Source organism: Dendrobates tinctorius, unplaced genomic scaffold (assembly GCF_039654945.1).
Source record: "Dendrobates tinctorius isolate UK_male_01 unplaced genomic scaffold, ASM3965494v1 ptg000272l, whole genome shotgun sequence".
NCBI classification, from domain to species: Eukaryota; Metazoa; Chordata; class Amphibia; order Anura; family Dendrobatidae; genus Dendrobates; species Dendrobates tinctorius.
In genome coordinates, this window is record NW_027361939.1 from 9,234,054 (window position 1) to 9,522,411 (window position 288,358).

At 45.6% G+C, this 288,358-nt stretch overlaps 2 protein-coding genes and 1 long non-coding RNA gene across 7 annotated transcripts in view; all 3 read left to right on the forward strand.

The window, feature by feature from the left end:
• The first annotated feature begins 60,616 nt into the window (after nucleotides 1-60,616).
• On the forward strand, nucleotides 60,617-205,321 carry PROM2 (prominin 2). 4 transcript variants are annotated; one of them, XM_073559511.1, is made up of 23 exons: nucleotides 60,617-61,015; nucleotides 67,739-67,788; nucleotides 74,963-75,153; nucleotides 93,798-93,918; nucleotides 108,137-108,200; nucleotides 113,703-113,792; nucleotides 118,164-118,363; nucleotides 119,281-119,355; nucleotides 122,532-122,595; nucleotides 122,695-122,854; nucleotides 124,353-124,505; nucleotides 127,418-127,541; nucleotides 127,624-127,715; nucleotides 130,625-130,706; nucleotides 131,120-131,266; nucleotides 135,139-135,210; nucleotides 138,023-138,115; nucleotides 145,498-145,551; nucleotides 149,079-149,159; nucleotides 150,360-150,428; nucleotides 165,241-165,330; nucleotides 168,728-168,825; nucleotides 200,893-205,321. In XM_073559511.1, the coding sequence occupies exons 1-23, from the start codon at nucleotides 60,763-60,765 to the stop codon at nucleotides 201,005-201,007; spliced, it is 2,538 nt and encodes an 845-aa protein (XP_073415612.1). In that variant the 5' UTR covers nucleotides 60,617-60,762; the 3' UTR covers nucleotides 201,008-205,321. The 4 variants fall into 4 exon arrangements, with proteins under 4 accessions (XP_073415612.1, XP_073415616.1, XP_073415615.1 ...); XM_073559515.1 differs by having other exon boundaries at nucleotides 60,617-60,839; XM_073559514.1 differs by lacking the exon at nucleotides 200,893-205,321 and adding an exon at nucleotides 182,961-184,302.
• Nucleotides 205,322-228,243: 22,922 nt separating this feature from the next.
• On the forward strand, nucleotides 228,244-236,512 carry LOC141070554 (uncharacterized). Its single transcript, XR_012226670.1, has 2 exons — nucleotides 228,244-228,287; nucleotides 236,189-236,512. It is a non-coding gene; the product is annotated as an uncharacterized lncRNA (long non-coding RNA).
• Nucleotides 236,513-281,966: 45,454 nt separating this feature from the next.
• Nucleotides 281,967-288,358, forward strand: part of LOC141070517 (calsenilin-like) — a 241,082-nt gene continuing 234,690 nt past the window's right edge. For both annotated transcript variants that reach the window (XM_073559520.1, XM_073559521.1), the window contains exon 1: nucleotides 281,967-282,093. In XM_073559520.1, the coding sequence (XP_073415621.1) occupies nucleotides 282,088-282,093 (6 nt within the window). In that variant the 5' untranslated portion in view covers nucleotides 281,967-282,087. The remainder of the gene's footprint in view (nucleotides 282,094-288,358) is intronic.

Here is a 288,358-nt window from a genome sequence, read left to right on the forward strand (position 1 = left end):
TCAAGAGCCATGCACCATCCTGGGTGTTGTAGAACCTGCATAGTGGCAGTTACAACTTCCTGATATTGCTGCTTGATATCTGCCACCTCCAATGACAATGACCGCAATTGCTCAGTCAGGTTGTCCTCAGCATTCATGATGACTACTCAGCACAAAAAATGTAGTAGGCTGGTGATAATGTTATGAATGTGTAGCACCTCCCTCTGGAAAGTAGGTTATACACTAAGAACTGCAACTGACCCTGCCGGTTCCTGTACAGACTAGATATCCTGACTCCGCAATGCCTAGTGGTGCCTGTGGGTGCAGAGATAGTCCTAACCATCAACTAAGAGATAGCAACTTGGACCTAAACTGCCAAAATGGACGTTGAGTTGTTTGACATTCTTCCAAAACAACTGGAGGGCAGAGCAGAGAGTGAAATACCTACAGGAGGAGAAGTGTGCTGAATAGGGATGAGTGAATTTCGGGTTTGTTGGGTTAGACGGAACTTGAGTTCAAATTTAGGTATGGGTACCAGAACTTGACACTAACTTAACCTCGGACCCAAAACCAAGAAAAGTCAATAGGGGCCCAAACTTCGGTGCTTTAAAAGAGCTGGAAAATGCTTACACAGTACACAGCAGGGGCACATTTATAAGATTATCTCAGCATGGGAACATTTTTTTAAACACATCCAATTGTGGAAATTATTATTATTCCAAGATGTATTGATTAAAATGTATTGATTAAAATCAACTCTGTTCATGGGACAACCTCTTTAAAATAACCTAGAATAAATAAAAAATAATTGAACCAGGAGGATTAGGTACTAGTGGAGGGGGAGGCTGAGGAGGATTTGGAAATGGATGTGGCAGTATAGGTGGAAGAGACAGAGGAGGAGATAGCTAACACTGTTTTTTTTGTTTTGTTTAGTTTGTTTTCTTTTTATTTGCAGGCAGGCAGGGCCGGAGTTACCTCTCGGTGCAACCGGCAACTGCTGGGGCCCACTCGCCATCAGGGACAACGGCACGCTATGCCCCTGCTAATCAGATCTTACAGCCTGAATGGAATGACAGGCGTGACATTATAGGTACATAGTGCTCCAAAGTTATTAGCATTGGCTCACAAATATCTGTTTGCAGCTTATGCAGAATTTAAAGTAAGGCAGTGAATTTGCGGTATACTTAGAGTATTACACAGGTTTGTCCTCTGCGATCTGCAGTATGTGAAATAACCACTAGGGGTCACTTGTAGATAAGATTATTCAACCATAGATACAGTAAAATATGGATTAAAGAAGCAATTTCACTATGTTTTGTACACAAACTATATAAAATACTATATAAAATATTGCATGTATCGAAGATCTGATTTGCCATATACAGTATTGGAAAGATGAGCTAATCAATTCAATGTAAACCATATTTGTGTTGAATTTTTAAAAAATTAGCTGCATAATTTTCACATATAAATTAAGCTTTTCTTATATAGCGCTATCATATTTACATACATTATCATCAAGGCTCACAATCTAATTTCCCTTTCAGTATGTCTCTGAAGGGTGGGAGGAAACCCAATCAAATACAGGGAGAACATGCAAACTCCTTACAGATGTTGTCCTTGGTGGGATTTGATCCCAGGACCCCAATGCTGCAAGACTACAGTGCTAATCACTGAGCCACAGTGCTATCCATTACATTTCAAGAATCACTAAAGATTTTACACAATGCAGTTGATTGCATCAGCCTGAGAAGACACAAATGACCTTTTATGCAGCCAGTTGGGCTTCCCCATCATTTCGTGCAGCTATCAATTGTATAGCAAAGCCAATCAAAAGGGACTAGGGACTCACAGCCTGTATAAAAGCAGAGACAGGGAACACAGAAGCAATTTATTACTCAATCTGAAAAGTGAGAGAACGTCTCAGCTCACAGGTTAGCAATAGAGATTGGGAAAGTAGCCCAAAAAAACAACTGAAGAAACTGTACACATATTGTGTATGAAAGCACAACAGTGAAAAATTGCTATCATCTGTTTACCCATAGCCATATATATTGAGGTGATGTGAACATTACTAAGATTATGTTTGCATTAATGAGCTTAAAAGGGTTGAAAACAGTCCTAGTAGACCTCAGTGTCACGCTGCAGCAATGCAGGTAGCTGCAAGCTCCACTAGATGGCAATTGAGTGGAAGGAGGACAGCATGTCTCCAGGAGCAGACATGCAGTGCTGCAGTAAGGCTACCACCAGGTGGCAGCAGAGTAGTCGCACAAGCCAAGTCAAAACCTTGACTGTCACACAGTACAAAGGGAAAAACAAGCACAGAGTCAACGGAGTGCCAGAGGGTCAATACCAGTCCAAAGGAGAAGTACCAGAAGCAAGAGACAGAGTCAGGTCAGAGCCAAAGCCGAGTCAAACACCGGGAAATCCAAAAACAAAGGGAAACACTAAGACGGGACAAGCAGAGAGGAAGGAACAAACACGGGCAAAGTTAGTAAGTGCAGCAGGACAAATCGGGGTACTACCAGAGTCAGATGCTCACGCCGCAGGCAGAAAATATAACTGACATCACCTCTAGGATGCAGAGAGAAGAAATAGCCGACCTGTAGCCAAACGAGGCAAGGCAAAGTTAACCCCTGACATGACCAGACCGGAAAAAGGGGCAGACAGGACTCAAAACCAAGTCTGGATCATGACAGTACCCTCCTCTCAATGGGAAGCCACCGGATCCCAGGTTTCCCAGGATACCATGCATGAAACGCCAGAACCAGACGATCAGCATGGATGGACCGTGCCGGAACCCAAGATCGATCCTCAGGACCATAACCCCTCCAATGGACCAAGTACTGAAGTGAACTGCGAACCCTCTGAGAAACGACAATACATTCAACTTCATACTCAGTTTGACCACTCACAGAGACATGAGGCAGACGGTGTGGAGACCCAGCAGAGGAAGGTACACATGGCTAAATAAGGGACTTATGGATTACATTGGGGATTCGAAGTGACGGAGGTAAACATAAACGGAAGGAAACTTGGTTGACAGCCTCAATGATCTCGTAAAGACCAATAAACTTAGGACCCAGCTTAACAGAAGAAACCTTCAGACGTATGTTCCTGGTAGACAACACCTTGTCTCCCACCAGCAACTGGGCCCAAAAATCAACACTTATCAGCAAAATGTTTTTGTTTGCCCTGAGCCACCCCAATTCTCTTCTGAACCTCCCTCCACACCTCCTCCAACCATTGGACCGCCAAATCAGCCCCAGGAACCCTGAATCCAACCTGGAAAATTCACCAAAATGGGGGTGAAAATCATAGTTACAGAAGGATGGAAAGGAACCAGTGGACTGATTAACCCGATTATTAAATGTGAACTCAGCCACCGGCAGGGAGGACCACTAATCATCTTGCCGAGACATGGCAAGACAACGCAAAATTTGTTCAAGTGACCGGTTGGTCCTCTCCATCTGCCTGTTGATTTCAGGATGGTAGGCCAAGGAGATGGTCAAGTCAATACCCCATCTCTTACAAGATGCCTTCCAGAACTTGGACACAAATTGTACCCCTCTATCAGACACCAAATTCAGAGGTACACCATGCAACCGCACAACATGCTCAATAAATAACTTGGATAAAGTTTCCGCTTTAGGTAGTACTGCCAACAATACAAAATATGCCTGTACACTAAATCTGTCAGCCACCACCCAAACCACAGTTTTGCCATTGGACGGAGGGAGATCAGTGTTAAAATCCATGGACAAATGAGGCCATGGTCTATCCTTAATTGGCAATGGCACCAATTCCCCTGCAGGCCGGCTATGGGAGCTTTAAGCACGGGCACACGTATCACAAGCAGACACAAACACGGCGATGTCAGAAGACATGGAGTGTGTCGCACTCCCAGGGCTGTGGGGTACTCAGTACCGGGCCGATCCTTCAGAGGGGAATGTCACAGCAGCGGTGACCCGGTCCGTGGCCCTGGGTGCCCATGTAAAAGGGGTAGAGTGGTGGAATAAAGTTTATGAGTGATTCATGACACCACCTGTGGTGTTCGGCAAGGGAGGTGTTAAGCCGATGCTGCAGACAGATCCTCTGGGACAGATGGTGTGGTGCAGCAGTGATGTTATAGCCCTCCACAGGCAGGGCTGTGGTCCCAGGGCAGTGTAGATTGGTGAGGATAGATGTTGAGGAATAGGGTGCGGTGTCTGGCACAGAGATGTAGCAGTGCTGAAGAAGTTGCAGGAAGAAGGCAAGGACACAACAAAGTGTAGTTTCTTTACCTTTACTTTGTAAGTGCAGTCCAGGGTCCAGATTACAGATGGCACAGGAGCTGATTAGCCTGGAAGCAACTTAGGAATCTCTCTATCAGATGGGTTGTGTAGTCTCCTCTCTAGCGCTTACTTGAGGTACATGCAGTACTGTGTTACACTGACGTTCCTCCTTCTTCTTCCCTTTTGGATCTACTTCGTATGGCAGACAGCAGTAGCCTTCTATCTCCTTTGGCTCACACGTCGCTGTTGTGCCTCCGAGTCTTAGAAGGGAATAGAGCATTTACAGCTTCTTATTCCTCTGGTTTCTGTTGCAGGACCGTCAGTATCCATACAACCTTGGAGACCAGGCTCCAGATCATGTGCTCCAGCTGGGAATGAGCCTCAACTCTCTGCTCAATCCCCAGCTCCTCTCTCCACGTCCACACACTTCGCACTCCTCACAGAACTGACTAATTTCCCTTCCTGGCCCTCAGAGAGCACTCCTCCCCCAATTCTGGTTCAGAGCTCCCTCTGCTGGCCCAGAGTGGGAACTGTGTTGCATGTTATGGTTAACTGCTAGAGAGACCCTTCATTGCTTCCAAGCCTGACATCACCCTCCCTGGAGGAAGGCAAAGCCACTGTGGCGACCATACTCCTGGGGGCGCTACATTCCCCCTAGTGCAATTCAGTACTCCTGGACTGATAAAAAAAGCACATATGAACATATTAACACATTAAGTCCGGTTTCACATTAGCGCTTTTTAAGCGCACGCACGGCCGGGGGTAGCTCCGCCCCCGAGCCGGCTCTCTGCCCGGCGTGCCCGCCCCTTGCTTGTAGCGCCGCCTACTAGCGGACAGCGGCGCCTGCGATCGGCGCACCCTATCTTTAGCATAGGGTGCGCAGATCGTGCGCAGGCCGTGCGCTAGTTGCGCTTTGACCTGCGCTGCGCACTTTTGACGGTGCGCCGTGCGCGCCAAAATCAAACTTTTCAGATTTTGGCGCGCACGGCGCACCGTCAAAAGTGCGCAGCGCAGGTCAAAGCGCAACTAGCGCACGGCCTGCGCACGATCTGCGCACCCTATGCTAAAGATAGGGTGCGCCGATCGCAGGCGCCGCTGTCCGCTAGTAGGCGGCGCTACAAGCAAGGGGCGGGCACGCCGGGCAGAGAGCCGGCTCGGGGGCGGAGCTACCCCCGGCCGTGCGTGCGCTTAAAAAGCGCTAATGTGAAACCGGCCTTACACTTATAAATGTACAAGATTTAGAGAAAATGAAACATACAAAAACCAAAAGCTCCAAAAATAGTCCTGAGACGATTAGTCCATGCGTCAATGTCCATGATCCATTCCTGGGCAAATGGTGAACTATGTACAAAAGAAGTTTTTGACCACACCTAGTCCTGTGGCCCAATTGTCCATCAAAACAAACTGGAATATTCAAAAAGGGGGTTTCTTACAGAGTCTCTGTAGGCACAAAACTTAAACATTACATATATACATACAATTTAACATTTACATTAACGGATTTATACACGATATCTGAGGGGTGGAATACCTTGGGTACTACGGACAGACCTACGTAGCTCTGGTGTGGGTAAACTGGGTATACTGGGTAGTAGCCGTCTACGGACTCTTAGACTCACCATGGGTATGACAGATTCACCACTGGCAAGGCGAGGATTCTCTGGCTCCACTGCTGGTGTGGCATCTGCTACCTGAACTTCCTGATTTTCAGAGTTCTCTTGAGTCACTTCTTCTTGTACTACCAGTTGGGGAAAGGTCAAAACTGGCACCACTATGGCATTATTCGCTTTAGTCCAATTTGCAGGGAATTCTCTAAGTACAGTGCTGAACTTTTCTTCTTCCTCTATGGGTTGGATGTTGTTTTGCTCTTCCATTCTTCCTTTTAACTGGTCAGGGCACAATTTCAAATGATCCCTTGATACTGCTGCTGAGGTTTCTCCTCCATCCTTACTGATAAGGCACACCTTGGTGTTATCGAAGTTTGATGGTAAGATGGTGTAGGGTTCAGCTTCCCATTGGTCATCTAATTTATGCATCCTCCTCTTCCTTTTAGGACTTGTTCTCCTGGTGACAAGGGAACTGCAGGTGCATGGTGATTGTAGTGCCTTTCTTGCTTTTGTCTTGCCTGAGCTAGATTCTTTTCTACACACTCTTGTACTCTTCGATACTGTTGCTGCCTCTCTGTGTCCCAGTCAGCATCTGGTGACGTCACCTCAGGTGTAAGGACTCCTATATCCAAATCAATAGGCAGCTTACCAGGCCTCGCTGTCATTAGGTAGGCTGGAGTGCAGTTGGTGGAATTCACAGGAATGTGGTTGTAGAGGTCTACCAGATCCGACAACTTTTCTTGCCACAGATTCCTCTCTTCCAAAGGCAAGGTCTTCAGTAGGTCGATCACCACCTGGTTCATCTTTTCACACATGCCATTGGTCTGTGGATGGTACGGTGTTGTCCCGATCTTCTTGCAACCGTACAAGTTACAGAATTCCTGGAACACTTCCGCCTCAAAAGCTGGACCTTGATCTGTAAGCACTTGCTCTGGATATCTGTGTGGTCTACAAAAGTGCTGTTGGAATGCTCTGGCTGCTGTTCTGGCTGTTTGATCCTTGACAGGCACGACTACCAGGAATCTCGAGTAGTGGTCAGCGATGGTAAGAGTATAAATGTAGCCTGAACGGCTTGGGACCAGCTTCACATGGTCCAGGGCGACCAACTCAAGTGATTGTTTGGTTATTATTGGCTGCAAAGGAGCTCACTGGCTGTTACGGTCCTTTCTGCGCAGGTTGCATTGTCCACACTCCCGGCACCAATTTTCAATGGCTTTCCTCATACCAACTGTCAGGATCCTATCAGTGCCAGCATGCAGCCTCCGTTGAGCAGGGACTCACCCGCACTGTAGGGGGGCCCAGGTTCAGGTACAGCTGGAAAGTACAGATACACAGGACCTGTGGACGCTGAAGTTTGGCAAGCAGTCACAGGACTTATGGTCATGTGACTGCAAGGGGGCAGGGCTTAGCGTCCTGCTTTCAGAGATGGCAGGACACTATACCGAAATACTCAGAGTCAGGTAAAACGGAGGTCATACACAGAGATATCAGTAAAGTACCAGGGATGAGACAGAACGGATAGTCAGAGCCAAGCAGAAGTCAAAACCAAACAGACATAGAAGGTACCAAGCAGAATCCAAAGCAACATCCAGAGAACATACCGAGTCGTACACAGAGAATCAAGCAACCAGAACACAGCACAAACATACTCAGGGGTCACCACACAATGCCAAGGGCGAAAGTATAACTGACGGGCATGGGAGCATCCTGAGGCTATAACAAGCCTCTCCCAGAACCATGGAGAGGTCACAATCATAGCCCCAGGTGTGCAGGTAAGCCTCCACTGAGATCACAACCTTTAACCCCAGAAATGCCAGTCATCAGCACTGGTTCCAGACATTAACCCCACGTGTGCGAGTCAAACCCGCACTGAGATCATGACACCAGCCCAGTAGAATCTCTCTCGGAGCAAGACCTCCAACTTCTTCCATCCAAAGTGTCCAGCTCCATTGTGGTATGCTTCCAAGACCATTGATGCTTCCGTCTTTGGGACTACCACTTGCCAAACCAACACATAAGTGTGGGCATTGATACTCCTCCGACACAGCTTTCCTTCATAGATGAACAGCTGGCCTCCTTCCTTCCACAACTGCTGGGTTTCTTCAGGAGCATCCAACTCTGGGCGTGAGTCAGCTTGTGACAGTAGCTCCTTCACCAGGCGGACTGTGAGGTCGCTATCCTGCGTTTCTGCCCAGTTATGATGAGGCAATGGACTTAGGGTGGCCTCTTTCAAGCCAGACTGTTTGTTTCTCACTACTTGGGCACGTTGGCCGGTGGAAGGCAGGTAACTCGATTTCTTCAAGTGCCTCAGGGTCTTCTCCTGCATCTGGCAGATTAGGCATTCTGGACAGTGCATCAGCATTGGCATTCTTGTGCCCTGCTCGGTACGTGATGGTGAATTCATAGTTAGACAGCTGAGTCATCCATCGCTGCTCCAGTGCACCTAGCTTGGCAGTTTCCAAGTGAGTCAATGGGTTGTTGTCCGTGAAGATGGTAAACTTGGCTGAAGCTAGGTAATGCTTGAATCGGTCAATCACAGCCCAGACTATGGCGAGGAACTCCAGCTTAAAGGAACTGTAGTTGTCAGGGTTCCTTTCAGTGGGACGAAGCTTCCTGCTGGCGTAGGAGATCACTCTTTCTTTGCCATTCTGTACCTGTGACAGTACTGCTCCAAGTCCCACGTTGCTGGCATCAGTATACAACACAAAGGGTTGGTCATAATCTGGGTAGGCCAGAACTTCATCTCCTGTGAGAGCCATCTTCAGTCGAGTGAAGGACCTCTCTAGCTCCTCATTCCATTCGAATGTAGGACTCTGCTTTCTGGCCTTCTTGGGCTGACCCACCAGAAGATTTTGCATAGGAGTGGCTATCTCAGGGAAGCCTTTGATGAACCTTTGGTAGTAGCCTACCAGCCCAAGGAATTGACGTACTTCATGGAGGTTGCTGGGCTTCTGCCAGTCCCGGATGACAGTGACTTTGTCAGGATCCGGTGCCACACGTTGTGCACTCACTACATGACCGAGGTACTGAACCTTGGACTTCAGGAGGTGGCATTTGGAAGGCTTCACCTTCAGGCCAAAGTTGGACAATGCTTCAAACACCTCAGCCAGGTGCTTCAGATGGTCTTCATAAGTCTTGGAGAAAACAATGACATCATCAAGGTACAGCAGGACTGTCTCGAAGTTCTTGTGCCCAAGACAGCATTCCATTAGCCGTTGGAATGTCCCTGGAGCGGTGCAGAGCCCGAATGGCATGTAGTTGAACTCGCAGAGACCCATTGGGGTGGTAAACGCTGTTTTCTCCTTGTCTGCCTCTGCCACGGAACCTGCCAATACCCACTAGTGAGATCTAAGGTGGAAAAATAGTTTGCAGTTTTAAGTGCAGCTAATGACTCCTCAATTCTAGGTAATGGGTAGGCATCTTTATGTGTAATGCTGTTAATTTTTCTGTAATCAACACACATTCTCATGGTACCATCCTTCTTTTTCACAAAGACTATTGGGGCTGCCCAGGGGCTACAACTGTCTCTGATCACCCCAATCTCCTTCATTTCCCGCAGCATACTTTTGGCACATTGATATTGTGTTGGGGTTATAGGCCGGTACCTTTCTTTAATGGGTGGATGATCTCCAGTGGGGATATGGTGTTGAACCCCTTTTGCCTTCCCAAAGTCTAGAGGGTGTTTACTGAATACCTGCTCATACTCGTGAGTCACTCGTTAAACCCCATTCTTTTGGTATGAAGGGGTGGAGTCAGTTCCCACCTGCAGTTGCTGACACCACTCCTCCAGCTGCTTTACAGAGCCATTGTCCTGCACCTGGTTGGATGAAACCAAGGGCTCTGCTGCCTGTATTGCGTTGTTACTGACAGTAAGCAGCTTAGCAACTGTGGCATACCAAGGTATTGTGGCCTCCTCCTCCCCACAATTCAAGAGGCGTACAGGTACCCTCCCTTTACGGACATCAACTACCCCTCTGGCTGTCAGGACAGTGGGCCTGCTGTCAAGAGTACACTGGTTCTACCATTGCCTGGTAATCTTTTCTTCTGAGGCCTATGGCTGCCCGGCACCAAATCAACATTTCACATCTGGGGGGTATTACAACTGGGAAAGAATCACTCACTCTGACGCTGCCAATTTCTCCACCAGAGAGTTCTATCTGCTGTCCTTGCATCAGGGCTCTGATCTCCTTCTGCAGGACTCGTTGTTCACTGGAACCAGCAGTCTCAGCCACCTGTTGCAACAAGACAATAACCTCGGAAAGACAATTTTCAATCACATTGGTACCAAGAGTTATCATTGGGTTACATTCTCATCGATCAATATCCACAACTATCAGACCTTGAGATTTTAACTCGACCCACTTTAACAGTAATTTCTTTACATCCCACTTGCGGTAAACACTGACCATTACTGGCAACTGTAGTGTCGTGATGTCGGCGATAAAGAATTCAGAGACGTACACTGATGTGCTGGTGCTTGGCTGCTAGGCCGTGCTTTTTTTTTATTCCTTACTTCCTCCTTCCTCTCCACGTCCCTGCCCTCGACTCCTCCTCTCCCCTACATCACTGTTACTAGGCAAAGAATGCAAACAAGGGCAACAGCCCACAAACAACAGGAGATGTGACAACATCACACCTCTTCTTTTCTCACAACAAAAAAAACTGAAACATTTGAAGAATATTGTCGTTCAAACATTAAGTCTCACTGCAGAACATAGTCTGTAAGGTGGGCAGGTGGTCTGCGATAGGTCCTAGTCGGATAGCGGTGAGACGGCCCATCACCAGATAAGCCCTGAGCATCCCCGGAGACATCCCCTGTTAGGCTTACGGCATCTCCAGTCTCTGGCAGGAAGTCGTCGCTCTCCGCTTCCTCAATAGGCGTGGTTTTTGGGACGTGGCCCCGGAGTTTTTTAAAGTGGGACACATTTCGTGTGACCTGACGACTTTGATTCCGGGCAGTAACCATGGTGCCCTTAACGCCTATAACTTGAAAGGGTTCCGGATAGTATGGTGACGCAAACTTGCTAGTCGCTTTTAACCTTTGTGCCAGGACCCAATCGCCCACCTGTATTGCCGGCTGTCTGCCTCGATGGTTGCGCTTATCTGCATACCGTTTCATCTTTTCCTTTGATATGGAGTCATTAATAGAAATCGGGGTCTGGACGGAGATTGCTGGAATGCTTGGAAGTTTGACCCGTAAGGGCCTGTTGAACAGTGCCGTTGCAGGTGGTATTCCCGTTGTAGAGTGGGGTGTAGCCCTGTACTGTCTGAGGAATGCGTTCAACTCTTGCTGTAAGTCCTTGTGCTCCATGGTAGCAATCCTTAGGGTCTTGTTGAGCGATTGCATGAATCGTTCGACTTCACCGTTGGACTGAGGCCAGCAAGGAGTTATTTTCCGGTGTGTGAAACCCAGGTAGGTTGCGAAGGACTGAAAGTCTGTGCTATTAAAAGGCGGTCCATTGTCAGATTTCACGATCTCCGGTATGCCATATGCCGAGAAGATCTTGTCTAATTTTGGTAAAACAGCCTTGGCCGAGGCTGTAGAAACATGTTCGATGACTGGAAACCTTGAAAAATCATCCATGATCACCAGCAGATAGGAGCTATCCGGTAGACTGCAGAAATCGATGCTAACAGCTATCCATGGGCCGGCTGGCAGGGGTGTCATTTGTAATGGTGCACGTCTATGGGCAACTGTAGTGGCTTGGCACGGTATGCATGTTTCAACGAGTGCCTCCACCTTTTTGTCAAGTCCGGGAAACCACACTTTCTCCCGCAGTAGCTGCTTTGTTTTCACGACCCCTTGATGAGCTTCATGCGCCAGATCCAGTACCCTGCTCTGAAGTTTCTGAGGTATCACCAGGCGATTATCTCTTAAGAGCATATTTGAGTCTGATACTGATAGTGAATGTCTCGCGTTAAAGAAAACCTCCAGGTACCCAGCTTGATCAGTAGGGTGAAGGCGGGCCTCAGCGAGAAAACTGCTCCAGTTCTTAGACCGAACCGTCTCTATCACAAATTGAAGTTGGTGATCGGCATCCAGCGCTTGCTTAATTTCCTGTATGGTCATAGCTTTCGGTACCGAATGGGCGACGACAAAGTTGACATGCTCCTCCGCCAGAATCGTCGCGGGGATGTCGTCTGTGGTGGGCTGTGGTGCTGGGTGTCTCGAGAAATAGTCTGCAGGATTTCCAGCTCCCGCCTCGTATCTCAACTGGAGATGATAGTTCTGTAAGCGGAGCAACCAGCGTTCAAGACGCGGGGGAGGCTTTGAAGAGGGCTTATTGAAAATTGGGACGAGTGGCTTGTGGTCAGTTATCACTGTGAATTGATGTCCAAAAAGGTATAAATGGAAATGAAGGCACCCCCACACAACTGCCAGGGCTTCTCTCTCAGTTTGTGAATATCGCTGCTCTGTATCCGTTAGTGTCTTGCTGGCATATGAGATTGTGGATATGTCGCCTGCGCTAAACACTTGTGTGAGAATTGCCCCTAGGCCTACTGGACTAGCATCCACCAGTAGCTGTGTGGGTTTTGACGGGTCAAAATAGGCCATGACAGTGTCGCTGGTTAGGTTGGTTTTCAATGCGTCAAAAGCTGCTTGCTGCTCAGTGCCCCATGTCCACGGAGAGTCTTTCTTTGTGAGCTTTCGCAAAGGTTCAGAAACAGTGGCTAGGTCAGGTATAAATCGCCCACAGTATGTGACCAGTCCTAGGAAGCTGCGAACATCTGACACATTTTGCGGTGGGCTAGCCGATTTTATGGCAGCCACTTTCTGTGGGTCAGCTGAAACTCCGTGTTCAGAAAATATGTATCCAAAAAAAGTTAATGATTTTTGGTTAAATTCACATTTTGACGGATTGACAGTGAGATTGCAGGCTTGGAGTCTTTGAAATACTTGTTCTAGGCGATTGTCATGTTCCTCTTGGGTTGTGCCATAAATGAGAATGTCATCACTGACGTTGAGGACTCCTGCAATGCCAGACAGAACTTGGCTGACGATATTCTGAAAAATTTCTGCGGCCGATGAGATGCCAAAGTTCAATCTCTTAAATCTGCGCAGGCCCACATGCGTGCTAAAAGTTGTAATGTACCTGGAGTCTGGATGCAATTCAAGTTGATGATAGCCTGAGTTTAGGTCAATTTTTGAAAATACCTTCGCTCCATTCAGGTCTGCGAGAATGTCATCAATAGTGGACGTGATGTGCCTTTCTCTTTGGATCGCCCGATTGGCGTGGCGCATATCCACACATAGTCGGATTTTACCTGGCTGCTTCGGTTTAGGTGCAACAACGATTGGTGAAACCCAGGGGGTCGGGCCTTCAACGCGTTCGACGACATCGGACGCCTCCAGGTCTTGCAGTTCTTGCTCCACAAGCTTGCGGACATGGAATGGAATGCGCCTGTGGGGCTGAATAGAGGGCTGTACTGACGGATCTATATGCAATTTTATTTGAACATCCTTTAGCTTACCTAGGCCTTTAAAGAGATTTGGGTACTTCTGCATAATGTGGTGGGCCGAAGGACCTGTAATGCTGTTGACAAGGTTCACAAGGCCCAGAGATATTGCACTGGTACAGCTGAGAAGTGTGTCCGCAGAGCATTCTACCACATAGAAGGTGTCAGTGATGGACTTTCCTTCAGCTGCTACTTCTGACTGAAATTTTCCGCACAGGGGCAGTGCAGCTGCTGAGCCATAAGGAAAAATCTTTATGTTAGTACTTTGTAGAGTAGGTTTGTTTAGGAGCTGGTTGTAGACTGTATGACTGATGACGTTGACTGATGCCCCCGTGTCCACCAGGGCTTCTATTGGATTGCCATTCACTAGGATTACTCGTTTTGGATTAGTAACTGCGTGCACAGTATTAGATCCCTCTTCCGTCACGGAGAATAAATAGGTGCTGTGGGACTCGTCATTAATCTGCAGTGTTTGGATCTTCGGTGACCTAGGTTGTGCGGTGGTATGAGGAGATTGTGGCTTGGATCTACACACCTTTGCAAAATGATTTTGCTTTCCGCAATTATGACAAGTTCCTCCCTTTGCTGGGCAGACATTCTGGTGAGGATACGATCCACCGCAGTTGTAACATGTGGCTGCCTGCGTGCGAGGCACATTTGGTTTCTGTGTAAGCTTTGCTATAGAAGATGTCGTGTCTGGCTCATGCTCGATGTTCTCTATCAGTTTAGCTTGTTTGTCTGCAGCATCATTTATACGCGCTGTATCTAGCAACTTCGCTAACGTCATGGTGGGGTCTCTGAGTGCTTGTCTCCTTAACTTGGAGGAAATACATCCTTGTACGATCTGCATTTGGATTTCTTTGTCTACCTCCGCAAATTCACAGTGCGCTGCAAGGTGTCGTAGCCGGACATGATACTCAGCCATGCTTTCTGTTGGCGACTGCTTTGACTTCCTGAACTTAAAAATTTCAAATGCCGGATTTCTGTGAGGGGAGAAGTGCTTGCTTAACGCAGCTTTGCTGAGCTCATAGTCCTTGTCCTCCCCTGTATTCGGCAGAGTAGTGAATATATCGTAAACCTGCTCCCCTGCGTAGTGTAATAGCATGGCTTTTTTCCGGGTATCATCAGAGACATTCATGGCTTGCAGAAATATCTCGAATCGCTTTAGCCATTTATCCCAAGATACTGCCAGGTTTGCTTGGGACTGATGCACATCAAAAGCGGGAAATGCGGGTAGACAAGCCATAGTGAGTGCTGATAGCCTTGTAGTCTGTTCGTGGGACTGAAATACCTGTGGCTGATAAATGAACGCTTCCTCGTCGCCAGCTGTAGTATCGTGATGTCGGCGATAAAGAATTCAGAGACGTACACTGATGTGCTGGTGCTTGGCTGCTAGGCCGTGCTTTTTTTTTATTCCTTACTTCCTCCTTCCTCTCCACGTCCCTGCCCCCGACTCCTCCTCTCCCCTACATCACTGTTACTAGGCAAAGAATGCAAACAAGGGCAACAGCCCACAAACAACAGGAGATGTGACAACATCACAGCAACTACTGTGAGTTCATCACTTGGGCCATGAGTAAGTTCAGAATCAGCCCAATACCGCTTGTAAAGGATATAGGGCATATAGTTAGGTCCATATATAGTTGGACAGAGACAACATTTTTCTAATTTTGGTTCTAGACATTACCACAATGAATTTTAAACAAAATAATTCAGATGCAGTTGAAGTTCAGACTTTCAGCTTTCATTTGAGGGTATCCACATTAAAATTGGATGAAGGGCTTAGGAGTTTCAGCTCCTTAACATGTGCCACCCTGTTTTTAAAGGGACCAAAAGTTAATGGAGCCGCAGCTGCGCTGGGCCCTGCATCTTGCGGTGCGGAGGGGTTGGCGGGGGGTGGCGCCCCCAGGAGTATGGCCGCCACCGTGGCTTTGCCTTCCTCCAGGGGAGGGTAATGCCAGGCTTGGAGGCAATGATGGGTCTCGCTCGCAGTCAATCTATGCATGCAACACAGTTCCACTCCAGGCCAGCAGGGGGAACTCTGAACCGGGAAATTGTACCCCACTGTGTCTTGTCTGCTTCCTACCTTTCCGGCACCGCTACATCCCCGTGCCAACCACATCTACACTGCCCTGGGACTATAGCTTCACTTGTGGGGAGCTTTTTCATCTTTGCTGCACCATACCATCAGTCCCAGTGGATCTGCATGCAGCGTCGGCTTAACACCTCCCTTGCCGAGCACCACAGGTGGCGTCACGAACTATTCATCTAACTACATTCCACCATTCACATCTTCCTATTACTTGGGCGCCCAGTGCCACGGTCCGGGTCACCGCTGCTGTGACACATCCCGCTGATACCAGCCCGGTACTGAGTACCCCACAGCCCTGGGAGGGCGACTCAACTTGGCGTCACGAACAGGATTACGGAACCCGGTACCCCCCGGGTCCTGTTTGCCATAGACTGTTTGTGTAAAAGACTGTGTGAAATTGGCGCCAATTGCCGCCATTGCTGCGCTGTTTGGCGCGCGCGGGAAGAAGAAGGGGCAGGTCTTCATGGGTGGGGCCTGCCACAGAGCGCGAAGAAGTGAAGTGCCGCGCGGGAAGAGGGGACAGCATGTGAGAAGAGGAGCTGAGGCCTACAGCCCGGAGCAACGGACCTGCGAAGCGGTCGCCGGTGAGCTCACACAACCCCCCGGCCCTGGCTAACGTTAACTAGGGGGAGGAAGAGAATGTCCGCGCCACACGGCAATGCAGCGGCGGACGCCATTGCCAACCCCGCCGCGCCGCAAGGAGGATTGCCCGCCACAGCGGTCCCCATAATGCCGCTGCCTATGCCCTACATACCGGGAGTGGCCTGGCTACTGCAGTACTCGGGTGAGTCACATACCCTGAGTGAATGTAAAGAGAGACTGAGCAGTTTGTTTAAAGTCTACCCTCTGTCTGAGAGCCTGTTAAATATTAATAATTCGTTAAATATTTCTTATTACACCCAGTTCTGTAGAATGCTTTAGCTTACATGACATAGGCTATTTTTAAGTTTAGCCTTGAGGTAAATGTCAAACTCCATATATGTAGAGACCACGTGCTTTAGGAGACGTATATAATTCATGGCTAACTGTAGAGGTCGCTCTTCTTCTTCCCTCACCATCATGAGACACAGACGCAAGATGACATAACTCAACAGCTGGTATGTTACTTTATTACGAAGAAGCCGAACTGAGAGACAGACGCCATTTGCCATGTGAGATCCCGGAGAGAAGAAGAATACATGTTGCTTTTGCCATGTGGGATCTCAGAGCATGATCTAATGGACAATCTCTCTTTCACTTATTTTTATTCACCTGTTTTTCTGTAATAACCTTTCTTTGATGGAAGAATCCAAATAAACCACTATATTTTTATCTGGTAATTAGTCCTGAGTATTTTACAGGATAAGCATTATTTTACAGAGCCAGAAAGTGAATATCCTGATTGGACAGCTAACGGGTGCAGCGCGGAGAGAAGTGAAAGCCTGGCAGGACACTGATAAAGAGACTGATGCAAAGATCCTGGCCAAGCTGAGAAGCACCTTTGACACGCGCACTGCAGCTGAAATCAAGATGAGGTTCTTTGGCTGTAAACAGAAGGCGCAGGACAGTATAAGGGACTATGCTCTCAACCTGCAGGAGGCGCTGCGAGCAGTTAAGCAAGTTGATCCTGACAGTGTGAAGGGGGATGATAAGCTGTTAAAGGAGCAGTTCATTGAAGGACTCCTATCCAGTACCCACAGAGGACAGTTGCGTATCATCATCCTGCAAAACCCTGATCTGGACTTTGCTGACTTTAAGGACAGAGCTATTCGGGTACTGCAGGAATCAACTGACTGCCGCCCAGCGCCCCCTAGGCGCCCAGCGATCACCTACCATCAGGAAGCAACATTTTTCCCTTCCATCCCTGTAGAGGCTGATGCATAGACTCTGGATAAAGATCCAAATGAGGAGCTGTGTCTTCAGGTGCAGGAGTTGACCAAAGGTATGGCTGCACTTACTAAAACCGTGCAGTCCCTGCAGGTGTCCTCCAAAGAAAAGATCCAGCTTACTTCCAGTCCAGAGGATGTCCCGTGGCTCCGGAGGAGGAGAGCCCCGCCACTTCGAGGGAGGAACAACGATCGCTATGACCAGGACGGACGTCCCATCTGTCGTCGCTGCTACAAGGCAGGTCATCTTGCAAGATTCTGTCCTTTAAATGAGCAACCCCTGGGGCACAGGACCAGCCCCCAGGAATAGGATCCCCAGGCCCAAGGAACTGGAGAGCCAAGTATGTTGGAGGGAGACCAATCCTTCCAGTGGTGATTGACGGTATCCCCATGAACGCTCTGCTGGACACTGGCTCTCAGGTGACCACTATGCCGTACATTCTTTACAAGAGGTATTGGGCTGATTTTGAACTTACCCGTGGCCCAACTGATGAACTGACAGTAGTTGCCAGTAATGGCCAGTCTTTGCCGCAGATAGGATGTAAAGAAATTACTGTCAAAGTGGGTCGGGTAGAGCTAAAATCTCAACGTCTGATAGTTGTTGATATTGATCGAAGTGAATGTAATCCCATCATGACTCTTGGTACAAATGTAATTGAAAACTGTCTGTCCGAGCTTATTGTCTTGTTGCAACAGGTGGCTGAGACTGCTGGTTCCAGTGAACAACGAGTCCTGCAGAAGGAGATCAGAGCCCTGATGCAAAGACAACAGGTAGAACTCTCTGGTGGAGAAATTGGCAGTGTCAGAGTGAGTGATCCCTTCCCCATTGTAATACCCCCCAGATGTGAAATGTTGGTTTGGTGTCGGGCTGCCATAGGGCTCAGAGGGCAGGATTACCAGGCATTGGTAGAGCCAGTATATTCAGATAGCAGGCCCACTGTCCTGACAGCCAGAGGCGTGGTTGATGTACGAAAGGGGAGAGTACCTGTACGCCTTCTGAATTGTGGGGAGGAGGAAGCCACAATACCTCGGTACGCCACAGTTGCTAAACTGCTCACTGTTAATAACAACTCATTGCAGGCAGCAGAGCCTTTGGTCTCATCCGAGCCGGTGGAGAACAATGGCCCTGTGAGGCAGCTTGAAGAGTGGTGCCTGCAACTGCAGGTGGGAACTGACTCTACACCTTCATACCAGAGAAATGGGGTTTACAGAGTGACGCAAGAGTATGAGCGGGTATTCAGCAAACACCCACTAGATTTTGGGCAGGCAAAAGGGGTTCAACATCATATCCCCACAGGAGACCATCCACCCATAAAGGAGAGGTACCAACCTATACCCCCAACACAATACCAATGTGCTAAGAGTATGTTGAGGGAGATGAAGGAAGCAGGCATTATCAGAGACAGTTGTAGCCCATGGGCAGCTCCCATAGTTTTTGTAAAGAAAAAGGATGGTACCATGAGAATGTGTGTTGATTACAGGAAAATAAACAGCATTACACATAAAGACGCCTACCCACTACCTTAAAAGCACTTAAAACTGCTAACTACTTTTCCACCTTGGATCTCACTAGTGGGTATTGGCAGGTTCCTGTGGCAGAGGCAGACAAGGAGAAGACAGCATTTACCACTCCAATGGGTCTCTATGAGTTCAATTATATGCCATTCGGGCTCTGTACAGCCCCAGGAACATTTCAACGACTGATGGAGTGCTGCCTGGGACACATGAACTTTGAGACGGTCCTGTTGTCATTAGCTGCACTTAAAACTGCAAGCTATTTTTCCACCTTAGATCTCACTAGTGGGTATTGGCAGGTTCCGTGGCAGAGGCAGACAAGGAGAAAACAGCGTTTACCACCCCAATGGGTCTCTGCGAGTTCAACTACATGCCATTCGGGCTCTGCACCGCTCCAGGGACATTCCAACGGCTAATGGAATGCTGTCTTGGGCACAAGAACTTCGAGACAGTCCTGCTGTACCTTGATGATGTCATTGTTTTCTCCAAGACTTATGAAGACCATCTGAAGCACCTGGCTGAGGTGTTTGAAGCATTGTCCAACTTTGGCCTGAAGGTGAAGCCTTCCAAATGCCACCTCCTGAAGTCCAAGGTTCAGTACCTCGGTCATGTAGTGAGTGCACAACGTGTGGCACCGGATCCTGACAAAGTCACTGTCATCCGGGACTGGCAGAAGCCCAGCAACCTCCATGAAGTACGTCAATTCCTTGGGCTGGTAGGCTACTACCAAAGGTTCATCAAAGGCTTCCCTGAGATAGCCACTCCTATGCAAAATCTTCTGGTGGGTCAGCCCAAGAAGGCCAGAAAGCAGAGTCCTACATTCGAATGGAATGAGGAGCTAGAGAGGTCCTTCACTCGACTGAAGATGGCTCTCACAGGAGATGAAGTTCTGGCCTACCCAGATTATGACCAACCCTTTGTGTTGTATACTGATGCCAGCAACGTGGGACTTGGAGCAGTACTGTCACAGGTACAGAATGGCAAAGAAAGAGTGATCTCCTACGCCAGCAGGAAGCTTCGTCCCACTGAAAGGAACCCTGACAACTACAGTTCCTTTAAGCTGGAGTTCCTCGCCATAGTCTGGGCTGTGATTGACCGATTCAAGCATTACCTAGCTTCAGCCAAGTTTACCATCTTCACGGACAACAACCCATTGACTCACTTGGAAACTGCCAAGCTAGGTGCACTGGAGTAGCGATGGATGACTCAGCTGTCTAACTATGAATTCACCATCACGTACCGAGCAGGGCACAAGAATGCCAATGCTGATGCACTGTCCAGAATGCCTAATCTGCCAGATGCAGGAGAAGACCCTGAGGCACTTGAAGAAATCGAGTTACCTGCCTTCCACCGGCCAACGTGCCCAAGTAGTGAGAAACAAACAATCTGGCTTGAAAGAGGCCACCCTAAGTCCATTGCCTCATCATAACTGGGCAGAAACGCAGGATAGCGACCCCACAGTCCGCCTGGTGAAGGAGCTACTGTCACAAGCTGACTCACGCCCAGATGGCTCTCACAGGAGATGAAGTTCTGTCCTACCCAGATTATGACAAACCCTTTGTGCTGTATACTGATGCCAGCAATGTGGGACTAGGAGCAGTACTGTCGCAGGTACAGAATGGGAAAGAAAGAGTGATCTCCTACGCCAGCAGGAAGCTGCGCCCCACTGAAAGGAACCCTGACAACTACAGTTCTTTCAAGCTGGAGTTCCTTGCCATAGTCTGGGCTGTCACCGAAAGGTTCAAACATTACCTAGCCTCCGCCAAGTTCACTATCTTCACGGAAAACCAACCCGTTGACGCACTTGGACACTGCAAAACTAGGTGCACTGGAACAGCGATGGATGGCTCGGCTATCTAACTATGAGTTTACCATCCAGTACCGGGCAGGGCACAAGAATGCCAATGCTGATGCGCTGTCCAGAATGCCTAACCTACCCGATGCAGGGGAAGACCCTGAGGCTCTTGAAAAAATAGATTTACCTCCCTTCCACCGGCCACTTGCGGCCCAGCGTGCTCAAGGATTGAGAAACAGACGGTCTGGCTTGAAGGAGGTCACCCTGAATCCATTGCCTAATCATGACTGGGCAGAAACGCAAGATAGTAACCCTGCAGTCCGCCTAGTGAAGGAGCAACTGTCACAAGCTGACTCACGCCAAGAGTCGGATGCTCCTGAAGAGACCCAGCAGTTGTGGAAGGAGAGAGGCCGGCTGTTCATCTATGAAGGAAAACTGTGTCGGAGGAGTATCAATGCCCATACTCATGAGCTGGTCTGGCAGGTGGTAGTCCCAATGAGAGAGGCATCAATGGTCCTAGAGGCATACCACAATGGAGCTGGACACTTTGGATGGAAGAAGTTGGAAGCATTGCTCCGGGAGAGGTTCTACTGGGCTGGTATGAGGAAAGCAATTGAGAGGTGGTGCCGGGAGTGTGGACAATGTAACCTGCGCAGAAAGGATTGAAACAGCCAGAGAGCTCCTCTGCAGCCAATCATCACCAAACAGCCCCTTGAGTTGGTAGCCCTGGACCATGTGAAGCTGGTTCCAAGCCGGTCCGGCTACATCTATGCTCTTACCATTGTGGACCACTACTCAAGATTCCTGGTAGTTGTGCCTGTCAAAGATCAGACAGCCAGGACAGCAGCCAGAGCATTCCAACAGCACTTCTGTAGATCACATGGATATCCTGAAAGAGTGCTTACAGATCAAGGTCCAGCTTTCGAGGCAGAAGTGTTCCAGGAATTCTGCAACTTGTATGGTTGTAAGAAGATCCGGACAACACCGTACCACCCACACACCAATGGCATGTGTGAGAAGATGAACCAGGTAGTGATTGACCTACTGAAGACTTTGCCCTTGGAGGAGAGGAATCTGTGGCCAGAGAAGTTGCCAGATCTGGTGGATCTCTACAACCATATTCCAGTGAATTCCACCAACTGTACCCCAGCCTACTTAATGAGAGCAAGACCTGGTAAACTGCCTATTGATTTGGACACGGGAGTCCTTACGCCCGAAGTAACTTCACCAGATGCTGACTGGGATACAGAAAGACAACAACAGTATAGAAGAGTTCTGGAATGCATGGAAAAGAGTCTAGCCCAGGCAAGACAAAAGCAGGAAAAGCTTTACAATCAAAATGCACCTGCCGTTCCTTTGTCGCCGGGAGAACAAGTCTTAAAAAGGAAGAGAAGATTGCACAAATTGGATGATTAATGGGAAGCTGAACCTTATACCATCCTGCCCTCAAACTTTGATAAAACCAAGGTATGCCTTATTAGCAAAGATGGAGGAGAAACCTCAGCAGCAATATCAAGAGATCACCTGAAACTATGTCCTGACCTGCTGAAGGAAAGAGTGGAAGAACCAGATAACATCCAACCCATAGAGGAAGAAGAGAAGGTCAGCACAATACTTGGGGAATTACCTGCGAATTGGACTAAAGTAAATGATGCTATAGTGGTGCCGGTGTTGACATTTCCCCAATTGGTAGCACAGGAAGACGTGACTCAAGGAAATCCTGAGGATCAGGAAAATCAGGCAGCAGATGCCACACCAGCAGTGAAGCCAGAGAACCCTCGCCCTGCCAGTGGTGAACCTGTTATGCCCATAGTGAGTCTAAGAGTTTGCAGGCAATCTAGGATCTCTGTGCCATGCAGAACTACCAGTAGTGTATCCAGTACATTACCCACTACACCAGTAGGATCCCCAGTCACATCAGTATTACGCAAGTCTACCCGTACTACACAAGGTATACCACCCATCAGATATCGTATATAGCTAAAGTTAATGTGAATGTTGAAATTGTATGTATATATGTAACTGGCCCTCAGAGAGCACTCCTCCCCCAATTCTGGTTCAGAGCTCCCTCTGCTGGCTCGGAGTGGGAAATGTGTTGCATGTTATGGTTAACTGCTAGAGAGACCCTTCACTGCTTCCAAGCCTGACATCACCCTCCCTGGAGGAAGGCAATGCCACTGTGGTGACCATAGTCCTGGGGGCTCCACATGGAGAACCACCAGAACAGTCTAGCAATAGCTCTCCGGGTAGCCGAGAATCCTGGATGCACACTTAGAGCAGAGTCATGAAACTCCCAGAGAACCCTCAACCGATACTGAACAGGAACGAAGAGCTTATTATCAGGCAATGACGGAGGAGCAAGAAACTGAGTCTCACGAATCTCAAGCTCCAACTCGGAGGACACCCCAGCAACGACCACCCCGTGCTGAAGAATGGAGGAAGGAGGTTCAGAAGGTGATTCCGGATCCAAACTGCGAGACAAGACATCGGCCTTGATATTCTTGGAACCAGGTCGAAAGGTGGTGTAAATTTTATTGCTAATAACTCCCGATTCCCGACATAATTTCTCTCCGCAGAAAAAAATTTCTCGGAGAAAAAGGCACAAGGTCTTAAGTTAGTTAAAGTGGCGGGTCCCTAAGACAACACTGCCCCCAACCCCACCTCCGATGCATCGACCTCAACAATGAATGGTTCAGAAGGATCGGGCTGGACCAATACAGGAGCAGACATGAAACATTTTTTCAAAGAAGAAAAGGCTGCAACTGCCGGGACTGACCAGTTTTTAAGATCAGCCCCCTTTCGAGTGAGATCAGTGAGAGGCTTGACCACTTGAGAAAACCCTTTAACAAATTTATGATAGTAATTGACAAACCCCAAAAAACGCTGTAGACCTTTAAGGTCTTTGGGTTGCACCCAATCAGCAATGGCCTGTACCTTTCCAGGGTTCAAGCAAAACCCCTTAACAGACAGAATGACCCCCAGAAAGGACAGTTCTTGGACAAAAAATACACACTTCTCAGGTTTAGTGAACAGTAAGTTTTCCCGTAACCTCTGAAGAACTGCACGCAGATGACCCATGTGAAATTCCCTGTCAGATGAAAATACCAGGATGTCATCTAAATATATCACCAAAAAGTGCCCAATGAAGTCAGAAAAAACATTATTAATGAAATCCTGAAACACCGCAGGCGCATTAATGAGACCAAGTGGCATAACCAAGTTTTCAAACAAACCTTCAGAAGTGAGAAATGCTGTTTTCCACTCATCCCCTTGCCGAATACTGATAAGATTATATGCTCCTCAGAGGTCTAACTTGGAAAACCACTAAGCCCCAGACAATTGGTTGAAAAGATAAGCGGCAGAGGATAGGTATTTCTCACTGCAATCTTATTAAGTTCCCAAAAATTGAGGCAAGGGCGTAAACCACCATTGTTTTTCTTAACAAAAAAGAATCCAGCAGCCACAGGAGAGACAGAGGGATGGATGTGTCCTTTATGTAAACTTTCAGAGACATACTCTTTCATAGCGGAACGTTCCGGGCTGGAAATATTGTACAGACGGGCCTTGGGCAAATTAGCACCCGGAATGAGATTGATAGCACAATCATAGGAGCGATGTGGTGGCAAAACCTCAGCCTCTTTTTTGGAGAACAAGTCATTAAAATCTTTCAGGTGCTCCGGAATACCCTATAGATTAATGGATGACACTAGTACAGTAGAAAGACAACCTTTAGAACAATTAAGACCCCATTACACAATATCCCGAAATTCCCAGTCAATAACAGGATTATGTAATCATAACCAGGGGAATCCCAACACCAGTCCTGCTGGAAGACTGTCCAGAACATAACATGAGATGCGTTCCTGATGCAAGGAACCCACCTTGAGGAGAAACTCTTCCAAAACAAATATAACAATATTCTTAACCAGCGGAGTCTTATCAATAGCAATGATATGAATTGGTGTTTCAAGCCTAACTGTCCCTATCTGACACTTGGACACCAAACGTGAGTCTAAGAAGTACATGGACAATCCACAGTCCATGAAAGCTGAAGTGGGTGTCAAAGTTCCACCTCCAACAACCTTTTTTTGATACGAGGAAAAAGGTACCTGAGAGTCTGGGTGACTTCCTCGATGATCACCCAGACTCGACAGCTTGTCAGTCAGTGGGCAAGTGGGGCAGTCCTTTTTCCAATGTCCAGGATTTCCACAGTAAAAACACAGTCTCCCCTCTTGTCGACGCCTCCATTCCTCCTCTTTAAGGTTTGTAGCCCCAACCTCCATAAGTTCAGTACATGGTGCCACATCAGAATTAGCCACAACCTCCGATCCATATGAATGGCGTGAGTCATAGCCTCCTCCAAGGAGCTAGGTGATGGATGAAGAGCGAGAGCATCCTTAAGATGATCCGACAGTCCTCTCATGCACTGACATCTTAGCACAGAGTCATTCCAGGTAACTCCAGTGGACCACCGCCTGAACTCAGAGCAATATCATTCAGCAGTGAGTTTACCCTAGGAGAGACCAATGATTTTGTCCTCTGCCACCTCGACCCGGTCTGGTTCATCATAAAACAGTCCTAAGGCCTCAAAGAACCTATCCACAGACACACGTTCAGGGGCAGAAGCAGGTAACAAAAAAGCCCAAGTTTGAGGACCCTCCCGAAGTAATGAAATAACTATCCCCACCCGTTGACTCTCATCCCCAGAGGATCAGGGTCTAAGGGAGAAAAGCAACTTACAACTCTCCTTGAATATATGGAACTTCTACTTCTCCCCCAAAAAATTATCTGGGAGCCTGATAATAGGTTCAGGAGAGTGGAGCGAGACATCTATAGGTTCCGAGTGCTTACAAACAGATTGGGTAATAGAACCCTGAAAAGACCTAACCGTCTCAGAGAGATCTCTCTGAAGTTGATTATAGGAAGTGGCCAGGGCTCTATGTTCCACAGACAAATCCTGCATCATTTGAGTCAGACAAGATGCCTGATCCGCCAGCGTGCGAAGCAGATCCATAAAGAGAGGGGTAAAGAAAAAAAAACTGTCAATGGTCAGTTATAATGTCTCGCTGCAGGTATGCAGATAGCAGCAAGCTCCACTAGATGGCAATAGAGTGGAAGGAGGACAGCACATCTGTAGGGGCGACATGCAGCGCTGCAGTGAGGTCACCACCAAGTTGCAGCAGAGTAGTCAAACAAGCCGAGTTAAAACCTAGACCGTCACACAGTACAAAGGGAAAAACAAGCACAGAGTCAGCAGAGCGCCAGAGGGTCAATACCAGTCCAAAGCAGAAGTACCAGAAGCAAGAGACAGAGTCAGATCAGAGCCAAAGGCGAGTCAAACACCTGGAAATCCAGAAACAAAGGGAAACGCTAAGATGAGACAGGCAGAGAGGAAGGAACAGACATGGGCAAAGTCAGTAAGCGCAGCAGGACAAATCAGGGTACTACTGGGTCGCCCTCCCAGGGCTGTGGGGTACTCGGTACCGGGCCGGTGTCAGGGGGATGTGTCACAGCAGCAGTGACCCGGTCCGTGGCCCTGGGTGCCCAAGTAATAAGGGGTGTTGAATGGTGGTTTGTAGTTAATTAAATAGTTTGTGATGCCACCTGTGGTGTTCGGCAAGTGAGATGTTAAGCCGACGCTGCATGCAGATCCTCTGGGACTGATAGTATGGTGCAGCAAAGATGTAAAAGCTCCCCACAGGTGAAGCTGTAGTCCCAGGGCAGTGTAGATGTAGTTGGCACGGGGATGTAGCAGTGCCGGAAAAGTAGGAAGCAGACAGAGAGACAGTGGGATGCAATTTCTGTACCTTTACTTGATAAATGCAGTCCAGGGTCCTGATTACAGATGGTACCGGAGCAGGCTATCCTGGAAGCAGTTCGGGAATGCTCTCTCAGCAGATGGGCTGTGCAGTCTCCTTCCTAGCGCTTATTTGAATGAAGTACTCCAGTACTGAGTTACACTGGAGTTCCTCCTGACAGATGTTCTCAAGAACCTTATTTGCACGGCAGACAGCTGTAGCCTATCTCGGGGACTCCTCTCTCCTGAGTCCTGGCTCACTATCCAAGCTGCTGTTGTGCCCTCAAGTCTTAGATGGGAGTAGGGCATTTACAGCCTCCTACTCCTCTGGTGTCTGTTGCAGGACCGTTAGCATCCGTACAACCGTGGAGACCAGGCTCCAGTTCATGCGCTCTCACTGGAGATGAGCCTTTCCTCTCCGCTCAATCTCCGCGCTTCTCTCCACACGCCTGCACACGTGGACCACCTCACACTAACTGACCACTCCTTCCTCTTGGCCCTCAGAGAGCACTCTTCCCTTCAATTCCGGTTCAGAGTCCCCCCTGCTGGACTGGAGTGGAACTGTGTTGCATGTATACGTTAACTGCAAGAGAGACCCTTCACTGCTTCCAAGCATGACCTCACCCTCCCTGGAGGAAGGCAAAGCCACTGTGGCGGCCATACTCCTGGGGGCGCCACAATACCAGAGTCAGATACTCACGCCGTAGGCAAAAAATATAACTGACATCACCTGCAAGATGCAGCGGGGAGAAATAGCCAAACTGAAACCAAAACGAGGCAAGGCAAGGTTAACCCCTGACATGACCAGACTGGGAAAAGGGGTAGACAGGACTCAAAACCCCGTCTGGATCATGACACTCAGTACACATGTTAACAGGATATTTCGCGTACTTGTGGTTTCCCGAGAATCAAATTTTTGGGAAAAACTCTGCAAAGCTGACACATCTGAGTTTCAAAAGATTGGCTCATCTCTAATATCTTGCCATACTGCTGTTTTCCCCTTTAACAACCAGCATACTACATAAAAAAAGAAATACATGCTTGATGGAGAGCAAATTGCCACATGTATGGCCTGCTTTAGCTGTGCTCTATGTACAAGGCGAGATCAACTAGTAGAGAGCGAAAAGATTTGTGCTACCTTGTCCTGTCGTCCACTTCAGTACTCCAGGGCTGTGTGTGTGTGTATGTGTGTTTATGTGTATGCAGGCATCGTCCGATGGGACTACAAGTCCCATTGGGCTATGCCTGCTACACTGACAGTGACACATTAGCCAATGATGGTACAGTAGTAGTCCAATCATCCGGCTAATGTGTTGAATGCAAAAAACAAAAAACATACAACATATAACATACAGAACATACATATAACATATAACATAGAGTACATACTTACCAATCACCTGATCCCTGAAGCCCTCGTCTCCTTTAATAAAAAATAAAATAATAAAACAACCTATACTTACCTTTCTGCCATAGTCCAGTTTATAACGAGGGTCCCACAACGATCTCTGGCGGCTGCGGGCTGGTATTTGTAGCCAGGGGGGGGGAGGCAATATCCATGGCCCCTTCCTAGGCTATGAATTTCAGCTGTCTGCATAGCCTTTCTGATTATAAAATATAGGGGGACCCCACGTCATTTTTTGGGGGTCCCCCTATTTTAATAGCCAGTAAAGGCTATGCAGACAGCTGCGGGCTGATATTCATAGCCTGGAAAGGGGCCATGGGTATTACCCCGTTCCCCAGCTACAAATATTGTCCCTTGGCCGTCGGCTTTCCCCCTCTGGCACAGAAAATTGTACGGTAGCCCACGTCATTTTTTTTTATAGTTTTTTTTCTAAATGAAACATATTGTTCATTAATAAACATGGATATGGATATATCTATAGATATATCTATGGATATACATGTATAGATAGATAAATCTATCTATCTATGGCTTGACAAAGGATTGCCATATCCAAAACGTTACTAGGCTATTAAACAGTTCACACCACTACTGTTTTGGTGGTGTTTTTTTTTATATTATCTAAGGATATTAAGGTGTCTGGAGCAGCGTGCACTGCTCTAAGGTATTTTGTGCTGTTCCTATTTTTTACACATCTATCTATCTATCTATCTATCTATCTATCTATCTATCTACTGTATCTATCTATCCATCATCTATCTATCCTACATCTATCTATTATCTATCTATCTATATATCTATCTATCTACTGTATCTATCTATCTATCCATCATCTATCTATCCTACATCTATCTATTATCTATCTATCTATCTATCTATCTATCTATCTATCTATCTATCTATCTATCTATCTATCTATCTACCCACCCATTCATCTATCTATCTATCTATTTGTCTGTCTGTCTGTGTAATGGAGTGTGGGTTGGACAAATGTAAAAGAGGAGGTTGGACAGAAATGACATCACAATTTTTTTTTTAGTTAAACAGCATATCTTTATTTCGCTTACAAAAACGCATCAAATCCGCATGAAAAACCGAATCACCTGCGTTTTCTGCCAAGAGATGGAATTCTGTGCGGAAAAATCCACACTGGAATCCACAACGTGTGCACATACCCTTAGATATATATGCAGTGAGATCTCTTTATATCATATACAGTGTTAAAGACAGTAGTACCAGTATTAATGCTGGTGGCTTCATTTATAGTTAGGCCGGGATCACACTTGCGATTTAAACGGCCGAGTTTCGCATGGTAATACACGGCGCTGCCGCCGGGACTCAGGAGCGGGGCGTGCAGCTCCATGTATTGCTATGCGGCCGCACGCCCTGCTCCTGAGTCCCGGTGGCAGCGCCGTGTATTACCATGCGAAACTCGGCCGTTTAAATCGCAAGTGTGATCCCGGCCTTAGGGGGGAAGTGGTGACTTAATTTACATTTTGGAGGCACCGTGATGGTTTCAGATACATATGTATAGTAAACTACTATATATATACTATGAAATGGATGATAAAGAGAAAAAGCTAAAAGCTTTATCACCATGGTTGTGCAGTCCTTGGTGCTGCTTTGGAGCTTGTGACCCTGATGTGACCTCTCCTCATCAGCCTAGGTGCTTGCAATGTGTTAGGCAGGGGTCACACTGGCGAGGAATACGGGAGAGTGAGAGGCGCTAAAAGCACGCATTAGACATGGACAAATGATTTTCTATGGGGTCACTCGCACCAGGCGTATATTTCTCCTCAGTATCCTACACTTCGTGCCACTCGCAGCATGCTGCGATTGTCAGCGTACTACGCCCGTAGTACGCCAATGCAAGTCTATGGGTGCGCAAAAAATACGGATTACACACGGACCACACGTGTGACTTGCGAGAAATACGCACCAGGTGTCTTTAGAAACCCTGTCATAGGGCTCCATTATATGTCCATTTTGCAAGCCTGCGAGAAAATCTCGCCATACGGATGCCATACGGATTACATACGGATGCTGACATCCGCAAAATACGCGACCACACCTTGCTTACCGATGACATACGGAGCACTGTTTAGGGGCCATTCATCCGTATTACGCATGTAAAATACTGACCATATTTTGCGTCGGTTAGTGTGACCCCGGCCTTACAATAAGATGCTTCAGAATGATTGAAGATAGAGGAGGGAGGAGTTTGGGTGTGCTAGGTGCTGGATTAGGCCTGTTTCACACATCAGTTTTTGTCCATCAGTCAAAATCCGCCGTTTTGCAAAAAAAAACGGATCCGCCTTTTTTTTTTGGCGGATCCGTTTTTTTTCCCATTGAGTTGCATTACCGGCGGATCGTGATGGATAGCCATCCGTTGGATCCGTTTTTTTGCAGATCCACCAAAATTTTGACATCCGCCGATATGCCCGAATGGACCATGCAACGTCTTTTCGGGCGGCAGGATCCGCACTTCTCACTGCGCATGCCCGAAAGACTTCACTCAGCCTTAAATTCAACCCTAAACTCTGTTCTGGCAGCTGAAAAATCTCTCTCCCCCCCCCCCCAAGGCAGCGGTTCCTTTAAAACTCTTCCTTTGACTGATCCGTTAAAATAACGGTCCGGTGACAAACGTTGTGGTCAGCACAGGAACGGATCCATTATCCGCCATTTTAGCGGATTTTGACTGAACACAAAAACTGATGTGTGAAACAGGCCTAACATGTAACTTGTAGTATTAGAGCACAGTAAGTCAGGAGAAAGGAAGTTGTCAATTAACCCCATGAGAGCTGGAGCCAGCACTGAGGATGTGGTGCTACAGCATGATAAAAGGTAATATTGCTAAAATAAACACAGTGGATGTTTTGAGTGGCACATAATAGCAAGATTTATGAAAAAAAAAAGTTATAGTACTGGACAACTTCTTTAATGTGTGGAGATTCTGGCAGCCAATGAGGGCGCAGAAATCATCCAAAACGTCCAGACACAAGGGTCTGTGTCATTGGCTGCCGAAGTCACATATGTAAATAGTGAGGCTGCATCTAACGCTGCTGCAAGTAGTCAGCTAGTTAGCGAAGGCCTGTTTCACACATCCGTTTGTCACCATCAGTCAAAATCCGCCGTTTTACCTAAAAAACGGATCCGCCATTTTTCTTGGCGGATCTGTTTTTTCCCCATTGACTTGCAATAACAGCGGATTTTGACTGACGGTCGTCCGTTGCATCCGTATTTCTGCGGATCCGCCAAAATTTTGACGTCCGCTGACATTACTGGACGGACAATGCAACGCTTTTTGTGTGGCCAGATCCGCATTTTTCCCACTTGCTGGAGATTTAACCCTAAATCCTGTTTTCTCTCTCTCCTTGCCGCGACCTCCCGGATCCCGCGAGATGCCCGCTCTTGGCTCCCGGATCCCGCGAGATGCCCTCTCTCGGCTCCGGGATCCTGCGAGATGCCCGCTCTCGGCTCCCGGATCCCGCGAGATGCCCGCTCTCGGCTCCCGGATCCCGCGAGATGCCCGCTCTCGGCTCCCGGATCCCGCGAGATGCCCTCTCTCGGCTCCCGGATCCCGCGAGATGCCCGCTCTCGGCTCCCGGATCCCGCGAGATGCCCACTCTCGGCTCCCGGATCCCGCGAGATGCCCGCTCTCGGCTCCCGGATCCCGCGAGATGCCCGCTCTCGGCTCCCGGATCCCGCTACATCGGCGGTATTCTTTTTTCAGTGCGATTCCTTTAACATTCCCATATCGGCGGATCCCGGCGCACCAACGGTCCGGCAGCTCCTGTTGGTGTTTCATCGGCCACGGATCCGTTCTCCGCCTTTTTGGCGGCTGCCAACTGACACGATAAACGTAAGTGTGAAACAGGCCTTAGCAGTTTATTCCCATAAAGTTCAGTGGATAGGATCCTGTGTCAAATCGACCTTACAGCATATAAATCCGCAGTGCTGATGATTCTGTGGTACAACGACCAGTCACTACTTCAGCATATAAATCTTTTGTGCTAATAGAGTGGTGCAGCCGCATTATCTCAGCAAATAAATACTGACTGCTAATTTAGTGGCAGGAAACTGACTGATCTGGGCCTAGAGTTGTGAAACAGCTGGTTAAAAAAGGGGAAGGGTACATCCAATATGAGTGGGAAAAAACGAGGTCGTGGTGGAAGGGGGAATAGCCGTGGTGTTCAAGGTGTACGTGGGGTAGGTGGTAATGTTACTGAAATCTCGACTGATGCAAAAAATACCCTTTAAAAGCGATATATGTTAAAAACTAATTCCCCAAATTATTCATCTACACACGTGAAATATATAAGTGAGTTTACCATACATGGATACATACATATAATTATATACTGTAACAGGGTCACTGGCACAGTGTATGAGGGGAAATATGTGTTATTACGCATATTGGCATCAGTGATGTGAAACCAGGATATCTTTCCTCCAGCACACTAACTGTTGAGAGGGTTAAATTAAAGTTGCATACATGGGCTGGTTTTATGTGGGCACCCATAGAGCAGGTGGGGTTGTGATCACCATATCTCCACCGGCAGAGCCGACACCGGCATGTGCACTGACAGGACCTGGGATGATGTCATAGTCAGGTTTTCATCACATGGTCTGGTTTAAATAGCTTGTCTAGAGTCAGTGTGTGCTGTGTCTGGGGATATGAGGTGCTCCCACGTGGCTCCAGGAGGAGCTGAGGACATTGTGTAGAATCTGTGGGTGAATCCTTCAGGGGAAAGGACTTTTTTGCACTGTATCTTTGTTTTTTCGTTAGGCCAGAAAGGCCACGTTTACTTTTTTCAACCCTGCTAAGGTTTATGCTGTATTTTAATAAACTAGCCGGTGATTTACCTCATGAGACGTTCCTGAGTCTACCTTTGCAAGCAGCCAAGTGAGTCAACCCCTCACAATACATACAGGGATGCTTTCCCTATGCTGGACTGTGGATCCGTCCCTACCTACCAGCGGAGGTTGGCACCATAGGGGATTCGAATAAGCATCCCCGCTCAATGGCGGCTCACTGCCCTTAGTTTGCCCTACAAAAGGGGATAATACAAATAACTAACCATATAAATATCTCATTAGGGGCCGGGTGAGACATTGGGACCAACTTTGTGCCACAGTTAATGCTAATATCCCTGTCTAGTTTTATCAAACCAATCTCTGCCATCAAGGGCATAGAAGATAACGAGTGGGACAGTCAAGTGACGCCAGCAATAATGGAAAAGAGTTTTAATATTAACCCGCATAGTCATCCATTATACGTAAATTTAGGGCAATACTTTCCCTATAAATATCTGAAAAATCCTTTCCCTACCTGCTAGTGGAGGTTCAGCCAGGTCAACTGTATGAATGTTAGGCCACTCTTGCTTCTTCTGGGCCACGCCACACAGTGAGACAAATACAGATCCAGTGGATGCCCTGTAAAGCAGGTAAACGGATGCAGTAACGCAAAGGCGCACTGCAAGGGTTAACAGAAGTGCAGTTTAATTAACAATAATGAACTGAACTCCTTGCAGGGAGATAACAGGCAGAGGGGGAAGAAAGGTTAAACAGGATAAATGTGCTTCAACACAACAGTCTCTCTATAAACTTTAACTTATCGTGAATCCGCTGTCTTTTTTTTGTCTGTAGTCCACAATAGATGATGTAATGCCAGCAAGGGCCGACACTGCATCTTCAAGCTTGCCTGCCCAACACATGGTCTCACTTTTGGCGGCAGCGGAGGTATCCGGTTTTGCCCACTGAGCCCCCAGTCCGTTCAAAAGCAGAGCTGAATTGTGAAGCTCCGCACAAGTCTCTCCTTGGCATGTGCTCCCCTGCACACCTGTCAACAACTGGATGCATGCACCACGATGTCTCACTTGGTGCTCGTCCCTCGGTACACCTGCTGGTACCTGACTACCTGCACCACGCTGCTTTACCCGGTGCCCGTCTCTCTGTCTCTCTGTGTGCCCAACGGTACCCGGGAGTCCTCACTGACCCCGTCCTGGGTATCTGCACTGCGCCTCAACTCACTCCACAGTGCACAGCCAGTCCCTGCTCTCTCTCTCCTTCGGCGGGAACTTTCTGCCTTTTCTCACGCTCCACTCTGTCTTCCCCCAGCTTACCACGCCCCTCCTCTCTAGGTCAGGGGTCCTGTCTGGCTCCTGTTTCCTTCCCCCCTGCAACACTGGATGCGACCTCAGCAGTTCCGTACCCGGCATCTCAAAGATACCCAGAGCTCGGTCCTCTACCTTACAGCTCTTTAGGGTTCTGGTATGTTGTTTATTGGAAGTGCATCTGGAGCACCTTCAGGGCTGTTGGTTTACTCGGTACCGGGTCGGTGTCTTAAAGGGATGTGTTCCGTGACCCTGGGTGTCCATGTAGAATAAGAGGAATAAAGTTTATGAGTAGATAAGTTTGTGACGCCACCTGTGGTATCTGGTCAAAAGGGGACCAGCGCTGCAGTTCAGATCCTCTGGGACAGATGGTGTGATGCAGCAGAGGTGTAGCAGTGCCCCACAGGCAGAGCTGTAGTCCCAGGGCAATTGTAGTAGATGTTGAGGTAGATGGTGTAGTGTTCAAGTAAAGAGATGTAGCAGTGCTGAGAGGTGACACAGGAAGAAGGCAGAGACACAGCTGAATGCAGTTCCAAAGCTTTACTCACGTTTTTGGCATACACAGGTGCCCGCTTCAGTGCCGTGTCCTCCAGGTAAGGGGCTCAGCCAACTCCCAGGCAGATGGAGCACACCCTTCCAGCACTCCTTTCCGTATGTGCCTTTACTGGACGTCTCCTTGCTAGCGCTAATCTGAAGTACTTGCAGTTATGAATTACACTCAAGTTCCTCCTTCTGTCTGTTACTTAGAACTCCACTCGCATGACAGGCAGCTGTAGCCTACTTCAGGGACTCCTTACAATCATGTCCCGGCTCACACACGTTGCTACTGTGTCGTCGAGTCTTATTTGGGAATAAAGCGTTTACAACTTCTATTCCTCCGATTTCTGCTGTAGGACCATTAGTATCCACACAGCCCCGGATACCGGCGCCCGGCTTTTGGCACTTAAGCTTAGGGAAGGGCTCTGCTCTAGCCCCAGTCCCCAGCTCTCCTCCACATGTCCCGTCCTTTCCTTTCCTTCTGGAGAACCCTTTCTGTTCCTTTCCTTCCCAGCAGCTCCAGCTCACAGGAGGCTGCTGCATACACATCCTCTCACTCTCTCCCCCCCCTGGGGAACTGATCCTGACTTCCTATCAGTTCTCCCGCTCTTTAGTGCAACCTAAGCTCCACCGACCTCCTAGCACCCTTCATGAACCAAGCAGGGGTCATAGAGGGTGCCCTGCTGTTCTAAGGTTTATGTGCTGGGTGCAGGTGCTGGAGTCTGGTCAGTTGTCTACATCTTACATAGATAGTGGGATACTACCCCTCAGGAGGAGGTTCAGTACCTCTGTGGCGACTGAACCCTCAGGGGCATCACACATCCGTGGCTCAGGTCTTGTGAGGTCCCACCTGGAGGTGGTAGATAGCAGCAGACATACATGAGGATAGCAAATGGCAGGGAGAACTGTGGGGATTTAAATAGAGTGTGGTTCACCCCCATTGGTGCAGAACCCACTCTGTCATTGATGTGCTGACCAGCCCCAATGATTTTCAACCACTAGGACCTTTATTTGCATATTTAAAAAAATTTAGATTTGTTTTGTTTTTGCTTTTTCAAAAAAACAGGTTTAGGCTATGTGCCCACGTAGCGTTTTAAAACGCTCACTAAAAACCGGACTCCTTCCCAGAAATCGCGAGGTTTTTTCCGCGCGATTTCACCGCGATTTTACCGTGATTATGATCGCGATTTTGCCGCGATTTTCGCGTGCGATATTCAAGCACTTTCCAAGAGATTTGAAGCATCGCTTGGAAAGTGATTGACAGGTTGGTCACACTCGTCAAACATAGTGTTTGACAAGTGTGAGCAGCTTTTTACTATTGAGGCCGCCTATGCGGCCTCAATAGTAAAAGATAGAATGTTAAAATGCTAAAAAAAATTAAAAAATCGGGGTATATTTACCTTCCGGCATCCCGCGCTGCCATCCCGGGCCACAGCGTTCCCAGTAATGCCTTGCGAGACCTGTGATGACGTAGTCTCGCGTTGCTATAGCGATCTCGCGAGACCGCTAGAGTCACGCGAGACCGCTAGAGTCACGCGAGACTACGTCATTACAGGGCCTTGCCGCAAGGCATTACTGGGAACGCTTAGGCCGGGAATGCAGCGCGGGACGCTGGAAGGTAAATATACCCCGATTTTTTATTTTTTATTCTTTTTTTTTACAGGGGAATGGTACCCAGGGCCTGGAGGACAGTCTCCTCTCCTCCACACCGTGGGTACCAACCGCACATGAGACGCTTAACTTCCCGCATAGCCACATGCGGGAAGCGATTCTCATGCATTCCTATGGGTGCGGAATCGCGGCAATTCTTTGCGATTCCGCACAAAAGAATGAGCATGCTGCGATTTTTTCCACGATGCAATTCCGCCGCGGAAAAAAACGCAGCATTAGCACAGCATGTGCGGAATTCCATAGGAATGCATGGGGGGCGTTCTGTACATGATTTTTAAACATTTTCGCAGCGTTTTTGCGCCAAAAATTGCTGCAAAAACGCTTAAAAATCGCTACGTGGGCACACAGCCTTAGTGTTATTTTAACAAAAAAAAAATTTAATCACTTACTGATACCCAGCTTCTTTGGCAGTGCACCCAGGCAGTGGTAAGGAGGAAGGAGGAACAGCTGGAGTTTGTATGTAAGTATGTAAGGCCTGTTTCACACTTACGTTTATCGTGTCAGTTGGCAGCCGCCAAAAAGGCAGAGAACGGATCCGTGGCCGATGAAACACCAATGGGAGCTACCGGACCGTTGGTGTGCTGGGATTCGCCGATATGGGAATGTTAAAGGAACCGCGCTGAAAAAAAAAATACCGCCGATGTAGCGGGATCCGAGAGCCAAGAGCGGGCATCTCGCGGGACCCGAGAGCGGGCATCTCGCGGGATCCGGGAGCAGAGAGGTCGCGGTAAGGAGAGAGAGAGAACTAACAGGATTTAGGGTTAAATCTCCAGCAAGTGGGAAAAATGCGGATTCGGCCACACAAAAAACGTTGCATTGTCCGTCCAGTAATGTCAGCGGACGCCAAAATTTTGGTGGATCCGCAGAAATACGGATGCAACGGACGACCGTCAGTCAAAATCTGCCGTTAATGCAAGTCAATGGGGAAAAAAACGGATCCGCCAAGAAAAATGGTGGATCTGTTTTTTAGGCAAAACGGCTTTTTGACTGATGGTGACAAACGGATGTGTGAAACAGGCCTTACAAAGAAAGAGCTTTGTAACTGCTTTGCACTGTCTCCAAGAGATGAGAACCCTAAGTAAAGGATTTTCTTTTCCAAAGATTTTATTCTTTTAAACAATGGGGAGAGGGGAAGACGGGGGGGGGGGGGAGGGATGGGAAGTAAAGGATTTTCTGATCAGGTATATTACAGGACAAGGAAAGAGGTTTTCAAAATTAACAACACCTTTTAGAGTAATGGTAACAGTTTATACAGAACCTGTCATCTAATTTCACCCTTTTCGGTTAGGCTACTTTCACACATCAGGTTTTCGGCGTCAGGCGCGATCCGGCGTCATGCCGGAGCGCCGGATCCGGCAAATATTTCATAAAACAGGATGTGACGGATCCGTTTTTCTGCCGGATCCGTCTTGTTCTTGACAGACAAAACCGGATCCGTCTCATCCGGTTCATCCGTTTTCCGATCCGTTTTTCGAAGGATTACGCCGGATCCGGTTTTTAAAAACACCCCTTGTGGCCTTCCGAACGGGATTGGCTACTGGAAAACTATATATAGCGTGTTCCTACAGCCCTTCTTTGACAGGTTGTAGAGGAGAAAGTGCAGGTTGGAGAGAAGAGCAAGTTACTGGCGAAGATGGATGTTGTCATTGGAAATATTTTGAAGAATTTGGCGGATTTTACAGCGGAGGTGAATCGTTTGAGGGTGATTGTTCTGGAGAAGGAGAGAGCGAGACAGCAGCGCATCAGGCATCGTAGACGACGTTTGTGGATCCACCCCATCACAGCCAAGAGAATGACGCGTGGGGTCTATTCTACACTCTGCATGGACCTTAGACGAAACCCGGATAAATTTTTTGGATATGTTAGGATGAAAATGGAGAATTTTGATTACTTGGTGGAGCGCATTGCACACCTCATAAGAAAAGCGGACACCTATTGCCGCTTCTCCGTTTCACCCGCAGAGCGTCTGATGGTGACTTTAAGGTAAGCCACATTTATTGAGCACACTTTCACTGCAATCTTGTTGGTGGTAGTTTGTATCTCCAAGTGTTATAGCTGAGTTTTGGTATGTAATGCTGTGATTTAAAACTAATTTATTGTTTTTTAATTCCCCACAGATTTCTTGCAACTGGAGAATCCCTTTCGTCACTGCATTTCCAGTACAGACTCGGGATTTCCACCATATCTGGAATAGTGAAGTACACATGCCGTGCACTGTGGGACTCCTTAGCTGAAGAGTTTTTACCAGAGCCCACAACAGAGAGGTGGATTGAAATTTCAGAAAAGTTTCAACAGATATGTCAGTTTCCCAACTGCTTGGGCGCTGTGGACGGGAAACATATCCGCATTGTAAAGCCAGCCGGATCGGGATCGGAATATTTCAATTACAAGAAATATTTTTCAATTGTCCTCATGGCCATCGCTGATGCGGAATACAAATTTATTGCTGTTGATATTGGGGCCTATGGCCGCTCCAATGACTCTCAAGTTTTCAAACTGTCTGACATGGGGCGTAAACTGTATGGAAACACCTTCCAGTTCCCACCCCCTAGACCGCTGCCGCAAACATCTGGTCCACCTATGCCATTTGTCTGTGTAGGGGATGAAGCCTTCCAGCTGTCAGAACACCTTTTGAAACCGTACGGTAGCAGAGGATTGTCAAGAACAAAACGCATTTTTAATTACCGCCTCACAAGAGCAAGAAGAATGGTTGAATGTACCTTTGGTATTCTGACAGCCAAATGGCGGGTCCTATTGACTGCGATCAACCTCAAGACAGAAACTGTGGACGAGGTGATCAAAGCTTGCGTGGTACTCCACAATTTTGTTATCTGCAAGGAACCCATTTCCATTGAGGACACCTCTGAAGAAACCACCTTGCAAGATTACCATGACATTACCACTAGAAGTTCTGTGACGGTTTCAGTAATGAGGGACAATTTTGCACTATACTTTATGTCACCTCAAGGCAGAGTACACTGGCAGGATGACAGTGTGAAAGATTTGTGCCCTTAACCAAACTTGTGTACCTTCTGTACCAACAGTATATACCTTTGCCAACCAAAGTTGGCTATCTTGTCATGGTCTCTATTTTTAGCTTTAGGCCACAGGTGTGTACCTGGTTGTGTTTTATGCAAAGTATTTCACCTTTTAACAAAAGTTGTGTACATTGTTAGGAAATCACCAACAATAAACACAACTTTTTAGGTGAAATACTTTGCTTCAAACACAACCAGGAACACAACTGTGGCAAAAAGCTAAAATTTACCCACAGTTATATACCTAGTTTTGAATACCATTTTACCTTTTAAATACCCTGTATTTAACCTTTTTGGCCGCAGAAAGAAATGACAGACAACCAGTGTAAAATAATTTAACTTTTATTGAAAAATGTTTTTTTTAGTAAACTGTTTTTAAATTTTAATAAACTTTTTTAATAAAGCTTTGAAACCATAAAACTGGTCATTTTTATTAAAATACACACATATTATAAATCTGTGTAGTGTGGGGTGGAAATACTGCTGGAGGGGCTGCGGGACACTTCGACACTGGGAGTGTGGAGAGAGGACTGGGATTGTGGTGGGGAAGGAACAGTTAGAGGTGAAGGTGTGGAAAAAGCTACAGAATGGGTGGACATGTGGGAGGCAGAAGAGGTGGTGGGCGGTGGAGTGGAGGGTTGGGCAGGGACTGTAGGAGCAGATGATGTTGATGGCAAGTTGTATGGGGAAGGAGTTTGGTACGGGGCAGGTTGCTGGAAGTGGGGAGATGTCTGGTACTGGGGAGGTTGCTGGTACTGGGGAGGTTGCTGGTACTGGGGAGGTTGCTGGTGCTGGGGAGGTTGCTGGTGCTGGGGAGGTGGATGGTATGTAATAGGAGGGGGAGGATGGAAAGTGGCTGGAGGGGGTGCAGGTGGAGGAACTACTGTGGTGGGAGGAGGAGGTTGGGAAGTAACTTGCTGGAGAGCACAGTGGCATGAATGCATTACATGCATCTGCTGGGTAGGAGAGAGCGTTTCCATGCGCTCCACAACAGACCTGAAAAAGGTGTGGTTTGGCGAAGATGTTGCTTCTGAATGCATGGTTTGCAGAAGTGTCTTTAACTCCAGAATGCCGGAGTTGATCTGCTGAAAGCCTGCGGAGATTTGCTCTGACAAGACTTTTAGACAGTTCTGGAAAGATGCATTCAGATGCAAGAACTCTGGCGCATAAGTCTTTTCCTGACCCCTCTGCCGCTGCCGCCCAGTACCCGCAGGTGTACTAGAGGTGGCAGGGGCAGAAGGGTGGGGAAAAGGGAAAGCGATCTCCTCACCAGCAGCTTCATGTAATGTAGGCGGCCACGATGCTCCTGTGCTGGTGGATGGGACAGAGGGGTCGAATGTGTGGGAAGGCTGTGAAGGTGCAGATGTACCGGGGCGGTCGAAGTGTCCCTCGGTGCCAGTCTCCTCAGGGATCGCCTCAGAAGGGTCCAACCGTGCAGGCTCCCGAGTGTTGCTCACCGTGCTGTGGAATAAAGAGAAAAAAAAACAATTAAAAAAGTGACATGGCATGGCCCTGGCTGAAAAAAAATTGATACATCTAAACATTTTTTTTTCACATGTGGTGTGTAATATTTACCTTCTGGTGACCATTGTATCCCGGAGGAACGACAGGGCTTGTGCGTACTTGTACTTGCTCCTGCGTCCTCCAGATCCACTCGGGGCCCGCATCTCTTTATTGAACTCCTTCTTGAAACGATCCCTCACAGACCGCCACCGCTTCACAATTCTCTCCCCTGAAACGAGAAAGGACAAAGTTGTTAGTATTCAACATCAGTGTTTCCCAAACTCCAGTCCTCATGGTCCCCAGGGGTCATGTTTTCAGGATTTCCAAAGTAAATAGAAATCCTGAACACATGATCCGTGGGGACCACGAGGACTGTTGTTCGGGAAACACTGGTTTACATCAAGCAACCGGTACTGTATATACTTACGCTCTTTAATCTGGGCCCGAGCATCGAGGTCCTCCCATCGGTCCACAAGGAGCGAACAGATTTCCTCCCAGAGTCGTCGGGTAACGATCAGGTCAGCGTGGCGGCGGTCAGCCATATTCCAGAGCGGCTCCCTTTCTCTGACGAGATCGATGAGGTGGTCCACATCGATTCCTCCATCCTCACCGTCAGAGTCGGGAGCACGCTGTGAAGGCTGTTAAAGAAAAAGACAAAAATAACATAATTAGGCTCCACAAAAGAAATGAAATAAAAAGTGCAAAAAAACAAAGCAAAAATATTTATACTTACACGCTGGTGACCGCCGCGTTGCTGTCGCCGACGACCCTGGGAGGCACTGCAAGGACCTCATGGCCGAGCACCAGATTGGGAAGACTAGAGAAGAAAACAAAAAATGTTATGTCTTTGGATGTAGGCATTTGTTTGCTGTGTGTGGTCTGCAGAACATTGTTTTCTATGTGTTGTGTGTAGTGTGATGTTGTGTTTCTGCGTTTGATGCAAAAAACTTACCAATTGTGAGCCCACTCCAGGTGTCTGTCCACCCCTTCCTTCTTCTTCTGGGAGCTCCTCTTCATCTTGTGATTCCTGTTTTGAAATAAAAGGCAATGAATAGACATATATTACAGAGATGATGGATTTTGGAAATAAAAACTTACCGTCAAACGCTGACGATGCGAGGGAGGGCTCCCAGAAGAAGATGTGCTGTCCTGTTGATGGCCAGACTCCATGGCTGTGGGTATTGCTGCTGCTGTTGCTGCTGCCAGTGATGCCATTTCTGCTGCTGCTGCTGCATCTCTTGGGCGGCTGTTGAATAAAGAGAAACAAAAGGCCAATGAATATGTTGATATTCCATGGCCCTAGTTTGGAGGAATGGGGGATTTGATAATTACCGTCTCTCATCTGCTGCTGGACTCCCCTCCCGTTGTTCAGCATGCTGCTCCATTTGGGATGGTGGTGGTGGTGATGGTGCTGCTGCAGTGGTCTCCTGCCTTCTCCTGCGCCTGGTTGCTGTCTTGGGTGGCATGTTGGGTGTGGCTGAGGGTCCCACTGTCTTGCTTTTATATATGTGTCTTGTGGGCAGAGCTACTGAGCATGCTCAGACCAAAAAAAACGGATCCGGCCACCGGATCCGGCTTTTGCCGGATCAGGCGCATTGCGGCGCTCATAGGCTTTCATTGTGTGAAAAAGCCGGACGCGCCGGATCCGGCGTGTACGGCTTTTTCGCCGGAGACAAAAAAACGTTACAGTAGCCGTTTTTTCCAGACGCCGGATCGCGACACATTGCCGGATCCGGTGAAAACCAGATGAAACGCATGGCCATCCGGCGCGATCCGGCGCAAATGCAAGTCAATGGGGGGGAAACCGGATCCGGCATTGCATTTCGCCGGATCCGGTTTTTGTCAAAAGCGCCGGATCGCGCTTGACGGCGAAAACCTGATGTGTGAAAGAGGCCTTAGCCAATTAAATGCTAATTACTACTTTTGGGCACATTTTTGCACAACTCATTAGCATAACCAGTTTAAAGTAAGGAGTATTTTGCAAGTCAACTTTCGGCAATCCTGAGTCATGACATCTAAAAAGGAGCCGAGCTGGATCTCCCTCTTCAGCAAACTGCCACATCATGACCTCAATACTTTAGCTAAAATGAAATTTTTAGATTGTCATAAAGCAACTATCTATAGAGTCCACCTTGGTGCCACCAGTGTTATTTCTAGTTTTCACCACGTTGGGTCTTAATTCTAATTTCATCCTAAATAATAATATATTTTGGATTCTCTGTACAAACGCATTGGTGTTTCTGTGTATGGATTTGTGATATACTGATGTTTACGTAACCTGCTGAACCAGTTCTGAACCTCCCACAAAAGGTTATGTGAATGATTTAATTCCTAATTACATTCTATTGAACGTGTGTCGTGGCATAAGGTGGAGCTGATCTCATCACTTGTCACGGACTCTAGTTCTGGAAGTGATTCTGGTCAATGTCAAGAGTATATAGGAACGATCCTTCATGCCATATTTATGTACGTAGTATTTTTATCATCTTTTACATCTGTATCCTCTTAGTATCCTTCACTGGTTTACAGCTGAAATTTTCAGAGCTTTATTGGAAGAAAAGGAAAAAGTTCCATATACACTAGACAGCTCTTTCCATTTATTCTGCTATCGTATAGCCCTACAAGCAGAGGTAGTAACACTTTTTCAATGGTGGATGTGACCCGTCCAAGTATTTTATGGATGATTTATTTTGATGGCCTCGATATAATATTACATCTGTCATTTCAAGGAAAATGTTTGGCTGATCACAAACAAGCTGGATCTTCAATCATGAGATAACCCCTGTTCTCAAGCTAAAAATTCACTCTTGATTGTCAGATGTCCATAAAAGGTTTGCAAGGGACTGAACAATTTATAACCTTTCCATAGGGTATGTCTTCAATATGAGATTGGTGGTGGTCCAACAATCACTAATCAGGTAAATTCTGTACCGGCCTAATGTAAGCAATGCATGAAGAAGAACCAGACCGGTCCTGTACATTTTTTACCATACTGGGCGTCAGACCCCGATCGTATCATATTGATTATTAGATCATCAATTGATCAGTCTCAGACAACCTTCTTGGACCAGCCTATTTTTGGCCTCGGTTTCACTTACATCTGACTATAGTGAACTGCTAACAACGAAAATGTGATTTTTCAAGAGAACAGGTTCCTACACCATTTGGGGTTAGTTAAATGGTAGCTTTACTTAAATGGACTCTGTCAGCACAGAATGTCTGTTCAAACCAAGTGCAGGCGCTCGGTGCTTTATGGCGGGTCAATTATTTATATACACCTTCCACCTGCTTGGTTTCCATCTACCCCCCCACCCCCACCCCGCTCAGATTCTATGAAGCCAGACTTGTCAATAAAAAAAATGGGGGTGGAGACTGAGGGGGGAAAAGAAGCAGGTGGGAAGGTATATTTAAAAGATTAGCCCCATCGCGAAGCACTGAGTGGCGGGTCTTTGTTTGAACAGTCATTCGGTCCTGACAGAGTCTCGTTAATGTGTTCTTGATCATTGAATTATTACCAAAAATCTGTTTAATTCACATGTAGCGTCAGAAAAGTTACTTGATTATTGATATTATACAAACTATAACCAAAACTTGTTAGGAGGAAAATATATTGCTTCAAGTGACAAAAGGTCCAGCTCCAGGAATAAAATTCAATGCTTTTATTAATAAACTTTAATAAAAAAAAAAAAAAAATATATATATATATATATATATATATATATATATGGCTGCTGTGATCATATAATCAGTATATCCCTTAGACAGCTTTACCTCATGGGGATAATTCAGAGGAGCTCTGTACGCATTTCGAGCATGAACTGCTCTTAGACTCTGAGCAGTTCATGCTCGAAACGCGTAGAGAGCTCCTCTGAATTATCCCCATGCGGTAATCCCGTCTAAGGGATATACCGATTATATGATCACAGCAGCCATGTATATATTTTTTTTTTAAAAGTTTATTAATAAAAGCAATGAATTTTATTCCTGGAGCTGGACCTTTTGTCACTTGAAGTATTCAAAGACGTTTCTGGCAGAGACGTGTCCATGCTCGGATGTATTGAAGTTCAGGATGAACCACGAGGGGTGAGCTGAACATCTTTTCTTCTTTGAAAATATATTGCACCTTAATGAATAAGTCAACTTTGTAATTTTTGTAAAAATATTTTTAGCCTCTTAAATTCCCTGAAGACCAATGGGGGTTTGGGTTCAGAGATCTCCATCAATGTCTCAAAAGACAGCTCTCAACTCCACTCTGTGCACACGCCTCACGCTGTGTATTTGTCCCAGGATCTGGCGCCCCACCAATCTTCAAGAAATTTTAGAACCTAAAATAAAAATGACAAACGTTACATAAAATGAGTTACTCATTAAGGGCACATCCGATCACTGGCTCGCTCTTGTTATTTGCACCTCAAAAACATTTCTAGAATTCGACCTTTTTTTACTTTTGACTCCGCAAAAACTTTTACTGTTTCTCTTATTCAATCTTGTCTGGACTACTGTAACTCTCTTCTAATCGGTCTCCCTTTTACCAAACTCTCCCCTCTCCAATCTGTCTTGAATGCTGCAGCCAGGATCATATTCCTCGCCAATCGTAACACTGATGCCTCTACCTTGTGCCAGTCATTACACTGGCTACCTATCCATTCCAGAATCCAGGACAAACTTATTACCCTCACCCACAAAGCTCTCCATGGCTCAGGACCACCCTACATCTCCTCCCTTGTTTCAGTCTACCACCCTACCCGTGCCCTCCATTCTGTTGATGACCTGAGGTTAGCATCCTCAATAATCAGAACCTCCCACTCCCGTCTCCAATACTATTCATGTGCTGCACCAATTCTTTGGAATGCACTTCCCAGGTCAATACGATTAGTCGCCAATCCCTACAATTTTAAGCGTGCCCTTAAAGCGCATTTATTCAGACTGGCCTGCCGTCTCAACACATTAACCTAACTATCCCTGTGTGGCACAGCCAAAAGTTTTACCAAAACCAAGTCCCCCGCATCATGTTCCCACATGCGTTATGCATCTATTAGCCCTCTGTGTCTGTTCTGTTACAGACTTAACATTATGGTTGGTCCAAACAATCAGGGCAATTGTTACCACCCACCTGTCGTGTCTACCTTTTTCCTCATTGATTGTAAGCTTGTGAGCAGGTCCCTCATTCCTCTTGGTATCTGTTATGATCTATGTGATTATTGTTATGCTGTAAAGTCTATCGTCTGTGCAAGTCCCCTCTGAAATGTAAAGTGCTGCGGAATATGTCGGCGCTATAGAAATACAATTTATTATTATTATAAGGGCTTAATAACATTGATTCTTTTTTTTAATGTCTGCTACCCCCAACATTTTCTCTACTATTGGTATGGATAGAGATTCCATATATGCAATGTTTCAGAGATCCAAACAATCAACCAGCCAATCATAGGCCGATACCAGAAATGGAAGAAGCTTTTTTCAACGATTAAAACACATCTGTGTATATAATGCTGACGCTAAACTATCCACTATCACTTCTTTATTGTCTATAGTACGGCTGAAAATAGCAATATTCAAGGCTGTCTCTGCAGTTTTATAGACAATAAATGAAGCACCGGCGAGCATGTGATCTCGCTTCTCCATTCTACTGGTGCACTTCAGAGCCCCATCCTCGAGATCAGTGAGTATCCCAGCTGCTTGCTTGGTGCGAAATAGTAAATATAGTAAAAATATCCCTTTTTCATGGTATCCTAATGTTAAAGGGAACCTATCAGGTCCCCCATGGCCTCCAACCCCGCAGAATTCACATATGTATTACTAAGTTCCCTGCCTAACCAGCCCCTTTATTATGTTATTCACTTAAATCGATATTTAAAAAGTGATTATAACCCCTGTTTTTCATGTTCTAAATAGGCCGTTGACTAGTCGATGGGTTGTTAGTGTCCCCATATAAGTCAGTCCTCTTCACATGTTATCCCACCCCTGTGGGCATGATAACATGATTTGAAAGAATTGGTGCCATTGCCCGCTCCATACAAATCTTGCGCATGCGCACAGCTCTATTCAACAGTGTCATTGCACCTCTGAAGCCGGTTGTACGCTCACAGGCGTCTAAGTCGCACTGCTCATGACTTAAAGTACAGAAGATGTACGTGAGCCACTTCTGGTCATGCGCAGTGCACCTCTGATGCAAGTGAGGCAAAGTGATGTGCCAGAATAAAGCCGCGCACATGTACAAGGTTTCCAGAAAGCTGACTAACGCCCCATCAACTTGTCAAAGGCCTAATTAGCATAAGGTTAACGGAGGTTATAATTACTTTTTATTAAAACATGGGTTTAATTGAATAACATACTAAAGGGGAGGTTAGGCAGGAAGTTTAGTAATACATATGTGAATGCTGTTGGGTTTGAGAGCATGAGGGACATGGCAGGTTCCTTTGGGTTTGAAGATGGAACCATATACTTGGTGTAATAGACTGTTGGGTGCACTTCATTCATTGAAACCTGTGACGCACGCTACATTGCTGTGCTTATGTCAGTGAAACTTGTTGACTTACATCTAAGGCTATACAAATGACTCAGAAGGAAGGTGGAGTTTTTCACGTGGATGAATATACTGTATATATCCAATGAAATCCTAATTGTATTACTAGGAAACCAAGCACCCGTGTAAGAAGCCTGCAGGTCTGTCTAATAACCTATTACCGTAAATATAATCTAATCTAAAAGGTAAAGGTGTGCCGCATCCATTTCTTTCCAGTCTTTGGCTACAAACAAGAGTAAGGCTTAGTTAGTTTTTACCCCTCTATAGGCTTCTTGTCTAATTGTCAGTTTTGCCTAAATTCAGCTCCAGATGTCAGTAGAGACTTGCTGCTATGATGTCGCCAATAAACTGCAGTCAGAGAAAAGAGCAGAACCCGGTCCCCTATCTCACACAGGGCGTTATTCAGCAGAAATGACAAGTTTAGCATTGAATCCAACTGATGTTAGATAGAAGGAAGCTTATGCTAGGGGACCCTGGAGTGGGACGCCCTCACACACAGGGCTGTGGGGTACTCGGTACCGGGCCCGGTGGATCTCAATGGAAGTTGTCACAGTAGCTGTGACCCGGCCCGTGGCCCTGGGCGCCCATTCTAAATGTTCAGTGTGAATGAATAAGTCGTGACGCCACCTGTGGTGTTCGGCAATGTAGATGTTAGGCCGACGCTGCAGACAGATCCTCTGGGACGGATGGTGTGGTGCAGCAGTGATGGTATAGCCCTCCACAGGCAGGGTTGTTGTCCCAGGGCAGAGTAGATATGGTGACACTTAGGTGGTGTAGTGTCAGGCGCAGGGGAGGTAGCAGTGCCGGGCAGGTTGACGCAGGAATAAGTGGAGGACACCAGGGCATGTAGTTCCAAAGCTTTACTCACAGTCTGTTGTACAAACAGGTGCCTGCCTCAGTGCCGTGTCCTCCGGATCAGGGACTCAGTCAACCCCCAGGCCAGATGGAATACTCCTTTCCAACACTCCGCCAACTTGTGCCTTTCTGAACGTCTCCTCTTATAGCGCCTTTAGATGAAGTACTCCTAGTACTGAGTTACACTGGATTGCACTTAGAACTTCTAGGAAGGGTTCTCTTCTCACCCACGTCCTCTGTTCTCTTTTACTACTCACATTCCGTACTAATCCTTTCTTTCTATGGAGAGTCAAGCTTTCAGTCAATGTTGCGCTCTCTTTCTCTCCTTCCCGTGCCAGCAGACCCAGATCACTGGGACCTGCTGCAGCACCTCCATCCATCTATCCCTCTCTCTAGGGATCTTCTTCTCTCTCCAACCAACTACTGACTGCCCACTCAAACTCTTCCCGCTCCTTGAAATGTACTGTAGTCTAACTCCACCCACCTCCCAGCGTGTTTCGTGTTCCAAGCAGGGAGCCACCAATGGGTGCTTTGCTATACTCCAAGCAGGGAGCCGACGAAGCTGCTTTGCTACACTACTTTGTGGTGTGGGGTGCAGGTGTTGGAGTGTGGTCAGGAGTCTCCACCTTACCTGGATGGTGGGGCACCACACCTCAGGAGGAGGTGCAGTACCTCTGTGGCGACTGAGCCTCAGGGGCGCTACATACTCCCCATTAAACACAGCACATCCGCGGGCTGCAAGGCAAACAAAGTTGACAAACACGGGAACATACAAAATTTTTGCAATGCCTAGTAACAATTCTTATCTAATCTTCTCAATGTGAGAGGCACTTATTCTTGAACGTTGCAAACAATTCTTACCTTACTATCTAAAGGCTTAATTCAAAAGTGCAAGTTTCATCATCAACATATTTCTTCATCATCTTTTCTTTTTCACATTTTCTACTTTTCTGTCATTAGCTTAAAGTGATAACCGCTGATACCTGGTTCATCACCTACATTTTCCAAATCTTCATTCTTTATTCAAATCTCTCATCTCTTTATTAAAACATTCCTACATCTTATATAAAAGCTATCATAAGACACATTATCAAATACTTCACATTAAAACTTTCAATAATTCTTGTAAGTGCTGGACACCGCTCCCAGCCAGGATCTCTTGCAGTGTCCTTTGATTGGAGTCATGCTCCAGATGAGGTAGACCTTATCTTCGCAAAGTGTATATGTAAAACCAAGAGGGGGCACCTAAAGAGGTGCAACTATTTACAAGCACATTTCTGGATCATTCAGCGTCCACGATCTCCACAGTTCCAAATGAAGAAACGCTGCCAATCAAACTGGGCAACAAAAGTGCGAACAGAAAAACATGATGAACAAAATTAGAAAAAAGGCACAATGGTTTAAATACCTTCCTGGGCAACAGGTTTTGGCTAGTTGTCCCCTCCTGGGGTACTGGAAGCTGTTGACTTGGGCTGCTGCTTCCAGGGAAGAACAATTGACAATTCCTTCCTGCTGGGTTGAGGAATTGCTGATTCTCATCCGGCATGACTGCTGCCTGAGGTACAGCAGGGGTGATGACATCAACGGTGGTTAATGATGCCTCCGCCACTGGGAGTGCAGTAGAAGGAGCCTCTGGTACTAATGGATACGGTTCCTCCCGTGCGGGCAGTATTGTCGCTCTGGAGCGGGACCTGACATCTTGGGACGCCGCAGCCTGTTGGCATTGGTAGGCAGCCACACAGGGGCTTTGTGGCCAAGGGATTTCAATATCCCCAAGTAGCCTGGATTCCTCCCAGCCCCAAAGGTGTTGGATCGTGCGCGCCCGCTCCAGCCGGACCCTTCTCAGTAGGGACCTCTTCCACCTCCCCATTTCCGACACTCTGCTATCCCTGGATGGCTCATCCAACATCCCCATTTCAAGCTCCCGCAGGTCAGCCTCTGACAATGTAAATTCAGGGGGCAACCCGTTAGGAGGGCCCAGATCTATACCTGGTGCCTCTCGGTGGCGTGGTCTCAGGTCCGGTACAGGCACGACGGGGTCCCAGGTGGCAGCGGTGATGATCGTGGCGGCCCGATTTGCGGGGGTCTCCGGTGGGACCTGCGCAGCCGTGTCAGGTCCAGGCGGGAGCACGGCCTTGGCTCCCAGGGTCTCCGGTGACTCCTCTGGCCAGGCCGCGACCAGCCATATGGGCAGCGTGGAGGTGTATACTTGTGCTTCCTGAGGATAGTCCGGTTCAGCGGTGACAGGTACCACTGGTGCAGGTACCGGGGTGACAGCTGTAACAGCAGGTACCGCCTGGAAAGGTACCGGGTCCGGAGGTTCCAGTGGTGTAGGCCCCTCCTAGGCATGCTGCCTGCTCAACCTCCGTAAGGCCTCCTACCCCAGTCGCAGACGGCACGTCAGCCGGATTATTTCGTCCTCCAGCTGTTGGCAGTTCATCCCAGAGACGGGGTCAGAGCCTTCAGCAATGGCGCTGGGGAGATCCGACTCAACCTCCGCGCGTTCTACAGGCCTTCTCCCTTCTCCTTCCAAGATGGCGTTCTGGTGTTCTTCTTCCTGTCTGAGCTCTTTTTCCGCCACTGGCCTTCGGGAGGCCCAAAACAGTTCGCGGTCTTTTCTTAGGACCACCTATGTTATCACTCCCTTCTTCACCGCGCCAGTGACCATTTTTAGCGTTCATTTTACAGTCTATCAGATAGGGTCTTCGGCACATTTCCACAAACTTTTAAGTTCAATAAATCGTAGGCACACAGAACCCGATGGCATCGGGTCTCGTCACCCTGTTCGTGACGCCAAGTTGGGATGCCCTCACACCCAGGGCTGTGGGGTAATCGGTACTGGGCCCGGTGGATCTCAATGGAAGTTGAGATCCATTGAGAGGGAGAGTGATGTCATGCCTGGAAGCAAGGAAGGGTCTCTCTGGCAGTTAACCATTGCATACAACACAGTTCCCACTCCGGGTCAGCAGAGGGAGCTCTGAACCCAGCACTGAGGGGAGGAGCTGTCTCTGGGGGCCAGGAGGGGAAATTAGTCAGTTAGTGTGAGGAGGGCATCATGTGCAGACGTGGAGAAGAGCTGGGGAGACTGAGGAAAGTGGAGAGCTCAGTCCCAGTGATAGCGCATGATCTGGAGCCTGGTCTCCAAGGGTGTATGGATACTAACAGTCCTGCACCAGAAACCAGAGGAATGGGAAGCTGTAAATGCCCTATTCCCACATAATCCTCAGAGACACAACAGCGATGGGTGAGCCGAGATAAAAGGCTACGGCTGTCTGCCATGCGAGTGGATTGTGGATAACATCAGAAAGGAGGAACTCCAGTGTAACTCAGTACTGGGAGTACTTCATAGAGAGCGCTAGTAAGGAGACTGCACAACCCATCTGCCAGAGTGATTCCTGATTTGCTTCCAGGCTAACCAGCTCCTGTGCCATCTGTACTCAGGACCCTGGACTGCATTTGCCAAGTAAAGGTAAAGAAACTGCAACCTATTGTGTCCTTGCCTTCTTGCTGCAACCGCCCCGGCACTGCTACATCTCTGTGCCTGACACTGCACCTTCCTTCCCAACACCCATCTACACTACGCTGGGACAACAGCCCTGCCTGTGGAGGGTTCTAACATCTTGGCTGCACCACACCATCTGTCCCAGCGGATCTGTCTGCAGCATCGGCTTAACATCTTCATTGCCAGGTGGTGTCACGAATCATCTATTCATAAACTTTATTCCATCACTTCACTCCCTTACATGGACGCCCAGGGCCACGGACCGGGTCACCGCTACTGTGACACTTCTCTGTGAAATACCGGCACGGTACCAAATACCCCTCTGCCCTGGCGGGCGATCCAGTGGTGTCCCAAAAAAGGGGGCAGTAACCCAAAACAGCGATGGGTGCCCAAAAAGGGGTAGAGTCCCAAAAGGGAGTAGTTGCCCAAAAAGGGGTGGAGTCCTGGGGAATGGGGGCGGAGCATCCTAAAGTTAAAGGGGTGGCGCAGACAGACGGTTGCCAGGGGCAAGGGTACTATGTGTGTCCAGTCTGCTATATAAACTACCCACCCGGCAAGAGGCTACGTGGGTGTGCCCTGCAGATGAATGAGAAGGAAATGTGCGGACTGGTCGATTCTGGGAGCTCGGTGACTCTAGTGAGGGTGGCGCCCCAGGGATTTGTAATACCCAATAGGAAGGTCGGGGTAACTTGGGAGCACTGAGAACTATCCAGTGGCCAGGGTGATCGTTGAGATGATCTGGGACAGTACTGGACAGGATATTGCTATAGTCCTGAATTTATCTTGTGTGGTAATCATAGGCCAGGACTCTAAGCTGTTCTCAGACATGTGGGAGAAGGGAATTCCTCTACAGTAGGAGGATGGAGGACTCACTCCTGATGGAGCTGCATACATAAAGGCAGTAACATCTTCCAACCTTGACGGGTCAGACGTTGGGGTGACCAGAAGAAGGGTGAGTCTGCCTAACTTACGGACATGATGTCACCTAACGGGTACCACAGTGTGACTGATAATGATGTGTTATTGCCGTTAGCAACCACTAGGGCTGAGGACAATGTTGTGCAGACAGAAGCTCGGACCAAGTGTAATGACAGTGCTCCACAAGGTGAAGGCAGGATGACGCTGGTAGTCATACAAGAATGTGTGACCGTTGAAGATGGGGAAGCTCCGGGAGTGGGGTCCAACACCGTTACAAATGGGGACTGCTGCGTACAGGATGACCGATCAGGTGGTGGTGACTCACATTCAGACGGTGACGACAGTGGAAAGGAGTGCAGTAAGACTGTCTCAAGTCTAAGTGGCAGGACTTCCTCCCGTTGCCGGAGGGATAAAGACCGGAAAGGGGCCCAACAAACTGCACCCTCTGAGAAGATAGATAATGAGGAGACGGAGAAGCTGTCCAACTTGACCGCTGTGACCCAAAAACAAGAGGGTCAAATTGACAAACTGACCAAGGGCATGTGTACATGGAAAGAGCGAGCAGACAGTTTTCACCAGGTAGAAGCGCATGTACGAAACTCGGAGAGAGAGCGTGAAGAGATCTGTCAACAGCTGGAGAAGGAATGTTTGAAGGTGGCGAGTATGGAAGTCGCCAACTCCACGCAGTTGGAGCGGCTGCGCCACCTAGAGTCCGAGCTCTTGGCAGACAAGGCCCTGAGACAAATGGCCGAGTACAGAGTGGAAGGGCTGGAGAAGGAAGTCTCTGAGCTCAGAGGTCACCTGACAACGTGGCAAGGTGTGAATAAGACCGTAAGGAAAGATATGGAAGTGCTCAGAGAAGCAGTGAGAGGTCTTCTGCAAGAGGAGAAGGTGGTGGTCAAAAACTTACAGCGGCCGTGCCCGACTGATAGCAAGGCAGAACTGCCAATGCTCATCTTGGAAAAGGGTCCTGAAGACTGTAAATCTCAGGAAGATTGTGAGCCAAGAGCTGAACAAGACAGTCACCCGGTCGTGGCAGAGGTGATGAGGGAAGTGTCTGTGGTAAACCAGGAGCCGTCTGTCCATGAAGAGAGTGAGGCTTCAAGTACGTGATGGAGGTACCCGAAGACATGCAAGAAGCGTGTGCCAGTGAGGGTGCGCATGAGGTCTTTAAAAAGGCAATACCACCGGGTGACCGCACAGTGCTAGGTTTTGTCGGGGGTAAGGTGACTTCTCTCTCAAGGACACTAACCTTGTTGGCACCTTTCCCCGTCTCCTCTTTATCTATCTTCTCAGAGGGTGCAGTTTGTTCAGCCACTTTTCGGCCTTTACGCCTCCGGCGACGGGAGGAGGACTTGCCATTTAGACCCGAGTCAGTCTTACTGCACTCTTTTCCACTGTCGTCACCGTCTGAATGGGAGTCACCACCACCCGACAGGTCATTCTAGAACCAGCCGTCCCCATTTCTAACGGTGTCGGACCCTATTCCTGTAACTTCTCCGTCTTCACCTTGTGAAGCACTGTCATTCCCTTGTGTCCGAGCTTCTGTCTGCACAACATTGTACTCAGTCTTAGTGGTTGCTACTGGCAATAACACGTCACAGTCACACCACACAGTACGGTGAACCCTCAAGATACTCTCTATCTTGGTGTCTGCTCCACTCTGTTTACCTATTACATCCGTATCAGCCACACTATCGTATACTTCAGGGGACCTCAGGTCAGTAAGTTGGGCAGAAGCATCCCTTCCTCTGGTCACCCCTATGTCTGACCCGTCCAATTTGGGAGGTGTCACTTCTTTAACGTACGCCAGTCCATCAGTAGAGAGGTCTCCATCCTCCTGCTCTAGAGGAGCTCCCCCTTCCACATGTCTTAGAACAGCTTAGAGTCCCGGCCTACTATCACTGTACAGGTTAAGTACGGGACTATAGTGACATCATGGTTTTTAATGTTCCTGTCTGTCTTGAGGATCACCAAGGCTACTGAATAGTCTCTAGTGCACCCATAGATGTAGGTGACCGCGATCTTCCTTTTTGGTACAATATAAATTTATTGGGAACAGTCCTCACTAGGGTCACCGAGCTCCCAGAATCGACCAGTCCAAACACATCCTCCTCATTCATCAGCAGGGCACACCCCTGAAGCTTCTCACAGGGTGGGTAGTTCATATCGCCGACTGGACATACATAGTACAATTGCCCCCTTTTGGGACTCCACCCCTTTTTTGGCACCCATCGCTGTTTGGGTTACCGCTCCCTTTTGGGACTCCACCCCCTTTTGGGCAACCATGCTGGTTTGGGGAACACCCCATGGACTTCCTCACGGCATTCTCAGGTCCAAGTTCACACAAAACACATACGTCTCTGGGCTTGAGCCGGCCCTTTAAGAGGTTGTCCGCACTGGACCCCTGATGTCCTTTTACGACACCCTACCAGCTCCTGCTGGCACTGCCTCAGCTCCTGCTGTAGCCACAAACCCGCCGATACCTCCGGCTGTTGATCACAAGCTGCTGCTGGTGTCACTGCAGCTCCTGCTGCTGCAGAACCTCTTGCTGCAACTGTAACTGCAACTCCTGCTACCACAAGGCCCTGCACGCTTCCGCTGCACCGTCTTCGTGGACCCACCAATCCACAGGAACCTTCATAACCCCGCCGAGTTACAGCCAGATGCTTGTCACCTTCGTGACCCTGCCGAGCCACAGCAAGCTGACTTGAGAAAAAACTTTGTGACCCCGCCAAGCCACAGCAAACACTCCACACGTGCTTTCTGAACCATTGCCCGCAGTGTCGCACAAAATGTGGTGTAGTGTCTACTAGGTGTGTTGGGGAACACTCACTTGGCAGCGTGTTGTGAGTTCATTCTCTGGTTCACAAGCTGTGAGTTCTCCTTCCAGACTCCCTCTGGTGGTAACAGGAGGTAGTGAGGCTGATTTGATCAGTGGAGATCTGCCACCTGAGAAAGAGGATGACGATTGGACCTCAGGAGTCTCAGATTGGATTTAAGACAGCCGACGCCCTATTCAACTGCTGGTGATTCCTTCTGGCTTGTCACCTCTTGGTTTTCAGCTCTGTTCCAGTCATCTAAAGCTAAGTTTTTCTGCTAATGTTCACACTTAATTTTGTTGGTCTATTCAGCTTTTTGTGTGGTCTGCCAGCCCCGGCTGGGGGCTGAGCTGAATTTCCACTCTTATTTATCAGTATTTTGCCAATTTGCTTTTTGTCCCTTACTAGTTTGGTCTCTTTTTGCTCTGTCTCAGAATATTTCAGAGTGCTGATATAGTGGGAGAAGTCTAGTGACTTCAGGGTTAATTTTGCTATCAGAATTGTTGGACATTATTTTTGTAGGGTTTTTTGCAGGTTGCAGACAGTGTCTTTCCTTTCCTTTCCCTTCTAGTTAGTTTGGGCCCCATCGTTTGCTCAGCCTATTTTCCTGCCTGTGTTTGTGCCTTCATCTTGTTTCACCGTCAATACATGTGTGGGGCTATCTATTCCTTTGGGGTCTGCTGTGGGGCAGTTAGTTTTCCCCTTTTCATGCTTCAGGCTTATTTAGTCCTCTGACTGTGACGAAGCATCTAGGAACATCGTAGGTACGCTCCACGGCTGCTGCTAGTTGTGTGGTAGGATCAGGGATCTGCAATCTGCATAGTTACCAACCTCTCTGGTTTTCTGTGACTTAGTTTGTTTTGCTTTTTTCTCCTCGGTGACCCATTCATAACAGCAGCGGATGAACATAGTCAGGCAAGGTTTTCCACATGAAACAGTCCATAGGGTTTATTTAAACATCATAAACCACACCGCAAGCCAGGTTGCACATCACCGACTTACACACAGTCCATTACTTCATTACTTCATCACGTGTGGCTTTACAAAGCATTCATTAGTCACGACAGTCTCTGTCCAGTTACTGGGTGACCGCACATTTCAGTAACTGACCTTTTTCAGTGCACATAATTCTTTCCCCATACCCGGGGTTACCTCTCAGGAGCTCCTGCTCCACAGGCTGACTCCTTATCAGCCCAAGGTCCTCAACAGGACAGTGTCTTTCTCAGAGTGGGGCTATCCCAGACTCTGCCCACACGTGTGGCCTGTCTGGGTGCTAGTCAAGATATTCATCCAACACTCAGGCCAACAGGTGAAAGGTCTCACCACTTGCTCCAGGAATCCGATCCTACTCCCAGGATCTTCCAACACAGACCTTCCAAGACCTTGCACCCTGAACCATTCAGGTACACACTCTCTCCATGTGACCAGACCTCAGTCACATTACATGGTTGTAACCACCCCCATGGATGGTCAGTACATGTGTGATTAGTCAATTCCCGCCCAGCTCTCTGACTAACCCGATAAGCCACCCTTATAAGTAATACACAAATACTTGTGGAACTATAAGTCCCAGCATAACTATATCATTTTGGACTTACAGCACAGAGAACCTCTGTGACACATACCGGCCATTTACAATAATGCCAGTCCCTAATTCACCATCATAATTATACCTCCAAGCACATCCTGAAGTGCATACACAGCGCCCCCTAGCTGTATCAGAGGTTATTGCATCACACTGTCAACAGTAAAGCATCCTGAGGCCTCTCATGTGTGCAGAAGCTTTTCATCCAAGGAAGTGAACTCGCGCACAATTTTGCCATGTCATATGGCTATGAATAAGGAATATCTTCTCTGATGAAGCCCCCTTCAGACTGTTTGAAATTAAGAACACTGCCATGAACAAATAATGGTATTTAAATATCCTCAAAGATCAAATTCCCCCAATGATCAATGATCAATGCTTTATTCCAGCATAATGGAGCACCATACCACAAGACAAAAGTGATCATTAAATGACTCAGTGAACAAAACTTTGAAATTTGAGTCCATAGCCAGGAAAGTTTCCACCATATTGACAACCTGTAGTAAATCATTAGAAAGAATGCACAAACAAATAGAAATTGTAATTATTATTATTATTATTATAGTGTCATTTATTTACATGTGAGGAGGTGGGGTATACATAATAAAAACAAGTACAGTAATCTTAAACAATACAAGTCATGACTGGTACAGGATGAGAGAGGATCCTGCCCGCGAGGGCTCACAATTTACAAAGGATGGGTGAAGATATAGTAGGCGAGGGTAGAGCTGGTAGTGCAGTGGCTTGGTCGATCGGTGGTTACTGAAGATTTTATGCTTGTCGGAAGAGGTAGGTCTTCACGTTCTTTTTGAAAGTTTCCATGGTAGACGAGTCTGATGTGTTGTGGTAGAGAGTTCCAGAGTAGGGGTGATGCGTGGGAGAAATCTTGTATGCGATTGTAGGAAGAGGAGATAAGAGGGGAGTAGAGAAGGAGATCTTGTGAGGATCGGAGATTGCGTGCGGGTAAGTAGCGGGAGACAAGGACACAGCTGTATGGAGGACACAGTTTGTGGATGGCTTTGTATATCATTTTTAGGGCTTTGAACTGGTGTCTGTGGGTAATGGGGAGCCAGTGCATGGATTAACAGACGGTAGTGGCCGGGGAATAGCAGGAGAACAGTTGGATTAGTCAGGCAGCAGAGTTTAGAATAGATTGGAGAGATGCAAGAGTGTTAGAGAGGAGTCCACAGAGCAGAAGGTTGCAGTAGTCAAGGCTTGAGATGATGAGGGCATGGACTACGGTTTTTGCAGATTCTTGGTTGAGGAATGTATGGTCCATGAAATATTTTTGAGTTGAATTTGGCAGGAAGTGGAAAGGGCTTGCATATGTGGTTTGAAAGAGAGATCAGTGTCAAGGATTACCCCAAGGCAGCGAGCGAAATAAACTGCAAGCACTGATTAGGCAAGAATGGACAGTTGTCAGTGAGTGATTCAAATTTTAAAATATTTTTTAAAACATTTTTTCCATCTTTACTTTACTTTTCTTTTCACACTCCATCGGATACATGAACCTGTGATTGTTTGATTGCTTATACTACAGTCATATGTTAAAGTTTGGGCAACCCTATTTATGTTAACCTTTTTTCTTTATAACAATTTTGGTTTTTGCAACAGCTATTTCAGTTTCATATATCTAATAACTGATGGACTCAGTTATATTTCTGGATTCAAATGAGGTTTATTGTACTAACAGAAAATGTGCAATCTGCATTTAAACAAAATTTGACCGGTGCAAAAGTATGGGCACCTCAACATAAAAGTGACATTAATATTTCGTAGATCCTCCTTTTGCAAAAATAACAGCCTCTAGTCGCTTCCTGTAGCTATTAATGAGTTCCTGGATCCTGGATGAAGGTATTTGTGACCATTCCTGTTTACAAAACAATTCCAGTTCAGTTAAGTTTGATGGTCGCCGAGCATGGACAGCCCGCTTCAAATCATCCCACAGATATTCAATGATATTCAGGTTTGGGGACTGGGATGGCCATTCCAGAACATTGTAATTGTTCCTCTGCATGAATGCCTGAGTAGATTTGGAGCGGTGTTTTGGATCATTGTCTTGCTGAAATATCCATCCCCTGCGTAACTTCAACTTTGTCACTGATTCTTGCACATTATTGTCAAGAATCTGCTGATACTGAGTTGAATCCATGCGACCCTCAGCTTTAACAAGATTCCCGGTGCCGGCATTTGCCACACAGCCCCAAAGCATGATGGAACCTCCACCAAATTTTACTGTGGGTAGCAAGTGTTTTTCTTGGAATGCTGTTTTTTAGCCTCCATGCATAACGCTTTTTTGTATGACCAAACAACTCAATCTTTGTTTCATCAGTCCACAGGACCTTCTTCCAAAATGTAACTGGCTTGTCCAAATGTGATTTTGCATACCTCAGGCGACTCTGTTTGTGGTGTGCTTGCAGAAAAGGCTTCTTTCGCATCACTCTCCCATACAGCTTCTCCTTGTGCAAAGTGCGCTGTATTGTTGACCGATGCACAGTGACACCATCTGCAGCAAGATGCTGCTGCAGGTCTTTGGAGGTGGTCTGTGGATTGTCCTTGACTGTTCTCACAATTCTTCTTCTCTGCCTTTCTGATATTTTTCTTGGCCTGCCACTTCTGGGCTTAACAAGAACTGTACCTATGTTCTTCCATTTCCTTACTATGTTCCTCACAGTGGAAACTGACAGATTAAATCTCTGAGACAACTTTTTGGATCCTTCCCCTGAAAAGCTATGCTGACTAATCTTTGTTTTCAGATCATTTGAGAGTTGTTTTGAGGAGCCCATGATGCCACTCTTCATAGGAGAATCAAATAGGAGAACTACTTGCAAGTGCCACCTTAAATACCTTTTCTCATGATTTGATACACCTGGCTATGAAGTTCAAAGCTCAATGAGGTTACAAAACCAATTTAGTGCTTCAGGAAGTCAGTAAAAAGTAGTTAGGAGTGTTCAAATCAAGAAAATGATAAGGGTGCCCATACTTTTGCACCGGTCAAATTTTGTTTAAATGCAGATTGCACATTTTCTGTTAGTACAATAAACCTCATTTGAATCCAGAAATATAACTGAGTCCATCAGTTATTAGATATATGAAACTGAAATAGCTGTTGCAAAAACCAAAATTGTTATAAACAAAAAAGGTTAACATTAATAGGGGTGCCCAAACTTTAACATATGACTGTATATACTACTGTGGTGGAACTTCACAGGAGGAATAACATGGCAAGTACAATGGCCTTCAGCAGGCTGCCATTGTTACCCATCAGTACCACATGATCAAGTTGATGAAAGGTCAATGGGAGCCGGTACCCATGTTCAACAAAGTAATTGACAGCAACCTTCAAATGACTAAACTGCAGACATTGAAGCACTGAGTTAAAGGCAGATGTCATCTATCTAATACAGCTGGCATCAAACTTTCCTCAGCACATATGATGAAAATGTACATCATAGATCGTTAGAGGTTTCTTAAAGTTGTCGACCAGTCACCTTTATTTTTCCAGAGAAGGCTCTCCATGAATCTATTAATTCACTTGTCCCACCACTTGATGATCCATATCCAAAAATGCAGAAAATATAGGGGCTGTTGTTTGTTACCGGTGATAATAATTAGGCTTCAGACTCACCTGTTCATTCCCAGGTATTTGTGACTCACAGGAGGATGTACCTTGGATGCTCTTGCAAAATACTGGCACTGTCCCAACACAAATAAACAGGTCCATCAGGTTCATCGAAACACATGCTTGTACATTCTCTTCAGTTCCAGGAGCGCCTGCTCCTCAGCTGCTGAGCAATCTCAGCCAGAGACAGATGTGTTGGATGCTGCCAAGGTAGAAGACCTGAGGAGTCTGAGGAATGAAATCTCTGAACTCCGGCTGGTGATACTGAAACTTTTAGAAGATGGCATCCTTGGATTTCAGGATCAGCAGCTTGCACATCTTGTACTGGTTAATCTGTCTCCAGCTCCTCAGTATGGGGTCAGTAACTCCGCAGACGTGCAAGTTAGTCAATGACTCCGGGGTTCTAGAATTTGACATTTTGGAAAAAAATAATAATATATCCATAATTAAGCAAGATTCTGGTGGAATGGCCCCACTCTATAGGATGCAAAGGTTGTTTCTGAATGCTGTTCAGCCAAACCTTTTCCCAAAAGGTAGGAAAACTGAAAACCTGATTGATTATAATGGATGGATACAAAGAACTTAAAGGTCTTCTGAAGTGTAGAAATAGTGAATACATGGTAGCATAAGTCAGGGGTGTGCAACTATTTCATTGTCTACGAGAAAGGGTCCGAGCATAGCTCGGGAGCCACTTGTGGCTCGTAGCCCCATAATTTGTGACTCGCGGCTGCCTGCCATCTTAGTGCATTAGCTCCAGGTTCAGCAAACGTATGAAGAGCACATTTCAAAATGATGAATTTTATGAGTATCCCTGCACTTATACTGGTCTTAGGGGTTTAGAAAAAATTTAAGTATAGTATGCTGGTGACAGGATGATACTACAAGTAGGCAAAAAAACACGGCACTCCAGAGAAAGAGGAAGGTTGTTAGGTGCTCAAGCAAGGTTTCCAACCCATTAATATGTACAAAAATACTTGGCACTCAAAAATGAAGAAGCAGTATATTCTTTATTTAGCATCCAGACAAAAATAGACTCATATCGTATTGAACTTTTTTGGTCCAACAACGGACCTTCATCAGAAATGTTTTTTTTTAGTTTCTTTTGGTAGAAAACTGCAAAAGATACAGATAGGGTAATAGATGTCCTTAGGTAGTAGCAAAGTCTATGCTGCTGGTATTATGTAGAGGCTGGAGCACGAGTCTATCTGGTTGGAGTTGGATAAATGTGACTGGATAAAGCAGGGCTACAGGAATGGGTTAACAGCCCTAGGGGTGCAGGCTCTGCAAACAGATACAGCGCTTAGTGCCCGCAGGAGGAATCCAGGGTGCCGTAGTTCATAGTCTACGAGAAAGGGTCCGAGCATAGCTCGGGAGCCACTTGTGGCTCGTGGTCCCATGATTTGTGACTCGCGGCTGCCTGCCATCTTAGTGCATTAGCTCCAGGTTCAGCAAACATGTATGAAGAGCACATTACAAAATGATGACTTTTATGAGTATCCCTGCACCTATACTGGTCTTAGGGGTTTAGAAAAAATTTAAGTATAGTACACTGGTGACAGGATGATACTACAAGTCAGAGGAGGTGTTTGAAGCTTTATGCGACAGTGTGTTGGGAGTGCTTGATGAGAGTATTCTGAATGGGGGTATTGTAGCAACCGCTGGATCGCTGGTATACTGCTTCAGGTGATTTCTTTGGAAAAGCTTTGGCTATCGCTATACCTGTAATGGAGGCTTTGGTTGCAGGACTGTCAGGGGGCAGGAGCTGGATGAGGCTTGCGACCCTCTCTCAGAGCTGAATGTGGCTTGCGACCCTCTCTCAGAGCTGGATGTGGCTCTCAAGGTCAGAAAGGTTGGGGACTACTGGCCTACAAAATGGTCAGAGATAGCAGAGCGCAGTACTCGGCCATCCTTGTCCATGGAGAAGTGGAGAGCGTGTATGATAATCACTCCATTTAATAGTGTAATTCCCATTTAGTATCCATCTAGACCCCCTCATCATTGAACTTAATTGGACCCCTAAATATCAAGCACTTTACCTATGGTTGTATCCTATAGTTGTTACGGTGGGCTTAACTCTTTAAACTCCTGACATTTTGTATGCCTCTTGAGCCCTGAAGATAGTGTGTTCTTATGTCTTCCCTAGGGATTTATGAATGAAGTCGATTACACAATATCAGATGGGCAATGCCATAAACTTATAAATTAACGTCTTAGGTTGTTGTCCATTATGACAGACATAAATGCCTTCAGGTTACATGAATACAGTACAATCCATGATACATAGACTATTGTTCCAAAAATTTGGCAAGATCCTAAATGTAACAAAGGAGGAACCCCAAAAACAGACATGCTAATATTATATGACTCTATAAAAAAAATGGTCTCAAAATTAATGTATAGGAAAAAAGTCATCAGGAAAAGACCTAGTGTCAAAACCAGGTTTTCATGTTACATTTATTTATTTATTATATAAATATAGATATATATATATACTGTATATACTGTATATATATTATATTTCATTTTCCATATCATTATGTACGGTATATAAAAAAATGCAGAAATCAATAAATGTTCACAACTAATTTATCCACTAATCCTAAAACTGAACTCGCACAGTCTATTCTGTACAGATGACTTTTCACTAGACTCATTATCATCCTGATAGGATTACAATGACATATACAATAACATGTAGACAATACAGGATCCACCATTCACAATAGGTAATATCACAGCTACCTCCTCCTCCTTCCTTTACAATGACCTTTGCCCAGATGAGATTGTGCCTAGAAAGAAAGTCAGGGTCATTTTATCGCTGACTATGTCCACGTAGCTGCTGAAGAAAACAAGACGTATGAGCCCAATATTAGGATTAGGAGCCAATGTGAAAAGTGCAAGATTTATAGTATTTTTTTTTCTATACTGGTCACGCAAAAAATAAAAAAAATATGATCAAAGATTTCTGCATTAGCTTGCAGTAGTCTAATTGAATATTCATTAGAATGTTTCCTCTACATAACAATAAGCTGTAGCACTTAGTTGGTTGTTTTTCTATTCACCATACTAACTCACTGAGCTAAAGACAGTAAGGACATATTCACATGATTGTGTCAGTAGATCAGGTATTACTCGGACTGAACAGTGACACATTAAAGTCATTCAGCCAATTCATATAAGCACCATGAACTATTTTGGTCTGATTTTTGGACAAGTCTACCCCAGAAGTGGGCAATTAATTTTCCCAAGGGGCCACATGAGAGACCATGACTGTTGTGGATGGCCGAACCAATAATCTGAAATTATTTCTGCTCAATATTAGCATTACAATTAATATAAAATAATTAATGTTAGCACTTAATATTGAGCAGAATTAAGTATGATGACATCTTGCTATATGACGTATGAGCCCACATACAGCTCCCTATATAATGTAAGGGCCCATATACAGCCCCTTATATACAGCATGTGCCCCCCACGTAGCCTCCTATATACAGTATGAGCCCCCACGTAGTTTCCTATATTAAGTATGAGCCGCCACGTAGCCTCCCATACATAGGAAGAACCCCCACATAGCCTCCTATATACAGTATGAGCCCCATGTAGTTTGCTATATAAAGTATGAGCCGCCACGTAGCCTCCCATACATAGGAAGAACCCCCACATAGCCTCCTATATACAGTATGAGCCCCATGTAGTTTGCTATATAAAGTATGAGCCGCCACGTAGCCTCCCATACATAGTAAGAACCCCCACATAGCCTCCTATATACACTATGAGCCCCATGTAGCCTCCTGTGGAGAAATGAGGGTCAGTAGCTGCTCTCGTCTGCTGGCCTGGCTGTCTTTTCAAAGACCGCATAGACCAAGGCTCATATGAACAATGGCTCATGTCTCCTGACCTACTGAATAATACATCTGGCATGATTAAGAATAAATGCTGTATTGTCACATTCCTCCCCCTTCTTAATTAGCCCCAGAGACTGCTGGATCCTGTAGTGGGTCGCTGTTGACAGGGCTGCCAGACGTGATAGGCTTCCGATCATCCTTCTCCACTTGTCAGGGACAGTCCATTGGCATGTCTTTCAGCACAGACACAAATTTAAGAGGCTTCACCTTCATGAGAACGAAACTGTGTATCTTCCAGTTTCCTCAAAGCATATTCCATGTCTTCCTTGAGAATAAACTCCACAATCCCAATTCCATCCTTGTGTACATCAGCATAGCAGATAGCTCGAGCTTCTCTTATATGATCTTTCAGATCCTGCCAGCTCCCCACTTTGGGAAGACCTGAGACAAGGACTCTGCATTCAGTTCACTGTGACAGGGGTACGTTCCACCTGCAAGGTCCTCTATATCCTCACCCTGATCCCCGGTTTGACCTGGGAAACTCTACACATAACCGACGAGAACCAAACTCGTACCCATTGCATCTAAACACAACGTCCTCCACATCCCGCGGATCCTGGAAGCTGATGAAAGTGAATGGTGCACAACTTTCACGGCGATTATTTAGCTTGATGGTATGATTCGCCCATACAGATGAAACAACTCCAGCTCCTTCTCCCATACATTGACCGGTAAATTGCCCACAAAAATGTTCCGAGTGCTGACCCCCAGTCTGGGAGATGGCAACTTGGGGCCTAGTAAGTGGTGTTCTGGGGGGACAATATCTGAGCTGACCTGGGTGATAAGATAAAACTGAGGAAAGAAAGAGCGCAATAGAGTCTTATCTGGATAACAGATTATATAAATTCAAAGGAATCTACTCACCTTTTCCAAGATAGATAAAAGCATGTAAGTCAATGTCAGCCTGCTGCACGCCCGAGGTTCACGTCCGTGACCACAGAAAGAAATCCTTTTGGATAAAATATTTGGGTTTACTGTGCGCTGCTGAGACCAAGATAAAGTCACCACGTGAGAAACTTTTTAACTCTTTATTCCCTAGAGAATAAAGAGTTAAAAAGTTTCTCACGTGGTGACTTTATCTTGGTCTCAGCAGCGCACAGTAAACCCAAATATTTTATCCAAAAGGATTTCTGACCTGGGTGATGGAAGACCCAGTGATCTGAGGTCCCTTGGCCTGGATTTCACTGACCTTGACAGGCTGGATGTGGCGATGAAGGTAGGATGGTGTAGGGTGGTCAATCTGATATATAGTGTGGACAGGGTATATCACTTAATCCGCTGCTGCTGTATCCCAGGGGGGTAGCATGTCTCAGACCCAAATGGTTCGCCTTGGCAGATGCTGACCAACTGGACCGAGAGATGGCCTCCTTGCATAATGCCCCAGGGATGTAATCAACCTTTGGCCATGTGTTCAATGTGTCAGCACATATGGCAACACTGTAGGTTGGGCAAAGTATAGGTCCTGTTTGTACACCTTTGTTCTTATGGGGTTTCTGCTGGGTAGCGGGATAATCCTGCTTGAATGTTTGGTGACTACTCGAATCCTTGTTGAGAAGTCTCCTGGGATCGGTGGGCATATTGGGTTTCCAGTAGAGTTGTCTGTAAACTCATCGGCCAATCGATTTGCCTGGGGTGTCGGGCTTCCGTTCAGTTTCTGGGGCCATTTTCTCCATAAATTGCTCGAGCATGATCACATCCTGGAGGGAAACAGCAGAGTGGGCAGCCCAATCATTGAGCCAGCAGTTGCAGTGTCATCGGAGTTGACTTCCAAATTGTACATAGGAGGCCTCCTGGTGTCCTTAATAGTCCAATAGTCCAGTCGGTCCTGAGGCCCAAGCGACCGGGCAGCATCCTGTGCCCTGCCAGTCAAACTAGTCCACAGGCATTTGGCCCAATCAGCTGTTGGGCACCATAGGCATCAGCATCAGGGTCTCAAGCTTCCCAGATGTTTCTCAACCTCTGTGTTGGACTCATTAAACACTGGCACATCTCTGTAGCAGAGATGATTTCCTTCGTAGTGGGTTGTCATGGAGGTAGGGTCCGGCATTGGCTATGGGGGTACTGGAACTGATTCCAGAACATAAACGATCTCCTCACTGGAGGCTCCAGGTCCCAATGCGATCAATAATTAATGGATTCAGGCTGCTTGGGACTGGGTATTTGATTACAGACTACCACTGGATCCTTGTTTTGGCAAGCAGTTCAATTCCTCTTGGTCATCCTCATCATTCTCCACGGCATTCTGTGCATCTCACAGGACCAATTCCTGGATCAAAACTGACCTAGTATTGGTGGCCCGGTGTGCGATCTGTCGGCACTGGCCAGCACCTGTAGTTGCCGTTTCCTGCTGAGGCTAGATATCCACTCTGTTTATCTTTTCAAGGATGAGCTGATGGGGTTGAATATGGTGGCATCCAAAACCTGCTGTGTATGCCTCACCTATGGTCTGTGAAGTCTGTTTATCTGCCTCCCTGGTTGTGGAGTCCTTGGATGGTGTCTATGAACACCAGTCCCCTGCAGCATCCCAGGATTAACCAGAGACATGGAGGGTCAGTGGGTGCTCTCATCCGCTAGCCTGTCTGTATTTAGAAAGACCGCATGGTCCAGGGCTCATATGAAAAATGGCTCATGTCTCTTGACCTACTGTAGAATACATTTAGCATAATTAAGAATAAAGTCTGTGTCGTCACACCTCATATATACAGTATGAGCCCCCAAGTAGCCTCATATATAGAGTATGAGACCCGACGTAGCTTCCTATATACAGTATGAACCCCCATGTAGCCTCCTATATACAGTAAGAACTTCCACATAACCTCCTATAAACAGTGTGAGCCCCCATGTAGCCTGAAATCATGTTGTCGTATCTGCTGTCTCACACTCTGGTGGAAGAAGGGGCCGACGGCAACTCCTCCACCAATGTATTCACCGCTGTCTGCATCCAAAGGATATGTGGTGGTGGTGATGGCAAGCGGCAGATGGATGGTGGGGGAGGAGAAGGTGAGGCCCGAGACAGCTGAAGGGCTGAAAGAGAGGTCCACGAGCCCCACCCTGCTCTCCCCTCACCGTCCATCCACCACTCGCTATCACTTTATCCTGGTCTGGTCTACCTCATTCCCATCAAAGGATCTGTAAAAAACGGAGAGCACACGTGTACAAAACTGATTCAACTCAATTGCAAAATTGTCCATTTTTCATTTCCATTGTTCTGATGCAGCCTTAGAATATCAATCACATCAATAATTTGTGACAAACTAAGTTCTGCTACATCAATATGTTATATCAATTGGAAGCTTATGATTTTTTTATATGTATTACATTGATAAATGTTGTGATTTTATATTTTAGAATTACTCCGTTCACTTCTCAGAAATTCCTCAACTTTGGAAACTTCTCAGGTAAGTAAACCATTGGGTAGCTCGGCAAATTGATTACAATAACCTCTATAAAACCGATGTAAATTGTAGTTGAAAGTATACCCCAAGTCAAAGCTAGAGAAGATTTCAATTTCTAGCAAATGGACAAAGATGCACAAAAGTTGTGGATGCCAGAAAAGAATGTTTGCATTCAGATATACACAGACAAAAGGTTCCTAACAAATGACAGTAAGCAGAGATCTTGAACACCATGAGAAGTGCCAGAATCTAATTACAGAAAGTATTACACAACCATCACGATATGAGTAAGTTGCCAAAACATATGTTGAATACATGCAGTCATGGTTTTTATGTTTTTTTCCTAAATAATTGCATCAACTAGTTGTTAGAAGAAACGTAAATAATCTAAATGATCATATTGGCTGACATGTCATTTGTTCGAGACTTACGAGGTTATTAAAGGTGTAGTTATTATTGAATTTAATAGGAGCTGTATGATCGGCACTCCAGTTAGCTCCCACTAGGGGCAGCCGCAGGCATCCAGAATTTTGTTTAAAGAGGACCCCTCCCCAGGTCAGATGTGGTTACCAGGTGTTTTTTTTTTACTTGTGATTCTTAAATTTAGTACTTATTTTTCTGGTCTTTACAAGGGAGTGTGGCTCACGGGGTAGTAAATCCTAAAGAGTTGCCCCCTGACAATCCTTTGACCACCGCCCCATTATGAAGACCAGAAAAATTATTACTAAATAAAAAGGCCCATATCTCTGGAGCTGTACAGTGCATTTAAAAAAATATATATGTGTTTGTATATACAATATTCAGGCGAGAAGTGGGAATGAAGTAAGAGCCAAAACTATCCAATTTTGACCTGGTGACAGGTCCTCTTTTAAGAGATAGTGTCAGCTCACAAAGCAATGCCATATTTGCCATGATCACGTGTGTCAGGACGCAGATGATGCCGCAAGGCGAACCCATAACACACGTGACCCTGGATACACCGCCTCCAGTGGGGCGCATTTAAATAATAAAAACGTGCAGGTGGATACGCCGCCTCCACCTGGCGAATTTAGGTATTACACGTTATACAATAAATCAAATGATAAAGGGGGAACCTGGGAAACTTTAACAATGGTGGGCCCTGCGATAGGGAATGGGGAAATGGAGACCTCCTATGCTCCCCTGAGCCAGAGTCCCTGCACTCCTTACATTCCCTAAACAGGCTCCGCACCTGTCGCCGCACGCGTACCTTAACGCCCTTGCTCACCCTGACCCTAAACCCTCACTAGGGAATGGGTCGGTGCGGAGACTAATCCCACCACTGCACTAATAACACACATGAGGAAAGAGACAATACAGGGGAAACACCACTTAGCTTTGCTCTGTTGCGTGCGCTCCTAGCAACAGAGCCCTCCACCTGAGTGCATCTTCTCCTCCACCTGGATCCATCACCATAACAGGATCCTTCACCTTAGTGCAGCCTTGGAGCAGAGTCCAACACCAGTTGCAGCTGCTTAGAACCAGAGTCCCAAGGAAGTGTTCAGCTTCTGCCACGAAGTCAAGCATGCTTGAGTCCAGCTCAGCGGCCAAGTCCCACATGGTGAGTGCCACTCTCCATAGTAGCCACTCCACCAGACCATGCAGACACTTCCTGCTGACACCATTACTGCGACTCCACCACGCCATGCCAGCCCTTCGTCCAGACACCATAGCTGAAACACATCCTCCCTGGCTAAGCTGCGCAGGACTCCTCACCAGCTCCATCCAGCATCCAGGCTCTCCAAAAACAGAGTGAAAACAAACTCACAATATCACAGGCAGTGATTGCACCCGCTAGCACACCTTTATAGGGTGTCACACCTGATCCCTAATTAAGTGCACAAAAACCTAAAGTGCAATACTGCTAACCACCACCGGGGACAGTCAAGACACCTGGGAACTTTCCAAAGTAAAAAAAGTTCACCCAGTGCAATTAATACCGCCAGATCCCACACTGGATCATGACAGTACCCCCTCCTTAATGAGGGGCCTCTGGACCCTCAAGACCACCCCTCATCAGGAAAACACCTACAGCGGGGACGCCCAGACCCTGAATTCACCCCACCATTACCTGACACTTCAGGTTCATGACAAACACCGCTGGTATTGGCAATACATGTTCATTTTGGAGGCACCACTCATCTCCACAGCGCCGACCTGGGGAACGAGATTATGTATGTGTATGTATGCTAAGAGCTGATCAGACTCCACAACACATTTCCAAGATGTTTTTTGGTGGCACCCATACATGCTCGTTCACACACAGGTCCGGACCTGAACGTTTATTGCATACATTCGTTTGTCATAATTGGTGAACTCATTCTGAACTAGACAGCAGAGGCGTCCCCCTGCATCACACTCACACCCCCACTATTCACCAAGGGACACCACCCTCCAACCCTTTCACCATGAGGACTGCGCCTCCTAGGGTTGGTTAATGGCGAGGGTAGAGATTTGTCCCTACTCCCCCGCAGCACACCTGCTGCACACACCAGGAGGAGAAGGGGACCGGGAAATGGAGGAAATATACTCTCGCTGGTCGCCTCCACACGACCAGGAGGGCGGCTTCTTCGATGGCATAGAAGATTTGGCGTAAACCCCGCGGACTCTACACCAGTCTGCTCATCACTGGAACGCACCCCTTCACCTCGGGGAACACCAAGCAGCTCCGTGGGGCACCATTCCTCCCACCTGCCTGGGTACGCCCACGTGCATGAGCAAGTCCCGCTCCCCAGCAGCGACTCCAGGGGCTTTTGCCAGACCCGCAGTTTGCCAAAGCCGCCATTTTAATTTCCTGGTTACCTGAGCAGAGGCCCCAGACCGTGATGACTGCTGCTGCAGCAGCTCCAAACACCTTGCCGCTCCCCACTCACATCAGTGAGGCCCGGCAGCAATTACTCAGCGGTCTCCACATGGCCAAAGCTCACCAGAAAAAAAAAACTGTAGGGCCTGTGATAAAGTCATGATCACGTGTGTCAGGACGCAGATGATGCCGCAAGGCGAACCCATAACACACGTGACCCTGGATACACCGCCTCCAGTGGGGCGCATTTAAATAATAAAAACGTGCAGGTGGATACGCCGCCTCCACCTGGCGAATTTAGGTATTACACGTTATACAATAAATCAAATGATAAAGGGGGAACCTGGGAAACTTTAACAATGGTGGGCCCTGCGATAGGGAATGGGGAAATGGAGACCTCCTATGCTCCCCTGAGCCAGAGTCTCTGCACTCCTTACATTCCCTAAACAGGCTCCGCACCTGTCGCCGCACGCGTACCTTAACGCCCTTGCTCACCCTGACCCTAAACCCTCACTAGGGAATGGGTCGGTGCGGAGACTAATCCCACCACTGCACTAATAACACACATGAGGAAAGAGACAATACAGGGGAAACACCACTTAGCTTTGCTCTGTTGCGTGCGCTCCTAGCAACAGAGCCCTCCACCTGATTGCATCTTCTCCTCCACCTGGATCCATCACCATAACAGGATCCTTCACCTTAGTGCAGCCTTGGAGCAGAGTCCAACACCAGTTGCAGCTGCTTAGAACCAGAGTCCCAAGGAAGTGTTCAGCTTCTGCCACAAAGTCAAGCATGCTTGAGTCCAGCTCAGCGGCCAAGTCCCACATGGTGAGTGCCACTCTCCATAGTAGCCACTCCACCAGACCATGCAGACACTTCCCGCTGACACCATTACTGCGACTCCACCACGCCATGCCAGCCCTTCGTCCAGACACCATAGCTGAAACACATCCTCCCTGGCTAAGCTGCGCAGGACTCCTCACCAGCTCCATCCTTCATCCAGGCTCTCCAAAAACAGAGTGAAAACAAACTCACAATATCACAGGCAGTGATTGCACCCCCTAGCACACCTTTATAGGGTGTCACACCTGATCCCTAATTAAGTGCACAAAAACCTAAAGTGCAATACTGCTAACCACCACCGGGGACAGTCAAGACACCTGGGAACTTTCCAAAGTAAAAAAAGTTCACCCAGTGCAATTAATACCGCCAGATCCCACACTGGATCATGACAGTACCCCCTCCTTAATGAGGGGCCTCTGGACCCTCAAGACCACCCCTCATCAGGAAAACACCTACAGCAGGGACGCCCAGACCCTGAGTTCACCCCACCATTACCTGACACTTCAGGTTCATGACAAACACCGCTGGTATTGGCAATACATGTTCATTTTGGAGGCACCACTCATCTCCACAGCGCCGACCTGGGGAACGAGATTATGTATGTGTATGTATGCTAAGAGCTGATCAGACTCCACAACACATTTCCAAGATGTTTTTTGGTGGCACCCATACATGCTCGTTCACACACAGGTCCAGACCTGAACGTTTATTGCATACATTCGTTTGTCATAATTGGTGAACTCATTCTGAACTAGACAGCAGAGGCGTCCCCCTGCATCACACTCACACCCCCACTATTCACCAAGGGACACCACCCTCCAACCCTTTCACCATGAGGACTGCGCCTCCTAGGGTTGGTTAATGGCGAGGGTAGAGATTTGTCCCTACTCCCCCGCAGCACACCTGCTGCACACACCAGGAGGAGAAGGGGACCGGGAAATGGAGGAAATATACTCTCGCTGGTCGCCTCCACACGACCAGGAGGGCGGCTTCTTCGATGGCATAGAAGATTTGGCGTAAACCCCGCGGACTCTACACCAGTCTGCTCATCACTGGAACGCACCCCTTCACCTCGGGGAACACCAAGCAGCTCCGTGGGGCACCATTCCTCCCACCTGCCTGGGTACGCCCACGTGCATGAGCAAGTCCTGCTCCCCAGCAGCGACTCCAGGGGCTTTTGCCAGACCCGCAATTTGCCAAAGCCGCCATTTTAATTTCCTGGTTACCTGAGCAGAGGCCCCAGACCGTGATGACTGCTGCTGCAGCAGCTCCAAACACCTTGCCGCTCCCCACTCACATCAGTGAGGCCCGGCAGCAATTACTCAGCGGTCTCCACATGGCCAAAGCTCACCAGAAAAAAAAAACTGTAGGGCCTGTGATAAAGTCATGATCACGTGTGTCAGGACGCAGATGATGCCGCAAGGCGAACCCATAACACACGTGACCCTGGATACACCGCCTCCAGTGGGGCGCATTTAAATAATAAAAACGTGCAGGTGGATACACCGCCTCCACCTGGCGAATTTAGGTATTACACGTTATACAATAAATCAAATGATAAAGGGGGAACCTGGGAAACTTTAACAATGGTGGGCCCTGCGATAGGGAATGGGGAAATGGAGACCTCCTATGCTCCCCTGAGCCAGAGTCCCTGCACTCCTTACATTCCCTAAACAGGCTCCGCACCAGTCGCCGCACGCGTACCTTAACGCCCTTGCTCACCCTGACCCTAAACCCTCACTAGGGAATGGGTCGGTGCGGAGACTAATCCCACCACTGCACTAATAACACACATGAGGAAAGAGACAATACAGGGGAAACACCACTTAGCTTTGCTCTGTTGCGTGCGCTCCTAGCAACAGAGCCCTCCACCTGAGTGCATCTTCTCCTCCACCTGGATCCATCACCATAACAGGATCCTTCACCTTAGTGCAGCCTTGGAGCAGAGTCCAACACCAGTTGCAGCTGCTTAGAACCAGAGTCCCAAGGAAGTGTTCAGCTTCTGCCACAAAGTCAAGCATGCTTGAGTCCAGCTCAGCGGCCAAGTCCCACATGGTGAGTGCCACTCTCCATAGTAGCCACTCCACCAGACCATGTAGACACTTCCCGCTGACACCATTACTGCGACTCCACCACGCCATGCCAGCCCTTCGTCCAGACACCATAGCTGAAACACATCCTCCCTGGCTAAGCTGCGCAGGACTCCTCACCAGCTCCATCCTTCATCCAGGCTCTCCAAAAACAGAGTGAAAACAAACTCACAATATCACAGGCAGTGATTGCACCCCCTAGCACACCTTTATAGGGTGTCACACCTGATCCCTAATTAAGTGCACAAAAACCTAAAGTGCAATACTGCTAACCACCACCGGGGACAGTCAAGACACCTGGGAACTTTCCAAAGTAAAAAAAGTTCACCCAGTGCAATTAATACCGCCAGATCCCACACTGGATCATGACAATATTGCTAGAACTTTTGATCATTTTTTGACTTTTGACTGTGTGGTTTTGACCTGTGTTCCCTAGTAGTGATGAGCAAGTGTGCTCGTTACTCGAGTTTTCCAAGCATGCTCGGGTGTTCTACAAGTATTTTGGGCGTGCTCGTAAATTATGTCTGAGTCCCCGCAGCTGCATGATTTGCGGCTGCTAGACAGCCTGAATACATTCAGGGATTGCCTAACAAACAGGCAATCCCTCCATGTATTCAGGATGTCTAGCAGACGCAAATCATGCAGTTGCGGGGACTCAGACATAAATTACGAGCACAACCAAAATACTCAGAGAACACCGAGCATGGTCGAAAACTCTAGTAACGAGCACACTTGCTTATCAATATTCCCTAGTGAAGGGGAGTCTGGCTCTATTTGGTAATCTGGATCACTTGGATCCACTCACCAAAAAGAGCCGTCTCTTTTGGATCCTAAATGGTTCATTATTATATATGTTCACCTCAGGTGAGCACCCATATAAGATGAAATTATGGCAGGAAAAATCCCACCAAACACAGTCATTTTACGCTCAGTGAAAGCCATTCAGAGAATTTAGTTGCTCTTACTGAGGTGGCAGCTCCTGTGGTTCCCAGCAGGGAGGGCTCTTTGTCTTGGATTGGTCAAGAACGACCCATCACTAATGTTCCCTTGTATAAAGAGGCCTCTTGTAGCCGGCTGGTGGGTGCCACAAAAATGGAGGTGCCTCTTCAGTCTCAGGATCAGTCAGGAATCAAGAGGTCACCTCCCTTATCAGTCATGAAGGGATGCCATATTCACGTAATAAGATGGTAATACCGTTTTATGTCTTTGGACTTCTTTTTCAAGAGAAATTGCATTGCTCTTGCACTATATTGTAGTGAATTGGCCCAAGGGTTATGAAAGGGGAGACTAATGCCTCTAAATCAAAGCTAGAACAAAGGCGAAGTTGAGCTTTGTGTATTATCCTGTATACTATGAACTTGATTATTATTCTGTTGTTTTATTCTTCCTTGTCACTAATATGTTGATTTGTTTTTCATTGCAGATTGTGAAGTATGAAGCTGGCTATGTGACCTGTGCCATCATCACCATCCTTTTCCTCATTTTCATGCTGGTGTTTGGGTTAACGTTCTGCATATTCCAGTATCGTGGAAGAACGATCCTACCGTGTGAAGGAGGTGTCTGCCAGCCAAAACCCATATTCGCTCTTCTTCTGTGCATGTTCTGCTTATTGTTGTAAGTTATCTATTATTTAATGTCCTAAATAGCTGCTGGACCAGAGCAGTGTAAATCATAGAATAATAGAATCATAGAATCGTAGAGTTGGAAGGGACCTCCTGGGCCATCTGGTCCAACCCCCTGCTCAAAGCAGGATTCGCTAAATCATCCCAGTCAGATGTCTGTCCAGCCTCTGCTTTAAGACTTCCATTGAAGGAGAACTCACCCGAATACTGCTAAATCCCTGGCACGTTTTTCTAATTAGTAGACCCCGTGCCATCATGCATGCGTCACACTATAGCATTATGTTGCCATGGGGCCTACTAATCAGAAGAGGTGCTGCAAATGCAGGGGATTCTCAGTGCTGTCAGGTAGCCAACACAGCCACTGGATTGGGGTTGTCTGAATCACCATATATAAGGTCATTTTACACCATAAATTCTACTTATATTGCTATGTGATTAGTTTCGGCTTGCTTATGGCTAAGTGCAAAATGTAAAGCGTTACATTACACATTCAACTACATCTGTAGATACAACACCATCCAACAATTGCTGCTTACATTGACCATGAGGTAAATGTCACATGCAATGATAATAGCAGTGTGCTCCATCTCTATGGAATCCAATTTTGTGTAGTGTTATAAGTAGAGTTGAGCAAATATGTGTAAGGCTGCCAGGGTAGTAGTCGTGGCAACGAGTTGTGGTGTTCCCACACCCTGACGCCCCACAAATGAAACATAATGTCACTTCTGCTGTATGTGTAATGTGAGCACTCACATTAATCACTGGAGTCCCCTCTGCTTCCATCATTCCAGCTTCAGACCCATGGGTCTCACAAATAACTACAGAGATAGTGTCCACTCAAACAGGCTAACTTTACTAAACAGCAGGGTTTTCAGTACAGAGGCGGCACAGTGCATACAGAGTGACATTTCTAGGGCTTTCCTGTCTTCCTAGCAATCCCTGCTCTTCCAGGACAATCCCTGTCCTATCCTGGCAATAACTGCTCTTTCTTGGACTATCTCTGTCCTGTCCGTGCGTTTAGGCCCACCAGCTTCCTGCCATTTCCAGTGTCCAAAGAGAGGGAAGCATATGACAGCCTTTGTCACCTCCTTACATATGTTACATAATGCCCTCTTCAGGTCTTGAAAAGCTTACTCCTGATGTTCTTTCCAGTAAATATTCCAGTTCTTTGTGCATGAGGGTGCTCCCTTCAACAACTTTGCAGCGCTCTAGCCCGGCGAGCAAAGTCTTTCACAAAGCTGCGGTAATACCCAGTCAGTCCTAGAAATGCTAGAACATCCTTCACTGTCTCTGAAGTGGGCCAATCCTGTATCGCAGCAATCTTTTCCCGAGAGGGTTTCACTTCTTCAGCAGACACAACATGACCCAGGTACTCAATCTGAGTGTGGAACAGATTACATTTTTGAGGTTTCACCTTCAATCCGTGTTTCTGCATGCAACTCAACACTTGTTCCAGACGTTGTAGGTGTTCCTCAAATGAAGCAGCGTAGACTATGATATCGTCTAAATAAATTAGCGTAGCTTTGAAATTCAGATCACCCAGACACTTCTCCATGAGACACTGAAAGGTCCCGGAGGCATTAGCAAAGCCGAATGGCATTCAGTTGAATTCAAATAGGCCCATGGGCAGAATAAAGCAGTCTTTGCTCGATCCTGTTCTGACATCGGTACTTGCCAATAGCCGCTGACGAGATCTAACGTCGAAAAGAATCTAGCCGTCCCTAGTGCAGACAGCGACTCTTCAATCCTGGGCAAAGGATATGAATCTTTCACAGTGCAGGCATTAAGTTTCTGATAATCCACACAAAAATGCAGAGTCTCGTCTTTTTTCTGTGCCAAACTATTGGAGCAGCCCAGCAACATCTGGCCCAGCATACTTTTCACCTCCTGATATAATTGTGGCAGAATTTGTCTATAGCGTTCTCTTAAGGGTGCCGTGTTTTTCGTGGGTATCTTGTGAGTGATGGCCGTGGTGCAGCGAAAGTCATCTTCATGATGAGCAAACACGTCCTGATATCGTCCCAATAGAGCTTCCACCTGCTGCATCTGTTCCTGGGTGAGTTCAGTCAATTTGTCTCGCATTTGGTCTAGAATAGTACGCCCCTCTTGAATATGCTGAGGCTCCAGTGTCACCGAGGAATTCACTGTCACGGTCCAGGAGTCTTCCTGGTGTACTTTCAACGGCATGGTTTGAGGTGGCATTATTTCTTCAGGCATGCCCACAACTAGGGCCACTTCACTTCTGTGACAAACTATGATGTCCTGGTCTTATAGATCAGGGTTCCCTAACTCCAGTCCTCAAGGCCCACCAACAGAACATGTTTTCAGGATTTCCTTAATATTGCTCAGGTGGTAATTGCTTCATCTGTGCAATACAAAGGAAATCCTGAAAACATGATCTGTTGGTGGGCCTTGAGGACTGGAGTTGGGGAACCCTGTTCTAGACTAACACAACGTATGGGTATTGCCCCATCTCGCACTGGTCAAGGGGAAGCAAATGTCTGTTAAGAGGCCCGAAGGTTTCGCCAACCAAGGTCTTTTGCATGTTACAACTGCAGAGAGATAGGGCTTATGGCTAGAGATGTCCGCGGCAGGCTGGGCCCCGGCCATTGCGCCCGTTAAACTAGAGGGATCCGAGCCTGGGGGACGTCGCCCGGAGACAGAATGGAAAGGAAGGAGTAGTGAAAGTCCCACGAATCTGGTGTCCACATGCACGATGGTCTGAGCTGAGTTCGATGGCCGGGCTGTGCATTGCCTGGTGGATACCGGGTCTCAAGTGACCACAATGCCGGAAGTGTACTTCCATCGGCACTTACCAGAAACCCTCCGGCCCGAGTGGGGCCCAGTGATAAAGCTGACGGTGGCAAATCACCTGCCCATCCCGATCGTAGGGGTGGGGTCATGGTTAGGACATGGTTAATGTCCTGTTTTCTCAGGGTTAACTTTGCTGGCCTCCCTTTGGATTTGGGAGGGGTATTTGTGCTCGCTCCAGACTGGCATTCCCTGTCAGCTATACTGTTTCTCTGGCTGTGTGTCTGACCCCTGGTGTGCTTGTATACTGCTTTGCTTGTTTGATTCCCGTGTATGACCCGGTCTGTTCTCTCACTCTGTTCTCTCTCTCACGTTATGGTACTATTGTCTTCTCCAATTCTGACTTCCTGGCTTGGCTATCGTTACTCCGTTACCGTTTACCCATATTGTATCGTTTATTGCCCGTTCTGGTTTTCTGATCTATTGCTACGTCTGACTATCTGCTCTGTTTAACCCTTTGGTACTGTCGTGCTATCTCGTGCTTTGACCCCGGCTTGATTTGGTTTACGTCCCTGTCTATACCCCTTGGTAACTTGTCCCGTAGTTACCTTTCTAGGAGTTTCCCTGCAGCTCCTAGCTCTGTGGAGCTTAGGTCTCGCCCCCAGCAGTCACATGCTTCAGGTCCTGATAGTCTGAAGCATGCATCGTCACCGCTGCTGCCCTGCTCCACAGGTATCTTTGAGCACTGTTTTTGTACTCAGGACACGCGCATTGGCTCAGTGAGCAAGTGCAGTGCCGTGTTCATGACAGGTGGTATGGATGCAGGTCTCCCTGTGTGGCAAGGATCTTGGACGGAGGGGTATCGTGCTGACTCAGGGAAAGGCTGGCCACCGTCACATTGGGGATGAATATCCTGAAAGAGTTCGGAAAGCTGCTGAGTGATGAGCCATCACACTTGTCTCTAAATCAGCGGAGTCTGCAGACCCCCCAGCGGCGGGTGTTTCAACAGTTAATTTGCACAGCCCACATGCAGGAAGTCTCCGGTCAAAGAGAAATGCTAGGAAAAGTGATTGTGTCGGCATCCACTCAACTCACGTTACCACCAGGACAGACTGTGCTAACCCTGCCCGTCCGAGCACGTGTGCCGCTGGAGGGGGTGGAAGTCCAATTGGAACCTTTGGTAGTGGAACAACTGCCTGCAGGACTTTTGGTGGCCCGAGCGCTGGCCGTGGTATGAGAGGGAACAGTGTATGAATTTGACAGGCCAGGAAATTGTCGTTCCATGCCGAAGTGAAATCGCGCGGGTAGTGGGCATGCCCAAAGAAGTCATACCAGCCCAGGATATACAGTTGGCGGTGAATCCGGAAGACCAGTGGTCGGTGAGAGTCACCACCTCTCTGACGGCCGAACCTCAATACATCCAAGAGGGTTGGCACCTCATAGAACAGATGGTCGCTGAACAGTCCAAACTCACGCCCTCCCAAGTACATCAAGTAGAAGCGCTACTGGGGCGATATCAGTCCATTTTTTCGAACCATGAAGATGACTTCGGCTGCACCACGGCGATTACTCACAAGATACCAACGAGGGATACAGCACCCATACGAGAATGCTATCGACAGATTCCCCCCCAGTTATATCAGGAAGTGAGAGAAATGCTCAGTCAAATGCTGCAGGCGGGTGTTATCAGGGAAAGCCAGAGTTCGTGAGCGGCCACTATTGTGCTGGTGTGGAAGAAAGACGGGTCTCTGAGGTTCTGCTTAGACTACCATAAGCTAAACACATGTACTGTACGAGATTCATACCCTCTGCCCCGGATTGAGGAGTCTCTGTCCGCGTTGGGGAAAGCCAAATTCTTCTCAATGCTGGATCTCGCCAGTGGCTACTGGCAAGTGCCCATGTCAGAAAAGGATCGGGCAAAGACGGCCTCTATACTGCCCTTGGGTCTCTTTGAGTTCAACAGAATGCCGCTTGGCCTGGCCAATGCCCCCGGGACGTTTCAACGGCTGATGGAGAGGTGTCTAGGTGATCTGAACTTTGAGGCTATACTCATCTAGTGGATTGCATCATCCTGGGATTGACGGGATACTACCATCACTTCGTGAAGAATTTTGCCTGGGTGGTGCAATCGTAACTTGAACTCCTGAAGGGGGTACCCCCAAATGCCAAGAGTCGATCCATCCATTGGAAGGAGAGGCAGGAAAAGAAATTTTGTAAATTAAAAATGCACTAACCGAAGCTCTGGTACTTGCTTATGGGAACTTCTCTATACCGTTCATTCTCCACACCGATGGAAGCTTGCACGGGCTTGGGGCTGTGTTGTCGCAGGTGCAGGACGGAAGAGAAAGGGTAATCGCTTATGCTAGCCATTCCCTCCACGATTCTGAACACAACCCGGACAACTATAGCTCCTTCAAGCTGGAGTTGCTGGCATTGGTGTGGGCCATGACGGAGAGATTCACAGAATACCTGTCCGGCTCAGAGGTGCAAGTGCGCACCGATAGTAACCTGTTAGCGCATCTGGAGAACGCCAAGCTAGGAGCCATGGAGCAGCATTGGGTGGCCTGAATGGCGAAGTTCCGGTACAGAATTGCCTATAGAAGGGGAGCAGAGAACACACACACTGACGCCTTGTCCAGAGCAAGACATGCACCACCGGGAAAGAGTAGAGATGAGTTGCTTGAGGAAGAGGAGGTGCCCCAGTTCCGAAGGCCACACTGGACTAAATACAGACTCCCCATCATATAGGAAAATTGGAAAGATCTCGGGATGAGTGGGTTCAATTGCAGCAGGAAGATCGTGAGCTTGCTCTGTCCCGACACTGGGTGACGTTGAAGAAGCTGCCTAGCCCAGGAACAGCAGAGTGCTCTGACTCCAGAAGCAATGAAGATGCTCCATCAATGGGAGCTCCTCCAGATGAGAAACAGGTTGTTATACCGGAAGGTTCAACTTCAGAGGGAACTTGGGGCTTCCTGGCAGGTGGTGATTCCAGAGACAGTGCTGTCAGCTGTGGCCTCTGAAGCTCGCGAAAAAAGGGCTCACTTCAGTCTTGAAAAAACTTTCCAGTGGTTCGTTTACCACCCAAGAACATCGTCATTGTCTACAAACCATACATCAGTTAGTTCAGACACGGCTCCGGGAACTGGAACACCCTGAATAAGCTTCCTCTACGGGGGACAGATCTTCAGGTTGGTGATCGAATGTTAGTGAGGGAGAAACGTCCTTGTGACAAGCTTAAAAATCGATGGGAGAATAGGCCGTACAGAGTGAAGCATCGAGTCGGTATGGAAGGACCTGTGTACGAGGTTTATCCGGAAGGGCAAGAGAGTGCGCTCACTAGAGTGGTCCACAGGGGTATGCTCTCCGAAGACCCCATTCAGAAAAAAGAAACCCCTGAAGTTCCTGAAGAGGTGCCTACTGTGGCCGTGGAGGATAAAGATGATGAAAATTTCGACCATCCATCCGCAAATTTGTCTGCAGAGCGGAATCCTGAGACCCCAGAAGAGAACGCTATGGTGGGTGCATGTTCGGCTTTACCTCCGCAGGAAGACTCCACTATTCCTTCCATTCTACGTCGCTCTGAATGAACAACTGCTGGACAACCCTCCATTCGATATAATCAGGATCAGTTTATTTGGCGGCACACCGCTAGAACCGACAACAAACTCTCTAGTTATACTCAGGATGCCTCGCCCGTGGAATGGCGAGTGAAAAGATAGGGGGGGTGTAAGAAGATAAGCTGAGACAGAGTCAGTGGTGTCCGGTGCCCTTTAAGGCCGGAACTATCGGGACTGTCACCACTGATGCCGGGGGAGGGTTCTTCTAGGAGGGAGAGACCTTTCTGTCGGAAAGCAGGGGGCGCGGGGTATATAAGGAGACCTGAGCGTGGGAATGGGTCTGACTTGGCGGGAAAATGACAGGGGAGTGTTGCTTCCTTCTCCGCTGCTCGCGCTGACAACTTCACGTCACCTAACCATCAGCGTGCGGACCTAAAGACTTCCTTTGACGCTATTAATATACCGTCTGGACCCGTGCTTTTGGATATTCCTGTTGTGACTGTGATAGAGGATAAACTGCCTAGAGACTATTCTGAAAGACCGCCAATTGCCGTGGACTGTAAGGGTGCCCATGTTTCGTGTCCGGCGCCTTTGCCGAGGAATCCACCTAAAAGACTGTTTCCAAATTCCGACGCACTCAAGACAAGCAGAACTGAATCCATCAGCACCGTCGGGAGACAGTGCTTCTCGTATCTCCGTAGCAGAGCCAGAGAAATTTGTCCACGATTTTCCAGCCTTTTCCCTGCAAGAACTGCAAGTGATAAGTTACCGTGTATCTTTATCTCCTATTCCTGAGCATTGTGTTTGTATGTAATTTCCTCTGCTCTTTACTCGTCTTGCCTCCTTGCGTGGAGTATTACTTGTTAATTTCTTGTTCAGTAAACCCTTGTTAACCCCTTCTCTGTCTCTGGCTATTCACTGCATCCAACGGACCTCTCCCCCTTACAGAAGCATCCCTAGATCATCACCGATCCTCCACCAAATATCACAGCGGGTGCAAGACACTATGGCTTGTATGCGTCTCCAGGTCTCTGTCTAACCACTAGACGACCAGGTATTGGGCAAAGCTTAAAATTAGACTCATCAGAGAAGATTACCTTACTCCATTTCTCTATAGTCCAGTCCTTATGGTCTTTGGCAAACTTCAGCCTGGCTCTCCTTTGCTTCTCATTGATGTAAGGCTTTTTTCTAGCTTTACATAACTTGAGCCCTGCCTCTAAAGTAGGAACCTGTTATGAACTGTTCTTGCTGTGTACTTTACGCCAGCTGCCACTTGCCATTACTTTTGTAGGTCACTTGATGTCATCCTGCGGTTGCTGGGTGACATTTGAATAAGATGATAGTCATCCTGGTCAGTGGAGAGTTGTTTTCGCCCTCTGCTGGTCTGTAACTTTGTTGTCTTCAAAGTCTGCTGCTTGACCTTGTTGTAATGGATTGCCATCTTAGAAATTTTATGGGTGGAGGCAACATAACGGTCACTGTATCCCTCTGCCAGAACTGAGCCCTTCTTTTCCCTCACTCAAGGCTTGTCAACTCCTTGAGCATGGTTTAGGCTATGTGCACACGTGTGGAAATGCTGTGGAAATGTCTGCAGCATTTCTGCAACTCCTGCCGCGGGTAAAACGCATGCGTTTTTCCCACGAAAAACAAGCGTTTTGCAAGCGTTTTTTGCTTGCGGAATGCTGGCGCATTCCAAGCGATTTCAAGCATCGCTTGGAAATGTGATTGACAGGTTGGTCACGCTTGTCAAGCATAGTGCTTGACAAGTGTGACCAACTTTTTACTATTGATGCTGCCTATGCAGCATCAATAGTAAAAGATAGGATGTTAAAAATGATAAAAAAAATTAAATATATTGTTATTCTCACCTTCCTACGGCCCCCGATCTGCTCTACGGCGCTGCCGGCATCTTCCGGTCCCAGTAATGCTTTGCGCAAAGGACCTGAGATGAGGTCAAGGTTGCGAGACAGCGACGACATCAGCGGTCATTCGCACAAAACATTACTGGGACTGGAAGATGCCGGGAGCGTGGGGACTGGAAGATGCCGGGAGCGTGGTGAGAGGCAGGAAGGACTTCGGGGGCCGCCGGAGGGTGATTATATCTCTATTTTTTATTTTTATTCTATTTTTTACAGGATTATGGTACCCAGGGCATGGTGAAGAGTCTCCTCTCCTCCAGACCCTGGGTACCATCCGCGCATTGAGCGCTCACTTTACGCATGGTGGGCATAGCCACATGCGTAAAGTGAGCGTTTCAGTTTAATCCTATGGGTGCTGAATTGCCGCGATTCCGCAAAAAGAATGAGCATGCTGCATATTTTTCCACTATGCGATTCCGCAGCGGAAAAATTTGCAGCATTAGCACAGCATTGTGGAATCCCATAGGATTGCATGGGATGCATTTTCTTTCGTTTTCGCGGCGGTGCACAGCGTAAAAGTGCTGCGAAAACGCAAAAAAAAAGCAACGTGTGCACACAGCCTAAAAGTTATTTTTTCATTCGTATTACTTTTGGGATATTACTTGCACTTGTTTTGCCATCCTATTGCAAGAGGATTGTGAACTCCACAGCAGGGTTTTTTAGGGTATGTGCACACGCTGCGGATTGTAGTGCGGATTTGGCCGCGCGGATTTTGTAAAATCCGCAGGTAAATCTGCAGGTCAAAAGACCTGCGGTTTTACCTGCGGATTGCTTTGTGGTTTTGCCCTGCGGTTTTTCATCTCCTCAATGGAGGAGATGGCAAACGCAGCGGAATCCGCAGAAAGAACTGACATGTCAATTCTTTCTGCGGTTTCAAAACCGCGGAAAAATCCGCACCGTCTGCACTGCGTTTTTTTATTCCCATAGGAAATAATGGTACTGTACACCGCAGCAAAAACTGCTGTGGACCCGCAGCGGCCAAAACCGCTGCGGTACCGCAGCAAAATCCACATCGTGTGCACACACCCTTATACTTTCCTTCGCTAAAAGATTTGGTTCAGGTGATCACCTAATCAGAAGCACATTAAGTAGAATGAGGTGTACCCTGGTTGGAATTTAACTGACATTGGAATGGAATGGCCGTCAGACATGTAGAGAAGCTGATTTTTATAACACTGTGCAGAGGTCTCTTAATTTTTGCCAGAGCTCTATATAAGATAAACGCATGACATTATTCACATGACGCGATTGGTGTCTTCAGGGGTAGGAATGCAACAGCATAGTCCACCACTCTTACATTTGCACAAGCTGTTGAGCGATTTCAAGAAAAATTAAGAAAAATTACACTTATGCCATGATATCCTAGTGCTATTTTATCTGAATCAAGGTAGCCCCAGACAATTACTTTTGAGTATATTGTTTGAGTAGGGAGTACTTGTTATTTGGTTGGTGTAATTTTGTGATCATCAGAGTTTCACCAGTTTTACTAATACGAAGAAAAAAAAACTGATGTCGCATTTTTGAGATTCTCCTATCTCTCAGTAAAAATTGAACAGCACACAGATGGCAAAGCGATTTTTTTTCATGGACACATTGACTTACCGTACTTTGGTGAGTTTGATCTATGATCGGACATGTGAACAACACCACTCAGTCTGCAAAAATGCCGGACTTGTGAACAGCTCCAAAGAATATAATAGGGGCAAATGCGATCTGTGAAAAATGTGGATAGAACTTGTGTATGAAAAACTGCAAGTGAAAACCGCACATGTAGTTTTAATGTGTTTGCATGTCGAAATGCATAAAAAACGTATGTAATGTGCACATGACAGTATCACTAGTTTTGTCCATGCCAAATACCAAGACATATCAAAAACAAAGTAGCTTATTTATAACATGATGCAGCAAAAAGAGATTAAAAAAAGAAGCATCGAAAATACAAATAAAATTGCACACATTTATGGTATGAAAAAATGCAGGTAACCTAATTTACTTAATAGGTGCAGAAATGGCTCAGAAAATAATGGAAATGAATGTAGCCTAAAAGTCTGATGCCTGGCACTTGTGGATGCCTGCACTATTCATCATGTTTGCACCTTGGCGTCTTATATTTCTTAATGTAAAAAAAAATAAGCTAATGATCAGAATTTTTTCCATGTATGTGCTGCAGGAGTCATCACTTCTAGTAGCAGGACTGTAAAGTACAGTGTATAAGAGAGCTTTCATTTTTAATTATCTCCACATAGAGGATCTGATGCAGCGAGTGTGGCAGGCAGTGCTGTCATTCCACTGTCACTTGACCCATTTTAGTGCTGCCGTCATTTCATTTTACTTATAAGGAGCCTGAGCACTCGCTAATGCACCTGAATAGTGAAAGAACAAGTGCTGTCCTAGGATGGCTGGTAGTTTACCCTTTCTCCTCTTGTTGCCATCCCAAGGAGGAGAGTTAAAGGGATTTCATTGTGATCTCGATGATCCAATCAGTTAATTGTTGGCGTTCCTTTCACACATATGAGTGCTTCAGGTCTGAGCATTGTATCTGACTAAGGCCTCATTCAGACATCCATTTTCGAACACGAGTGCTATCTGTGTTTTCACGAATAGCACTTGATAGTCTGAGGCCATTCACACATACGATTTTTTTCCTGGGACTGAGTTGTCGACTGAAAATATTGGAGAGATGTCCGATTTTGATCCGAGAGATTAAAATCAGCAATGTAAGTCAATGAGTCTGTGAAAAAAATTAGACCAAACTTGGATGACATCCAAGTGCGGTCCAATTTTCACGGACTGTCAGAATGAAGAATGTCGAGACTTTATTTAGTTTCTTCAAGTATGATAAAGTCGGACGACACTTGTACCATACTCTGATCAAAGTCTGATGAAAAGAATCAGTGCGATTTTCTCTTAAATGAAAAAAATCAGACATCTGAATGAGGCCTATAATTGATCATACATATCACAGTCAGTTTGTCACAATGTGGCGGTCTGAAGTAAGTGGGAGGTTCCTGCAACTGTCCCTGGAGCTGGAGCCCTCACTATCACTGTCCCAGAGGTACTCTTGAAGGTTGAGAGGCCTGGGTCTCCAACCTTACTATGCTCCTGAATGCACACTGAACTAATTCCTCCCCCACCCAGCCAGGGTGGTATGTGACTGACGAGAAATGGCTAGCACAGACCAGAACAGACTGGGATGAAATGAAACTGAAATCATACAAAAATACTCATGAAACAACGAAGAGGATAACAAGAGAACAGTAGGAGCGACCAGCCAAATGGGAGAGGATAAGGCAATACACACACTACCAAAACCAGGCAGATAACTGACTGCCACAAATAAGGACTACTCCTTCACCACCAAATTTGGTAGTTGTAAGCTATCACAAGCAGAAAAAAGAGGAAGCAGTGAGGTTTAAACAGAAGGCCCTGCAGAGTGATAGGATAGGCAAAATAGCAAATAGAAAACACCTACTGTAAGAAAGGAGTGACAAAAGGCAAATGCAAATCAGCACCCGGACAGTGACAAGATGTCCAATGGCTCAGTGTATGGAGACGCCGCCAGACAACCATCAAGGCTGGCGCATCGAATCCTGAGGCATGACACAGTTATACTGACTCTACCATAAACCTACTACATACCCTCAGCTTATGATATGCCAACTTCTTCTTGGTGGGAAACACCTCACCAGCTGATTTTTTCCTACATCTGTGGGTTATGCTAACTTAAATTACATATGTAAGGGATAAAATTGTATAATTTATCCCAAGGATAGATGACTGAAATATTAATCATAGCTGAGGGTTTGACTGCTAATACATCCACTAATCGAGAGAATGGGAGCCTAAAGTCCCCCGTGTCAGTGGAGCAGTAGTGAGCATAGTTTTCCTCCACTTCTACACTCACTACATGCTCACTACCCCTCAATTCACACAGGTGACTTGGAGACCTATGTTCCCATGGTCGTCGGGGTTTCCAATGGTTGGACACCCAGTGGACATACATTTATCACCCTGTGGATAGATTATTGTATATGTATCACCTTGTAGGGTAGGGGAGCCCCCACTAGAGATCAGGAACCAGGTAAAGTCTTATCACTCTTTAGTCAGCCCTGTCTCCGGCTTATCCCCTTTGCAGACCTATTACCACCGGTCTATTGATGTCTCCTCACATCAGATGTTTTATTAATGCACTATCTCTGTCGTCTCTTTTCATATATAACAACAAACTAACAACATTGGCCACATATCAAAGACGAGGTCTTTATAGATTTAGTGATACTCATGGACAGCGTCTCAGCGTCTCATCTTCTCATGTCCTGTAAATCTACCCAGCATTAACTATTCAGCTTCACGTGTCACCATTGTACCAGTAGGTTCTCACCTAACCATCTACAAAGGAGCGTCATTATTAGTCCATCCATGTCGGTGTATGCAATGACTGTTTTCACTTACATGCCGCATATTCCTGCTGACCTTGTTCACTTCATATTAATATACTATTTAACAAGTGTTCGGAGAGAAAAAACTCCCCATGTAAAGGTCTAAAGCTAAGTTCACACAAACATAAAGAATCGTCCAATTTTCATCCGGAAAAAAACAGACATTTTTCCACCTGAATTTTCATCTTTAAGCAATCCTGATGGCATTCATTTTTAAACATCAGTAGTTATTAAAATTTACAAGACCAAATACAGTTTAGTATAATACTTTTATGTTATATTGTTGATTCATATGGAATCCAATTTTTTGGGCGAACCCGTAGACTTGAATAGGAAAATGTCATCCAAAATACAGAAGTCATATATAGTCATAATAATAAAATACGATTATTATTATTTTTATTATTATATTGATTTTGAGCACTCCCTGTACTTAATCATTGGCTCCGCACCTCCGCAGTGACACTGCAGGAACCCATCCATGCGCATTGTTAGTGTGTGCACTTATTACTGGCTCTTGCCTGCAGTACAGCACAGAGCGGTGGCCTCAGTCAGGAGCCAGTGTGATGAGAGCACACTGACCCTGTCGCAGCCCAGCCGCACACCACTCAAACAGCTTCAGTGTACTCTCTTTGCTGGCTCCTGTCTGCGGCTGCAGCTTGGTGTGGTACTGCAGACCAGGGGCGGACACTGACAGCTTGGGGCCCCTTTGCAAGAAATGTGTCTAGACCCCCCTCCTTTTATGGTGTCAAAGCTACATTTGTGTATATATATATATATATATATATATATATATATATATTTATTGATATTATATAGCCACACACACATACATGTACATATATAACATAGTCTCCTTTATTATGTATATTTCTGTCCCTTACACAGTGCCCTCTCTTGTTATTTACAGTACCGTCCCTTACATATTGAATAATATAGAGCCCTGTTTTTTATTACATATCATCCTGTCTTGTTAGCTGTATAATGCAATGATGGCTGATGAAGCATGGGAAAGCTTCCTTTCTAATGGAGGAGCTGATGGACTTGTAGTTTGGTCACCGGCTCCTCGATCAGCAGTCATTTTATATCTAAAAAGAGAGGGGACTATGTAATAAAAGAGGGCGCTGTGAATAATAAATATTAACAAGAATACACTATGTAAGAGACAGCACTATACATAACAGCAGAGGAAGCTATATAATAAGGGACGGCACCATATATAACTAGAGAGGATGGTACGTAATAAGGGACGTGTTATACATAATAAAGGAGGAAACTTTGTAACTAAGGATGGTGTTATACAGAATTAGTGAGTACACTATATACTAAGGGACTCTGTTAGACATAGTGAGTACACTATATACTAAGGGACTGTGTTAGACATAATAAGCGATAATAATGTCTTCCTCCACCTCCCCCTGTTCCTAAGGCCATTATAAGTCCCCCTTCCTCCCATCCCAATCCCCCACACCCCTCATTGTCCTCCTCCCCTCGCATCCCATTATTGTCCTCTCCCCCACCCCATCATTGCCCTCTTCACCACCTCCATCATTTTCTTCTCCCCATACCACTATCTTTTCTTTCTCCCCCACCACTCCCATCATTGCCCATTCCACCACATCCATCATTTCCTCCTCCTCCACCCCCATTATTGCCCTTTCCACCACCACCATCATTGCATTCTCCCCTACCACCCCATCATCATTTCTTTTTCCCCCACCACCCCATCATTCCCTCTCCATTGCCTTCTCCCCATCACTCCCATCACTGCCTTCTCCCCTTCACTCCCATCACTGCCTTCTCCCCTTCACTCCCATCATTGCCTTCTCCCCATCACTCCCATCATTGCCTTCTCCCCATCACTCCCATCATTGCCTGCTCCATCACTCCATCACTCCCATCATTGCCTTCTCCCCATCACTCCCATCATTGCCTACTCCATCACCCCATCACTGCCTTCTCCCCATCTCTCCCATCATTGCCTACTCCCTTCATTGCCTGCTCCATCACTCACATCATTGCCTTCTCCTCATCACTCCCATCATTGCCTGCTCCATCACTCACATCATTGCCTTCTCCTCATCACTCCCATCATTGCGTGCTCCATCACCCCATCACTCCCATTATTGCCTTCTCCCCATCACTCCCATCATTACCTGCTCTATCACCCCATCACTCCCATGATTGCCTTCTCCCCATCACCCTCTTTTCCCCATCATTCCCATCATTGCCTTCTCCATCACCCCATCACTGCCTTCTCTTCATCACTCCCATCATTACCTTCTCTCCACCACTCCCATGATCCCATCAATTCCTTCTCTCCATCACCTCCATCATGGCCTTCTCCCATTACCCCCTCATAGCCTTCTCCCATTACCCCCTCATCGCCTTCTCCCATCACCCCAGGCATCATGGCCTTCTCTCCCCATCACGGTCTTCTCCTCATGTCCCCATCTCCTCCAGGGCCAGGCTTCACCTACACACACACAGACACACACACAGACATACACACATACATACACACACAGACATACATACATACACACACACACACACAGACAGACAGACATACACACAGACATACACACACAGACATACATACATACAGATACACACAGACATACATACATACACACACAGACATACATATACACACACAGACATACACACATACATACACACACACACCTCTCTCCTCTCACCTGTCCCCAACATCACCCGCTGTTATGAATGGGTCACCGAGGAGGAGAGCGCAATAGGCTATGCCACCAGAACACCAGAGATGTTGGTCACTCAGCGGATTGCAGACCCCTGATCTTAACAACACAACTAGCAGTCATCGTGGAGCGTTCCTACTTTGCCCTAGACGCTTCATCACAGCTGGAGGACTAACTAAGCCTAAAGACAGAAAGGTGAAATCTAAACTGCCCCGGAGCAGATCCCCAAAGGAATAGACAGCCCCCAAACATATATTGTCAGTGAGACAAGATGAAGCACAAACACAGACAGAAAATAGAATGAGCAAATGATGGGGCCCACACTGACTAGATAGGACAGGACAGAAAAGGCACTGTCTGCAATCACGCAAAAGCCCTAACAATTCCAACCTGACTGATGTACAAAAATACTGAGGTTTGTACAAACCTCACTCCCACTATATCAGCACTCAGGTGTGAACTGGCGGCTAGCAATAGGCTAATACAGCAGGGGACTGAGCAAACAAACACAAGATACAAAAATACAGGGCAGGAGCCAGCAGCCCCTGGGGGAGCAAGCTGACCCCTGACAGCAAGGCAAAATCAGATGCAATGGGTTTAGCAAATGACACTTTGCTGAAAAATGCAGGATCAGGCAGGAGACAGAAATCCTCAATGAGCAAAGAAAGGAGTATCACCGGCAGCCACTGAGAGAAGTCTGCTCGCTTATGTAGTCCCAGTCACTACCTCCACTCGTCCAATTATCTTCCGCAGCTGTTGGGTTAACATCATGTTGACCAACTCCACTACCAGCAGTATCCACCAGAGGGAGCCTTGCCTCAAAAGTCGGATAAGGAGAGTTCACAACAGCCCGCACTTCCTCGCTCTGACACAGCAGCGGCCGCTGAATGATGACGTCATTCAGCGGCGCTCCTCTCTGTGTCAGAGACAGGAAGAGCGGGCGGCGGGCAGGAAGCAGGATGGATCCTTGCAACTCTGCTCCTGCAATTTTCTCTTGCAGGCATCGGAGCTGCTTGGATCGCTCCCTGCCCACAGCTGCACAAGAGGGCAATCTGGCCTGGAGCCCCCTGAGCCTCTAGCCCGGAGAAACCGGCCAGATTGCCCTCATCATTAACCGCCTTAAAGGGCCCCGGTGTAGTCGCACACCGTGACGCCTAGCAGAGCTGGGCTCCTGCAGTGTCAGTGTGCTCTCTCATCACTGGTTTCCTGTCTGAGGCAGCCACTATGTACTGTACTTCAGTCAAGAGCCAGCAATGTAAGAACACTGACACTGAGCATGGCTAGGCTCCAGCAGTGTCACTGTGCTCTCTCATCACTGCCTGCTGTCCTGGGCTGCCATTAGCTACTGTACTGCAGACATGAGCAAGTAATGAAAACAAGTTCAGACACTAAGTATAGTTTGGCTCCGGCAGTGTCAGTGTACTCTTTTCGCTAGCTCCTGTCTGTGGCTGCAGCTTGGTAATGTACCGCAGACAGAAGCCAAAGATGAAAGTGCGTACTGACACTGACTATGGCTGGACTCCTGCAGTGTCACAGTCACTGCAGAGATGCAGAGTTTCTGATTAAGATTAGGCAGCAATCACTCCACTGCTGTCACCTAAGATTTGACGATGCTCTGTATGCAAATTGTGGGGGCATATCAGTGAACCGAGACATTGGTCACGCCATGGGCACCCTGAGACCCCCACATTTACGTATGAAATAAATCATTTTTTTAATGGCAAATAAACCAATTCATTTTATAACACAGGTGTGTTTTTTATTGTTATAAGTTCATTATATGCCTGTATAAGTGGTGTAATTAGTATTTTTGACAGACTCCTTTTATCAGAGTAATAGCCATGCAGATATGATATGCTTTTATGCTGGATGCTTTCTTGGCATGCGCACTAATTGGACGTCTACATGGCTTTTATTCTGTTATACATAGCCTGGGACTAATACTAAATTTATAACAGAGCCAATCACTTATGGGAAAGAGGGTCTTTTGTTAAAGGGAACCTGTCAGTAACAGTACCCCTACTCAAGCAGAGGTAGTGCAGGACTGTAAAACTTTATTGTCTATTGATATTCATTAATCTTGAATGTTAACAGGCGGGTGTACCAGTGCACTTGCAGTCTATTGCTTCTCTTACATTCTCCCCACCGATTGTGGACCTTGATTGACAGCGGAGACCGAGGCTCTGCTGCATTAAGTCTTTTCTAGTCTTCACTTTTAATCAACTGGAACGGAAGGGAAAAGCAAAGAGGAACCATAAGACTGCAAGTGCACTGACACGCTCACCAAGGCAAATGCACGGCTGATTTGTATATCTGTAAAAGCTGCATTTTGATGGAACCGCACAATGAATGGTGCCACAGTTGGTATCTTTCACAATGTTCTGAACTGCCCTGTCCTGCACTACGTCTGCTTGTGTAGGAGTAGTGTTGCTGACAGGTTGCATTTAGGGCTTCTGCAGATGACCGTATTTTTGGTCCAAGTGCAATCTGACAAAACCTTAGATCGCACATCGACCAATGTTATTCGATGGGGTCGTATACATGTCCGACTTTTCCCTCAGAGATGGTCCTAGGAAAAAGTTGCAGCATGCCCGAGTTGGATTACACTCGGATGATATCTGAGAGTAGTCCGATTTTCAAGGACTTTCTAATCCGATTTTCTTCCCCTTTCCAAGATAATTGGATCATACCTATGTAGAACAAAGTTACCACGTATTTCTACCATAAACTGAACATTGTAAAGACAACACAACCCCCCAAAAAACGCAACATTTTTGTGCTTTGCTTTCATTTTTTTTAATTCCCCACTTGGAATTTTTTCACGTTTTTCAGAATACTATAAGGAAAAATAAATGATATAATTCAAAACTAAAATTTGTTCCTCAAGAAAACAATGCCTCGTAAAGATATGTTGATGGACAAATGAAAAGGTTATGACACTGAGTAGCAGGGTATAAAAAAATAAAAGATTGCCAGGTTGCAATATCCTATGCACATGAGAGGCGCTGTTGCACTCATGTGCGGCATCATTGGTTCGAGAACATCTCTGAGCTTGTATCTACAAACAGTAAGCTGAGCTTCTTGACCATATGAGAATAAACTAAAGTGTTCGTGTTATCTGCATTATGTATGTGGGTATTCATGAGTTCTTAGGTGTTTGTGCTTTGCTTACAAGTTATACAGTTTAATGATTGATACAATCAATGGTGTAATGTAATAAAACAGTGACACTCTGTCTTTTCCTCTTTCCCAGTGCAGGAATAGTCTGTACTTTCTACTTGAATCAAAAGACGCATGAAGAGGTTAGCACCGGAGTGCAGGACTTGCCCAGGGTCTTGCAGAACTTTCGGTCTTCTGTCAGCAGCATACCACAGGTAAGGGAGACAGAAGTATCTGTAAAGCTGAAATTCATATAGAGTATTCACCATTTACTACCAAGAGTTTAAGAGATAACCTCTACGGGTGCTTTAGGGGCCACTGTAGAGCAGATCTCAGTCCTAATTTTGTTAATAATTATCTTTGCCATATGCAGATGAATTAAATTATTTGATAAACTAAGTGGTGACTGGAATTGAGGGTTATTGGAGGGTTATTCAAACACCAGATTCTTCAAAAATTGGATACCATATGCAGAAACTCATTATCACGGGGTTACCACGACAGAGAGGAGCCGGAGACTGTAGCATCTGATTGCATCTACTCCTACACTGAAAAGAAGCACTTCACCTTCTTTTTAAACAGTGTAAATTTCTTTTGGCATTACAGGGGTTAATCGGCCATGTTGGGGACTCTGGGAGATAAGGCTCTCGGCTGAGCACAGTTAGCCACTCCTATCACCTATATAATCTGGGTCCTGACTGAGACACTTCGTCAGAGATAGCTTATGCTGCATGGGAGGATAGTAGTTGGTGGTTATATGAGAAGGCGTTTGGTGGGTTTATATGTGACTGTTCCTTGGTTAAGTAAGTGTCATAATTCCCTTTCCTTCTCCTACTTTTGTTTTATCCCATCCTCCACTCCCCGGTGCATTCCACTGTTATATGTGAGTGAATATTTGTGTGCCTGGTATTTTCCGTTTCCCCTGTTCATGTTATCTTATTTGTCTTGTTGGTGTACTATGGTGCACAACTACTCCCCTCTTCCCAGGGTGGGGGAAGGGTACAGACGGAGGGCGTATACAGGAGATAAGGCAAGGTATGTGGCCCTGGCATCTTCACCTTCAGAAGTAACCCTAGTGTTAAGGACAGGGAAGAAGCCCATGGTCTCTGGTCACCCGACAACAGAGTCATGACACTCATTCAGATTTTTGTAGCAGGGACCACACATATACAGACAAAGACATACTGATAGGGAATTTAGATTGTGAGCCCGATTGGGGACAGCGATGATAATGTGTGCAAACTGTAAAGCGCTGCAGAATATGTTGGCTCTATATAAATAAGAAGATTATTTATTGTTAATATACAGTAAGTACATCAAAGGACCGTGACAATGATGTCATTGAAACAAAGAGAATTATATTGATATATGATGTCTTTGATTATTCATTATTTGACACAATAAATAGTTTTAAATAGCTGCAACATCCAAAAAATAATGTCTATACAACCTAAAATTCAAGGGAACCAGTCCCTTGATGCTGCCTTTGGTCAGAGCCTGGCTACACAACTGCAGCCAGGTATATTTTTTCTGAAACATTCTGGCATTCAGAGAAAATATCGTTTGAAGTGCTTCTCCCCGCTTCGCTCTCGTCTCTCCATATGTACACACATGGGAGAGACTTGTTGATCACCTGGAGGGGGTGAGGAAAAGTTAGCTGGGGCGGTGAAAACTTATCTTATATGTCCCTATAGTCCCCAGTTGGACCTTTAAACCATGTTTTCTTTGAAATGTGAAGCTGTAATAGGGTGCCCAGACTCTTAAGCTGGAGTCACACATAGCGACTCACCAGCGATCCTGACAGCGATATCAATGTGTCAGGATCGCTGGTGAATCGCTATGTGATCGCTGGTGAGCTGTCAAACAGACAGCTTCACCAGTGATCAGCACAGCGACACCCAGCGCCCGGCGCCGCTGTGCACGTTAGTAACTAACATACACATCGGGTATCTAAGGGACGCAGCGACCAAAAAAAGTCCTGGCCTTTCCTGCAGCGATCAGCAATACCGGCAGGGGAGCCGGTCGCTGATTGCTGTTACACACAGCGATCTCGCTGGTGAGATCGCTGTTGTGTCACAAAAATTGTGACTCAGCAGCGATCTCGCTAGCGAGATCGCTATGTGTGACGGGGCCTTTATTTATGCTGCCTGTGGATTGAGCAACATAAATCAAGAAACAGGTTCCTTTTCATTAAAACGATTTGTAGGACACTGATCCAGCAGCCACATTAGTGTTATGTGGTACCATTGATAACTATGAGATCTTCCTGCTACCTGATGACCTCCTGGATACCTCTCCTTATGTTGCAACACATCTTATGAATCAACACCTTTAGGGCCCCGTCACACATAGCGATCTCACTAGCAAGATCGCTGCTGAGTTACAATTTTTGTGACACAACAGCGATCTCACCAGCGAGATCGCTGTGTGTGACAGCGATCAGCGACCACCCCCCTGCCGGTATCGCTGATCGCTGTAGGAAAGCCCTGGACATTTTTTTGGTCGCTGGTCTCCCACTGGTCAGCACGCATCGCTGCGTGTGACAGGCGGGAGACCAGCAATCAGCTGGTAACTAAGGTAAACGCAGGGTTTCTAAGCACGGCGCTGTGCTTAGAAACCCGATGTGTACCTTAGTTACCAGCTCCCTGCATCAGCGCGCTGGTAACTACGTACACAGCGACGCCGTGGGCCCACGGCGTCGCTGGTGAAGCTGTCTGTGTGACAGCTCACCAGCGATCATGTAGCGACTCACCAGCGATCCTGACACGTTGATATCATTGTCGGGATCGCTGATGAGTCGCTATGTGTGACGGGGCCCTTAAATGAAAAATAATGCTAATATCCTACAGATGTGGGATTAATAGCATTCTGACACTGTGCGGCGCCGGCATTTTAGAGCCCCACTGCCAGAAGGAGATGAACTTTATTCCCACCAGCAGTACTTGCCTTCCAATCATAGTGGTTGCTCTGACCAAGGCTTCAGTCACCGCTCAGTGTTTTGAGAGCGGCTGCTGTAACTGTGCCCCCGACACTGACATCTAGCGCTAATTCTGCTACTGCTGTCACTCAGTGTTGAGAGCACGGTTACAGACATTGAGCAGTGACTGGAACCATGCCGATGCCGCCCCTAGAGGTTGAATGCTGCTTGGGGGAATAAAGATAATTTCCTCCAGGCAGTGGGGCTCTCAGTGCCAGCAATACATGGTGTCAGAACGCCATTAACCTGCAGGTTAACCCCATATCTGCATTGTAAGGCTATGTGCCCACGTAGCGTTTTATTCCGGACACTAAAAACCGGACTCCTTCCCAGCAATCGCGCAGTTTTTTCCACGCGATTTCACCGCGATTTTACCGCGATTATGATCGCGATTTTGCCGCAATTTTCGCGTGCGATATTCAAGCACTTTCCAAGCGATTTGAAGCATTGCTTGGAAAGTGATTGACAGGTTGGTCACACTCGTCAAACATAGTGTTTGACGAGTGTGAGCAGCTTTTTACTATTGAGGCCGCCTATGCGGCTTCAATAGTAAAAAATAGAATGTTAAAATGCTAAAAAAAATTAAAAAAATCGGTGTATATTTACCTTCCGACGTCCCGTGCTGCCATCCCGGGCCTCAGCTTTCCCAGTAATGCCTTGCGAGACCTGTGATAATGTTGGTCTCACGTTGCTATAGCGATCTCGCGAGACCGCTAGATTCACGCGAGACTAAGGTAAATATACCCCGATTTTTTATTTTTTATTCTTTTTTTTACAGGGGTATGGTACCCAGGGCCTGGAGGACAGTCTCCTCTCCTCCACACCGTGGGTACCAACCGCACATGAGACGCTTTACTTCCCGCATGGTGGGTATAGCCACATGCGGGAAGTAAGCGATTCTCATGCATTCCTATGGGTGCGGAATCACGGCAATTCTTTGCGATTCCGCACAAAAGAATGACCATGCTGCGATTTTTTCCGCGATGCGATTCCGCCGTGGAAAAAAGCGCAGCATTTGCACAGCATGTGTGGAATGCCATAGGAATGCATGGGGTGCGTTCTGTACACGATTTTTAAACATTTTCTCAGCGTTTTCGCACCGAAAATCTCGGCAAAAACGCTTAAAAATCGCATCGTGGGCACACAGCCTAATAGTGTTTTTTTACATGACAGTTTATCTTTAAATCTGTTCCAAATTCTGAATGTACCAAAGCTGCAGGTACCACTTACCCTTGGATACTTACTTAAAAGACTTCAGAAGATAAATGTGACTTTATTGGCATAGTGCATCCTACCTGGATTGCAAAAGGTCCAATCAAATCACATGAATATTGGGTGTAAAATCACAGGTGACACGTTAGTCAAAATGAAAATCATTCTTTAAGTTCCTATGTGGCTGTGGCTTACTGTGTCATTGCAGCAGTTTCAATTTGCTTTTTAACTTCTCATTTTTTTCCCTGTTTGGACTTACTCTTAACCTTTTTGCCAATCATTTTAAAATGACACCAACCACAGAAAATGCACAAAAAAAAAACCCACAGATCTCTTGGTTAACATTCTCCCTTTTTTATCTCCCTTCTTATTTTTATCTCATATCACAATGTAAACTGAAACATACATAAAGAATCTTTTCTGCATGTCTCATGAGCTCCACCTCCTCAAGGCTTCTCCTCCTCTTTCTCCTCCTACTTCTCCTCCTGTTCCTCCTCACACTCCTGTGTCTGGCTGTAAGACAACTGACTGCAGCAAAAAACTCCCACGTCCTGTCTAAAGTTGGACAAAATATTATTAAAAAATCACTTCCTTGGATAAAAAGTTGGCATCGATTAGCAGGAGATTAACCGTTTGTTCCCTACAGAATTTCTCCCAAGACTCACTGTTTCAGGATTATGCAAAAATTTGCAAAGTAGCAAAAGTTTCATTTCCCAATTTAGTGTTTGATTGAAGGGATCATTGTTATCCCTCTAGGAATAACACCCCACCACTGATGACATTATCAACACATCTGCGCTCTTTTCCATTAAGTTGGGCTTTATATACTCTAACTCCTCATTGTCTTCAATGAGTCTTCTCTTCAATGTTTTAATCCAAGGAGCGGCTGCACTCGTGAGGCCTTTAACCCCTAACTTTATCTGCTTCTCTCTGATGAGATCAAAAAGAGAGGATTATAAAGGACCTGACTGACTGACATGTATTTCTGGATGTCAGTATATAATTAATGTTACAAGGAAACAAAGTCTTAGCACTAAATTGCATCTTTTTTTTTTTACCCTAAAACCACCCGGTAATAATTATTTAATGGAGAAAAGATTTAAAGCACATTAAATCTCATATCAGAGCAGTGTAAGAAGGGGACATTGCTCCACATCCGAGAACGAGCTTTACACGCTCCATTGATAATAGGGTGTGACAGATGGAATCTCGTGGGAAAAAGGTAAGAGATCGAAACAGGGACTATGTGAGAAAAGTAGAACGAGAAGGAGGTCAGTGCCGTGTTAGGGTATGAAGGGGGGGGGCACATTCAATGTGAAGCACGCTGGTGTAGACCACATCGATCCTGAGGCTTGACCATCGGCCACAGCAGCGACAGCACTATGACACTTCTATCCCCACAGTTTACTGGGCCCTCTCTCCCTCAAGTATAACCTCAAGACCAATGTGACTTTGAGGCTATAAATGTCCTAGAAGACACCAGATGTATGGGACAATAAATGCAATGGTGTGGATTTTATTGGATATGGGAGGAATTATGTAATGAACTATGGCTATATAAAAACTAAAATAATATTTTATTCTCTTTCATTCTGCAAAAGTAGTAAAACATAAAAAAAAAAAAAAGTTTGGTACTGACTTAATTGTAACCACTCAAAGAATAAATTATTTTTTTTTATTTATACATTACCCCACCTTCATTATATTACATTTTTGTACAGCAGTATCATTAACCCTTTCCCATCATAGAACGTAATAGTACAACCTACTATGCTCTTATCATTCTCTCTTTGTGGCATTTAAAAGGAATCTACCAGAAGGTTTTTACTATGTAATCTGAAGACAACATAAGGTAGGGGTTGAGACACAGATTTTAGGGATGTGTCACTTATTAGGCTGTGTGCTGTTGTTTCCATATAAAGAATGTTTAATCACTAGGAGATTGTCACTGCCCAGACTAGCTGCCTCGTGCCAAGTGGTCTGACAATGCTGCTCTCTTTCTCAGCTTTGCTTCATGCTACATCTACAAGTTCTCATTGTGTCACAGCTGGTGCACTCAGTAAACTAAGGGACACATCACTGGAATCAAAGTCTCTTTCTGTACATTATGCTGCTCTCAGATGAGGTAGAAAAAACCTGGAAACAGATTCCCTTTAAAGGGAATCTGTCACCCCTTTTTTGAGATATCATATAATGATATCATTCAATTGTGTGTCACATAAGGATTCTCTTAGTACTTTTGCTTCCCCCTGACCCCGCACCTTTCATGCATAAATACCTTTTTTATATCGGTTCAGATGTATGTAAACTGCCACTGTCCGGTCCGCTGGGCAGGGCTTATTCACCTGCTCCCCCTCCCTATCTTGCTCTATGCATTTCTTCTTGTCTAGAGCAAGACAGGGAGGGGGGAGCAGGTGAATAAGCCCCGCCCAGCAGACCGGACAGCGGCAGTTTACATACATCTGAACCGATATAAAAAAGGTATTTTTGCATGAAAGGTGCGGGGTCAGGGGGAAGCAAAAGTACTAAGAGAATCCTTATGTGACACACAATTGAATGATATTATTATATGATATCTCAAAAAAGTGTTGACAGATTCCCTTTAAGTGTAGCTGTAGGAGTGGTAGTGGTAAAGCTGATAGTCTGCTCCCTGTCACTCTAAAGGGTTAAATGTATTTGATGTTCATGTATGTCATAAAAGAGTAACTCACTGGGGCTTCAGTTTAGCTTGGGCAGGATTAACTGTAATGGCTGGCTCAGTTTCGAGGTGGAACTGTTAGTTAGTGTCAAGTACAAGAAGTAACAGAAGATGTTCAAATTATGAGCAGTGACAAGCAGCAGGCTCAGGTCAGGAGCTGCTAGGGACAGCGTGAGCCTAGAATCTCAGGGCAGTGGATTGCCAGAGAACGCCTCCACATGAGTCCCGTTTTTGCCATCCTGGGAACCTCGAGATAAATGTAGGGGCCTGGGGGCATATTCTGCCTGCGAAGCTGCAGGAGAAATTGGACTCACACTCTAAGAGGCAGAGTGAGATGGAATGCGGATATACCTGCCAGAAAAGGAGAAGATTCTGTAGAGCTAGAGAAGATAGTAAAAGGGACAATCTACCTATACTGAGAACCGGGGCTGAAGTTGTGTCCAGTATCTGTGGGGAAGATGACAACCTGTTGGGCATTATCCTCTACACCTGCCTGTAAATACTGCCAGTCACCAAGTAAAAGTTTGGTTGTTTTTATGAACATTGTGTCTCTTGGATTGATTGCTGCCCTGGTTCCAGAAGAGGGATTCCTGGAATTAGAAGAGGCCTGTGGCCCTGAAGTACGTGTGATGCACCGCACGCACATCAGTACACCGGGACTGGGACACATGTTGTCTGTAGGATGCCAAAGCGAGTAGGGACAGAAGCTCACCCATGAATATCTCACTTGGGTATCTTACAGAGCAAATCTGCCTAAATATTTGATTGGGTTCACACCCTACTCTTCAATGTGATCGAATGCTGCCTGGGATTGCTGAAAGCCGCTGGATCACCCCCAGGGCTGTGGGGTACTCGGTACCGGGCCGGTGTCTCAGAGGGATGTTTCACGGCGGCAGTGGCCCCAGGCCGTGGCCCTGGGCATCCAATGTAAAATGGGTGAAGTGAAATAAAGTTTATTTGTAGATAATTTGTGATGCCACCTGTGGTGCTCCGCAAGGAAGGTGTTAAGCTGACGCTGCCGTGCAGATCCACTGGGACAGATGGTGGGGCGCAGCAAAGATGTAATAGCTCTCCACAGGTAGAGCTGTAGTCACAGGGCAGTAGTAATAGGTGTTGAGGTAGATGGTGTAGTGTTAGGCACAGAGATGTAGCAGTGCTGAGTGGGTTGGCGCAGGAGAAAGGCAATGACACAGCTGACTGCAGTTCCAATTCTTTTACTCACGGTTCTGGCACAGACAGGTGCCCGCTTCCAGGTCAGGGACTCAGCCAACTCCCAGACAGATGGAATACACCCTTCCAGCACTCCCTCTCGTGTACCTTTTCTGAACGTCTCCTTTCTAGCACTAATCTGAAGTACTTGCAGTTCTGAATTACACTCAAGTGCCTCCTTCTTGATGTAGCCTGCTTCGGCGACTCCATCAATCATGTCACACATAGGTCGCCACAGTGTCTTCGAGTCTTAGGTGGGAATAAAGTGGTCACAACTCCTATTCCTCCAGTTTCTGCTGCAGGAACGTTAGTTTCACAAACAGCCTCAGATACCGGCGCCCGGCCTTGGTGCAATGAACTTAGGGAAAGGCACTGCTCTAGCCCTCGTCCCCAGTCTCTCTCCTCCTCACGTTCCGTGCTTATCTATCTTCCTTCTGAACAACTGATCCTTCCTTCTTTCTCTTCCCTTGCTAACAGCTCCAACTCCCAGGAGTCTGATGCCTCTACGTCCTTCTCTCCATCCACCCTCCGGGGATTATCACAGTCAAGAGTTCTCCTCTCCGCTTCCCCCTTACGGGGAACTTCTGCCTTCCTCCCCACTCCTGGGATTCTGCTCCCTACTTCCTGTCAGCTTTCCCTTCTTAGTGTCTCTAAGCTCCACCCACCACCCAGCACCCTTCATGAACCAAAGCAGCTGCCATAAAGGGTGCTCAGCTGTTCTAAGGTGTCTGTGCTGGATGTGGGTGATGGAGGCTGGTCAGGTGTTCCATCTTACCTGGGAAGTGGGATACTACACCTCAGGAGGAGGTGCAGTACCTCTGTTGCGACTCCATTGTTCATGCTGTAAAAATAAAGACATAAAAATGTAAAATAAGCATATTCAATATTGTTACAGATGTTAAAGTCTGATCTATTAAAATATAAACTCTCCCGTCTCCAAGAATTTTCACGTGCTGCGCCAATTCTTTGGAATGCACTACCCAGGTTAATACGATTGATCCCCAATCCCCACAGTTTTAAGGCTATGTGCCCACGTAGCATTTTAAAACGCACAATGAAAACCGGACTCCTTCCCAGAAATCGCGCATTTTTTTCCACGCGATTTCACCGCGATTCTGTTCGCAATTTTGCTGCGATTTTCTCAAGCACTTTCCAAGCGATTTGAAGCATCGCTTGGAAAGTGATTGACAGGTTGGTCACACTCGTCAAACATAGTGTTTGACGAGTGTGACCAGGTTTTTACTATTGAGGCCGCCTATGCGGCCTCAATAGTAAAAGATAAAATGTTAAAAATGATAAAAAAAAAAAAAAAAATTGGGGTATATTTACCTTCCGATGTCCCGCACTGCCATCCCGAGCCTCAGCGTTCCCAGTAATGCCTTGCGAGACCTGTGATGACGTTGGTCTCGCGTTACTATAGCGATCTCGCGAGACTACGTCATCACAGGACCTTGCTGCAAGGCATTAGTGGGAATGCTGAGGCCCGGGAATGCAGCACGGGACGTCGGAATGTACACATATACCCCGATTTTTTATTCTTTTTTTTACAGGGGTATGGTACCCAGGGCCTGGAGGACAGTCTCCTCTCCTCCACACCGTGGGTACCAACCGCACATGAGACGCTTAACTTCCCGCATGGTGGGCATAGCCACATGCGGGAAGTAAGCGGTTCTCATGCATTCCTATGGGTGCGGAATCGCGGCAATTCTTTGCGATTCCGCACAAAAGAATGACCATGCTGCGATTTTTTCCGCGATGTGAATCCGCCGCGGAAAAAAGCGCAGCATTAGCACAGCATGTGCGGAATGCCATAGGAATGCATGGGGGGCGTTCTGTATACGATTTTTAAACGTTTTCGCGCCGAAAATCGCGGCAAAAGCGCTTAAACATCGCATCGTGGGCACACAGCCTAAGTGTGCCCTAAAAATGCATTTGTTCAGACTGGCCTACCGCCCCAACGCATTAACCTAAATATCCCTGTGTGGCCCATTCAAATTTTTTTACCATAACCAGGTTCCTCGCATCATGTTCTCACATGTTTTACGCATTTAATAGCCGTCTGTGTCTGTATTGTTACATATGTAGACTGTTAACTGGTTCATGCAGCATCACAGGAACACCTGATTCTTACACTATGGCTGGTCCAAACAATAAAAGCAACTGTTACCACCCACCTTTCGTGTCTACCTCTTTCCTCATAGACTGTAAGCTTGCGAGCAGGGCCCTCACTCCTCTTGGTATCTGTTATGATCTATGTGATTATTGTTATGCTGTAATGTCTATTGTGTGTACAAATCCCCTCTGTAATATAAAGTGCTGCGAATATGCCGGTGCTATAGAAATAAAATTATTATTATTATTATTATTAACCCATATGGTAAATGCCATCAAGAAAATAAAATCAAAATGCCAATTTTATCATTTTTCAGTCAGCACACCTATCCCAAGAAATGCAGAAATCAGTGATCAAACCATCTAATGTACCACAAAATCGTACCAATAAAAATTTCACACAGATGCCATTCGTGTGCTGTACGTGTTTTTCACGGCCTCATAGACTTGTATTGGCCCTTCTCATCCGTGATACCGGAGAAAAATAGGCATTTGATTTTCAGGGACATACAGTCTGTCAAAAAACATAGACATGTGAATAGACCCATACAGTGTCATGTAAAAGTTTGGGCACCCCTGGTCTAAATTACTGTTATTGTAAACAGTTAAACAAGTTGAAGATGGAATGATCTCTAAAAGGTTTACTATTAAATATGACATATTTACTTTGCATTTTAGGGAAAAAAATATGTGCATATTGTCATTTTTTCATTTTAAAAATTACAAAAAGGAAAGTGGGCCAATGCAAAAGTTTGGGCACCTTTTCAGATATATGTGTTCAGATAACTTTGACCAAGGTTTCAGACCTGAATTAGCCTATTAGGGTTATGGCTATTAACTATCATTGTTAGGATAGGTCAGGTGATGCAAATTTCCCAGCTTTATAAAAACTCAGCCTCCTCTAACCTTGTGCCAAAAAACAGCAACCATGTGTTCTTCTAAGCAGCTGCCTAGCACTCTGAAAATGAAAATGGTGAAATGGTGGCAGCCCACAGAGCAGGAGAAGGCTATAAGAATATCGCAAAGTGTTTTCAAGTTGCCTTTTCCTCAGTTCAAAATGTAATTAATAAATGGCAGTTAACATTAATAGTGAAGGTCAAGATAAGGTCTGGAAGACCAAGCAAAATTTCAGCGATAGCCTCTCGTAGGATTGCTAGAGAGGTGAACCAGAAACCGTGCTTGACTGCAAAAGACCTTCAGAAAGATTTAGCAGACTCTGGAGTTGTGGTCGTTGTTCTACTGTTCAGAGACACATGCACAAATATGGTCTTCATCAACGATTCATCAGAAGAAATCAGAATAATATTGTTCCTAGTGCAGTCTGCATGAGGCCAGTCTTTTTCACAGACCATTACTAGGCATTGCTCCTACTGGCCAGATTCCTACTCCACACTGATGAGGGGCAATACCCCGAAACAACTGTCTGTGGATGGATACCATGTTTTGGCATAGGTGGTTTCCTTCATTGGAGACTGCCCTTCCCGTGGTTGTTCCCTCCCGGGAAAAGACCTGGCTAGTCATTGCTTGCGTTGAGAAAATTGTGATGGTGTCTCCGCGGCTTGTGTTTTGCATATATTTACATATTTCCCATAAGGGTGGGGGCATTACCCTAGAATCACTGCGTTGAGAAACATGTGATGGTGTCTCCGCAGTGTTGGATGTTGATCTCCATGAGTTCATTCATCCTCATTTTCACAGTCTTCTACTAGGCATTGCTCCTACTGGCCAGATTCCTACTCCACACTGATGAGGGGCAATATACGAAACAGCTGTCTGTGGATGGATATCATGTTTTGGCATAGGTGGTTTCCTTCATTGGAGACTGCCCTTCCCATGGTTGTTCCTTCCTGGGGAAAGACCTGGCTAGTCATTGCTTGCGTTGAGAAACATGTGATGGTGTCTCCGCGGCTTGTGTTTTGCATATATTTTTCACAGACCAGACTCGGACAAAAAGTATGATTGTGTGAACGTAGTCTTACATTCGGAGGCGATAGATTGTGATTGGGAGATAAATGGAGGATTAGGTTGGCTTTGATGACCAAACACAATGAGCATGGCCTTTATACTACTGGATATGACTTTCCTTTATTTAAAACCTTCTTTCTGTGAACTAAGTTGAGGTCATTGTTCCTTAAACATTGTGATGTTTTTGCCGCTGCCTATAAAAGAATGTAAAGATAATACTGTAATTATGACAAATGTGTCTAGGAATGACAGGCTTGCACTGAACAATAGCAGATAGTCATGAGCACTGCCTGTTTTTTACATTTACTGAACTGCATGGGACAAGGAAAATATGGGGATTTTTTTTATCCTGTATAATATATGATCAAACTTGTGCAGTTGTCAAAAACATTGCTTCACCCATGTTACGCCCATCATTGTCCACCGATGGAAAAGACGTAATGAGCGCAACCTTCCTTATTTTCAATTTACACAGGAGGTAACCAGACTATAAATCTCACAGGACTGGGGAGTAACTAGAGTTCAGAGGTACAAGTCACACCTGAACCCTGGAGCCTAGTGTTGCCCAAATACTACTCTGTCACCCTGAAATTTCAGCAGTATTTTAAAAATATCATTGTACTGCAGGTGGGGGGGAGTCAATGGAGGGAGTTAAAATTTTGCATTGGTACTGAAAAGCTTTAAAGAGAAGCTATCACCAGAAAATGAAAACGACCAATTGTTTAAATCAGGTTTTTGTGTTAAATGTGTTTTTTTGGTAATTTTTTTTAATCACAATACAGGGGCTTCTCACAAAATTAGAATATCATCAAAAAGTCAATTTATTTCAGTTCTTCAATACAAAAAGTGAAACTCATATATTATATAGAGTCATTACACAGAGTGATCTATTTCAAATGATTATTTCTGATAATTTTGATGATTATGGCTTACAGCCAATGAAAGCCCAATAGTCATTATCTCAGTAAATTAGAATAATTAACAAAAAATACCTGCAAAGGCTTCTTAAGTCTGTTTCAGTAGGCTCCACAATCATGGGGAAGACTGCTGACATGACAGATGTCCAGAAGGCAGTCATTGACACACTCCACAAGGAGGGTAAGCCACAAAAGGTCATTGATAAAGAAGCTGGCTGTTCAGAGTGCTGTATACAAGCATATTAATAGAAAATTGAATGGAAGGAAAAAGTGTGGTAGAAAAAGGTGCACAAGCAACATGGATAACCGCAGCCTTGAAGGGATTGTTAAGAAAAGGCCATTCAAAAATTTGATGGAGAGTCACAAGGAGAGGACTGTGACTGGAGTCATTGCTTCAGCAGCAGTCTTCATGAAGATGAGAGACACCAGATCAAACAATGCAGACGAGCTGAAGGCTGCTATGAAAGTATCCTGGGCTTCCATAACACCTCAGCAGTGCCACAGGCTGATCGCCTCCATGCCACGCCGCATTGATGCAGTAATTGATGCAAACGGAGCCTCGACCAAGTATTGAGTGCATTTACTGAACATACATTTCAGTAGCCCAACATTTCGGATTTTAAAATCATTTTCAAGCTGGTGATATAATATCACAGTCCTATCAGCGCATAGGAACATAGTATTTGATCAATAAAGATTTCTATGGGACCGCAAAAACGGGCCACAAAAAACACGGCAAGTGTAAAAGAAGCCTAACAGCACATCTTCAGGGAAGTGTCAGTTTTCTTCTACTCCGTTTTATATACTTGTGGATTAGTCTCAAGCTCTATCAGGACTTACTAAACATTACTAAGAACAATCGCTCTGCTGAGGCCCTGAGTAGGTAGAACTAATGGGCTTCTTTGTGTTCATTAATGTCAGATGCAGTTTGGATTATTAAGTTCCCATAGCGAAGCTAAAAACTACTCTGTTTAGGGCCATAAAACAACTTATTGGCACATTAGATGCTGTTTCGCGGTTTGTCGTATTAGTAGGTGTATTTCACCCACACAACCTTGCAAATGGAAGTCAGAGCTCTAATTAGCAGACCAAGCCATTCTTGTAGAGCATATCCAACTCAATTAGGTCTGCCTGGCAACCTCAAGGTACCATTAGCTATACACGTTTCAGACGGCACACAAAAAATGAAGGAAATCATGTTCTTTCCAGGAAATAATATGACGCTATTGTCTAAAAATGTTCAATAGGATGGAAAAGGATTTGAGGTTAAATAATAGGAATTAGCAGTTCCAAAATACTGTATAAATTAGTAACAGTCTATAAATGTCTTCCTTTTTTTTTAGGCTATTGATAAGCTGGTTTCCGAATATTCAATCCCAAAAGCAAGAGTTTTAGCTGATTTGGAGAGTAAGTATAATGGTGTATGTAGAATTGATAAGATCTTAGGCATCAATCCACCGCCACACACCCACGCACAGGCACCATTACCACCAAAACATTACATATATTTTTCTTGTATTATTTGTTTTGTTAGGTTCTGTTTTTATTACAAATATATTAATCATACAAACATTGCAAGTGAAACATTGTATTACAATAAAAGGAAGATTAAAGCGATGTACAAATGAGTCATCCAAGGTAATTACCAAGCAAAGAAAACACAATACATTGTGCAATGAAGAATAACATTGGCTAGTTGTTTAGTGAACTTGAAAATCTTGAATAGAAGAGAAGGTGTCCAGGGGATGGGACTCTCCAATAGGAACAAATATAGATTTTATTACTGCTTGGTTGAATTATGCCACTAGGGGCGCATTCAGATGACCGTATGAATCGGACCGAGATCAGGCCACGGCGTATGAGCTGGCTGACGGGTTTCCCCACCCGAGCATGACATCTTGATAGAAATATATGAAGCTGTTATTCTCAGGTCTGGAGACCCGCCGGACAGTTTATACGTTGTGGTCTGATTTATTCGGTCATCAGGGACAGACATATCTCCTGTGCAGTAGGTCCAGTTGCACAGTGGTCCGTGCTCCCAGTCACACTGCATGTATCCAAGTAATTACGGTCCAATTTATTTTCTTATTGTGTTGATTCTGTTCCTCTGATTAAGGATGTTGGGGAAGAGGCCCCTAGAATAAATCTGCATGCAGCAGATGGCCTTATACAATGATCAACATTGAAAATGCAAGTCGTGGAAGTGACATGTGCAGGCTGCTCACAATAGCATGCACCTGGCAATGTTGTGTTGATAACAGCTCCTGAGATAGTTTGGACACTTTAGAGAAATGGCCATGCCTCTGGTTCCACAACCAAATCAATGTAATGCTCAGTTGTTAATGTGCCTGAAATTGAAACTAGAGGAGTCCATTTACCATAAACTATGTCACCCCATACCATAATTCCAGTAGTAAGACTGGTGTGATGTTCCCTCGTGATGGCCTTTTCATAACAGTCCCTTGTGATGGCTTCTCCATGGCATTACACATATGGTCTCCAGACCAATATCTGGCTATCATCGTGTCCAAGACAAAAGTGGGATTCATTGCTGAAGAGCATAGACCTCCATTCCAGCCTCCAGTGTCGATGTGCTCTGCACCATGATAGTGTCACGGTCACGTGTGTCAGGACGCAGCGAGTACCGCAAGGCGAACCCATATGACACACGTGACCCTGGATACACCGCCTCCAGTAGGGCAAATTTAAATAATAAACACGTGCAGCTGGATACACCGCCTCCAACTGGCGAATTTGGACATTACACGTATATACAAGTCTGGAAACCCCGCCTCCAGTAAGGCGAATTTAAACAATAAGGGAAACCTGGGAAACATTAACAATGGTGGGCCCTGCGATGGAGAATAGGGAAGTGGAGACCTCCTGAGCTCCCCTGAGCCAGTGTCACTGCACTCCTAATGTTCCCTATGCCGGTTCCGCACCGGGCGCGCAACAGGAACCTGAAAACCCTAGCTCGCCCTGACCTAAACCCTCACTAGGGAATAGGTCGGTGCGGAAACTAATCCCACCACTGCACTAAAACACACATGAGGAAAGATTACAAAACAGGGGAAACACCACTTAGCTTTGCTCTGTTGCGTATGCTCCTAGCAACAGAGCCCACCACCTGTGTGCATCTTCTCCTCTACCCGGATCCATCGCCATAATCGGATCAATCACCATAGTGCAGCCTTAGAGCAGAGTCCACCACCAATTGCAGCAGTCCAGTAACAGAGTCCCAATGATGAGTTCAGCTTCTGCTCAAAAAGTCAAGCATGCTTGAGTCCAGCTCTCAGCAACCAGGTCCAGCATGGTGAGTGCAACTCTCACCATCGTCGCCACTCCACCAAGCCATGCAAACACCTCCTGCCGACACCATAAACTGTGACTCCACCACGCCATGCCAGCCCTTCTTGCAGACCACCTAGCTGCCACTCGTCCCCTCTGGCTGGGCTGCGCGGGACTCATGTTCAGCTCCTTCCTCACCCAGGCCTCCTTGAGAATGACTAACACACAATCAATATCACCAACCGTGAATGATACACCTGACACTCATTTATAGCGCATTCACACCTGTTACCTAATCACGTGCACTTAACCAAAGAACTAAAGTGCGCTAGCGCTCACCACCACCGGGGCAACTTAGAATGAACGACACCACGTGTAATAATTCTAAAGGCCACCGGGGGCAATCAACCCACTTTGGCACCTAGCCAAAGGAAAAAAAGTTCACTTTTCCATTTAAATCTGTCAGATCCACGCTGGATCATGACAGATAGTCTTTGAGAAAGGCAGCGTTAGAATGGAGCATTTTTTAGTTTTTAGTTGGACATCAGGCTCGTAGTCCAATGTCATGCGAACGCTTTCTGATAGATAATGTATAGGCATTGTTTGATGCCTTGGGTTTGGTGTGTGATGTCCAATTTCAATCAGAGTGCAAAATAGATCTGTCATGGAGTCAGTGGTATGGTCATTTCTGCTCAATATCTCAGGAGCCGTTGTCAGCGACAACAAAGCAAATTCGCATATTGCTTGTGCTACTGTGAGCAGCCTGCACTTGGCACACATACTCAATACTGAGTAAATTGAGATGTTTTAAAAATGTTGCTTCCATTTTTTCAGAATTTGCTTATCATTAACAAGTCTATGCATCCTGTGATTTCCATAATTGCACGAATTTTGCTTCTTGCTGTTGCAATTTCAATGCTGAGGAATGCACAGTACATTACGATGCCATACCCAGTAGGCAACCGGGCAGGCGGACAACCTGTATACAATAATCCCTAGGTAAAACAACAATATAAAACTGGTTTACCCACATGAAATGTATACAGATCATACAAGCAACTACATCTGTATAATTACAGCGTATATATTGACACAATACATTTTGCTTCATTGAACACGAGACCTATAACATAACCGAGGGCAACAAAACGAACCGCTCATCCAACTGATATTAATCCCTGGCTAAACATCACTCAGGGAACCCAAGAGTCTATGATCAGAGTATTTAGGAAAAGAAGTGAGTAAAAAGTTGCAAAGCATTTCCATCTAAAAAAAAAATAATTCACAAAATTTACCGGTCTTTGTGGTGTTCATCTAGTGTCAATTCGATGAAGGGTTTTTTAAGTGAGTTTTTGGGACATCACCATTTGGGACGTCGACAGCACTGAGCTCAGTGGTTCTGCCTGAGTTGACAGCACGAGCCACTAAGCTCACTGATTGGTTGCAGTGCTCTCACCGCTGCAGACAATAACAGACATTGTTTAAACCAAACTACAGCCAAGAGACAGGAGTTTGCTGCAACCAGAAAATCTCTACCACCATTTTTGGTCAAGGTATGCACTACTACATCCCCTGATCCCAAGCAGCAAGTACTCCGTGGACAGGTTCTTCAGACCAATTTTCTGTAATTTTAATTCCTTGCAGTCCTGAAGGTTATTATTAAATTCTTCCTGATTATAATGTGAGCACATTGAATTATAATATTATATTAGTGGATTGCTCATTTTATGTATATGTCACTGCAATTGAAGCACTGAGTTAAACATTAAGGGCCACCTTAGCTTGGAGGTGCCCTGCTGTCTACTTTCCATCGAAGGCCCAACTCATGGTGTGCCCAAACAACATCATTACATGGTAAGCAAATAACAATGCCAAACAGTTGCCTATAAAATTCTACTCTATCAATAAAATAGGAAATGTAACTACCGTACATCTTGGGCAGCTATTATTCAATGGGTTTGGGCACCACATGAGCAACCATCAAAAGAAGTGGCACCTTGTATCAAGTAAATAAAATGATCTAGCTCATCCTCTCCAAAATTAATCCAGTCAGTGGGAAAGCCCGGTAAGCAAGCCACTGCATGGCGTTTTGGGAAGATATGTCTTAGAAAGGTAAAGGATTCAGCTTCCAGTATATATATAAAAAAATCAAATTTTATTAATCCTTTAACAAGTGAAAAATAGACGTTTTACAATAGGTTGAAGTGAATACTTTCCATAAAAACCAACACAGTATTCAACCTTTTGCAAAGCTTGTATATTATTTCACTTTTTAATTGATTAACTCAAATTTGATGTTTTTTTTTAATATACAATGGAAGCTGGATCGTTTACCTTTCTAGGACATATGCACCTCCTTAAGTAGACAAGAATTGTGTGCCCTGCCGTGGGGCATATCTATAGTGGGTCACACCTGATCCCTGGACCCTAGGGGGGCTTTAAAGGTTCTTTTGCACTCTGAGAAGACTAATAGTATTAAAGTCCCAAGATAGTTAGGGCCCAATGAAAGGTTTTGCATGTGGGCCCACTAGTTTCAAGTTCCACTACTAGGCTTGGCTGTGCATGTTACAGATTTCAGCTTTCAGCAGAATCATCAGTACTCAGATACTGAGGGAGATTGAACGATTTTTTGGGGGTATCATAACAAAAAGGATTCCAAGAAAGAACTGACAAAGAATAGCCGAGAGGTCACACAGTACAGACTAGAGAGGAACTGCTATAACAGTTAAGTCATCTACTAAGTACTTAGTATAGTCCCACCAAGATAAGCTAGCACTGTTGTATATTCAGCAGTGCACCAGGTTGCACACCCTTGCAGTGTCAGTAAACCCTGTCCCTTGGTTCCAGCCATTTTTTTTATTGTTCTTTACTCACCCTTCCTGGGTCCAACGCTGACTCTTCACCGCTGTCCTGAAGTCTGTTATTGTTTGCAGCCACGATGGCAACGCTGCAGCCTATAACTGAGTTCAACGTCTCTTCCCAAATTGGCGACACAGAGCTACTTAGCTCAATGATTGTCTGCAGCATTGTCTATGAGAAGTCAGAACTACAGACAATGAACACTGGGAGCAGTGGTAGAGATTCAGTGCTGGACCCAGGGGAAAGGGGTTAAGGCCAGGTCTGCAAACATCAATCCTATGCTAATGTCCATTATGTGGATGAATTTTGTGAAATCTCACCCACTTTCCTGGAGCTGCTAAAATAGACTTACTTCAGAGTAATTTTAGTGCAAAAATGTGGCCATATAACGTTGGTGTGAAAATGGCCTTACACCGAGAGCTGCTGATTGACATTAGCATTTCATCCTCTCCTCGGTGATGCCGCTTTCCGCCTTCCTCAGTGATTTCTTGTTCCTTTAAAACAAGCTCTTGAATCAAACGCTCCATATTGTGCAAGCGACTAATAGCGCCGCGCTTTGTAAAGAACAATTATGTTGTCCCAATAAATGGAATCAGCAGCTACAAATGTTTTACTTATCTCCCGCTCTGACCGAGCAATTAGCCATTTGTAACGGGGATCACAGACACTGATCTGTACTGGCTTCAAGTCTCCAACTCATCATATGTTACAAAAGACTGTGCCATATCTGAATATGTTCTATTCTGTGCCGTGTCTTCATAGGCTTCAGTCCGGCTGTGAATAATACTGTGAATGCCAAACTGAATAAAGAGATTCGGCCTCTCCTAGAAGACGGGCTCCAGACGGCAAGAGGTAAATCGACCCTGGGCCAGTTATGGCTTCATTGACCACCTAGTAATGATATCCTCTGTACACACAGACGTGGGACACATCGTACTGAAATATCTCATGGGAATAATAAGATATCTGCTAAATATATAAAGGAATATGAAAAAGGCTTACCTGCTTTTAGAAAAAAAGAGTAAACTTTTTTTTCAAGAACAATGAATCCTTTATCCATGGGTTGTGTCTCGTATCAGTTTATCCCCAAAACTGAGGACATAACTGAGATCCAATACCAGTTGGAAGTCATGGACAAAAATTGCACCATATATAGACTAGAATCATACTTTACATACTTACAAAATTATTATCAGTTTTCCATGAGGTCATCTGAGTTTTCGTTCTATAACTACCGTAAGTCTTAAAGCCTTGAGTGCACGATTGAACGTTGCTCACAATAAACTTTTTGGAAGTGTTGCTTTCGGGAGGTTTCAGGAGGTTTGTTGTTCACCCCCAAAATTTGACAACTTGTACCGAATTCTGGGAATTCTTTTTTTTCTGGGAGCCTCCTTGACTTTTCTGGTGGATTGGCAAGTCACTATGTGAAGATTATAAGTGTTCCAACTGTAAGGCATATACAAGGTAAGGATTAGGCTAGCACCACAAGGCGAAATGTGTCGTGGGTAGTGTTGAGCGATACCTTCCGATATCGGGAAATATCGGATCGGATTGGATCGGACCGATACCCCAAAAATATCGGGTATCGCCGATTCCGATACCAGAAACCCATGCAAGTCAATGGGGCACAAATATCGAAATGAAAATAAACCCTTTCTTTCCTTGCACATCCAGTTCGGAAGGGGGGGAAGAGTGTGGGTGGTGCGTGGGCGGGGTCTGTACGGGCCTCTCGGGGGTCTATGTGGGCCTGCCGGGGGTCTGTGCGGGCCTGCCGGGGGTCTGTGCGGGCCTGCCGGGGGTCTGTACGGGCCTGCCGGGGGTCTGTGCGGGCCTGCCGGGGGTCTATGCGGGGCTGCCGGGGGTCTGTGCAGGCTGCCGGGGGTCTGTACGGGCCTGCCGAGGGTCTGTGCGGGCTGCCTGGGGTCTGTGAGGGCCTGCCGGTGGTCTGTATGGGCCATCGGGCTATGCCTGCTACAATGACAGTGATTGACACATTAGCCAATAGTGGGACAGTAGTAGTCCCATCATCCGTCTAATGTGTTTAATGTAAAAAAAAAAACATACATACTACATACATATTACATATATACAACATTCATACAACATACATACATACTACATACATACTACATATATACTACATTCATACAACATACATACATACATACTACATATATACTACATTTATACAACATACATACATACATACATTCATACTACATACATACTACATTAATTTAAAATAGTTGTGGGACAGCAAGTCAGAGAATCTTTTAGTCTCATAGGTTTCTCAAGAACTGCAGTCGTTTGATTCTTGCCATCTAGCCCCTTAAAGAGTTCCCATCCTCTTAATTTTTATTTCACAAACAAATAATTCAAGTGAGAATAAGAAAATGGTAATATATGTTATCAGAGAAGTCTGCTTCTTTCTCTGCGAGAATGAATCAAAATTCAATTCTGAGGTAAAATCTATATTCAGTGAAAACAGACTTTCCCATTACTGAGATACAATTGTATCTGTTGTAATTAGTGTAGGGATAAGGGCCCCCACAGAGTGTCCGGGCCAGACCCAAGAGGACTGCCATCTAGGTTCCTAAGGGAACTGTACCTGGGGAACGGAGGAGGAGAGTACACTGCTGGGAGTGACAGGACAGCAAGGGGTGGGGCGAGTATAAAAGGGACAGGGAGTGCGCAGGGGAGTCAGTTGGCGGAACGGCAGACACAAAGCAAGAGACTGTGGGAGTTTGTGTTAGGAGTGGCGGAAGGCACTAAATAAAAATATAATTAAAGTGCCTTCGCCACTCGGGGTCCACTGTGCGGAAGCTGGAAAAGCCGCAGCTAAGTGAAGGCAGAGCAATCTGGCGGCAGTGTGCAAAGGGTTGAACTGCACCCAATTGCACTAAGCAAGCTCTGTTACAATCACAGAGGCTGCAAGCAAAAACTAAACACAGAAACGCTGAGTCTGTTTAAGGTCACAGAATCTCAGCTATGCACACGCGGTATTTTTGGTCACAGGAGTAGCCTTAGACAGCAGGACTACTCCATCTAGACCTACCGTAAAGACACGTTTGCATGGCGTCGCAACTGCGAATGCCCGGCAGGACTGCAATCGCAGTGCAGCGATAATTGCGCTGCTGGCAAAACGCCGCTATCACGCTGGCGCAATGCAGACACTAATCTGCTGAGATAGATGGAGCAAATGCGCTCTGGCGCTAGCGCTGCTTCTGGCAAAATTCAAACACTCACTCAGACGCAGTATCAGAGGAATGGGGGTTTCAAATGAGTCATTCACCAGTCCAAGCATCCATCAACAAACATACAGCAGCAAGTATGAATATACTAGCGCATGGCGGAACAGCCATGCGCGCTTTTTATAATGAACGGGACCTTCCGGAAATCTCCAAGGCTCCAGGAAGAGCCAATGGGATTCGACACAGGACCTGAGCACCTGACTCCCGAACTCCAATGGGAGTTCGTCCCATGAGCATGCTCAGATGAGGGAACAAAGGACTTAGCCTCTGGAGAGAGTTGCCGCAGGGCAATGTCCTCTGCAATCTCCTCTGCAGCAGGAAAAGCACAGGAGACTGCAGAATGTGAGGATCTAGATTTCAGCAAAGGAGAGGCAGAAATCTGACTCCTAGCAGTTTGAGAGAGCCAGAGTGACAGACGGTGACCAGAGAGGAGACCAGCGGCAGAGGGGAGACTTACAGTGGCCTGCGGAGAGTAAGCGCCGAACTTACCAACAAGAGACTGCCGCTTCACTCCAATCCGGGGTCACTACCTGCCCACGGTCGTCCGCAGCTGTTAACGCTGTGCTCCAGCCTGTTGCGACCTGTCCGCCGCCCCTTCGCAGCCGCTGCCACTTCACTCCAGCCCGCGGCTGCGGCCTGCCTGTTACCGCCCCACTTTAGCCAGCGGCTGCGGCCTGTTCATCATCACCCGGAGTTGACGTAACCCCGCTGATGTCGGCAGTTGGGGCCTACTTCTCGCCTACAGAGAAACTCTTGCCTAGGCCCAGGCCATGCACGTGGCCTGCCAACCGCCACTCCTGGTAACTGTGACACAACCCTGCTTGGAGACTGGAGTCTTATTGAACTCGCTTACAAGCAGAACCCCCCTGTTTCTACAGGGGGTAACGTAATCAAAGGACTTCCTCAGGGCCTGTTGTGCCCCAAATCCTCCTGGGCGCCGGGGCGCCCAAAGATTACGACAGTTCTTCAGCAGCTGGGCCCGGCGGCTGCGACACCAAAGCAGCCTCATCAGAGATGCCGAGGGATGTCAGGACAGATAAGTGACACTATGGAAAATAAGGACCCGTAGTCGGCCATATCGCGGCCCTATAGCAACCGGCCTTTGCCGGGTTAGTCGTGTTCTCCCTGAAAGTGTTTTGTTTGTGCCGAGTCCCTGCAAGGACAATAGCTGTTATTGTGTTTTGGTTGCTTGGCATAGCCCTAGTGGCTTAAATTTATTAAAGGTCTCTAGCCAAAGTTCAATCCAGTCTCACGTCCCGTCACTGCATCCTGCGTACCTGCTGTTACCTACACTACCATCTCCTACAGTGGGGAAAATAAGTATTTGACACACTGCCGATTTTTTTCCCACCTACAAAGAATGGAGAGGTCTGTAGTTTTTATTGTAGGTACTCTTCACCTGTGCGAGACACAATTAGTCAAGTGTAAATAATAGAATTGGACTTCCAGGTTTACCTTCATTGCCTTGCTTAGTACTTGTCTAACTTTTTTACTAATGACCTGAGTAAATCAGAGTTAGGCTGGTTTCACACTTGCTTAGGGCAGAACTGCGGAGGGCTGCGTAGTTCCTCTGTTAAGCCCTGCCCACTGTCGCACCTCTTCCATTCAGCTCCGCCTATGTCAGCATGCGTCCTGCGTACCTATCTTTAACATTGGGTACGCAGGCCATGCGAATGTATGCGGATGCCTTTGCATACGTCGTTTTGACGCTGCGCCGAGCTGCACCGAACGCAACATGTTGCATTCTTACTATAGAAAACAATCTTTTGATCCACTTTGAAACTTGAGTGCCCATTTGCCATACCTATGCACATCTACCATTACTCTACAAATGGAACGATGCTGGTAGTGTGCCATGTAGCCAAAAACATCAATGCAAAATATGTTTTACCGCCTGGTAATTGGTCAGTGCACGTATTAATGTTTAATATGAATCAGCTGTAAAGTTCTTGTTCTCTTGTATCCCACTCAGTTCTGGTAATGGCAACTAACGCAGTGGTGGATGTCAATGTGACTCTGATGAACCTACAAAGAAAAGAAACGGATCTGATGACTGCCCTCATTAGCCACAGAGATGCTCTACTAATAATCTTAAAAGACACCTACTGTGAAAATTGCGGAGATGCTGCCAGCCTTGTAGAAAATATACAGGTGGATCCGAACCAAAGCCAGGTGAGAAATTCTCTCTGATCAGTGGCAACATGGGATATAATGTAATGAAAAGTAAAAAATTGAAATAATCACAAAGAGATAGAAAATAGATAAATAGGATTGAGCAAAATGTCTCCCAGGTCCAACAGCAATGTTTGCATTCTGTAGCCACTGGACCAGAGCCTTACAAATCTTCTGCTGCCCACCAGCATCCCTGGTGCCTCTTCTGATGAGTATGCCCAGGCCAGCGCGACGTCATACATGCGTCAAACTGGAGCAAGTTCAGAAAAGAGCGACCAGAATGGTGACCGGTCTGCAAACCCTGTCTTATGAGGAAAGGTTGCAGGATTTGGGAATGTTTAGTTTGCAAAAGAGAAGACTGAGAGGAGACTTAATAGCTGTCTACAAATATCTAAAGGGCTGTCACATTGTAGAAGGATCAACTTTATTCTCATTTGCACAAGGAAAGACTAGAAGCAATGGGATGAAACTGAATGGGAGGAGACACAGATTAGATATTAGAAAAAACTTTTTGACAGTTAGAGTGATCAATGAGTGGAACAGGCTGCCACGAGAAGTGGTGAGTTCTCCTTCAATGGAAGTCTTCAAACAGAGGCTGGACAGACATCTGACTGGGATGATTTAGCGAATCCTGCTTTGAGCAGGGGGTTGGACCAGATGGCCCAGGAGGTCCCTTCCAACTCTACGATTCTATGATTCTATGATTCTATGATTCTATGATTCTATGATTCATGCGACAACAATGACATTGTGCTGGCTCTACTGATCAGAAGAGGCGCCAGGGATTGTGTCAGGTAGGAGGAGGTTCACAGGGTTCTTTCTGATCCAGTGACAAAGACTTTCAACGTGGCCAGTGGACAGGTTTCTATAGATGGATAGATAGACATCTCACTTACATGTTTTGTTTTCAATTTTAGGTTCCATCTATTGATGAATTTGTGGCTAAATTATCTAATGTGAGAAAAATCAACCTGCCTGGGATTTTTCAGAAGGTAAACACATTTTCGTATATTAAATTATTTTACTAAAATATTAGCGATGAACATTAATATGCCAACATTAGTGAATAGGAAAAGGTGGTGTGATAAAACATTTTTCAAGAGAGGTTGCTGTAAAATTTCAGTTTTCCCACTATTTTGACTCCTCAGATATAGTAGTTTTTTTTATTAAAGAAACATTCATCATGTCTTGCTGTAAGACAACTGGCTGCAGTAGAAGCCTTCTCCCTCTGCCATGTATATGTGGCGCCCCTGAGGCTCAGTCGCCACAGAGGTACTGTACCTTCTCCTAAGGTGTAGTGCCCCACCATCCAGGTAAGGTGGAAACTCCTTTCAACACTCCAACACTCACACCCCACACAACAGGGTAGTTCTGCACAACCACATTGCGGCTCAGTGCTTAGAGAGTAGCAGAGCACCTTTGGTGGTTCCCTGCTTGGAACACTGGATGTGCTGGGAGGTGGGTGGAGTTAAAATACATAAAAGAGTGGGAAAGTGTAGGATGACAGGTCAGTCTGACAGGAGGTCAGTCGGGTAGGAAGTCACTCAGACAGGAGTGAGGATCCCTGGAAGAAGGGATGGAGGAAGGAGTGCTGCAGCTGCCTCAGTGATCTGAGCCAGCTGGCACGGGAAAGGAAAAGAAGGAGAAACATGTAGAACTGAAACCTAAGCTTCCATAAGAGAGAGAAAGACAAGTACGGAACGAAGGAGTATAGAGAACAGAGAGGACGTGGGTTAGAAGAGGAACCCTGCCTATAGGTTCTCAGCGCAAGGCCGGGGCCTGGTCCCCGAAGTTGTATGGACACTTATGCTTCTGCAGCAGACACCGGTGGAGTAGTTGGCTGTAAATGCACTACTCCCATCTAAGACTTGGGGGCACAGCAGCAACACGGATAGAGAGCCGGGTCTCAGGAGAAGGGAGTCCCCGAAGCAGGCTACAGCTGTCTGCCGTACAAGTAGAGTTCTTGGGAACATCTGTCAGGAGGAACTCCAGAGTACCACGGTACTGGAGATCTTCATACTTAAAGGCGCTATAGAGGAGACGTTCAGGAAAGGCACATAAGTTGGCGGAGTGTTGGAGGGGAGCTTTCCATCTTGCCTGAAGGTTGACTGAGTCCCTGACCCGGAGGACACGGCACAGAAGCGGGCATTACTGACTGTGATTAAAGCTTTGGAACTACATGCCCTGGTGTCCTCCATTCCTTCCTGCGTCCGTCTGCCTGACACTGCTACATCCCCTGCGCCGGACACTACACCACCTAAGTGTCCCCACATCTACACTGCCCTAGACAACAGCCCTGCCTGTGGAGGGCTATACCATCATCGCTGCACCACACCATCTGTCCCGGAGGATCTGTCTGCAGCGTCGGCTTAACACCTCCCTTGCCGAACACCACAGGTGGCGTCACAAACTATTCCATTCCATTAACTACATTCCACCATTCACATCTTCCTATTACTTGGGCGCCCAGGGCCACGGACCGGGTCACCACTGCTGTGACACTTTCCCCCTGACACCGGCCCGGTACCGAGTACCCCACGGCCCTGGGAGGGCGACCTATATACAGTATGACACAAAGGTTTTCAAGCACTATGCCCAGGTTATGGTGCACCCCTTCAGTATTATTCCCTGACCTCTACAGGATTTCTACAAAATACTTTTTAGGAAACATGCAAAATAAGACCCTCAAACTTACAAACACAGGAACAAGTGTTCCTCCTGTTTTTGGTCAATAGAGAGTTTTCACTGAATGTTCCAGGCCCTCCAGAGTGAGAGACCCACTGTTACTACTCACGAAAAAGCCATGAGGCTGGGTAGTCAAGAGGTCCAGGGTCAGATATCAAAAGGGCTTGCAATAAACAAAAGGGGTAAGGCAAAGGCATAGTCAGACCACAATCCAAAGTCAGAATTTCGGACATGGATGGTCAAAGACAAGGTCCAAGGTCTGGCAACAAACATCAATACAGGAACAAAGAGAAAAAGCAAGCACACCCCATTTGAACTAAGCTAAAACTGCCACTAATTGGAGGCAGAGAACCACCTAAATAGCCAGGTAAATACCCAAATTCCAGAAATCTGGAGAAAGCCCTGGCATACCCTGGCCTTGGTTGGATAGCTGAACTGTCATTCAACACAATGACAGCTCAGCACGCCCCAGCCTCCGATTAGATGGCTGATCAGTTCCTCACCAAACTGACAGCTCAGGACGCTCCTGTCCTAGATTGGATGGCTGAACTGTCACTCACTGCTTCCAGACACACCGATAGATGGAATTGTGACATTCTCTTTGCAATTGCTCCTAATCTGTCTAAAAGGTGTTCCCCTTTATTAAAAGGGATGTTTGGCAACAGCCTAGGACAGGTTATCAATATGAAATCGGAAGGGATCCAACATCCAGCACCCCCATCTACTAACTGTTATTTGCTCTGGATATAAATATGCTGAAAGGAGTTGCAAAGTGCAGCGCCATCCAATGTGTAGCAGCTGCTGCCAGGTACTGCAGAACAGATCCTATTCAGAAGAGCAAATATTTGACCGGTGGGTGTTGAACCCCTACCAATCTCATATTAATGCACTATGTACCGTAGGTCATCAATCTGCTGTTACTGGACAACCCCTTTAATCCTTTAATAGGATATTTTAAAATTAGTTTAAAAAAAATCAGATTATCCATGGATTGGCTTTAAGGAAATTAGCACTTCTACATACAAAATAGAGAAATACCTTTCTTAATTGCTTTTACCTATATGTATACTTTGTTTTCATCTATTTTTAAACTGGCTTTATCCTTAATCTTTGGTTGAGAAGCAAGATTTCTCATGTTTGAATGGATTAAACTAAGCCGTAATCATTGACTAAGCCGCTGATATCTACATTAGCCAAGAAATGTTCTCACATTTCTACCCAAATTTAATCAAATAATATTAGCTAAAGCTAATACATCCAGGTCCATCCAGGTTTTATCATTTTTATATTTCTTTTTATCTTTGTGTTGGCTTCTCATGACGTTGCTCCTCTACTGTTTTTCTCATGGTTGTCTTACTGCTGTTCTCCTTTCCTAGCTTGTGTCAATCCATCCTTTCATCTTCCTCGCAGGCCCTGACTGTTTCCATCCACCCTCCTCCTCACTGACTTTTAGTCATTAGTTCCCCTTCTCTTATCCTCGCAGGCACTTCAATCACTCAGCGCTATGCCAGAACTCGTGAACAAACTGACTTCCAAAAGTATTAGTGGTGAGTTGGAAACCCAAAGGGAGAGGGGATCTCTTTTGTTTTCGTAAGGTAAAGTATCATAAAATCTTCTTCTCCATTTTATGTTTTGTATAATTCCAGATATTACATTTGCTTTGAATAAAATAGAGCAAGAAATTATATCCTATGCAGGCAAAATCCCTATTCTCGGATATATTGATCCTATAGATAAAGCAGTACTTAACGTTGAACAAAAGACCAACATCTATGGCCAAGAAGTAGAACGCTACGAATACTACCGGTAAATATCTACACATTTTATATACATGAAAGGATAATTTAACCTAAACGAAAGGGGCTAGACAAACACTAATAATATGACAGGTCAATATTAATAATAGAAAGGCCATTGATTGTGGTGTAGTCATTTTCTATTGAAATTACTTGATGAATGAGAAGACAGTGACGGGACATCCAAACTTTCCATATTTCATTAGATGAAAAGTCATACTTGTCCTAATAACTAAAGTTTTAACCATTATAAATAGTATATAAAGCCAAATTTCGTAAGTGGAGGTATTTTGGCTGCAGGATTTCATTGTCTCAAGACATTCATTTGCATGTAGGTCTTTCGAAGACAAGCCCAGCAATATCTTTACATAGCCAATCTGTTCCTGCATTACTGAGAAATCAGCATTTGAACTGATATGTAAATGAGGCTGAAGAGCTATTTGTAGATCTAAAGCCTCTGTCACTCCAGCTCTATTCCCCACACAGTGCCGCCTCCTCCTGCCGCTTTACTGATAGCCTCTATGCTGTGTAACTTCAATGGAGTTAGACAGGAAGTAGAGCTGAAGTGATGGGTGTTTCAGATCTACCATAACAATTTGAATATCACTTCAAATGCTGATTTCTTTGTAATGGAGGAACGGACTGGCCATGTAAAGGTATTGCTGGACTTGTCTTTGAAAGAGCTACATGCACATATACATAGTTTGTGGTGTGAAATTCTGCTGACAGATTCACTTTAATGAATATTATCTAATATCTGTTTTGAATAACTTACTGAACACCAATAACAATAAATATATACTGTAGCTGAACCAATCACTGCATATTGCTCCTCTAAACCGTTACTGCTCAACAGACAAAGGAAAGAACTTTTTGTGGAAAAATGTATCTCCAAAACCTCTAGATAACCCAAGGAAAGACAAGATGACTATAATCCCATGTGGACCCCTCTTTAATGTCCAGGATATGATGATTCCAATGAGATGGGACTGTTCCCGTATATTCATTTCATCATATGTACCTAGAATTAGTGAGGGTGGGAATGGTTTCACATATTGGACCTAATTGATATGTCTTAAAAGAATGTTTTGAGTTTGTTCCAGGTTCCCTCAACTTGCATAACACAAAAACATGTTAACTTGTCCATTGGCTTCCTATGACGTTTGGCCCTAAGTTTCTCTAACTAGCCTGCTCCCATGACTACTACTAATTATCACATAGGATTGGGTAATGTACATAAGCCCATATCTGTGAGGGTAGATCACTTTGTTAGTGGCATATCCATAACAGGTGCACTTAGGCCTTGATGCCCAAAAGGACAGAAATGTTTTTTAGGTGCCTTTATATCTCTATGTTCTGCACTACCCACTATTACTTTTTAAGTAGAAAACATGAATGGCACAAATCTGGCATATAGATATTTTTCACTAAGATACATGATTTTGTTTTTGTGAACCTTCCCAACCTCCATCTGTCCATCCTAATATTCTACATTTCTGAATCCACAGGTGGGTAGTTGGAGTTGTTCTGTGCTGTGTCCTTCTCTTGATAGCTGTCTGCACTGTGGTGGGATTACTCTTTGGACTTTGGGGCCTGTACCTATTGCGGGATCCTCTGAACAGCAGCCGTCGGAGAAGGGATGCAGTTGGATTCCTCTTAATGTGAGTCATTTAGGATTAAACTTAAAAGGGACCTGTCACCAGGTGAAAAGTGGCCAGTTTTTGTTTCTATTTTATTCCAGCTGCATCTCTGTAATTTTTTGGGGGAGACACACCATATAGTTCCAGAGATATCAGCTTTTTTATTTTGTGTTAATTTTATATTGTGTTTAACAAAAGGGGCGTTGCTCACAGGGAAAAATGCAGAGCATTCTAAAGACACACCCCAGAGGATCCTGTCAGCCATGCCTCTTTGTGAAGATCATAACATTTTGTACTAAATAAAAAGTGTTATGATGAGTCACCGAAGGAGGAAAAAACAAAATACCAGCTAAGTCCAGAAAAACCAGAGAGGTTGGCAGCTATCGGATTGCAGACCCCTGAACCTATCCACAACAACTAGCAGTAGCCGTGGGGGGTTCCTACGGTGTCCTAGACCCCTCGATCACAGCCGGAGAACTATATAGCCTAAAGACAGAAAGGGGAAAAACTAAACTGCCCCAGAGCAGACCCCAAAGCAATAGGCAGCCCCCCACATATAATGACGGTGAAGCAAGATGAAAACACTAACACAGATAGAAAGATAGGTTGAGCAAATGATGGGGCCCAAGCTAACTACATAGGACAGGATAGGAAAGCTACTGTCTGCCATCCGCAAAAACCCTATCAAAATGAGCCAACCGACTGATAGGAAAAACAGGCCCTGAAGTCGCTAGGCTTCAAAAGACTATATCAGCACTCAGGTATATTCTGAAGACAGAGCAAAAGATCAACAGATCAGAGACAAAAATGGAATTCAGCTCACCCCCGGCTGGGGATGGCAGAACTCCCAAAAAACAAGGCAAAACAAAAACAAAACTGAAGATTACAAAGCAGAGCAGAAAAACTTAGCTTTGAGATGCAGGAATCAGACTGGTCTCCAAGAATCCAGCAGGAAAATCACCAGCCAGGAAGAAGGGTGTCGGCAGCCCTATATCCAGTCCTCAATTCCAGCCACCCAGTCATCATCTAGCTGCCCAGGTGTTTGGTAATCAGCCTCACCACCTTCCTTCACCAGAGGAGGGAGTTCATCAGACCTCAATGGTGAAGGGAAAAATGAACTCACAACAAAAAAGGCCCATATATCTCTGCACCTATATGGTTGATTTTAAAAAAAAGTGAGTATTTAGTAGAACAGCGAGAAAGAAAGACAAATAACTGGCTATTGTCCATGTACCCCTAAGTCAGTAGATTAGTGCTATCATTCACATACGTAAATGTTCTCAAAAATTGCACAGCTGGGACAATTTAACATAAAACATTGACCATGTGAGAAACCACTTTTTGGGAAAATTCTTATATTGCAGGACACCAAAAACTTGGTATTCAGTATTCAGACCCTTTGCTCAGTATTGAGTAGAAGCATCCTTTTGAGCTAGTACAGCCATGAGTCTTCTTGGGAATGATGCAACAAGTTTTTCACACTTGGATTTGGGGATCCTCTGCCATTCTTCCTTGCAGATCCTCTCCAGTTCCGTCAGGTTGGATGGTGTATGTTGGTGGACAGCCATTTTCAGGTCTCTCCAGAGATGCTCAATTGGGTTTAGGTCAGGGCTCTGGCTGGGCCAGTCAAGAATAGTCACAGAGTTGTTCTGAAGTCACTCCTTTGTTATTTTAGCTGTGTGCTTAGGGTCATTGTCTTGTTGGAAGGTGAACCTTCGGCCAAGTCTGAGGTCCAGAGCACTCTGGAAGAGGTTTTCATCCAGGATATCTCTGTGTTTGGCCGCATTCATGTTTCCTTCAATTGCAACCAGTCCTGTGCCTGCAGCTGAAAAACACCCCCATAGCATGATGCTGCCACCGCCATGTTTCGCTGTTGGGATTGTATTGGGCAGGTGATGAGCAGTGCCTGGTTTTCTCCACACATTCCACTTAGAATTATCACCAAAAAATTCTATTTTCGTCTCATCAGACCAGAGAATTTTATTTTTCTCCAAGGCTCTTCTCCCACGATTGCTCAGTTTGGCTGGACTGCCAGGTATTGGAAGACTTCTGGTGGTCCCAAACTTCTTCCATTTAAGGATAATGAGGCCACTGTGCTCTTTGAAACCTTGAGTACTGCAAAAATTCTTTTGTAATCTTGGCCAGGTCTGTGCCTTGCCACAATTCTGTCTCTGAGCTCCTTGGCCAGTTTCTTTGACCTCATGATTCTCATTTGGTCTGACATGCACTGTGAGCTCTTATATAGAAAGGTGTGTGCCTTTACAAATCAAGTCCTATCAGTTTAATTAAATACAGCTGGACTCCAAAGAATGAGTAGAGCCATCTCACAGAGGATCACAAGGAAATGGACAGCATGTGACTTAAATATGAGTGTCTGAGCAAAGGGTCTGAATACTTATGACCATGTGATATTTCAGTTTGATTTTTTAATAAATTTGCAAAAATTTCTATATTTCTGTTTTTTCAGTCAAGATGGGGTGCAGAGTGTACATTAATGAGAAAAAAAATGAATTTACCAAATGGCTGCAATGAAACAAAGAGTGAAAAATTTAAAGGGGTCTGAACACTTTCCGTACCCACTGTATATGAGTGACTACCACTTTAAACTTATATCGTTTGGTTTCGCATGACTTTTTGTAGCAAAATATGACTCATTTATGGTCTTATTGTATAGCAGAGTATAATTTTGAGATGAGCATAACGTAGAGAAGGAAGTGCTCTGTCGATGTGACGTCAAAGGAGACAAGAGACTCACCATCAGGTGTGGTTCTTCACTGCTCTGAGCCGGGAGAGTTCGGCACAAGGCAATACAGGCAGGTAGTTAGGACCTACCTGCCAATATTTGCAGAGCCCCACAGAGAATAAAAAATCCCAATAACCCCTTTAAATGTGAATTACACATAGATAAATGTTAATTCACGCTTATTTTGCAGTGAGGTGTATCTCTCCCTTCTGTTCGCCTGGTTGGTCATCCTTTTTGTGTTCATCACCTTCCTTATTGGAGGAAATGTACAGACTCTTGTGTGCAATCACTGGGAAAATGGGGATATTTATAAGGTAAGTAAATTAAATTTTTAACTAACTCCATGAGCATGTAATAATTACTAAACTATGTGCTCCCTTCTGTAATTATTTTCAGTTTCTGGATGACCCACATAATCTACCTCAGAACATTAACTTGAAAAGACAACTTGGACTTAGAGAAAATTCCAATTTCACTGACTTGTATAAGTGAGTATCAAGAACAAGTTTTTCCATATGGGGCTGTGATTTTTTAGCACCACTAGAGTTGGTGAGATTCAATTTGCAGGACCCTGTCCATCAGGCTCATTGGTAATCTGTGGGTGCTGGATGGGAGCCCTGAAAATCGGCTTCCTCTTGGCATCCACAACTCTTCATTTGATTAGCCGGCCAAGTGCAACGTCATGTGCATTAGGCCGCAAATAATCAAGAGAAGAGCAGTGAATGCTGAAAGGTAAGAGGCGATTTTCAAGGCACCTATCCAGCATCCACAGATTACTGACAAGCCCAATTGACGGGGTCCTAACTGATTTGCACCAACTCTAAATACAACTATACTATATTTCCTTATGCTTTGGGGTATCTCTAGATGCCAAGCGGATTATAGAGGGTCCCATTGGACAGAACCTTAGAAATTGACTACTATTTAGGGAAAATAGAACATTAGTGGCCAATTCACCAGAATTCTGCAGTAAAACACCTTAATAAGTAGCAGCATTTTTGCACCACTCTGAAGTTTTGTAAAATTATTACGAGCATTGGCGTTTTCACGTCAGTCTCGGCCAGCTATGCTAATATAGGCAGAACATGGGTCAGATGGCTGAAGCCACTCATCAAATTTGTGAAAAGTTACGCCACTAAAGTGTTGTAACTTATTCCAGAAATGTACACCATGGCAAGAGGTGCACACCAGTTAAGAGATGTATGTAATTCATTCAGTTATTAGATTTGGAAGAAACCGCCAGGGTCATTGTGTCCAACCCCCTGCTTAATGCAGGATTCACTAAACCATCTCAGACAGGTGTCTGTCCAGCCTCTGTTTGAAAACTTCTATTGATGGAGAACTCGCCACCTCTATTCCAGATAAAGCCTGACCAAGGTAGAGTAGAGGGGGATAATTACTATACGTGATTTAGACTCTATGCTTCTCTTAATACATCCCAGGACTGTGGTTGCCTTTTTTTGCTGCTACATCTCACTGTTGACTCATGTGCAGTCTGTGGTCTATTAATTTACCCAAGTCTTTTTCACTCGTGCTGTTGCTTAGCTCTATTACTCCCATTCTGTAGAGGTAATTTTTGTTTATCTTGCCCAAATGTATAATCTTCCATTTCTCCCTGTTAAATACCATTCTATTAGTTGCTTCCCATTGTTCAAGCTTATCTACATCCTTCTGAATCCTTTCTCTGTCTTCTCTAGTGTTAGCTAACCTTCCTAGCTTTAAATAATCTGTAAATTTAGTTAGTTTACCTTTAGTTCCCTTATCTAGATCATTTATAAAATTGTTGAACAACACTGGGAACAGGACAGAGCTTTGTGGTACCCCACTTGAAACACTCTTCCAATTGGATGTGCAACAATTTATTCCCACGCGTTTAGTACAGTCACTGAGCCAGTTATGAAGCCACCTAACTGTAGCCTTGTCCATCCCGTACTTGGTCATCCTTTCAATAAGGATAGTATGAGATACTTTATCAAATACTTTGATGAATTGAGATATACTATATCTACTGCATTTTCCTGATCCACCCAGTCAGTGATTCTATCATAGAAGGAAATTATTTTAGTCTAGCATGACATGTTTGCTACAAACCCATGATGGCTCTGATTAATTGCTGTATTCCTATCCAAGTACTTTCTTACAGTACATACTGTTAATAATTTGTTCAAAGATATTTCCTGATATAGAAATGATGCTCACTGGCCTGTAATTTCCTGGCTCCATCTTCTTTCCATTTTAGAAGATAGGGACAACATTTGCCTTCTCTAATCTTCTGGGACTTCTCCTGTTCTCCAGGAATTTTCAAAGATTTTGGCTAGTGGTTTTGCAATTTCCTCTACTATCTCTTTCACTACCCTACGATGTAATTCATCTGGACAAGGAAATTTAAATTAATTTAAATTAATTGTGTTCCCTCACTCTTCCTGTACTCCTGTGAGCCCATTCATTTAGACTGGTGTGTTCAACGCCAATCCTACTGAACTGGCCCCTAAGTTATCAATTTCCCTTTTGCACCTCCTAAGGAGAAATGAAGCACTGCGCTCCTGGGTCTAGTAGAGTAAGAGATGCTGTTTGCAACCTTCCTCGACCTTAATTACGAATTATGTGCTTTCCTCTATTTGCCAGATAATTTTAATTTATTTTTTTCTTTGTGGGTAGGGCAACCTCTTAAAATTTCCATACCCACAGTTCTAAGGATTTTACCCCAAATCTTTAGCACTTATTGACCAGTTGTTCGTTATACAGGGAGCTGCCCCCTCTGATTGCAGTGTATAGCGCTGTAGAAGGCTTTCGCACATTCAGGCTTGTATAGTTATAAGCCGCTATTTACGTAAAGACTGAAAAAATCTGGGCATTTTATTTTTTTTATATATATATATATATATATATATATATATATATATATACTGTATACATGTGTCATAGATACACATGGAAATAAGAAATCTTGTAATATATCATATCAGAGAAATCTACTTCTTTCTCTGCCAGGACTGATCAGTCATTCTCAAAATTGTCAATTCACAGATAAAATCTGAATCTGTATTCAGTGATTACACACTTTCCTATTATTGAGATCAGAGATGACAGTTGCTGCTCATTAAGGTCAATGGAGAATTGTAACTGACACTGTGTCTGTCCCTAGCTCCTCCTCTCTCTCCATAGAGTTTTATTAGCACCAACTGTCATCTCCTATCTCAGTAATGTAAATAATTTGTCTTCACTGAATGGTGAATATGTTACCATTAGCAACTTCTGCGGTTATTTTCCACACATATATGCAAACAGCCTCCTCTACGCTTTTTATGATTATCCCTAGTTTACTCTAATGCAATAGTGAATTTGTTTTAAAAACGGAAATAAAGTAGTCATGGAAGTCTGTGTTAATCCCGTCCAGACAGTGCAAGCGTGGGGCTCCAATATGGAATGTGCTGGAGTTTAATCCTATTGACTTGGATGCAGTCTTCAACATTTCTCAGGTAAGAAATCCCTGTGATTAATTTGAGATACTGTGTTTCGGGGGCCGCGACGCCACTACAGGAATACCCCTGGCTTATGTACATTTTCTATAGCAGGTGGATACCATATAGTGTAAGTCTAACTTTCACAAACCCTAGGGTGTGTTTGTCTTGTACAGCATGTGATTATATGAAAATGACGTAAGGCTAAACTTCACCACTGTGTTCCCCTATATACGTCTCACTTAGAGTTATTTTGGTTTCTAGCTTTAGGCTAGTTTTGTGTTAGGGGTGGATACATTATAACACGGTTCAGGGTGGAGCTGCCAGTGTTAGTATGTCGATGAGATTAAAGAAATTTGACTCCAAGTCCAGCGGAAAGTTGTCCTGTAATAAACCTGTTCTCTTCTAACTTTCCTATATGTTCCTCCTAGTACACCGGACAACTCAAGAACCAGATAGACAACCTAAATGTTACTGTGCCTGGACTTGATATTGTCGCCAATATTGCAGTGAAGGTTTTACAAGACTATAGCAACAGTGGATTGGACAAAGTGCCTTTAAATAGCCTCTTGACACAGGTATGACTCCACTTATATGGCCATCACGGTAGCCCTGTAGACTTGGGATCCTGGGTTGATATCCCACCAAGGACAACACCTGAAAGGAGTTTGTATGTTCTCCCCGTGTTTGCGTGAGTTTCCTCTGGGTTCTCCGGCTTCCTCCTGCTTTCCAAAGACTGATAGGTTTAGATTTAGTTTGCACTGTAGCCTTGTTGCTTTTGTTCCTGGGTTCCAATCCCACCAAGACCAACATTTGTAGTAGTGTGTATGTTCTCTCCGTGTTTGTCTGGGATTCTTCCAGGTTTTCCAGTTTCCATCCACTCTCCAGAGACATACATTTGGCAGATTTGGTAGTTTACAAACATTGTACCACCAAGGAAAAAGAAAAATTCCACATTTCTACAGAATCAACATCAGCTTTATATTAATGTCCAGCAATAATCTGTTGATAAAAGAAGTTGTACAGACAGACCTTCTTTGTCTAAAAAAAAAAAATGATTTCAGCTGGATCCATTTTTTGAACATCTGAAGTCCATGGAAAATAGATCCATTCATTTTTCTTCCTTTTGAAAAGGATCCATACTGGAGGTGGAAAAATAAATATTTAACATACAGTATACTGGACATGTGAATCTAAAGTAATCATCCATTTGAAACTGATCCAGTAAGCAAAAAAAGATCCTTTTTAAATCAAAGAAAAGTTGATGACTAATTAAAGGATCTTTTTTACATAGACTTTGATGTTAAAAAAACAGATCAAGTTGAAATCAGGTTTGTTAGCTTGGCAAAAAACTTGTTTCTGCACAACTTTTTTTGTCAACGGATTGCCGCTGGATCCGTTCTAACGGATGACTACAGGTCATGTGAGCGTAGCCTAAGTCAGTTAGCATTTCTGCATATCTCATCAGGCAGCAGCTTTGGCCTTATAGTATAATTCTCATCCTACAAACCATTGTGGTTATTCATGTTTCTGAACGTGAACCTGTTAGCAACCTTACCCCTTTCATGAAACATTATGAAAGCTGCAGTTTTGCCCCAAAATTCAGCTTTTAACGATTTGCAAATTACGGTTTGCAAGTTTAATGTTAGGGTGCATCCAGGGCCAGCTCCATATTTTCGTGGGCCACGGGTGAAAGAGTCTCAGTGGGCCCCTATAACACATATGATTCATGAGGCCAACATAGTGCTTCATGCAGTATATTGGGCCCCATATATTGCTCCATTCAGTATAATGGGCCCCATATAATGCTCCATTCAGTATAATTGACCCAATATATTGCTCCATTCAGTATAATGGACCCCATATAATGCTCCATTCAGTATAATGGGCCCCATATATTGCTCCATTCAGTATAATGGGCCCCATATATTGCTCCATTCAGTATAATGGACCCCATATAATGCTCCATTCAGTATAATTGGCCCCATATACTGCTCCATTCAGGATAATGAGCCCCATATACGTTAAAAATATATAAACAAATACCTCTCCCCATACCCCCGCTGATCTGTTCTCTGCAGTCTCCTGTCTTCTGACCGTCTGCAATGATCATCACAGAGGGCACTCTGTGGTGAAGTCATTGCGCCCTCTGCGCTGAGAAGTCACAGAGCTCAGACATAAAGGGGAATGATGGAAGAGGAGCGTCAGCGGACGGCTCCCTCCCATCATTGTTTTCAACTCTATCGACATCCAGGATGCTGAAACAGTTTAAAGTACAATGTGGGGTGGGGCCCAGTGGCATGTGGTCTCCCACCATTGGCAGTACGCCACTAAGTGCCCCCCCATTTGTACGGTGCCCCGGTAGTTGCCCAGGCGGTGACGCTGGCCCTAGGTGTATGAGTGCACTTCCAATCTATGGCTCCTCTTCACTTCTCTCCATCAGCACCGCGACCACTTCTCTTGATTGACAGTGAAGAGCAGAGTTGGTGTCATATATCAGAGCATCTGTCTCTGCTGTCAATAAGTAAGCAGTGTCAGCACCGGAGGAGAGACGCAAAGGGCCATAGACTTCAAGTGCACTATGTTCATCAGTTCACTTGCAAACCTAATTTCTATATTAAAAGCAGAATTTTGGTGCCGCAAATAGCATTGTAATTGGTGTCTTTCATAATGTTTTACACTGTGACATCATGTACTACCTCTGCTTGCTTAGATTAGACTTACATACAGGTTTCCTTTAAGACCCCATATACTGTACATTGAAATAGTATTAAACAATAGCTGTCTTCTGTGTGTAACTTAGCCTCATACACTAAATAGTCAGCTCTGATCCCCACAAGCTAGGTTTAGCAGAATTTTTCATTGAACAAAGAATTGAGGCAGAATTCTAGCACTTCATATACAGGAATAGTGAACTTGCTCCGCAGTCTGCACAAATTTGTTGCGTTCACACCCTTACGCAGGACCTCTCACCAGGTCAGAAGGGGCCAGTTTTCTAACTCATTTATTTCCGGTGCTCCCCTGAGTTTATTGTAGTTTTTTTTTCAATATGATTCTAGAGATACGGAATGTTTTATTTAATGCTCATTTTTGGTTGTTGTTTTTTTTTTCAAGTGGGAGTGGTTTGTAGGGTTTTCCGAGGGCGTGTCTTTAGGCTACTCTACATAATTACCTTGTAAGCCACGCCTCCTTAGTAAAGACCATAAAAATGAATTAACAAAAAGATTCAATATCTCTGTAACCTTATGGCGGATTTAAAAATAAGCAAAAAACAAAAGCTAAATACTCAGGGGAGCAGCGGGCATAAAATAAGAAAAACTGGCCACTTTTTACCTGGTCACGAGTCCTATTTAAAGTGGTTGTCCAGTCTTATTGTACAGGTCTGCAAACACATTATGTGACTGCAGACTTGTGAATCCTCACATCGCAAACACTGCGCACATTGAGGATTCTATGGTGCAAGTGTCGCGAACGACGGGCGCATGACTGCTTGTATGTGATTGGCATAAATACGGTAATGTGCTGACAAAACGTGCGCGGCCTGTGTCTTCAACGAGGCCAGAGAGATCTAATCAGAATGTGGCTGGAAGTATGTAAATCGCATCCGTGCAGTCACATGACTGTCCACTCCTAGCGTCGGAACAGGAGAATCCACACAGTGCGCAGTGAGGATTTACAAGTCTGCAGGCACATAGAGTGAATGTACACTTGTACCCTAAGGTCGGACAACACCTTTAATGCCCTAAAGTATATATCTTGTTAATAATCCCCTCTAGGAAGGTCCATTCAAAACCTTATGTGAAACATCCAAAATATATTTGTAATTGATGACTTGTTCCTGTAGATTTGTCCGCGGCACCATGTAGTATACCACACCAGCCAGATCTGTCATGTGCTTAGGCTATTTTCACACTAGCGTTCGGCAGAGCTGCGGAGGGCTGCTTAGTTCCTCCGGTCAGCTCCGCCCACTGCCGCACCTCCTCCAGTCAGCTCCGCCTACAACAGCATGCGGCCTGCGTACCTATCTTTAACATCGGGTATGCAGGCCATGCGGTTGTATGCGGATGCCTCCGCATTCGTCGTTTTGACAATGCAGCGACTGCAACTAATTGTCAACGCTGGTCACCGCATTGTCAAACGACGCATGTGGATTCATCTGCATACATCCGCACGGCCTGCGTACGAAATGTTAAAGATAGGTATGCAGGCCTCATGCAGACATAGGCGGAGCTGACCAGAGGCGGTGCGACAGGGGTTGGAGCTTCACAGAGGAACTACGCAGTCCTTCACAGCTCTGCCGAACGCTAGTGTAAACCTAGCCTTAGTCCATTGTTTTCTGCTTCTGTTTAAATTCCATTCTGCTGCTTGTTCTTCCTCATGTCATATTGTTTGGGTACCGTATCTCTGAAACATTTAATCATTTAGCATTTTTTTATCATATTTCCCCCAGATACAAGTACCCCCTGTAATTGTGGACATTGAGCAGTATATCCCAGCCCTGGAAAGCCTTGCTTCCAGCCAGGTAATCACAAGTCATGATTCCATTTCCATACATTTTTTAGCTGAGTGAAAGCATCCATGCTTTTGCACTCCACTGTCAGGGCTGATTAGATCTTCGCCTACAGCATCATTGATTAAAAAGAACAATCTGAACAATTCTTAGGCCATTTTTACTTTTTATTGTAATGTAGAACATAGGTAAGGCACTGTATATTTTCATACTTTTAAAACCACAATTGTAAAAGTTTAAAATTATAGAACTATCAATCCAAGTATGATAAAGTGGCTGTGGTTATTGCCTGCTCTGGATCCCTTCTCTAAGCCAGAACAGAGCGCTACCCTGTATTCTTCCCTGGGAACGCACTTTTTAAAAGGGAGTTATCTCTAATATGAAATCCCGGTAAAGATATTGGGTACGTGCATGAGTCTATGGTTCCCCCAAAAACAATACTACTTTTGTGCTCTAAAGCCTCAGTATGTCATGATCCATTTTTGGATCTGTGGCAGATTTGGCATTTCATATTAAAACTTTTTCCTTTTAGGCCATCGGGGATTAATGTCAGTTTCCCCCCCCCCCCCGGGTGGCCACTGGTGTAATTACATTGCTGCTGAGTTTGCTGATGCAGGTGGTGACCACACCCAACTTCCTTTAAAAGGTCACCTGATGCATCAGCTGACTGTTGGTGGTACAGGTCCTTTTGGATACCAACCGTGCTGAAGGAAGGAGGTTGCTGGTGCAGTAGTGCTTCAGCTGAATGCTGTTATCTGGTGCCTTACTCTGCTGTGCGGTGCTTTGCAGCAGAGAAAGCTAAGAGTTTTGTGTTTCCTATTCCCTGAGGTGTTTGTCTTACCTTACATTGTTTGTATTAGTGCAGCAGTGGGATCAGTGTCCTCACTTGCCAATTCCCTACTTAGGGATAGGTGCAGGGCAAGCGAGGGCTTAGGTATCCTGCTCGGCAACATGTTGAGATAACCTGTACAGGGACGCTAGTTAGATCAGAACACTTCCTCAGGTGAGTGCAGGAGGTGTCCATTTACCCTGTTCCCTACCGACAGGGCACACCGTTGTTAAAGTTTCCCTGGTGGCCCCTGGTATGTTTTTTGTTTTGCCATTTAGTGACTGACCAATTGGTGGATCGTGTCACACTGGGCCAGTCACTCCGTGACATTGTATTATCATATGACATCACCACAGTCAATTATTGTACAGTGCTGTGCAAATTAATTGGGACAAAGCATTTTTTTAAGTAAAATCGTAAGTTGGTCACCAGTCAGTGAATCAAACCAGTTTTAACTGCTTTGAACAGGCACACACCTGTTCAAAGCAGTTAAAACTGGTTTGAATTACTGACTGGTAACCAAATTACAATTTTACTTAAAAAAATGCTTTGTCCCAAAAGATTAATTTGCACAGCACTGTATATTTATTTTTTAATTTTTCATGCTTAAAGCCGGATTTTACATCTGGATTGGTGCCATACTGTAACTCACAAATGCAGAAGAACAAGGGCAGATAAATATTTTTTCTTTCTTTCTTAACCTTCTTAAGCTAGGTAAGGTATATATATATTTTTTTTTCTTTACTAAGGCAAACTGTGGGTATGTGCACATGGCGTCATTTATATACTGGTGCAGGTGCAAAGTTTTCCTAGACGAAACTGCTTTAGGGAAACGGTTTGTGGTTATTTCCCGAGTAAGAAGTGCTTGACACTGTGAAACGCATTGAATAGAATAAAAGCCACACGATTTAATAAATTGCTGGGATTTGACGTCGTCCAAACATCGCAGTGCGGGAGACATCCACAAATTATTCCTATCTTCTGGAAAACACTGGCTGTCGGTTTCCTGATGCGGTTTCACCACCAGCTTTTACTCTATACTTAAAGTATAGAGAGAAGAATAGGCATGTCACTCCTTTTCGCAGCTTCAGGGTTTACAAACCCTAAAGGTGTTAAAGGAAGTGACATAAGATGGAACATGTCCACTGTAAAGATGAGCGGATCGATTTGTGGGACTCCGGTCCAGCATCCAGGTCAGTGGTACTTGGTAGTCGGGAAGACTGCAAATTTCTTACCTTACGGTGTCCCCGATGTGACTTTTGATTAGCCATGGTTGGTGTGACGTTATCTGTGGATCACATCGCACAGATGGCATCACACTAGCCTCAAGTCAAATGCTGCATCTGGAATACAGGATGGTATGAGATTCACAGTCTGCAAGGTACCACTGACCTGGACACTGGATTTGAGTCCCACAAATTGATCTGCTCATCTCTGGTGCACAGTAATGTCGTTTTGAAATAGCTGGACATTATGTTCATTTTATAGGGTGCTTTTTCAGGCGGATTCCCGGGCAGAATCCACCTGAAAAAGATGCCATGTGTACATAGTCTAGAGGGTTTTTGAAAAGATTTTGTGGTTTTCAACATAGCAACATGTTTATTGCACCTGGGATGTTTCCTTCTTGGTGTTGAATGCTCAATATCGAGCAATATACTGTTTATATATATATATATATATACAGTATATATATATATATATATATATATATATATATATATATATATATATGTGCGTTGTAGGTCACGTACTGCTTGTTGTCCACTTTATTTAAAGCCACCCGTCTGTTAACCTTGGCCCTCTGACTGTCCTCTGTCTGACCTTCTGATTTACGGCTTACATGACATCTGCTGTATCTTGTAATTCTTTACTAATTGTTTCTGCTAATAATCATCATCAGGATAGTAATGCCACCATTAATCTTTGGGATTGAGTTTTCTATTGATACCAGGATTCAGCATTCATTTCCCTGTGGATTATTTTATTCTCATTCAGCGTAACGCAACCATAAGAAATCAGCTGGAGAACGAGGCGGCCGCTTTGAGGGACACACAGAATGCCACTGTACAAGATCTAGAGAAAATCATGGTAGGTATCTATAGTAGATAGTACAGCAGCCCTACAGTATGACAGTCTTAAAAAAAGAAGGGGGCGTCGTATTTGTTGGTGCCTTCAACAGAACCCATTAAGCACACTTTTCCCTCTTCTGTTACTTTCTACACATGCTGCATCACATCATAGGCTGGATGAATGGCTAGTTACAATGTTCCTGTTTTAGGGGTCAAAACAAAATCAGGGAGATTTTTTAGTTAGTCGGTTAAGGTGATATTTGCTGTGATTTAGGGTGCTTGCTTATAACCTAACTCTTAAAATTTTTGGAGGTCTGAGATTGGCAAGAAGTCATCATCTGAAATCTCTAGTTGTTTAGGATGTGTAAGGCTTTATCGTATTATCTGTATTAATCTCGGGAACTAAGGGCAGAAAACTACAGTTAATTATACCTATAAATTAATAATTTAAAGGGATAGTGATAAAAATTGTAGGATACTCAATTACTTACTGATAATTGGGAGGACTCTGAAGCCCTTTCCTTAAAGGGGTCGTCCGGTCCAAACCGATAAGTCTGCATTCACTCTGTATGACTGCAGACTTACGAATCACCCCACTGCATGCATTGTTCTCGGTGGGGAGTCGTTGGTTTCTGAGTCGGGATCAAAGTATATTTATGAGTCATATATACTCTCGGCCAGAGTCCGTCTAGTGGGCGTGTCCTGGTTCCATATAATTGTATGGAGTGAGGCCTCGCCTCCCTCTGTAGACAGCCATGCCCATTGGATGGCCGTGCCACTAGACAGGGCACTACCTCAATCAATATAAGTGTATGCAGCGATGCCGCATCTGTGGTACTACCAGGTACGCGGGATGCAGTGACGAGTGACGAGACGGTTTTGGGTTTTTGGTAATAACTTTTATAGGTTTATAGGTAACTATCCGCAGGGGTAGTCTAAGCAACCGAACAAGTAACAGGAATTGTCCTCGCAGGGACTCAATACAAGCAAACATGGAAATAAAAGAACACAACTACGTCCGGAAAAAGCCGGTCACTATAGGGCCGCGGTATGGCCAACTACAAGTCCTTAGCTATATAGTGTCACTTAACCGTCCCGACGTCCCTCGGCGTCCTGGACGATGGTTCTTCGGCGTAGCAGCCGCTGGGCCCAGCCGCTGAGTCTTCGAGCGTTCCGACGCTCCGGTGAAGCAGGGGCACAACAGGCCCCGGATGAGTCCTTGGACAGATGGGCCGCAGCCCCCAGATAGGGGCAAGCAGCGGCGATGTGTGGTGGTGGCTGGCAGGTCACCTGCGCAGCCAGCGGCTGCAACGGGGGATCCGCGGCGAGCAACGGCCCGGCCCTTGCCGCGGACTGGAGCGGGACAGCGGTGGCCCCTGACAGCACTGAACTAGCCGCGGCCACGAGTGGAAGTGGGGTGGCTACGGGTGGCGGGAGACAGGCCGCAACCGCGGGCTGAAGTGAGGCAGCAACGGCCGCTGGGACCCGCGGGCAGGATGCAGCCGCGGACAGGAGCAAGGCGGCAACGGCCACGAGTGACCACGGTAAGTTGCTCTCGCTCTCAGTCGCTCCCACGGTCTCCTGCTCCTTCTGTCCCGTTCTGCTGGCTCACTGTGACTAGCATTCTCCTCCCCTTGTATATCTGCAAAAAATAAAAAGAGGGGGAGCGCACTAAAGCGGTAAATGAGGGACACCAGAGTGTTTAACAAAGGTAATCCACTCACCTGATGTGGTTGTGAAGGGTCACAACCACCTAAGGAAGTTTTGGCCGCTGCAGATCCCGGGATGCAGATAAAACAATAGAGAAGAGAAAAGCCGGGGTTTGTCTGCGCTAGACCACAAGGAACCAACCGAAGATGCAATCAAACCTTTATTCACATTCACGGCTTGAATGTGAATAAAGGTTTGCTTGCATCTTCGGTTGGTTCCTTGTGGTCCAGCTCGGACAAACCCCGGCTTTTCTCTCCTCTATTGTTTCCCCTTTTATATTGGCTCCTCCCCCAGCCCATCTGTCAGTCTCCACGGTCCGGCCCTGAACTCTGTCCTCCGGAAACAACCTGCCCCAGAACCTAAATGGCGGTCCCCTTGGTTCCGGCCCGGACACTCGACGGGGGCCCCTTCTCCCACACACCCACTGGACGAAATCTTTCCAGGAGTATGTATGACGCATACATACCCTCTGGGCCTGGCTCAGAAACTGGCGAATCCCTTAATCTCCAAAGTGACTGCAGGCTTATCGATTTGGACCAGACAACCCATTTAATGGAGTGAAAGTGCACATGCTCAGCTCCGCTCCATTACTGACTATTGGACTGATAGAAATAGTAGACCACTGTGCTCAACTGTCCCATAGACAATGAATGAAGAGGAAGCTGTGCATGCGTCCAACCACTGCATTCAGGATGGGTGCTGCAGAGCCCCATTCTCAATGTCCAGAGACCTGATCTTAGGGTCACTGTGTCACGTCGCCGTCAGACACAGGGACTGCTGTTCCTGCCTCGGCCACTTGGAGGCGCCGGACTGTCACGTCGCCGTCAGACACAGGGACTGCTGTTCCTGCTTCGGCCACTGGGAGGCACCGGACTGTCACGTCGCCGTCAGATTCGAGGACTGCTGTTGCTGTCTCGGTCACTGGGAGGCGCCAGACTGTCACCTTGCCGTCAGACTCAGGGACGGTTGTTCCTGCCTCGGCCACTAGGAGGCGCCGTGGTTCACCCGTGGGTGGTGGTGACGGAGAAGGGGCTCCTACGCAGGCATCTGGTGGGCGCAGGCTCCGCTCCTCTGTCAGTCATGAAGGGGTTGGTGCATCACCATCTGGCCTGGTCCTGGGGGAGGTCCAAATGACGTCATCAGACTGTGAGCCTGTGAGGGATAGCCTGATCCTTCAAATACCTTGGGGTCTGTCTTGCAGGCTGCCAGATATAGTCTTGGTTTCCCCAGTGTGCTAGTGTGTTATTTGCTATTGCTATCCCTGATCTTAGCCTGGATTTTGACTCTGCTACTGCCTGCCGATTTTGTACCTCTGTTGCTTTCCTGGTTTAATACACTGACCTTGGCCTGGATTTTGACTCTGCTACTATCTGCCGATTTTGTACCTCTGCTGCCCTCCCGGTTAATGACTCTGACCTTGGCCTGGATTTCGACTCTGCTACTGACTGCCAATTTTGTACCTTTGCCACCCGTCTGGTTTAGACTACGCTTTCGGTCCCATTAATTTATCCCTTTCTGGCGACCGTCCTGCTCTGGTCTGCTGCTCTGATACAGACAGCTACCTCCTGGGCTCTGCTGTAATTCCAGATCCCTGTATAGGGGTAAAGGGTCTCGGGGTTGCTCGAGGTGCTGTCTCAATTGCAGTCCAGACTCGCACCAGACGGACGTCACACACTGGGTGTACAAGTGATTTTGACCTACATTGACCAACAAGTTATCCCCTAAGTTTAGATGAATACACCACTAGGGGAGGCAGTGGGGGCAACTTATTGTGTTGGGGTGCTGTGGAGAACCTTCATACTTTTGTTTACTCTGTATGGGAAAGTTGTGGGGGCATCATACTGTGTATGGGGAGATGTGAAATCCATTATGTGTGGGGAGCTATCAGACCATCAGTACTGTGATTGAATTGTGGGACCAACACACTATGTGGGAATCTGTGAGACCTTCATACTGTGTGGGGAGCTGTGGGAACATCATGCTGTGTGGAGAGCTGTGGGGGCATCATACTGTGTGGAGAGCTGTGGGGGCATCATGCTGTGTGGAGAGCTGTGGGGGAATCATGCTGTGTGGGGAGCTGTGGGGGCATCATACTGTGTGAAGAGTTGTGGAGGTGTCCTGTGTGGGAAGCTGTGGGAACATCATGCTGTGTGGAGAGTTGTGGGGGCATCATACTATGTGGGGAGCTGTGGGGGCATCATACTGTGAGGAGAGCTGTGGGAGCATCATACTGTCTGTGGTGGGAGGAGTTCATCAAGGTGCAGGGCTGTATAATTGGAGCAGTGTGATTTCTTATTTCTAGAAACTTTACAAAAAGCAGCAAATTATATGGTTTTGATCCGCTGCTACAGGTAAAAAAAAGACATGTTACAAGCAGCCCTATCGTAAACTGAATATTAATATAAAAAATAATATATAAATATTAAGCAAAATAATTTCCTCATATTGGTTCCACCCGACACAACAGTCACGGTCTCCGATGTGACCCTTAGGGAAAATATAATTGCCTACCCCTAATGTAAGAGATATGTCACTTCTTCAGGAACACTTCTCCAAGTGTGCCCATTGAAGTCATTATAGTCTTAAACCAGATATCACTGCTTTTTTTCATTGATTTTATGTAATTAGTTCTAAGTACTAACTATAGAATTAATGTAATCCTGTTAATAGTGACACGTAATAACTGTGATAACAGGTTTAATTGTTAAACCTGCATGAGTCAGGAATTTATATTATTAATGTCTTATGTTGCATTTTTGGCATAATGCCAAGGGTTATATATCGGAGCTTAATTGGCACCCAGGGAAGAGGCATCTCTGGGCTTCGATGCATTATAGTGGTAATATTAATGTCAGGAAAATTTCTCCTTACCAATAGAAGGCTGGAGACATCTGAGTTCAGATCAAAGGTTTATTCTTGTATACAAGGAGATAGTCTCTAATCACCTCCATGAAGATACAGTTACAGCAGTTCATATAGTTATGGTTGACATAATGAATGCAAATATAGAATCAGCTATTTTTCATAGTATATAATACCAAAACTAGTGTAGGAAGGTTAAAAAAAAAAACTCCAAAAATGAGGCGTTTCCAAGTGAAACGCGCGTCGGGTGTGGTGGGTCCTCGGTCACTATCCTCAGGTAATTATACCTCCTCCGGTCCTTGAGTTACATAATAGGCTTTTTTATTCTGCTCCACTGCCTTACACTTACTCTATGTTATATTATATGTATTTCTGCAACTTTGCTGACATGTGATTACTATAATGTGCTGTATATATTACGATATTATGTATATCGGATTAATGCTGCACTCATATTGAAAATGTCCATGTACATGGGTACAATGTGGTAATCAATTACCATTTAGTGCCTGTATTTACAGACACTAGCTGTTATTTGTAGGTTTATAAATTGTTAGGATTTTTACATTTTCCCGGGTGAACCCACCTTCCATTTTATTGTACCTGTGGTATTTTGTCTGAGTTTTTCTATATCTTTTTATATGAATTTATAATAAACGTATATTTTAGACTGGATGCTCTGGCCGCAGTTAAAGCATTTTCTTTTTTTGGAGTTTTGTTGATGTGTTGCTTTATGGTTAATTATATGTAGGATAATTTTGGTGTCTTTTTATTTCCTTAGTGTAGGAAGGTATATAAGGAAGTACGTCCATCTGGAGCAAAAAACAATAAAGAACTATGCTCGCTATAAGCTATATTTGCACATTGTCTTATGATTAATATTTCCGCTCGTTAATCAATTCCATCTTTAGTTACGCATAAATCGTTTAGGGTTTAGCTTTAGTTAAACCTCGTAGTAAAAGCATATAGTGCATATATTCTAAAAACCTTATCATTTAAAAGACTATATAAATAATCTTATCAAAATTCTTATAACAAATAACAGTATTAATTGGGATGAAGCTACGGCCAGACCGGCTCTAATCCAAGGAATATATTGGGCCTCATTTTTCCAAACTGGCAAAAAGAAAAACTTTGCTTGACTTTGTTTCCCATGCTGCGCTTTGACAATGTTTTCGGCAATGGGTAGTTTCCTTTTTCATAATTTTTGTAGCTCACCCCATTTACGTTGCAAAATGACTGTATCTGTGATAGGACTGATATAGTAAAATGTGGCGCCCCTGATGCTCAGTCGCCACAGAGGTACTGCACCTTCTCCTAAGGTGTAGTGCCCCACCAACTAGGTAAGTTGGGAACTCCTTTCCACACTCCAACACCTGCACCCCACACACAGGATAGTTCAGCAATGGACCAGATTGCGGCTCCATGCTTAGAGGATAGCAGAGCACCTTTCGTGGGTCCTTGCTTCGTAACACGAGATGTGCTGGGAGGTGGGTGGAGTTAGATATAAAAGAGTGGGAAGCTTTAGAATTACAGGTCAGTCTGACGGGAAGTCAGTCGAGAAAGAGGAGGCTAGGGGGTCAGTCAGGAGAGACTGAGGATGGATCCCTAGAAGGAAGGATGGAGGAAGGAGTGCTGCAGCTGCCTCAGTGACCTGAGCCAGCTGGCACGGGAAAGGAACAGAAGGAGAAAGATGTAGAACTGCAACCTAAGCTTCCATAAGAGAGAGAAAGAACAGCGCGGAACAAAGGAGTAAAAGAACAGAGAGGAGTTGTGGGTTGGAAGAGGAACCCTGCCTATAGGTTCTCAGCGCAAGGCCGGGTCCTGGTCCCCGAGGTTGTATGGACACTTGTGGTTCTGCAGCAGACACCGGTAGAGTAGTTGGCTGTAAATGCACTACTCCCATCCAAGACTTGGAACACAACAGCAACACGGATAGAGAGCCGGGATCCAGGAGGTCCCTGATCAGTCTACAGCTGTCTGTCATACAAGTAGAGTTGTTAGGAACATCTTACAGGAGGAACTTCAGAGTAACCACAGTACTGGAGCTCTTCACACTAATAGGCGCAATAGCGGAGTTGTTTAGGACAGGTGGTACATGTTGGCGGAGTGATGGAGAGGAGAAGCCTGACTTGCCCGGGAGGTTGATTGAGTCTCTGCCCCGGAGGAAACAGCACAGAGGCAGGCACCAGTGTGTACCACGAACAGTGAGTAATTAATAGTTAATTAATTAGTGAGTTTTAATAGTAATATTAAGGCTACATTCACACTGAGCTTTTTGAGAATTATTTTGGCTGTTCTATGAGGAGTTTTTTATAGTTTTCTTTTCCTGAAGAGATTTTGGTTTTGAAAAACACAAGGTGGGGGGAAAAAAAGTGCTTATCACCTCTATATAGCAGATTTTGCTGGAATACATTCCAAACTAGACACTGTCCATTCATGAGTCTGCAAAATGAAAGCTTCAGGTTTGTACTTGAAAAACTTCTCAGATTTGTCCTTCTCAAAAAAACTCTGTGTGGACAAAAGTCAAAGGATATGTTCACTCTAAGTTTTTGACACGTTTTTGGAGGAGTAACTCAGTGGAATCTCTCCAAATCCTCAAAATTCCTCAAAAACTTGGAGTTTTTGTTCCAAAATCTCACTAAAAAGACTCAGAGTTCACATACCCAAAGTTTCGTTCAAACGTCAACATTTTCCGGCAGTCAATAACATCCATTTTTCAAGCAGAAAATACTTCAAGAAAGTCTCCATTCTTCTGAAGATTTGTAAATCTGAAGTGTCTTATTAGAGTGGATATTGCAAAAATGTTCTCTAATTTATTTTTTTCAGGGCGAGTTAAACAACAGTGCCCAATCCTTGGCTGCGTTGGCTCCTAACCTTAATGTGAGTATTGTCCATTATGTTCTCCATGAAATAATATTGGTGTTGTGTGAGGATAAATGTTAACTTTTTCCTCTACACACCACCAATCTTCTTCATAAGCTTAGTCTGGTATTACAGCTCACCCCAAATAAATGGGTGATTAATTGTTGACGGATCCTTTGGCTAGGGTCACACAACCATTTTTTCTCCATCCAAGAAAAACGGTCCGATGTTTTCCACAGACCCATAGACTTACATTGTCGATTTTGATCCGACACTCAGATCAAACCCAAATATGTCAATAATTTTTTTGTTGGACCACGAAGAAAAATATAGACCTGCATTTAAACTGAACTGAGGTACCCAAGAACGTCCACTACAGAATGTATAAAGCTGTGGTGTTCCAGCTCCATACATTATGTACTTTTAGCCATCACAGGACCTAATAAGTGGGGAAGTTCGGTATCCAACCCCCACTGCTCTGATACTCGGGACTTATCTTAAGGATAGGTGATCAATATCATAGTCGTGGACAACCCCTTTGATGTGATCTGTAGTACCAGATCTTGTTTCTGGTAAGAAGCACTCCTTTTTACTAATCGCTTGCCAACCCTTTAAATGTGCCAAATTACATTATCATGTAGTAAATGCCTTTTTGATGCGCTGTTACCCTTTTTTGAAATAACTAAGTTATTACCTCAATGTGAGGAATATCTAGTTCTGGTGAACATGGCTTGTAATCTGATGAAGCGTCAAAGGCCGGGTGCCCATGATCCGGAACCAGCAGCGCTTTGGATTCAGGGTTTATTCGCCGCGTCCAAAGCGCTGCCTTCTATTTACCTCATTCAATACATTTCTATTGATGTAATTTCTGTTGTGGAGACTAGTGTCTAAGCAAGAGAAATTGACATGATGCGGTCTTGATAGACGAACCATACGTCATTGTCCGCGGGTGACCTACAGTAGAAATTCAATCCACTATGCTGTAACATCTGGCGGCTGCGTGTTTGACGCTGCATAAATACGCAGCGTCAAACCCGCAGCAATTACTGATTGTGGGCACCTACCCTATTACAACATGAAAAGGCAAATCAGCCATCTGAGTGGTCAGGCGTACACAAACATTACCATAAACATGCTCTGGAATCACAGAAAATATTGGAATATTGGGATCTGCTTCCAATACCCCATCAATTGAGGTCTGACCACTGTGATCCTCACCAGCTTCTAGTTCAAAGCAGCTTAGCCCTAGGAACACACAACACCATCCATGTGAGCTCTACTGTTCATCTGTAAAAACGGCCTATGAGGCCAGGAAAAAGCTGTAAGGAGCCAATAGAAGACAATATGGCATGGTGGTTACCCAATAATATGGCCGCGTGTAAGAACAGTTTTTGCACACTTTGCTTTCTAACCTTCAGTCTTTATAAGACATTGAGCAATATTATTTTTTAATGGGATTTATCAAAAAAGGTTTATATCTCAGAACTCAGTCACTCCCCCCAGTAAAGCCTTCAAGAAGCCCAAGCTCTGCACGATAGTGAAGTATCTAGGTGTATGGGAGTCTAGGATGACTTGCAATGCAGCTCAACAGACTGTTTTCCGGATTACCGCAGGCAAGTGAAAGTGAGATCAGTCATGAGAATCTCAGGCATGGAATCTCTACCTCTTCACATATCAATAAATGATAGAGGTAAGAGGTACAGATGTATAAAAGTGACTACGCTGTTGAAGATGGGTAGTTCCACACTATTTGAGTAGTTCAAGCAGTTTTTTTATTGGCGTGTTTCAGGTTCGGACCGAACCCTTTTTCAAAAGTAAATACATACTGTGTCTGTAGTTTGTTTTGAAAATGAGTTTGGTCCAAGCCAAAACACATCAATAGAAAAACTAGATGAACTTCTCCAAGAGTGTGGAACTACTCATCTTCAACAGCAGCGCGGTCAGTATTATACCTCAGTACCTTCATCATTTTTTAAAAGGCTCTTCCTTTTGTCGGTTAACTACAAAAGAGCATTTATTGGCATTGTACCAGCCACAACCTTATCAGGTGAGCACTTCCTCACCCCCTATTCCCATTTACCCCACAGAGTTGTCCTGTGTGCACATGTCTCTTTTCTGTGTTTTTTTCTGATATCTGAGCAGTAGATATCTGAGTATTACAATAGGTCAGTGCCATTTTTCATAGTTCGTAATGCCGGTCTTAATGAAGGGATGTGGTGGAGTATGATGTGTCGAGGTAGAAGCCTGTTCCTTCGCCAGAAACTCTAGCATTTCTGGAATAAGTAACGTCTGATGCATTCAGCAGGCACATCCATTCTATGCACACTTTGGTAAAAAGAATTCAAAGATGGGTTGAAATAAAAATCACCAGGATGAAAAAGATGGTAAAAAATAATAACAATAATAATAAATAATACAATATGTTGAAAATAAAAATGCCTTTATTGAAATGTTGGCACAACAATTAAATGCATTAAAAAAAAATATATATATATAAAATAAAATAAGATAATAGCATATACAACCACAAAAGCAATATATTTATGGACAATGGAAAAACCAGTCCATAGCAAAAGGCTTAATTAATGATCCAGGTACAAAAAAGTGCATGAATAAAGTGACATAAAATGTCTAATAAATGTGCCCAAAGTGCAAAAAAGTGCTGTTGTGCAAAGGAATTATACATACAAATCGCCGTGAGGCGTGTGCAAGACACAAAATATAAAATACCTGTAAGCCAATTGGTGCTATATGGGTTGTTATAAGAACGCGCTGGGGCGCGTTCTTATACAACCCATATAGCACCAATTGGCATACAGGTATTTTATATTTTGTGTCTTGCACACGCCTCACGGCGATTTGTATGTATAATTCCTTTGCACAACAGCACTTTTTTGCACTTTGGGCACATTTATTAGACATTTTATGTCACTTTATTCATGCACTTTTTTGTACCTGGATCATTAATTAAGCCTTTTGCTATGGACTGGTTTTTCCATTGTCCATAAATATATTGCTTTTGTGGTTGTATATGCTATTATCTTATTTTATTTTATATATATATATATTTTTAATGCATTTAATTGTTGTGCCAACATTTCAATAAAGGCATTTTTATTTTCAACATATTGTATTATTTATTATTATTGTTATTATTTTTTACCATCTTTTTCATCCTGGTGATTTTTATTTCAACCCATCTTTGAATTCTTTTTATCTATACCCGGATGGTCTGCCATCCCTTGTTTGGGGGATTGATTCTATCACACTTTTGATATTGATATTTTTATTATTATATACTCTTTTGAGATTATTGTATTATATATAGGCATTGTGTGATTGGTTCTTTTCCCTTGTTTATTCTTATGCACACTTTTGCAGAGCTGCCCTAGATTGGTGTGAAAATTTTGTGACTTTTTTAGTGTTTAATACGAGTTTACTTTGATGAATTGGACCCAATCTCCTTATGTGAGTAGAGATCCCCTACTGCTGCACATGTAGTATATAATTGATTGGTAAGACGATTCCCACCTTTTTCCTTTAAGGCTGGGATACAACGTGCCGTGCAAAATATCTACACTCTGAAAGGACCACTGATTCAAGGAACAATTGATCAACTGAAGAATGTAAGTTGCACATACTGTATGGCTATACTCAGAGGAACCCCCACTGAAAAATCTGTAACAAATCACCTCTTATAATGTGCCATCTATAATACTGGATAGTTTTTATGTAGAAGAAAAGCTATTGGGCCCCTCAGTCATCAGCTATGCGCTTGAATTTCTTTAGTACTTGAAGAAATGTGATAGTTACTTGACTGATTTTAGTGTCACTTCAGCATTATGTATTTACTACATATATTAGATCTGTGTAGGTCCAATATCATTTTTTTAGGAGGAAAGGAAGTCACTATGGCCGTCTACCTATCTTATGGTGATGTGAGTTCAGTTCAGTATAATCAAAATTTACCAATTCTTCTGGAGTGTTAAGAGGCCTCTTAGAAAAGGTGAGACATCCCTGACTTCCTGGAGATGGCAAATCTTTCGGGCGCCCCCGAAATCTACTTGAAAAGCAACTCTTCCAGAAGGATTCGTCAGTTGAAAGGGTGTGGAAGAGTCATGGAGGGGAATGAAAGAGGCATGGAGAGGTGTAGCCTGAATAAGGCATGGCTATAAGGGGGTTTGCAGTTTCCTCCTGGAAGGGCTTCCCAAAAACTTACCAAGTATTGCATAACAGCATGTATTGGGGCAATGAAACAGCCCCCAAAATGCAGCTTTATCATGTCCTTCAATGTCACATTGTGCAGGAGTACATGGACATGGACGGCAAAACTCGAGTTATGCAGAGAAATAAAAGTCACTGGAGTAGGATGTGCCTAACTCAATAAGAGGTCAACGCCATAAGCTACATCTTACAAGTGCCATGCGCCTTCAGCAGATATGAGCTCCAGGCAGGGACCTAAGTACAATTTCTGGACTAATTTCCGTCACTATAGGTCCTAACTTTTCCTGAATTTGACTAGCAGATGTGGCCACGCTCTGTGCCACCCATGCACTGCACATATTGGCGGCATAGCTGGTCACAACGAATACGAAAACACCCAAAGTCACAATATTTTTGAGCAGCTTCCGAGTTGCGCAAAAATATTACGACTTAATAAGGTATTTTACACCAGAATTTTATGGAATCGACCCTATTGTTTTATTGTCTGATTGTACTTTATCTATATGTCACTTTAATACATAACTGTATTGAAGCAGCTGTTGCAACTCAGCAATTTAACTATAAACTAAATGACTCATTTCACTTTCTGGACATTTCTATAGGACAGCAAGTGTCTGCTCGATCAAACGATAGGATATTTTTCCCAGTACATTGACTGGGTGAAGAAAACTGTAAGTTATAACTAAAATTTCACTAACAATTATTGAACTTAAATTCAAAATTCTTCTTTGTTCCAGAAACAGCGCCACTCTTGTCTGTAGGTGATATATGGTATTGCAATTCAGCCTCCTCTATCCCCAACCGGGATGAACTGCAATACCAGACACAACCCAGCAACAAGAGTGGTGGAAAACAGATATCCTTTTTAGGCCGGAGTCACACTTGCGAGTGTGATGCGAGAAACTTGCACTAGTGTCTTGCATCAATACCTGGCACTGCCGTCGGCACTCGGACTGGAGTGTGCGGCTGCATGTATTTCTATGCAGCTGAAAGCTGAGGTCCGATAACCGGCGGCAGTGCCGGGTATTGATGCGAGAGACTCGCGCGAGTTTCTGGGCATTGCACTCGCAAGTGTGACCCCGGCCTTAATCTCATACTGCTTTGTAATTATGCAGGATGTCTGCAGCTCCAGAGTATCAGCAAAGATTATACAGATTATCTGCAGATTACAATCGTTAGAATTATATGACCTGCAACAAGTTAAAACGTGCTAAGCAAGCATATCACAATCCCTTTAGTCAATCCTTAACGGTATGAATGAATTGCAAATACCAAGGCTGTTCTTAGCTGTAAATGTCTTTGTAAGCTTCTTGGGCGTGTGATGTATGACCGTCAGCTAATTACTCACTGCCATAGATTAGTCGCGGTGAAACCTGTTTCTGCATGTAGTAGACTAGTTTTATTTCAGCAATAATTAAAAACTGACACTAAATCATGAAAACTTTTCACAATACAAATGGTAGTATATCAATTATGCGACAGAGCAGACCGTAAAAGAAGCCTACGCTCTGTAGATGTGACGTCAGCAGAGGTAGCTGAATCCCCGGCAGGAGTGGTCTGTGACCACTCTGTGCCGGAGAAGAACGGTGCCGTCCACAACAAGCAAGTAAATTGCAACTACCTGGCTCTTAGTGCTTAGATACATTTTTTGCTTTTGTAAAGTCTCGGATATCCACTTTAAATGCATAGGACAATTCTTTTTTCATGTCATCCATTTTCCCTCAGTGCGTCGTTTTTTTTACAACTATTATACATCAACAGTTTAAAATATCCACGATCGAGTACAGTTTCCTATTTTAATAATGGCAATGTTGTCATAAAAGTTGGGTGCTATAAGGATCATCCATATGGGATCCCAATTTTTTTTTTGAGCATGTATAGACTTGAATAGGTGAGTCTCACACAAAATATGGAAGAGACTAGCACGTGCTGCATTTCTTTTACAGAAGTCTGGACGAGCCCTAAAGCTGATTATTAGGTTTTACTCTCTGAAGATCCCACCATTTTTTTCTCCTCACTTTGTTATCTCTTTGGAGGATTTTACATACCCTTAGCCTCCATCATTTCGTATATGTAGATCCTCTAGGTCAGATTTTCTGGGTTGTTTCCTCGGGGTTTCTCCACGGTCAATCTTACTGTAAGTCTGTAGCAGTCAATCAACCTTCCCATCGCTGACATTAGTATACATGTGTAGACAAGCTCAGAGTCAATCCATTTTAACAGATGTCTTTTTAAGGTGGGGTTCAGACACCAGTGCGAAAACTCAGGCAAGCCACATCTGAAAATTGCCGACTGGCTCCATGTATATGTAGGGTTGAGCAGGTTCACAGGATGCAGTGACGAGACACTAGATGACTGATGGTTTGCAAAATAACTTTTATCTAGCTTTAGCCACTGGGCTTGTTTGAACAGACATACAAGTAAGAACCAAAACAAACAGGCCACGCAGGGACTCAACAATCTTATCCAACTTCTAATGCCACTTAGCCTTCCAGGGACTGCTGCTTTCGTGAGCGTGGCCGCATTGAGGTCGCTGAGGCGGCTGTAAGTCTCGCTTCCCCAGGAAGGAATGGGACTCAACAGGCCCTGAAGAAAGTGATGACGGTGGGGCGCAACAGGCCCTGAAGAAAGCAATACCGTTGTGGCGCAACAGGCCCTGAAGAAAGCAATGCCGTTGGGGCGCAACAAGCCCTGAAGAAAGCGAGGCCGTTGGGACGCAACAGGCCCTGAAGGAAACGCTGCCGCTGGGGCGCAACAGGCCCTGAAGAAAATGCTGCCGCTGGGGCGCAACAGGCCCTGAAGAAAGCGCTGCCGCTGGGGCGCAACAGGCCCTGAAGAAAACGCTGCCGCTGGGGCGCAACAGGCCCTGAAGAAAGCGATGCCGTTGGGGCGCAACAGGCCCTGAAGAAAGCGATGCCGTTGGGGCGCAACAGACCCTGAAGAATGCGATGCCGTTGGGGCGCAACAGGCCCTGAAGAAAATGATGGAGGTGGCGCGCGGTGATGACGCAGTTCCCCAGATGACCTGTAGCCGTCCTTTATCAAGGAGTCTCTCTCAAAGCCAGGGTAGTGAGCCTTTTATCTCGCCTGTGACAAGGTGGCGTATCTTCAGGCCGGTGACGGCCGGGTCGGCGTGATGGGGGAAGGCTGGGGGGAAGGACCCAGGCCTCTGTGGCCTGGTTACCGGTACTCACCGCCACAACCTGAGGTAAAGTTCCTCTCTCACCAGGGCGGGGGGTAGCGGGGATGATTCTCTCAGAATGGGAGCGGGGAGCAGTCTCTGGGAACAGTCTCTCACGTCTCTCTTGTCGGTAAATGTCCAGCTTTCTCCTCGCAGGCTCCTCTCGGTGCCCCTGCAAGTCACCCTGCGTCCTGCCTTCACTCCCTCTCTTCCCCAACTGCCACTTCAGCGCGTCCCCTGCTCCTTTTACCCTAGCCCCGCCCCCTGTCACCCTGACAACTTCAGTCGCATGTCTCCCTTTGTAATCCTCCTGATGTGATTCCTTCAATAACTCTGATGGCGGTCCCCTTGGTTCCGGCCCAATCACTATGTGGGGTTCCTCCTCCCCACATTCCTCCACCCTGTAAGCTCGCCAGTCCTCGGGCGAGGGAGTTAGTCTATTGAGATTGGCCTGTAAAGGTGTCAATATTCGTTGCCATACGAACTGGTCTTGTTCATACCGTTCGGGGGGTTTGCCGACTGTTAACCGCTCGGAGCGTCTAAGTTCGACTGGGGTGGAATCTTCTGGGGTGGTGGACGTCGGTGGGCTGCAAGATGCCGGTGGGTTAATTGTGTCAAGTGGATCATTATTGGGTGGAGGGCCCTTGGGAACTGGAGGGAAATCCTCATCGTCCGAGTCCCAGCATATGGACTCCGGTTCGGATGTCTTCGGGACCGGTTCCAGTTGCTTCGGGTCAGTGGAAATACACGGGCGTAACATATTACGATGCACAATGCGGGTGGGCAGTGTTTCATCCTGCTCGGGCCTTATTTCGTACACCGGTCCTTCTGGATGGATACGGCGTAGTACCCGATAAGGACTCTCTTCCCAACGTGACTCCAGTTTATTCTGGGGGCGTTGATCTAGTACAAACACACGGTCCCCGCTTTGGAGATGGGGAGGGGAGGTTGTATTCTTCCCTGGGTGTTCCCAGTCTTGAAGTTTGGTATGTACAATTCGGTGAAGAGTTTGCAGCCTGTGGCGATGATTTCAGACCCAAGACGACACTCCGGTCCAGGGCCAAGGCTCTTCGGGGTCCAACTCTACCTCCGTGATACCTTTACCCTCTCGTCCGAACAGCAGGAAATAAGGAGTATAGCCCGTAACTCGATGTACCCGATTATTATAAACCCATACTAATTCAGAAACATATTCAGGCCAATGAGCTTTCTTGTCACTCTCCAGAGTGCGTAGCATTTGAATCAATGTCCTATTAAATCGCTCACAAGCCCCATTCCCTTGCGGGTGATATGGTGTGGTCCGGGATTTATCAATCCCATAAAGATGATGTAGTTCCTCCATAACTTTCCCCAAAAAACATGCTCCCTGGTTGGAATGTATACGTTGTGGAAAGCCGTACACTTGTATAAAGTTTCTGCAAATTGCGGAGGCGGCTGACTCCGCGGTCTCGTCTCGAGTAGGGGTGACCACAGCAAACTTGGTGAAATGATCCACCATGACGAGGCAGTGTTCGTATCCCTGGAATGCGGGACCAATGTGCAGATAATCCACCGTCAGGAGCTCAAAGGGTGCTGAAGTCACAATCGTCTGTGTTGCGGCTCTCTGAGCAGGCGGTTTGGCCAATTCACATAAGCGGCAGGTACGGCAAACTTCGTCCACAACAGCCGACAAGCGTGGATGATAAACTTTGTGTTGTAACCATTGCAAAGTCTTTTTGACCCCAAAGTGGGCCCCTTTTTCTTGAGCCTCCCGAGCCAGTTCGTGTAGTTGAGCTCCGGGCGTAACCACCTGCCAAACAGTCGTTGAGGTTGTTTGTGAAGTGATTTTACGGTACAGTAGTCCCTTTCGGATAATCAGTCTCTCCCATTGTCGCAGCATCAGCGACAGGTCTTGGGTCAAAGTTTGTCGTTGAGTATCAGTGGGTAATTGACCAGCGGCGACCCATGTCCGGAGAAGTCCAACTTCTTCATCTTCTTGTTGCTGTTGTACCCACTTATCCCGAGATTGTTCCAGGATGCCCCTGTGGGCCTCTGGGGAAGATACTTTTGCATCAACATTGGTGAGCACGGCAGCGGTAAGAGCGAACGGTATTTCCTCTCCTTCTAATTCTTCGTCTCGATTCTGTCCGGGAGTTGTATGTCGAATCCTGGAGAGAGCATCTGCATGAACATTCTCGGCCCCTCTTTTGTAAATAATCTTGTAATTGTACTTCGCCATTCGGGCCACCCATCGCTGCTCCAAAGCCCCCAACTTGGTGTTTTCCAAATGAGCCAGTGGGTTGTTGTCAGTTCGCACTACCACCTCGGAGCCCGCTAGGTACTCTGAGAATCTCTCCGTCATAGCCCACACCACTGCGAGGAGCTAGAGTTTAAAAGAGCTGTAATTGTCAGGGTTATGCTCGGAGTCATGGAGTGAACGGCTTCCATATGCGATCACCGTCTCCCGGCCATCCTGAACCTGTGACAACACAGCCCCTAGCCCGTGAAGACTCGCGTCAGTGTGCAGGATGAACGGCTGAGAGAAATCCGCATAAGCCAACACTGGGGCATCCGAGAGTGCAGCCTTAAGATCTCGGAAGGCCTCTTCCTGCGGGTGTTGCCACTGGATTTTTCGCCCATTGGCCCCAGCGGGAGCCCCCTTCAGCAGGTCATGCAGGGCTCGAGCTCGACATGCAAAATTCTTTACGAAACGACAGTAATATCCAGCTAACCCCAGAAAAGCCTGCACGTCTTTCACCGTCTCGGGGGTAGGCCATTCCTGGATAGCAGCAATTTTCTCCCGGGATGGCCTCACACCCTCTGCCGAAACGACATGACCCAGATACTCAATCTGGGAGCGAAATAGGTGGCATTTCTGAGGCTTCACCTTCAACCCGTACTTTTGCAGCCGGCTGAGTACCTGTCCCAACCGCTTCAGGTGGTCCTCGAAGGAGGCGGCATAGACAATGATGTCATCCAGGTAGATGAACATGGCCTCAAAATTGAGATCCCCTAGACATCGCTCCATCAATCGCTGAAAGGTCCCGGGGGCGTTGGCCAGCCCGAATGGCATTCGATTAAACTCAAACAGTCCCATGGGCATTATGAACGCCGTCTTAGCTCTGTCCTCTTCTGACATGGGCACCTGCCACTACACACTGGCCAAGTCCAGGGTTGAAAAATATGTTGCTTTGCCCATTGCAGACAGAGATTCTTCTATGCGGGGCAGTGGGTATGAGTCTTTAATAGTGCAAGCATTCAATTTACGCGGGCATAGTGGTTACTTGTGACCCCGTGTCCACCAGGCACCGGACGGCCTGGCCCTCTACTTCTGCCCAAACTACCGGACACTTTGCTACCAAATCTTCGGGACTTCCACCACTCCTAGTTGTGGTTTTCGGCTCCGAGCGGCGTCCCCCCAGCTCGGAGCCCTTTAGTTTAATGGCCGCCGGGGTGGGTATCTCCCACGCCGCAGACAATCTCGGGCGAAGTGGCCTGGTTCTCCACACTCATAACACCGGGCCGGTATAGATTGACCACCCCGCGGAGAGCGTGACCCCCAGGGACCGGGATTAACACTGGGTCGTCCAGTCTCCGGTTCGGTTCTTCTCTTTACTTCAGCCAACTCGCTCTTAATATTTTTCAATTCTCGCTTCATCTCCTCCACCCACTGAGGTTCCTCAACTGTGTTCGAGGAGGCCTCCACACCTCGGACCTTCCCCACGGGGACCGCCATCCCCTGCTCTTGCTCCCAAACCCATGCCTGACTTCCCACTTCTGAAAAGTCTATTTGGGGATTCATTCTGATCTGTTCCCGTAATGCGTGCTTTATCAGTGGATCTCGCAGTCCAGTCACCAGTAGGTCACGTAGGGTAATGTCAACAGGTCCTACCCCCTACCCCGTCTTTTCTTTCAATAGCCATATGCAATTCTTGGAGTACATTCATATATGGAGTAATCGTTTCCCCCTCGGCCTGCATCCGGCTAAACAGACGGGTCCTTAACTCTCCCACATTAGTGGGATCCCCGTGGGTCTGTTCCACTATCTGCAACACCTTTTCAAAAGTGTTGCGGTGCCCCGGAGGTTTCAACATCACTGACCTCCGCACCTCCCCGTCTAGGGCCATAAGTGCCACTTCAGCTTCCAGGTCAGGGGTCATTGGGTGCATCCGAAAGAGCCCCCGTATTCGCTCTGTTCAGCTCCATAGCATAGTATTGGAGCCGGAGAATCTAGGCAGGTTGTTCAGCATGGCCCGCAATGAAATGCTAGTACGGGGGCCCTCATTATTTACAGAGTCTACAGCTTCCCCCTGACCTACGCCACCACCGTCTATGCTCGGAGACTGCATCCTGCCGACTACGCCAAGTGTAGGGTTGAGCAAGTTTACAGGATGCAGTGACGAGACACTAGACGACTGATGGTTTGCAAAATAACTTTTATCTAGCTTTAGCCACTGGGCTTGTTTGAACAGACATACAAGTAAGAACCAAAACAAACAGTCCACGCAGGGACTCAACAATCTTATCCAACTTCTAATGCCACTTAGCCTTCCAGGGACTGCTGCTTTCGTGAGCGTGGCCGCGTTGAGGTCGCTGAGGCGGCTGTAAGTCTCGCTTCCCCGGGAAGGAATGGGGATCAACAGGCCCTGAAGAAAGTGATGACGGTGGGGCGCAACAGGCCCTGAAGAAAGCAATACCGTTGGGGCGCAACAGGCCCTGAAGAAAGCGATGCCGTTGGGGCGCAACAAGCCCTGAAGAAAGCGAGGCCGTTGGGGAGCAACAGGCCCTGAAGGAAACGCTGCCGCTGGGGCGCAACAGGCCCTAAAGAAAACGCTGCCACTGGGGCGCAACAGGCCCTGAAGAAAGCGCTGCTGCTGGGGCGCAACAGGCCCTAAAGAAAACGCTGCCGCTGGGGCGCAACAGGCCCTGAAGAAAGCGATGCCGTTGGGGCGCAACAGGCCCTGAAGAAAGCGATGCCGTTGGGGCGCAACAGGCCCTGAAGAAAGCGATGCCGTTGGGGCGCAACAGGCCCTGAAGAAAATTATGGAGGTGGCGCGCGGTGATGACGCAGTTCCCCAGATGAACTGTAGCCGTCCTTTATCAAGGAGTATCTCCCAAAGCCAGGGTAGCGAGCCTTTTATCTCGCCTGTGACAAGGTGGCGTATCTTCAGGCCAGTGACGGCCGGGTCGGCGTGATGGGGGAAGGCTGGGGGGTTACCGGTACTCACGGCCACAACCTGAGGTAAAGTTCCTCTCTCAGCAAGGCGGGGGGGTAGCGGGGATGATTCTCTCAGAACGGGAGCGGGGAGCAGTCTCTGGGAACAGTCTCTCATGTCTCTCTTGTCGGTAAATGTCCAGCTTTCTCCTCGCAGGCTCCTCTCGGTGCCCCTGCAAGTCACCCTGCATCCTGCCTTCACTTCCTCTCTTCCCCAACTGCCACTTCAGCATGTCCCCTGCTCCTTTTACCCTAGCCCCGCCACCTGTCGCCCTGACAACTTCAGTCGCATGTCTCCCTTTGTAATCCTCCTGATGTGATTCCTTCAATAGCTCTGATGGCGGTCCCCTTGGTTCCGGCCCAATCACTATGTGGGGGTCCTCCTCCCCACATATATACTTGGATGAGTGCAAGAACTGCCTGCTATTTACATGCACTATCTCAAATAACAAGGCCTATATAAAGCTTCCTATAATATATACTACAATCCAAGAAAAAGAGGAAGTATGAATAACACTGTAGAAGAACATGCAGTAAGCTAAAAACAGCGTTTATTTAAGTCATATAAAATACATACTCATTGTATGGATCACAAAAGGTATACATAGATACAATGTGCACAATGGAGAAACCAGCAGAGGTATCACATAAGAAAAAGTATAGGGGAAATGTTACTACCGTATGATTTTATTTTGGTGCACTGAATGATTATCTGAAAAACAATACTAACAGTATATAATGTATAGTTACATCAATGCACCCCTCTTAAATATGTAAATACTGAACAAAATCCCCAATAGCATAATTTATCATGTGATATAAAATAATTATAAAAGGATAAGCTGTCAGGTAACATATGCAGATAATAAGCCACCAGCTAAATCCTCCCAAATTAGCTAGTGCATGGCAGAACTAAAGAAGGCTGACAATATGTAAGAGAATTGTATGTCCATTTTCACCAAAAAAGTGCTAAGTGCTAAGTGCAAACTGCAATGAGGTAAAGGTATTGTGTAGCCTAGTGGCAATGCATGGAAGACGAATCACAAAATCAGAAAGCCTCCTACCATGGGAAGAACATATCACTATGTGGAAAAGTGCAAATGCACAACTGAAATAATTAATTATTTCAGTTGTGCATTTGCACTTTTCCACATACAATTCTCTTACATATTGTCAGCCTTCTTTAGTTCTGCCATGCACTAGCTAATTTGGGAGGATTTAGCTTTATTTAAGAGGGGTGCATTGATGTAACTATACATTATATACTGTTAGTATTGTTTTTCAGATAATCATTCAGTGCACCAAAATAAAATCATACGGTAGTAACATTTCCCCTATACTTTTTCTTATGTGATACCTCTGCTGGTGGCTCCATTGTGCACATTGTATCTATGTATATCTTTTGTGATCCATACAATGAGTATGTATTTTATATGACTTAGGCTACTTTCACACATCAGGTTTTCGGCGTCAGGCGCGATCCGGCGTCGTGCCGGAATGCCGGATCCGGCAAATGTTTTGTAAAACCTGAAGTGCCGGATCCGGTTTTCTGCCGGATCCGTCTTGTTCTTGACAGACAAAACCGGATCCGTCTCATCCGGTTCATCCGTTTTTCTATCCGTTTTTCGACGGATTACGCCGGATCCGGTTTTTAAAATTGACCCTTGTGGCCTTCCGAACGGGATTGGCTACTGGAAAACTAGATATAGCATGTTCCTACAGCCCTTCTTTGACAGGTTGTAGAGAAGAAAGTGCAGGTTGGAGAGAAGAGCAAGTTACTGGCGAAGATGGATGTTGTCATTGGAAATATTACCACTAGAAGTTCTGTGACGGTTTCAGGGACAATTTTGCACTATACTTTATGTCACCTCAAGGCAGAGTACACTGGGATGACAGAGTGTGAAAGATTTGTGCCCTAAACTTGTGTACCTTCTGGACCAACAGTATATACCTTTGCCAACCAAAGTTGGCTATCTTGTCATGGTCTTACTATTTTTAGCTTTAGGCCACAGGTGTGTACCTGGTTGTGTTTTATGCAAAGTATTTCACCTTTTAACAAAAGTTGTGTACATTGGTAGGAAATCACCAACAATAAACACAACTTTTGGTGAAATACTTTGCTTCAAACACAACCAGGAACACAACTGTGGCAAAAAGCTAAAATTTACCCACAGTTATATACCTGGTTTTGAATACCTTTTTACCTTTGAAATACCCTGTATTTAACCTTTTTTTAAAACATAGTTCGCCGCAGAAAGAAATGACAGACAACCATTGTGAAACGAATTTAACTTTTATTTAAATTTTTTTTTTTTTTATGTTTTTAAAGTGCAAAAAACTTTTTTAATAAAGGTTTTAAACCCAATGGGCATTTTTATTACAACAAAAAAACATTACAAATCTGTGTACTGTGGGGTGGAAATACTGCTGGAGGGGCTGCGGGACACTTCGACACTGGGTGTGTGGAGAGAGGACTGGGATCGTGGTGGGGAAGGAACAGTTAGAGGTGAAGGTGTGGAAAAAGCTACAGAATGGGTGGACATGTGGGAGGCAGAAGAGGTGGTGGGCGGTGGAGTGGAGGTTTGGGCAGGGACTGTAGGAGCAGATGATGTTGATGGAAAGTTGTATGGGGAAGGAGTTTGGTACGGGGAAGGAGTTTGGTATGGGGAAGGAGTTTGGGACGGGGCAGGTTGCTGGAAGTGGGGAGATGTCTGGTACTGGTGAGGTTGCTGGTATGTAGTAGGAGGGGGAGGATGGAAAGTGGCTGGAGGGGGTGCAGATGTAATAGGAGGGGGAGGATGGAAAGTGGCTGGAGGGGGTGCAGGTGGAGGAACTACAGTGGTGGGAGGTGGAGGTTGGGAGGTAACCTGCTGGAGAGCAGCGTGGCACGAATGCATTACATGCATCTGCTGGGTAGGAGATAGTGTTGCCATGCGCTCCACAACAGACCTGAAAAAGGTGTGGTTTGGCGAAGATCTTGCTTCTGAATGCATGGTTTGCAGAAGTGTCTTCACCTCCAGAATGCTGGAGTTGATCTGCTGAAAGCCTGCGGCGATTTGCTCTGACAAGACTTTGAGACAGTTCTGGAAAGATGCATTCAGATGCAATAACTCTTGCGCATAACTCTTTTCCTGACCCCTCTGCCGCTGCCGTCCAGTACCCGCAGGTGTACTAGAGGCGGCAGGGGCAGAAGGGTCTGGTAAAGGGAAAGCGATCTCCTCACCAGCAGCTTCATGTAATGTAGGCGGCCACGATGCTCCTGTGCTGGTGGATGGGACAGATGGGTCGAATGTGTGGGAAGGCTGGGAAGGTGCAGATGTACCGGGGCGGTCGAAGTGTCCCTCGGTGCCGGTCTCCTCAGGGATCGCCTCAGAAGGGTCCAATCGTGCAGGCTCCCGAGTGCTGCTCACCGTGCTGTGTAATAAAGAGAAAAAAAAACAATTAAAATGCTGACATGGTATGGCCCTGGCTGAAAAAAAAAAGTTACATCTAACATTTTTTTCACATGTGGTGTGTAATATTTACCTTCTGGTGAGCATTGTTTCCCGGAGGAACCACAGGGCTTGTGCGTACTTGTACTTGCTCCTGCATCCTCCAGATCCACTCGGGGCCCGCATCTCTTTATTGAACTCCTTCTTGAAACGATCCCTCACAGACCGCCACCGATTCACAATTCTGTTCCCTGAAACGAGAAAGGAGTGGTTAGTATGCAACATCAGTGTTTCACAAACTCCAGTCCTCATGGTCCCCAGGGGTCATGTTTTCAGGATTTCCATAGTAAATAGAAATCCTGAACACATGATCCGTGGGGACCACGAGGACTGGAGTTCGGGAAACACTGCTTTACATCAAGCAACCGTTACTGTATATACTTACGCTCTTTAATCTGGGCCCGAGCTTCGAGGTCCTCCCAGCGGCCCACAAGGAGAGAACAGATTTCCTCCCAGAGTCGTCGGGTAATGATCAGGTCAGCGTGGCGGCGGTCAGCCATATTCCAGAGCGGCTCCCTTTCTCTGACGAGATCGATGAGGCGGTCCACATCAATCCCTCCATCCTCACCGTCAGAGTCGGGAGCACGCTGTGAAGGCTGTTAAAGTAAAAGACAAAAATAACATAATTAGCCTCCACAAAAGAAATGAAATAAAAAGTGCAAAAAAAAAAGCAAAAATATTTATACTTACACGCTGGTGACCGCCGCGTTGCTGTCGCCGACGACCCTGGGAGGCACTGTGAGGACCTCTTGGCCGAGCACCAGATTGGGAAGACTAGAGAAGAAAACAAAAAATGTTATGTCTTTGGATGTAGGCATTTGTTTGCTGTGTGTGGTCTGCAGAACATTGTTTTCTATGTGTTGTGTGTAGTGTGATGTTGTGTTTCTGCGTTTGATGCAAAAAACTTACCAATTGTGAGCCCACTCCAGGTGTCTGTCCACCCCTTCCTTCTTCTTCTGGGAGCTCCTCTTCATCTTGTGATTCCTGTTTTGAAATAAAAGGCAATGAATAGACATATACAGAGATGATGGATTTTGGAAATAAAAACTTACCGTCAAACGCTGACGATGCGAGGGAGGGCTCCCAGAAGAAGATGTGCTGTCCTGTTGATGGCCAGACTCCATGGCTGTGGGTATTGCTGCTGCCAGTGATGCCACTTCTGCTGCTGCTGCTGCTGCATCTCTTTGGCGGCTGTTGAATAAAGAGAAACAAAGGGCCAATGAATATCTTGATATTCCATGGCCCTAGTTTGGAGGAATGGGGGATTTGATAATTACCGTCTCTCATCTGCTTCTGGACTCCCCTCCCGTTCAGCATGCTGCTCCATTTGGGGTGGTGCTGATGGTGCTGCTGCTGCATCTCTTTGGCGGCTGTTGAATAAAGAGAAACAAAGGGCCAATGAATATCTTGATATTCCATGGCCCTAGTTTGGAGGAATGGGGGATTTGATAATTACCGTCTCTCATCTGCTTCTGGACTCCCCTCCCGTTCAGCATGCTGCTCCATTTGGGGTGTTGCTGATGGTGCTGCTGCTGCAGATGTCTGCTGCCTTCTCCTGCTCCTGGTTCTTGGCTTGGGTGGCATGTTGGGTGTGGCTGAGGGTCCCATTGTCTTGCTTTTATATATCTCCTGTGGGCAGAGCTACTGAGCATGCTCAGACCAAAAAAACCGGATCCGGCCACCGGATCCGGCTTTCGCCGGATCCGGCGCATTGCGGCGCTCATAGGCTTTCATTGTGTGAAAAAGCCGGACGCGCCGGATCCGGCGTGTCCGGCTTTTTCGCCGGAGACAAAAAACGTTACAGTAGACGTTTTTTCCAGACGCCGGATCGCGACACATTGCGACACATTGCCGGATCCGGCGAAAACCGGATGAAACGCATGGCCATCCGGCGCGATCCGGCGCAAATGCAAGTCAATGGGGGGGAAACCGGATCCGGCATTGCATTTCGCCGGATCCGGTTTCTGTCAAAAGCGCCGGATCGCGCCTGACGGCGAAAACCTGATGTGTGAAAGAGGCCTTAAATAAACGCTGTTTTTAGCTTACTGCATGTTCTTCTACAGTGTTATTCATACTTCCTCTTTTTCTTGGATTGTAGTATTTACATGCACTAGTCTGGTCCGTAAGTAGTACATGCTGAGATTTGATCCTCATAGATTGTCAGTCCATGTGGAAAATTGGAAAACTGGCACATTGACTATATTGGGTGCATGTATGGTTCGTGGCGCAAACACGGACAGCAGACATCCATATAATAAAGAGACTCTTCACCCTTGGACTGTAAAAACACATATACTTCCAGGTGACACTCTTAAAGGGAATCTGTCACCCCTTTTTTGAGATATCATATAATGATATCATTCAATTGTGTGTCACATGAGGATTCTCTTAGTACTTTTGCTTCCCCCTGACCCCGCACCTTTCATGCATAAATACCTTTTTTATATCGGTTCAGATGTATGTAAACTGCCGCTGTCCGGTCCGCTGGGCGGGGCTTATTCAACTGATCCCCCCCTCCCTGTCTTGCTGTACGCATTTCTTCTTGTGTAGAGCAAGACAGGGAGGGGGGAGCAGTTGAATAAGCCCCGCCCAGTGGACCGGACAGCGGCAGTTTACATACATCTGGACCGATATGAAAAAGGTATTTATGCATGAAAGGTGCGGGGTCAGGGGGAAGCAAAAGTACTAAGAGAATCCTCATGTGACACACAATTGAATGATATCATTATATGATATCTCAAAAAAGGGGTGACAGATTCCCTTTAAAGGGATTCTGACAGCAAGATTTTGCTACCTCATCTGAGAACCACATAATCTTAGTTTACTGGGTGCAACCTTTTTGACACAATCAGAGCTTTTAGATTAAGCAACGCAGCAGAGATGCAAGGAAACACCAGGCTCTTTATGTACAAAGTCCATAGACAGAGAGCTGCTTATCACAGAAGGGGCGGAGTCGGACTTAGGTTCACATGCTTCTGTGTCTGAGCAATGATAAGCTCCTGGTGCTAAAGCAATCATTGCAAATAAAACAACAGGACTGAGCTTGATAAGAGAGGCATCATTGAAATCTGACTGCTAACCTCTACCCCATGCTGTCTTCAGATTAAATAGCAAAAACCTGCTGACAGATTTCCTTTAAGTTAGCAGTGCTCAGGTTAAGGGATGGCATCCTGCTTGTACATCGTTATAGATAGACTCTCAGTCATGTGTGTTGAAGTGGTTTTCCAGGATTTATTCCATTAAATCATCAGATCATCGAAAATGACACGTTTCGGGTCTACCAGCCTTTTTCAAAAATAAAGTTATCATTATTTGGGAAAAGGCTCTGGTAGAGCCAAAACACATAATTTATGATGTTCTGATGATTCTATTACTACCATGGACTGAAAAGTGACAATACATTTCTCATGTAAAAATCAAACAATCAGAGCTCAGATGTTAGTACAGAAATTATCACTAATAATTTTCTCCGTGGATTTTGAGCACCAGAGACCGTATCTGTGGCAGTAGAAAATGAGCAGAAGCTGCCAATAATACCATGAATGACATTCAGCCGATAGAAGTGACTTCAGTCCATTGTGTTTCTACAGAACTGACTGGTATGTAATCTTATTCCAGATCACAAATAACATCGCCTCGTGCCGCTCAGTGTCCACCACACTTGACAATGCTCGCACTGTGGTCTGCGATAATGTGACCGACCCCTGGGTGAGTGGAATAACAAGCAAATCTTCAATATAGTCACCGTGCACATATTATGTATAGATATATTCCGCAGTTACTAATTTAATAGAAGTCCGACATTACTGCCGAGTTACCGTAGGATAGGCTTGTAAATAGTGCTGCTCATATCAGTCTTGTATACATTCAATGTGAGAAAAACTGAAGGATGACATAACGGAGGTCACACGAGGAGAAATAAATCATGGCATGCTCCATTGCACGCTGTCTTATAGCAAAACAGTGGCACACAGAAGTTCTGGGGTCCATAAAACAAACCTCTTTGGTAGGGTAAACCTTAATCATATGGTCAGACATTTTCTGGATCTTGCTGCCAGTAAGTATGTTGAAGCCTCCAGTCAGACTCTTCTCACAATAAAGCGGCAGATAACAGAGATATAAGTACTATGACACCCAGGGCAAAAAAAAAAAGAAAAACCAGCCTAAACTGGCCAAACATTGAGCACGCACATATATCAGCTGGTGCGGAGATACCACTATGACAAATGTGTGGCCTGGTTTTTTTTTTATTTTTGGGCTAACTAGTGCTCTATATAAGTACTGTGACACCAAGGACAAAAAAAGGAAAACCGGCATAAACTGGCCAAACTTTGACCACACACAGATATCAGCTGGCAAGGAGATACCAGTACGACAAATGTGGGGCCTGGTTTTTTTTCTTTGGCTAAATAGTGCTGTATATAAGTACAGTGACGGCAAGAAAAATTGAATTTAGGCCTAAAAAGACGAAAAATTTTAGCAGACGGATGGATGAGGCGTGTCACAGATATATCACACTGTAAAATATTTGGCCTGTATGTATTTTTTAGGGGGTTCAGAAAAATAGTGTCAAGAAAGTGTGTAAGGCTAGTTTCACACTAGCGTATGGAGGAGCTGCAGAGGGATACGGATTTTCTACGTGAAGCTCCGCCAACGGCCGCACTTCCTCCGGTCAGCTCCACCTCCATCGGCATCCGGCCTGCGTACCCTATCTTTAGCATTAGGTACGCAGGCCGTGCCGATGTATGTGGATGCCTCCGCTTGCCTGCGTACATAATGCTAAAGATAGGGTACGCAGGCCACATGTCAACGGGAGCAGAGCTGACTGGAGGAGGTGCGGCTGTGGGCGGAGCTTCACTGAGAAAGTCCGCATCCCTCCGCAGCTCCTCCATACGCTAGTGTGAAACTAGCCTAAGACACTCAACAAAAATATATACTCAACCGTACTTCATAAAAATTAAATATTTCTCTGCACACTCAAAAGGGATGTTTGGGACCACTTTAAATTTGCTGGATTTTCTCGCTGTGCTAGGAAATGGATCTGGCTGTATTGTGCACTGTCAAAAAGCAAATGGAGGGAAAAAAAGGGCTCTGGATTGCTTTGTAATAAAATAAAAAGCTCTATTAGCCCTGGCCCAAAAATGTTCAAAGCCAATTACACCTGGAGCTAGGTATATACAGCCAATATATCCTACAGGTAGCAACAGCAGCACCAGAATACAGGAAGGGAATGGACTCTCTTGATATATGCAATGATATGTATATACACACAAACAGTGCCTACAGGCCTTGCACTGATGTGTATAGAGCGACGTACACTACCCTGCCTACCTAACACTGAAACCTATATACAGTTGTGGCCAAAAGTATTGACACCCCTGCAATTCTGTCAGATAATACTCAGTTTCTTCCTGAAAATGATTGCAAACACAAATTCTTTGGTATTATTATCTTCATTTAATTTGTCTTACATGGAAAAACACAAAAGAGAATGAAGCAAAAAGCAAAACATTGATCATTTCACACAAAACTCCAAAAATGGGCCAGGCAAAAGTATTGGCACCCTCAGCCTAATACTTGGTTGCACAACCTTTAGCCAAAATAACTGAGACCAACCGCTTCCGGTAACCATCAATGAGCTTCTTACAATGCTCTGCTGGAATTTTAGACCATTCTTCTTTGGCAAACTGCTCCAGGTCCCGGATATTTGAAGGGTGCCTTCTCCAAACTGCCATTTTTAGATCTCTCCACAGATGTTCTATGGGATTCAGGTCTGGACTCAATGCTGGCCACCTTAGAAGTCTCCAGTGCTTTCTCGCAAACCATTTTCTAGTGCTTTTTGAAGTGTGTTTTGGGTCATTGTCCTGCTGGAAGACCCATGACCTCTGAGGGAGACCCAGCTTTCTCACACTGGGCCCTACATTATGCTGCAAAATTTGTTGGTAGTCACATGGTTAAGCAGTCCAGTGCCAGAGGCAGCAAAGCAACCCCAAAACCTCAGGGAACCTCCGCCATGTTTGACTGTAGGGACCGTGTTCTTTTCTTTGAATGCCTCTTTTTTTCTCCTGGAAACTCTATGTTGATGCCTTTGCCCAAAAAGCACTACTTTTGTCTCATCTGACCATAGAAAATTCTTCCAAAACGTTTTAGGCTTTTTCAGGTAAGTTTTGGCAAACTCCAGCATAGCTTTTTTATGTCTCGGGGTAAGAAGTGGGGTCTTCCTGGATCTCCTACCATGCAGTCCCTTTTCAGTCAGACGCCGACGGATAGTACGGTTTGACACTGTTGTACCCTCAGACTGCAGGGCAGCTTGAACTTGTTTGGATGTTAGTCGAGGTTCTTTATCCAACATCCGTACAATCTTGCGTTGAAATCTCTTGTAAATTTTTCTTTTCCGTCCACATCTAGGGAGGTTAGCCACAGTGCCATGGGCTTTAAACTTCTTGATGACACTGCGCACAGTAGAAACAGGAACATTCAGGTCTTTGGAGATGGACTTGTAGCCTTGAGATTACTCATGCTTCCTCACAAGTTGGTTTCTCAAGTCCTCAGACAGTTCTTTGGTCTTCTTTCTTTTCTCCATGCTCAATGTGGTACACACAAGGACACAGGACAGAGGTTGAGTCAAATTTACTCCATGTCAACTGGCTGCAAGTGTGATTTAGTTATTACCAACACCTGTTAGGTGCCACAGGTAAGTTACAGGTGCTGTTAATTACACAAATTAGAGAAGCATCACATGATTTTTTGAACTGTGCCAATACTTTTGTCCACCCTCTTTTTTATGTTTGGTGTTGAATTATATCCAATTTGGCTTTAGGACAATTCTTTTTGTGTTTTTTCATTTAAGACAAATTAAATGAAGATAATAATACCAAAGAATTTGTTTTTGCAATCATTTTCAGGAAGAAACTGAGTATTATCTGACAGAATTGCAGGGGTGTCAATACTTTTGGCCACAACTGTAGAAGGATTAGTTCCGGTAATAAGCAAGTGGACAAGCAAGCTGTGGGATAACTTTGCATACAAACTGATATTAAATATGTATATTCTGCAAGAAATGTCATAGTGCTAAAGATAATAACTGATGTGTTTTTCTTCATAGAATGGCTTTTGGTTTTGCCTTGGCTGGTGCGCCATGCTCCTGATTCCTAATATAATATTGAGTATTAAATCTGCACAGTATATCGCACCCAAGTCTCGGTGAGTATACCCAGGGCTTTATACATCCACAGACTCCTAAAAGAGCAGAAGGCAGTGCTCAAATGCATAAAAAGGCATAAAATCATGTGTCTGTTATTAATAGGCTTACAGTGCTTTAAAAAAGCAATCATGCCCATTAACTTTTCCAAATTTTTCAAGTTACACCCACAAAATTACATGTTTTTATATTTGAATGTTATGTGACATAGCAACACAAAATAGCAAGTATTTGTGAAGTGTAAAGGAAATGATACATGGTTTTCTAAATATTTTAACCCCTTCACGAAATGTGCCGTACAAGTGCAGCGTATGTCGTGTCTCCCCCTTTGATGTAGGCTCCGATGCTGAGCCTACATCTTTTCTGGCACATGTCAGCTGGTTTGAACAGCTGGCATGTGCCTGGAACAGCTGCGGGTGGAATCGCGATCCACCCGTGGCTGTTAACCCATTAAACGTCGCTGTCAAACTCTGACAGTGGCATTTAACCCACACTTCTGGCAATTGCACCGGAAATCCCACCCATCGGTGATCCCGGGTCACCGATGGGTTGGCATGACAACCAGAGGTCTCCTGCAGAACTCTTTGATTGTCGCTGCCGGATTGCTATGAGCGCCGCCCGGTGGTGGGCGCTCATAGCAAGTCAGCAATTCTGCTACATACAGGTGATCATCGCCTGTATGTAGCTGAGCTGATCAGGTTATGGCAGCTTCTAGTCTCCCAAGGAAACTATTGAAGCATGCCAAAAATTTAAAAAAAAGTGTTTTTAAAAATATAAAAAAATAAAGAAATATAAAAGTTAAAATCACCCCCCTTTCACCCCATTCAAAATAAAACAATAAAAAAAAATCAAACATACACATATTTAGTTTTGCCACGTTCGGAATCGCCTGATCTATCAATATAAAAAAATTAACCCGATTGCTATACGGTGTAACGAGAAAAAAGTCAAAACACCAGAATTACGTTTTTTGGTTGCCGCAACATTGCATTAAGATGCAGTAACAGATGATCAAAAGATCATATCTGCACCAAAATGGTATCATTAAAAACGTCAGCTCGGCGCACAAAAAATAAGCCATCACCCAACCCGAGATCACGAAAAATGGAGACGTTATGAGTATCGGAAAATGGCTCTTTTTTTAACAAAGTTTGGAATTTTTTTTCACCACTTAAATAAAAAAGAACCTAGACATCTTTGGTGTCTATGAACTTGTAATGACCTGAATAATCATAATGGCAGGTCAGTTTTAGCATTTGGTGAAAATGGTAAAAAAAGAAATCCAAAAAACAGTTGTGGAATTTCACTTTTTTTTGCAATTTCACGACACTTGGATATGGTAAAACCAATGGTGTCGTTCAAAAGTACATTTTGTCCCACAAAAACAGGCCCTCACATGACCATACTGACAGAAAAATAAAAAAGTTATGGCTCTGGAAAGAAGAGGAGCAAAAACAGAAATGCAAAAACGAAAAAGGGTTCCATCATGAAGAGGATAAAAATATAAATCTGAATAATGTGATGTGCATTTGTATTCCGTCCCCTAAGTCAATACTTTGTAGGACCAACTTTCACTGCAATTACTACTGCAAGTCTTTTTGGGTATGTCTCTACTAGGTTTGCACGTCTAGAGGCTGAAATTTATGTCCATTTTTCTGGGCACACTCGCTCTCACTCAGTGAAATTGGATGGTGATATCTGTGACCAGCAATTTTCAAGAATTGCCACAAATTCTCTATGGGACTTAGGTCTGTACTGTGACTGGGCCATTCACACACATGAATATGCTTTAATCTGAATGATCCAATGTAGCTCTGGCAGTATGTTTAGGGTCATTGTCCTGCTGGAAGGTGAATCCATGCCCCGGTGTCAAGTCTTTTTATAGCTTTAATTAGGTTTTCCTCCAGTATTACCTTGTATTTAGCTCCATCCATCTTCTAATCAACTCTGGCAAGCTTCCCTGTCTCTGCTGAAGGAAAGCCTCCCCATAGCATGATGCTGCAACCAACATGTTTAAAAGTGGAGATGGTGCTTTCAGGGTGACATGCAGTGTTATTTTACTGCCACACATGGCGGTTTTCTTTTAGTCCAAAAAGTTCTACTGTGGTCTCATGTGATCAGTGCTCCTTCTTCCACATGCTATCTGTGTTCCCTACATAGCTTTTTGCAAACTCCAAATGGGACTTCTTATGGCTTGCTTCAAAAATAGCTTTCTTTTTGGAGTATACGATCAATAGGTGCCCTGTGGGCAGATTCACCCACCTGAGCTGTGGATCTCTACAGTACCTCCAGAATGCCCATGGACTTCTTGGCTGCTTCTCTAATAAGTGCTCTCCTTGTTTGGGATGTCAGTTTATGTGGACTGCCATGTCTTGGTAGGTTTTCAGTTGTAGCAAACTCCTTCCGTTTTAGAATGACGGATTGTTCAAATGTGCTTCCCGAGATGTTCAGAGCTTGGGTTATTATTTATAACGTAACTCTGCTTTACTCTTCTCCGCAACTTTATCCCTGACCTGTCTTATGTGTTCCTTCATTTTCATGAAGTTGTTTGAGCCCTAATGTTCTTAAACAAACCTCTGAGGCCTACATAAAACAGCTGTAGTTATACTGAGAATAAATTACATTACAGGTGGACTAAATTTACTAATTATGTGATTTCTAGAGGCGATTAGTCACTCGGGATTTTATTTAGAGGTATCAGACTACAGGGGGCTGAATACAATGCTCGTCACAATTTTCAGATTTATATTTTTAAAGATAATTGAAAACCCTGTATCACTTCCTTTACACTTCACAAATACTTACTTCTTTGTCTTGGTATTATAATATCCCAATAAAAATGAATTTAATTTTGTAGCTGTAATTTGAAAAAATAAGGAAAAGTTCAAGGACTATTTACTTATGCATTTAATTTACTCACTTGTATAGCTCCATTAATTTCTCAGCACTTTTCAGGCATTATCGGCACTGTCATCATTGGGGCTCACAATCTAGATTCCCTATTAGTATGTTGTTGGAGTGTGGGAGGAAACCGGAGAACCCCGAGGAAACTCACGCAAACAAGGGGAGAACATAAAAAAAACTGCTTGCTGATGTTGTCCTTGGTGGGATACTTTTTCAAAGCACGGTATATTTGCGCTAGATGTTGGCACTATTTCTACTTAGTTTACTTGATAAATGTGACCTACAATCATCTTCTTGGAGACTTGAGCACTTTACTCATCACTTTTCAAATCTGGTGCATGACTTTTCAAAAACAGTATTTTATACTGAGGATTGACGAAAAGGGAACGTGTCATCAGAAAAATTACTTTTTGTTCATTTCGCATTTTTTTATGTTAGACTTATCTTTTATTTATGTAGTAATGGGGTGCTCACCATATACTGTTGGTGCTCAGGAGTGAAAACTTACAAAAATTCAAAATACCCCTGGTACTCAGTGTGAAAAATTATTTCATCTATTTATTTTTGTTAAATAAAGAGAACAGTCCATCAGACCCAAAATGAAGGCAGATAATTTGTTGTCAACGTTTCGGCTCAAAACAACTTTTTCAAGACATATCTATAAGGGACAGGGTCCTAAATTCTATACTGTGGACTTCACCAAATTTCCATTTAGTTCCCATACGGAGATGCCACCATCTTTAGTGAAAAGGAGTCCAAAGCCTCCTGCTACAGGATACGCTTGTGGCACGCGGCAGAAAGGAGTGCGCCAGACTTATTTTTTATGCCATTTTGGAGATTTTTGTTCCTTATCACTTACTATAGAGATCATTTCTCAGTGATCATCTTATTATAACTGGCAGGATGAAATGAATGGTAACTCATATACACTGCTCAAAAAAATAAAGGGAACACTTAAACAACAGAATATAACTCCAAGTAAATCAACTTCTGTGAAATCAAACTGTCCACTTAGGAAGCAACACTGATTTGACAATCAATTTCACTTGCTGTTGTACAAATGGAATAGACAACAGATGGAAATTATTGGCAATTATCAAGACACACTTAATAAAGGAGTAGTTCTGCAGGTGGGGACCACAGCCCACATCTCAGTACCAATGCTTTCTGGCTGATGTTTTGGTCACTTTTGAATGTTGGTTGTGCTTTCACACTCATGGTAGCATGAGACAGACTCTACAACCCACACAAGTGGCTCAGGTAGTGCAGCTCATCCAGGATGGCACATCAATGCGAGCTGTAGCAAGAAGGTTTGCTGTGTCTGTCAGAGTTGTGTCCAGAGGCTGGAGGCGCTACCAGGAGACAGGCCAGTACACCAGGAGATGTGGAGGGGGGGCTGTAGGAGGGCAATAACCCAGCAGCAGGACTGCTACCTCAGCCTTTGTGCAAGGAGGAACAGGAGGAGCACTGCCAGAGCCCTACACAATGACCTCCAGCAGGCCACAAATGTGCATGTGTCTGCACAAACGGTTAGAAACTGACTTTATGAGGATGGTCTGAGTGCCCGACGTCCACACATGGGGGTTGTGCTCACAGCCCAACACCATGCAGGACGCTTTGCATTTGCCACAGAACACCAGGATTGGCAAATTCGCCACTGGTGACCTGTGCTCTTCACAGATGAAAGCAGGTTCACACTTAGCACATTTGACAGATGTGGCAGAGTCTGGAGATGCCGTGGAGAGCAATCTGCTGCCTGCACATCCTTCAGCATGACTGGTTTGGCAGTGGGTCAGTAATGGTGTGGGGTGGCATTTCTTTGGAGGGCCACACAGCCCTCCATGAGGTAGCCTGACTGCCATTATGTAACGAGATGAGATCCTTAGACCCCTGGTGCGGTTGGCCCTGGGTTCCTCCTAATGCAGGACATTGCCAGACCTCAAGTGGCTGGAGTGTGTCAGCAGTTCCTTCAAGGTGAAGGCATTGAAGCTACGGACTGGCCCGCCCGTTCCACAGACCTGAATCCAATTGAACTCATCTGGGACATCATGTCTCGCTCCATCCACCAACGTCACGTTGCCCCACAGACTGTCCAGGAGTTGGCGGATGATTTAGTCCAGGTCTGGTAGGAGATCCCTCATGACAGCATCCGCCGAGTAATCAGGAGCATGCCCAGGTGTCATAGGGAGGTCAAACAGGCACATGGAGGCCACACTACTGAGCATCATTTCCTTGTCCTGAGGCTTTTTTACTGAGGTTGGATCAGTCTGTAATTTGATTTTCCACTTTGATTTTGAGTATCTTTCCAAATCCACACCTCCATGGGATATTCATTTTGATTTACATTGACCTTTTTTATGTTTTCTTGTTCTCAACGCATGTCACTGTGTAGTGAATAAAGATTTGTAGCTGCAATATTTTATTCAGTAAACTCTACGATGTGGTATCTTAGTGTTCCCTTTATTTTTTTGAGCAGTGTATATAGGTAACACAATTGGGATGTCACAGCTCAATTCATCTGCCTAGCTGCGCAATGACCTTTGCATGAATCACAGATCATGACCATAATACTATTCCATAGTAGTTAAGGAGCATCTGGTCTATTATGTTAAGGAAAAAAAATTACAACATTTCTAAGAAATGTTTTAACAAATGTTGTTTAAATTTATAGTACACTAGCTGAAGAGCCCGGCGCTGCCCGGGCATAGTAACTAACTGTGGATAGTTATAGCAAATTATAATTATCCTCCATCCCATAGTCCCGTGCCCATATACCCATCATACATTTCCACAAACCCATAGGCGCGTGCCCATATACCCATCATACATATCCTCCATCCCATAGTCGAGTGCCCATATACCCATCACACATCCTCCATCCCATAGTCCCATGCCCATATACCCATCACACATCCTCCATCCCATAGTCCCATGCCCATATACCCATCACCATCCCATAGTCCCATGCCCATATACCCATCATACATATTCGCCATCCCATAGTCGAGTGCCCATATACCCATCACACATCCTTCATCTCATAGTCCCATGCCCATATACCCATCATACATATCCTCCATCCCATAGTCCCATGCCCACATACCCATCATACATATCCACCATCCCATAGTCCCGTGCCCATATACCCGTCATACATATCCTCCATCCCATAGTCCAGTGCCCATATACCCATCACAGGTCCTCCATCCCATAGTCCCATGCCCATATACCCATCATACATATTCGCCATCCCATAGGCCCGTGCCCATATACCCGTCATACATATCCTCCATCCCATAGTCCAGTGCCCATATACCCATCACACATCCTCCATCCCATAGTCAACCATTATGACATCATAATGAGCAGCGGGGCTTGCAACCTATGATGTTATCAGCGTCGCCATGGCAACCATTATGACATCATAATGAGGGGCGGGGCTTGATACACACACATTTTTTCCCCATTATGTAGATAGGGGCAAAATTGTTTGGTGAATTGGAACGTGCGGGGTTAAAATTTCACCTCACAACATAGCCTATGATGCTCTCGGGGTCCAGACGTGTGACTGTGCCAAATTTTATGGCTCTAGCTGTGACGGTGCAGATGCCAATCCCGGACATACACACATACATACATACATACATACATACATACATACATACATACATACATACATACACACACTTGAGCTTTATATATAAGATGTGGAAATAGGAAACTTTTTAAAAAATCTTATCACATAAATCTGCTTCTTTCTCAACTTATAAGCCACTTCTTATTTGTTTCCTGTTTCCTGAACTCACCATCCACTCGGAAAAAAAATGGCACAAATCCATCTTGGTCAAATCAAGGCAGACTGCCAGCACAGTGGGGTGTCAGGCTACACCCCCTATTAAATGCTATAGATAGGGTAGAAGGTAGGAAGCATGAGGAGTGCCCAGAAAGTGAGAGATAATGCAAACCTAGGCAGAGGAGCAGCCAGATTCTGCAGCAGCTTCTACCTAATTTATTTTACTCCAGAGCTGGATTCACAGCTACACAGCTCAGTACTGCTGTATAATGTCTTCTATACTGTTGCTTCTACTTCTGTCTGCATGCTACATAGGGAAAGAAGAGCAGGAATCCATCATGTCTCTGTATACAGAATATGGAAGACATTATAGCAGGTAGCCCCACCCACTGGCTTTGAGAAAACTGAACATTTTACATAGAGCCTGCAGAAGGGAAATCTCTCAAATAATGCAGATTAATAATCAGAAATGGTGTTTTTCTTGTACATGCAAGGATATGGTGTGTACATGTAAGCATATTCAGAAAAGTCAACAGAAGCAACAGGTTTTCTAAAATCAATGGATAATTCTCTGATGACATATTTCCTGTTTAAATTTGTTTTTGGCTGTTTTGTTGCCATTAGTGATGAGCGAGTATGCTTGTTACTCGAGTTTTCCAAGCATGCTCAGGTGTTCTTCGAATATCTTGGGCATGCTCGTAGATTATGTCTGAGTCTCCATAGCTGCATGATATGTGGCTGCTAGACAGCCTGACTATATGTGGGAATTCCCTAACACACAGGCAATCACCACATGTATTCAGGCTGTCTAGCAGCCGCAAATCATGCAGCTGCGGGGACTCGGACATAATTTACAAGCACGCCCAAGATACTCGGAGAACAACCGAGCATGCTTGGAACACTTGAGTAACACACACACTAACTCATCACTAGTTGCCATTAGTGGCATTTTTCTTTTACAATATTCTATATTGTGAAGTACAATAAAAATAAAAAAATAAGATGAATACCTACTGAACTGATAACGGTTACTTTACACTAGCATACATATAGGACATGTTTTCTTCTTTCTTTTGGGTGACACTTTTCTCATTTCTTGCATATGGTGTAAATATTTTTCAGTGGATTGATTCAAGGAACCTGTAATCACAAAATTGAAAATCTCTATTAATATCTTTCATCTGGTTATCTTATCTTTTATTATTAAATACTTGTGTTCTGTACTGTCTTCAGAGGAGTTATCAAGTTTATGAAAAAAAGGAGTATCAAATATACTGCTCAAAAAAATAAAGGGAACACTTAAACACCAAAATGTAACTCCAAGTCAGTCACACTTCTGTGAAATCAACACTGATTGTGATTCAATTTCTCCTGCTGTTGTCCCAATGGAATAAACAACAGGTAGAAATGATAGAAAGGTCACTAACATCCATGTATCTGCTCAGTAAGAGTGTCTAGTGTTCCCTTTATTTTTTTGAGCAGTGTATAAAGAAACAAAACTGTTCACGCATTCCATGCTCTGCTGTCAGGAACACCGCACTGCACTTGCTCACTGAGCCAGAGCGCGTGTCTTGAGTACAAAGACTGTGCACAAAGATACCTGCGGAGCGGGCAGCAGTTGCATGCTCCAGGACCTGAATCACGTGACTGCTGGGGGCATGGCCTAAGCTCCACGGAGCTAGGAGCTGCAGGGAAACTCCTAGAAAGGTAACTACAGGACAATGTTACCAAGGGGCATAGACAGAGACAGAAACCAGATCAAGCCGAGGTCAAAGCACGAGATAGCAATACAGTACCAAAGGATTAGACAGGATGGATAGTCAGGACATAGTAATAGATCAGAAAACCAGAATGGGCATTAGACGGTACAATAGGGGTAAACTGTAACGGAGTAACGATAGCCAAGCCAGGAGGTCAGAACCAGAAAAGACAATGGTACCAAAACGAGAGACGGAGTACAGAGTGAAGGAACAAGCTGGGTCATACACGGGAAGCAAACAAACAACACAGAGTACACGCACACCAGGGGTCAGACACACCAGAACAGCAGTATAACTGACAGAGAATGCTAGTTTGGAGTGAGTATAAATACCCCTCCCAGATCCAAAGAGAGGCCGGCAAAAGTTAACCCTGTGAGAACAGGACATTAACCAAGTCCTAACCATGACAGTACCCCCCTCTTAATGGGGAGCCACTGGACCCCCAGGTTTCTCAGGGTACCTGGCATGAAAAGCCCGCACCAGTCGATCAGCGTGCACCGAACTGGCTGGAACCCACGATCGATCCTCAGCGGAATATCCCTTCCAATGGATAAGTTACTGAAGTCTCCAGCGCACCCACCATGAATCAACAATGCCCCCTACCTCGTACTCCAGTTGACCCTCTACCTACACTGGTGGAGCCACAGATGAGGGATCTTCTCTAACTGTCCCCACAGGTTTTAATAGGGACCTGTGGAAAAAGTTAGAGATTTTGAAGGAGGTGGGCAACTGTAATCTGTATGCCACCGGGTTGATCACCTCTACAATCTTGTATGGGCTAATAAATTTGGGGCCCAACTTCATAGAGGGTATTTTAAGTTTGATGTTACGGGTTGACAACCAGACTTTTTCCCCCACTGTCAACGCAGGAACCACCCCCCTCCTCCTGTCTGCAAAATGTTTGAACTTCTTCTGGGCTTTGGAGATGTTCCCCTGTAGCTCCTTCCAAAGGATTTTTAATTGTTGTACCATCCCCTCGGCACCAGGGCAATCTGAATCCATACGGGAAAATTCCCCAAACTGCGGAACAAACCCATAATTGACCAGAAAGGGAGACTTTCCGGTAGACTGATTAATCCGACAGTTGAATGCAAATTCTGCCATGGGTAATATCTCACACCAGTCTTCCTGTCTGGAGGAGGCTAGGCATCTCAGAATCTGCTCCAATGACTGGTTGGTGCGTTCCGTTTGTCCGTTGTATTCCGGGTGATAGGCAGAGGAGAATGACAACGTGACCCCCAACTTCATACAAAACGCTCTCCAAAACCTGGCCACAAATTGCACACCCCTGTCCGACACCATGTTCACAGGCTCTCCATGCAGTCGAACAATGTGCTGTATAAACAAGCGGGCCAAGGTTTTCAGCGGATGGTAATGCAGGTAATGGCACAAAGTGGGCTTGCTTAGAAAATCTATCAACCACTACCCATACCACTGAGTTGCCCTTGGAAGGTGGAAGGTTAGTGATAAAGTCCATGGACAGGTGTGTCCATGGTTTATTGGCAAAGGCACCAATTCCCCGGCCGGACCTGAGAGCTTTTAGAGCGCGCGCACACCCTACAAGTATTTACAAACCTTTTTATATCAGTACCCATAGAGGGCCACCAAAAACCCCTAGCTACTGCCCCCCAGGTAGCTGCAATACCAGGGTGTGCACTTAACACAGAGTCATGAAATTCTTGAAGGAGTGTGGGACGGAATTGTTCGGGTACAAACATTTTACCTGGTGGTTTATTCCTGGGAGCTTGTGCTTGTGCTTCCAGAATCTCTCTCTGTAACTCAGAGGAGATTTCGGCTACAACCACTCCCGGTTGAAGAATGGAGGAAGGAGGTTCTGGAGGGGACACAGAATCAAAACTTCGGGATAAGGCATCTGCCATTACATTTTTAGACCCTGGTCGGAACGTGATGGTAAAATGAAATCGAGAAAAAAAAAGTGCCCACCGAGCCTGTCTGGGGGTCAATCTCTTAGCAGACTCGATATAGGCCAGGTTTTTATGATCAGTGATGACCATAATGGGATGAGCGGCCCCCTCCAAAAATTGCCTCCATTCTTCAAAGGCCAATTTAACTGCTAACAATTCCCTGTTACCGACATCATAGTTTCTCTCACCCGAAGAGAACTTCTTAGAGAAAAAGGCACAGGGTTTGAGGTTAGTCAGGGTAGAGGAGCCCTGTGACAATACTGCCCCCACCCCCACCTCCGAAGCATCGACCTCGACGATAAAAGGTCTTGACGAATCGAGTTGTACCAACACAGGGGCTGTAGTAAAACACTTCTTTAATGCCAGGAAGGAATTTTTTGCGGCCACGGACCAATTTTTTACATCTGCCCCTTTAAGAGTGAGGTCCGTCAAGGGTTTTACCACCTTGAAGAACACTTTAATGAACCTCCTATAATAATTAGCGAAGCCCAGAAATCACTGCAACCCCCTCAGGTCATGAGGCTGCACCCAATCTGTAATGGCCTGAACCTTCCCTGGATCCATGCGGAATCCCTCCCCAGATACAATTACACCCAGAAAAAGACAGTTCTTGCATAAAAAATGAGCACTTCTCCAGCTTAGCATAGAAATAGTTCTCCCGGAGTCTCATAAACACCGTATGCAGATGATGCAAGTGTGACTGACTGTCCTCAGAGTAAATCAAGATGTCATCCAGTTAAATGACTACGTAACGTCCAATCAAGTCAGAAAAAACAACATTAATAAAGTTCTGAAAAACCGCAGGAGCGTTAGTGAGGCCAAAGGGCATAACCAGGTTTTCAAACAGCCCCTCAGTTGTCAGGAACGCTGTTTTCCATTCGTCCCCCTCCCGGATCCTTATAAGGTTATAAGCCCCTCATAGATCGAGCTTAGAAAACCATTTGGCCCCCGTGAGTTGCATAGATCAGGAATCAACGGGAGAGGGTACGTGTTCTTAACAGTAATTTTATTCAGTTCTCGAAAGTCGAGACACGGTCGCAACCCACCATCTTTTTTCTTTACAAAGAAAAACCCCGCTGCCACGGGTGAGACCAAGGGTCGAATATGCCCCTTGCAAAGGCTTTCTTTAATGTACTCTTTCATAGCTTGGTGCTCAGGCCCAGACAAATTAAACAAACGAGCCTTGGGTAATTTGACTCCAGGTACTAAATCGATAGCACAATCATATGGTCTATGTGGTGGGAGCGCCTCAGCCTCGCTTTCGGAAAACGCATCTTTAAAGTCTCTCATACCGACAGATGACACAGATACGGATTTTATCGGATTGACAAAAGGAACCGGGTTACAACAAAGACCATTATCATTACATCCCCATCAGGTGATCTCCCCCTTCGCCCAATCAATAAGAGGATTGTGGCGTTGCAACCAGGGCATTCCCAATACCAGTCCTGCAGGCAGATTATTCATAATGAAACAACTTAAATTTTCCACATGAGTGGAACCCACTTTCATAGAAAAAACTTCAGACATAAAACAAATTCCATCCCGGGTAAGAGGGGATGAATCCACAGCCACAATTTTAACAGGGTCTTTTAACCTGACTGTCCCTATCTTATTAAGAGTCACAACTTGGGCATCAATCAGATTAATGGAGGAACCACAGTCAACAAAGGCGGTGGTCATAACAGGACCGCCAGCAATTTCCAATTCAACCTGGAGCACCATTTTTGTACGTGAGAAAAAATGTACCTGGGAGTCTGGACAACCTCCTCGATTGTTGTCCAGACTCAGTCGTTTCTCTGATCGTTTCTCTGAAGAAGGGCAGGAGGGGCTATTCCTTTTCCAATGTCCAGAGGCTCCACAGTAAAAGCATAGTAAGTTGTCTTTACGGTGCCTTCTCTCTTTCTCCTTAACCGAGACTGACCCAACCTTCATGGGCTCAGATAGAGGTGCAATGTCACACAATTTGGGGTACAAGGGAGACTCTTGTTGCATCATTCCTCTAGCACGGAGTCTCCGGTCCATACGGACTGCCTGCATCATGGCGTCCTCCAGGGTATCAGGAGGCGGATGTTATGCCAGAGCGTCCTGCAGACGGTCAGAAAGGCCCCTGCGAAACAACCCCCTCAGGGTGGCGGCGTTCCAGGATACTACGGCGGTCCAACGTCTAAACTCTGAGCAGAGCCATTCAGCAGAGTGCCTCCCCTGTGTCACACTCATCACCATATCCTCAGCCAGACGCACTCTATCAGGCTCGTCAATAGATGTGCCCCAGAGCCTCATAGAACAAGTTCACTGACATACGTTCAGGAGCAGAGGAAGACAGAGAGAAAGCCCATGCTTGCGGAGCCCCCCGAAGTAGGGAAATAATGACCCCCCACCCTCTGGAACTCATCCCCGGAGGAGCGGGGCCTTAGAGAAAAAAAAAAGCTTGCATCCTTCTCTGAAAGACCTGAACTCCTTTTTATCCCCTGAGAAAGGGTCGGGCAATTTGACCAGAGATTCGGGGGACGCTAATGACACATCCCTACCGTAGAACTATAAGCCCCTGCATCGACAGCCCCCTGCACAGTAACCACCAACTGTTGCTGGGTATGGGCCATCGTGCGCTGTTCCACATTGAGTTTATGGAACATTTAGGTCAGGTGCTTGACCTGATCAGCCAAAGCTTGTATGGGATCCATGAGGATCACACACACATTTTTTTTTTCCTCTTCAGAGGAAAAAAAAACTGAAACAGTCAGTTATAATGTCAGGAACACCGCACTGCACTTGCTCACTGAGCCAGAGCGTGTGTCCTGAGTACAAAGACTGTGCACAAAGATACCTACGGAGAAGGCAGCAGTGGTGACAATGCATGCTCCAGGACCTGAATCACGTGACTGCTGGGGGCGTGGCCTAAGCTCCACGGAGCTAGGAGCTGCAGGGAAACTCCTAGAAAGGTAACTACAGGAAAATGTTACCAAGGGGCATAGACAGAGACAGATACCAGATCAAGCCGAGGTCAAAGCACGAGATAGCAATACAGTACCAAAGGATTAGACAGAATGGATAGTCAGGACGTAGCAATAGATAAAAAAAACAGAATGGGCATTAGACGGTACAATAGGGGTAAACTGTAACGGAGTAATGATAGCCAAGCCAGGAGGTCACAACCAGAAAAGACAATGGTACCAAAACGAGAGACGGAGTACAGAGTAAAGGAACAAGCCGGGTCATACACGGGAAGCAAACAAACAATGCAGAGTACACACACACCAGGGGTCAGACAGTCCAGAACAGCAGTATAACTGACAGAGAATGCTAGTTTGGAGTGAGTATAAATACCCCTCCCAGATCCAAAGAGAGGCCGGCAAAAGTTAACACTGTGAGAACAGGACATTAACCATGTCCTAACCATGACACCTGCCAATCCAGCGATTATGATCCAGCTTCAAGTAGTGAGCATGTGGTTCAGCACTGAGTCTTCATGCCAGTTGTATGAAATTTGATCACCGGAACCAATGCTTGACCTCGGCTGGTACGTCACGATGGGACCAATACTGATATACTAGCGCTGGATCATCCGAAGGTGGAAGAGGTGAACAGTGTTGCTATAATTTATAGCATGTTGAGCTGCTTTTATTCTTTTTCTCAAACTAGATAACCACTTTGCACTTTTGTTTTATTATATGCTATTCCTGCTCACATGATCCCAATGCTCCATACTAATCCCGTCATCATCTGTTTTCTGTTTCTTTGGGTTTGTTATCCAGACTATCTCTGACTCTCTAGCCCGCTATCTTTGCCTCTTATTTTCTCTGCTCTACCTGCAGAGGTCGAACTCCTGAAGAGGAGAATCTTTTCCCAATGACTCCATTGTCAGAGATTGGGAAATATTAATTCTGATCTCCGAAGAAGGTTTTTTTCATATGTGAAGCTGAAGGATCTTGGGACTTCATGGCGAACTTTTGATGGAGCCACATCATATAAGTTGGATCACAGAACTATGTGAACAAGAGAGGAGCTCTATGTAATAATATACCAAGGCCCTTAAATGTGATTGACTACTCATGAATGGTCCAGAAACAACAACATTTGGTATTTTCAAAAATTTGTTGACCGCATGACAAAATGCATAGAGACATCAATAGTCATCAGAACAAAAATTATTATTAAGAGTCATCTATTTTTGACTGGTGGTCCCACAAGAAGAACATCATAGGTTCTTGCACTGCTTAAACCCTGACAATAAGAATAGGATCCCAAGAAGTATGTGCGTGACTCTCCTGCAGCGCCCCCCACAGGAGAAGATTATCTATAATGGCTATTGAAATCAACAAGTTGTCGATGTAATGCCTACAACTGTTGGGTCACAGACATTGATGCTCTAGCTACTAAATTGAGGTTCTTAACAGGAGACTCACTTCTATCTAAAATGGGTTTTCTGAACCAGACATCTTAATGGAATTGATTATTATACTGTAGGTTGACACTATTTATGGTTACTTACATTGGTTTTGTAACTGGTAATTTGCAAGAACCAAACCTACCAAAGCTGGGATCCAGAAGATGAATCCACGGTCTATGATGTGCATCAAAATTTGTGACACCTGGCTAAACTGAGTGTATTTTGATTCCCTTTTTATTCCAAAGAATATTTGATCATCCAGGGGAGTAACTATAATATGTGAAGGGGGTTTCAAAAGCTTACATTGACTCATATGAAAAGACTATTACCATTATGGATGGCCTACCTCAACGACATTAAGATCTACGCTACAGCCCAATTTTTAGATATGTTGTACAAAATGACTCTTTAATTGCACTGAAATCTCTTACCATTATCTACCACAATGTCTAAGTAAATGAGGACTGCGCGTTTCTTCATAAACCAAGATGACCATAGAATTATTAATGTGCCAAAAAGATATATGCTTCTACTGTATATGAACACTATAAACATGTGAAAGAATTGTCAAAAAGCCTTAGACCTCATGCACACGACTGAATTACCAATATTTGTGTTTGTATTATACATATCCATAACACACTGCCCATGGATTGCTATGAGCCCATACATATTTCCTCCAATTAAATAAAGAAGAGTTTTATGTAGTCACTGACATAAATAAGGACTGCTGAGCAATAACACTAGGACTGGCTATTGGGTTATGTTGGAGTGGGGCCCACAGAATTCCTGGCACTTGAGGTTGTGACCCCAAAAATCGTCATATTCATTGAACAGTAAAAGGATTGGGCATTGAAATTTCAACTGTCCCCGATCCTTCTCTTCGCGCATCATCATCTATCAGCTAAAAGTCGGTTGGCCCCAATACACATCAAATGGTAGGCTGTACCCGCCAAAAATTGGTAGGTTCATCCCATTTTTATCTAATATGTATGGGGCCTTTAGATTATTTTAGACATTGTATAGCACTGATATCAGATGAGTTTATGTATGGTGATGTTAATATGATATTATTTATCACTGTATGTTGGTATTGTTTGAGCACTCTATGGAGGTATTTCTTTAGGCATCGTATGGCAATGTGCAGCTTTCTATTTTTGCAGTACATGGTGGTAGCAACACTGAGAAGCATTTCTAATAATCCATGTCAAAGCCGTTGCAGTAACCCTACTCAATCCTCTAATGCAAGACCAGCTTTAGGCCGATTTCACACTTCTCATATTCATGGTTCACAAACATTCACAAACTGTGATATCCAGACATGTCTCTTCTGACACAAACTCAACCGTAGATATAAAATGTCTTCACACCCGTGTTAACATTCCAGGTTTTTGTCATGTAAAAAAAAATCATACTAAGAGTAGATGCAGATGGCCATAGTTTCGGGCAGAGTATGCAAATGACAATCCGATCACACTGATCAGAGTTTGATCAGAGTGTGAGCATAGTGTGATCTGATTTCTCAGATGAGAAGATGGAGAAAAAGAAATCTTCATCTTCTCCTTTATGTGAGGCCACAAAAATCGGGCTACACTCATGCATGGCCAAGTATGTTTCGAATATCGAATCAAGCTCTAGCATGCAGCAATTTTTCTCCTCGGACAGACACTGTCTACGGATAAAAAATGGACATGGGCCCTGCATCATTGAATAATAGGGGGACGAGTGCTATCTGACAAAACGACAGATAACACTCATCCGATTATTTTGGTCACGTGCCCAAGCCCTAGGAATAATTATTTCAGAATTTTTTTCTACCTTTAGGCTATGTGCCCACATATGCAGAAAATTTCTGCATGAAAACCGGACTCCTTCCCAGAAAACGAGCGTTTCTTTCCCGCGCGTTTTTTGCACGTTTTCCCCTCATTTTTTGCTCAAAAAACGTGCGTTTTTTATGCGTTTTTTCCACGTGTCTCCAGTCTCATAGAAAATAGCTAGAAACGCAGATTTTTCCACAAAATTAATGCGCATGCTGCGTTTTTTTACCGCGATGCGTTTTTTTCGCGGGAAAAAATGCATCCATATGCACAAAAAGTGCATTAGAATGAATGGGATGCTTCTTTTAAGCGATTTTTAAGCATTTTGCTGGTAAAAACGCTTAAAAAATGCGAAAAAAACGCTTACGTGTGCACACAGCCTTAATGTTAACCATAATCGATGCAAATCCATTGACACTCAGAAACAAACTGAAATCATTTTGAGGGGAGGAAACCCCATATAAAGTTTAGCTGTTCTACTAGAATTTTCATAACATTTTCTTAGTTGAATTTTAGAGCAAATTCCATGGTTCACAAACAGCTGACAACACAGCAAAGGGATTATTGAAAGTTATCAGTCAGAAGAAGGATACAAAAAAATGTCCAAGGCATTAGGCACACTGTACCATGGAATAATAATAATAATCTTTATTTATATAGTGCCAACAAATTCCGCAGCGCTTTACAGTTTAACAGTTTCAAAACACAAGTCATAATTAACAACGTTAACAATACAATAATTAAAGCAAACTAAGACGACCCTGCTCGTGAGAGCTTACAATCTACAATGAGGTGGGGGAGATACAGAGTATAGGTGTGTATTTACAATGATGGTCCAGCCATCTTGAGGGAGTGAGGGATAGACGAAGATAGTGAATGGGCTACACACGCACACTTACACATAAAATGACTTTGATTAGTGAATGTGATAGGCCGCTCTGAACAGATGCTTTTTGAGGGAGCGCCTAAAACTGTGCAAATTGTGGATAGTCTTAATTTCTTGGGGTAGAGCATTCCAGAGGATTGACACAGCGCGGGAGAAGTCTTGGAGTCGGGAATGGGAGATGCGGATTAGTGGAAAGGTGTTAGGGTTTGCGGATCGCAGTAAATATAAAATATAAGAAAGTGCAATCGCAACCCGGAGTCCACCGTGCATGGTAAAATGCTGCTCGGTAATGGCGGACACTAACTTAACACCGGCGGGATAACCGCTGACCCAGTGTGTACAGAAGCGCACTTTGTTACTGCACAGAGCCGCTGAAACCAATGCCGGAGCCTGTTAACCTAACAGGGCTCGGCAGGGTAAGCGCTAGTACAGAGACACAGAACTGTCATGATCCAGGTTGGATCTGACAGTTTAAATGCACAGAGCAATCTTTTTATTCTTTGGCTGTGTGCCAAAGGTGGTTTTGCCCCCCGGTGGCCATTAGGGTCATTGCACTGTGGTGATTTCAGTTGTAGTTTTCCCCCCGGTGGCCATTAGGGTAATTGCTCTCTGGTTATCTTAGTTTGTGCACGTGATTATGTAACAGGTGTGAGTGCTCTATAAGAGAGTGTCAAGAGAGTTGTGTCAATCACTGTTGGTGATGAGTCCTCAGTTACATGCAATCCTGGGTGAAGGATGGAGCTGAAGGAGAGTCCTGGGCAGCTCAGTGAGAGTCCTGGAGTGGCAGCTATGGTGACTGCAAGGAGGGCTGGCATGGCTTGGTGGAGTTGCAGCTATAGTGTCGGCAAGGAGTTCTTGCATGGCTTGGTGGAGTGGCAGCTATGGTGTAGAGCTGCACTCAGGATTCTGGATTCGGCTGCTGGAAAACTCGACTCAAAATGCTGGACTCTTTGGCGGAAAGCTGGACTCTTATGCTGGACTCTGTTCTCTGGACAGCTGCATGTAGGTGGTGGACTCTGTTTGCGCCAAGGCTGCACCATGGTGTTGAACCCGGTCGGAGGAAAAGATGCTGTGTTGCGGGGAGCATAAGCAACAGAGCAAAGCTAAGTGGTGTTCCCCTGTTATGTCACTTTTCCTTATGTGTGTTTAGTGCAGTGATGGGATTAGTTTCCGCACCGACCATTTCCCTAGTGAGGGTTTAGGTGCAGGGTGAACTAGGGTTTAAAGGTATCCTGAGCGGCACCCGATGCAGAACCGGCCTAGGGAACGCTAGGAGTGTAGAGACACTGACTCAGGGGAGTGCAGGAGGTCTCCACATCCCCGTTTCCCTATCGCAGGGCCACCATTGTTATTGTTACCCAGGTTTTCCCTTATTGTCTAAATTCGCCTTACTGGAGGTGGGGTTTCCAGATTTACTTGTTACGTGTATTTCCTAAATTCGCCTTTTGGAGGTGGCGCATCCAGCTGCATGTGTTATTATTTAAATTCGCCCAACTGGAGGCGGTGTATCCAGGGTCACGCGTGTCATCTAAATCCGCCCTGCTGGGGGCGCTGTGTGCAGCCGCGCGTGACCATGACAAGAACTCTGCCCTAAGGATGCGGGAAGAGTCTCTCTAGTCTCTTTAGCAGTCGACACCGCTACTGCGATGCCAGGACTACAAGGCTTGGATAGACCGCTCACAGGCATACAGTGCCGCACTGGTGGACGCCACTAACCAGCCAATGAGCTTAAGGCTGAAAAGCGCACTGGAAACTGCGCACAGCGCCGCACTGATGGGCACTGCGGAACAAACGGTGCAGTGGTGCCTCTTGCTGGGTTGCACACACTGGCACTAATAGGTGTCCGGAGCTTGGAGCACTGCGGCGCTAGGCAGTACAACTACTTGGCTCTGACTCAAAACCCTAACCCTATAAACAAACACAACCAGAGGGAGGGAGTCATAATGAGTCAGTCAGCGGTTCACAAGCATCCATCAATACACACACAGCTAGCCATTTGAGTCTATATTAGCGCATGGCCGATCGGCCACCAGAGTCTTTTATAGTGGCGACCTTCTGGGACCTTCCCCATGGTCCAATTGGAACAGGCACGGGACCAGAGCATGTGACCCCTGAGCTCCAATGAGAGGTTGAGCCACAGGCATGCTCAGTGGAGCGAAAGTGGGACTTAGTCCCAGGAGCCGCTCGCCGCTGGCTAGTGCAGGCTGCTATAGCTGAACCAGGGATGGCAGCAGCAACCAACCCGACAGCACTAGCCTGAGCAAGGTGCCGGGACCGACACCTTTGGTGAGCAGGCTCCTCTACGGCCGAGACTGAATTGGAGACCGTAGAAGGCAAGGCTCGGGATTCCTCCTATGCAGAGGGAGAAACCCGATGCCTAACATTACCCCCCTCCTAGGGCCCCCTCCCTCCTGCGCCTCGCTACGCTCAAAGACCGCAATGAGCAGGGGATCATGAATATTCCCACAGGCTCCCAGGTCCTATCTTCTGGGCCATGACCCTTCCAGTCCACTAGGTAATACCTTTTGCCATGTACCACCTTACACCCCATGATGGCGTTCACCTCGTACTCCTCCAAGGACAAGCCTGATGTCCTGGTAGATGACTCAGAAAACCAGGACATGTGAACGGGCTTAAGGAGGGACACGTGGAAGGTGTCGGTGATACTCAGGTGTGGAGGAAGGGTCAGATGGTAGACCACAGGGTTAACCTACTCAAGGACCTTGAAGGGACCTATGAAGCGAGGCATGAACTTAGTGGACTCAACCCGTAGCCTGATGTTATGAGCGGAGAGCCACACCAAGTCACCCGGAGCAAAGGTGGGAGTGGGGCGCCAGTGTGCATCAGCGGAGGACCTCATTCTCTCCTTGGAGGCCCGGATGGCATCCTGAGTGCGGTCCCAAATGTCACGTGCCTCCACCGCCCAGTCTGCCACCCTAGAATAGGTGGACGACATGGGCATTAGCACCGGAACGCGCGGATGCTGGCCATAATTAAGGAGGAATGGGGTCTGACCGGTGGAGTCGGCCACAGCGTTGTTCAAAGCAAACTCCGCTTACGCCAGCGAGGATGTCCAGTCATCCTGCCTGACCGAGACAAAATTCGTAGATATGTGACCAGGGTCTGGTTGGCTCTCTCTACCAACCTGTTCGTCTCGGGATGATAGGCTGAGGAGAGATGTAGCTCAATGCTGAGCTGGCTAAAGAGCTCTCTTCAGAACCAAGATGCAAACTGGGGACCCCGGTCGCTGACAATCTTGTCCGGCATGCCATGCAGGCGGAAAATGTGATTAATGAACATCGCTGCCAGTCCCCGTGCAGAAGGTAACTGTGAGAGAGGTACCAGGTGCACCATCTTGGAGAAATGGTCGGTGAAAACCCAAATGACAGTGCTGCCACTGGACTTGGGCAGTCCCACCACAAAGTCCATACTGACCATCTCCCAGGGCCTGTCCGCTACCAGCAGGGGGCAAAGTAGCCACTGCCGAGGGGACCTATTCTGGGCGCAAGAGATGCACACCCGAATATAGTCCCTGATGTCACGGGCCATATACGGCCACCAGTACATCCTCACCAGAAGCTCCGTGGTCCGTTTTTCCCAAAATGTCCACCCACCCTGGATGAGTGAGCCCAAGAGAGTACCTCCGGTCGCAAATGGGCAGGGACAAATGTCTTGCCCGGAGGTACTAACTCAAGAGCAACCGGAGCCACGGTCCTCAGGCTCTCGGATAGGACGATCAGCCAAGGCTCCTCCTCCTCCGATGACACCATGTAGTGGGAGAGAGCATTGGCCCGGACGTTCTTCTCCCCTGAGAGAAAATGGAGGGTGAAGTGGAACCGGGAGAAGAACAAGGACCATCTGGCCTGGCGAGAGTTTAGCCGCTGGGCTGTGTGAAAATACACCAAGTTCTTGTGGTCGGTGAACACCTGGAAAGGAGGTGTCTCCACTCCGAGAAGGCCAGCTTCATCGCTAGCAACTCCCTGTCCCCGATGGAATAATTCCTCTACGCCGGTATGAAGGTCTTAGAGAAAAAGAAGCATGGGTGCTTCCGACCTTGCGTGTCCTTCTGGAACAGGACCGCTCCAGCACCGACGGAAGAGGCATCCACCTCCAGAATGAAGGGTTTATCTACATCTGGGCGATGTAGAATGGGAGCGCTAGCGAAATGGGACTTAATGGAGGAGAGGCCCTTGGAGACAGGTTCCAACCACAACTTGGGATTTGCACCCTTCTTGGTGAGGGCCACCAAGGGGGCTACCAAAGTCAAGAAGTGGGGAATGAATTGGTGATAGTAATTTATGAAACCCATAAAGCACTGCACCGCTTTGAGAGAATGGGGCTCCTGCCAATCCATCACCGCCTGCAGCTTTGCAGGATCCATGGCCAATTCCAGGGCGGAGATGATATAGCCCAGGAAAGGCAAGGACTCCTGCTCAAACACACACTTCTCCATAGAGGGAGTTTGCCCGCAGGAGGTCGAAAACTTTGCAAACATCTCTCCAGTGGGAGTCGATATCTGGAGAGTAGATGATAATATCATCAAGATAGACTACTACTGAGGTGGTAAGCATATCCCGGAAGATATCGCTCAAAAAGTCTTGGAAGACGGCCAGAGCATTACAGAGCCCGAAGGGCATCACCAGGTATTCATAGTACTATCCCTGGCGTTAAATGCCCTCTTCCATTCGTCCCCCTCACGGATGCGAACCAGGTTGTAAGCCCCCCCGCAGATCGAGTTTGGTAAACATTCTCGCTCCCCGTAGCCTATCAAGCAGCTCCGATATCAGGGGCAGTGGGTACTTATTCTTAACGGTGATGGCGTTAAGACCCCTGTAATCAATGCAGGGATGCAGTTCTCTGTTCTTCTTATGGACAAAGAAGAATCCCGCCCCTGCTGGTGAGACCGACTTCCTAATGACTCCCCTTGCCAGGTTCTCCCTGATAAACTGAGACATGGCCTCTGTCTCTGGGAGAGAAATGGGATAGACTCGACCCCGAGGAGGCTCAGCACCAGGTAAGAGGTCAATAGGACAGTTGAAGGGGCGGAAGAGTCTCCGCCATTTTGGAGAACACGTTTGCATACTGTTGATAGTGAGCGGGGAGAGAGGAAAGATCCGCGGGGACTTCGGTGAAAGCAACCTGAACGCACTCCCTCCGGCATCTATGCTCACAGGCTTTACCCCAACCGAGAATCCTCCCCGAGGACCACTCTATATGGGGAGAGTGGAACCGTAACCAGGGAACCCCTAAAAGGACCTGATCGATACCCTCGGGCATGACGAGGAGGGATCTCCTGATGAGATGGAGACACCGAGAGTATCAACAGGACGGTCTGGTAGGTAATTTGTGAAGGTAGAACTGCGCCGTTCACCACTCTGACGGTGACTGACTTGGCCATCATAACTGAAGGCAAAAGTTGCCCTCCGCTCCGGAGTCCACACAAACCTCCGCCAGAGTGGATTAACCAACCTCAAGCGTTCCCTTATAGGTCAGGTTGGAGGAAAACGCCGCTGATTCTAGTGAGTCCCCTCCTATGACCACTAGAAGTAAGCGTTTTCCCGACTGCTGTGGACACTGGTTGGCAAGGTGACCAGGCTGCCGGCAAACATGACAAACCACAGGTGCTCGAGCGGACCGGGACCTGAATCCCACGCGAGGAGCTCCCAAGGCCCCCTGAGACTCGGACGCTCGATTGGGAGATTCCAGAGGTTTAGCAAAACTAGGTACCAACCTAAATCTCTGCCTACACTGGGACCGCTCCAACCTTCGCTCAGTAAAGCAAAGGTCTATACGGGGGGAGACTAGTGTTGAGCATTCCGATATTGCAATATCGGGTATCGGCCGATATTCGCGGTATCGGATTTCCGATACTGAGATCCGATACTCTTAGTATATCGAATACCGGAATCAGAAGTTCCCATAATGCAATGAGCCAGTTTGATTGTATTCAGCCAATGAGAATCCTAAGAAGTGTGGGCACATCCTGTTAGAGCATGTTAGGCATGTAACTACTGGCATGGCTGTGATTGGCTGCTGAAATTATGTCATGATGCACTATAAAAACCAACGCCGCCATTTTGGGTTCACTCTGCTGTGAATTCAGTTAGGGATAGGACGCTGCTGTTCTGAGGGACAGTGTGACCTTGCGTTTTGCTATATTGTGCTTTACCCAGGCTACTTTATCAACCGCTGTAGCTTTCTTTTGCCTTGCAGTGCTGTTCACGGCTGTCTGCGAGGTGTCTGTGTGTGAGTGCAGCTCACGCTGTAGTGTGTTCTGCAGCCAGCCACCTCCGGTTGTAGTCCACTCAGTGTGCGTCACTGCCTCATACATTGTCCTTTTTTGCATTAGTGCTGCTCATTTTTCCAGATTTCTCCTATTAGTGTGGTTCCAGCCGTATCCAGCTAGAATATTGGCAAACACTATATAGGTGTAGATAAAGAAGCCTTTCTGCTGGCTTGTGCCCTGCAGCCCCAGCCAGATTAGTATTAGCCTATTTTTTGGAGCCTCATCTACTGCATTGTAGGTTACCTTCCTGCATTGTAATAGCTACAAAAAGTTTGTGATACTATCGGTTTTACATCTTTGGGCACATCCAGTGTCTTTTTGTGAAAAAAAAAGTTTATAAAGTTCACCAAACATTCCACTTTACAGTTGTGTAGGCCACATTAGCTCATATTAAAGTCTAGTCCACACTTTATAAGATTAGTGTTTCTTATACCTGTTAGCAGCTGTTCAGGAATAAGCACACTAAGCCCTTAGTACTTTTCTGCCTATCTTTATCAGTCTACCAAGATGAAGAAGGCAGGGAGTAAGGCACGTGGTCGTGGGCGTGGAGTTTCTGCAGGGAGAGGACGTGGGGATTCTGTGCCTGCTGTGGGCACCAGTGAATCAGCATCCTCCAGTTTTCCCAGGGAACAGTCCTTTATGCGCAGCTTTGTAGGAGCTTGCCGTACCCCACTGCTGCAGGACGAACAAATTGAAGCCGTTGTCAGATGCATGGCAGCTAACGTATCGACTTCAATTAGTTCCAGATCCTCTCAGGTCCAGAGCACTGAAGAGCACCCATCTGTCTCTTCACCACCTGCCAAATTGCCCAGGCAGTCAGAGCGCCCTGGACAGGAGCCATCTCTACTTCTGTTCTCTGAATCTGTTGGCTTGGAAAGAGGGGGCCAGCCAAGCAGCATTCGAGAATTTGAAGAAGAGGTAGTATGCAGTGATGCGCAACAGCTTTGTCTCTCTGAATCTGAAGAGGCGGGTGGGCCAGTGACTATGGTCAGCACACCTCAGTTCGCATCTGATGATGAAACTCAGGTGCCACTTTCTGGTGCATACTGTGATGTCGAGACTACCCAGGAGAAGCAGTCGTTTGAAGAGGGTAGTGTAGATGATGAGGTCCTTGACCCATCATGGCGTGAGGTACAGGAAGGTGGTGGGAGCAGCTCTGAGGAAGAGATTCCCGAACAGCCAAAAAAGGAGGGAGAGGGAGGGGGCAGACTCGGTTGCCTGTAGCCTCCACTTCAGCACCCATTAGGAGCATGCCTCTTCCAAAACCCAAAACGGGTGCTCCCAAGACTTGCAGTGCCTGGTCCTTTTTTGACACAGTTGCAGATGACATTTGCTTTGTCAAATGCAAGCTGTGTAATCAGAAAGTGAAAAGAGGGAAATGTGTCAGCAACCTCAATACCACAAATATGTGGAAACATGTGCGTACCAAGCACATGGTGGAGTTACAAAGACACACTAAAGACCTAGGCCAACCTACAGCGCCACCTACCACCTCTTCAGCTCGTGTTGTAGCCTCTTCCTCCAGCTCACACAAAGCTAATTCGGCTTCCTCACAGGATCGCCATGGAAGAACCTCTGGCACTGTTGTACAGAGACACAGTGTCATTCCACCCACAGCACCACGTTCCCTGTCATCACACTCCCAGGCCAGTCTACAGCCATCGGTAGCACAGGCATGGGAGAAAAGGCGCCCATACTCGGCAAACCACCCCCGAGCACAGGCTCTGAATGCTGGCATTGCAAAACTACTGTCCCCTGAAATGCTCTCATTCAGGCTGGTGGAGACTGACACCTTCCGTAACTTCATGGCATTGGCAGTCCCACAGTACAACGTGCCCAGCCGCTTTTATTTCAGCAGGCAAGCCGTCCCTGCCCTGCAAAAGCATGTGGAGGGAAAAATTAAATATGCGCTACTAAACGCCGTCAGTATCAAGGTCCACCGGACCACCGATGCGTGGACCAGTAACCATGGACAGGGATGATATCTTTTCCTCACTGCCCATTGGGTAAATGTTGTGGAGCCGGGTACAGATCTTGAGAGTGGCGCAGTACGTGTTCTGCCAACTCCAAGGATTGCAGGAATCCAGTCTGTACACATTGACTCCTCCTCATACTCCAGTTCCTCTGAATCAGCGCTGCAGGAGCCGTCACAGTCTACCTCCACATGGACCCGTGAACGCTTACCTGTTACGACCGATATGAGCACAGCCATGGCCAAACATCAACAGGCCGTATTGAAATTAATTTCTTTGGGGAATCGAAGCCACACAGTGCAGGAGCTCTGGAATGCCATCAAGCAGGAGAGCGACGTGTGGTTTGTGCAAGTGAATCTCCAGCCAGGCATGGTAGTGTGTGACAATGGCCGAAATCTGGTGGCAGCTCTGGGCCTAGGCAACCTCACTCACATCCCATGTCTGGCACATGTGCTCAACTTGGTCGTGCAGAGTTTTTGAGGGACTATCCGGATCTTGATGCACTGCTGCACAAGGTCCGCATAGAGTGCGCTCACTTGCGGCGTTCCAGCATGGCAAGATCGCGCATTGCAGCTGTGCAGCGCCGATTCCGCCTTCCGGAACATCGCATCATATGTGACCTACCCACCAGGTGGAATTCAACGTTACATATGTTGGAGCGGTTGTGTGAGCAGCAGGCAGCAGTAATGGAGTACCAGCTGCATCAGGCGCAAACAAGTCACACTGTGCGCCGTTCATACTTCACCACCACTGAGTGGGCCCCTATGAAGGACATCTGCCACATTTTGCGTGCCTTCGATGATTCCACGTGGATGGCGAGTGCAGATGATGCACTAGTCAGCATGACTATCCCCCTTATCTGCCTGCTTGAAAAAACACTGCAAGCACTAAGGGAGGAGGTTGTGGAAGAGGTGGAGGATGAGGAGTCACAAATGCCATCTGCTTCTGGACAGTCTGCGCAACGTGGTTCCTCACAAAGGCCTAGGCAGGGAACACTTTGTGAGGTGGATGAGGAGGAGTCAATGGAGGACGAAGACATCTGTCCAGAGGAGGGAGGTACACAGTGCTCTAGTAGTCAGTATGTAGAGCGAGGGTGGGGTGATGCAGAGCAGGCAGAGATGACGCCTCAAGCAGGGGACAGCGTTTCTTGGCCAGTTGGCAGTGTGCAGCACATGGTTGATTTCATGCTGCAGTGCCTGAGAAACGATCGCCGCATCGCCCACATTCTCAACACGCGGGAGTACCAAGACACACTGGTGCATTCCATCATGTTCTCCATTCCACCCGAGAGCAGTGCTGCTAGTGCTTTACAAAGCAGCTCAGTGCGTCGAGGCAGTAGAGGAAGCTCTGCGCAAAGAGGGAGCAGAAGCAGCACCTCAGCACAAGGCAAGACCAGTATGGCCCAAATGTGGCAAAGTTTTGTGTCCCTGCCACAAATGTCTACACCATCATAGACGGCTCCAGTCAGCAGGAGGCAACGTTTCCGTCAGATGGTGACAGACGGTGACAGACTACATGTCTTGCCCCCTCAGTGTTCTCCCACACAGCGCTTCCCCCTTCAAGTTTTGGGTCTCTAAGCTAGATACATGGCCAGAGCTTAGCCAGTATGCATTGGAGGTGCTGGCTTGCCCTGCTGCTAGTGTATTATTGCAACGCGTCTTTAGTGCCACAGGTGGTGTACTAACAGACCGTCACATGCGACTATCCTCCGATAACGTCGACCGGCTTACTTTTCTGAAAATGAACAAGGCCTGGATCTCGCAGGAATTTGCCAGTCCTCTTCCAGATTAAATAATTGGTTGGCAACAGTATCCAGGTCTCCTGTTGTGTTCATGTTTCTACCACCTGAACTGTAATCCCTGGGCTCCAACACCGCCAGTTGCTGTTCATAAGTGCCGTCTGCACAGTCAACACATGCTCCAGTGTTATTGGGGTTCAGTAACGTCAGCTGATCCCCTGCTGTGTCCGGCAATTTCTCCTGCTCTGTCCACATTCACACTACTACAGATATTAAACTTGCTCCAATTAGGCCTCTGCCTCCACTCTGTTTCTATTATTTACCTTGGGCTCCAACACCTCCAGTTGCTGCTCAGAAGTGCCGTCTGCACAGTCAACACATGCTCCAGTGTTATTTGGGTTGAGTAACGTCAGCTGATCCCCTGCTGTGTGTCCGGCAATTTCTCCTGCTCTGTCCACATTCACACTACTACAGATATTAAACTTGCTCCAATTAGGCCTCTGGCTACACTCTGTTTCTACTGTAATCCCTGGGCTCCAACACCGCCAGTTGCTGCTCAGAAGTGTCTTTGGCATGGGTACTTCCTCCTGCCCAGCCTGGTTCCAGCACGCCAGCTGTTTCCGGGTAGTGTCAACGTCACTTTGCCTCCAATACGTTGTACTGTCGTGTTGCGGTCGGGTTAGCCAACTCTATGGTGCCTGCAGTTTAGGTGCTTCCTATGTGGGCTGCGGGATCTGGCAATGAAGGCTGGTTCCGTAGTGCCAATAGGACAAGCTCCCCCTGTAGGACTGTTGGTTTCGGTAACTCCAGCCGGCTCGTGGCCTTGCAACTTTTTTTTTCATGTGTACCTTCTGCTGCTTATCTGAGTTCCAGTACCATTAGCTGGTTCTTTGGAAGTCAATCTTGAATACGTCCCCCTGGGTTCCAGTAACGTCAGCTGGTTCCAGGCAGAGCCTTTGGCTTAGGTGCCTCCTTCTCGGTATCCGAGTTCCACCAACGTCTGCTGGTCCTTGGTAGTGCTTTCTGGCACAGGTACCTCCTGCTTAGTAACCGGGTTCCAGTACCATGAGCTGGTCCTCGGTAGTTCCATTGGCTCTTGTACCTTCGGCTACCCATCCAGGTTCCAGTACCGTCAGCTGGTTCTCAGCAGTTCCTCAGCCTTCTTGTAACTTCTGCTACATTTCCAAGTTCAAGCTTTTTGAAATGGTTTTTGGTAATCACTCTGGATCTCCCTGACGACGACCGTAAAGACGACGACCCTGAAGACCACCCCGAAGAAGACGACAACCCCGAAAACGACGACCCTGAAGACCACCCCGAAGAAGACCAAGAAGATGACCCTGAAGAGGATGATGAAGGAGAAAGTGTGGGAGAAGTAAAAAAGAAGGTGAAGAACATGGAAGTAGTGAAACATAAATATCTGACAAAATATAAAAAAGCTTAACATAGTCAATATCTTTGTAACTTCGAACGTCTTAAAAAAAAATTAATTCCTGCTATTCAATTTGATTGGGCTAAACCTCTATGCCTTTAATGTCTCCTCCACCTTCCCCAATACATTCTACAGTATTCTTAGCTATATTCCTTCATGTAGAATTAACCTACAAGGAAAGTAAGGGTTTATTTTCATTCCGATATTTGTGTCCCATTGACTTGCATTGGTTTCCGGTATCGGAATCGGCGATATCCGATATTTTTGGGGTATCGGTCCGATCCAATCCGATATTTCCCGATATCGGAAGGTATCGCTCAACACCAGTGGAGACAGTGATAAGCTCCTTCAGTGTGGCAGGAACCTCCCTGGTGGCCAGGGTGTTTTTCACATGGTCAGGCAAGCCTCTCCAGAATACCGGAAAGAGGACCTTATCTGGCCACTCCAACTCAGAAACCAGTGTCCGGAACTGGATGGCGAAGTGGCTGACCATGGACAAGCCCTGTGATAATGCCAGCAGCCGAAGCGCGGTGTCATGGGTGACTTGCGGTCCCAAGAAGACCTGCTTCACTGTGGCCAGGAACTGAGAGGCACTCTGAAACACAGTGGTGTGGCCCACTCCAAAGTCCTGCCCGACAAGAGGGAGACAACAAATCCTACCTTAGCCCGTTCAGAGGGGAATCGTGCCACCAGCAGCTCCTGCTGAATACTGCACTGGCTCACAAAACCCCTGCAAGCAGCACTATCACCCGAGAACTTCTCGGGCAGTGGAAGACGGGACAAATTCGGGGCAGGGATGGCAGTGGTCACACGGGAGACAGCCTCTGTGTCTGCCTGGAGCGCGACCGCGGTAACATCCGCAGCTGAGGCTGAATGCTCAAGAGCCGCCAACCTGCCCTCCAGCTGCCGGATGTAACATAGTAACATAGTAACATAGTTATTAAGGTTGAAGGGAGACTTTAAGTCCATCTAGTTCAACCCATATCCTATCCTAACTTGCCCTAACATGTTGATCCAGAGGAAGGCAAAAAAAACCCATGTGGCAACAGTAAGCTTCACATTGGGGAAAAAAATTCCTTCCCGACTCCACATACGGCAATCAGACTAGCTCCCTGGATCAACGCAATATTAAGGAGACTAGTGTATATACCCTGTAATATTATACTTTTCAAGAAAGGCATCCAGTCCCTTCTTAAATTTTAGTAGTGAATCACTCATTACAACATCATATGGCAGAGAGTTCCATAGTCTCACTGCTCTTACAGTAAAGAATCCGCGTCTGTGAGTATGCTTAAACCTTCTTTCCTCCAGACGTAGAGGATGCCCCCTTGTCCCCGTCACAGGTCTAAGAGTAAAAAGATCATTAGAAAGGTCTTTGTATTGTCCCCACATATATTTATACATTGTAATAAGATCACCCCTAAGCCTTCGATTCTCCAAACTAAATAACCCCAAGTGTAATAACCTGTCTTGGAATTGCAGACCCCCTAGTTCCCTAATAACCTTGGTCGCTCTTCTCTGCACCCGCTCCAGTTCAGCTATGTCTTTCTTATACACCGGAGACCAGAACTGTACACAGTATTCTAAGTGTGGTCGCACTAGTGACTTATATAGAGGTAAAATTATGTTCTCCTCATGAGCATCTATGCCTCTTTTAATGCATCCCATTATTTTATTTGCCTTTGCAGCAGCTGCTTGACTCTGGCCACTAAATGTGAGTTTGTCGTCCACCCATACACCCAGGTCTTTTTCAGTGACTGTTTTGCCCAGTGTTTTACAATTAAGCACATAATTATACAACTTGTTCGTTCTACCCAAGTGCATGACCTTACATTTATCCCCATTAAAGCTCATTTGCCATTTATCAGCCCAAGCTTCTAGTTTACATAAATCCTCCTGTAATATAAAATTGTCCTCCTCTGTATTAATTACCCTGCAGAGTATAGTGTCATCTGCAAATATTGAAATTCTACTCTCTATGCCCCCTACAAGGTCATTAATAAATATGTTAAAAAGAAGCGGGCCCAAAACTGACCCCTGTGGTACCCCACTGCTAAGCGTGACCCAGTCCGAGTGTGCCCCATTAATAACCACCCTTTGTTTCCTATCCCTGAGCCAGCTCTTAACCCACCTACACATATTTTCCCCTATCCCCATTGTTCTCATTTTATGTATCAACCTTTTGTGTGGCACCTTATCAAAAGCTTTTGAAAAGTCCATGTACACCACGTCCACTGCATTCCCTTGGTCCAGTCCGGAACTTACCTCTTCATAAAAGCTTATCAGATTAGTCTGACAGGAACGGTCTCTTGTAAACCCATGTTGATATTGGGTCATAAGGTTATTCTCCTCCAGATACTCCAGTATAGTATCTCTTAGAAAACCCTCCAGGATTTTACCCACAGTTGAGGTTAAACTTACTGGCCTATAATTTCCAAGTTCAGTTTTTGTCCCCTTTTTGAATATTGGCACCACATTTGCTATACGCCAGTCCTGTGGTACAGACCCTGTTATTATGGAATCTTTAAAGATTAAAAATAGTGGTCTATCTATGACTGTGCTTAATTCCTGCAGTACTCGGGGGTGTATCCCATCCGGGCCCGGGGATTTGTCAATTTTAGTGATTTGTAGACGCCGCCGTACTTCCTGCTGGGTTAAGCAGGTGACATTTAATGGAGAATTTTTATCCCTGATCATGTTATCCGTCATGGGATTTTCTTGTGTAAATACTGTTGAAAAAAAGTTATTTAGCATATTGGCTTTTTCCTCATCCTCATCCACCATTTCACCCAGACTATTTTTTAGGGGACCAACACTATCATTTTTTAGTTTCTTACTATTTATGTAGTTAAAGAATATTTTGGGATTATTTTTACTTTCTCTGGCAATGAGTCTCTCTGTCTCAATCTTTGCTGTCTTGATATGCTTTTTACAGAATTTATTTAATCTTCTGTATTTATTTAATGCCTCATCACTACCTACTTGCTTTAATTCTCTAAATGCTTTATTTTTATCTCTTATTGCGCCCCTTACAGCTCTATTTAGCCATAGTGGTTTCCTCCTATTTCTCGCATGTTTATTCCCATACGGTATATATTGTGCACAGGTCCTATTCAGGATGCTAATAAATGTCTCCCATTTTCTTTGTGTATTTTTATGTCTCAGGATATCGTCCCAGTTAATTGCACCAAGATCATCTCTCATCCGTTGGAAATTTGCCTTCCTGAAGTTTAGTGTCCTTGTAACCCCTCTACTACACATCTTATTAAAGGATACATGAAAACTTATTAATTTGTGATCACTATTACCCAAGTGACCCTCAACCCTTACATTTGATATGTACGCACGGAGTCGCTGCTCGTCCGTAATTAGAGCCAGATTCTGGCACTAATATAATGTTAGAGTTTGCGGATCGCACTAAGTATAAATATAAGAAAGTGCTATCGCAACCCGGAGTCCAACGTGCAGAGATGGTAAACTGCTGCTTGGTAAAGGGCGGAATCTGGAGATGTTCTTTAGGTGTAAGCGGCAAGAGCTGGCAAGAGATTGTATAAGGGATGTGAAGGAGAGATTGGTGTCAAACATAACACCCAGACAGTGCGCCTGCTGCCGGGGTGTTATTATGGTGCCACCCACGGAGAGGGAAATGTCAGATTTAGGGAGGTTAGTAGATGACGGGAGCAGAAGAAGTTCAGTTTTTGAGAGGTTAAGTTTCAGATAGAGAGCGGACATGATGTTGGAGACTGCAGACAGTCACTGGCATTCTGTAGTACAGCGGGGGTAAGGTCAGGGGATGACGTGTATAGTTGTGTGTCATCAGCATAAAGATGGTAATGAAAGCCAAATCTGCTGATGGTCTGTCCAATTGGGGTCGTGTAGAGAGAGAAGAGAAGGAGGCCAAGGACTGAACCCTGAGGAAGAGGAGATGATGTGGAGCCAGCGAACAAAACACTGAAGGAGCGGCCAGAAAGATAGGAAGAGAACCAGGAGGGAGCGGTGTCCTTAATGCCTAGTGACTGGAGTCTAGAGAGTAGGAGACAGTGGTCAAAAGTGTCTACCTAATATATCCCTGTGTGGCACAGCCAAAAGTTTTACCATAACCAGATTTCCCGCATCATGTTCCCACATGCTTTATGCATCCATTAGCCCTCTGTGTCTGTACTGTCACACACTTAACATTATGGCTGGTCCATACAAATCAGGGCAACTGTTACCACCCACCTTTCGTGTCTACCTCTTTCCTCATAGACTGTAAGCTTGCGAGCAGGGCCCTCTTTCCTCTTGGTATTTGTTATAATCTACTGTATGTGATTTTTGTTATGCTGTAATGTCTATTGTCTGTACAAATCCCCTCTGAAATGTAAAGTGCTGCGGAATATGTCGGCGCTATAAAAATAAAATTTATTATTATTATTATTATTATTAAAAGTGTCAAAAGCTGCAGAAAGGTCGAGAAGAATGAGCAGAGAGTGTTCACCGTTACATTTTGCTGTCAGAAAGTCATTGGTAACTTTGATGAGTGCATTTTTTGTCGAATGTAGGGGGCGGAAGCTGGACTGTGAAGGGTCTAGGAGTGAGTGAGTGGAGAGGTAACGGGTAAGGTGGGAGTAGACTAGGCGCTCCAAAAGTTTAGAAATGAAGGGGAGATTGGAGACTGGTCTGTAGTTGTTTGTGCAGGATGGGTCGATAGCGGATTTCTTTAGTAATGGAGTAATGATAGAGTGTTTGAAGGAAGCTGGGAAAATGCCCGAGGAGAGGAAGAGATTAAAGATTGTAGTTAGGTGAGTTGTGACCACTGGAGAGAGAGACTGAGGGAGATGTGAGGGAATGGGGTCGGTAGTGCATGTAGTCGGACGAGAATAAGAGAGGAGTCTGGAGACTTCTTCTTCTGTGATGGGATCAAATGTGGAAAGTGAACCGGGGGAAATGCAGGTAGGGATGGGAATCACAGCATTTGGTGGCTGGGAGCGGATTTCCTGATGGATATTATCTATTTTCTCTATAAAGTGGGAGGCCAGGTCATCCGCACAAATGTCTGTGATAGGGGCTTGTGCTTTTGGCCTGAGGAGGGAGTAAAAGGTGTCAAAGAGTTTCTTGGGGTTGTTGGCTAGTGAGGAGATCAGGGTGGTGAAGTAGGTCTGTTGGCGACCTGACGCCGGAGCCAACATCAAAGCGGGGATGCTGACATCGGATGTACTAAACCATCCGATGTCAGTAAGGGGTTAAGCATATCAACAACTCTCTAAATCAACCATACCTCCAAATCAACAAAAAGAATGGCTTAGTCAGAAGAACATCAAAGTGTCATGATCCAGGACGGGATTTCGCTTTGACCCGTCCTGGTTAGACTATGGGTTAATTGTGCTGCCTCTCTCTGGCAGCAGGAGGCTATTTAGTGCTCACTGGACCTGGGTCCGGTGTCAGTTATACTCCTGCCCTCGGCTGAGTTAAGTGACCTCTTGTATACGTGTGCCTTGTGCCTGATATCTTGCTTGCTTGTTCGGTTGTGATCTGGTTCTGTCCCTGTTACGAGTTCTGCCTGACCCTCTTGTACTGCGCTACCTCTCGTGTATGACTCTCTGCTTGTGACCCGACTTCTCTCTGCTTGTCCCCTTGGTACCACGTCGCCCTCTTGTGTATGACCTTTGGCTCTGTCTGACTACCCGTCTGTTTGTCGCTCCTGTGCCTCGTTTGCCCGTACTGCTGTGACCACTGTTTTGCCTGACTCTGAGTTGTTGTATGGTGTCCTGTCCTATCTGAATACAGGATGCTAAGCCCCGCCCCCTTGCAGTCACATGACCATAGGTCCCGTGCAGACTATTCAGTTTCAGTGTCCGCAGGTCCTATGCTTCTTTACCTTCCAGCGCTGACTGGACCCTGACACTATTAGCCTGAAGCACGCTTTGTCACCTCTGCTGCCCTGCTCCACAGGTAACTCTTAGCACTGCTTCTGTTCTCAGGACACGCGCACTGGCTCTATGAGCAAGTGCAGTGCGGTGTCTCTGACACAAAGTTTTGAAATGGCCCAGCCAGAGATCAGACCTAAATTCAACTGAATATCTGTGGATTGAACTAAAGAGGGCGCTGTACACAGGAGATGTCCATGCAATCTGTCAGATTTGGAGCTACTGCAAGGAAGAAGATCGCCCATTCTTGATGTGCTGTACTGACATACTCCTACCCAAAAGACTGAATGCGGTCAAAATTGAAAGGGCACTCCAACAAAGTATTAGTTTGAGGGGGTGTGCACATTTATGTAACTACATTATTGTACTTCTTTATATTTTTTTTCCACACCAACATTTTTTGTTTAATTTTCAAATTAATTGTACAAGAGTATTGGTGATATGAAAGGTAGGAACAGTTCTGGAATGATTCTTCTTGGTATGATTTTTTAAAAACCTGGCAGTTTAACAGGGGAGTATAGATAATGTCATCTTGTAAAAGTCACAGGATTGAGCAGGTAAGGGTGAAGTCATAGCAGCAAAGGCTTTAAAATGGATTATTAGGTCAGGGTCACACTTGCCACTGCAATGCGAGAAACTCGCATCAATACCCAACACTGCCGCCGGCGGATCGGACCGGTACGTTCAGCTGCATAGAAAGACATGCAGCCGCACACTCCGGTCCCGAGTGCCGGCGGCAGTGGCGGGTATTGATTGCAGTTGCAAGTGTGATCCCAGCCTTAGAAAAAAAAGGTGGTTTTTCATTAAGATATTAAAAAGAACATTTTCTGCGACCACCTATACATCATAATTAATTTCTAAGTCAGCACACAACCCTAATCAGGGTTTTAAAAAATCTATTTAATAATATATGCAGTTTTAGAAATCAGCAAGTCTTTTGAAATTTGAATTTGATTCGTTTTCCTAAGATTTCAGTTGCCTGAAAAACGTGTATGACAATATTTTATTTCCCTCACTCATTAATCATCTTCACTGTTGCGCTGTCACACACTATCTCTACGGTTTAGTCAGTGTTTTATGTTTTCTTCTCCCAGTCTCTATTGCTGCTCTCCTGAGAGGGTAGGATAGCACTTACTCAATTCCTCACCCAGGTCCTCCTCCTACTTGTCTCAGAGCCTCACTGCTGTGTGACTTCAGGGAAAAGAGTCGAGCAGGGGTGGGGAGTAGCGTTGGAGTGACAGAGCCTTCAGATCTACAATAACCATTTGCTTATCAATTCAAATGTCAAGTTATTGCTGGATTTGTCTTTGACATCAATATGACACTTTTGAAGGTCCATAACCCAGCACCCCCATATCTCTCATTAGTTACCAGATCTGGTCAAATCTACACAGTCTAGTGAGCAGAACTCCAGAGCTCTGTCACATTTTTTTGTGTTTAGTCTGAGAACAGGTGTTGGAACCCCCAAAAAAGTTACACTGATGACATATCTTAATTATAGCTAGATTAAAATACTGTGATATTGGTATCCTTAGTATATTATGCTCCCAGAAATGATTATATTGAATTTGTTATAATTATCCAAAAAAACAGGCGCACACACATACAATTTGCTTTTCAACGTGCCAAAAAACTTTAGCAAAACATATGTGCCATAAGAACAATATTAAACATGTTTTTGAAAACTCGTTTTGTGCACATTTTTTTCAGGAAGGACTTTTGACCTCAGTGGTTAAAAATTTATGGAAATGATCCTTTACTGACCTCCATTTTTCTCTGACACCACAATCTACGATGAAAAATAGTAATTTAATTAAAAACAAATGCAAATAATTTAGATGTTTAATCCTATTAAACATCCAAATTCGTGGGGGCCCTTTGTATTGGATGCATAACATTGTTTACTGACTGCATCCCAGAAAACATTGCACCAACACAACAACACATGTGATAGCTGCAGCCATTCATTGTCCTCTGTGTTTCGCCATCTACATCAGCAGAGGCACTGAGCCCAGGGATTGGCTTTAGCGGTCACATGTGCTATTGATGTGTGGTAAAATTCTGTCTTCAGGAGAGCATCGATCTTCTGCCTCCCCCTGTTTCCCTGCTTGCTCGGCATTTGGTGTGGGGCGGTGGCAGAGAACCTCAATCCAGAAGGAATTAAAGTTTGTTCCATTTATGTTCATTTTTAACAGAAAGAAATTTCTAAATTTCTTGTTTTTATAGGCACTCTGCAATTTTACCCATTGTAGAAATTGAGACAACCCCTTTTATTTATGAAATACATATAGTATAATATACTTACCAATCTGCCTCTGTAGATGTGCATCAGCTTCTCCCACTGTAGATATACGGTAGAACCCGGCAGATCGCTATCCAGGTGTCTCTTTTCCAACTATCACTATATGCATCTGCTGCAGGATCACTCTGTTGGAATATGTTTGGTGCAACAACTCCATTGCTTTCTATGAGTGTGTACTTGCTAGATTTGTATCCTGTTTATAAAGTTAAAAAAAACAGAACCCCACAGTAACACAGCAACAGAAGCCCAGAGCAAAAGCAGCACAGAGCCACAGAGAAGATGTCCACTAGCAGCAATCCTGTCAAGTTCTCAGTGCCAAGCCTCACTAACCAGAACTACCAGTCCTGGAAATTCAAAGTGAAGATCCTGCTCATAAGAGAAAGTACATGGACATATACTCAGGAACAAGTGCCTCATCCGTTACCAGATGATTGGCTATCAGAAAGCACAAAGTACGATCTCCATCAGTATAGATGATAATCAGATTGTGCATATAAGCAAGTGTGCAACTGCAAAGGAGATGTGGGATGAGTTACAGAAAGTGCATGAAAGACCAAATCTCAGCAATAAGCTTTATCCCATGAGAAAGCTGCATCAGTCTAAGCTAAGTGATGGATAGAATATGCAGGACTATATAAGAAACACCATAGAGATTGTGGAGCATCTCAGGGGTATTGGAGAAGAAATTAAAGAATTTCATGTTGCTGCACTTCTATTAAGTGGTCTTCCAGAAAGTTATGACATACTCGTGACTGCACTAGATGCATGGCCAGATGATGATGAATTGTGGATGCATTCAAGAGAAAAATGCAGCATGTAAGCAGCAGTAATGAATCCAGAGCAGAAACAGCATTAAAGACACAGGATTTCCCTAAATACAGTATAAGAGCAATCTAAGAGAAACTCGTGAATGTTTTGTCTGTAAAAAACCCGGCCACCTTAAAGCAGACTGCAGAAAGTGGAAAGCAAGAATGAATCAGCTTAAAAAGGAGAACAGTTATGAAAGGGTTAAAACAGCTGTAAAGGAATATTCTGCATGTGTTGAAACTGCATTTAAAGCTAGTTTAGGCCCATCTGCAGAGCATATATGGTGTATAGATTCTGATATAGATTCTGGTACAAGCAGTCATATGACAAATAACAAGGATTTATTCACTTACCTTACTGAAAGCAAGTCAGAAAAGGTCAGCTTAGCTAATGGTCACTATATGACTTCAGAAGGAGTAGGAGACGGCTACCTCCACTATCCAGTTTCCTAAGCACAAAGCAGAAATATCCCAGTAAAGGATGTTCTCTATGTTCCCAGCCTTGAAAGCAATCTTCTGTCAGTAAAGAAGCTCAAGCAAAAGGGGAATATAATTACTTTTAAAGATAACAGTTGCATCATCTCAAAGAACGGTCACACTCTTGCAGAAGGAAAAATCCAAGATAAACTTTATCAGCTAAAATGCAAATAAAGAGGGTACAGTGAAAATAAAAAAAAATTAGCAAAATGCAGAGATGTTTACCTGCACAGGCCTCCAAACAAACGCAGTGGACCCATGTAGTTAAAATGGTGGCAACACAGGTGCAAAAATACCGTTGAGGCAACTACTCACAACTACCAATCCCAATGGAGGGGGTGGCTGCCTGGTATATTACTGCACAAAAAAGACTTGTATGTGGCACTGTTCAAACAATGGAAATGCAAAGCACCCAGGTTAACAGCCTATTAGGCCTCTTTCACACATCAGGTTTTCGCCGTCAGGCGCGATCCGGCGCTTTTGACAGAAACCGGATCCGGCGAAATGCAATGCCGGATCCGGTTTCCCCCCCATTGACTTGCATTAGAGCCGGATCGAGCCGGATGGCCATGCGTTTCATCCGATTTTTGCCGGATCCGGCAATGTGACGCGATCCGGCGTCTGGAAAAAACGGCTACTGTAACGTTTTTTGTCTCCGGCGAAAAAGCCGGACACGCCGGATCCGGCGTGTCCGGCTTTTTCATACAATGAAAGCCTATGAGCACCGCAATGCGCCTGATCCGGTGACAGCCGGATCCGGTGGCCGGATCCGGTTTTTTTGGTCTGAGCATGCTCAGTAGCTCTGCCCACAAGACATATATAAAAGCAAGACAGTGGGACCCTCAGCCACACCCAACATGCCACCCAAGCCAAGAACCAGGAGCAGGAGAAGGCAGCAGACATCTGCACCATCAGCACCACCACCACCCCAAATGGAGCAGCAAAGGGAACATGCTGAGGAACGGGAGGGGAGTCCAGCAGCAGATGAGAGACGGTAATTATCAAATCCCCCATTCCTCCAAACTAGGGCTATTGAATATCAAGATATTCATTGGCCCTTTGTTTCTCTTTATTCAACAGCCGCCCAATAGATGCAGCAGCAGCAGCAGCAGCAGCAATGGCAGCAGCTGGAACACCACCCACAGGCATGGAGTGTGGCCACCAGGAAGACAGCACATCATCTTCTGGGAGCCCTCCCTCGCATCGTCAGCGTTTGACGGTAAGTTTTTATTTCCAAAATCCATCATCTCTGTAATATATGTCTATTCATTGCCTTTTATTTCAAAACAGGATTCACAAGATGAAGAGCAGCTCCCAGAAGAAGAAGGAAGGGGTGGACAGACACTTGGAGTGGGCTCACAATTGGTAAGTTTTTTGCATCAAACGCAGAAACACAACATCACACTACACACAACACATAGAAAACAATGTTCTGCAGACCACACACTGCAAACAAATGCCTACATCCAAAGACATAACATTTTTTGTTTTCTTCTCTAGTCTTCCCAATCTGGTGCTCGGCCAAGAGGTCCTCGCAGTGCCTCCCAGGGTCGTCGGCGACAGCAACGCGGCGGTCACCAGCGTGTAAGTATAAACATTTTTGCTTTGTTTTTTTGCACTTTTTATTTCATTTCTTTTGTGGAGGCTAATTATGTTATTTTTGTCTTTTTCTTTAACAGCCTTCACAGTGTGCTCCCGACTCTGACGGTGAGGATGGAGGACTCGATGTGGACCACCTCATCGATCTCGTCAGAGAAAGGGAGCCGCTCTGGAATATGGCTGACCGCCGCCACGCTGACCTTATCGTTACCCGACGACTCTGGGAGGAAATCTGTTCTCTCCTTGTGGGCTGCTGGGAGGACCTCGAAGCTCGGGCCCAGATTAAAGAGCGTAAGTATATACAGTACCGGTTGCTTGATTTAAACCAGTGTTTCCCGAACTCCAGTCCTCGTGGTCCCCACGGATCATGTGTTCAGGATTTCTATTTACTTTGGAAATCCTGAAAACATGACCCCTGGGGACCATGAGGACTGGAGTTTGGGAAACACTGATGTTGTATACTAACCACTTTGTCCTTTCTCGTTTCAGGGGAGAGAATTGTGAAGCGGTGGCGGTCTGTGAGGGATCGTTTCAAGAAGGAGTTCAATAAAGAGATGCGGGCCCCGAGTGGATCTGGAGGACGCAGGAGCAAGTACAAGTACGCACGAGCCCTGTCGTTCCTCCGGGAAACAATGCTCACCAGAAGGTAAATATTACACACCACATGTGACAAAAAAATGTTTAGATGTAACTTTTTTTTTTCAGCCAGGGCCATACCATGTCACTATTTTAATTGTTTTTTTTTCTCTTTATTCCACAGCACGGTGAGCAGCACTCGGGAGCCTGCACAATTGGACCCTTCTGAGGCGATCCCTGAGGAGACCGGCACCGAGGGACACTTCGACCGCCCCGGTACATCTGCACCTTCCCAGCCTTCCCACACATTCGACCCATCTGTCCCATCCACCAGCACAGGAGCATCGTGGCCGCCTACATTACATGAAGCTGCTGGTGAGGAGATCGCTTTCCCTTTACCCCACCCTTCTGCCCCTGCCACCTCTAGTACACCTGCGGGTACTGGGCGGCAGCGGCAGAGGGGTCAGGAAAAGAGTTATGCGCCAGAGTTCTTGCATCTGAATGCATCTTTCCAGAACTGTCTAAAAGTCTTGTCAGAGCAAATCTCCGCAGGCTTTCAGCAGATCAACTCCAGCATTCTGGAGGTGAAGACACTTCTGCAAACCATGCATTCAGAAGCAAGATCTTCGCCAAACCACACCTTTTTCAGGTCTGTTGTGGACCGCATGGCAACACTATCTCCTACCCAGCAGATGCATGTAATGCATTCGTGCCACGGTGCTCTACAGCAGGTTACCTCCCAACCTCCACCTCCCACCACTGTAGTTCCTCCAGCTGCACCCCCTCCAGCCACTTTCCATCCTCCCCCTCCTATTACATCTGCACCCCTCCAGCCACTTTCCATCCTCCCCCTCCTATTACATACCAGCAACCTCACCAGTACCAGCAACCTCCCCAGTACCAGCAACCTCCCCAGTACCAGACATCTCCCCACTTCCAGCAACCTGCCCCGTACCAAACTCCTTCCCCGTACCAAACTCCTTCCCCGTACCAAACTCCTTCCCCATACAACTTTCCATCAACATCATCTGCTCCTACAGTCCCTGCCCAACCCTCCACTCCACCGCCCACCACCTCTTCTGCCTCCCACATGTCCACCCATTCTGTAGCTTTTTCCACACCATCACCTCTAACTGTTCCTTCCCCACCACGATCCCAGTCCTCTCTCCACACTCCCATTGTCGAAGTGTCCCGCAGCCCCTCCAGCAGTATTTCCACCCCACATTACACCGAGTTATAATGTTTTTTTTGTAATAAAAATGCCCATTTGGTTGTTTTCAAACCTTTATTAAAAAAGTTTTTTTAACTTTAAAAACAGTTTACAAAAAAAAAAATATTTTAAATAAAAGTTAAATTATTGTTTACACTGGTTGTCTGTCATTTCTTTCTGCGGCGAAATATGTTTAAAAAAAAGGTTAAATACAGGGTATTTAAAAGGTAAAAAGGTATTCAAAACCAGGTATATAACTGTGGGTAAATTTTAGCTTTTTGCCACAGTTGTGTTCCTGGTTGTGTTTGAAGCAAAGTATTTCACCTGAAAAGTTGTGTTTATTGTTGGTGATTTCCTAACAATGTACACAACTTTTGTTAAAAGGTGAAATACTTTGCATAAAACACAACCAGGTACACACCTGTGGCCTAAAGCTAAAAATAGAGACCATGACAAGATAGCCAACTTTGGTTGGCAAAGGTATATACTGTTGGTACAGAAGGTACACAAGTTTGGTTAGGGCACAAATCTTTCACACTGTCATCCTGCCAGTGTACTCTGCCTTGAGGTGACATAAAGTATAGTGCAAAATTGTCCCTCTTTACTGAAACCGTCACAGAACTTCTAGTGGTAATGTCATGGTAATCTTGCAAGGTGGTTTCTTCAGAGGTGTCCTCAATGGAAATGGGTTCCTTTCAGATAACAAAATTGTGGAGTACCACGCAAGCTTTGATCACCTCGTCCACAGTTTCTGTCTTGAGGTTGATCGCAGTCAATAGGACCCGCCATTTGGCTGTCAGAATACCAAAGGTACATTCAACCATTCTTCTTGCTCTTGTGAGGCGGTAATTAAAAATGCATTTTGGTCTTGTCAATCCTCTGCTAGAGTACGGTTTCAAAAGGTGTTCTTACAGCTGGAAGGCTTCATCCCCTACACAGACAAATGGCATAGGTGGACCAGATGTTTGCGGCAGCGGTCTAGGTGGTGGGAACTGGAAGGTGTTTCCATACAGTTTACGCCCCATGGCAGACAGTTTGAAAACTTGAGAGTCATTGGAGCGGCCATAGGCCCCAATATCAACCGCAATAAATTTGTATTCCGCGTCAGCGATGGCCATGAGGACAATTGAAAAATATTTCTTGCGGATATGTTTCCCGTCCACAGCGCCCAAGCAGTTGGGAAACTGACATATCTGTTGAAACTTGTCAGCAATTTCAATCCACCTCTCTGTTGTGGGCTCTGGTAAAAACTCTTCAGCTAAGGAGTCCCACAGTGCACGGCATGTGTACTTCACAATTCCAGATATGGTGGAAATCCCGAGTCTGTACTGGAAATGTAGTGACGAAAGGGATTCTCCAGTTGCAAGAAATCTGTGGGGAATTAAAAAACAATAAATTAGTTTTAAATCACAGCATTACATACCAAAACTGAGCTATAACACTTGGAGATACAAACTACCACCAACAAGATTGCAGTGAAAGTGTACTCTGATGCGATCACATCCAATAAATGTGGCTTACCTTAAAGTCACCATCAGACGCTCTGCGGGTGAAACAGAGAAGCGGCAATAGGTGTCCGCTTTTCTTATGAGGTGTGCAATGCGCTCCACCAAGTAATCAAAATTCTCCATTTTCATCCGAACATATCCAAAAAATGTATCCGGGTTTCGTCGAAGGTCCATGCAGAGTGTAGAATAGACCCCACGCGTCATTCTCTTGGCTGTGATGGGGTGGATCCACAAACGTCGTCTACGATGCCTGATGCGCTGCTGTCTCGCTCTCTCCTTCTCCAGAACAATCACCCTCAAACGATTCGCCTCCGCTATAAAATCCGCCAAATTCTTCAAAATATTTCCAATGACAACATCCATCTTCGCCAGTAACTTGCTCTTCTCTACAACCTGCACTTTCTCCTCTACAACCTGTCAAAGAAGGGCTGTAGGAACACGCTATATATAGTTTTCCAGTAGCCAATCCCGTTCGGAAGGCCACAAGGGTCAATTTTAAAAACCGGATCCGGCGTAATCCGTCGAAAAACGGATAGAAAAACGGATGAACCGGATGAGACGGATCCAGTTTTGTCTGTCAAGAACAAGACGGATCCGGCACATCAGGTTTTACAAAACATTTGCCGGATCCGGCATTCCGGCACGACGCCGGATCGCGCCTGACGCCGAAAGCCTGATGTGAGAAAGTAGCCTTAGTGACGCCTTTCTATTAGATCAGGCATGCTGCCCAAGTTATCCAAATGCATCCCATGTGATCAGACACCATAGTTTACAAGACTAAATGGGCCCAACTACACCCTGAAAAATAGTGCAAAAAACACATATAAAAAAGTGAGGTATTAGTTAATATTTTGTCCAAAATGCGCAAGCTCGCAACCCACGTCAAGGGTCCCCACGCTTACGAGCCCTAACACTAAACAAATATAGCACAAAAGGGGATTTAGAGATCCAGTGCCCGACAAGATCTACATAAGAACTGTATCCATGTATGGCACAGGTGTCTTGGGCACAGAGACCCAGAAGCAGTAAGGCTGAGTTCACACGTGGCGGTTGTTTTGCGTTTCCGCGGCGGTTTTATCCGCGCGATTTTGCCGTGAAAATGTGAAAAATAAGCATCCCATGCATTCCTATGGGATTCCGCAATGCTGTGCTAATGCTGCGGTTTTTACCGCGGCGGAATCGCTTCGCGGTAAAAAACGCAGCATGCTCATTAATTTGCGGAATCGCGGCGATCCCGCACCCATAGGAATGCATTGTTCCGCTTACTTCCCGCATGTGGCTGTGCACACCATGTGGAAAGTAAGCAGAACAATTGCGGATGGTACCCACGGTCCGGAGGAGAGGAGACTGTCCTCCGGGCTTTGGGTACCATATCCCTGTAAAAAATAGAATTTAAAATAAAAAATATTGTTATTCTCACCTTCCGGCGTCCCGCGCAGCCTTCCCGCCTCTCTCCACGCTCCCGTTCCCAGTAATCCTTTGCGAAAATGCCCGCGATGGCGTCCGTTCTCGTGGGATCGCGAAGTCTCGCGGTCATTCGTGCGACGTCATCGCGAATTACCGCAAAACATCGCGATCCCGCGAGAACGGACGTCATCGCTGGCATTTTCGCAAAGGATTACTGGGAACGGATGCGTAGGACGTCGGAAGGTAAGAATAAAACCATTTTTTATTTTTTTTTACATTCTATCTTTTACTACTGATGCCGCATAGGCAGCCTCAGTAGTAAAAAGTTGGTCACACTTGTCAAACACTATGTTTGACGAGTGTGACCAACCTGTCAATCAGTTCTCCAAGCGATGCTACAGATCGCTTGGAAAACACTAGCATTTTGCAAGCTAAATACGCTTGCAAAATGCTAGTTTTTCCGCGGGAAAATCGCGGGAATTTAAAATGCGATTTTCCCACGGAATGGAATTCCGGAATTCTCGCAGTAATTTCCGCGAGAGTTCCGGTACGTGTGCACTTAGCCTAAAGAAGCTAGCTCAACTTGCAAATGGTATTGCAACGAATCAGTGTAGTCAAATAAAGAAGTGTACTAGCTCTCTTAAAGGGAAAATGTCCAGAAAATCCTCTCCTAAAATAAGCACCACTAGATCTGCACAGCCACTGGATCTGATACATACAGATATATGTGGTCCAATGAGTGTTCAAACTCCTAGCAAGAAGAGATATTTTCTCACTTTTATTGATGACTACTCCAGATATACAGTCGCCTACTTGCTTCACAGTAAGGATGAAGTTCTGCATAAACTTGAAGAATATCTTGCTGTAATGTTTAAAGGGAATCTGTCACCCCTTTTTTCGAATATGAGCTGCCCGCACCGACATCAGAATGGTGTAGAGAAGTCCCCGATGTAACCTGAAAGATAAGAAAAAGAGTTAGATTATACTCCCCCCGGCGTCCGTTCCGGTCTGATGGGTGTAGCAGTCCGGTCCGGCGCCTCCCATCTTCATCCAATGCCGTCCTTTTCTTTCCTTCCTGTCGTGGCTTCGGCACAGGTGTATACTGCAGTGCGCAGGGGGGCGAAATACTGCTATATTTAACTACAGTGACAGCCAGGCCAAAAAAGTAAACTGCCGTAAACTGGCAAATCTTTGAGCACACACAGATATGAGCTGAAACGGAGATACCACACCGAAAAATGTGTGGCCTGTATTCAAAATACACCTGGTGCGAGGTATATACGGCTAATATATCCTACAGGTAGCAGCAGCAGCATCAGAACACAAGAGGGGAATGGACCCTCTTGATGTATGCAATGATCTATATACACACATACAGTGCCTGCAGGCCTTGCACTGATGTGTATAGAGCGACATACACTACCCTGCCTACCTTACACTGGAACCTATATACTCCAGAATTAGTCCTTAGAAGGACTGTTGCTCTAGCTAGATGTGAGTAGTTTCGGATGGTAGACCCCACACTGTCTAATAAATCCCCATTTTGGTCTCTAAAGTCCGCCAAAAATGCTGGGTGGAGACCCAAGTTCCTGCTGAGTAATCCCAGAAATGCTCGGTGCTCGCCGAGTACACCGAGTAACGTGATACTCGGGCGAGTAACGAATAGTAGCGAGCACGCTCGCTCATCACTAATAGCCATCAATAAATGTGCACAATTTGAGGCACTTGTTCCTGAGTATATTTCCACTTACCTTCTCTTTTGAGCAGCATCTTCACCTTGAATTTTCAGGACTAGTAGTTCTGGTTAGTGATGCTTGGCACTGAGAACTTGACAGGATTGCTGCTAGTGGACATCTTCTCTATTGCTCTGTGCTGCTTTTGCTTTGGGCTTCTGTTGCTGTGTTACTCTGGGGTTCTGTGTCACTCTTGGCCCATAACCTGTTGGCAGCAGATTATTCAGGATACTCTCCAAGCGTGTGGCAACAGAGCTTCTTTTTTCAGGAACAATCAGGAACAATATATGATAAGCTTAATAGATCAGGAATAAATCATTTGTGTGTCTCTATCTGTGCAGCATCCACAGCAGGCTGCTTCTCTCATACCCAGACACAGAAAAACAGGAAATACAGTTACATGCTCTCCCTGTGTGAGCCTCTGGGAGGTTTTTTTTGTTCTAACTTTATGAACAGCATACAAATCTAGTAACTAAACACTCATAGACAGGAATGGAGTTGTTGCACCAAACATATACAGTTACACTTTTTGTTCAGCGGTATGATGATGCTGGTCATTCCGGACCCTGCAATATTAAATATGTGTACATTTTTTTCCAGAAAAATATTTAATTATGGGTACAATGTTTTTAATTATTATTATTTTGTGATTTAAAAAAAATTATTTCGACTCCTTTTTTTTTTTGTAACTTTTTTTTTCACTTTTTACTTAGTCCCGCTATGGAACTTTCACTTTCAACACTCTGAAGACAGTTATAAAATATAGAAATGCAGGAGTATTGGTATGTTTTGCAACTGTCAGTGCTGCATTGACCCAAGTTAGTTATATCATGCCCTGTGCATGCTCTAACTTACTTGCTAGAGCCTGGTGACCTGGATGTCATCATAACGACATCAGGGCACCATGGCAACAATCGGGCCCTCACAATGACATCGTGGGGTCGCTGATCAGAGGGCAGGGTGGCTCCCTCCATGCCTGCCTTATAAATGTTACTATCAATATTGATCGCAGCATTTAGAGTGTTAATTTGTGAGTCCCGGGTGTTATTTGTGATATCAGCTGATCACTAGATGGCAATTGTGCACGCAGTACTCCTGTGAGTGCAAAATTGCCTGGATGTATCCAGAAGTCCAAGGTCAGTAATTACCTACTGACCTGGACGTATGGATGCATCAAAGATCGGGAAGGGTTTAAAATCTCTCCACAAATGTTCAATGGGATTTAGATCCAGATTCATTGCTGACCACTTCAGAACTCTCCAGCGCTTTGTTTCCATCCATTTCTAGGTGCTTCTTGAAGTATGTTTGGAGTTAATGTCCTGCTGGAAACCCCAAGATCTAGGATGCAAACTCAGGTTTCTAACACTGGGCACTACATTGTGACCTAAAATCCTTTGGTAATCTTCAGATTTCATGATGCCTTGCACACAGTTAAGGCACTCAGTGCCAGAGGCAGCAAAATATCTTTGTACCTCCACCATATTTGACTGTAGGTATTCTTTTTCTTGTATGCCTCATTACATTTTAAGAAAACAGTAGAATGATTTACTTTACCAAAAAACTCTATCTTGGTCTCATCTGTCCACAAGATGCTTTCCCAAAAGGATTTTGCCTTATTCATGTACATTTTGGAAAACAGCAGTCTAGCTTTTTTATGTTTCTGTGTCAGCAGTGGGGGCCTCCTGGGTCTCCTGCCATAGCATTTCAATTAATTCAAATGTCAATGGACAGTTCTCAGTGACACTGATGCACCCAGAGCCTGCAGCACAACTTGAATTTCTTTGGAACTTAATTGGGGCTACTTATCCACCATCCTGATTATCCCACATTGCAACCTTTCATCAATTTTTCTCTGCCATCCACATCCACTGAGATTAGCTACAGTGCCAAAGGAATATCAACATCTCTGGAGATGGACTTGTAGCCTTGAGATTGTTGATATTTTTCAACAATTTTAGTTCTCTAGTCCTCAGACAGTTCTCTATTCCTCTTTCTGTTCTACATGCTTAGTGTGGCACACACAGACACACAATGCAAAGATTGAGTCAACTTCTCCACTTTTCATCTGGTTTTAGGTATGATTTTCATATTTTCCACATCAGTTATTTCCATAGGTGAGTTTGAATGAGCATCTCATGCTTGAAACAAAGTGATTTACCCCCAATTTTGGAAAGGTGCCAAAAAAAATTCCGGTTTTGTGTGAAATTATATTTGATTTTCCTTTTTTTGTGTTGTTCCAATTCACAAAAAAGAAAATGAACATATGCATAGCAAAAAATGTGTAATTTCAATAATTTTCTAAGAGAAATACTTCATTTTCTGGAAAGACTTCAAAAACTTCAAGGGTGCCAACACTTACAGCCATGAATGTACATACAGTATATATACATACATTCTAAGAAAGCAGAAGGTAAGGTCCTGGATGACAGATGCGTGTCGCCAAGGTGGCTGACATTCATGATGTAAGTGCCATGCCAGGAGAAAGTGCACCAGTAATAATAGGTTGCTGAGATGGTTTTATTTTAACTGGATTTTGTGTCTGGGATTTAGAAGCAACCAAAACAGCTTGAATGGCCAAGTTCACTCCCTTACTCCAGTCTTACAGGCCTAATAACAGTCAGCTGATTATTTGACTAGGACTGCTTTTGTTATTCATTTCTAATGATGAAAACTGTATTTCCTTTTTGAGCTGAGAAGTTTATGACTTTACTTTGTTGTGATTAAAACCCGGTGCCTGTGCTTGTCCAATGACAAGCAGTGAGAGTTGAAACTCCTGTAAAGGTCAAATCAACGCAATATGGAGGAAAAACTCTGACACAGGCAGCCTAAAGTGTGGTAAGTCTATTGCAAGGTATGTACTTTTTAATTAAAAATGAGCAAATTCCCCTCATAGTGTATAGTAAAAGTTGTGATGCTAGTAGGTACCAATAGAAGGTGCTTATGCATACAGTTTAACTAATGAGTTCAATACATGAACAGTATGCTGAAAGCTCCTAAGCTTCCCCCAGTGGTGACCATACATACCATTTATCATTTCACCCATTGTAAAAGCATTTAGATGTTTAAAGAGATTGTTCACACTTAACTTTTCTTATTTCTAAGACTTTCTTAAGGTAAAAATAATAACTCAACCTTACTTACCCCCTTCAAGGAAAAAGGACCATAGCACTCACCGATCCAAATAGAAAGTCCACTTTATTGGCACACAATTAAAACTTCATGGCCGGGAAGCTGAGGGAGAGAGTGAGTACACACCGACTGACCAGTGGAAGCACTAACACTGCTGTATTCCTGTAGCTAAGTATCTAGAAGCAGCAGTTAATTCAATGGCAGTTCCTAAGGGCAGGAGACGGGTAGCCCACACTGTACTCTCTTTTAGCCATGTGCCTTATTTCTATCTCCCTGTGTGTCCTTGTCATCCACATTCACTGCTCTATCCTCCCTCCATCACCCCTCATGCACATCTGCCCGTCTCTACTTCCCTCTCCCATGTACAGATCCCATGCACTTCTCATCTTTCTGAAAAACCTCAGGCCGTCTTGGAAAAAAACCTTCCACAAAAAACCATGTCACTATTCCAAGAACAATGTGCTCTTTCTCCTTCTACTGCTACTTATTTCAGGGGATATCTCCCCCAACACGGGTCCACCGGACACCAACCTCAACCCCTCTCTCACCTCACATTGAAACCTTATTAACCTGATTAACATCAGCTGTACTCCTTTATCTCCCTCTTTTAATTGTGCTCTCTGGAATCTACGCTCTGTATGCAATAAGCTTCCTTTTCTGTCTTTTGAGTATTAGATATAAATAAGGATAACAATACAAGGCTCACTAAGAAAAAAACCCTTTAAAATATAACTTTTACTAAGTTTAATTTAAAAAATCAACTAATAAACCCACAATATGGTGAAAGTGCAATGTGCAAAAGGAAATCTAGACCTGGTTATAGGAAGCTAGTATAACCAGAAGGCAGGATGGTATATTGTATAAAGATCTATACGATTCTGTATTTTGTAGTAAATTGCAATGGTGTACTTAATTCTCACTACTAGATATTGGGTGTCGCCATACACAGGTTTAAGTGTAAATACAGAATAGGAGGTGACCATTAATCCTACACCATAACACCTCATCAGTGGACGTAGTATAACTAGTAGTTCAGGGAACCCAGAAGTGAGCTTGAACTACCCGCATGACTAGTTATAATATCCTAACATACCACTGTCTACATTAACTGTGTTATCATAGATCAATCATACTCAGCTGAGGTAAAGAAAGGGGTGAACTGACCCTAATTGCTACCCCTGTTGTTTACCTACCTATTTGCAGAGGTTGGCACCCTAAGATGGCGAGAAGTGGCCCCCCCGCTCGTACGTCGGCTGTCTCTGTGCTCCTGTATGGCCCCTCACCAGACGTATAGGATGAAAAAGAGGGCCAGTTGGGCTGTATATCTTACTGACAATGTTTGCAGTCGTTGGTAAGGTTTTCAATGTAATGAGAAGGATCTAAACCAACAGAGGAGACTAGATGTCACAGAGATAGGGCAAGCACACATATATGCATATTATCCACAACGTGGCTGCACATAGAATACACAGCATCTGTTTCACTGGTGTAGGTACTTAAGGCAGAAAAGATGGCATACTGGATAGACTGTCACCCCTGACATTAGACATAAACATAGATAAACAATCTGTTAGATAAGAAGTATAAATGGGCCCTCTGCAGAACAGAGATGAGCATTAATAATACTGTCAATTGGCCCAGCCAAGGGAAATACCCTGCAAGAAAATACATAAGGTCACAATTGATTTGCTTATCTGTTCAGACTTGGTGCTTCAAATATAAAGATAGATGCCAAAAGTCAATCTCAACATGTTTCCTCCATGACTGGGTTCATCAGGAGATATAGATGCAGTGGCGTGTGGCAGAGGATCAATGTCCTGTGGATGAGGCTTCAACAATCTCTTGCCCGCTCTTGCCACTTACACCTATAGAAGATCTCTAGAATCCAACGCTTTCTCACCATGGAAACCACAAAAACCCTTACGGTTGCCCTGATTCACTCTCATCTGGACTACTGTAACGCTCTTTTAATTGGCCTCCCCCACACTCAACTTTCCCCTCTCCAGTCTATTCTTAGGGCAACAGCCAGGGTCGGCCATCTGGCTAATAAGTAATCAGACGCCTCCGCTCTGTGCCAGTCTTTGCAATGGCTGCCCATACATTCTAAGATCCAATTCAAACTGCTTGTTCTCACACACAAAGCTCTCCATAGTGCGACACCCCCTACATCTCCTCCCTCATTTCTGTTTATCGGTCTACCCTCACGTTACGCTCTGCAAGTGACTTTCAACTAACCTCTGCACTAATCCGTACCTCCCACTTCCAACTCCAAGACTTCTCCCGCTCTGCGCAAATCCTCTGGAATGCTCTACCCCAAGAAATTAGGACCATCCACAACTTACACAGTTTTAAGTGCTCCCTCAAAACACATATGTTCAGAGTGACCTATCACATTCCCTAATTGAAGTCCTTTTGTGTGTGTGTGTGTGTGTAGCCCATTCACTAGCTATCTGAGAATGATCCTCCAGAAAATTCCACCGCACCCAACAGCACCACAAATACTGACTGGTGACAACCTCATGCAGCCCTTATCTATCCCCCACTCGCTCAAGATGGCTGGACCATCATTGTAAATACGCACCTGTACTTTGTGTCTCCCCCACCTCATTGTAGATTGTAAGCTCTCACGAGCAGGGTCGTCTTAATTTGCTTTAATTATTGTATTATTTTAAACACTGTTACTTATGACTTGTGTGAACTGTTAAACTGTAAAGCACTACGGAATATGTTGGCGCTATATAAAGATTATTATTATTAGTATTACCACTGTTATGCATGGCACATGGTAGGTGTGCTCTCTATAAAAGATTTTGCATTAGGGTTCAGAAACATTTGGTTCTGATTCAACTCCCTTTACATCTTATGCTCCATTGTGAATCATAGAATGAAATATTTCCAATATTTTTACTGGTGCCAACATATTCTTAACTGGCAAATATGAAGTCAGAAAGCTGCTCAAAGTATTTGAAGCAAATCCTCAGCTCTGGATCACTGAAGACGCTTTGAATTCGCAGCCATGTTCCTAATCTGCCTCTCGGAGATAATGTATTCATTGTTCTAGGTGCATTGAGCATATGCAGTATGTATATAAAGCCGTGGCCGTGTCATATTGCGTGACATACTGATTCTATTTCAGGGTGCCTTTGACAACTGCTAATGAGCATTAGTCCTGTCAGCACTCGCTCTCCGACAGGTTGCCGCTCATCTCCGTGTCTTTGCTGGAAAATAAGAAGCACGCACTTTATACAGATGACTTTAAAATAGCATGAAATATAGCCATAGAATAGAGAATAGCCTGTTACTATAATTATCAGCTTTTATATTAACAGATCCCCAATTCCACATTAATGGCACATTAATTAATAAGATCATGAATATCCAAAGATGGGTGATTAGAATTCATTTGTAGCATCATTATCAGCGCTCGCCAGGGCCAGATTTATGCGTTTTAGACGTAGCTGTCTTGAGAAGTACTTTATCTACAGTATGACATATCAAGCAGCAGCAGAAGAAGCCCATTTTATGTGGTCTCGGTGGGGCTGATTGAGATAGTTAGGTATCTGATAAAAGGGACGGTTGGATTCTTTCTTCACTATACAACTGCGTTGTGAAGTTCTACTCAGCTGGCCTTAGGATATTTATTCTGACCATCATGAACATTCAGTACTTTTTTAAGGGATAATAGGGAATAAGCTGCTTATAGAAATGGGAATGTGTCACACTCGCAGGTGCGCACCTTGTTCGTGGACTCCCTGTGCCACAGGCTGGGCTTGAATGGAGGAGCGAAGCTAAGCAGCTACCTGGTTTTCCCTGGAGCTCCTGATGGTGGAGTCAGGTGTGAGCTGCAGATAGCCACCAGGTATAACTCCTAGACAGTCCCCGGTACTGCAGCTGCTGACCCAAAGATGCAAGTACAATGGAATGCACTGGATTCGGATTCACAGTCAAGGCTGAATTCGGAGCCTGTTCAGACAGGTGAGGCTTTAGGATTCAGGTACACACAGAGTGGCTTTAGGTTCAAGGTCGGCCAATATGACTATAGAGTTATGGTCCCATCATTGTGGATACAGAGTTTAGGTATTGCCGGAGTGGCCACAGAGTTTAGGTAACATCGGAGCAGCTTCAAAGTTCAGGTACTGCCGGAGGGACTTTAGAGTTCAGGTACTGTCAGAGCAGCTCCAGAGTTTTGGAACTACTGTACCAGCTTCATGGTCCAGGTACTAGCAGAGCGGTTTCAAGATAACTTCCACACAATACGGGAATACATGGACAGGGAAAGGATAAGAATTAACTTTAACTAGGTGGGAAGAGGGAACTGGCAATTTACAGCTGCACACACAATGTAGGGAAACTACAGGGGTTGCTCAGGCACCTCCATAATGGTGAAGGGTGCCTTTTATTCTAAATGTTTTCCAGCTATTGGCTGGGGGAATTTTTCAAAGTGCGTGAGCTGCCCCTTTAAGAACATGGGAGGGAGTGCACATGCACTAGGCATGCCACCAAAAGCCTGTGTGACATGCACAGGAGACAGGGAGGAGAAAACAGAAAGTGAGGACGCCACTGTGGCCGAGGCAGTGAGTATGCCGGCATTCCTGCAGGGAGAACGGAAAGGGACGACGCAAGGACACCGGCATAGCGCTACAGAATGAAGGATCAGGCATATTTGTCATGTACCACAACTTGGGAATCATACAAAAAACTTTTGTAGTTCCAGCACACGATATAGGAAAATTTTAATTTTCCTATATCGTGTGCTGGAACTACAAAAGTTTTTTTTCTCACCAAGAATTTTCTCCCAGATGGGGATGGATTCATTCCGTGCACCGAGATCATGGAAAGGAGGACTGGGCAGGCTGGACCAGGTGAGCTGAAGATTAATTCTATATTGCTTGGGAATCATACAGTATTCTATTGTATTGTTGCTGATACATTGCTATGCATAACATTTGCCTTTTGGAAATTTGTCCTCTCTCCCTACCTCCCTAGCTCTGATGTCAGCAACGCCCCTTCTTTTTCATTCTGTGACAGTCAACTTAGGAGGCCACATGTCTTTAGCTCTGGTTCACAGTAGTCTTTTTTTACCTAATGCAGCTGTTGCAGCTACTGCTACTGTATTTGTGCATAACTACAAGAATTCAACTTGAAAATAAACCTTCTGGAATCGTGATACTTGCCTCCTGCAGTCGAGCTATTTGATGAAATCACTTTGTGTGAGTAATGGTACATAAACACAGCCACAGAATGGTGCTCAAGCGCCCTACGCTCACAGCCTAGTTATGCAGTCAGAATAATATTGAAAATGCCTTATCCTTCTTTGTCTCAACATAAGCTGTCAGGGTAAAGTAGGGAGGACAAATACACATTAGATGTAATGTCAAAGTAAAGTGGATATGATTTTAAAAACTCATGCCCACTGAGCCAGGGATTCCAATGCAAGAAGTGTGGATCAGAAGATGTAACGAGGACCAGAAAGGTGACAGTGAGGAGCAGACAGGCTGGAGAGGTCAGCGGTAATTTTCATTTTGCTGAATTCATGCTAAAGTGAACTACTAAAAAATCTGTATTTTTGTGAATGTGGATTTTGTCAAAACTCAACTACAATCAAATTCCCCCAAAATTTATTTGCCCATCTTTAGTAAGGACATTTCATCGACAATATTCTTCTCATTGGGAGCACCGATGAGGCGTCGTTGCCACTCTTTGTCAAACATGTTAATTGAAATCAAGTTAATCTTGTGTTTACCCATAATATACATCCTCACACTATCAATTCTTTAGGTAAACTATAAGGCCGGATTGATAGAGCATTCGCAACTCCATTGAGTGGCTTTGCTGAGGCTTAGCCTTAATTCTGAACTGCCACAAAACGGAATTCTAGCATACACGCCAACGGGCCATTGACTAGAGATGAGTGAACTTGTTCGGAAAACGTTCAACAATCTCAAATTTGGCACAAATGTAGCACATTCGTAACATGTGTTACGTTTCCTGAGCATTTTTCCTCAAAGTCGTCAAAATTCGGTCACACTTCGGTAAATCATCACGTTTCCACTAATGCTTTTACTTTGATTTTGTCTAGGAAAGTGGTGCTGTATGATGAGCGGAAGGGATGTGTCTAGGTCAGGGGAGCTGCGGAGTGTAATTTTCTTTTTTTCTTTTTTTTTTGTTCTGTAACAACTTAATGTGTGTACATTTCGACAGCCAATCAGGGCGCAGAAACCATCCACAACATTATGACACAAGGTCTTCTGTGATTGGCTGCGAAGTCACATGTCCCTGTCCATCTTGTTTTGCTGTCTCTATTTTTTCACTTTCCTGCTACTGAAAGTCAACTTGTCAGTTAACTAGGTAGGATTGCAGATTCACAATCCTGTTATTGATTAGTGTCAGAAGAAGATTGTGAAATAGAGCTCCAATTCTTCCAAGAAATGTCTAAAAAAATGTACAAATATGCTCTGTTAGTCTAAAGGGTCTTCCGGAGTACCTGAAGGAGTTCGGAGATGTGTTCTCAGGAAAAGAAGCTGAGATACTACCTCCCCATCGTCCTTATGATCTTATTCCTAGCGTCAAATTGCCTAAAGCTCACCCTTACAATTTGTCAGGGCCTGAATGGACTGCCATGAAAGAATATGTCAACAAAAGTTTACTGAAGGGTGATATCCATCCATCCTTTTCCCATATAGCTGCCGTATTTTTCTTTGTTAAAAAGAAAGATGGAGTCTCCGTCCTTGCCTTGATTTCCGAGAACTAAATAAAATCACGGTTAAATATACCCACTTCCTCTCATCCCCTACCTACTGTATATATTCAGCTTCTAGGGGCCACTGTGTTTTCTAAACTTGATCTTAGAGGAGCTTACAATTTGATATGCATCCGGAAGGGTGATGAGTGGAAAACGGAGTTTTTAACATCTGAGGGTCTTTTTGAAAACCTTGTCATGCCTTTTGGATCCAATGCACTTGCTGTGTTTCAAAATTATATGAATGATATTTTCTCTGGTTGCATTGGAAGATATGTTGTGATATATCTGGATGATATTCTAATTTTGTAGCCAGATTTGGACACTCACCAGAAACATGTCCATGTTGTGTTGTTACAGAGATTGAGGGAGAACTCTTTGTTTGCTAAATTAGAGAACTGTGTTTGTTCAGTTCAGGAAATCTCTTTCTTGGGGTTTATCTTGTCAGCAGAAGGGTTCAAGATGGATCCTGGGAAGGTGCAGGTCATAATTGATTGGGTTCAACCACGTGATCTTAAGGCTTTGCAACATTTTCTGGGATTTTCCAACTATTATAGGAAATGTATCAAGGGGTTTTCACAGATTGATAAAACAGTTAATGGCCTTACACATAAGGGTGAGAATCTCAAGGTTTGGTCGCCGGATGCTATCAGGGCTTTCGAAAGATTAAGAGTGTTTTATGTCTGCACCCATTCTGATCCAACCTGATCTCCAAGAACCGTTCATTGTGGAGGTGGATGCTTTGGAGATTGGAATGGGGGCAGTTTATTCGCAAGGGCCAAAAACTCCGACTAACCTATGTCTATGTGCTTTTTTTTCTAAACAATTTTCTCAGACGTAGAGAAATTATGATGTTAGGAATCGGGAGTTACTTGCTGTCAAAATGGCCTTTGAAGAATGGAGGCATTTTGGGGAGGGAGCAGTTCATCCAGTTACAGTGGTCACTGATCACAAGAATTTACTTTATATTGAATCAGCTCAAAGGTTAACTCCTAGACAGGCTAGATGGTACTTAATTTTTCTATTATATTCGCGCCACAGTTTAAGAATGTGAAAGCTGGCGTATTATCTTGTAGTCTCGATTCAATTTCTCCTCTAGAACCTCCATCCTTCATTAATCCTCAGGGTATTGTGGTTTCTATGGTAACCTCAGAATTGGAAAAGAAGATTTGTAAAGTCCAGTCGTTTGTTCTGTCCGTTACCCCGGGTACCAAATTATTTGTGCCTGTGTACCTAAGATTGCGGGTGTTACAGGAATTTCATGATTCCATCTTAAGTGGTCATCCTGGGGTTACTGCTACATGGAAAGCCATTGCTAGAATTTTTTGTGGCTGTCCATGCATAAGGATACTAGAGATTTTGTATCTGCTTGTGAAGTCTGCACGTGTGCTAAAGTCAGTCATAGCCTGTTAGCTGGGGAATTGACTCCATTGCCAATTCCAGAAAGACCATGGACTCATTCGTCCATGTATTTCATTAATCTTTGAAACAAATTTTAAGGCGCTTTGTGGCAGCTCGGCAGGAGGACTGGTCTTTATTTGCTTTTAACAGTCGAGTAAATCAATCTACTGGAAACTCACCATTCTTCTGTAATTATGTTTTCATCCTAATTTTGGTGAATTTTCTAGGACTGCCCTGGAGTGGAGATCACCGTACAGAGACTTGGTGATGTCTGGAAGGACGTTCAAAAGAATATTGGGACTGCTCAGATTTGCCAAAAAACACAAGTCCGGTAGGTCCTGTTTTTAAAATTGGGGATAAGGTTTGGTTGTTATCTAGGAACATTAAACTTAAAGTGCTGTCAGCGAAGTCAGGTCCAAAGTTTATTGGTCAATATGAGATCCTAGAGGTGGTCAGTCCTGTGGCATTTAGATCAAAGCTTCCTCCATCCCTTTGCATCCCTAACATGCTTCATAAATCCCTATTAGGCTATGTGCACACGGTGCGGATTCTGCTGCGGATCCGCAGCATTTCAGGCCCTGCGGATCCGCAGCAGATTTAGGTGCGTTGTACAGTACCATTGTTTTCAATGGTAAACTGAAAAACGCTGTGCACATGCTGCAGATTTTTCCGAGCAGATTTGCTGCGGGTTCAAATCCGCAGCATGTCAATTATTTGTGTGGATTCCGCTGCAGTTTCACACCTTCTCCATTGTAGAGGTGTGAAACCGCAGGGCTAAACCGCAGGCTAATCCGCAGGTAAACCTCAAGTCTTTTGACCTGAGAATTTACCTGCGGATTTTTCCAAATCCGCGCTGAAAAATCCGCAGGGCCAAAAACTACGTGTGCACATAGCCTTAAAGGAGTTTGTCCCTTCTGCATTTTCTTCCTCAGCCCCGCCTCCTTCGGTTTCAGTAGACGGTGGCCTGGAGTTTGAGGTTCAAAGGGTTGTGGATTCTCAGAGTGTCTGTATTTTCCTCCAATAACTCATCCACTGGAGGGGATACAGACAGAGGAGAGATCTTGGGTCTATGCTCGAGATGTGAAGGCCAATCGGTTAGTCAGGGCCCTCCATCTAAAATTTCCTGGGAAGCTGGGGGTCCGGTGGCCCCCCAGAGGAAGGGTTACTGTCATGGTTCCACAACACATCAGTCAGGAAAAGGCAGTAGGGTGGCCAGAAAGACAACACGGGCAAGTGTTCCCCAGAGCACCAACACAGGTGAACTTGCCAGGCCAAGGTTTAGATGTTGCTGAGACTGGCGCTTTTTCAAAGACAGTCCAGTTAACCCAAAAAAAGACCATCTGCAACATCTCCCATTCCATCAGAAGCAGGGACAGCACAACTACCAGCATGGCCACCACCAGCATGCTTAGGCACATGGCAGCAAAGCTCTGGCATAGTTGGGCCGAAATCCAGGGTGCATAAACAATATCTACAGTTGACACCACTGCCACATCCCCAGTTCTATGTCTACACTTATCCTGTCACAGTTCCACACCTCAGTGTGTATGGGGTGCAGTTATTGACAGTTTAGCCATCCAGTCTGGTACAGGGGCGTGCTGAAGCTGTCAGTGTGTTGACTGACAGTTCAACTGTGCAATCTGAGACTAGGTTGCGACGGCTGTCTCCAAGTGTTGATTATCCCAGGTGATTGCCATGCTATTTAACAGAGCTGTTTCTTCCAGACCTCTTCCAGACCGCTGCCAGACGTACATTCAGCTAAGTGAGGTTTGTTCTCTATGTGCCTTGAGTTTTGTATGATTGAGCTTTCTGTTGCTTGACCTTGGACCTCATTCTTACTATTCATCTGTTTAACCCCTTCTGCTCTGATCCATTAGTCTCCTAGTATTCTGACCTCAGAAAGTTACCTGAGTAAGCTTTTGTCACTTCCTTCTGTTTATGATGTACCCTCCTATCTTCTGACCTTGGACTGCATGAGTACTCTGACTCATGGCTTGGCCATGAGAAGTGACTAGCATCATAAATCCCATGTCCATGATGCAGGTGAAGATGCCTTCCACCCTGCGCCTTTCGTGGTACACTTGTAATCACCCTCAGTAACCATGTCTTTGTCCCAGCTCAGCATTCAGTTGTCCCTATCCCAGTCCTTGGAAAACAAGCATAAATACGCAGCTACCCACCCATAGGCCACAATACTAAATGGCCACATTTCCAGACTACTTGCCCTGGAAATGTTATTGTTTAAGCTTGTGGAGAAAGAAGCTTTTCACAACCTCATGGAGGCAGACATACCTTGGAACTCGGTCACCAGTCGCCACGATTTCTCCCAGTGTGCCATCGCAAGCCCTGACCAATGCTATTACTGACAGGGTCCACTTAACCAAGGACACAAGTGCTTGTGACCAGGGATGATACATTTCCCTGATGGTGAACATGGGTGAACATTGAGGAAGCCGTGACCCAGTTGGACCCTGGGACTGAACATGTGCTACCAACACTGAGTATTGTGGGCCTTGGTTCAATCAGGGTTTCCCCCACCTTCTACAACAGTTTGTATACCTCTTGATCCTAGTCACCCTCAATCTCCAAAACATCAACATCAGTTGCAAAGCACTGCAGCACTACCTCGGCCTAGCGGCAACAGGCTCTGCTGAAGCTAATCTGCTTCAGTGACAAACCATACACCGCTGCGGAGTTGTTGAAATGTCTAACATACCAGACTGAACAGTGGCTCTTCCCCTGAACCTGTGAACCTACAACCAGTCATGGTCGTGTGTGACATTGCATTAACATGGTGGCGGCTCTGAAGCTTGGAAACATTGGATATGTACTATGCCTGGCCCACATGCTCGACGTGGTGGTTCAGAGGTTTATCAAAACCTACCAAGATCTGCCTGAGCTACTTGTGAAAGTACGTTGGCAGTAATGCAGCAGTGTTTGTATCTTCCAGCTCATCGACTGGTGTGCGATGTCACCACACAATGGAACTCAATCTTACATATGGTGGTAAGGCTTTGTGAACAGCAGAGGGCAATAGTTGAATACCAGCTACAACATGTCCATCGGTATTCTGGTCAGCCTCCACATATAAGAGCTGATGAGTGGGCATATATGTCTGACATCTGTGCGGTTCTCCAAAACTTTAAGGACTCGACCAAGATGGTGAGCGGCGAAGATGACATAATCAGGGTCACCATCACGCTTCTCTGTCTACTGAAATGCTCTCTGCTCACAATTATAGAGGAGGCTTTGCAGGCAGAGCAAGTTGAGATGGAACAAGAAACTATACAAGGTGATGCTACACAGTCCAGCCTCATCTCATCTTCGCAACGCTCATTGGGTGATAATGAGGAGGAAGAACAAAAGATGGTTGCCTGCGCTACACATGGTACTATCCACACCATGTTTGTCCCGTCTGTTCAGTGTGGATGACCTGAAGATGAGGAGGAGAGAGAGGACAAGGAGGAGGATAAGGAAGAGGACGTCAGAGGGGACAGGGAAGACTTGGCTGTTGGCGGTCTAGCACACTTGGCTGAGTTTATGTTCTGCTGCCTTTCCTGTGACTCTCACATTGTGCGCATTTTGGTCAGCACTATTTATTGGTTGGCCATCCTTCTAGATCCACGCTACAAGGAGAACTTTCCATCTCTCCTTCCCGTGACGGAGAGTTCTAATAAAATGTAGTACCAGAAGGCCCCAGCTGAAGAATTGTTTAAAAAATTCCCATCTGACAATGTTAGCAGCAGGAGTCACAGTTCCTTGGACAACCAAGCAGTAGAGATGAGGGAGACACTCACCAGATGCAGAAGAAGCAGGGGGATACTCTCAAAGCCTTGGGACAGTTTTCTCAGACCCTCTCAGTGCCCAGGCCCTGATGCGTGGGATACTCTGACAAGGAGAGAAATATTTTGGAGGATGCTGAAGGAGTACCTTGCTGACTGAACCAGCGTCCTCCGTGATTCCTCTGTGTCTTACAACTATTGGGTATCCAAGCTAAACATGTGGCATAAACTGTCTCTTTACGCCTTGGAGGTCCTGGCCTGCCCTGCCACTAGCATTTTGTCAGAGTGGGTTTTATAGCTGGGGATATTATAACTTAGTCTCTTTAAATGTTCATGCTGCTATGTACATTTACCTGTACCTAATTGTAATATATTGCATTGTGTCATATTTTCCTATCTTTGTACTATATGTAAGATAGGGACAGTGCATTTAGGAAAAGGGCCACTAGATGGGGTCACTCAGTACACTGCATAATAAGGTTTAGATGTAGGACACTTAGAGGTTAATACTAGGAGGGGTAGCTGGGGAATAAGGTAGAGAGATTTCCTGGATATAGTCAGTCAGGGATAGACCCCTGTGTGCTACTCAGGTGGCCTCTGGCCTAGGCTGCTTAGTTACCACGAAACATTCTGAAGTAGAAGCCCAGCCATCCAAGGAAAGAGTGGAAGTATAAAGGAAGAAGAGAAGAGTTAAGAGCACAGTATCCACAGCAACGTAGTGAAGAGTGAAGAATTTACAGAAGAAGTTTGGGTATAAGAAGTTAGAGTGGGCCACCGTGAAAGTGCGTGGGCAGGGGTGGATGACCCAGTAGATAGTATTTCTGAGTCTGGGACAAAGTCGCTTTCAGGGAGATATATTGGAGCCACGTTTTCACCGGGCTCCTCATCCCGTTATATCTTTGTGACCTATTCCTGTGAAGAAGAAGAAGTTAGGGAAAGACAAAGAAAATGCATTGCTGGTACTGTGACAAATGTGCTGGAAGTGTTATAGATGTGCTATGTCCTGAAGAAAATAAATCCATTTTGTTTAAAGTTGCTTTGGACTCTGCCTCCTGTCTTTTGAACGCAAGGAAGAATGGAGGACACAGCAGGGAAGAAACAGAGGCCGGCACAGTATGGATTGTGCTGACATGACTACAACCCTGTCGCTATTTTACATTTATAAAAATGAACAAGGGCTGGATTGGTCCAGACTTCTCAAGACCATAGGATAACAGCAGCGGAACATAAACTCAAATCCAGTGGGGGGGGCGTTTCTTGTCTATTCCCATGCACCCTTTCCAACCCAAACATGGGTAAACATTCAGGATTTCTTCTTTTTTGTGTCGTCCTCATCCTTCTCCTCCTCCTCCACCACCATATATCAACAGGGTGATCATGATACCCTAGCTATAAATTTTTTAAGGGTGTTTATGATGCCGCATTAGGAATTTTAAAAGACCTACATGTATCATTCTTTGGTATATATGTATACCCTCCAGTGGTAAATGTTTTTCAGCCCATGCACTTGTGCATGTGCATTACCAGTCTAGGATACCCACTACTTAATAATGGGAAAAAAATGTTTTGAGGCCCTCCACGATGCCTCTTCAAAAGGGTATTTTATTGCCTCCTAATATTTGGCATCCCTGCATACAGGATTTTACAGCAAGGACAGGAGACTTTGTACAGTATGTACAGAAGATCCTGGTCTCCTCCATATCAGGCTGAGTAGATGCAAAATGCTCCACTATATCCCGCAGCAGGGTTGATGAAATAACAGTTCTTGATGCTGCTACATTAAACTAATGGCTTTTTTGAGGGCTAATTAAAATAGATTATATTCTCTAATAATACTGCTCTTATCTGAAATTCGTGTACGGTGAGCTGTGGCAGTAGGGATAGCATATTACAGGCATCTAGTCAGGGATTATTACCGTATAAATTATAATCCTTGCTGCAGCTTTTTTCCATGCACTAATTGACAGATTCATGTTTTTTATGGTAATCTGTGCTCAGAAATTCATCAAAGCTGCCAGTTTTACTTGCGTTCCTCCATAGTTTGTTGCTGTCATGTACAAGAAAAAAAATTTTCAGGGTCAGTACAAATCCCTTCTATATTGTACAATAATACATCTCTTGTCTGGAATTAATCTAGGGTGAGGTGTGGCAGAAGTAATAGCATATTACAGGCATCTAAGCAGGGATTATCTTTGAACCTCTACCATATTTGACTGTAACAACTGTTTTCTATTATTTGTAGGCTTCATTCCATTTACAGTAAATAGTAGAATGATATGTTTTACAAAAAAGCTCTATCTTTGTCTCATCTGTCCACATGACACCTGCTGACCCTCTATATATTGTGAGGGCCGCCTGCTGGCCCTCCAAGTGTCAAACTTTTCTGTTGTAATGCAAAATAGAAAATATGCCCACCTCAGACGGATAAATTATATTGCTGTAGCAATATATATAGCAATGCAAAGCACAGCCGTCTGCTGGTCCTCCAAACATGTTTAGTGACGGCTGGCTGCTGGCCCTCTAAAATTAGAGTGAGGGCTGCCTGATGACCCTCTGGAAATAGTGAGGGTCATCAGATGGCCCTCAAACAATTCTGAGGGCTGACTGCAGGCCCTCTAACAATAGTAAGGGACGCCTGATGGTGCTCAACAAATGTTGTGACTTTCAGAGACAATCCTTAATAAATTGAACAGGATGTGTCCAACCATATCTCACACACCATTGAAAGCAATGTAAATGTGTTAAAAACACTGCGTATGAACATAGCCCAAAGAGTGGAGGAGCATTTTTTTTCTTATTTATTTTGCTTTACATACAAGTTATTAACCTGGAAAGAATGTTTCTTAACATTTTATCCAGTAAAATCCATTTTGTCTTCAGATTTGTATGTTTTATTGTCAGTCCGTAAAGGTGGCAGAATATTCTGACAGCATTGCTCCCAGCAGCGACCTGAGTCAGAGATGCTTCCAAACATCTTCCACATGCTGTTCCCATGTCATTTTTGTTCTGTTTCCATTGATTTCAGCTATTTTTAAACCCCTCCAGACCTACAGGGGGAAGGCCGCCGTAAAAATGCTTGAGTTTCCCATTGACTTTCATTATACTCGTTACTCGGGTCAAGCACCCAAGCATTACTATTTGCTCGACTCGGGCAATGAGCACCCGAGCATTTTAATGCTCACACATCACTAGTGGCTTGATGTTACATTTTCCATCACCTGCCCCTCAAGCTCCATGCCAGCTATGTGCCAGTCAGCTAAACTTCAGAGGTCTCTGGTGTACCCTTACCTGGCACATGCAATAATAGGATTTTCTTGTGCTCCACATTTCTCTCAGCCACATCCAGATGGAGTCTAAAACAGACGGAAAGCAGGCAATATTATTCTTTTGCGGATATAACATTTCCAGCCTCTGGAAATCTAAATGTGTCTTGATCCGCTTTTCTGTTAATAAATTGTAGGATTCATCTGAAAAATTAATGTTTCTGGATCCAGCAAAAAAAATCTGACGTAAGAGCAGGAGCAATCAGGCTGTACAGCTACTTTTCAAATAATTATTGTAGAAAAGATTGCTTTATTTCAAAATGGAGCAGTTAAGGCTAGTTTCACACTAGCGTTTATGAGCGCAGCGACGGCCTGCGCACGGCCGCCGCTAAGCCCCACCCCCTGCCGCGCCTCCGCCGGTAGCTCCGCCCACCGGCGCATGACGCTGCATGCGCCCTACATCCCCTATCTTTATCACTAGGGGCGCAGGCCGTGCGCAGTATGCGTTTGGCAGCGCATGCGTCCTTTTGACGGTGCGCCGACCTGCGCCAAACGCAACCTGCTGCAGTTTGGTTGCGTCGGTGCACCGTCAAAAAGGCGCATGCGCCGCCAAACGCATACTGCGCACGGCCTGCGCCCCCTGTGATAAAGATAGGGGACGCAGGGCGCATGCAGCGTCATGCGCCGTGGGCGGAGCTACCGGCGGGGGCGGCAGGGGGCGGGGCTTAGCGGCGGCCGTGCGCAGGCCGTCGCTGCGCTCATAAACGCTAGTGTGAAACTAGCCTAAGAGTACAAAGGCAGCCTGGTCCATGGGTCTTCTCTACCTCAGAATGGTAAAAATATCTTCTACCAATAATTATACAGGTAAATATGAGAAATGCCAAGAAAGTATGCCACATCCTCCATTACCATACAATAATATTTAGAATTGAGAGTCCTAAGTGGTTGATAGCTTTTAATGGCTAACTGAAAAGATGGTAACACATTGCAAGCTTTCAAGACTACTCAGGTCTCTTCATCAGGCTGGACTAATACAACATCTGAAGAATCACATTTTTATACACAAGATAAATATGTGATTCTTCAGATGTTGTATTAGTCTAGCCAGATGAAGAGACCTGAGTAGTCTCGAAAGCTTGCAATGTGTTACCATCTTTTCAGTTAGCCATTAAAAGCTATCAACCACTTAGGACTCTCAATTCTAAATATTCTTCTATCTACTGGCTAACACGGTGAAAAGATATATATATTTCCTTTACCATACAATAGGAATTCTTAGTTATTAGATTGGATCACTCGTTGAGGACCTCCATTGATGAGTGAGAACCCAGATTTACTAGTAGGAGAATATGACCTGCCTAGTCCATGATTTAATGCTTTGCTTTTCCTAAAAATTGAACACTAAGGCTAAGTTCACACTTGCATATGGCTGATCTGCAGATGGCTGCGTACATCCTACCTTAAGCTCCGCCTACTTCCGCACGTGTCCTGTGTTGTCATGCGTACCTATCTTTAACATTAGTATGAGATTCAATGGCTAGCACACGATAGGTACGGGGGTATGGTGCTAGTGAAGGAGGCTCATGAGTCCCACATAAATGTCTATTAGAATCACTGCACACATACACTTAAGGAGTATTTGCTTATTAGTGAAATTTATTGAAAGCAAGTGCTCTTATAGTGATTGCGACAGAATGACGTTTCGGTCATTCAAGACCTTGATCACATAAGTCGCCGTAGTAGTTCTGAACTAAGGCCTGTCCTGAATTAGGTAATGGTCACTTATGCCTTTAGGTTAGCCAGGGTCAGAGCGGTCGCTCTATGTGAGGTGGTGGCAAGACGGCGGAGTGTGTTAACACTCAGTTGTAGCAACCGTCGACCACACAGGAATGCAACATGTTGCATTTCTGTGCAGTCGGCAAGCACGTCAAAACGCAGCATGTGGACGCATCCGCATACAACACATGTCCCTGCGTACCCAATGTTAAAGATAGGCATGCAGGACAACGCAGTATGAATGCGGAAGTAGGCGGAACATAGGCGGAGCTTAAAGGAGTAAGTACGCAGCCATCCACAGACCAGCTATATGCAAGTGTAAATTTAGCCTTACTGCTGCTTTATCCCACAGGTCACAGCAGACAGCTGGTACCTTAAATCCTAATTAAAAAAAGCCTCGGTAATGGCCATTTCACACTGCCATTTGTCTCACATTCAGTAGTATTGTTGAGGCTTACTTTTGCAAAACAGGATTCTGATGTATGCGACAATAGGGCCATTGACTATAATGGTGCCAATGGAGTCACTGTGTGTTCTTTGGTGATACATTTTCGGGCGTATACAGCTACTATAGGTGCACACTCAAATGCAGTCTACTACGTCTGGGTTTCTGCCTCCAGTAGGTGTATACGATGCATGTCAAAGCACACAGTTATGTAAGGTGCTAGCAAGAACGCGGAATGCAGTGACAAGCAGGAGGCAGAGCAAGAGTTAATGGGTATTTTATAAGGAATAGCAGTAGCATTGAATTTCCACGCAAAGAGAGATAATATAGATTTACAAGGAATATACCACAATAGAGTAATAGTAGAGGTTAACTTATCAGTCTGTGTTTCCCGGATGGCAGAGGCTGGAAGATCCAACGGTGGCGTCGTAGGTGACGTGCAAAGCTCCCGAACTGGTCCTGAAGAAAAGTGAAGCACCGTCTTTTAACGGCAGCAACATATTCTGGTCTCCTCACGCGTAGTCTTCCCCGGCAACAATGGTGACATTCCCGATAGTTCCGGCCCTGGTACAAGAGGCCGGAGTATGCAAACCTTGTTAAAAGAGAACATCAGATGTGGTGGTAAGGGTCAGATGAAGCATAATTAGATGCAAAACATTTAAGTCTTTGTGTCCTAAATATACAATATATTCCCATATGATTTTGGAAATAAAAAGTACAAACTAATGCGCCAGTGGTGAGCACCAATTATTTTTCTTCCATTCTCGTTACCCCATACATACTGTATATGACTAATGTTGAGGGACCCATTGAAATTGTTTGGTACTTGTATGGTGGAATCAACCCACTGATGGTTGGGGGAGATGTAATATAGAACATGCATGTCTGATTTTGGATTGACGATCACATTATTGTCCTTGAGATAAGATGTAGGAGAGTTGGGCTGAAGAAGCGCTGGTGTGTGTGTGTATAGGATCATTGGCTGAGATGGTGGTCGACCAAGTAATCGGTCAAATCTAATATGTATGGCCAGTCTAGTCCTAGTCCTCAATAAAGCAAGAATAAGATTAATTTAAATCCAACGGTTGTAAGGAGCACATGTAAGGGGAGGCCAGGACTATAGTAGTGACCAAAGATACTGAAGCATCTGTGTCCCGACCTTCCCCTACAGAAAACTGTATTCTACAGCGTTCCTGCATCTCCAAATTCAAGGTCCCCCCGTGCACTTCCCAGGTGGCGACGGTCCGTCTTCCAGGCGACCCCCAGTAATGGAGACACAGTCTAGGATAACTTGAACTTTCTCTTTATTTAATTCTTCACACGTTACATCCACAGTTGGCATATCATGGAATTCACTTGTTTCCTCATCTTTCCCTGCTTTACTGTCGCTTCTGTGCAGCACACGCCCAGACCAGACCATCCTAGACTGCTCTCCAGTTCCTTCCTGACCTAACCCCACCATGATGACAATTCCTTCTGCCTGTTTCGCCCCAGACTCTAAATCATTAGTCACCAGGTTTGGCTTCCTATGGTAAAGCATGTGGTCCATCTGTACCATTCTCGTCGAAGCTCCAACTTCCCTCATCTCCTTAGTCCAACTGACTCCTGCCCTAAAGTCATCCGCCCAGGTGATGAGTTGCCACATCTTTCCTTACCAGTTCTGGCCCACTGCTATGATGCACAATGGCCGTGGATAACATGGGCTGCATTGATATAACGTTATGTGGCTGCCAAGCTGTCTGAGCCTATAACCCATGTGGACACTTCTGGCACCCTGGCCCCGTCTGACCTAACTTCCTAGAAACTCCTGTCTTACCACCCGGCAGCCCCTCCTTCACTTAACCCCCTATAACCATACTATAAACTATACCTACAGTGCACACTAGTATGCCCCCATCTAGTGGCCCACAAAGGAACTACACCTACCCTTATCTATAAGAACTATAGTACTAAGGGGCTCCTCCTCTAATGTCCCAAAAGGATACACTTCACTTTCCCTAAACTGTACATGAACATTAGTACACATTATTACATTATATTATACACAGTATGACACTAAAGGAACACATCATAATACAGTTCTTCAAAGAATGGTAACACATGTATGAATGTGGCAGTACCATAAGTGTGAGCGATAATACATATTACTATGTAACAGTACCTCAAATATTAATCATAGACATTACAAACATTAGCATCTGTAAACATCAACACATGGCAAACATTTAGGGGAAGGGAAGCAATCCTATCTCACCCATTTACACTCTCTCTTTCCTTGAACTTGGTCGTCCTCGACCAAGGCATTGTTAGGCATCGGGTTTCTGTCGCTGCACAGCAGGAATCCCGAGCCTTGACTTCAGTGGTCTCCCATTCCTCTCCAGCCACAGAGGAGCCTTCTCAGCAGACTCGTCGATCTCGGTGCTTTGCTTAGACTAGCTTTGTGGGTTTGGTTGCTGCTGCCACCTCTGGTCCAGCTATTGCAACGCATGCTGGTCAGCAGCGAACAACTCCAGGGACTAAGTCCTCCTTTCGGTTCTCTGAGCATGCACGTGGGACGATCTCATTGGAGATCGGAGGTCACATGCTCAGGTGCTTCTCCAGCTCGGATTGGACCATCAGGAAGGTCCCGGAAGGACGCTGCTATAAAAGGTTTGCATGGCCACCCCGCCATGCGCTATGATAGACATTGATTCTATATTGTTTAGTGGTGTGTGTGACTGGTGATTGACTCATTAAGACTCCCTCCCTTTGATACGCATGAGTTAGGGTCTTAGAGTCAGAGTTAGCACCTAGCACTAGCACTGCTTAGCGCCCCAGTGTAGTCAGCTCTCCTTCCTGTAGCACCTGTGGGCATCGGTCAATACAGGCTTCACATACCGTTGATATCGCAGTGTCTGCCAGAGTGGCGCCGTGCGCAAATACGTGCGCTTTGCAGCACCATTTTTATGCGGGTTAGTGGCGACCACCAGGGTAGACATTGTACCCGCTCAGAGCGGTAGTTTACACTGAGTTGTGACCTGTGACGCTTAACAGGTCACGCTTATACGCCGGCTAGTACAGACTCTGTGAAGTAACAGAGTCTGCCCTTGCACGCACCAGGTCAGAGGTTACATGCCGGTGTCTGGCTACCACCTGTTATATCCCATTCGTGACTGCCTAGCTGCAGTTTACATCTCTGCACGTTGGACCCTGGGCTGCGAACGCACCATATACCATCTTCATTATTTGGTGCGTTCCACCAGCCCTTAACAGGCATGATTCAAGCTTTAAAATTTTCCTAATCGTACAAAATGCAAGTCACTTGGCTTAGTTTAAGCCGTATCCGGTACGCACCGCAATTCATGATGCACAGGTAACATTCCTGGTTCCCAGTCTTCCAGGGGTTAGAGACCTTCATCATTAGCAGTGAATAGTACGTATTTACATTTCCCACAAGTGAGACAGCAGTTCTAGGACAGGAGCTCCCCCTTCCTTTGAGGGGAGTACAGTCTTTCCAGTGGTCTCCGATTAAGAACACAGTCCTCTCCTTTTTCCAGCAAAATGGGTGCAACAAAACAAAAAGAGTTCATGGGCTCCATATAATTCGTCTAGCTCGCATTCTTCTAGGCCAAAAAAACACACAAACAACAAAAATAATACGAACAATGCTTCACCTTCAACGTTGTTAAAAGCCGCACTTCGCCCGCTTACCGCAGGCGGGATTTTCTTCTTTAAGGGCTACAGTGCCCAAAGGGACGCAGAACAGTCCCAGCTCCAATAGGGATGCAACAAGCAGAACATTTTTTTTATTTTACCAAGTTCAATGGTACGCACCGCGTGTCGCTTTTTTTTTCCAGATGTCATCTCTGCAGCCACAGAGGATGCAGACTGCACCATAGTAGCACCATCAGGCTCCCGGGTGCCGGCTGATGTTTGGTCCTGCACCGACTCTGGGAAGAGCACCATGTCATCTTTGCTCTTTTCCGGCTTCCACACCCTGGTACAGGCCGAAGACAATTCCGCAGCCGCGGACTTCAAGACCCATCTGGGCAGGGCAGCAGCAACAATGCCAAACTGAAATGTGGACGGGAACGGGTGCTCCACCGCCCGGACAGAACAAGGAACGTCCACTCGTATGCTCGTGTTGGCCCCGGTTGTGGTCCCCCGCACTCGGCAACTGAGCAATGCATCCCAGGGACCACTTTCAGAAGTAGACGAGTAAGGGGCGGGCCAAACCCTGCGGAGTCTCAGTCCGGGTGTACTCACCACCTCCCTGTAGAACATCTTGTACACCCCAGTCCCGTGGCTGTGGTCTTCCTCCGCACTGGCAGCCGTATGCCATGACTCCAAGAGGTGCAGCACTGTAGCCCTTGGTTCTGGAGGTTGAGAGAGAGACTCCCTGTTCTCCCATAATGGCTCCAGAGGTTGAAAAAATTTGGACTCCGCCGGGAAGAGCTCTGCTTCCCACTGCCTGTCTGATTCCCATTTCCCACTTCTCCATCTCGTCAGCCTTCTTCAGACAATCCCGATGGACGCGGCCATACATGACTTGTTCTTTCAGTTCCCACCTGCCTCCAGGTGAAACCCACAAGGATACACTTCACTTACCCTAAACTGTACATGAACATTAGTACACATTATCACATTATATTATGCACAGTATTACACTAAAGGAACACAACATAACATAATACAGTTCTTCAAAGAATGGTAACACATGTATGAATGTGGCAGTACCATAAGTGTGAGCGATAATACGTATTACTATGTAGCAATGCCGCAAATATTAATCATAGACATTACCAACATTAGCATATGTAAACATCAACACATGAAAAACAATTAGAGGAAGGGAAGCAAGGAGGTAATCCTATCTCACCCCCTTACATACAGATGGTGAATCCATCTGCAGTCCTTGTGTAGAAGCAGTTTGTCCCAGTTGACACCTCTCACTGGTTGACGCACCACCTCTAGTACTTGATCACATGGGAGAGTGCACATTTTTAGCTTTTTGCAGCAATAAGCATATTGACTTATTAGCACCCGGCAATCCATAGCCATAGGCACATATATTTGATCTGGAATCATTCGGGAGTTCTGACTGCACAGCTCAGCATAGGGCTCTTTTATGCTAAAATACACAGATAAGACATTTGTATTTTTAATTACAAACGTTATTAATGTAAAATATTTAATCGCTATTCTCTGACGTATTTCTCTCATCCCTTGAGATTTCATACATTTACAGTTTTCTCATCTGGAGCAAGTACCTGCACAACGTGGTGCCAACTCCGCAGGACAGCAATGCCCTCCACAGAAACTATTATGGGGTGAATGGTGGATGTTGAGGCAGAAAGACGTGTGAATTGCTGTAATTAAGGATGATGTTGGATAGAAGAAGCAATCATTTAATTAGGAAATCCCAGAGGCCCAGACATTTGTGTTTAGGTAATTATGCAATATAAAATAGGAGGTGATATGTTAGACTAATAGGGAGGCAGTGTGCTAAGCCATGGAGGGGTAGTTATTTATACAGGCCAGCAGCTAAGGCTTGGTTCACACCACGGCCAGTAAACCACAGCCGATCGGTTATATACCATCTGATTGGTGGTTGTTTAATCCCGTAAGGGTCAGACAATTTTTAATTTTTGCACTGTCCACTTTTTCCAAGAGCTATAACTTTTTTTCTTTTTCCATCAACCTAGCTGCTCCGAGGGCTTGATTTTTATTTTAGCGGGATGAATTGTAGTTGAATTACATCATTCATACAATGCACTGAAAAACAGGAAAAAATTCTAAGTGAGATGAAATGGTGCAAAAAATACAGCCTCCGTTTTCTGAGACCCATTTCTTTTTTCCCAGCAATTGGCCTGCCTGAGAGCTTGATTTTGTCTTGGTGAGCCGATATTTCTACTGATGTCATTTTTGGGTACATACATCTTAATTACGTTTTTTGGGGGGTTTTTTTAAGAGAGGTGCAGCAACCGAAAAGCAACAATTCTGGTATTTCTTTTTTATCTCTGTGCCCTGCGATGTTTACAATTACTTTTGATTACTTTTTGTGAGGCAGTGACCGGTGTTAAATGCGAGGGTCACTATGTGTCCCCCAGGATGTGCAAAGAAGCATATGGAGGCCGTGGAAGTGCATTGCAGTCACAAGCATAGCTGTGATTGCAAGGCAGAATAGAAGTAAGTGTTGGTCTTGGGCAGGCTATTTGTCCAAAGCAGATTTAAGAAAACCTGCTATCGGCTTTTAGGCCGGGATCACACACAGCGAGATACGGCCGAGTCTCGCAGGTTAAAACCAAGCTCTGGCGCCGGCACTCCGGAGCGGAGCGTGCAGCCGCACAGCAATACATGCAGCTGCATGCTCCGCTCCGGAGTGCCGATGCCAGAGCTTGGTTTTAACCTGCGAGACTCGGCCGTATCTCGCTGTAGTGTGACTCCGGCCTTATTTTTGAAATGGACTACAGGATAGTAGTGGGGCGGTCCGTTTCCTTTGGATGTGTCAGTTTTGGTCTTGCAAGCAGGCAGAGCAGAAGGCTCTGCAGAGCTCAACCTGTATGACGCAACGCAGGGTCAAGCGGAGCTAAAAGGCCTGGCACCATCAGCGTACAGTCGCCCACGGACATCGGTTGCTGACTGTCTTGCTTCCCGGCTGTGATCTGGAAGATACTGCGTGCTGTGCACTGTGTGAGTTTGGACATTAGACATGTTTTGTTGTGAACTTTCCTGTGGTCACTGCCTGTCTGTCACACTGCACCAACCCCGCTGCACTACATTTTATACTTGATAGACCAAACTTTCATGGATGTGTGTGATGCCAGATATGTTTTTATTTATTTATTTATTTTTAAACTGAGAAAATAGAAGTGATTTAAATTGAGATTTTTTTTCCATTTAAAAATATATATATTTTACTCAATTCTCTTAATTGCTGTAACTGGCAGATGCCACCAGTATAACACAGCCATGATCTGCTGCATGTGGCTCTGGCTCAGCTCCTCCACACATGCGGACCTCAGTTTTAACATACAGGAACGTCAGTTTGCCCTAAGGGGTTAATGACCTGTTTAGATCAGCCGACCACAATTCTATCGTTAATGCGATCATTCTGAAAATCATGTTCTCAGCAGCACATTTCATGTCTACATAGGGTAGGTGCATCAATAAAGATTATTTTTAAACTGCCTTAAAAATCATAGCACCCTAAAAACAAGAGTTTCTGCTGATTTGTAAGGTGATTAACGACCTGTTTTGGCGTTCATAGGAGTCAGGACTGCCACTAGGAATTTCGAGGTCCCATACTGGCAAAATTTTCGGGCCCCCTTGAGACTCTACCCATGCTCCACCCCACCCTTCGAACCTTCCACAGTCCCACTGCCCACTCTTGGAAAAACGCAATTTCTGCACCACGTCCTCACCAATCACACATTAACAGTTCCCATCAAACACCATATCACATTCATAACCAGCAGTCTTGGTTCTGGCCAAAAGAATTTTTAAGCCGCCACCACAACAAGGTAGACTCTTTTGGCCAGGCCCTACTCTACTCTAACCTATTAAACATTCCTTAAAATATTCAATAGTCTTTTTAGGTATATTTTTATGTATTTTTCTTTAAGGGAATGAGTCACATACATTTTTTCTAAATGACCATTAATACCACATACAAGGGGCAAATACCGTCCGTCACAACATGACCAGACCACATATTACCACCACATAGTGACCGAATACTACCATATACGAAGGAAAATTACAGATGCACCATGACCAGATCATATATTACCATCACTAAGTGACCGAATACTACCACATACAGTACAAGGGAGAAATACAGTCACACCATGACCAGACCATATATTACCATCACATAGTGACCAAATAATACCACAATGTATACTATGAGTTATTTTTAATTGTTTCAATCAGTTTAATATAATATATACTGTATCCTTCCAGGGAGGTAAGCAAAAGGTCACTGAAACTTACTTAAAATAAAGGAATGTAAATTACTGGTCATTTGTTTATCCATCAACAAAGGACCATTGATATTCAAGGCAACTACCCTAATTAGATTGGGTGTGTAAACGTTCCCAAGGATGTTATCCTGTACTCCGAAGCCCCTCCTCCAGCTTGCTGTATTTCTGCCATGTGGCACACATGAGGCCCCCTTCTCTAGCTTCCTGTATTATATACTGGTTAAAACAGGTATTGAGGGGATGTGTTTATAGCCAATGGACAATAGACTTGTGACATCATTCCATTCCCCACATGGTGGGGCTGGACACACCTTTTAGCTGGACATTTAAAAGAACTAGGACATGTGCTCGCTCTCTCTTTTGCCTCCTGGAGGATGAGTGGTCGATGTCTATCTGAATAATGTAACGTATGAATAATGCTTGTTTTCTGATTGATGCATATGTATTTATAGTTTTATATTGTTTATTCATTTATTAAGTAAATCAATTTAGTAAATTCAATTCTTGTGTGAGCATTTTCTTATTCATCACAATCCATTGGAACCCTTACAATACAAATTGGTGTCAGAAGTGGGATTGTTTTGAATAAAAATTTTTGCAAAATTGAATAAGTTTGTTAAGAGTAGGAAAGCAGTTGAGAGTAGTGTCAGATCTTTGCCAGAATGGGTGTTACCAGGAAAGTGGACCCCAATGGCACAGGAATGTAACAAATATATGGAGGGACAGCGCTTGCCTAATCCCCAGGATGTGGCTGCCAAATTTGATCTCTCAAGGTATGATTCAAAAGAGCAGAAAGCTGCAGCAGCCGTTGGATGGATTTGTGTGAAAGTGTCTCAAAGCTTACAGGAGGAGATAGATAATTTGCATTTAGAGCTGCATACAGCTATAGAGCAAAGGATTAGCTTGCAATCAGCCTTGAGAGACCAAATGAAACAGCATGACAATATCCAAAGGAATTTTGAAGCTTATGTAATGAAAAATGTGAATAAGAATAGGCACAGGAGGAGACAGCGGCCAGTGTCAAATATTTGTACTGCATAGATTAGCACCATGATTGCACGAGAGAAATGGTCAGATTTGCTAGAATGGGATGGCTGTGACAGTGAGACAGATGAGGAAGAAAAGCAAGCCAGACCGATTGTAACTACTAAAACTAGGAGAGAAGTCACACAGCGTAGTGGAGATAGGATGGATGCAGGAAACGCAGCTACAGGAGCAGAAGCTTCAATGACCGAGGAAACTAGGAATTATACAGCCGGAGAATTAACAGAATTAGCTATCAGGTACAGGCAGCAATCAGGAGAACCTTTGTTAGCATGGATTCTCAGATTATGGGATCAGGGAGCCGATACTATAATCTTGAACCGTCTTGAGACAGTAGGACTTTGTACTATTTGTATTGATCCTATGGTGCATCTAAAAATGAGACGTGCAAGGGACACTACAGAGACTTTCTCTTTGTTGCATTTGGTGAGGGATTCTGTGGCACAGGTGTATGACTCTCCCATGGAATTAATACCACAGACACAATGGGAGTCTCTTGCAGATGGATTTCAGAGATTGAGAGAAATTGCATGCATGGATGGTATAACTCGCAATCCTGTGCCAGATCTGAATGATCATTTTGCTGTTGTTGAGGATTGGAAGGGACCAGATGCTGCAATATTGTCAGTATTGATGAAGAATAAGTTCATAGAAGGTGCCCCAGCTGCTTCCAAAGCCCCATTGTTCACTATGTTCAGTGCACTTATGGGAAATTCCACTAATGTCTACACAGCATGCAATTTAATCTCCCTGCTATCTGCTCTAGAGAGAGCAAAAGTATCAAAAAATGGTAAAGTAGAGAAAGTAGATCAAGAAAGGAGAAAAGAGGATGATACCCAAATTAGAAGGAGTTGTTTTGTGACCAGATAGCTAGTGGAGTTCTATTCCAGGAGATAGATGGGATCTCTACAAGTGACCTGTTGAGGAGATGGCAAGATCTGAGGAGGAGAAGTAAATTGCAATTCGCCAGACCCAAGAGGGTGGCGACAAATGAGATAGGGGGTTGACAAGATAATAGATGACTTATTTGTACTAAGGCTGGTTTCACATTTGCGTTTTTTTTCGCGGTAATTTAGCGCTAAATAGCGCATGCGTTTTTTTTTCCTATACTTTGCATGGGATGCGCTTATGTGCGCTTACACATGCATTTGTACGCGTTTTACCGCGCATGCGTTTTTTTGCGGTCTGCGCTCGGGCGCACAAAATGCAACTTGTTGCATTTTTTGTGCGTCCGATTTGCCTCAAAAAAACGCATGCGCGCGCAATGCGTTTTTTTACAGCAAGACACCCATTATAAGTCTATGGTGAGCATATGTGCGCATTGGCATGCTTATGTATGCGTTTTTTTGCACATGCGTTTTTTTTTTTACCATTAGTTTAGACAATGGAATTTAGGGGTTTGGGTAAAGTTAGGGTTAGTTAAGGGGGTTTAGGGTTAGGGTTAGGGTCAGGGTTAGGGTTAGGGTTAGGGTTAGGGTCAGGGTTAGGGTTAAGTATGGTTTGGTTAAGGGTTAGGGTCAGGGTTAGGGTTAGGGTTAGGGACAGGGTTAGGGTTAAGTATGGTTTGGTTAAGGGTTAGGGTCAGGGTTAGGGTTAGGGTTAGGGTCAGGGTTAGGGTCAGGGTTAGGGTTAAGTATGGTTTGGTTAAGGGTTAGGGTCAGGGTTAGGGTTAGGGTTAGGGTTAGGGTCAGGGTTAGGGTTAGGGTTAGGGTCAGGGTTAGGGTTAAGTATGGTTTGGTTAAGGGTTAGGGTCAGGGTTAGGGTTAGGGTTAGGGTCAAGGTTAGGGTTAGGGTTAGGGTCAGGGTTAGGGTTAAGTATGGTTTGGTTAAGGGTTAGGGTTAGGGTTAGGGTCAGGGTTAGGGTTAAGTATGGTTTGGTTAAGGGTTAGGGTTAGGGTCAGGGTTAGGGTTAGGGTCAGGGTTAGGGTTAGGGTTAAGGTTAGTTAGGGTTTGGGTTAGGGTTAAGTATGGTTTGGTTAAGGGTTAGGGTTAGGGTTAGGGTCAGGGTTAGGGTTAGGGTCAGGGTTAGGGTTAGGGTTAAGGTTAGTTAGGGTTTGGGTTAGGGTTAAGTATGGTTTGGTTAAGGGTTAGGGTCAGGGTTAGGGTTAAGTATGGTTTGGTTAAGGGTTAGGGTTAGGGTTAGGGTTAGGGTCAGGGTTAGGGTTAGGGTTAGGGTCAGGGTTAGGGTTAGGGTTAAGGTTAGTTAGGGTTTGGGTTAGGGTTAAGTATGGTTTGGTTAAGGGTTAGGGTCAGGGTTAGGGTTAAGTATGGTTTGGTTAAGGGTTAGGGTTAGGGTTAGGGTCAGGGTTAGGGTTAGGGTCAGGGTTAGGGTTAGGGTTAGGGTCAGGGTTAGGGTTAGGGTTAAGGTTAGTTAGGGTTTGGGTTAGGGTTAAGTATGGTTTGGTTAAGGGTTAGGGTCAGGGTTAGGGTTAAGTATGGTTTGGTTAAGGGTTAGGGTTAGGGTTAGGGTCAGGGTTAGGGTTAGGGTCAGGGTTAGGGTTAGTAAAGTCATGGTTTGGGTTAGTGTGAGGGGCCACCTAATGTTGGAAAAAAACGCAAACGCGGTAAAAACGCACTAAAAACGCATACAAACGCATAAAAACGCTGCGTTTTTTTCATGCATGCTCATAAAAATGCTTGAAAAAAACGCAGCAGTTGTATGCTTTTGTATGCGTTTTTCAATGCGTTTTTTTGCGGGAAAAACGCGCTGCAAAAAAAAGCAAGTGTGAAACAGGCCTAAGTGTTGTCTTTGTCAGTATGTGCTTTGTGTATCCACGTGGTATTTTTATTTTTACTTTTTATTTGGTATATTTTTATTTTTTATGAGCTCATTTTCTGAATTTTAATTGTAGTGTGTTTAGCATTCTTGGTTTTTAAAGGAATTGTTTTTTTTTCTCTTTTCAGTCCACTACATGTTGGATTGGGGGGTGGGGTGTTTAATTAACCTTTTGTTTGCAGGAGTAAAGGAAGAAACCTTGGCCATTTAATTAACATGTAAATACTGTGCTTGATATAGCTTTGTTCACCTACACCTGAGTCATGCAATGCAAATATGTGGGTACCCAATGTGTGTGTTTGTCTATATGTAAATGAGAATCTCTCCTGCTTACTGAATGAATGCATAAGGTGAAGCCAGAGTGTGTGTGTTGATGTAATGTGTATATTATTATGTAAAAATAATAATTTGCTAGAATTGGGTTAATAGCAAATTGGTTTGGGTTCTGTTTTCCTTAACATGTAATTGTACTGATTCTGATTAGTAGTAACATTATTTTGTGATCTCCATGAACATGATTGTACTGGTAATTATGATCATCGTTATTATGCAAATGTGATTGACATGAATTTGATGTGTTTGATAACTGGTATCTGATACTTTGATATTATGATTTATTTCATTGTATAAGTCCATACACATACAGTATTATATATTTTATGTACAGTAGCAGTTATTATCTAGAGTAGAAATATTTGCTAAAGTAGAAAATTTCAAAGGTCATTCTGGGCACAATTAATTTGGACCAACAAACCTACGGTAATTTTGTTTGATTCATTTGATCAAGGGGTGGAAAACAAGCCACCAGGACTGAGTTATACTAAACAACTTATTCTATCTTGGACTGTGACTATATCATGGACTGAGTTATTTTGGACTGTTGCTTTGGACTGAGTTAGCTCTGCCAATTGAGCGCTGAGACTGAGCCCAGGTGCTGCTAAAGCGTCACCAGGGTGAATAAGGCCCTGAACAGCGGCAGCAATAGAAGATAAAGGTACTCTTATGCTCAGTCATTGGGCACCTGCACCGAGGGGCTAATGTCATGAAGGGCAGGGACAGATTGCTCTTTAGAGTCTGTTCTTTTGCTAACCGGGGAAAGTAGTGAAGTCACCACAAAGTGATGAGGGCATAATACTCCCCGTGCTTCCCTGCAACAGAGACCCATTTAAAAATTGCGGTCAAGAAGATCCGAAGAAAGAAGATTTCTACAGACATTTGATATTTCAGCACCTGCTGGTCCAATGTTGTTTTTGTTTTTGATTTTTTCATTTTAAACCCAGGATGTTGTTTTTTACCAAAACGGTTTTCTATTGGTAGCAAATAAATAAATATATATAGAAGCAATGCAAATAATGATAAATGGTATAGTTTAGTGGCAGGTTAATTAAAGTGATTGAAACCAAGGGGTGGAATGTATACTATGAGTTATTTTTAATGATTTCAATCAGTTTAATATAATATATACTGTATCCTCCAGGGAGGTAAGCAAAAGGTCACTGAAACTTACTTAAAATAAAGGAATGTAAATTACTGGTCATTTGTTTATCCATCAACAAAGGACCATTGATATTCAAGGCAACTACCCTAATTAGATTGGGTGTGTAAATGTTCCCAAGGATGTTATCTTGTGCTCCGAAGGGGAGGGGAGGAGGGGCTCCAGCTTGCTGTATTTCTGCCATGTGGCACACATGAGGCCCCCTCCTCTAGCTTCCTGTATTATATACTGGTTAAAACAGGTATTGAGGGGATGTGTTTATAGCCAATGGACAATAGACTTGTGACATCATTCCCCACATGGTGGGGCTGGACACACCTTTTAGCTGGACATTTAAAAGAACTGGGACACATGTGCTCGCTCTCTCTTTTGTCTCCTGGAGGATGAGTGGTCGACGTCTATCAGAATAATGTAACGTATGAATAATGCTTGTTTTCTGATTGATGCATATGTATTTATAGTTTTATATTGTTTATTCATTTATTAAGTAAATCAATTTAGCAAATTCAATTCTTGTGTGAGCATTTTCTTATTCATCACAATCCATTGGAACCCTTACAATACAAATTGGTGTCAGAAGTGGGATTGTTTTGAATAAAAATTTTTGCAAAATTGAATAAGTTTGTTAAGAGTAGGAAAGCAGTTGAGAGTAGTGTCAGATCTTTGCCAGAATGGGTGTTACCAGGAAAGTGGACCCCAATGGCACAGGAATGTAACAAATATATGGAGGGACAGCGCTTGCCTAATCCCCAGGATGTGGCTGCCAAATTTGATCTCTCAAGGTATGATTCAAAAGAGCAGAAAGCTGCAGCAGCCGTTGGATGGATTTGTGTGAAAGTGTCTCAAAGCTTACAGGAGGAGATAGATAATTTGCATTTAGAGCTGCATACAGCTATAGAGCAAAGGATTAGCTTGCAATCAGCCTTGAGAGACCAAATGAAACAGCATGACAATATCCAAAGGAATTTTGAAGCTTATGTAATGAAAAATGTGAATAAGAATAGGCACAGGAGGAGACAGCGGCCAGTGTCAAATATTTGTACTGCATAGATTAGCACCATGATTGCACAAGAGAAATGGTCAGATTTGCTAGAATGGGATGGCTATACAATACACACATACAAGGATCGAATACCGCCACACCATAACCAGACCACATATTACTACCACATAGTAACTGAATAATACCAAATTCAAGGAACAAATGCCACCACACCATGATCAAACCACATATTACCACCACATAGTTACCAAATACTACAATAAAAAAATTACAATAAAAAAGCTCAATACTAAGTGCCATAATACACAGGAGCCCTTTATTTACTGTTAGTGTATAGGTAATACAGTGATCACCAGTCATATTATACACAGAAGCTCTGTATATAGTGTCAGTATAAAGGTAATACAGTGATTACTGTTACTCAGGGCACCGCACCAGGCAGGGCCGAGTTCTCCGGAGTGGACCCTCTGGACCGTGGCACCGAGGGACCCCGAACGAGCAACCAGGTGTGGCCGACCCCTATACAGGGACCGTTAGGCGCAGGTCCGGGGGTTCGAATGCCACGGTAGCCAGAACCAAGAGGGGCGGCTCGGAATGGATCCGGTAGACTGGACTTGGAGCAGGACAGCGAGCTGGAACCCGGGTTGGTACGGCTTGTGATGGACAGCAGGTACAGAGTCGGTTAGGCAGTGCTGGAGCAGGTACGGAGACTGGGCTGGAACAGGTACAGACCCCAGGACTGGAGCTGGTACGGACCCAGGACTGGGACAGGTGCGAACACGGAACTGGAGCAGGCGCGGAGACAGGACTGGAACCGGTACGACCACAGGACTGGAGCAGGTGCGGACACAGGGCTGGAGCAGGTACGGACACAGGGCTGGAGCAGGTACGGACACAGGACTGGAACAGGTGCGGACACAGAGCTGGAGCAGGAACGGACACAGGACTGGAACAGGTGCGGACACAGGGCTAGAGCAGGAACGGACACAGGACTGGAACAGGTGCGGACACAGGACGGGAGCTGGAGGAGACAAGATAGATTAGCGCAAGGAGCCTGATGACAGGCGAGCGCACGGACCCAAGAGTGCTGAAGGAACAACAGCGGTCAGGCGCCTCCATTAAGGGAGGATGACATGATATAGCAGCCGCTGCGCTCCCATTAGCCCGGCGGCGCTATCAGGGCAGGGCGCCGCCGGAGGCCGGGTCAGATGGGGAGAGCCGACCGCGGCCTACGGCGCATGCGCGAGGCCCGCGGTGACGTCACCAGCTGCGGGCCACACAAAGAAGGAAGCCGACGTCGGGGCTGGGAGGAGCGCGGCTGCCGGACACGGTAAGTATGGCCGCGCGTGCTGGGACACCTGACGGGGAGCGTGGCAGGGGACCCGGGGGCCGAGACGGCAGGGCCGGGGCCGTGACAGTACCCTCCCCCTCACGCCACCCCCTACTGCGGTTGGCAAAAAATCTCCTGAGAATGCGGGGGGCGTTGATGTTCTCCCGGGGCTCCCAGGATCTCGCCTCAGGACCAAAACCCTCCCAGTCAACAAGGAAAAAGGTCCTCCCTCTAACTCTCCTCATGGCAAGAATATCCCTTACCTCGAAGGTGTCATCCGAACCCACCGGCAGAGGAGCTGGAGCAGGAGCAGGATGAAACCAATTTAGGACCACAGGTTTCAGGAGAGAGACGTGGAAGGTGTTCGGGATACGGAGCGAAGCAGGCAACCTCAACCTGTAGGCGACTTCGTTGACTCATTCCAGGATCTCAAAAGGACCAATGTACCGGGGACCCAGCTTGTAAGAGGGTAGTTTCAGTCGGATGTACTTGGACGAAAGCCAGACCTTATCCCCAATGTGAAACGGTGGAGGGTCCAGCCTTCTCTTGTCTGCGTGTCTCTTCATTCGCTCACTGGCTCTCTTGAGGGCTGCGTTGGTCTCGGACCAGATCTCAGAGAATTCCTGGAACTGGGAATTAGCTGCCGGTACCTCTGAGGCTGGGGTGACAGGAAGAGGTATGTTAGGATGTTTGCCAAATACTACGTAAAAAGGTGATTTGGTAGAGGATTCGCCGGCATGATTATTATAGGCGAGCTCCGCCCATGGAAGCAGCTCAACCCAGTCATCTGGATGGGTGTTGGAGAAATGTCGAAGGTATGCGGTCAGCGTCTGGTTAGTTCGTTCTACTTGCCCATTGGTCTGCGGATGATATGCAGATGAGAAATCAAAGGATATGTCAATAAGTTTGCAAAGCGCCCTCCAAAATTTAGCCGTAAACTGTACTCCACGATCAGACACAATTCGTTGAGGAAGGACGAGTAATCTAAAAATCTGATGAACGAAGATCTTGGCTACACCAGGTGTGGAGGGAAGGCCACTTAACGGAAGGAAATGCGCCATCTTAGAAAAGCGGTCCACGACCACAAGGATCACCGTACAGCCAGAGGAGCGGGGGAGATCCGTGATAAAATCCATGGCGATACTTTCCCAAGGAGACTTCGGTATCGGTAACGGAAGCAGCAGGCCAAAAGGAGAACGACAAGGTGTCTTATTCCTTGCACAAGAAGAACAGGAGGCGACGAAGTCCGCCACATCCCGGCGAAGAGTGGACCACCAGTAATACCGTGTTATGAGGGCCAGGGTTTTCCTAATTCCGGCATGGCCAGCCACTTTGGAGGAATGACCCCACAGAAGAACTCTCCTCCTGACGTTCTCTGGCACAAGAGTTTTGCCCGGGGGTGGAGACAGCAGCATCAGCGGAGCCACTGTGATTATCTTCGTGGGCTCGATAACATGGGAAGGTTCCTCCCCAGATTCAGACGGCTGAAAGACCCTGGATAGGGCATCGGCTTTAGTGTTCCTGTCTCCGGGGCGAAAGTGCAGCTCGAAATCAAAACGAGCAAAAAACAGGGACCATCTAGCCTGTCGAGGATTGAGCCTCTGGGCAGACTGGAGGTAGGCTAGATTCTTGTGGTTAGAATAAACAACAAAATGGATGGACAGCTCCCTCCAGAAGGTGACGCCATTCCTCCAATGCCAGTTTGATGACCAATAACTCGCGGTCGCCAATCAAGTAGTTACACTCAGCTGGGGAGAAGGCTCTGGAGAAGAAACCACAGGGACGTAGGCGGCCCGAACCGGTTCTCTGGGATAAGACAGCTCCGGCGCCAGTTGAGGACGCGTCCACCTCCAGCACAAAAGGTTTGCCGCTCTCTGGACGGATCAAAACGGGAGCAGTGGAAAACGCTTGTTTTAGCGACTGGAAGGCCTCTTCGACTTCAGGTGTCCAAGAATTAGTAGGGATCCCCTTACGAGTAAGGGCAGAGATCGGCTTGGAGAGTGTGGAAAAATGCGGAATGAATTGCCGATAGTAGTTGGCGAACCCCAAAAAACGTTGGATTGCTCTTAAGCCAACTGGACGAGGCCACTTGAGAATGGCGGAGAGTTTTTCGGGATCCATCTGCAGCCCGGCATCAGAGACGATGTAACCCAGAAATGGCAGTGAGGTCTGCTCGAACAGGCACTTCTCCATTTTGGCATATAAATGATTCTCCCGAAGACGCCGAAGAACAAGGCGGACGGTCCTCCTGTGAGATGGAAGATCTAAGGAGAAGACCAGGATGTCATCCAGGTATACTACGATACAGGAGTACAGGAGGTCCCGAAAGATTTCATTGACGAACTCCTGTAACACCGCCGGGGCATTGCACAGACCGAAGGGCATCACCAAGTACTCGTAATGGCCGTCACGGGTGTTAAAGGCGGTCTTCCTTTCATCGCCGGCACGGATGCGGATGAGGTTGTACGCCCCCTGAGGTCCAATTTGGAGAAGATGCGTGCCCCTCTGAGACGGTCAAACAACTCCGGGATAAGAGGGAGCGGGTACCGGGTCTTGATAGTGATGCTGTTCAATCCTCTATAGTCGATACAAGGGCGCAGAAAACCGTCCTTCTTTTTAACAAAGAAGAACCCGGCGCCCGCAGGAGACGAAGACTTCCGAATGAATCCCTTGGCGAGGTTCTCCACGACGTATTCAGACATGGCTGCGGATTCCGCAGGAGACAGGGGATAGATCCTGCCCCTAGGAGGAGTAGAACCAGGGATTAACTCGATCGGGCAATCGAAGGACCGATGTGGCGGGAGAACCTCCGACTCCTTCTTGTCGAAAACGTTGGCATAAGCCCAATAGGCTGAGGGAAGTCCCGAGAGCTGCTGAGGTGGGCGGGTGGGAACGACTGGATGAATGGGGTTCAGACAGCGACCATGACTCGGATCTCCCCAGCGCAAGACCTCCCCGGTCGACCAGTTGAGTACCGGCTGATGTGTCCGTATCCACGGGAGGCCAAGTAGGATGGCATGAGACAGGTCGGGCAATACATAGAAGGCCACTCTTTCTCGGTGGAGAGCGCCGACTTGCAAGACAACCTCCTCCGTGACCGCGGTGATGGATTCCTGTAGCGGTCTGCCGTCAACGGAAGCGAGAAGCCGGGGGTTCTTCAGGGTGACCACGGGAATGCGATACTTATCCACCACTTCACGCCGGATGAAATTGCCTGCTGAGCCCGAATACACATAGGCCACCTCGGACCCACGCCTCTCCCCTGAAAGTAAAAGAACAGAAAGTGTAAGGGGCTGAGAGGATTCATAATCACCTAGGACGGCCTCTCTTACCTGGCCTAGGTGGAAGAGTTTCCAGGTCTCTCAGGACAAGAGCGGATGAAGTGGGATGCGCTTCCACAATATAAACAGAGGCCCTGCTCCCGTCTCTCCCTCTGACATCTCTCAGTCATCCGGACCCGATCTACCTGCATAGGCTCGGGAGGCGGAGTATGTACAGGACCAGGCAAGCGTGGGCTAAAGGGCCGACTAGCGGTCGGAGCAGGCCGGATGGGTCTCCTGTCCCTCGCTGATTCCCAGGCGTGCTCCTGGAACCGGAGGTCAATTCGAGTGGCCAGGGAGATGAGGTCCTCAAGGGTGGTAGGAGTATCCCACCCCTCCAACTCATCCTTAATTCTGCCCGACAACCCCCGCCAAAAGGCCCCGAACAATGCCGCGTTATTCCACCCTAACTCAGAGGACATGGTGCGGAACCGAATGGCGTACTGACCAAAAGTAAGGGAACCCTGGTGGAGGTTGAAGAGTGATTCCGTAAGCGAGGCTATTCGTCCAGGCTCATAGAACACCTTACGAAAAGTGTCCAGAAAAACCGGAATACTATGGGATCGTCCCTCTCCCAGAGCGGATTTAGCCAGGACAAGGCCTCTCCCTCCAGATGGGACATGATAAAGGCCACCGGAGGGATACTGGTGAGGCTGGAGCTCGAAATGCAAGCCACACTGGTTTAGGAACCCCCTACACTGTTTGGGGTCCCCACTGTACCGGGGTGGTTTAGCTAAGCGAGGAGAGGGAAACGGAGCGGGATTGGGGAGGGCGGCCGAGGCTGCGGCGGCGGACTGGAGATCTCCCAGGCGACTGTCTACCGAGGCCATATAGGACAAAATATGGGACTGAGCGTCCCGCTGCTGGCTCAACTCCTGCTGGAGACCAGCCAGCTGAGCGGCATTCCCGGGATCAGCTGCCTGAAGAGCGGACAGATGGGACTCCACAGACTTCATGACCGACATGATGCGCCCCTGGTTCTCCCGTAAAAAGAGCAACTCCTTTTGACCGGGAGCAGAAATACCAGCGGGATCCATGGCCTGACCGCACTGTTACTCAGGGCACCGCACCAGGCAGGGCGGAGTTCTCCGGAGTGGACCCTCTGGACCGTGGCACCGAGGGACCCTGAACGAGCAACCAGGTGTGGCCGACCCCTATACAGGGACCGTTAGGCGCAGGTCCGGGGGTTCGAATGCCATGGTAGCCGGAACCAAGAGGGGTGGCTCGGAATGGATCCGGTAGACTGGACTGGAGCAGGACAGCGAGCTGGAACCCGGGTTGGTACGGCTTGTGATGGACAGCAGGTACGGAGTCGGTTAGGCAGTGCTGGAGCAGGTATGGAGACTGGGCCGGAACAGGTACAGACCCCAGGACTGGAGCTGGTACGGACCCAGGACTGGGACAGGTGCGAACACGGAACTGGAGCAGGTGCGGAGACAGGACTGGAACCGGTATGACCACAGGACTGGAGCAGGTGCGGACACAGGGCTGGAGCAGGTATGGACACAGGGCTGGAGCAGGTATGGACACAGGACTGGAACAGGTGCGGACACAGGGCAGGAGCAGGCACGGACTCAGGACTGGAACAGGTGCGGACACAGGGCTAGAGCAGGAACGGACACAGGACTGGAACAGGTGCGGACACAGGGATGGAGTAGGAACGGACACAGGACGGGAGCTGGAGGAGACAAGATAGATTAGCGCAAGGAGCCTGATGACAGGCGAGCGCACGGACCCAAGAGTGCTGAAGGAACAACAGCGGTCAGGCGCCTCCATTAAGGGAGGACGACCTGATATAGCAGCCGCTGCACTCCCATTGGCCCGGCGGCGCTATCAGGGCAGGGCGCCGCCGGAGGCCGGGTCAGATGGGGAGAGCCGACCGCGGCCTACGGCGCATGCGCGAGGCCCGCGGTGACGTCACCAGCCGCAGGCCGCACAGAGAAGGAAGCCGACGTCGGGGCTGGGAGGAGCGCAGCTGCCGGACGCGGTAAGTATGGCCGCGCGCGCTGGGACACCTGACGGGGAGCGTGGCAGGGGACCCGGGGGCCGAGACGGCAGAGCCAGGGGCCGTGACAATTACCAGTGACATTATACACAGGAACTCTGTAAATTGTCCCTTGGAAATGCATTGAGCTGCAGGGTGGATTGCTGCTGAAGGCTAAAACAAAATCTATTTAACTCTTCTTCCTTGTGAGTGCGAACGAGCTGAGTCTGACCGGAGTGTAAGTGTGAGTGGAAGTAAGTGTGTGACTTGTGATTCAGTGACTTTGGATTTAGGGAGTTTCCAAGGGAGTAATTACCGAATTGATGTTATATTTTATTAATACTTTATATTTCTTTTTACTTGACACTTCTGTCTGGTCAAATTCCCATTAGGAAATGTGCTCCATTATTGACAGTGTCAGCCAGTGTACATCTTGCCACATGTATGCAATCCTTGAACAGTCAGTCGAGGGTGCATACTGCTGTGCGAGATGTGAGCATGTTGTGCATTTGGAAGCCCAGGTACTGGATCTAAAAGTGCAGCTGGCAGTTATGCCGCCATCTGCCCCCCAGCCCAGGATATTTACCTAGCTCCTCAGCGTGCCACAGGCGGGCTCCTCCGGGGGCCTCTCCTCCGCTTCCGGCTTGGCAGGCGCATCAAGGGTCCCAGCTGTTTAGGCAGTGGCTGCGCGCCTCCTCTGCTTCTTATGCAGCCTGACCCAGAAGTACTCTCCTCCGGGTGACTGCAACAGGTAACAGGTATATCACGCAGCTTCTTGTTTTAGGAAGTGCCTGATTATTACCTTTGCATCTGTAGTGGCTCCACACTCTCCCTTACATACTCTGCATGCTCCTGTACTCCACATGCTTTTTCCAGAACCCAGTGTGCTTCTCCGTACTCGCCCTGCTAACTTCGGTTTCTCGCATGCCTTCTTCCTTAGCCTCTTTTGAGCCAGCCTCCTGGTACCAACAGTCGTGGTGCTTTAACCCCCTGGGTCTTGATTGGGGGGGAGGGTATTCATTTTATAGGAGGGGAAGATGGTGCAGATACTGACCTGGGTACAAATAAAGAAATTGGGGGTGGTTGGGGGTGGGATTAGAACAGTTAAGATTTTAGGGAAGAAGAGAGGTACAGAGAGATACATAAAGTGCATGTATACTAATTCCAGAAGCCTCACCAACAAAATGGAGGAATTAGAATTAACTTTGTTGGAATATAATTATGACATGGTGGAGATATCTGAGACATGGCTGGACAAGAGCCATGACTGGGCTGTTAATTTACAGTGCTATAGCCTGTTCAGAAATGACCGTACAAATACGCGAGGGGGGGTGTGTGTTTATATGTAAAATCTTCCTTAAAAACCCATCCTGCGTGATAATATATGTGATTCTAATGAAAATGTAGAGTCGCTGTGGGTGAAGATAAGGAGAGGGGGAAAATATAATAAATTACTGGTAGGCTGGGCCGGATTGGCCATATGGCAATTCTGGCAAATGCCAGAAGGGTCTGTCTGGTCGTGGGCTGCCTTGTCTGCTACGTTAGCAGAATTGGTGTTCTCAAGACACTGTAGGGATTCGCTCTGGTAGGTAATGGCAGGGCTGCGGTAATGAGGCAACACACACAGGCTTAAAGTCTAATTTCAGTGGTTTAATGTCACGTTGCAAACAGCAGGTTAACAGAAAGTAAGGAAAAACATAAGTATACTCCAGCTTGGAGAACCACTGGTCCCAGACTCACCCATTGCAAGGGACAGGCTTAACTAAGCAGCTGCCAGGTATGCGGCATCCGCCAGGTGCCATTCCCAGGGTTGTTGAGAGTCTTGCTGCTATTGTCCTGCAGCACGGGGATCCTGTATACAAGTTCAGGCTAAGTCCAGCCAACTTCCTGTAACTTCCAGGCACATTCACCATGTGCCAAACACCAACCTCCATTACATAGCCCCTAGCCCCTCCCACAAGTGAGGTAAACATCCCATGGGCTGATCACGTGACCATGACATCATCCTGTCCTGTCTTCAGGGAAAAACCCGGCCAAACATTAACCTGCTGGGAGAAATGTATCTCCCATCCAGTAAAACACCCTTTACTGTACCACAACACCCATACTGTTAAGAGTTGCGATGAAGCACAAAGTCACTGACTTCGTCACTTACCCTAGCAGGTCAAGGGTAATAGTAGTAATATATCCCATCTGGTTCATGGGGACGGGGACAACATGGGCCTGTGTGATTTCAAATGCCAGGGCTGAATTCCAGCCCCAGTCCGTGCCTGCTGATAGGGTTTTGTTATAAGTCTCCAAAAATAATAGACGTAACAGAGAATATCCTCGTAAAGCAAATAGATGAAGCAACGACTCCAGGAGAAGTTATTATTATGGGGGACTTCAACTACCCTGAAATACATTGGGGAACCGAAACCTAAAGTTCCAGGTAATAGGTTTTTGCCAACTATGCGAGACAGTTAACTTTCACAACTGGTTCAGGACCCAACAAGCTGACAGCGGCATTTAAATGGCGCTTCCGTTAATCGTGCAGGAAATACGCACACCGGTGACCCGCGTCACGCGATCGCGGGTCACCAGTGTGTCGGCATGACAACCCGAGGTCTCCTGGAGGCCTCAATGGTCGTCAGTGCTGGATTGCTGTGAGCGCCACCCAGTGGACGGCGCTCATAGCAAGTCATCAATTCTACTACATAGAGACGATCTGACTATCGCCTAAGTGTAGCAGAGTCGATCGGGCTATGGCAGCTTCTAGTCTCCTATGGAGACTATTGAAGCATGACGAAAGTAAAAAAAAAGTGTTTAAAAACATTAAAAAAATATAAAAGCTAAAATCACCCCGTTTCGCTCCATTCAAAATAAAACAATAAAATTAAAATCAAATATACACATATTCAGTATTGCCGCATTCAGAATTGCCCAATCAATAAATGAAAAGGATTGACCTGATCGCTGAACGGTGTAGTGAGAAAAAAAGTCAAAATGTCAGAACTACATTTTTTTGGTCACTGCAACATTGCATTAAAATGCAATAACGGGCGATCAAAAGATCATATCTGTTCCAAAATAATATCATTAAAAACGGCAGCCCACATGCAAAAAAAAAGCCCTCACCCAACCTGAGTGGAGACACTACAGGTATTGGAAAATGGCGCATTATTTTGTTTTAGCAAAGTTTTGAATTTTTTTTTTGACCACTTAGATAAAAAAAGGACCTAGACATGTTTGGTGTCTATGAACTCATAATGACCTGGAGAATAATAATGGCAGGTCAGTTTTAGCATTTAGTGAACCTAGCAAAAAAGCCATACAAAAAAAAAGTGTGGGATTGCACTTTTTTTGCAATTTCACTGCACTTGGAATTTTTTTCCCGTTTTCTGGTACACAGCATGGTAAAATCAATGGTGTCATTCAAAAGTAAAACTCGTCCCACAAAAAATAATCCCTCACATGGCCATATTGACTGAAAAATTTAAAAAAAAGTTATGTCTCTGAAAAGGAGGGGAGCGAAAAACGAAAACGCAAAACTGAAAAAAAGCTGAGGTCATGAAGTGTTTAATGGAGCACACTCGGACTGGGTCACGGTTAGCAGTGGGGTACCGCAGGGGTTGGCGTTGGGCCCGCTTCTTTTTAACATATTTATTAATGACCTTGTAGGGGGCATAGAGAGTAGAATTTTTAATATTTGCAGATGACACTAAACTCTGCAGGGTAATCAATACAGAGGAGGACAATTTAATATTACAGGAGGATTTATGTAAACTAGAAGCTTGGGCTGATAAATGGCAAATGAGCTTTAATGGGGATAAATGTAAGGTCATGCACTTGGGTAGAACGAAGAAGATGTATAATTATGTGCTTAATTGTAAAACACTGGGCAAAACTGTCACTGAAAAAGACCTGAGAGAGGATCAGTCATGGAAAAACCAGTAAAGTCTGTGTGGTAATTGTGATTATGTGAATTACACCATATAATAGTATTTTTGTGCACTTGCATGCCACAAGCTGTGTGGAACACATGACTAGCTCTGAATACATGAGGTTTAACAATGAACTATTTTAGTTTCAAATCTGCAACTACTTTATTATTGCACTAGTACTCCATGTATTTTTTGCATTTATCATATGCTATAAGCTCTGTAGAATACATGATTAGCGTCTAATACATGAAGTTTATTTATTTCAGTTTCAAATTTACAACTATTCTATTGCTGCACTAGCACTTTATGTATCTTTTTTGTATCCATTATGCACATTTTTGTATGCTTTTTCATGTGTTATACTTGATGTGATTCATTTAGTAGCCACCAATACCCTTCATTCATCCAGTGTAAAGCTACAGTCCAGTTTCTGGATGGTCTACCGTCTCTCTCTTTTTTAATTTTGTGTAACATTAATAAAATACTGTATATATCTTTTTATCAAGTGTCTTTGGAGGACCTTTTTTCGTGACTTCTGCCAGCCAGGGCTTGTCGCTGTATAAAATAACACAGTTATCTAGAGCACCGCTTCCTGAGCACATTCCCCACTTTTTCCCTTTCTTCTACACTACACATCTGAAAAAAGACATGCACCCACCATTAAAATATAATTAGTTATTATGCAACCCACCATTCAAAATATAAATTGTAATCCACCACTGTGCCCCCACCAAGTATAAATAGCCATTTTCCCCACCTAAAAAATATATAAATTAATTAGCACCTGTGTTCTGTCACCCAATTCATTACCAGTCACTGCATCTTCAAAGCACTATGGACCTCCCACTCTAACCCTAACCCCAATTCATTATATTTACATGCCCCTTCCTCCCCAATTAATTGTCATGTTTTCTCTCTCTCCCATCCTCTATTCATTATCAACTGCTCTTCCCCACATTCAGTACATCATTTACTCTTCCCACTCTCAAATTCATCATTATTTGCTCTCCCCCCAGGTCATCATTTGCTCTCCCTACCCCCCACCTTCAATTCATCATTTGTTCCCCCACCTTCAATTCAATTGCTGTCTCTGTCCCTCACCTTCACTTCATCATTTACAGTCCCCCTCCCCACTTCATCCTTTTCAGTTCCCCTTACCCCTAGCTTTATCATTTGCAGTCCACCTCCCTCATTTCATCATGTGCAGGGCCCCCCTCACTTCTTCATTTGCAGTCCCCCTGCCCCTACTCCATCATTTGCTGTCCTCTTCCCCCTCACTTCAACATTTGCAGTCTCCCATCCCCCTTCACTTCATCATTTGCAGTCCACCTCCTCCCTTACATCATGTGCAGTCCCCATCCCTCCTCACTTCATTTGCAGTCCTCCTCTCCCCTCACGTCATAATTTGCAGTCAACCTCACTTCATCATTTGCAGTCCCCATCCCCCTCACTTAATCATTTCCTGTCCCCCTCACCCCACCACTTCATCATTTGCAGTTCCCCATCCCCCTCCCCCATTTCATCATTTGCAGTCTCCCTCTCCACCTCACTTCATCATTTGCAGTCCCCCATCCCCAGTCCCCCTTCATCATTTCCATTCCCCCTCACCCCACCACTTCATCATTTTCAGTCCCCTGTCCCCCTCCTCCCACTTCATCATTTGCTGTCCCCCTTACTTCATCATTTGCAGTCCCCCATCCCACCTTACTTCATCATTTGCAGTCCCCCATTCCACCTCACTTCAACATTTGCAGACCCTCCTCAGACACACTTCTTTATTTGCGAACCCTCGAAAGGCATACTTCATCATTTGCAGTCTGCTCTCCCTCACTTCATCATGTGCAGTCCCCCTGCCCCCACTTCATCATTTTCAGTCCCCCCACTTCATCATGTGCAGTCCCCCTCCTAACCACTTCATCATGTGCAGCACCCCTACCCCCACTTCATCAGGTGCAGTGCCCCTCCCCCCACTTCATCATTTGCAGTCCACCTCCTCCTCCCTTCACCTATATAAATGATTTTAAAAATAAAAATAAAAACCTTGATCATACTTATCTCAATGGCGATTCCCTGCAGGTGCAGCTCTGCTTGTAGCATCCTCGTACATGTCATCCTTGTGCACGCCGTTACCTGACTGGAAATCTAGAGAAGGCGGAGGGAGGCTAGATGGCCGTGGAGCTTCAAGAAAGATCCCAGGCCCCAATGCCGACCTGTGCGTGGCAGCGCACAGCACTTTAGTGCTCAAAGGATGGGATCTGGTGAGCAGATGCATAAGAGCGGGGTCCTGGACCTCTGAGCCCCCTCTGTATTGCTGCTCACTGGGCTTCATACAGCAGTAAGGGCGGTAATGCCCTGATGGCGGCCTTGATAGGGATGCATGTTTCCCAATTATTGGCTTCTCTGAAAGCTGCATATGACAGATGCTTAACTAAATAGGGAACAATGATTACCAGCCCAGATTCTTGAAGAGGCCTAATTGTCACTCTCTCACCAGTACGGTCATTAGCATGCCATAAAATTGGGACACAGTTTCTAATTTTGATTTGAGGATCTGAAACTTTATGCTACACGTCTGAGCAAAAGAAGTGCTCCAATTTCTGCATCTTTGTGATTTGGTAAGGTACAAATAATTCATCATTCTCACTTTTTATATAAAAGTTTGACAAGCTTTAATGTATAATTAAAAACTCTTTATGGTTTATGTGAAAAGTAGTTGCATAAGAGAGCAACCATAATGCTTTCAGCCAAAGCAACATTCCAACAGAAAAAAAATGATTTTATAGTGCAAAATAGGCTATTAAAGAATAATTTAGAGGTTCAGAGTATACCTTTACTATACCTGTTTTAGTTGTTATGCAATTTATTGGTTGTTTGACATCCCTTTGATATGGTTCCCTTAATGTAGACTTAATTTTCCCAAATATCCCTGGCATAGCAGAGGGGTCAGAGTCTCATATTGCTGTAGTGCCTATCTAATGTCAGACAGTGATGCATCAGCTACATAAAACTGATGTCACCTCAGTTTATTCTTTGAGGTGCAACTTCTGTGTGCTTGATTTGCCTCCTGCTGTGATAAGTTTAATCCAGTAAGCTTTTAGCTGTGTAAAGCTACAATTCATAAAATAATCACAATACATGAAAAGAGGAAGTGTAAGTTACAGGAGTTTTATAGCTCTACATTTAATCATAGTATGGATTCACCTACTATATCACTACACTGTTATATAAATCAGACAAGATATCTAGAGCTGCATTGGAGGACATATAGAGGACCTGAAAGGATGGAGATGGGTGAGGAGGTGAGATGTCTGAGAACTGATAATCTAATAGGTGATGATGTCATCCCACAATTAACAAAAGTCAGGACTTTACAAGAGAGGGTTGTGACGTCCGTCTGCGAGTCTGGGCTGCAGTAAGACAGCCCCCCGAGCAACCCCGATACCCTTTACCCCTATACAGGGATCTGGATTTACAGCAGAGCCCAGGAGGTAGCTGTCTGAATAAGAGCAGCGGACCAGAGCAGGAAGGTCGCCAGAAAGGGGTTAAAAAACGGGACCAAAAGCATAGTCCGGAATCCAAGTCTAAACCAGGCGGGCAGCAGAGGTACAAAAACGGCAGACAGTAGCAGAGTCAAATCCAGGCCAAGGTCAGAGTCATAAACCAGGAGGGCGACAGAGGTACAAAATCATGAGGCAAGAGCAGAGTCAGAAATTCAGGCAAAGGTCAGAATCAAAGATAGCAATAACAAACTAGCACACTTTGGAAACCAAGACTATATCTGGTGGCCTGCAAGACCAGCCCCAAGGTATTTGAGGGATCAGATCATCCCTCACAGGTTCACAGTCTGATGACGTCATTAGGACCGCCCCCAGGACCAGGCCAGATGGTGATGCACCAACCCCTTCATGACCAACAGAGGAGCGCAGCCTGCAGCTGCCAGATGCCTGCGGAGGAACCTCCTCCCTGTTAGCAGTAACCATTGACCACGGTGTCTCCCAGTGGCCGAGGCAGGAACAGCCGTCCCCGAGTTTGACCGTGACATGACAGTCCGGCGCCTCCCAGAGACCGAGACCGGAATAGCAGAGCTCAGGTCTGATGGCGAAGTGCCAGTCTGGTGCCTCCTAGTGGCTGAAGCAGGAACAGCAGTCCCTGTATCCGATGGCGATGTGACAGTACCCCCCCTTCTAAGAGGGGCCTCCGGACCCTCAAAACCAGGTTTGTTAGGGTGAAGGAGATGAAATTTTCTAATCAAACCTTTGGCGTGGATGTCACTAGCGGGAACCCAAGACCTCTCTTCCAGGCCGTAGCCCTTCCAGTGCACCAGGTACTGCACGGAACCTCTCACTAAGCGGGAATCAAGAACACCCTGGACTTCGTATTCCAAGGTGCCCCTGACCAAAACTGGAAGAGGAGGGGACTGAACAGGATGGATTGGAGAGCGGTACAACTTGAGGAGAGATTTGTGGAAAATATTGGGCAATTTAAAAGATTGAGGGAGTTTTAAACAAAAAGTTACCGGGTTAATCACTTCCAATATTTCATATGGAACAATGAATCTGGGACCCAGTTTGGCAGACTGCACTTTAAGCTTGATATTCTTGGTGGAAAGCCAGACCTTATCCCCAACTCCCAGGTGCGGTCCCTTGGATCACCGTCTATTTGCAACCAAAGCTTGTCTAACCTGGGACCCCTTCAAGTTTGTGTTTACTTCTGACCAGATAGTCTTTAACCGATGTATAGATTTTTATACAACGGGAGCTCCGACAACCTGGCCGAAAATGAACCAAAGCGTGGGTGCAGTCCGTGATTGCAGTAGAAACGGTTAGTTTTGATGGACTCCTGGTATTTGTTGCTCAGGGTGAACTCAGCTAATGGCAGATGTTCCACCCAATCGGATTGATGCTCCGATACGTAACAGCAGAGATACTGCTCCAGAGCCTGGTTGGTGCGTTCAGTTTGACCATTGGTCTCAGGGTGATAGGCAGAGGAGAAGGACAATTCAACACCCATGCGTTTGCAGAACGCCCTCCAGAACTTGGAAACGAACTGGGAACCCCTGTTGGACACAATATTCACCGGAGCGCCGTGCAATCGTATAACATGAACAATGAAGAGCTTACTCAAAGTTTCAGAATTAAGTAAACCAGACAGGGAACAAGATGACATTGCTTACTGAACCTATCCACCACCACCCAGATACACATCTTCCCTTCTGAGGTCGGCAGGTCAGTAATGAAGTCCATGGAGATGTGGGTCCATGGACTCTCAGGGATGGGCAAGGACTGGAGCCAGCCGGCAGGGCGATTATGGGGGGACTTGGCGCGGGCACAAATTTCACAAGCTAACACATAATCTTTACAATCCTTAACCACCGTCGGCCCCCAAAAATTCCTAGTCACCAGTCTGGTGGTATTATTGACACCAGGATGGCCTGCCAGAACAGAGTCGTGCGACTCTTTCAAAACTTGCAGGCGAAGCGTGGCCGGAACGAACAATTTTTTTGGGGGCGTCATGTCAGGGGCTTGTTCTGGGGACCTACGGATCACCTCCAGAAGGTCCAAAGACACAGCTGAAACAACAATCCCTTTGGCCAATAATGGAACTGGTTCAGAGTCCTCGGCTTGTGACGGGCAAAAACTGCGAGAGAGGGCATCAGCCCTTACGTTTTTAGTACCTGGACGAAAGGTGATTACAAAGTCAAATCTCGAGAAAAACAAGGCCCACCTTGCCTGTCTAGAATTCAGTCTTTTGGCTTACTCCAGGTAGGTCAAGTTCTTTTGATCTGTGATCACTGTAATTTTATTTTTGAAATAAGAGGGGATTATAGGGAGAAAAATGGGAAGCGCAAGCTTCTAAGTGTAGTAGTTAATTGTCAAAGGTATATGCTCAGTGTGAATACACTCACCTATTTGGTGTGTTGAGATACTGCATGTAGATCCAATCCCTGGATCACTCCATTCCTCTTTCCATTCAGTTTGCTGCAAAGATCTGGGAACTATTGAGTGCAAAATCCTGCATATCTGAGTATCTGGGTGTGTCTGAAAAACAGACCTTTCAGCCCCCACCCAAAACGACATGCAGGGAGATCTGCTATAAAATGTGTTCAGACAGATCCGTTTATATTCTTGACATTATACCTGAGGAAGACTCTTAGCAGTCGAAACCAGTTGTATTCTATTTTTAATCAAAAATAAAAATCATCCTTGAACCTAAATATCAAGTTCCATCATCATCCTTCAGGAGCGCATATTGCTGGGAAAAACATTCACCAAGTGTAATTTTATTTTTAGCACCTTCGAGGAAGTGACGCCATTCCTCGAAGGCCCATTTTATGGCCAACAATTCCCGATTCCCTATATCATAATTCCTCTCCGTAGGAGAGAACTTTCGGGAAAAGAAAGCACATAGACGAAGTTGCGTAAGGGATGCCATGCCTTGTGAGAGCACTGCCCCCACTCCAACCTCAGAGGCATCCACTTCTACCACAAACAGCTGGTCTAGGTCAGGCTGGATTAGTACCGGGTTAGCCACAAAACACTCCTTTAAAGTAGAACATGCCTGAAGTGCCTCAGGTTTACAATTAGCCACGTCTGCCCCCTTCCGGGTCAAATCCGTGAGTGGTTTGGCAATCTCTGAGAAACCCTTGATAAATTTGCGGTAGTAATTGGCAAACCCTAAGAATCGCTGCAGCGCTTTTAGAGATTTGGGTTGTACCCATGCTTTAATGGGTTGAATTTTGGCAGGATCCATGCAGAAACCTTTGCCTGAGACCATGTACCCCAGAGACTGTACCTCCTCAGCAAAAAAAACACTTTTCTCTTGTTTAGCAAATAAAGAATGTTCTCGCAGTCTTTGGAGCACAGAACAGACGTGTTGAGCGTGTGCCACAGGGTCAGCAGAGTAAATCAGGATGTCATCCAATTACACGACTACATACACCCCACAAATGTCTCTGAAAATATCATTCACAAAATTTTGAAACACGGCAGGTGCTTTACTGAGTCCGAACGGCATTACGAGGTACTCAAAGTGGCCAAGGGGGGTGTTAAACGCAGTTTTCCACTCATCTCCCTCTCTTATGCAGACTAGATTATATGCCCCCCGGAGGTCAAGTTTAGTAAACCAACGGGCTCCCATAAGCTGATTAAAAAGATCAGGAATGAGTGGAAGTGGATACTGGTTCTTTACAGTGATTGCGTTTAATTCCCGGTAATCAATGCAAGGTCTGAGACCTCCATCTTTCTTTTCCACAAAGAAGAACCTGGCCCCAACTGGTGAAGTGGATGGTCTAATAAAGCCTTTCTAAAAACTGTCTGCTACATAGTCATTCATGGCCTGACGCTCTGGACCGGAGAGATTAAATATTTTCCCCTTTGGGAGACGGGCATCCGGAATCAAGTCTATAGGGCAATCATATTCTCTATGAGGGGGTAATTTCTCAGATTCCACTTCAGAAAAGACATCCTCATAGTCCCTGAAAGCATAAGGTATGACGGGGGTTTTAACATTAAGCTGGTTCACTGCTAGCGATATGCAGTTATCCTGACAGTGTGGACTCCAGCGCACAATATCTCCAAGGTGCCAGTCAATGACAGGATTGTGCTTGTGTAACCATGGCATACCCAAAGCAACTGCGTCTGATAAACCATCAATCACAAAAAATGACATATGTTCAGTATGTAATGCCCCCACTGACAATGCAATTCCTGGAGTAACAAATTCCACTCTACCCTGAACAATAGATGTGCCATTGATAGCAGTGGTTTTAATAGGGGCATTAAGCCTCAGTAGCGGTACACCCAGATTCCTGGCAACCAAAGAATCCATGAAATTTCCCTCAGAGCCACTATCCACATAAGCCTTCAAACACAGAGATTTCTTACAAAATGAGAGAGAGATGAGTAACAAAACTTTAGCTGCATTTGCGAGCAATACCTGAGCCCTCGGGCAGGTTTGACCAGAGCTGCCCAGGGGCCGATGTCCCAGGACTGTGGATCTCTGACATCCGGCGTTTTCCCTGAAGTCTCCAGACTGCAGCATGCTTGTGTAGGAGGATGGGAGTGTTCCTCCAGGCTGTGCACTGAAGCAGGTAACAGGTGTTAGGTCAAAGAATCAACTCAGGCAGGAGAAGGGAGAAGGAAAAACAAGTTCAGGGACACTGCTTTTATATATGTTGGAGATATACAAAAACTTTTTTTGGGCCAAATATAATGTGACGTCCGTCTGCGAGTCTGGGCTGCAGTAAGACAGCACCCCGAGCAACCCCGATACCCTTTACCCCTATGCAGGGATCTGGATTTACAGCAGAGCCCAGGAGGTAGCTGTCTGAATAAGAGCAGCGGACCAGAGCAGGAAGGTCGCCAGAAAGGGGTTAAAAACGGGACCAAAAGCGTAGTCCGGAATCCAAGTCTAAACCAGGCAGGCAGCAGAGGTACAAAAACGGCAGACAGTAGCAGAGTCAAATCCAGGCCAAGGTCAGAGTCATAAACCAGGAGGGAGGCAGAGGTACAAAATAGTTAGCAGTTGCAGCGTCAAAAACCAGGCCAAAGTCAGAGTCATAAACCAGGAGGGCGGCAGAGGTACAAAATCGTCAGGCAAGAGCAGAGTCCGAAATCCAGGCAAAGGACAGAATCAAAGATAGCAATAACAAACTAGCACACTGGAGAAACCAAGACTATATCTGGCGGCCTGCAAGACCAGCCCCAAGGTATTTGAGGGATCAGATCATCCCTCACAGGTTCACGGTCTGATGACGTCTTTAGGACCGCCCCAAGGACCAGGCCAGATGGTGATGCACCAACCCCTTCATGACCGACAGACAAGCGCAGCCTGCGGCCGCCAGATGCCTTCGGAGGAGCCTCCTCCCTGTTAGCAGTACCCACAGGCGGACCACGGTGCCTCCCAGTGGCCGATGCAGGAACAGCCGTCCCCGAGTTTGACCGTGACATTACAGTCCGGCACCTCCCAGAGGCCGAGACCGGAATAGCAGAGCACGGGTCTGACAGCGACGTGCCAGTCTGGTGCCTCCTAGTGGCCTAAGCAGGAACAGCAGCCCCTGTATCCGATGGCGATGTGACAAGGGTATACTGGCCTGATAGATTGGAGATTACAGGACTCAGCAGCCCATAGTGAAAGGGTCAATGTGTATGGATGAAACTGAAACAATTTACACAAATGCCTTTTCATGTTAAAATACAATACATTTTAATTCAGTGTTTCACAGTTACCATTTGCTCCCACAGGATACTGTTAGAAACATGAGTGACTCTACATTCCCATGAGCTTTATTGCATTTTAGGTCTTGTATGTGCATTTGCATTTTTTATCACTTATAGAACTACTACACTATCAAGTTTGGGCCCCTTTTCTTTTTTACTTAATACATTAAGCTATTCTGACAAACCACATTGCCACCACATTACCTGGACTTTCTGCCATATCTCATTTTCAAGACTTCAAACAAATTTGGGCAGATTTATTTTTCAAAATGCAACAGAAGTGTGGCTCAAATGAACATGTTGCGAGTTTCATTATTAAGCATTTCAGACACATTTTGCAACCTTTTGAGACAAGATGGAGTGACTTAGCAAAAGGGGTGTATTAGTGAAACAAGAAGAGGTATAAAACTAGTCAAAGCAATCTGAAGTTGTCCTACATTTATCTTATAGCATGAGCCACTTTATTAAATTTGGCTTATCTACTTTAATTACCCATTTATAACATTTCTTCCCTACTATTGACCAGTGTAAATATACTGGCAAACATTTGAAGAGCGATCATTAAGGTGATTCTTCTTGTAGGGCATGAACTACAAGGAGAATCAATGATTTAGATGAAGGAATTGAGGGCAAACTGATTAAATTTACTGATGACACAAAGTTAAGAGGGATAGCTAATACTAGAGAAGAGAAAGGATTCAAAAAGATATACCGTAAATAAACTGGAGCAGTGGGCAGCAACTAACAGAATGGTTTTTAACAGGGGAAAATGCAAAGTACTACATCTGGGCAATAAAAATGAAAAAAACATATACAGAATGGGAGGAATAGGGCTAAGCAACAGCACATGTGAAAAAGACTTGGGTATACTAATATACTAATATATCACAGACTGAATATCAGTCAACAGTGTGATGCAGCAGCAAAAAAAGGCAAATACAATTCTGGGATGTATTAACAAAAGCATACAGTCTAGATCACGTGAAGTCATTATTGCCCTCTACTCCTCTTTGGTCAGACCTCATCTGGAATATTGTGTCCAGTTTGGGGCTCCACATTTTAAAAAAGACATCAACAAACTGGGGCAAGTTCAGAGAAGAGCGACCAGAATGGTGACCGGTCTGCAAGCCATGTCCTGTGAGGAACGGTTACAGGATTTGGGAATGTTTAGCTTGCAAAAAAGAAGACTAAGAGGAGACTGAATAGCTGTCTACAAATATCTCAAGGGCTGTCACATTGTAGAAGGATCATCTTTATTCTCATTTTCACAAGGAAAGATTAGACGCAATGGGATGAAACTGAATGGGAGGAGACACAGATTAGATATTAAGAAAAACTTTTTGACAGTGATGGTGTTCAATGAGAGGAACAGGCTGCCACAAGAGGAGGTGAGTTCTCTTTCAATGGAAGTCGTCAAACAGAGGCTGGACAAACATCTGTTTGGGATGATTTAGTGAATCCTGCTTTGAGCCAGATGACCCAGGAGGTCCCTTCCAACTTTTATGATTCTATGATTAACTGCCTAAGGCTTTACTCAGATATTAGTTTTTTACATACGAGCTCCTCTGTAATTTTCACCAATAGAACATGTACCTAGTATAGTCTTTGAAGCTGATCACATGTCAGTATTTTTTCTTTTTTGTTGGTCCGAGTGGTTCACCCAAAATCACAGAGGCGTGTCCAATACTGCAAAATCGACAATGCAAGTCTATGGGTCCTTACAAAATTTGGATAGCATTGGATGCCTTCATGGATGGACAGATGTGAGCAACTATTTTTCCTCATTGCGTAAAACTTATGAAACTTTGATTAAACTCTGATGACATACTGCTGAAACTCTCATAAGTTAATAAAAAGGACATCTGAATTGAGTCCTAAAGATTGGACCTAGGATTGCAAAGGATATTAAATAAGGGGTTAAAAAAACTCAATTATTAAGGTTGGCAGCAGGTGGGTTCAAGAAGTGGTTATAAATAGGAGAAGCACATGAAGAAGCTCACCTGCCATTTTGAGTGATGAGAGCAACACCCACCCAACCGCCTTTCTTTTGTAGGTTGTTTTTCTCATATATCATAGAATCATAGAATGGTAGAGTTGGAGAGGACCTCAAGAGTCATCATATCCAACCCCCTGATCAATGCAGGATTCACTAAACCATCTCAGACAGATGTCTGTCCAACCTCTTTTGGAAGACTTCCATTGGAGGAGAACTCACCACCTCTCGTGGCAGCCTGTTCCATTCATTGATCACCCTCATTGTCAAAAAGTTTTTCTAATATCTAAGCTGTATCTGCTCCCTTTCAGTTTCATTCCATTTCTTCTTGTGTTTCCATGTGCAAATGAGAATAAGGCTGATCCCTCTACACTGTGATATCCCTTCAGATATTTGTAGACAGCTATTAAGTCTCTTCTTAGCCTTCTTTTTTGCAAGCTAAAGACTCCCAGATCCTTTAATCGTTCCTCGTAGGACATACTTTGTAGTCCGTTCACCATCCTGGTAGCTCTTCTCTGAACTTGATCCAGTTTTTCAATGTTTTTTTTTAAATGTGGAGCCAAGAACTGGACACAGTATTCCAGATGAGGCCTGACAAAGGAGGAGTAGAGGGGGATAATTTCTTGATCTAGACTCTATGCTTCTCTTAATACATCCTAGAACTGTGTTTGCTTGTTTTACTGCTGCATCACACTATTGACTCATGTGCAGTCTGAGATCTGTTAGTATACCCAAGTCTTTTTCACATGTGCTGTTCCTTAGTTCTATTCCTCTCATTCTATAGATGTAATTTTCATTTTTCTAGCCCAGATGCAGAATCTTGCATTTGTCCCTCTTACATACCATTCTATTAGTTACTGCCCATTGTTCCAGGTTATCTAGATCCTTCTGAATCCTTTCTCTGTCTCCTCTAGTTTTAGCTATCCTTCCTAGCTTTGCATAGTCTGCAAATTTGATTAGTCTACCTTCAATTCCCTTATCTAGATCATTTATAAAAATGTTGAACAACACTGGGAACAGGACAGAGCCTTGTGGTACCCCACTTGAAACCACTTGAAACACTTTTCCAAATGGATGTGCAACCATTTATTACCACTCTTTGAGTAGATCATTGAGCCAGTTATGAATCCACCTAACCATAGCCTTATCAATCCCATACTTGGTCATTTTTTCAATAAGGATAGCATGAGATAATTTATCAAACGCTTTGCTGAAGTCGAGATATTTTATATCTACCTCATTTCCCTAATTCATCCAGGCAGTGATTCCATCATAAAAGGAAATTAGATTAGTCTGGCATGACTTGTTTGCCAGACTAATATATATGTGATTATTTCAGGTGACACAAATTTAGAGAGTACTTCCAAGCATGGATTTAGGGTTTTAGACCACAGGGACAACTTGCACCCATAGTTTGGCCTTGTGAAAGAAAGAGCTGCATCAAGTTTAAGAATATCAGTAGGCATGTAATGTAATCGGTTTATATTTGTTAATTAAAGCTGTGGCCATCCTACTTAATCTGTTGGACCAATTTTGGCAAGTTGTTGTAAAAGAGAAGGATATATATGGTATTTCTCCAGTGTTTGCTATACTCATTATTTCCTACTGACGTGTCTGACGTTTTATATATTGTCAGCAGCACATCCCCATTATGCAAGAATGAATTTGCTGCTGACCACAGAAAATTTTCAAGCCAGCATAAAAGATGCGATGGCTGGTCTGCAGATGATTACTAGCAGATATACACTGGCCAATGATCACAGAAATTCCGTCCATCGATTATAACCTTGCATGAAAGACTCTAAGCGGTAGCTCCACTACTTTTATTTTGATCAGCTATCTTTAAGGTAGGACATCAATATTAGACCTGTAGCTTATTTGCCAACTTAATTTTTTATTTTTTTTTCTGGACAAGTTATACAACCAAAAATCAAGGACAGACAGCATGTTTCCAGACATGTTGTAAAGCCATAATAAAGTCTACAGACTATAATAGTGATGTGAACACATCAGCAGCATTCACTGGGGACTGTAAATTGATTATTACAGTTATAAAAACCCATACAATCCTCTCCAGATTAAAAAAAAAAAAACAATCACACACATCATATTATTTTTAAGAACGGGGTAAAAAAAAGTTCCACTATGGACTGTCCGGGAATTTCTGAATGGATGGTAAACCTAATCTGTGGGGGTCCAACATCCAGCATCCCACAAACCAACTGTCCCTGATGCCAGCAGTGGCTGGATGTTGGCAGTTGCAGAGTTCTGTCAACTGTAGTGGCCTCTGCCTGATGCTGCAGAATGGCACCTATTCCAATGACAGAGCTCTACTTTTCAGCTTTGAAACTGCCAATATCTGTCTGTTAGCGGTGTAGGTACATGTTCCGACTGGGGGGTGGTCCTTTTTTCGCCGTGAACAAACTGGAGACAGAAACCGATGCACGTTCAACAGGTCCTCTTTATTGGCCGTCCTCCTGACGACCACAGCAGCACAACAGCTTCCGTACACACAGGCCCGGGTACCTTTCACCTTCTCTTTCCTAAATTGACGTCCCTCGCGGTTCTGTCTCTGTGGCTGCCGTAGGCGTACCACCACAGCACTTCGTTTGTTTGAGTCCGTCCGTCTGGTACCCCCGGGTTTCCTCTGTCCTGCGGCTCTCCTGTCAGGGCTACCCACCTGACTGTTTCTGCTTCCAGTCCCTCCCGGTGTTCTTCCCCTCTTAGTCTCTTCCTCCTTCAGTCTCCTTCTCTGCTGAACTCCTCCTCCAAGACTGGCTTCCTTCTGGAACTCTCTCTCCTTTTAATTCCCCTCCCTGGGAATTCCCCTCTTGAGTCCCCGAAACTCTGCCCACCATGACTATGCGGTTTCCTAACCGTAAGCTGCTGTTAAGCCCTTTTCTCACTGCTTCCTGCCTCCATCTTGTGGCCAAACTTTAGTAGTGCACCGTCTCCTGCTGTTCTTTGTCTCCCTCTAGTGGCCAAAACCCAGTACTTCACCATCTTTCACTGTCTCTACCTATCTCCCCACATGTCTATACGAACTCATGTCACGTATATCTACTGCATATCTTGTATTCATTTTCCTGCTTCAGACAGGTCCATAGGTCAGTCCAGTCCCTTACAGCGGCACTGAGAACAACTGATCAGAAGGGCTGCTGAGTGTCGGCCCCCCCAGTGATCTGATGTTGTTGACCTACTACAGTGTGTCCGTAAAGTCATGGTGCACTTTTGACCAGTCACAGGAAAGTATTCAAGTAAACACGATCCCCGGATCTGACGCCCTTAGACTTTTACTTTTGGGGTATGTGAAGCAACATGTGTACATTGAAAGTATCAACAACATTAATCACTTAAAACAGAGAATCACAGACGTTATTCACTCTGTTACACCAGACGTCCTTACCCGTGTGTGGCAAGAACTTCACTATCGTTTGGATGTGTGTAGGGGAACAAATGGAGCCCACATCAAACTGCACTGAATAGGTATAAAACTGGGAGAGTTTTTCTTTTATTTGGAGCAGATTTCACATTCCTATCGTCTTTTGTCACTTTCCAGTGACTGGCCAAAAGTGCACCATGACTTTACCGACACACTGCATACAGATCATCAATATAAAAGTAGTGGAACAACCCTTTAAGACAGTATTAATCATTTTTCCCCATTATCATGTTCCGTTCCCTGCGTAAGCTTCTTTCTTCCTTGTAAAAGTCGGGAACCATGATATGTATAATGTGCATAATATAGTGAAGGACATGAATCCCCCCTTTCTCCTCTATGAAGGACACTTGCCCTTGCCAGTCATACCCTTCCATCTCTCCATATTTTACAGAACACAGCCGTTTTACTGAGACACTTCCATCTGAAATACAATTCCCCAGCTGAATCCCCTCGTTTCCATGCACCCGTCTATCTGTCCTCTGCGCCGCACAAGTTCTGGGGAATAAAACCTACTAATAATGGTCTCCGCTCTGACTGTGTGAATAGCGTTCCTCTGCGAACAGAACCTGAGCTATTTTAGTCTCTGCCTTATAAATAGCTTCCAGCGAGCGGAGCCTGCACCCATTCTGCAGCGTGAATACATGGATGGGTTTGGGTTAATAAGGCATTTTTCACATTAGGGCCCCCACTCTTGATGTGTGTCTTGGAACTTGGGTTCGGTTACCATGGAGATGGGAGGGTGGGTGTAGGATGCTGCGGATTATCCGCATTACTTTCCAGTGTGTTGGTCTGTGTACTGTCTGTGTAGCTATGTAGTTATCTCCATGTAACATGCAGCAGAGATGACTTTATCAACAGTGGTTATCAGGCTGTAAATTTAACCTACCAACCAAGGCCGCTTTTAACAACAACCGTTTGGTTACATTCCAGCTTATCGGCGGATGTTTAAAGTCCTCTTTGGACCTGACATCCAGAACGCTGATTTTAATGCCAGCATGAACAACCAATCACCCGATAAAGGAGAATTTTACTCGTTTGCTAGGTGATCGCCGGCTACACAAGCCGATAATTGGCAGATGAGACTTCTAATGAACGTTCGTTTCCGATTATCGGCTCTTCTAAAGTGGCGCTAGGCGTGTTGTCCGGTGATCATAAGTGATAATTTACTAATTGGTGGACTCGCACTGATAAGCCGAATAGGAGATTTGCATCCCCGATGGGACATTTTTATCCCATCACAAAATGGAGCTGCAGGTAAATTCATTTCCTACAGTGATTCCAGAAGAAGCCAAAAATGGCACTCAACAGCCCCATAGGGAATGAATGGAGTGGCAGTCAAGCATAATAATATTTTATTTAAATTGCGCCAAAATATTCCGCAGCACTTTACAATGAAGCGGGGACATGTACAGACAATAAATGCATTACAGAGTAACACATACTGTAGTTCACCAGTTACAAGGGGAGTGAGAGTCCTGCTCACAAGCTGACAATCCATAAGGAAATAGAGGGGACACAATAGGTAAAAAAAAGTGTGTGCACACAGGGATAAAACACCCTGATGGGTGTCGTTGGACCACTACTGGTTAACAAGTTATCACCTATCCCATGGATGGATTGGGTCGCCCTCCCAGGGCTGTGGGGTACTCGGTACCGGGCCGGTGTCGGTGGGATGTGTCACAGCAGCGCACCGCGGCACCACCATTAGGGGGTCCGGTGTCTTCCCCGGGGGAATGGTACCCCGGTCCCAGACCAGATATAACACAACCTGGCCATCCGCTGCGACCGCGGTACACCCCAGGGCTTTCCCAGGTGCAGGGGCATCAGACGTACCTGGAGCCTCCTGGCGGTGTGCTCTCTGCTCCGGTGCAGGCATGGTGGCAGCGGGTGCCGTTCAGTGGGATACCAGGAACGGTGGGGGAGCTAATGGTGGCTACGGGTCCACAGGGGTCTCTGGAGGGACCTGCGCGGCCGCGTCAGGTCCGGGCGGGAGCTCTTCTTCCTCCGCTTCGGCTCCCAGGGCCTTGTACAACTCCTCTGGTGGTAGCGGCAGAGAGGGAACACTATACGCTGCCGGGGGTATGGCAGCGGTTGCAGGCTCCACAAGGTCAGCCTGGAAAAGACCCGGTGCAGCGGCGTCGGGTACCGGTGTCGCGGGTACCGCAGGTGTAGGCCCCTCCTGGGCGCGCTGCAGATTCAAAGTCTATAGCGCTTCCTGCCTCAGTTGCAGGCGGCGCATCAGCTGGGCTATTTTGTCCTCCAGCTGCTGGCGGTTCATCTCGGACACTGGGTTGGAGCCTTCAGCCATGGCGCCGGGGAGATCTAGCACAACCTCCTCGCGCTCCGCAGGCCTCCTCCCTTCTCCTTCCAAGATGGCGTTCTGGCGTTCTTCTTCCTGTCTCATCTCTATTCCCGCCACTGGCTTCCGCTCCTCCTTCTTAGGGCGGCATCTTCTTCCAGCTCCTCCATACCAAGCCAGTATATGAACCCCTCGGGGGGTGGGCCATGTCGCTATCGCATAGTAATTCAGGCAGGGGAGACCCAGGACAGTTCGCGGTCTTTTCTTAGGACCTCCCACGTTATCACGCCCTTCTTCACTGCGCCAGCGGCCATTTTTAACATTCATTTCGCAGTCTGGCAAATTGGGTCTTCTGCACATTTTCAAAAACTTTAAGTCTTAGGCACACAGAACCCAATGGCATCGGGTCTCGTCATCCTGTTCGTGACGACAAGTTTAGGTCGCCCTCCCAGGGCTGTGGGGTACTCGGTATCGGGCCGGTGTCGGCGGGATGTGTCACAGCAGCGGTGACCCGGTCCGTGGCCCTGGGCGCCCAAGTAATGGGGGAGATTTGAATGGTGGAATGTAGTTGATTAAATGAATAGTTTGGGACGCCACCTGTGGTGTTCGGCAAGTGAGATGTTAAGCCGACGCTGCATGCAGATCCTCTGGGACTGGTGGTGTAGTGCAGTCAAGATGGTGAAGATCCCCACAGGTGGAGCTGTAGTCCCAGGGCAGTGTAGATGTAGGGGTAGAGGAGAGGCACAGGCGGTGTAGAAGCTGGTACCCCGATGTAGTGGTACAGGGTATGTTAGCGCAGGAATAATTGGAAGACACCAGGGCATGTAGTTCCAAAGCTTTACTCACAGTCTGTAGTACACACAGGTGCCTGCCTCCGTGCCGTGTCCTCCGGGTCAGGGACTCAGTCAACCTCCAGGTCAGATGGAATGCTCCCTTCCAACACTCCGCCAACATGTGCCTTTCTGAACGTCTCCTCTTATAGCGCCTTTGGTGTGAAGTATTCCTAGTACTGAGTTACACTGTAATTCCTCCTGACAGATGTTCCCAAGAACCATACTTATACGGCAGACAGCTGTAGCCTGCTTCGGGGACTCCTTACTCCTGCGTCCTGGCTCACTATCCAAGTTGCTGTTGTGCCCCCAAGTCTTAGATGGGAGTAGTGCATTTACAGCATTTACTACTCTGCTGTAGGACCATTAGTATCCATACAACCTCGGGGACCGGGCCCCAGCCTTGTGCTTAGAACTTCTAGGCAGGGTTCTCTCCTAACCCACGTCCTCTGTTCTCTTTTACCCCTTCGTTCCGTACTAGTCTCTCCTTCTTATGGAAGATCAGGTTTCTGTTCAATGTCTTTCTCCTTCTTTCCTTTCCTGTGCCAGCAGACCCAGGTCACTGAGGTCTGCTGCAGCACCTCCTTCCTCCATCCCTCTCCCAGGGATCTTCTCTCCTCACTCCTCTCCACTCACCGACTGACTGCCTGACTGACCTCAAATCCTAAACCTTCCCGCTCTTTTATGTATTCTAACTCCACCCACCTCCCAGAACGTTTCGTGTTCCGAGCAGGGAGCCACCAAAGGTGCTCTGCTACACTCCAAGCAGGGAGCCGCAATGTGGCTTCGCTGAACTACTGTGTTGTGTGGGATGCAGGTGTTGGAGCATGGTCAGGAGCCTCCAACCTACCTGGATGGTGGGGCACTACACCTCAGGAGGAGGTGCAGTACCTCTGTGGCAACTGAATCCTCAGGAGCACCACAGAATGATAACTAGTTTTCACCAGAAAATTTTAATTTAAGGTAGTTAGATAGAAAAATCAATCTCTCCATGACCAAAGGGCCGATTCATCGAAGCATTTGCTCAAGCAGAATTCTAGTGTAATGCACCTAAGTCACAGTATTCTTGTCACGGACTCATTTTTGGAGTCATGACAGCACTGGCTCTTCCTTAAGTTAAACATGAGTTTTACTTTTGGCAAGCAAGGGTTAATGTCAGTTTCCTTGCTGGCAGCTGCTGTGTTGCTGGTCAGCTGATATGGCTGGTGACCACTTCCACCATCCTTTAGTCACCTGATGCATCAGCTGACTGTTGGTGAAAGAGTTTGTCTCTGAAAACCAGCTGAGGACTCGGGAGCTCTGTGGTGCCAGCGTCTATCAGCGGCTTGAGATCCTGGTTCCGTATCCTCTGTTGTGTGGAGCTTGCAGCTGAAGCTTGAAAGCTACGTTTTCTTGTTCCCTGTCTTTGTATGTCTCATGCTTGTCACTACCCCCTGTGTTTTCACCATCTGCAGTGTGAAGCTAGCAACCTTGCCAGCCAGTGCACTAGCCAGGATATAGTGAGGCGACAGCTAGGGATCAGGCATATGACAGTGGCGGGGGGAAGGACCCGCATAGGGGGTTAGGGGAGCTTAGGTATAGGCACAGGCTGTGTTAGGAGGTGCCCCATCCCTCATTCCCTATTGTTAGGGCCTTCCTTTCCCATTTTCCATCCCATTGTTGGTGTTTGCTGTGCCATCTGCTGGATCGACCCTTGTAGGTCGTGACAACTCTTGTGCAAATCAGAAATTGCACAAAAATATTGCGACTTCTGTCATTTTCACCCCCATTTCTAGGCAGTTATGTCATTTTGGGGAGGGCACAATGTGGCTATGGCTGACTGTCTATTACATGAAACGGTACGTCATTTACTCCAGATTAGTGCTGCCGTCGCTGACAGGATACATTTCTGGTAATAACGCACTCCGGTTAAGAGAAGCCCCTTATTAATTGGCTTGCGCCTCTTAATGAATTTGATGCATCATATTCCATTGAGCCCTGGTTCAGCAAGACTGACAAATGGAATGCCAGTCTTAATCAATTGGCCCCCAAGTGTCTTAAGGTGCCCACACACCTTTAATAACTGGCATCCAATAACTATTAAAAATACAAAGGGGAAAACGAATAAAGGAAAATTTAGCTCACCAAGTGTGGAAAAGGGGTGCTTCCATCAAAAAAATGCAGTACACGGACTCCAGACAATCAACTGGGCAAAAAGCAATATGGAAGAAAAAATTCCAGCATCAGTATCGGGGTTAAGAGCGTTTAGCTCGAAACACGTAGACCTGTGTCCTTTTCTTTTTCTGCTTCCCTCCAGGTTTCCCTAACATCCTCCTTCATTTTATTAATATGATTTGATCTCACAATTTTAATCTTAACAATTAAAAGTCATTGTTTTAATTTTGCACACCATTGCGGATACTGGAATCTGATAACTATTCCTCCCAACTCTCTTATGCATCATTCATGCTTGGTTTAAACAGGCCATAATAGAGAGTTGGGCGCAAGCTGCTGCCAGACACCTTTTTTTAGGAAGCTCAAAGTGATCGGGAGTGAAGATTCAACATGCTCAATTATTTGGGCCCTTCCATATCCATTAGATGATAGTCCAGTGCGTAGAAATCCATAGGGCAGGCCAGCATGAAATGAATGCATACTTTCAAACACTTCTGTTGGTATAGGGACGTAAAAGTCATTCCCTTGACCCTCCAAATAATGGCCCCAGGCAAACAATGAAATGCTCACTTTGGGGTGGGGTATATTAAAACCCTTTAATTCTGAAATTGCCAGGATTGTGTTTCATAATTTGGGACAAATGGAAAAATTCAGGACAGTTGTCAGCGATGCTAATGTGTTTGCACAGCTTTAGAGAATTGTGACATTGCTGGAAATCATTATGTGCCAATGGTACTGCCTTACCATTCTGGTCTTATCGTTATACTGTGAACTCAGTGAGCAATCTCAGAATTGCTCAGACCTATCAAGCCCCCATGAAAACTGCCCCCAAAGCTGGAACATAAGGTTGGGCATAACACCTATTACGAGTTTTATCCTCAGCTCTCTGCCCCTCAGCTCTGCTATTTTTGTTATAGCTGATAAATCACTAACACCATTTATTAATTTGCACAGATGCACATAATAATCCGCCATTTGTGATTTATTCTAGAATTGCACGGCACTTGGCGCTTTTTAATGCATTAAATAATGGATCCGCACAATGAGGCGCTAACCCTTTTCAATTACTAAACGTTCATGCAATCTACGTTAATCCGCAGAGCAGAAAATTGATATAACTAGTAATTATGTAATCACGCTGTATAGTGTAAACCATGCCTCCCTTGGGTCACCCATATATGCAAACATTCTCACTTTCCTTGGAATTGAGATTATTTATGTAGAGTTTATGCTGGGTATAATTTGGTTCTTTATTATTACCATCTATTAGATGTAATAAGCATCAGAGAATAACAAAAAAAGAAATATCTGTTCAATCTATGCGGGAAATTGTGCTCAGAGGATAAAAAAAAACAAGATTAGCCAAGCGCTTCAAGGAATGTGGTAAGACAACGGTTAATAAAAAAGAGGCTTTTTTTTTTCCTGGAGACTGGGATAAGAGTCTGAGAAGAGAGGAGGCAGCACTCAGTGTTCCCATTGTCACACAATTACAGGCTCGTCCGTCCTCTACTCCATCTCCGGTGACCATGCAGGTAAGATGCGGACCACTGTAGGGTCATGTGTATGTCTACCTCTACCTTTATCTCATTGACGGTTGTGCCGACAGTTTGTGCTCTGCTCATTTCTCGTCTTCCTTTTTCCATTCATTTCCTATATATATTTTCACATTCTTATGAGAGATACACATAGTGCACAATTGGTTCCTCGTCCAGGGGGATCGATTAATGGGATGACTTCCTATTGAATCCATGCGGTGAAGATCAGAGAGATGAAGGTTGTCTCCAGCTGTTGTACTTGTTACTCCCCCTTCCAGCATCCACAGATGGAGCGGAGCTGAGCGCCGATGTCCCAATGTTTTATTAGTGGGTTTTTATAGGATTGCGCTAATTATATCAAATTATACAGTGTGCAGAGCGTACCACAAAATTCACTTCTGCTACCTTTTTTTTATACTTTGCCGCTCTATAAAACAGAATATATGATCTTGTGCATTTGTGAATTAGGCTACGACTACACGCCGACTTGTGGCCACATGAGATCCCGTTAGCAAATGTTCTACTGACGGTCGCAACAAATAGTGGCGACCGTCATTACACAGACATCAAGCCGGGTTGTGATAATAGTAATACAAAATTCAGATCATATGTTGTACGACTAGTCCTGGACTTAGATTTCTGCAACCTGTGCTTCAGCAAGGAGTATAGAAACCACAACGTCTGACAATGGGTTTCCTAGGACCCCGTCACAGCCAAGCACGGGTGTTGCCCACCCATCAATTTTTTTTACCATATTGTCCAACCACCGCTATAAAACACCATCTCATTAATTGCTCTCTTCGATCCTTACGAGTTATGAACTTGCTGCTTGAGTTTCCTTTAGGGTTTCGCCATAGTGGGCTAGGAACAGCGTTAACTGTAAGTTCAGAACCAGTTTCTTCTCGGTTGAAAGACTAAAAGTGCACCCGTTCCTTATGGGACATAGATGAAGGATACTGGTCACTTGTAGGGAGACATGCCCAGCATGGAGGCTCAGTGGTTAAGTGTTTCTAACGTTCAACTCTGGGGTCCGACGTTTTCCCTGTTTGCATATACTCCAATAATATACTGATAGGTTAATTGGCTTCCTATGATATTTATTCTAGGGTACATTTCCTAGCATTGTAAAATGAGATTCTTCTCTGTACAGCGCTGCAGAATAAGTTGGCGCTTTGTAAGGTATAGAGGTGTTTTATCGAGATTCTGATTGGCCAAAAATGAATAAATGAAAAAAAAAATGACAATAATAATTAAAGTAGCAAAAAATATAATAATAATAATAATAATAATCTAGACATGCAGCTGTCCATAGGGCAGATAGCAGAGCAGCTCGGAGGTTCAGTGGTTAAGCATTTCTCGCCTGTAACACTAGGCTCCTGGGTTCTCCCTCTTTGCGTATACTTCACAAAAAGTGATAGATCAATTTGCTTCCTCTGAAATGTATTCTATGTTTCTTGTACTGTATTGTAACATGAGATTGTAAGAGGCATTTGTGCACAGCGCTGCATGATATGTTGGTACGTCATAAAAAATATTTTTTATGGAGATTCTGAGTGACCAGAAGTGAATAAATAAAACTAATTACCGTACATTAATTATTAATTTATAATAATTATTAGTATATTTAATAATAGAGACTTTTTAATCAGGTTTGTCCAATACACATCTAGCTGTCCAATGTGCAGGTAGCAGAGCAGCCTTAAGGCTAGGATTTCCTCCCTGTAGAATCGGGGTCTTGGGTTTGAAATCAACAAGTCACAATATAGGTTCTTTACATACTAGGTCCATCAAGTTCATCATTTCTCCACCATTTATACATTTTGTCACTAAATTATCTATAACCCACAATGTTATGTGCCCTGAGGAAATCGTCCAGCCCTTTTGTAAAAGCCGTTCTAGTGTCTGCCATTACTAGCTCTTGTGGTCGGCTTTCCACAGTCTGACTGCTCTAACTGTAAAGAACCCTTTCCTATTTAGCTGCCTTTCTCTTTCTTCCACCTGTAATGAGTCCCCCCTGGTCCTTAGTATGGTCTTTGGAAGGAATAAGTCGTGATTTAACACCTTTCCGACATCGGGCTCCAGCGGTGAGCCCACATCTTTCCTGCACGTCAGCTGTTTTGAACAGCTGACATGTGCCCTGTACAGTCACAGGTGGAATCGCGATCTACCCATGGCTATTAACCCATTAAATGCCACTGTCAAATGCTGACAGCGGCATTTACCATGCACTTTCAGCGATCGTGCCGGAAATACCACCCACCGGTGACCCCATCGCATGATTGGCATGACAATCAGAGGTCTCCTGGAGACCTCTATGGTTGTCACTGCCAGATTGCTATGAGCGCCGCCTAGTGGTTGGCGCTCATAGCAAGTGAGTAATTCTGCTACATACAGGTGATCTGCTCATCGCCTGTATGTAGCAGAGCCGATCGAGTTGTGCCAGCTTCTAGTCTCCCATGGAGACTATTGAAGCATTCCAAAAGTTAAAAAAAAAAATGTTTTTTAAACTATAAAAAATATATAAAAGTTCAAATGCCCTGTTGAGGGCAGAGTAAAGTACTGCAGTACGCAGGCGCCGGACCTCTCTGACCTTTCCCGGCGCCTGCGCACTGTAGTACTCTGCAGATATAGTACGCCTGCGCAGGAGCTGCAGCAGAAGTAAGGAGGAGGACGTCATCGCTAGAAGATGGGAGGAGCCGGACCGGACTGCGACACCCCTTGGACCGGACCCCTGGGTGAGTATAATCTAACTCGTTTTTCTTCTCTTTCAGGTTACATCGGGGGCTTATCTACAGCATTACACAATGCTGTAGATAAGCCCCTGATGGCAGTGGCCGCATCTCATAGGCCAAAGATGGGGTGACAGGTTCCCTTTAATTCAGATACTGCATTTCATTCCTCTTTTTCTTTGGCTTTTGTTTTTTGGAGCAGTGTTATGTTACTCAGAGTGTTAATGATGTACTTTTTTATTGGGATTCTCCTCCCATTAGTTATCTAATTCATGCCAACTACTAATCACCATTACAGATTAGCGCGACAATCTATTACTTACACCTTTAGTTTTGGCGCACTCCCTGGATTTTATCACACAGAATCCGAAGTTTGTCTGCAGCTCTCTGTCTTTTCCTGTTTTTCTCATGTCATTGAGGGCGCTAGTGTTATTTTCTGATATTATTGGGTATGTATTTGCGGTATTATGTAGGAACAATACGGTAGTATTCTGTGTGCACTTTATGTGAATATCATTTACACCCTGCATATAGTGGTGCTAGGTCAGCCGTGTACGGCATGATTATTTTGGTGCTATATGCAAGCTGAAATTATAAGAACCGTTACTAAAAATGGCAAACAGGAGCCCTACTATGTTTGTTCATCCAGGTGCCTGATCACTATGAGCAGGGGAGGGTTTCTTAAATGATAGATGCTACTCAATGTAAATGTCATTAAAGAATCATTTTTTGTGAACTAAACACACATCTGAATATCAAAACTATCACTTAAAGGGAATCTTTCATCAAGTTTTTGCTATTTAATCTGTGGGCAGCATAATATAAGGCATGAGAGCCTGATTACAGGGATGTGTCACTTAATAGGCTATGTGTTCTAGTGTCAATACAATCAGTATTTTATTAGCAGGAGATTATCACTACTGGACTACATGTCTTGTGCAGCCCAGTCACACTAATCTGTGTAGCCCCGCCCCCAACACTGATTGGCAGCTCGCTAACAATTCATAGTGTCTACAGGAAGCTGCCAATCAGGAGTGTGGGCGGGGTTATAGAGAGCAAGTAGTGTTAGCGCAGCCACATCTACATCAGACAAATAAGGATTCTATCAAAACTGCTCCAAGTTGCCTACTAAGTGATAAATCCCTAGAATCACTATATTATGCTTCACTCAGATTATATAACAAAAACCTGCTGATATATTCTCTTTAACTGAGAAAAATAAAATTCTATCTATGATCATCATATTATAAAAATATCTGCTCATTCACCTTGAGTAAAGGTCATGAAAAGGGTGGTCCAGTGAAGACATCCCCTGCCTATATGCATCATAATGAGTATCATAGAGGGTGCTGTCACCCCACCTGCCAAAAGTCAATTCCTATGGGCCATAACTCAGAGCTGTCCTGCTCTGATGAGCTGAACCCATCCTTAGGATACATGAACGACCAATCTTTTGAGTGGCTGCCATGTGACGCTACATTTCTGACCACTGTAGGGGAAATGTCTGGCCGATAGCTCCCATTCCACACCGCCTTTTTCACCATCAACATAGGTGGATCACCTGGCTGACTTCTATGTATATCTCAAATATATATATATATATATATATATATATACTGCTCAAAAAAATAAAGGGAACACTATTCCATTTGCAACAGGCTGTTTGTGTTTCCTTTATTTTTTGTGCAGTATATATACAGTATATATTCCACTAAATTGAAATCGTAACACTAAGAGGGAAAGGTCATTGAGTTATGACCATGACAGAGAATATGTCGCCAGTAGAGTTGAGCGACTTTTGGTTTTTTAGGGTCGCGTTTGGTTTCGTGAAACCCGACTTTTCCAAAAGTCGGGTCGAGCAAGATCGTCCGATTATAGGGAAAAGTCGGGGTCGTCCCGAAACACGAAACCCAATGTAAGTCAATGGGGAATAAAAGTCGGCAGTGAGAGGAGGACAGGAAACACACCTACAGTGCCCATTTGAATGCCAAAAGCATCAATTCTTCTTACTTAAGCTTGTCAACCTTAATTAACTTCATAATATAAGTTACGCACTGAAAAATGGGGGTTATTTGGCTAAAGTTGTGGGGGGGGGAGGGCTGGCTGCAGGTTTTCATGTGCCCTGGGCGAAAGAGCGCCCCTTTAACACATACCACAACTCATCATGCTCCGATACGGCAGATAAATAGCGGTATAGTACAATGAAAAATACCTCACTTTTTACATCTCATGACGAGGCCCATCTATTTCTCCATACAGAATCATTGGTCCCATATAATGTTTGAAACAGTATATGATGAGCTCCACATAATGCTACAGTATATGTTGGTCCCCATGGATGAAGCTCCACTGTCTTATGGGCCCAAATAATGCTCCAAACATAATGGGCCCCATTTCTAATGCTCTAGTGTATAATGGGCCCTGTAAATGCTGCTCCAGTGTCTGATGTCCACCTTTGGAATGTTCCAGTGTATGGTGGGCCCCATCTATCATTCTCCAGAGTATAGTGCTCCCCAAAAATTGCTGTCCCAACATTGAAAACAATCAAATAAGTCTCCTCGCTAGGGAATCCCTGTACTTGTCTGGACAGGTGCTGTAGCTTGCTTAACAGCTCGCCAGCCGTTCTCACGCCCAGTATGGATTGCACGTGATTGCACAAAGGTTAGAAAGGGTACCGTATCCCTGGATAACATGTATGGATAGCGTACACATTCAAAATATATGTCTCAGGAGGCAGGCTCAGACGGTGTTAGGCCCAGTATGGATTGCACGTCATTGCACAAAGGTTAGAAAGGGTACCGTATCCCTGGATAACATGTATGGATAGCGTACACATTCAAAATATATGTCTCAGGAGGCAGGCTCAGACGGTGTCAGGCACAGTATGGATTGCACGTGATTGCACAAAGGTTAGAAAGGGTACCGTATCCCCGGATAACATGTATGGATAGCGTACACATTCAAAATATATGTCTCAGGAGGCAGGCTCAGATGGTATAGCTGCAGTTCCTGCACCTCTGAGAAGTGGTCCTATGGCTTCAGGACAAACTACATCTGAGAAAATTGTACAAAACTCAACACCAAATACTCATCCTATCCCATGACTTTATTTCTCAGCTCCAGAAAATTTAGCAGCGTGTTTACCTACTCTATGGCCAGGTTCAGACAAGCATATTACAGTAGCATTTGGCTGCCTGCATTATGGATGTAAATCCCAACCCGGTCACAGATTTAGGGATCTATGAAGCTGTCAGTTAAAGTTCTTCAACCCTCATTTGGTCTGGTACTTGCATCCATAATACAGGGGCACAAATGGCTCCATAATGGCTCATCTGAAATTGGCCAATGTGGGATTTTTTTGCATTTGTGAGTTACAGAGAATCATGTCATCATGCATAAAGTCTACACTAAAAGCACTCAGAAAGTAAAATCAAGTATATTTAGCATTTTTGCCAGTACGTTGGTAATTTACAACTTGGCCCAGAAGTAACCTCATAAATGGAAAATTACAGTCTACCTCTCATCATACTGCT

Bases quoted from the DNA above. Each gene is read 5' to 3' on its own strand.
- PROM2 (XM_073559511.1), top strand. From the start codon at position 60,763: ATGGCATCCTTGGATTTCAGGATCAGCAGCTTGCACATCTTGTACTGG. The intron at 165,331-168,727 runs GTGAGTGGAATA...TTTTCTTCATAG, and splicing joins ATAATGTGACCGACCCCTGG to AATGGCTTTTGGTTTTGCCT. The intron at 168,826-200,892 runs GTGAGTATACCC...TTTATGTCTCAG, and splicing joins TATATCGCACCCAAGTCTCG to GATATCGTCCCAGTTAATTG.